This window comes from Peromyscus californicus, unplaced genomic scaffold (genome assembly GCF_007827085.1).
Source record: "Peromyscus californicus insignis strain IS unplaced genomic scaffold, ASM782708v3 Scaffold_6__1_contigs__length_162567912, whole genome shotgun sequence".
NCBI lineage: Eukaryota > Metazoa > Chordata > Mammalia > Rodentia > Cricetidae > Peromyscus > Peromyscus californicus.
The window spans coordinates 17120735-17392647 of record NW_026294584.1 but is presented as its reverse complement, the minus strand read 5'-3'; the positions used below and the strand labels follow the sequence as shown (position 1 = coordinate 17392647).

General features: G+C 40.6%; 3 protein-coding genes across 5 annotated transcripts; 2 read left to right on the top strand and 1 right to left on the bottom strand.

The window, feature by feature from the left end:
• The first annotated feature begins 31822 nt into the window (after window positions 1–31822).
• Window positions 31823–50008, top strand: LOC128099351 (lanosterol 14-alpha demethylase). Its single transcript, XM_052721236.1, has 10 exons — window positions 31823–32352; window positions 34033–34131; window positions 35886–36062; window positions 37318–37444; window positions 38818–38992; window positions 40946–41065; window positions 41399–41594; window positions 45805–45900; window positions 46383–46551; window positions 48691–50008. Exons 1-10 carry the CDS (start codon window positions 32179–32181, stop codon window positions 48867–48869), a joined length of 1512 nt encoding a protein of 503 aa, XP_052577196.1. The 5' UTR covers window positions 31823–32178; the 3' UTR covers window positions 48870–50008.
• A 1167-nt stretch (window positions 50009–51175) lies between these two features.
• Window positions 51176–172301, bottom strand: Akap9 (A-kinase anchoring protein 9). The gene is given in 49 exon segments (XM_052721235.1): window positions 51176–51727; window positions 53444–53586; window positions 54055–54181; window positions 55134–55219; window positions 57242–57474; window positions 58259–58474; window positions 59337–59519; window positions 61275–61380; window positions 62785–62996; window positions 63417–64079; window positions 66065–66212; window positions 66882–67095; window positions 69050–69194; window positions 73443–73631; window positions 73870–74061; window positions 75162–75256; window positions 75372–75435; window positions 75840–76316; window positions 77061–77240; window positions 77548–77700; window positions 82605–82709; window positions 83268–83426; window positions 88200–88319; window positions 89819–90051; window positions 92353–92565; window positions 93551–93713; window positions 107364–107593; window positions 111522–111727; window positions 114440–114543; window positions 115016–115153; window positions 116131–116328; window positions 117519–117872; window positions 124613–124705; window positions 127747–127843; window positions 131501–131699; window positions 132135–132246; window positions 136802–136887; window positions 137769–137901; window positions 139025–139104; window positions 141035–141248; window positions 146885–147250; window positions 147252–149210; window positions 152003–152200; window positions 153442–153597; window positions 154266–154427; window positions 154733–154786; window positions 157585–157632; window positions 163502–163717; window positions 172074–172301. Coding segments are annotated over 49 exon segments (10311 nt in total). The 5' UTR covers window positions 172122–172301; the 3' UTR covers window positions 51176–51686.
• A 52572-nt stretch (window positions 172302–224873) lies between these two features.
• On the top strand, window positions 224874–246527 carry Mterf1 (mitochondrial transcription termination factor 1). Of its 3 annotated transcripts, none has more exons than XM_052721369.1 (3): window positions 224874–224957; window positions 228473–229370; window positions 244953–246527. In XM_052721369.1, exons 2-3 carry the CDS (start codon window positions 228498–228500, stop codon window positions 245250–245252), a joined length of 1173 nt encoding a protein of 390 aa, XP_052577329.1. In that variant the 5' UTR covers window positions 224874–224957; window positions 228473–228497; the 3' UTR covers window positions 245253–246527. The 3 variants fall into 3 exon arrangements, with proteins under 3 accessions (XP_052577329.1, XP_052577327.1, XP_052577328.1); XM_052721367.1 differs by having other exon boundaries at window positions 224876–224988; XM_052721368.1 differs by having other exon boundaries at window positions 224888–224977.
• Window positions 246528–271913: the final 25386 nt, after the last annotated feature.

Sequence of the window (271913 nt, the reverse complement as noted above, 5' to 3'; positions counted from 1 at the left end):
CTGCCTCCCGAGTGCTGGGATTAAAGGCGTGTGCCACCACCGCCCGGCGCTAAATTGCTTTTATCAGGACCTATTTCTGTAATTTTTTTGGGGTTCTGGAGGTATATTTTTTTTTCTGTTCACTTGTCATTGCAAGAAACTCATTTATCTAGTGAAAAAGAAAGATCAAATAGATATTTCTGAAGTAGACATGGATAACTCACTTGACAACACTGTGAAGCACACTTGCTCACTAGAAATGGAATTTTACTCACAGCATTACAGCTCAGTTCCTTTGATAGGGAAGATTAAAGCATGGAAAAATATCACCAGAATCACTGAAGCTAGTCAAGGGTTCAGCTGGGAAAATTCTTCCCAATAAAGAATTCTGAGTCGAAGGACAAACATAGTATGTACTCACTCATGAGTGGATACTAAATGGGAGGGAAGGGATGGCCAGACTGCAACTCACAACTCCAGAGAGGCTAGCTAACAGGAAAAGACCCTAGGAGGGACACATGGATGACCCATGGAAGGAGAAGTGGATGAGATCTACATGAGTGAACTGGGTGTGGGGTGTGGGGTAACAGAGGGCGAGGTGTGGGGGATAAGAACATAGGGAAATGGGAGGGTCAAGCTGGAACAGGGACAGAGTGGGAGGGCGGGGAGGAAGATACCATGATAGATAAGGACATCATGGGAATAGGAAGAGGCAGGGTGCTGGGGACGCTCTCAGGAATCCACAAGGTTGACCCCACCTTGGTCTGTTGCCAGTGATCCAGAGGGTACCTGGACTGGTCTACTCTGGTGACCGGTCTAGCCAATAACCTAGCTGTCATCATAGAGCCTTTGTCTAGTGACAGATGGAGGCAGATACAGAGATCCTCGGCCAGGCACCAGGCTGAGTTCTGGGAATCCAATTGATGAGAGAGAGGAGAGATAATGCAGGCGAGGGATGTCGAGATCATGATGGGAGGACGTGCAGAGATGACCGGCCACACTAGTGGAAGCCCATGAACTGTGGACTGGTGGCTGTGGAGCCCCCATGGGACTGGACTAGGTCCTCTGAACACGGAAGATGGTTGTTTGGCTCGAACTGTTTGGGGGGTACCCAGGCAGGGGGGTCAGGATCTGTCCCTGGTGCATGGGCAGGCTTCTGGAATCCGGTGCCTGTGATGTGACACCTTGCACAGCCTTGGTGCAGTGGGAAGGGGCTTGGACCTGCCTAGGCTCAGTGAGCTGGGCTCTGCTGACTCCCCATGGGAGACCTCGATTTGGGGGATGTGGGGATGTGGGGTGGCATGGGAAAGAGGGCTGGGGGGTGGGAGGAGGGAGGAGGGGGGTCTGTGGATAGCATGAGGAGTGAGTAGAAAATTTCTTAATAAAGGGGAAAAAAAAAAGAATTCTGAGTCAAGCCTGGCGGTGGTGGCACACGCCTTTAATCCCAGCACTCGGGAGGCAGAGGCAGGCGGATCTCTGTGAGTTTGAGGCCAGCCTGGTCTCCAAAGCGAGTTCCAGGAAAGGCACAAAGCTACACAGAGAAACCCTGTCTCGAAAAACGAAAAAAAAAAAAAAAAAAAAAAAAAAAAAAGAAGAATTCTGAGTCAGAATTTAATGGTTAGTTTTATACCTAAGGATGGCCTTGAACTCATGATCCCCTTGCCTCCACCTCACAAGTGCTAGGATTACAGATATGTGCCACTGTGCTCGACTGTGACCTGGTTTTAATAAATCTGTTCCAGTCTCCACGTATCTGCTGCTGTTCTGTAGCTGCAGGATTGGGATAAAATGTAAGCTGGCTATACAGCTGGATAGGAGAGAGGTGGTCAATACAGATTCCCAGAACAGCCAATGCATGCCTGAGCAATAACTCCAATATGTTTTACCCATTATAATTGACTATATAAAATGTCATATTTAAGCTGGGTGGTGGTGGCAGAGGCAGGCAGATCTCTGTGAGTTCGAGGCCAGCCAGGGCAACACAGAGAAACTGTCTTGAAAAACCACTGGGAAAAAAAAAAAAAAGACCAGTGTGAGCTACATATCAGGACACTGTCCTAAAATGTCATATTTAGTCCTCTGTTTTTCTGAATGCCTGTTATTACTCATAATAGTCAAAATTAGCTGAAATTTTAATAGATTATATATTCATTAAAACTACATTATGTTTAGGGCTGGAGAGATGGGTCGGTGATTAAAAGCACTTGATGCTCTTGCAGAGGACCCAAGGATCAGTTCCCAACACCCACATGGCAGCTCACAACCATCTTTAATTCCAATTCCAGAAGGTCAGATGCCTTCTTCTGGCCTCTATGGACACCAGGCAGGCTTGTGATGCACAAATATACATGTAGGCAAAACCCAATACACATAAAATACAACATTTAAAAAGAAAAATTTAGAAATATTCATGCTTAAACCAAGATGGCTTTTCCTAAGATTTCTATCAATTAATTAGTTTCTATCAAATGTTCAACAAAATAATCTATAGTTTTAAGGAAGAATATTCAAGAATATTAAAAATATCTGTATATATTTCTTCCTTTCTGCTATTTACCATGCAGCCCAAAGTTTCCTCTGCAATACTTCCTATGAGACCACAGGAATGGAGTGCTCCAGTGTGGTCAGTAAGATCAATCAGCACACCAAAACTGAGAAAAAATGACTTAAGTCTAGAAGAATCTTTGTTACAAATTGCGCAAGTGTTGGAGGCTTCATTTACAATATAGCCACAGCTGGAACTGAAAAGAAACAAAAGTTATTCAAAAGATAATGGTCCTCAGTGACAAATTTGATCTCTAGCAGCATTATATCTTTAACAGTCTAATGACATTATAAAATGTTCTAAAATCCCAGAGGTTAGTATCTTTTCTATGAAACTAGATATACAAAGCCATCCTGTGCCAAAACTATATAGAACACAATAGAACACTATATAGAACACAAAATTATATAGAAAACTATATAGTACACAATGACAACATGTAAATCTGGGGACTTGGATGAGATGATCAGAGTGATGAATTCACTATCCTGATGGAAGAAAGGCATTCATTATACCTTGCAAAATGTAACTTTAGGGTGCATTGGACAAAGGGTAAGAAAGATCTCTCTGTTCTTTTGTTTGTATTAGTTGAGAGTTTTCTGTTTTGAAGACAGGGTCTCATGTAGCACAAGCCAGCTTTGAATTCATGATCTTCCTGCCTCCACTTCCCAATTGCTAGGATTACAGAAAGGTACTATTACAGCAGGCTCTATCTCTATATTTTTAAATAAATTAATTTTTTTATTTAATTTACATCTCAGTCAGTTTCCCCTCCCTCCTCTCCTCCCAGTCCCTCCCCACCATCCTCCTCTCTTCCCACCCCCCAATCCACTCCAGCTCTGTTTCTGTTCAGGAAAGAGCAGGTCTCCCATGAGTATTAACAAAACATGGCATATCAAGTTGCAGTAAGACTAAACACTTGCCCATGTATTAAGGCTGGGCAGGGCAACCCAGAATGAGGGGTAGGGTCCCAAAAGCCAGTAAAAGAGAAAAGTCAGATGGTGATGGCGCATGCCTTTAATCCCAGCACTTGGGATGCAAAGGCAGGCGGATCTCTGTGAGTTCGAGGCCAGCCTCATCTACAGAGTGAGTTCCAGGACAGGCTCCAAAGCTACACAGAGAAACCCTGTCTTGAAAAAACAAAACAGAACAACAACAAAGAATCTGACACAGCCACCGTTCCTTCCCACTGTTAGAAGTCCCACAAGAAGCCCACGCTACACAACTGTAATATATCTGCAGAGTACCTAGGTCAGCCCCTATAATAGCAAGATCTGAACAATCCAAACACAGCTGAAGCACAAGAAAATGACTTGAAAATGACTTTATGAAGATATAGAGGTCCCTAAAGAGGCTATGAAAAAAATCCCTTAAAGAAATTGAAGAAAACACAAACAAAAAAATTGAAAGAAATCAATAAATCCCTAGAAGAAAGCCAAGAAAACAAACAAACAGATGAAGGAAACTGTTCAAGACCTGAAAATGGAAATAGAAGCAATAAAGAAAACACAAACCAAAGGAATCCTGGGAATGGAAAACCTGGGTAAGCAAACAGGAACTAGAGGAAATAGAATCATCAGTCAAAGAAAATGTTAAGTCTAAAAAATTCCTAACACAAAACATCCAGTAAATATGGCACACTATGAAAAGACCAAACATAAGAATAATAGAAATAGAAGAAAGAGTATCTCTATGTTTTTAACTTTGTGTGACTCCCATGTTAATCTCAATAAAAAAATTTAGTCATAAAAAAATCTGTAAAGAGACTTTCACAATAACACTTTATATATTTCTTGCTAACCATTGTTTGACTAAAATCAGTAAATGCCTTGGGCTTTACTTTTTATGCAAGGAAATGACTGAGGATGGAGGTCAGATATGTCGTGCACTGGAAAAAAACTTAAATACTGTCTCCATATTGTTATAAGTTATGACAAGCAAAACTGTTTCTGTCAAATTATAAAACAAGTTTAATCATACCAATTAAAAGTTTCAAACCGAGCCAGGTGGTGGTGGCACATGCCTTTAGTCCCAGTACTTAGGAGGCAGAGGCACGAGGATCTCTGAGTTCAAGGCCAGCCTGATCTACAAAGTGAGTTCCAAGACAGCCAGGACTAAAGAGAGAAACCCTGTCTTGGAAAAAAAAAGTTTCAAACTGCGTGTCAGTGGTGACACATGCCTTTAATCCCAGTGCTCCAGAGGCAGAGGCTAGTGGATCTCTGTGAGTTCAGGGCCAGCCTCATCAACAGAGGAAGTTCCAGGACAGTCAGGTCTATACAGAGAAACTCTTGTCTAGAAAAAAAAATTCAAACAATATTATCTTTTATGATGCAGAATATAATCTACTTTACTTTAAAAACCAGGGTGATTTTTTTCTTTCTTTTTTGTGGTGCTGGCAATTGAACCCAGGTCCTTGCTTGTGCTAGGCAAGTACTAATGCACATAGCTCTACCTTAGTCCTAAAGGCCAGTTATCATCATTGAATCTGTCTTAGAGTTTCTATTGCTGTGACAAAACACCATGACCAAAGAGCAAGTTGGGAAAGAAAGAGTTTTATTTGGCTTACACTTCTTCATTGTAGTTTGCTGTGGAACAATCTTTTTGTACACTATGAATGTGTATTACTCTCATTGGCTAATAAAAAGCTGATTGGCCAATAGCTGGGCAGGAAGAGATTAAATGAGAGAATCAGGCTAGGAGAATTCCGGGAAGAGGAAGGGCAGAGTCAGAGAGTTGCCGGCAAATGCAGAGAAGCAAGATGAGAATGTCATACTGAGAAAGGTACCAAGCCAGGTGACTATTTGGGAAGTGGTAGGTGGGAAAGAAATGTCCAGCTACATATGAAGCCCAACGTGGGACTGAAATGTCAACATAAAACCTGACAAAGCTTAAAAAAGAATTCTAGACACACAAAACCAAAATCAAGCACAGCTTCTTGGTAGCTGCTTTTACTTGGGTGGGCTCTGTTTGCTGGCAGTGAGTGGAGGCACAGCTTTTTTAAAGGATGGCTTCCTGGCTTGGTACTAGTGCAAAAACAGGCAGCTCTTTTGAGAGACCCTGCTGCCAAACACTTAAATGGTGTTTGTGAGCAATGGACTGCATGCTATATGGTGGCAGTATGGACCCAGAAACTTCCCAGAGTTGGGACAGTAAACATGGCTCCCAGAGCTGGCAGTAAATGTACCTCCACCATGAGACTAGACACTCAGGGAACCAAGGGGGAGAAGCCAGCACCAGAACACCATGATCTAAGTTACACAACAGGTTCTTTCTTTTCTTTTTTTTGCTCACACAGACAGAAAAGGTTACAGATACACAGTAGGGAGAGATGCAGATGGAAAAAACCTCTAAACGGGTTACAGTGTGTTTTAAAAATATATATAGGCTTGGGAGAGAGAAGAGAAAGAGTATATACAGTCTTAAATTCAAAATATAGATGGGAAATAATAAAGTCCTTAAAAAGTGGAGTAAAGTAATATAAAGGAAATAAACCACATAAAGATGGAAAATAAGAGATTATTTTGTATATTATTGTGAATTATGTATATTATTGTGTTGTGTTTAACATTTTTGACTGCTAAGAGACCTTGTATTATGGAAACTGCTAGATTAAACCAATGTATATATTTTTAAATTATCTTGATTTCAAAGTTTAAGTCAAAAGATATGTCTCTTTGTGTGGTGGTATTGTGTTCCCCAAAATATTGTGCACCCTAAAAAACTTATCTGGGGTCAGAGAAAAGAACAGCCACTAGATAAAGAGGCTAGAAAATAGTGGCACTCACACCTTTAATCCTAGCATTCCAGAGGCAGAAATCCCTCTGGATCTCTGTGAGTTCAAGGCCACACTGGAAACAGGCAGGCATGGTGACACACACCTTTAATCCCAGAAAACAGCCTTTAATCCCAGGGAGTGATGGCAGAAAGCAAAAAGGTATATAAGGCATGAGGACCAGAACTAGAAGCTTTTAGCTGGTTAAGCTTTTAGGCTTTTGAGCAGCAGTTCAGCTGAGATCCATTTGGATGAGGACTCAGAGGCTTCCAGTCTGAGGAAACAGGATCAGCTGAGGAACTGGTGAGGTGAGGAAGCTGTGGCTTGTTCTGCTTCTCTGATCTTCCAGCATTTACCCCAATAACTGGCCTCAGGTTTGATTTTATTAATAAGACCATTTAAGATTCATGCTACATCTTTGGGAGAGAGGTTATGCTTTTGTTTCCACAGGAAAAGAGAAGTTATGGATTCACTCTAGGTTAAGAAAAGTCAGGTTTGATTAAGGAGGACCCCCTGAAATCCTGGCTATAGACATAAAAAATAAACCTACAAAAACCACAAAACATGTAACATATATTTTACCTGCTCAAACACATAACGAAAAGTCATCTTTGGCTGACTTGTGTACAATGCACAGTCTATACTTGTATTAGTGCAGATATGTATGTTACCTTTAAAAGTTTGTGTATTTTCAGAGCAGAGAAACCAGACACTAACAAAAACTGGATTGTCCAGATGATCCAACATCCAGAACATCTTCAAAGCTGCTGACTGAGATGATCCAGCCTCACAGACTACTACAGTCAGGACTTGACCATAATGCTGAAATTTCTCAGGGTCCCCCAAAGATTACCAGCACCCCCAATCAATGGGAAGTAGTCTAGAGAACTATGCCCACATTCCCATAAAATGGATTATAGATGTTTGTCTTTGTTTAGGGGGGTTGATTGCAAATTATTATTGGTCATCGTAAAAAAAAAAAAAAAAAAAACTAACCAAAGGAGTTAGAGTCAAAGATCTTTTTCTAAAGAAAAAATGGGGTAGGATATAGAAATGATAGGATAAAAGGATAGATTATTGAATCTATTTTATCCAAAAAACAACTATTAATCGTAAATATTTTACATTAGTATGGGTTTGTATTTTAGTTTATTAATACAAATTTAAATTAATTTTGTTACACTATATGTATATTTCTACTTGTTTGGGGTATTGTGCTTAAACAGCTCATTTAAAATTGTAATGTATAATTAAGAAATACAGATTAATAGTTATCTATAATAGTCAAACTAATAGTCATGTTAGGTATGTTTTCAAGCTCATACACAGATATATTTAGATAGATAGATGGTCTTCAAACACTTCAAATACCTATAGAATATGGTATTTAATATGTTTAATAACCTAAGACTTTTCATGACAGCGAGACATGTCTGCTTCTGGAAGCACTAACCTATTTGCTTTCTGGGCAATCCTACTTCCAGATGTGTTTAATGGTGGTGAAGGAACAGGTTGCAGGACAAATTTATCAATCAGTTTGGTACCCAGGGCCCAGGAGATGGCACACTCCAAGTTTCATGATGAGAGAAACTTGCTGATAACCAGAGCATCAGAAACGATAAACCAAGAATTACACTTTGCACATGGGGACTGAGTATGCATACCTCATCCCCACTGGACTTGCTCTTCCCAGGGGTAAAGTTCCCTAGAGAAAGGAGGCATGTGTCTGAGCTTTTTTCCATGAAATGGTCATAAAAAGATGCCTTCAGATACTTCTCATAAGTACTAGCCCAAAATATACCCAAGAGCCTAGACAGCCTTTGAGATTTCCCAACAGTGAGGCCTGGCCTCTGTGACCTCACATGAGGGTCACTGTCATGGTTAAAGGTGTGCCCTATATCTAAGGGCAGCAGAGTCAGAGTAGGCAGGGAATTGAACCAAGGAGAATGTGGGCAGGGATGCATTTCAGGTAAATGACTGCAGAAAATTCTTTAGATGAAGTGATCTCACACCAGTACATGTAGTTAGCAGGGAGATTTCTGGAAAGGGGTTTTAAAGGCACAATTCAGTGTCTGAGGGGTTTTTGATGGACAAGACAGATGTGATCTTCAAAAGAATCACCATTCAAGGACCAGAAAGAGATCCTCACAGAGCATGGACATGCATGACATACAGGGACAAGACACCATATACAAATCAAGGGAAGAATCCTTGTGAAGATCTGCACAGACTCCAATGCCTTAGCAAGGCATCCTCAAGACACATAGAGGACTAACCTCTATTGTAACTACCTGTGATATTCCTTCATGGGAGGGTACCACAGGAAGAAAATGCAGCATGATGTCTTGTTGGGACCCTCTTGTGGGTCTCACAACTTAGAAGCACCAAACACTCCACATGAGTTCATGGGCAGTCTCCACCACATGGCCAGTGAGCTGTGCAAGAAGAAGGTCTTTTCTAACTCTCTTTCTTCCCCATATATTTCATCTTTCTATTTGTATAATGTAAATTTGTATCATCTGGATGGTGGGCTATGGATGTCTGTGTCTGTGCATGTTTTCCTGAGGACAGATCAATGACATGCCATAGAATAATACCAATATTATCCTCTATAATTACCCACAAGTCTATTTATTGTTTTGTTTTTTCTCTTTCTTTCAGAAATGATGACCATATATGAACACTAATGTAAACATATGTTTTGACCTCCAAGAACTCAGAATGTTCCACTACATCAGCTGTAAAGAAACTGATGTGACCCAGAGAATGGCCAGACCCTCAATGGTAAGATATGTAGGCATGTCCCAGCAGCTCAATTGAATGAAACTTTGGTCACTTAAAAAAAATAGTGTGAGTGGGCCTGAGCTTGACTCTGAAAAGCTGAGCAGAATGCAAAAAGCAATGTGGTGCTGAGATGATTCCTAACAATGAAGTCTATTGTTATATTTGGCCTGGGCCCAAAATGAGGAGAGATGTGGGCCTGTGTCTACCCTAAACCCTGAAGAGTCCCAAGCCAAAAGAAGAAGAAATGTATAGATAGGGCCTAGACCTATCTATAAACTTAAAGAGGTCTGGGCTGAAAAAAGAGATGTGGGCCTGGGCCTGTCCCCAACCCTGAAGAGGCCTGGGCCCAAACAAGAAGAGGTGTGGGTCTGGGCCTGTCCCCAACCCTGAAGAGGCCTGGGCCCAAACAAGAAGAGGTGTGGGTCTGGGCCTACTCTTGGACCTGAAGAGCAACAGCAGCAACAACAGTAATAGCAGCTACAACAACAACAGCAACAAGAACAACAGCTACAGCCACAGCAACAACAGCAGCAGGAACACCAACAATATCAGCAGCTACACCAAAGCAGCAGCAGCAGTAGCAACAGCAACAACCACAAACAACACAGCAGCAGGAACAACCACCGTTTCTGTTAGCTCCTTCCACAAGCTGAACTGCTGCTCACTCTTTCCTCCCGGACAAGACTTGACAGAGGTCATACCTTCTCTCTTTGAGAACCAAAGAGGAAAACTGAAATGAAATTATAAATATATAGAAAACAACTATAAGAACCTGTCATTTTAATTCTGCTCTGCATCTATTATACAATAATGCTTATAAAATTAGAAGAGAAAGAATGAAACCAAATATAAACAGACATACACTAGAAGAAGTAACAGCAAGACCCTAAGAAGCTATAGCTGAGCACAGGGATGCATCCGTATAATCCTGGCACTTAGGAAGCTGAGATAGGGATTATGAGTTCCAGTCCAGCCTGTGCTACATAATGAGGCTCAGACTCAAACATAAATAAATATGTTTTGAAAAGCTGTATCAGTTGAAATTAGATCCTTAATATGACAGCAACATGAATACTGTAGTTCACTGTGTGCCTCTGGTGGTACATACAGAATTTGTCTTGTAACAGGGTTTCCTCTTTTTGACTGGTAGTCTTCACCCAGCTCAGCTTAGAAACTGATGTTTAGATGTTGAAAAATTCCCATCAACAATTTCTTGTATAGTAACATTTTTGATAACATTTTTTAAAACAGTGGACAAGTTTAGTTTTTCAATAAGAGTATGTAATTCATTTACATTATATGTAATTCAGAGTTTTACAAAATTCATCCTTGTAAGAATAGAATTCTGTGAATTTTGGCATATCCAAATGCTGTGAAGGCATCGCTAGCATCTAAAACCAATCTTTTCTCATTTCAATACTTTCCACATGCACATCTCTCAGACTGGCTACCCTAAGCCCCCATCTACCTTCTGTTTACAGATTTGCCTGCTTTGAATAGTAAATGGAATAACTAAATATTTAGACTTTTGAATGGCTTCTTTTAAAGTCTGTATTTTCTTTTCTTTTATGTGTATGAGCATTTGCCTGCATGCATGTCAATGTACCTCTTGCATGTCTGATGCTATGGGGGGCAGAAGAAGGGCATCAGGTCCTCTGTTATCTAGAGTCTCCATTGCTGTGAAGAGACACCATGAACACAGCAACTCTCACAAAGGAAAACATGTAATTGGGGCAACTTCCAGTTTCAGAGGTTTGGTCCATTATTACCATGGTAGAACATGGCAGCATGCAGGCAGACATGGTGCTGAAGAAGGAGCTGAAAGTTCTATATTTTGATCTACAGGCATCAGAAACAACTGTACGTCACATTGGGCATAGCTTGAGCACAGGAGACCTCAAAACAAACCCTCCCCACAATGACACACTTCCTCTAACAAGGCCACACCTACTCCAAGAAGGCCATACATCCTAATGTATAAAATAATTTAAGGTATATAAATGCAAATTTATCTGAAGATATGAAAGCCTAAGTAAGTTATGAGGGTCTAGGGGAATTATTTAAGGTATATAAATACAAATTATGAAGGTATAAAAACAATTTAAAATGAGAGATGTTTCACATTTATTTCCCCCTCTATGCTATTGTTACACCAAGACTTCAAAAGTTCAGAGTTTTAACATTGGTCAATGGAGTTCTGATAAGTGGACAAAACACTGACTACTATTATCAGTCACAAACTCAAGATTTTAAATTTCCTCTAGTTGTTTTCTAAGTATAGACTTAAAAAAATACTTCTCATCATGCTGAAAACATCTTTGTCCAATATATAGCCCTCTGGTCAGAGAAAAGAATGTTCATGCTTTTTAACCCAAAGCCATTGCTTTTTCTGTCACTCAAAGGTGTGAGACTACTCCAGCTATTTTACAGACACATGTTAGCTTTGCTTTTTCTGCAATGTGGATGTCAGTACAGATTACAAACAGTAATGTTGGTAATTACAAACAGTAACAGTGATAATGTTAATATATATAAAAACCTTATCTCTTTTTGTAAACTAAAAAAAAATTCATTTAAGCTTCAGAGAATTGCAACTTAAGGTCACCTGTCACAGGTCAAAAGGACTCCAAACAAGTACTCCTGTCATACCAATTAACTACGTAAGCTTCCCTGCCTATTGCCTATCCATGAGCTGGAAGCTGAAAATATAAGATTTTCCTTTAAGTTCCTTAACTTTAACTTCTGTCTCTAGTCTATATCTGTCCTGGAGGATTTTCACTCAGCTGATAGACATCATCCAGAAATCAGCTGAGGATTGTAATCAGACATTTCTCTCCTGCCCACCAACTCCCAAATGACCACCCAGAGGCTTAATGTTATTTATAAATGATCAGTTGATAGCCTAGGCTTGTTACTAGCTAATTCTTACATTTAAATTAACCAATATTCCTTAGCTGTGCTTTGCCGCATGGCTCATGGCTTGTTACCTCATTTTCTATATGTCTTGCTTCCTTGGTGACTGGTGAGCTCGTCTGTGACTCCCCTGATTCCACCCTTCTTCCTCCTGTAAACAAATTTCTAAACAGTCTTAGTAAATAGGAAACACAGAGCCAAATACAGAAGTAATAGCCCAAAAGATCAGATAGCCATGACTACCTTATCTTACTACCTCGCTTCTGTTGCTTCCCCAGAGAGAGCTTCTTCCTGTCTGATTTGTGTTTTTATTGCCTTTCTGTTCTGCTTTCTCATTTGCTCTAAGCCCAGCCACATGACTTCCTCATCACTGCCTGTTTATATGGACCTCCAGGTCTCTATGGTTGGTACTGGGATTAAAGGCTTGTGCCACCATGCTTGGCTGTGTCCTTGACCACAGAGAGACTCTGCCTGCCATGTGATTGGATTAAGGGCATGTGCCCCCACCGCTGCTTATGGCTCGCTATGTGACCTCACTATGTGACCTCTGATCTCTAGGCAAAATTTATTTATTAACATACAAATAAAATCACATTTCAGTACAATTAAAATATCACCACATCCTCCCATCATTCTCTCTGCGTCAGTGTGTCTCACTCAATCTCTTCTTCCCCTGTTATTGGTCAATCAGTTTTTTTATTAACAAGGGGTATAATCCACAATATTTCCTCCTTTTTGTCTAATTAAAAAGGAAGGTTTTAACCTTAACATAGTAAAATTATATACAGCAAAAACAGTTAAGTAAGAATGACAGTAACAATATTCAATCCATTTGTGTTTGGTAAAATTAGAGAAAATACTCTATTATCTGTCTTACATTTGTGAGTCCAAAGTTTTGTACCTAATTTACCTTTTACCATAACTAAGGAAAACTGTAACTACCTAGTCTTCAACTCTATCAAAGACCCCAGAAGGATAAAATGTTATCTAATGATAGAGACATCAGTTTGCCTGAACAATCACCCTAGGTTTCCTCTGTAACATTGGGGCATCCATCCCTGGCCTACAGGCCTAAAATATCTGACAGACTTTTTTAAGAAGCAGGGAAATCTTAAGGACTGTCCTACCTTGTCTTGGAAAAGTTCAGCAGTTGCCTTTCTTACATCCTGCTGGTTCAGTTTGGACAGTGTATTGTCAGCAGTTTAGGCAAGGGCAGTTTGTTGTCCTAATGGCTAGCTTTTTCCATAAAGAAAGCAAACTCCATATGGGGTTTCTTCACTGCCCATCGTATTTTCTGAAGTGGATCAGTGCTGCCAGGAGCAGACATGTCTCACTATCATGAAAGCCTTAGGTTATTAAATATATTAAATGCCATATTCTGTAGGTCTTTGCAGCATTTGAAGACCATCTGTCTATCTAAATATATCTGTATATGACCTTGAAAACATACTTAACATGACTATAAGCTTGACTATTATAGATGACTATTAATCTGTATTTCTTCATTATACATTACATTTTTAAATGAGCTGCATAAACACAACACCCCAAATAAGAGGAGAAATATACATACAGTATAACAAAATTAACTTTAAATTGTATCAACAAACCAAAATCATACTAATGTAAAATATTTAAGATTAATGATCTTTTTGGATTAGATTTAATAATCTACCCTTTTATCCTATCATTTCTATATCCCCCCTTTTCTTTTTAGAATGAAATCCTTAGTTCTAATCTCCTTTAATTAACTTTTTTCCTGACTAGTACTAATAACAATTTGTAATTAACTCCCCTTAAATGATAATAAATATCCATAACCCATTTTTGGGGAATGTGGGTGTAGTTTTCTAGAATACTTCATGTTGATTGGGGGTGCTGGTAATCTTTTGGGGACCCTGAGAAAATTGGGATATAATGAAGTCCTGGTTGGAGTAGTCCATGAAGTTGGGCTATCTTAGCCAGCCACCTTGAAGTTGCTCTGGATGCAGAACTCAGAGGAAACTTTAACAGAAGTGCTCCAAGATGATTGATCATCTGGGCCATTGGCTCCCATCAGAGATTTTTCAGGGGGTCTTCCTCAATCAAACCTGATTTTTCTTAACCTAGAATGGATCTATAGCCTCTCATTTTCTGTGGAAACAAAAACATAACCTCTCATTCATCACAACATACATTTTTACTTCAATTTTGAAGTCAAGATATTTTTAAAATATACAGGTTTGGTTTAATCTAGCAGTTTCCATAATCCAAGGTCTCTTAGCAGCCAAAAATTTTAAAGACAACAAAATAACAGAGAATCCAGATTTCTCTGTGTATTTTCCATTTTTACATGGCTTATTTTTTATTACCCTATTTTTTAAAGGAATTTACTATTTTATTCTTAAACTATTTTTAAATACTCTTTCTCTTCTCTCCCCCAAGCCTATGTATATTTTTAAATACACTGTAACCCATTTGGAGTTTTTTCCATCTGAATCTGTCCTTACTGTGTATCTGTAACCTTTTCTTTCTGCATGAGTGAAACCCCAAATCTTTCATGCAGCAAGCGGGTACTCACAGCTCAAGTCTAAAGGCACTGGCTGGGAGAAGGTCTCTGTACTGTGGCCCATGTGAGAGATTGTGGAAACACACCACACTGATTAGCTCATGGTGGTTGGCAGCTGGTTGCATCCCCTGGGCAGTTATCTGGAGATGCATCTTTGAACCACTGGGGCATGAGAGACTAGTAAGCCCAGTGTAGCTCCATTTCTCTGCATTTAGAACCTTCTTTTAAGCTTTTTTAGGTTTTGTGTGGAAATTTCAGTCATATGTTGGAGCACCATATGTAGCTAGACATTTCCCACCAATTCCCAAATAACCATTCAGAGGCTTAATATTACTTATAAATGCTCAGCTAATAGCTCAGGATTGTTGCTTGTTAGCTCTTACATTTAAATTAATTCATATTTTTTTTTTAATTTTTTTTTTTTTTTGGTTTTTTCGAGACAGGGTTTCTCTGTGTAGCTTTGCGCCTTTCCTGGAACTCGCTTTGGAGACCAGGCTGGCCTCGAACTCACAGAGATCCGCCTGGCTCTGCCTCCCGAGTGCTGGGATTAAAGGCGTGCGCCACCACCGCCCGGCTTAATTAATATTTTTTAATCTATGTTTTGCCACATGACTCATGGCTTGTTATCTCATTTTTTTCTCTTTTTTTGCAGTTGTCAGTGAAGATATCTTTTTATTTATTTTTCTTTTTCATTATTAAGAAATTTTTTATTCATTTTACATACCAACCACACATTTTCCTTCTCCCCCATCCTCCCACCCATCATTTTCTATATGTCCTGATTCCTTGGCAGCTGGCTAGCATCTCCCATGAATCCCCGACTCCACCCTTCTTCCTCCCATCATTCTCTTCATGTCAGAGTGTCTCACCCAATCTCTTCTTGCCCTGATATCAGCCAATCAGTTTTTTTATTAACAATGAGCATAATCCACAGCAGAGAGCTACAAACTGCTGCAAAATTGATCTATACCATGTCACGTCCAGATAGTCCTAGAAAACCAGAGAGCCCTGGACTTGCTGAAAGCTGATGCAAACCATCATTTTTCCTTGTCTCTTCAGATGAGTCAACAAACCAGATGTGTCTGGTAAATACCCCATTGTGAGAACGCCCTCCCAGCCATTGAATAGCATTTCAATGGCTATTGAAATGGGCCCTGAGCCCTGACAACAATGTCCTAATTTCAGTTGGGAAGTAGTTACAAAAGAGAGTATGTCACCCCTTATCCTCAATGAAAGGCTGGGATGTTATATCAAAAGGTAACTCCGTGACAGAGGAGATAAAGTGGCTACCTATAGTGCCTATTGACATATAATAGGGTGCTCAATGCTAACCAAACAAATTTACAGTTTTACAATTGGGCCATGCTTCTTTTGATGCATTACAAATTCGTTTTCCCCCCCAAATAAAGAATGCTAAGATATTTGCCCTCCATTGATATTTTCAGACCTTATAATAACAATAGCAACAACCACAAACAAAACCCCCAAGGAACCCTATCTAGGATTTGACAGGGCTACATAAGACAAATGGGGAATGATAAACCAGCCTGCCTCCATCTTGGGCTTGAAAGTTATCTTATAGTAAGATCAAACTAAAATTCATTCCTATTTGTGATTAATTCTGTTTTTCCAGGATTGGGCTGTGCTGCACTTGTAATCTTAACTACAGATGGTTCTATACTGCCCATTCCAGGATACAGCAGCCATGCCTTTGTTTTGAAAGGTTGTTATGATGCAACCATGACTTTTTTTTACAGGAGGCTGTTATGACCCACTTGTTATGCTCTGCTTTTGTGACCCCTGCTTATAGGCCTGCTATAGCCTCCATTGGGAAGCCCACTGCTCCTGAGCTATGAAAACCTCTTCTTCCCTATGTCCAGTGCTGGTCTCTTGAACGCCCCCCCCCCCCCCCCCCCCCCCCCCCCCCGCCTTATTGGGAAACAACTTATGTACACAAATTTTAAAAAAAAGGCTTGCTTTAATTAATTTGGCCATGATTTGGGTTGGTGGTTGTTCTCCTTGTATCTATGGAATTAACATTTCTACTTGTATTCTGTTTATGGTATTTGCTTTAAGTACAGGCGTGTTTTGCTTCAAGACTCAGATGTTGAAACAAGAGTGGAGAAATGTAACCAGCATACCTGGCAGTAATTAGCATATTCTAAATGTACTTATGTCCCTTTCTTTGGCTTTCAGATTACTGAAACAATGGATCCTAGTAAACTGGAATCCAACTCCCCACCCTGGAATTTGTGCTGGGAGAAGGAAAAGTTGAGGCCCTGGAGGCAACTGGATGAAGAACTGGTCTGCCATGAAAGATTTACCGTTTGTCAGACAGTGTAGGGGAGACAGTAAGCTGATGTGATGATGGGAAAGACTGCATATTTATGGCTCTTCTTGCCACATGTTTAAAAATTAACTTATGCCTGAATCTGGAAGATGGACTCAGGGATCACTGTATCTCTTTGTCTTTCTATTCAAAGTTGCTTCATTTAGAAAATCTTTTCTGCTTTTCATACACACACACACACACACACACACACACACACACACACACACACACACACACACAAGTTGGGTATGGTAGCCCATAATTGTACTCAATTTGTGAGTATGTATAAAGCAAGTTAAGGCCTATCTTAAAGTCTTTACACAATTTATGTCACTGGTATTGGATATAATGTAAAGAAATCATGGGAAGTTGTCAGAAATGATGGTGGAGGCTGGAGGATCAGGAGTACAAAGTCATCCCTCAGCTATGTAGCAAGTTCAAGGCCAGACTGAGTGGCACGAAGCCATGTCTCCAGAAAATAAAACAAAAGCATGGGCAGGTTTGTGGAGATGTGGGGGTGGGAGAGTTGGGTAATAGAAGATGGCTCTTGTTAAGTTTAAGATTGAATTAAGTAAAGAATGACTCATGAATCTGGAAGCTCTCAGAATCTCTTCTGGTCATTGCAATAACAGGGGACATATATGATAGATACACAACAAAAATAAACATATACAGCAAAGTCCCATTTGAACATATTTGGTGCTTTCTCATTGACAAATTCTCTATTTCTTGTTTAGTGTTTATATTATAGCTTCAGAGAAGAGAAAGGACAGGGACCACCACAGACTAAATCGAAATCAAAACTTGTTAGAACAACTTCCGTCTTTGGTTAGTATCTCATAAGAGAAAAACTTGGTGTCAGTGCCACGCCTGTGCCCTCTTGGGAGGATTGTGCTGCCTTAGGGTAAAACTAAGTCAAAACTTGGACTCACTGAAGACCTTTTGTTCGTTATTTTTCTTGGTTTTTCTCCCTCTAGTCACAGACCATTTGGCATCCTGTGGATGGTTGCAAACAAACATTTTAGAGCCTTGAGAGAACATAGGACACCAGGGAAATTATAATGAAGATCACTGGGATATAATATCTAGAGACCTGGAGAAAGTACCATAGCCAAAGCCCTTACAGCCAACTCAAATTGAAACTAAAGCTAATGGCTAGGACAAACTATAAGCTGTGAATCCAGAAAACAGTAAGTCAAGAAATTTTCTAAATTTGAAGTCCAAACATTTTCCTGGCTATGAGTTTCAGTATCTCTGCTTATGCATCATATTCCTTTTTGACTTTTTAAGCTTTAATGTTATAAGCATATGCTTATTTTATATTACAATGGGTTGCATTTTGGCATTTTCATACATATATTTTTAAAAATCATATTTACCTTCTATTACCCTTTTCTTTTCCCCTCCCACTGATCCACTTCCTCTTCCCACAGTCATTGTTATGATACGATTGTGGGAGGACCTGGTTGGCTGGGCCAAGATGCCTCATGGCAGGTGAGAGAGAGACGCCATGCAGACAGCGCTCAGAGTTTTATTTGGGGGGGAGAGAGAGGAGCATGCACACCTCATGGGCAGAGAGAGAGAGAGAGAGAGTGGGGGGAGGAGCTTTAAAGTAGGTTTACATCAGGATGTGCAGTGCAGGTCCCCAAGGCACAGGCCAGAATACTAACATTTCTCTATTTTGATTATTATAAAAATGCGAGTTATGAATAGCAAGTGTGGGGGTGAGGGCATCAAACTCTCAAGACTACTTCATGCTGACAAGGGGCAGAATTGGGTGGGAGAAGTTGGAAGTCTGGGGTCACACACATGGCAGGCGGTATCAGCGAAGAAGCATAGGTGGCCATCATCATGGAGATTTCAAACATCTGTTCCTGAAGTTACAAGGAGATAAAAATAGATTGTTATCATTAGCCTTATGAGCTGGGTTAGCCATGGGAAGAGTGATAACTGCCAGAAAGAATGGAACAGAGAAGTGCCCTGGTTGTACAGAAGAGTCGAGGGTGAATGAGTGAGACATGAGAGTGAATATGCCCTTTCCTGGGACATCTTGGAAAGCCAGGTTCCAGTTGCTGGGCAGGTGCCCGCCTGAGCCTGGACAGGTGGTACCAGAAGTGAATTGAGGGATGATGTGTTCTTCAGGAGTGCAGGAGCCATTACATCTGCCATTTCTCTGGAGGTGAGAGATGTTTTATCCATCCTGTAAAGATGTTAGTAAGAGTTAAGAGATACTGAGTCTTTTTATGAGAGAGGATGTGGGTGGAATCAACCTGCCAGTATTCTCCTGGTTGGCATCCTCGGTTGGTGGTTGGCATCCTTGGAGCTGGTGCAGGGACTGGCATATCTGGAGGATCCTCTGTGGATTGGCCTTGGCACCAGTCTGGCAGGAGGGGTAGATCTGTGCAGGGACCTGTAAGTGTCTGTAAAACAGACCTCATAGCAAAGCTATGGGTTAACAGGCATGAACATTTCCTGGCTTCAGCCCAATGAAACACACCTTTAAATCTATAACCAGAGGAAATTAACAGAATGGAAGTGGTTGAGTGAGCTAAGGACGAGGGAGGCTTCCCTAAACATCTTCAGATCTGAGAAGGATATGTAAGTGAACAGAAGTGAGACAGCTTTTCTATTTTCACATAAACAAACCATTCTGATATTCTGAGAGTAGTCAAGAGTAAAAAGTTACATTGAAATCTGTTCTGTGAGTTTATCTGATCTGGTAACAAGGTAAGTTGCATCTAGACCTAGTAGTAACCCTAGGAGAGGGAGACCTGTGAATTTACACAGAGAACTGAGAAGGCAGCTGAAGCAAAGCCTGGTCGTCAAATGGAATCAGAGATCTGAGAAGGATTAAATCATATCGGAGTGCAGACCAAGCAGCTTTTGAATCTGTTAAAAATGACAGGGACCAGTCCATACCCAAGTCTTCAGGGACCAGTCCATACCCAAGTCTCCAGGGACCAGTCCATACCCAGGTCTCCACATTGTTGTAGGCAAAAGTATCAGAACAGCATCAATCTTTGCCAGTCAGGACCATAAGGTAGGAGTTTTTCCCATGAAAGAGGGACATAGGGAAGACTGATCTTGCTTTGTCTAGGAAAAAGGGGTGCGATCAATTCCCTGATGTTCTACTATTTGTCCACAGTCTGGACCAGGTCCTGGCAGCAGATGTCTCATTGGGACATCTTGGCCAGAGGTCAGCATTGCCATCATCCAGATGGAGACATCTTCTTTGGAGACCTTGGGTCACTGTTAGGATCTGGCAGTCTCTGTCTGATAAAATAAGCTTTTTGATCAACATTTTAAATGCTATGTTCTGCAGATCTCTGAGCAGTTGAGGACCGCCTGTCTATTAGGTAGGAATGGCTGACTATCAGCTAGTCTTCCCTGAGTCTCCCATATCTTAGCAGCTTCCATAAGGCTAGGACTTGCTGCCTCCCGAGAAGGCAAAGAAGAGTGACAGGGGAAAGATCCCAAGGTCAAATGAGAACAGGAGAAAGGGGGCTTGAGAGTCAGAGTGCTGCCCAACTCTGAGAAAAGGGCCCCCTCATAAAATGAAAAGGACTCTCTTGGTGGACCATAAACTTCATCCTGAATGATTTATATAGAAATAATTTCTCAAGGTTATGTAATACCTCTTTTGTTATGCATAAAGAAAGCCAAGTACCTCTCTTATTGCAATATTGGGTCCAGTTTTCTGGTATATCAATGGACATCAATTAGCCATTTGGTCCCTTATGCCAGGAGTTTTTATTTGACTAGCCCTTTAGCCTGTGAGAGGGGCAGGTACTATGCTCTTCTATAGCTGCTTCAAGCTAAAATGGGGTGCAGGTGGTCAGGACCCTGGCTAGTCAAGTGTAAGGGGGGAACCCAAACAATGGGGCATTTATCAGAAGTATGTGGTCATCTGACCTAGCTGTAGAGACAGGAAATAATTATGTTTGGCTGAACTTGTCCACATCATATAGACAAGAGTCTCTGCTGGCATCTGTAGCTGGGAAACCCGGCATCCAGCCCTGTAGGTTGTGGTCCACAACTGCTGCTTTGATATGTCTGCCAGCCAAGTGGAAAACCTATTGAAGCAGATAGAATAGAGAAAAAAGTTAAAATGTATGAACTTATTTGGGATCTTTAGGCCCACAGTCTTAGTAATTGGGTAGGGAAAGAGTTTGAAAACTCAAACTGTACTGTTGTGGTTATCTGGAGTCCTTTTGACCTCTCTGAATTGGATCCAATGCCTTCTTTTGATCTTCTGAGGCTTATATAAATTCTTATTTTTATAAAAGGACAAAGAAGTTTTAGATATATCAGTATTATCAATCATCATTAAAATCTAAATCATAGAAAAGCTTGTAATGAGTACTTAGGCTCATACCTTTGAGTCCTAGCAAAATTACAGATTTGGGTTAAAAAGTATATACAATTTTTATTTAGAGAGAGCCAGGTACAGATTGGACAGAAACGTTTTTGGACTGCTGAGAATAAGTTTATATTTAGAAGGCAAGCAAGGAAAATTTAAAATCATGAGCTTGCGACCCAAACAGTATCAGAAACCTATTAATGTTAACATTTGAAATTTTAAAATCTTAAAAGGGAGAACCAGTGTGTGCTGAGCAGGATGAAGCTGGCTCCCTCATCTCTGACTTGCACGTTGTAGCAAACTGTAAAGCTGCCAGTGAGCAAGAAAGCAAATTTGTTAGACGTGTAAGAGGGTGATTCAGAAAGCAGACCTGGTATGGGTGGGAAGCAGCAGATCTGCCGCAGGTGAGTGAGATCCTGGCATGAAGTGAGCAACCCCAACAGACTAAACAAACACACCATGGGCAACAGAGTTAGTGCAAGAGGTTTGACAGTGAAAGAGTAAAAGAGTGAAAGACCATGCCAGCATTGGGACTTTGATAGGTCCTGACCACATCAAAGATGGTGATGAAGCAAAATGACCTGCCTTTGACCTTAGTAAAGATGGTGTCTGATGACTTTATTGCCCTTATTAAATATGGCAATGTAGCCATATGACCTGACTGTTTTGACCTTAGTAGATGGTGTCCACCTGACGAAAGCCTTTTCCCAATCTTTTACTCTGAGGTCATGTCTGTCTTTGAAGTTGAGGTGTGTTTCTTGTGTGCAGCAGAAAAATGGATCCTGTTTTCATGTCAATTCTGTTAGCATGTATCTTTTTTTATTGGGAAATTGAGTCCATAGATATTAAGGGATATTAATGACCAGTGACTGTTAATTCCTGTTATTTTTGGTGGTAGTTTGTGTATATTTCCCTTCTTTGGGATTTCCTGCTGTGGGATTATCTATTGCCTGTATTTTCATGGGTGTATCTGATTTCCTTAGGTTGGAATTTTCCTCCTAGTGCTTTCTGTAGGGCTGGATTTGTGGATAGGTTTGTTTAAATATTCTTTTATCTTGGAATATCTTGTTTCCTCTGTCTATGGTGATTGAGAGTTTTGCTGGGTATAGTAGTCTGGGCTGGCATCTGTGGTCTCTTAGTGTCTGTATAACATCTGTCCAGGACCTTCTGTCTTTCAGTCTCCTTTGAGTTGGGTGTTATTCTGATGGGTCTGCCTTTATAGGTCACTTTACCTTTTTCCTTTGCTGCTCTTAGTATTCTTCTTTTATTCTGTATGTTTAGTGGTTTGATTATTATGTGGCAAGGGTACTTTTTTGGGCATCTAGACTATTTGGTGTTCTGTAAGCTTCTTTTATCTTCATAGGCATTTTCTTCTTTAGGTTGGAAAAGTTTTCTTCTATGACTTTTTAAATATATTTTCTGTGCCTTTGAGCTGGTATTCTTCTTCTTATACCCCTATTATTCTTAGGTTTAGTTTTTTCATGGTGTCCCAGATTTCCTGGACATTTTGTATTATGACATTTTTGGCTTTAGTGTTTTCTTTGACTGATGAATCATTTCCTCTATCGTATCTTCCATACCAGAGTTTCTCTCTTCCATCTCTTGACCTTCATTTGCTTGTTCATGGACATAGCTATCACCTGTTGTCATTCCTGGGCTCAGCATGTGTTTCTCTAAAGAAAAACCATGTTTCTCCTCCCAAAAAGTGGCAACTGATGAAATTTTGGCAGTAAGTATGATGAAAAGAATCCTCAGAAACTGTTTCAAGTTTGGAAACTGCAAGTATTTTCACTTGAAATAGGCAAGGCAAAACTATACTCTGGTAAAGTTTAATAGTAAGACATAATAGTATAAAAAAGGTTTAACGTCTTAGAAGGATAAAATAATAACAAACAAACACAACAGAGCCCCAAATAAATGAAGCAAAAACTGATATTGTGGTCAGTAGGTGAGTGAATTAGGAATGAATTTCTACATACTCCAAACACTATGGTACAGAAGATAGGAAAATTGAGTAGGAGTGTTCATATTGGTTTATATTGACTCAGATGAAATTCAAAAATAATAGTTCCACATAGAAAACAAATGTACAAAACAAAAGAAAACAGTGTGAAGAGAGTCATGCACAAAAGAGCAAAATTAGTTATCCATCAAAGACAGAAGACTTCAAAACGTAACTCATGATCATGAAAGTTGGCCGACTATGGAATGCATTTACCTGCTAATAATCTATTCTTCTAATATACTCTTATTTTTCAGATTATCTCTCTGTTTGTTTGCTCCAAGATCTCACTTTCTCATTCAGGTTCATTTAGACTCACTTTGCAGACCAGCTAGCCTCACACTCCTGGCAATCCTCCTGTTGCAGTTTCCTTAGTGTTGAGATTATAGTTATGAAATTCTATAGCCAGCAGTTTTTCTGTTTTTGTGAGCTTGCCATGATTTCTCTACATTATATCCAGTACTAGTGATATACATTATATAAGACTTTTAGCTGGGCCTAACTTGTTTTATACATTTTTAAAAATTTTTTCCAACTTTGTGTTTGTAACTTTGTGTTTGTAACTTTGTGTGTGTGTTCAAACTCTGCCAGTACATAAAAAGTTATCCCTTGAGGTCTTGGCTCTTTGGAACAAGTGATAATTTGTAACTCATAGTGTTTGTTTAATCTCATTAACTTGGGTTGTCATGGTGTTTTAGATTGTAGTTACAGAGCTAGGTAATGATAATTACCAATCATAGTGATTTGCATTTATGTAATTCATTTTTTGGTAGAGTATTTGACATAGAGTCTTACTCCATTGACTTTGCTGACCTTGAACTCACTCTGTAGACCAGGCTGGCCTCAAACTCACTGAGATCCACCTGCCTCTGCCTCCTCAGTGTTTGGGATTATACACCACAGTTCATTTTTTGACCTATAGCTAATTACTGCTTAGCCCAGCTTTCATGCATGCCTGGAAATCTGTGATTGCAAAAATGCAATCACTGTCTATTGTATTGTATAAGATGGCATGTGAAGTATTACCGTGCTTTTGCACACTCTTCAAACAAATGCTCTTTAACAGGTAAGTCTTGAAAATTGGACTAGCTATGATGGTGCATACCTTTAATCCCAACACTCCAGAGGCAGAGGCAGGTAAATCTCTCTGATCATAAGGTCACCCTGGACTACATAGAGAGTTCAGGTTTACCAGGGCTAAATCTCAAAAAAGATCAAGAACATAATTTTTATATCTATATTATATTTTTATATCTATATATGATCTATATTTAAAAATTTTGATCTTTTAGGATTTCAGCATTTGAGATTTATGGTATTCCGAGTTGTGTCTTTTGGGGTTATCGTGTAAGGGCTAAAGTTAACCTGTAAGTCCCACTTGCCCAAGGACAGATAACTTACTGGAATGCTGGGGTCTGTTGTTCTTGAGAGATAATAATAAGTCATGTATTTCTACTTCAATAAACAAAGTTGGTTGCTCCAGCCTCACAGGATGTGCTTGCTCATATGTATGCATAGGTGGGAAATACATAGGCAGGAAGTATGTCAGGTTGTATGCTTTCCCCAGTTGGACAAAGGTGGGAAGTGCCATAGCTTTGTAGGTTTGGCCTATATAGGCATCTGGCCAACATAGCTTGAGAAGCCATTATCTGGGAATCCTAGGTATGGGCCTGGCCAGTGTCCTTCTCCCTGGACAGTATTAAATAAAGCTTGCTTTAATTGAATAATTGTGGAACTCTTTCTCCTCGCCATTTTCAGGTTTAGCAATGGCCTGAACTCACTCCACTACATCAAGCAGTAGCACACAGGACAGGCCTGGAAATAGGGTGACCCACATTCCTGCTGTAGTAACACAGATCCTCAATGATGAGGCTCTTACCTAGAGCAGTGGCAATGAAAACAGACTATTAAAGATTTGGTGACTGCTGTGCAGAAGGAGTAAAATGGTGTACAGACCTCCCTATATAGGCACTACAGGAAGGCTTGCTGGCAGAGCCGTGGGAAGAGACTAGTTTGGGGTTTACTGACCCTCTAAGATAAAATGGGTGCTCTCTAGGCAGAATTATCTGGAAGGCAGCTGGGCTGTCTTACTCATTCCTGAGGCCCTTGCCTTGCAGTTTCGTGTCACCCACTGCACTGTCCTCTCCAAGCTTAGCCAAGAACCCTAGCTCTTACCTGGTTTGAACAAATAAATATAACTGCTTATTTAGGACCTCATGTTAAAGATCAGGAAGGAGGGTTAAATTTGGAAGACGCTTTATTTGAAGACACAGGAGTGAGTGTGATACAAATCTAGCCAGCACACTACCAGAACGGGGGTTTGGGGACCTCCGGTCTCAGTTCATTTATTTCTTTATTGTTAATTCATAGAATTTTATTCTTAATTTTGTTGCTGAAAACATTTTACTGCAGCCATTATGAGCTCCTCCGGTGGGCTCTTGCCCTTCCAGGACACCACCACCTTTTGACGAAAAACACGTTCAATGTATTTTGTGTTTTTGATATCCTTTTCTTTTCTCAATTATCTTCATAATAAGTGATTTAGAGAGTTCTTTAGCATCTAATCCGACTGTGTTTGAACACAGTTTGTCTCCCTCTAACTGCAGTGTCTCTTCTCATCGGCGATCATAATGTGTCCCCTTTGCCCACACAGAGCGGAGCAAACTCTCACCCCAAGCCTGGACATTCCTCTTCTTAGGGGGGACATCTTCTGATCTCTGTTGCCACCTCAATAAGATCTCATCGTTTGAATGGCACACTCACAGGAACAGCACAAAAGACGATGCTAACAACAGGTGTTCACACGTGGACAACCAGGAAAAGCAGTGAGCGGATGGCATCCACTGTGTGATAAAAAATGCTACAAACACCCGCTAACTACTGTCAATAAGAAATTTTCTTTTTTCTTTCCCAGTACAAAGGCTGGTAGTCCAGGAAAGTTCAACAGGTTTGTTCCCAATGGTCTTAAAGTTGAGCTGCTCAAGTTGACTTAATGAAACGCAGACTTGCACACACAGAGGAAAGCAGAAAATGGCCAATCCTTGATCCCCACCTCCCGTTTTTCCATTTAAAATTACATCTATTATCTATATTACATATATGTGTAGTTTTTTTCTCCCATCAGAAGAAACACCCTGGTATTCAGAACTGCCAATGAATGTGAAGAACAGAAGTTTTGGAGTGCATGTGTGAAATGCTTCTCACTGGGTTGGAAGGAAGCAATTTTTCCTTGCACGCCCATGCCCTTTGGCACAGTTGTTGCACATCTGCACAGAAAGTGTGTAAGTTGGGGGCCTGGGATGGGTACCTTCCCCCTCATTTTGTATTGGTTAGCTGAGACAAAGAAAGGGGAGTTAACAGGTTCAAACCTTCAAGTATACAGGTCCAGAACTGGCCTTGAATTTATCTGACCAACCAGGACCAGCCATGTGGAAGGGGGAAGGGCTGCAGGTGGAGGAGAAGATAATGCCTGTCAGGCCTTTGTCTCCCGGCCAGGAGAGTGAAGAAAAAGCCAGAAGTTTGCTAGCTTTGTTACTTATTAGTGGCCTTGCCACCTATCTGTGTAGCTGCTGGGCTCTTATTTCCCCCTCCCAGAGGTCACCCTAACTGTTTCTGGAGTTTTGGGGAAAGTGTATACCACTCTGCTTAAAGCTGGCAAAAGGGGCATGGTAGGAAGAGGCCAGCAGTCAGTCCCTCCCAGGAGGGTTGGTCTAAGGGGCAATGGTGGAACTCAGTCATTGGTGGAGATCCGCAGTGGAGAACTGCCAGTTGAGGTTAGCACACCTCCTTAGGGTGTGCGACACCGGTGAAGAGGTGCCTGTAACATACACAAAGTAAGTATAATTATAATCCTGCAGAGAGTGTAGTTAGGAGAGGAGTTGGTCAGGCTTGCCCTTATTAGAGGAAAAGATCAGGCAAAACAAACCAAAACAGAACAGAACAGCCCATCCCAAGAAGCCCTGGCCAGCTTTGTCACAGGTGTCAGTGAGCTTGATGACAGCTTTACCGCCGCCCACCTTAAGGTAGACATCATGAAGAAGCCTGTCGGTCTAGCTCAAGAACTCAAGGAGGTTTTCACGGTCTAGCCTCAATGCAGAGGTTGGTCATTGGATCTATTACAACCTTGTGGGAAACACTGAGAAATAAGACTGAGAATTCCTCAGCATCAGGGTTGCTATGTCTTGTTTAATAAGGTGAACTGAAGGAGCCTAGTGAAATCTGGATCCCATTCTTCTTGAGGACACAAGCAGACACCAGCCTCTAATTGACAGTCTGAGAAAGAAATGCTCTCCACTGGGGCTTGTCTTGTAAGATATCCTGGGGTGCCCTATGTAACTTCTTACCTAACCACTTCTCAGAATGTAGACTGAGCACATAGATCCCCTTTTTCATATACTAACCAGTCAGCACTCAGTTGACCTCCTCTTTTTACCACTTTCATTTTGGGTTGTAAAAGAAAGCCTGTTGGTCACTGCCTTAGGAAAATTCTTACCTACCTTTATGACTCCATAGAATTCAATCAAGCCTGGTGACCTTGCTCGGCCAGAGGATTGCTTTGCTTGGGTTTATTACTGGATCCCTGAGTGACTTGGGAGGAACTGAGAGAATCAGAGAACTGAGAGGGAGAAGGAAGATTTTTACTAGAGAACTTGAGGACTAGACAGAGAAAAGAGAACAGAAGAACTAGATGGGGAAGAACTAGATTAGAGGGCTAGAAGAGAGTACCAGAGGAACAAGATGGAAGAAGATAAAGAAGGGCCAGATGAGAAAGAACAAGATGAGGAAGAAGGAGATGGGAGAGAAGCTAAGATGGGAAAGAACTAGATGAATGAGAACCTGGATGGGGCAGAACTAAGATGAGAGAATTAAGATAGAACTTAGAGGGGACAGCAGATAAATGTAGAGAGGAATCAGGCAAGGAAGGAGCTAGGCATGAGAGCAGAATAGAAGCTGTGTAAAGAGAGGACTGACACAGAATAATAAAGTGTATGAACTTAGGAGTTTCGTGTACATAGATTCATTTCTTATCTTCAAAGATTAAATTATCAGCTAGTTGTAGATTCTTCCCAGACCCTGGGAGGGGACTATCAAAGGCTGGACCCCCTTAATCCCCAATAGGAGCCTATGTGGTGATATTTTATTTGTGCTGAAATGTGATATTTTATTTGTATGTTAATAAGTAAAGTTTGCCTGGAGATCAGAGGTCATAGCCAACCATAAGCAGAAGTCAGGTGTTGGTAGCACACGCCCTTAATCCGATCACATGGCAGGCAGAGACTCTGGATGTTTAAGGACACAGCCAAGTGTGGTGACACATGCCTTTAATCCAAGTACCAACCATAGAGACCTGGAGGTCTGTATAGACAGGCAGTGATGAGGAAGTGATGTGGCTGGGCTGCCAATGAGAAGGCAGAACAGGAAGGCAATAAAGGCACAGGTTAGACAGGAAGTTCTCTTGGGAAGCTATGGCAAAGTGGTAAGTTAAGCTTAGTTGGCGGCTATTGCTTTGATCTCTATGACTTGCACCTCTGTGTTTGGCTCTGTGTTTCTTATTTAATATGACAGTTTAGAAATTAGTCTACAAGCCTAGTGAAATCTGGATCCCATTCTTCTTGAGGACACAAGCAGACACCAGTCTCTAATTGACAGTCAAAGAAATACACTCCACTGGGGCTTGTCTTGTAAGATATCCTGGGGTGCCCTATGAGCTCCACTCAGGTATCCCAAATAATTTCCCTTAAACCTGTGAGTTTGGCAATAGGATACTGGTAGCTTCTTTTAATCTTTAATCAGAGAACATGGGTGGTTAGGGCAAGAAGGTCATGTTACGGTTGTGAAAAGTGATCTTTCAGAGTGAGCATGTTCCATAGTTGGTAAAAAAAAAAACAAAAACAAAAACAAAAAAAGCAAAACACTTTACATTTGGCCCCAGTGTTTGAGAAGGTGGGCCTGCTTGTCTTAGCTGCAGGGAGGGGCAGCAGTGTTGAATTGAGTGAGCGTCATATTGGGTGAGCGTCATGAAGTCCTATGGCTGAGCAGCATTCTTCTTATCAAGGAGAAATCATTAGTGAGAGGTCGTTGTCTAAATGATATCTCACAAGGTTAGCTTTATGTCTGAATACTGTAGTCCCTTGTACTGTTAAAGAACTGTATCTAACATTTTAATCCTTGATTATACTTTTCTGCTGAGCACTTAAGACGACACAGGAGGTCAAAATTAATAATTTTCTTGCCAGGTGTAGTGGCTCATGCCTTTAATACCAGCACTTGGGAGGCAGAGACAGGCAGATCTCTGTGAGTTCGAGGCCAGCCTGGTCAACAGAGCGAGATCCAGGACAGGCACTAAAACTACCCAGAGACACCCTGTCGAGAGGATCTAGCCCTCAGGGGTGCTTGGACTTGGAGGAACCTCTGGCTTCTCTCGCTTCCCTTTTACCAGTTATGCACCTAAGACCTTGCTTGACTTGGAGGAATTTTTCCTGTGTGTCCATCCTCCTCTTTTCAGACGGGATACTGGCTAGAATTCACCCAGTGGATTTTCCAACGCCTTCTGAACAGGAAACTCATCAGAGACAAGGGACATTTTGAGGACTGTCACAGTTCCCTGGGATTTAGCTGACTTTGGAGGGTAGGGGGAAAATATCCTCACTTTTAATTCTTCTGACCATCAGTATTGGCCTCTAAGCCTGGTTGTTGAGCATGTCAGTTATTCCAGTCCAGGATTTTAACTATTGTGTAATGTTTTAAATAAGCTTTGGTGAGACATACATCAGGTTTTTTTAAATCAGTATTTAGAATTATTCCCAAGAGTAGATTAATAACTTCTGAGAACTCCATTGTTTATTTTATGTAGAGGTTTGATATTAATCAGTGTATTAGACTTTAAGAAATTTTGATATTGTGTACATCATCTCCAAGCCTCACCTTGACCTACTTTACATAACTTCTCAGCTCTTTTATGTCTTGTTTTAGGCTTTTTAGATTTTCTTTCCATTTTGGAAAGACATCCAAGCATCTTCATTACTGTGTACAAATAATTTTAAAATATCTTTATTTTTATCCCCCTTTTAACAACTCTCTTACCTACTTACTTTGTTTGTGTTTTGTTTGTATTGGTGTCTGACCTGCATGCCTTTGTGAGGGAGTTAGATCCATTGGAACTAGAGTTAAAGACAGTTGTGAGTTGCCATGTGGGTGCTGGGAATTGAACCCAGGTCCTCTGGAAGAGCAGCCAGTGCTCTTAACTGCTGAGCCATCTCTCCAGCCCCCTTACTTTTTTTTTTTTTTAAATACCCTTAAACAGGAGTTGAACCCAAATTACATACATGATACATTGTAGTAAATTATGATTAGCCGTTGAGGTGGTTTAAATGAGATGTCCCCCATAGTCTTGGGTTTTTGAATACTCCAGAGGTCCTCAGTGGGTTTGGGGAAGCTTAGGCATGGCCTTGTGGGAAGTGTATCACTGCAGGTGGGCTTTGAAGTCTCAAAAGCTGTATACCATTCTCCATTCACTCTCTCTGCTTCCTGTTTTAGGTTTGAGATGTGAGCTCTCAGCTGCTCCTGCTGCCAAGCCTGTCTGCTGCCAGGCTCCCCCTCGTGATGGTGTCTCAGTTACTTTTCTTTCTTTTTTTTTTTTTTAATATACTTAATTTATTAGGAATATGGGTTATGTCTAACCTCACATTAACTTTATAATTTTTTTTATATAAAATTAAAATTATTTTCTTCCCTTTTACATACCAACCCCTGTTCCCCCTCCCTCCTCTTCTCCCGCTCCCCACACCTACCCTCACCCCACCGCATCCCCTCCTTATAGAGGGTAAGGCCTCCCTTGGGTAGTCAACACAGGCTGACATACCATGTTGGGATGGACTTGCCCCTCCCCTCTGCATCAAGGTGGGGTCTAAAAAGCCCGTTCGTGTACCCGGGATAAGTCCTGGTCCCAAGCCACGCAACTTTCACCCACATTCAGCGGGCCTAGATCGTCCCATGCAGGCTCCCCAGCCGTCAGTGCAGGGTCCATGGGCTCGCACCAGCTTGGGTCAGCGATTCCTGTGGTTTCTCCCATCACGATTCTGACCCCCTTGCTCCCTCTCTTCGGCTGAACTCCAGGATCTTGGCCAAGTCTCAGTTTACTTATGATACACCTGTATTTATTTTTGAAGGCTTGTTTTGGGGCAACAGCACACCACACGACGGTCACGTGTTAACTCTGTGGGTCTACACGAAGAACCTGTCAGCTTAGAACAGGGCTGTAGGCGTGACCCGACGGTCTCACTCTGCAGTCTGCACGGGCAGGACAGCGTTTTTTCCCAACTCTGATCGCAGGGCTAACGAAGGGGGCCGGTCTGACTGAAGGCCTGGGAGGCGCCACCTCCGCGGGATAGGTGCAGCGGCCCGCGCCACACGGAGTGGGCGGTCCCCGGACCACTGGTCCCGCTGACGCCACATAGGCCGAGATCACCTCAGCGGCGCGCGGTGCAATCACAGAGCGCCCCCCCTTCTCCGCCCGCTACCACGCTAGTCCCAGATCCCTCCGCCACGCCCTCCCGTGCCGGGCCCCGGCGCCGTGCTCCCCGGACACAGGGGCCCTCGTGGCCCGCGGTTCTCGGGGCGCGGTCGTGTCTGCAGCGATCACTGTCTTCCCCGTGCCCCAGTGCCATAGGCAAAGCCCACTTTCTCAGGACCCCCTCCTCGGCGCAAGGATCCCGCTACCCAGCCGGGGGCGTGGCCACCCGGAGGCCCCGCCCCGTCTGTGACGTGCAGGTGGCGCGCGGCCCGCCGTGGGTGTGGGAGGAGCCCGGGCCTGTCGAGACCCGGAGGCCGAGGCCGCCTCCCGACGCCCACCTGCCGCCTTCTCCTCCTCCATCTTTTCGGGGAAGCGGCGGCGGCGGCGACCTCGGCCTCCAGTTGGTTAGGCGGAGCGGAGCGGCGGCCGGGATGGTGTTGCTGGGCTTGCTGCAGTCGGGCGGCTGGGTGCTGGGCCAAGCGATGGAGCAGGTGACAGGAGGCAACCTGCTCTCCACGCTGCTCATCGCTTGCGCCTTCACCCTCAGCCTGGTCTACCTGTTCCGCCTCGCACTAAGCTACACGGTCCAGCTGCCCGCCGGTGCGGTACGTGCATCCCGGGGGTCCTCGGTCTGTGCACGGGCCAAGCGAGTGGGCTCCGGGGCGCTTGCGGTGGAGGGAGCGCTGGGGACCCGGGTGGTGGCTACAGACGCCAGTGCTGCCGGCGATCCTGGTCTTTGCTGTTGGCGGTGGTCACGCTGGCCCCATCGCTGGAATCCGAATTCGGTCGGGGCTGTGCTGGCCGTCGCGGTTTCTGCGGTGGCAGTGGCTTTGATCATCTGGCTAGGATCGTGCTTTGCAGCGTTTGTAGTTAGACTGGTGATGGATGTGCAGATTGAGTGGCCTGGATGGAGGTGACTAGTCTGATGGCCTTGCCTGTGGCTGCAAGTGCTGAGCTCTGTACTGGCTTTGCCTTTCCCCGTCGAGGTGTTTAGGCTCTTTGTGAGGGTCTTGACGGCGAGTAATGGGCAGCTGCGGCCCTAGTGGCCATCACTGTCGATACTGCCTTCTGTGTTTACTATCCTGTGAACTCTTGGACGTAATGGCGATTAATAACAGTGTCAGGGTGATTGCATCCAGTTCGTAAGTGACTCAGGAGAGTGTGGTAAGGGCTTTCCTGTGATGCTGTTAAATTAATCTAGCGTAGCGCTACAGCAAACCACTAGCTTCAAGTCTTCCAAATGTATTTGATGAATACCCTTTTAATCAACATTCGGTAGCTTTGGAAATCACCCTTTGGAAGCTGACAATGTAAAAATTCCTTTTGGAAACTGGAATGTAAAAACTGCACTGTACCCAGCAATTCGTTCCAACCAAGTTGCTTTTAAAATTACTTTTGTTTGAACCCAAGCAAGCTCTAGGCAGTTACTATTTCTTACTTGTATTAGATATGCAATTTTAAGAGTTTTGTATTTTTTTTTTTTTTTTTTTTGAGACGGGGTCTTATTGTAGTCCAGGGTGGTGGTGGAACTTGGTATGGAGCCAAGGCTCACCTTGGCTCATCTTCCAGCTTCCACCCCTTGGGTTGTGAGTTTACAAGTGTGCTTTACACACCCAGCTTCTACACTACTTTGAGGAGATTTTATTTGTCACTGGAAAGACAAATTACCTTATTCTAAGTGTGGCTAGGTTTTGGTGTTTTGAGACCACCAAAGATTAGAGGAACATCATTGGTTTTCATAGTTGCAGGTTTTCCCTCACAGAGTCTTGCAACCTGCAGATCTCATTTTGTGGCATCTAAAGCCCCTTTAAGACTAGTGCTACAGAATTTCTGCTGGAGAGGGTTGATTCTCTCTTGGTGGATCTAGCTATTTGCAGTCAGAGAAGCATGGCAAACTTCCTTTTCCCTGAAAATGTGAGAAACATTTTCTTTTCTGTAGGTTACTATTTGGCTTTTTCTGTTCCAGAAAAAGTCAAGTTAGACTCTGAGATCGAAGGGAGTGCTAGTAGAGTCAGAGACCAGAGACCTGTGGTCAACTCTATCGTCTTTGTGTGCTCCACTAATGGCTACAAAGTTGCCTGGAGCCTCAATAATATTGGACATTTTTTTGTTAGTTACCAATGTTTAAAATTGAAGTGACTTTCTGCCTAGTCATTTCTGTTTTGAGTTCTTTTTGACTATACTTTCTCTAAATATACTTTTTTTTTAACATTAATCTCAAGCTGGCTATCTAATGAAGCTCTTTTAATGAAATGAAAACTAAATTTTTCATTCTTCTTTTGCAGAAAAGTCCGCCGTACATTTTCTCTCCAGTTCCATTCCTTGGTCACGCAATAGCATTTGGGAAAAGTCCAATTGAGTTCCTGGAAAACGCATATGAGAAGGTAAGTGTTTTAAATAACTGGAGGTGGAGAAGCTAGAGAAGTGTTTTTCTGTAAATAGATTAAAAAAAAAAAAAACACTGTACCCTCCCTGTTTGTTGGCGTTATTGAAAACATCTCTGGTTTAAGAGATAAAAAGGCCTTGCTGAACTATTAACTTCTCAGAGTGTTTGTCTTGGGATAGTCTCTGAGATTCAAGGAAACCTGTAGTTCTAACAATTACGTTTTAAAAAAGTCTTAAATTTTATTTTCACTAATTATAGTGAACGTTGACACCCACATTTCTTTTTTGGTTTTTCGAGACAGGGTTTCTCTGTGTAGTTTTGGTCCCTGTCCTGAATCTCAATCTGTAGACCAGGCTGGCCTCGAACTCACAGAGATCTGCCTGGCTCTGCATCCCGGGTGCTGGGATTAAAGGCGTGCGCCACCACCGCCCAGAACACCCACATTTCTTGATCATATGTCTTTGGAATTTCCTATCTCTTGTCGATTGTTCTGTCCGTCTTGTGTGTTTTCACTCTCCACGTGGATGATGTGAACACTCAAGGCCTGCTTCTTCCCAATGTAAGCAGAGCTTTCCCCCAGATCAGCCATTTGTTCCAAAGTCCTGCTGTGGACTTCTTGTTAATTATTTCACTTCTCAGTATTAACGATTTAAGTGAACTCTATTCTTTGTTTTAATGTAATTTAAAATACTCTGAGAATTTCATAAATGTATACAATGTATTTCAATCATATTTACTCCCACTTCCCTTTTCCAATTGCCCCTTGATCCTTCCCCCATGTCTCCCTCTCAACTTTGTTATTTTTTAAGAAAAATAACACACTCAGTCCAATTAGTGCTGTCTATATATGCATGAGTATGGAGCCATCCATTAGAGCATGGTCAACCTACTTGGGGCCACACCTTAAAAACATTGACTGTCCCCTAGCAGCCGTGAATTGTCAGGAGCTCTCAGCTAGAGGTTGGGGCTTGTGTGTCCCTCCTGCGTCCAAAGTGTATTCCCAACACTTTTCTTAAGATTTAGTTTTCATTGTGTGTAAGCCTTTGTGTCTCTAATGGGGTGTGCACCTCAATGCAGTTGTTTGCCAAGGCCAGAGAGGGCATTAGATCCCCCAGAGCTTCGGCTACAGCTGCTCCCTGTGGGTGCTGGGAGCTGAACTCCGGTCCTCCGAGGGAGCAGCACGTAGAGCCAGCTCCCTGGTCCCGGATCCTCTGTTCTTATACCACACTTTTCCTGATTGACTTGTGCAAGTCCTTTCTTTGTAATGAGTCTTTGACGTCATTCGATTCGGTTCTGGAGATCAAACTCAGGTCATTAGGCTTGATGGCAAGTGATTTTACCCACAAGGCACCTCATCAGCCCCAATAAATTAGTTTTTAACAAAAGGGAGAAAACAATATTCTTATAACTGTCGAGTAAAGAATTCTATATAGTCAGCATAAAACAAAATGATAATTAAAAACAACTAGCATATTACTTATCTATCCAATAATGAAAAGCAACTAGCCGAGCTAACACTGTGGCATCTAATGATTCATGGAATGCATTAGAGGTTTGATGTTTTGCATGGTAGAAAATATTTTCAGGATAAACTGTGAAGAAGAATAAATCATTATATTTATACTGCTTTTGTGATGAAGACAGGAGATGTAATATGGCCAGATGAAAACAGCTGTTTAAAGGTTTGTATTTGGAACTTTCCTTAGTCTGTGATGTAAGGGATGTTTTTGTGACATCACCTTTCTCTTTCAGTATGGACCTGTATTTAGCTTCACCATGGTGGGCAAGACCTTTACTTACCTTCTGGGGAGTGACGCAGCTGCACTGCTCTTCAATAGTAAAAATGAAGATCTGAATGCAGAGGATGTCTACAGCCGACTGACAACGCCCGTGTTTGGGAAGGGAGTGGCGTACGATGTGCCAAATGCAGTAGGTGACGCTCCTGTCCCGGAGAAAAGACAAATCTAGAGTCGAGCAGTTACAGCTAGTCATGTAAAATGTTACACACTTGTAGTGCAGGACTATATTTAAAAAGAAACCATGGGGAGCTATTTAAGGAATGGGTGTTTTGTTTTATGTTTGTTGGCAAGAAATGGAGTCAATAATAATTTAGCATCTTGGGTTTTGACTTGAGAGAGGAACAAGAAACTATCACTATTTCATCAAAAGGACTTCTTATTCACTACCACTTGGTATTTTAGCCCAGGAGCTTTGAGTTGGAAATTGTTGACTTTAGAACTCTTCTTATGCCGACTGTGGAGGCTCATACCTGTAATCCCAGCATTTGGGAGGTTGATGCAGGAAGCCCAACATGAACTATAGTATGAGACCTCGTCTTAAAAAGAAAAAATCTCTTTTAATGTGTCTACTTTGGGTATGGAATATTTTTTATATGTTTACCTGCTCCCAAATTAACATAATATTGAAGTGTTAGGAGTAAAACATAATTAGGTAACAGACTCAGGTGCCTGGTGAACTTTGGCTAGGGCCATAGCAGACTAGCCCACATGAGTATGGCAGTTAAGAGTCAACATTAATGTTTCTGGGGTTGGGAGTAGTGTGAAGAAGAATGTTTCTCCTTTTGTTCAAAAGCAATGGCTTCCAAAAAATTTTGTTCAGATTTATCTCATTATTTTAAACATGTTTTATTAGAGTTTTTAAAATTTAAGTGTCTCAGAGGGCTATTAGTTATTTTAACAAAATTATTTTATTCTGGCTGTTCTAAACTTCTGGAAGATAGTGGCAGTGATGAATGATATCTGGAACTGCAATGAGAACCTATGTGAAAGAGGATAAAATAGTAGTAAAGTATGGATGGACACTTGGGAGAGTGTCTTGACTGCATTGGGTTGGAGGATTAGAAGATAACCAGGATAGGAAAGTGGGTCCCTGAGTAGAGTGCTGGGATAGTAGAAGGCGAGAGATAGGTTACTGACATACATTTTCTAGGACCTGGGAGAGGAACACCCCCCCCCCCCCCCTTTAATGTGTTATCTCAATATGTGGCATGGATGATCTCAAGTTTCCATGTATGGTTTTTAGGAAAACTCTTATTGTTTTTACTCTCAAATTTAAGAACGTTTTCTTTGTTACGTAGTCAGAATAACCTGATGTATATTAGAATAAAATAAAAAATGTATTTTAATGTTGTAGACCCTTAATTCTTTTTTTTTTTTTTTTGAAGGTTTTTTTGGAACAGAAGAAATTGTTAAAAAGCGGTCTTAACATAGCCCACTTCAAGCAGTATGTTTCTATAATTGAAAAAGAAACAAAGGAATACTTTCAGAGTTGGGGAGAAAGTGGAGAAAGAAGTAAGCAAGATCATTACATCTGTCCTGTTCTTTTCTCTTTCTGTGTATGTACAGAACGAAGTACAGCATGAACTGCTGTGTATCTGAGGGAGGGGTGTGTGGATGACTGTGCAGTTGTGATGCCAAACACGGCCTTTCTAGGACACTTCTAAGTGTTGTCTTCTGAGAGCTGGTAGGCATGCCTATGCCAGGAGCAGTATCTGCTCATAGCCAGTGGGACGCAAGGCCGCACGTCCCCACCTCCTGCCGCTGGGTGTCAGCTCCTATAAAAGGTGTAAGGACTTTATTTCTACTACACCTGAAGCTGATGTGATGTAATTTCTAGTCACAGAGGAACTGATGTGTACATTAGAATGCCTATTGTTGGTTTCTTTGTGAAGGGCCTTGCTGTATAGTACAGGTTGGCTTCAAACTAGGGATCTTCCTGCTTCTGCCTCCTGAATGCTGGGGTTACAGGCATGATCTCACTTATGACAAACAATTGTGGCACATGTTTGGAATCCTAGCACTTGGGGAGTAGAGGCAGAAGGATTACAAGTTTGAGGACAGCCTGTGCTACATGGCACAACCCATGTCAAAACCCCAAAGTCTAAAACAAAGTCTGAAAGTAAAAGCACGAGGCATGTCATTAGAGCCCCAAGGGGACCAGCATGTTTTCTGATCTCCTTTTTGGCAAGTCTCACTGGAAAGCCAGATGTTAACTGGAAGTTCATTTGATAGAAGTAGAGTCAAAGAGAGTTAGATGAGTCTCGTGACTTTCAAGGGCCATCCTATGGGCTTTCCGGATGCTTGTCTCCAGTGCTGGGCTGCATAATGGTGATTATAGTTTTCTAGTACATAGAGCCGAGACTTCTGTATTTATGCCTTGTCTTCATCTGGCCCAGAAAAAATACCACCTTTGGTTTGGGGACTCCTGTTTCTTGGGAATGTCCTCATTATTGTCCTCATATGCATTGAGTAAACTTTAGGATGTTATTCACAGCTTTGGTGCTATGACCTGGAAGTCAGATTACTGCTTTATTTTTAATAGTCATCTTATCTCTTTAAGATGAAGAATTTATGAGTAAGGTGTAGAGGTGCTTTGTGGCATTGAGTTTAGCTGGCCGGAGGGGCAGTGTGGTCAATGATTTGTTGCCTCCAGAGTTCTGCATAGCTACAGAGCTGTCTGGAGACTTTTGGAGGTATGAACAGGATTGTGCTTGCTTTTGAGTTTCAAAATTAATATATATATATACATTTATATATATAGTATATATTTATATATGTGTATATATATTTTCCCAATTTTTCTTCACAATTTCTTTATATGTTCAAGAAAATATTTTAAAAGATTTTTAAAAATTGTAATGAGAATGATCTTTTCTTCCCCTTAGATGTGTTTGAAGCACTTTCTGAGCTCATCATTTTAACAGCTAGCCATTGTTTACATGGAAAGGAAATTAGAAGCCAACTCAATGAGAAGGTGGCCCAACTGTATGCGGATTTGGATGGAGGTTTTAGCCATGCCGCCTGGCTGTTGCCGGGCTGGCTGCCTCTGCCTAGTTTCAGGTATGGATAAGGACCACTTTGCACATGGCTGCCTTTCCACAGTTGCTGTACTGTTGCTGTGCTTTCTAATTTTGGCTGATTAGGAGCCTCCATTTTATAAGAATTCAAGACAGTTCACACAGTGAGCTTGTTTAAAGTAGTTTTATTTTATTGATAAGGTAGTTTGTTGTCTATTGTGATGTTTTGCTTACCTAATGTAGTCTTTGTACTCCAAGAAGTTTCTAAGCTGTACTTAGAGCGCAACTTTTTAAAGGGACTTGTGGAAAGTCTTTGATGGCTTTTTTGGTACTTCTCTTGTGACCTTTCCTTTGAACGTTTGTCTCTTGCTGCTGTACTGTAGTCTCCTTAAGGACAGGGACTGTCTCTGATGTAAAGACATGTGGCCTTTAGGACTTGGCGGTGCCCAGGCCCTGCCAGCTGCCAGCTTTCCCTCCCTTGCTGGGTCATTTCTGTTTACGTGCAATGGGGAGTCAACTCTTAGCTTTGTTCCTTTGACATCTGCTCCTCCTCTAGCTGCCAAAAAAGGGCTATCACAGTGCAAGGGCCAGCCCAGAGAGGTTCCCTGGGAGTCAACGGTTATGAGGAGCTTTGTAGTTTAAAAAAAAAGAAAACAAATGCTTCTGTGTATATTAGGCTGGCATGCCCTGCACTGCTTCTCACCATAGCTGCCCATACACGAACATCCTCTTGTTTCTGCCCACTCCATTCCCTGGCTCATGTCCGAATTCTGGAAGAGCCTCATGTTATAGCCTGGTCTTTCCCTGTTTTACTCAAACCAACTGATTTAATGAAATTATTCCATGTACTTTTTATTTTTGTTACTAGAGCCTTGGGCATACTAAACACATGTTCTACCTCAAAGTCACACCATCACTATTCCCTTACTAAACAAGCCTTACCCTCTGCTCTACCCTCTCTTCCACTCACACTGTGAGGCTTGAGGCGGAGTCTTCCTTTCTGTGTGTGTTCTCTCAGTCGTCTTCAGCAGCAGCCCTTTACATGAACTACGGTGGCTTTTGTTAGAGAACATGATGGGCTTTTAGGAGTCAGTATTGCTTTTTTAAAATAGATTGTATTTTTAAGTCTCTTGCCTCTCTCTCTCTCTCTCTCTCTCTCTCTCTCTCTCTCTCTCTCTCTCTCTCTCTCCCCCTCTCTGTCTCTCTCTCTGTGTGTGCATGCACACACATGAGTGCTAGTGTTCACAGAGGCTAGAGACATTATCTAGCAGCTCAAACAGTGCTAGTGTTCACAGAGGCTAGAGACATTATCTAGCAGCTCAAACAGCCTATAAAGCTGGAGTTACAGGCTGACCTGTCAGGTGTGGTTTCTGGGAATTCAACTCCCAATCTCTGTAAGAGCTCTGAACTCCTGAGCCACCTTCTCAGTCTCAAGATTGCTTGGTTTTAGTCTAGCTGTTGCTCACTAGCTATGATCGTGTGGCCTTGCTATCAGAGACAAAGGCCTGAGCCTCCCAGTTCCTGTTACACAGTAAACAGGTTGATCAAAGGAAATGTTTTGGGAGTTGGAGCTTGTGTTTTGAACCTACAAGGATTTTTCTACTTGCAAAAATTATACAGTTATAGAAAGTGAGTAGACTAAAATCCTATGCAAGAGCCAGTGTGGCTTGGTAGCTTCGAGGATTGATTTGGAAAAATTAGAGTGTTATGTTAATTTAGACATGTATTATGTTGAACTGGAAAATGCTTGTAAGGGAATGCCATGCTTATTTATGGAGGTAGTGCGTTAGCAGTATGAGCTGTGTAGGACTGTCCTCGCCCTGAGGACTGTCATATGCCCGGCAGTGGGAGTTCCTGACTCCTTTCTTTTCTGGTTCTGAGTTTCTGTCACTTACTTCAGTCAGTAAAGTTAATGTTGCTTTACGTTTGGTGTTGGTTTTGAATGTGAGCCTATGAAATGTTATTCGATTGAAAATACTCTAATTTTAAATTGTAGACGCAGGGACAGAGCCCATCGAGAGATCAAGAATATCTTCTATCAGGTCATCAAGAAACGCAGACAGTCAGAAGAAAAGGTGGATGACATTCTCCAAACGTTACTAGACTCCACATACAAGTAAGAACTGTCCGATCACACAAGAAGTTATACATGAAAATGTAGATTGCTGGTATTTCCAGTTAAAGTAAGGGCAGCGGAACAATAAATTGGCACTTGTAAATTGTTGAGACATAAAGCACTGGCCCCTCATGCCTTATTGCGACGCCAGCAGCTGGAATAAACTGGAAGGAAGTCTTTTGTACACCACATCATGCTTTCTCCTGGTTGGTCTCTACTGGGAGGGGAACCGGGGACACTGACTGGTAGCAGGTAAAGAAAGAGTCGATTATGTATGGCAAGTGTATTAATCTTAACTGTCTGCCCAATGTTAAGTGTGTGGTTCACCCCCAGGGACGGGCACCCTCTGACAGATGACGAGGTAGCGGGGATGCTCATTGGACTGCTGCTCGCGGGGCAGCACACCTCCTCCACCACCAGTGCCTGGATGGGCTTCTTTTTGGCCAGAGACAAGCAGCTTCAAGAAAAGTGCTACTTAGAACAGAAAGCGGTGTGTGGCGACGACCTGCCTCCCCTGACTTACGAGCAGGTTTGTTTCCAGTGTGCTCTGAGGCTGTCTGTTTACTGTGGCTTCGACTGATAGGGTTTTAGAAGCCTTTCTACAACCTTAGTAAGAGAGCGAGTCGAGCTATTGCTTCCCTAAGCTTCTCAGGTGGGTTCCTACCGAGACTTTCGAACGCCTTGCCCTGTTGCTTTGGTGCCTGGCTTTAATGGCTGACCTCCGTTGCATGGAGTGTATCATATGCATGTTGCGGATTTTAATGAAGTGTAGGAGCTTCGGATTACATGGAATTCTGTGGCTGTGTTTGGGCAGAAATTTCCTCAAATGGTAATGGTAGTAAAGGGGACTAGAAACTGATAGGCACTCTACCCAGCTTGCTGGGCAGGAAGGCGGGAGAGGTCTCTCACTGTATAACTGGGCAGCTACTTCTGAAGCATACCCTGTTCTTATCATTTTCCTGTTATATTTTGTTTTGACACTTTATTAAAATGGTGTGTTACATACAGATATTCTTACACTCCTGGGATAAATCCATATATGTGTATGTATAGTTTTCAATTTTGTTTGCTAAGCATAATCATATATAAACATATATAATAGAGACTATCCATAGTTTTATTGTGTCGTCTTTAACTGGTAATATGCCAGCTACCTCTTAAGAATTAACTTCCTTCTTCACCAATTGACCTTAACCCCTTCAGAGGGTCATATCGCTAATGACCACCCATTATTAGTCTCTTAAAAAGGTTCCACTACTTCTTGCCATCACCGTATGAACCTTTGGGGAACACTTTTTTTGAGAGAGTTTCACTGGGTAGCTCTTGGCTAGCTTAGAACTTGCTATATAGACAAGGCTGGCCTCAAACTCAAGAGATCCCTGAATTGGGCTTCCTGAGTGCTAGTGGCTGGTGAACATATTTAATGACATCCAAACCATAGCAGGGTTAAGGTCCCTCCATGTCGAAGCGTGTGTCAGTATTTCAATGTTTGTCTCCAGTAGTATTCTATAATGTGCACATATTGATGTCACTCATTCATTTGTCCATTTTTTAGACAGTCGGGTCACCACACTTCGTGAGGTGCATACTTAGGAGTGGGATTGCTAGGATTGCTGGGTTGTACAGCAACTACGTGTTTGATGTTTTCCAAACATTTGCTCCATTTTTAACCTCATCGACGGTATTGACATGTGTTCTGATGGTTACACATGCTTATCTAATGGTTATCTGTCCTGGCTATAATGTATGTGAAGTGGTCTTTTGAGCTCAGTGGCTTTTCCCTGATGGCTAAGATGAGTATTTTGTGATGTTTTCTTAGAAGAATGTCTGTTCAGATCCTATCCCTTTATAATATAGGCTGCCTTTCACTGTCTGAACATTTGTGTGTGTTTTCAGAAGGTGTGAAGAATTACCCTCTGCTTTCTTCTTAGTTTGCTCCTACTTTTAGGTCTTTGACCTGTTTTGAATTAAATTTGAATATAATGTGCTGTGAGGGACCATTGTACCTGTTTTGAATGTAGAAATCCCTTTGTACCAGCACTGTTTGTTGCAAAGACTGTTTTCCCACTAAGTGATCTTGTCAAAATCTATTGGCCATCAATATAAAGCATTATTTCTGAACTTCGAATTCCATCCTGTCAAGCTGATGTCTAGCTTATGTTTTAGCTCTCTGTTTACTTTTGCAAGTTTTGAATTTCAGAGTGTGGCTCTCATCCTTTCCAATTGTTAGAGATATTCCTAGTTCGTTCAGTTTTTGTAAGAATTTTAGAGTCAGCTTGTCAGTCTCTGTGAACTTGTGATTGATTGCACTGTGTGTGTGTATTAGCTTGGGGATATTGCCATCCTAACACTCTTAGTTTTTAGACATACCCCATGAACCATACCATCATGGCTTTTCATTCTTTCTGGTCTTTTAATTTCTTCCAACATTTTTATTTTTTATTTTTTTACTTTTCAGTGAAAAGATTTACACCTTTTTGTTAAGCCTATTCTTTGAATGCTTTGTGTTTCATTTATCGTGTGTGGTATGTGCATGCATGTGACATGGTACACAGGTGGTGGTCAGGGAACAGCATGGAACAGCTGGGTCTCTCCACTCTGTGGGTTCCAGGGATTGAACTCGGGTCATCAAGCTTGGCAGCAAGCGCCTTTTCCTGCTGAGCCATCTTGCCAACCCTTGAGTGTTCTTTTTGCATCCATTCTCATGGCAGTTCAAATCTGCTATTGATCTACTCTAGTGAAAACTGTACTTATATCTTCCAGTTTCAGAATTTCTATATTTTTAAAATAATGTATTATTCTCTATTTGGTGAGATATTGTCATATTGTTTCATACTTTAATTCTTTAGGCCCAATTTTCTTTTTGTTCTTTTAAGGTCTTTATAGTAGGTGGTTTAAATTCATCTAGTGAGTTCAGGGTCTTTCCTTATTGGAAGCTGTGGTCATGGCCGCCCATCTCCTTCTGCAGGCTCCAGGATGGCAGCCGCACAAACCTGGGGCTGCAGGTCTGGTCCTTGAGGTCACTTGGCAGCTGCTGAGGTTGTAGGAGGGAGAGGAAGGGTTGACAGAGAGTTGGCCAGCAGGGAGGATGGACATGTCCTGTGTGTCTCAAGTGGCCTCTGACTGCTGAGCCATTGTGGATTTCTCTTCCGTTAGTACTACATTTGAATGCTCTCCAAGAGGCTAGTTGCTTTAGTTTTAAAAAAAAAAAATCTAGTCGGGGATAGTTCACATTAATCTTCCATTTGTGGTATGGATGAGCTGTAGTTCTTATTTTCCTTTTTTTGGAAAGTTTCTAATATTTTTGTTGAACTCACTACATTGACAAGCAGTAGCGACTCTGGAAGGGAGATCCCTCCCCCGAGGTTTAGTACTTCTGCAGGTGTTTGTAAGTGTGTTTGCTCTTCGAGTGTTCAGGGACTTTCATAAACAGATGAACAGGATTATAGGAAGTCTGTATGCATCTGTATTCACTGAACTCTGCTGTTTATTTTTGTGGCCACATAATGATCAGAGATTTCTTAATTTTTTTTTTTTTTTTTTTTTTTTTTGAGACATCATCTCACTATGTCTTTCTGGCTGGCCTGGAATTCATTGTGTATGTAGACCAGCCTGGCTTTGAACTCCCAGATGTCTGCCTGCCTCTGGGATTAAAGATGCTGCTATTCCTGGGCATATCCATTAGAGATTTCTTAAAAAACTGTCTTAACTCTTAGCTTTTGCTGAGGAGCTTTGCATGTTCAGGGCATGTTGTCAACAGTCCTTCAAGTGGTTACAACTCTGCCTCAGCCTTCACTTGCTGTGTGTGTTGGTTGCACAGGTGGGAGATTGGATCTCTGTCATGCTGCATGTTGTAGCTCTCCTGTACAGTGCATGTGTTCAGAGTCTCCTGTAGACGTCTCGTGTTCATTTCCCGTACAGTGCATGTGTTCAGAGTCTCCTGTAGACAGACGTCTTGTGTTCATTTCCCGTACAGTGCATGTGTTCAGAGTCTCCTGTAGACGTCTTGTGTTCATTTCCCGTACAGTGCATGTGTTCAGAGTCTCCTGTAGACGTCTCGTGTTTATTCCCCAGGTGTTTTCTTTTAAAGCGTCTTGGTTTCTCTCTTGTGTATCAGTACCTCAGGTACTTACACTGTTAAACGATGTCTGCTGGATCTTTTTTGATGTTGTTTTTGTTTTTTTGAGACACACTCTCAATGTAGCTCAGGCTGCCTCTGCTTCTGAATGTGGGAGGGCAGTGCCACTCTATCTGGCTATTCTTGGCACATTTGGTCTGGCCTCTCTGGAGCAGTGGGGCTCTAGCAGCCGTGCTTTGCTCTCCAAGGCTCCCATTGATCTGCAGTAGTGTAAGTTACATACCAAAGCTTGCTTTTCTCACCGAGATCCAGCACTTTTTTTTTGAAGGAACTTGTGGTAGATTGTGACATGCCTTTGTCTAACTTGTCAGAGTTTTGAAAAAGTTGACACTGATTTTTGACTATCTCAATTTTTCAAAGAGTGAATGTTATTTGTCCTTAACCATACAGTTGACCCCCGTCCTGTTATTTTGGCCCTCCTTTTCCCATTGACTGAGTGTTACAACTGTGAGTGGCCGTCTGCCATCGTGACCCAGTTACCCTTACTCTTTCACTCTCACGCGGACGAGGAAATTAAAACAATTCCCTCCTACTCTGGAGGGATGGTGGATATTTGTGGGGGGAAACCCAGAAATGATCCTTGATCTTTTTTTGTTTTAAGCTGAAGGATCTGAATTTACTTGATCGATGCATAAAAGAAACGTTAAGACTGAGGCCTCCTATAATGACCATGATGAGAATGGCCAGGACCCCGCAGGTGAGTCTTGGCTAGACTTCCCCGCCTAGGACCCAGTTACAGAGAGAATATTTCACGTTACAAAAGTAAAAACTGTCGTTATTGTAAACCTATGAAAATTGGTACATAATTACAGGTAGTGAACATGCTATTCTAATTTTGTTTTTCATTTAACAATTGCAGTTTTTAAATGTTTGAGGTACACTTCTTTGTTGGCTTTAAATATAATATATATATATATTATATATTTATTTAAATCGTATGAATTATATAGGTCAGATTATGAAGTTTTTGAAACTCTATTCTGCCTTGGGCTGGGTTTGTATATATACTTCTAGTTTAGTATTGGTCCACTTGTAAATCACTTTTAAGATAACTTTAGTTGGTTTATCATCTAGACAGTTTTTAAATGTATGTATAGTTGACATTGACACTGATTAGTGCCTTGTTTGGTACCATGTTGAAACATTCTCTAATGAAATGTACTCTTTCTCACTTTGTAGACTGTGGCAGGGTACACCATTCCTCCAGGACATCAGGTGTGTGTTTCTCCTACTGTCAATCAAAGACTGAAAGACTCCTGGGTCCAACGCTTGGATTTTAATCCTGACCGCTACTTACAGGATAACCCAGCATCAGGAGAGAAGTTTGCCTATGTGCCATTTGGAGCTGGTAAGATGACTGCTTACAAGTTAGGTTGAAGTGTTTGCCTCTTTAACGTATCTGTCCTTCTTCAGTAAACCAACCTGAAATTCAGTTACCAAAGGGGGGGGGGGGGGGAGAGGAGACACAGAGACAGAGAAGAGAAGGGAGGAGGAGGAGGAGGAGGAGGAGAGAAAGATCTTTTTTTCTCAAAGGAATATGCCATTGGGAATGGGATCTTTGTGAAATGGAATATTTCGTAAGTCTAAGGGTAAATCTTAGGCTCTCTGACCCACGTCCTTTTAATAGTTCCAAACATAGGAAGCCATTGAACTTCAGATCATTATTTAATAAATACACTTAACAGAAGATACAAAGGATTGTAGATTAATAATGGAAAGGGCTGTTAGCTAGGCAGTTCAGATTCTGTAACGAGAGGCAGCATCACTAAACTGGTAACTGTTCCCACTGCTTTCATGGACAGGCCTGCTCCTTTACCTTATGCAGCAACATAGTCCATTTCTGGACAGCTTAAATTATTAAATCCTTTTAATATCCTGTCAATAGATGGTCCTAATCATAGTCTTGGCTTTTCTTCACCCCTATGTTAGTATTTTAGAGTGTTAGGTGTTTTAGATACCTAACATAACCTAGGTATCTAAAAACAAGATTGTCTGTCACCTTGCAACACCTGAAGTCAGTGTGTTGGCAGGGCCGTACTCTCTGAAGGTTTTGAAGAAGGCTTCTTGCCTCTTCCCAGTTGTAGAAGTTACTGGCAATCCTTGGCTTGTGGCTGCATCTCACTCCAGCCACTGCTCTGTCTTTCCTTGTTATTTATCTGTTTATAAACATTGTTTATGTAACATTGTAAATCATCAGAATTTATCAATTCTTTTGTTGATTCAGTTAGGACACTTCTGGTCTGTGGCTATTCAGTTTTTAACTTTTTACTTTAAGACAGACTTCTTGAATACAGACCAATGTAAGTGGCTCCCTTAAATGTGGCTCCCACAAATAAATGCTTAATGGGCTATGCAGGCATGATGATAAGCTTTGTTCAATTTTGTTTTTTCTTTAGCAAAAAATATTTACAACAAAGATGCCCCAATCTTTTCTTTTTTTTCTTTTCTTTCTTTGGTTTTTTTTTTGAGACAGGGTCTTACTATGTACCTTTTGATGGCCTGGAACTCAATCTGTAGATCAGGTTGGCTTCTAATTTATGGAGATCAGTCTGCCTCTGCTTCCTGAATGCTGGGATTAAAGGCACATACCACAATGCTGGGCCCTGGTCAAAATGCTTCAGACTTAAAACATTCATGGCCATGTCTTTGCCCAGCCTCATGTCATGAATGTGATTTCCTGTTCTTTACTAACCCTTAATGACTTTAGTACTGATAATCTAGGATTGTCTTGAACTATTTTGATGTGAGAAAAGGATGAATTTTGTGATTCCTAGATTCTCCTCACACCCACAGTTTAATGTCTTGGTATTCCAGCATTTTCTCGGCTTGCTCCAAGGACCTTTGCTGAGACCCAGATAGCCCTCAGATTGTTTCTGGGCTCTGTGTTCTATCCCTTTGATCTATTTGTTGATCCTTGTCTAGTACCACACTGCACTGGTTCCTGGACCTTCAGTCATGTGATCAAATTTGAAATCAATTTAAATTCTTTAGTGTAGCCCATGTTTAAGGTAGCTCTGGCCTTGTTTTCCTGTGCATTTTGCGATTTCTCAGCTTGTGCATTTGTAGATTTTGATTTCAGTATACAGATGTTATTTTGGCTTTATTAAATCCCCTTCTATTGTCACTGTAATGGAGATGTGGAATTTTGATTGTCAGGTTCACCCTGACTTAACACCAGAGCTCTCTTGGGACCTATATTCTACACATACCCAAGCTAGATTATCATCTTATGATTAGAACCTTCTTTATGTTTGACCTCAGTAACACTAAATTTCAAAAAATGTCATCATAATCAACCCTACTTTCTTCTAACACTGGAACTACCTGGACTTTCAAATGATGTACAGTCTCACTTTATGTACAAGGTGTCATCCTTTTACTGTACTGCTGCAGTTCTCCTGCTCATCTAAAACAAGTGTGACTCCAGGCTGAGAGAGGCAAGACTGTCAAAACTTACTCTGATGAAAACTTTTTTATTTTTAAACAGGACGTCATCGCTGTATTGGAGAAAATTTTGCATATGTTCAAATTAAGACAATTTGGTCTACTATGCTTCGTTTATATGAATTTGACCTCATCGATGGATATTTTCCCAATGTGAATTACACAACAATGATTCACACCCCCGAGAACCCAGTAATCCGTTACAAAAGAAGATCAGAATGAAAAAGGAACCAGGGACCAGTGTGGGTTCATGACTGCAAGCTGCAGCTCCAGAGAGAATGAAGCTAACAAACAGCTTTCATTGTGTACTGTGTTTTGAGTGTAATTCGGAAAGCCAGTCTGATTTCAATGTTGTGTTAACGCAGTGATTTTATCAACTCTAATGGCATTTCAAACAGTTTGTAATAGTTTCGATAGGGTGTGTTTTGATAGGACTTCATGGAAACCAAGCTTTTGAGTTAGAAATTGTTTCGGGAAATCTAGGTAGTTGGCAGACGCTAGAGAATACAGTGTCCAGGTATTAACTTCAGAAGCACACACTGCCCCAGGGAGACCACTTTTAGAGAGTCTAGTTTTGCAAGTTTAAAAGCCTATTCAAATTCTGCAAAGGCCATGGGTTATTCGTATTATGTGGGCCTCTTCTGTAAAGATGTGAGAAGGTACAGAATAAGCTCACTGCCAGAACTGTGGGTAAAAATGAACACCAGTTAGAGGGAGTGATGAGGCCTTTGAAATTTTAACCTGAAGCACCACTACAGGGAGATGGCAGAGACCTCAGACCCTGATAACCATATTTCCTGAAGATGAGAGATACTGGAGCGCTGTTTCCACATGGTCATTCTCTGGTGAATCTTCTGGGGTCTGACTGTGACCTGCTCGAGGTTCTCTGTACCCTCTCCAGAACACAACTAGGGACATTTCAATGACCAGGTTTTTAAAAGGGTAGTATCTTGAGACCAGTGACTTCTGGGCTTTAGGTTGGAATGGGAACTGGTATCACTGGCTGTATTCTGTGGGGGCTGTGTTCAGGAGCCTGAACCTAGCAGATTGTAACCATGGTCCCAATTCTGACATGCCCATCATCTGTACTAGGAGTCAAGATGACTCTGTTGCCCTGTGGGATGCTGTAATTCTAGCAGTTGAGGCTGAGGCAGGAGGATTTTGAGTTTGAGGACAACCTAGGCTACATAGCAAGACTGTCTCCAAAAACAAAAACAAAAACAAAAAAGAAACACCCTCCCCCAAGTAACTTTTTTTTCTAAAGTATGTTATAGTTTTAAGAGGCTTGAAGACTTTATATGAAGGCCCAAATCTCTGCTGTTAAAGGTTTCACATTAAAATTCTCTATGAGAAAAATTTGACTAGTCTATTCATGGATTTAAAGTGTGTGCTTCAGTAGTACAGTTCAAAGGATCCGAGAATTTGGAAAATGACATCCTATTTGTATGAATTAGGCTCCCGCTGGTATTTCCTTCAGCTATGAATTTAGGCACGTCACTAGGGTTAGCAGCTCCCATGAGAACCTCAGGCATTTTCACAGCAAAGCATGTCTTTCTCTCTGTGCTATGGTAGTTCTTAGAGGACTTCTAGGACACAGATGTTGCACTGACATGTGATAGGTCACAGTTTTTAGTAAAGCTTGATGATTGTTTCTATGTAATTGACTTTCTCTGCAAGCCTAGATATCCTGTTCATATTATTCTGAGAAGGTTCTAGACTTTGATTAGACTTGTAGATTTGTGGCACAGAGTTGTGACCCTTGAGTAACTGATTACTGACAAGTTTTAGACTTTGACATATTTTCAGTGATGAGAATTAAATAAAGGGCCTAGGCACTAGAACTCAACAGACCAACTGGTTTTGAGCACAGACCAGTTACTGCAGATTACATGGTAGAGGCCTGAGGCCATAGGAGGGTTGACGGTCCATCCAGCAGTGGGGTGGACTTAGCTGGCAAGCACTTGTCCATCTGCCTTTCCCATACAGAACTGCGTTGACTTGGCAACTGTATTAGCTTTAAAAGGTTTTTATGTACAACTTTCCCCTTCGACTAGTTGTTTTAGAATAGCTTTGCTATTTCTAGAAAGCTCAGTTGCTAATATGGGAAATAATACGAATTAGAAATTTCCAGCAATGTACGGCTTTGTGATTGTGCTCCTATAAGTCAAAGGCCATTAAGAGTGAAACAGTATCTTCTAGAAACACCCTGGAGAGTTGTATTCTCGCTGAGAGTTTCCCAATTAGAATTTGGCTAGCTTAGAGCTGATTTCTGTGTCTAGTTTTGTAATGAGGCTTTTTTGGACACAAGAACACTAAATGTAACAAACTATGGACTAATCATGAGAATGCCAACTTAAGAGTTGAAAACACTTATCAAAGCACACTGAAAATGTTCTGTAATGGAGGGAGAGAGAAACCCACTTTTTGGATCTTAAGTTCTCCTTATTAGAGATAAGTAGCAAGATGATATATACCATGAGCTGAGCTGTGGTTTAGTTAAAAATGAAGAAGGTTCAAATACAGTATGGTGAAAATGGTGAAGTCATTTTTATTTCAGTACTTGACAAAATACCCCAGGAAACTTCAAAACTTCTACCATTATACAAAAATAGGTCTCTACAAGTGACGTGCTGTCTTCATCACCAGTAGCAAATCTATTAGGCAGAAACAGGTAGCCTTGTAAGAAAAGCGCAGGAGACTGCACGCTACACATCCAGCAGCATCGTCATTGGAAAAGTTTAATCTTTCCACCCATCTGATAAATACAGTTTATAATTTAACCATTTAAATTAGCATCCCACAAATATACATGTAATGTAATGATTATTGTGCACAAACACACACAATGCCTATATACACAAACTCCAGTTTATCTTCATGTGCTGGCAAGGATTCGTATACAATCATAAATGTGTTTGCATTGGTTGGTCCCACTGAATATTCACAATAAAAAAGCACAAAAGAGCCATTGATTTATAAAAGGGAATCTATTTAAAATTCAATTAATACGCATTTCTCATGCCAGTATGAAATGGAGGATTATCTCCTCATGCCAGTGTGAAACTGAAATGAAGGTGAACCTGTAAAATAAAAAACAAGACAATTAGATTGTGACCTTTATCAGGCAGCCAGTTTACACAGGCAGATGATCTGTTAAAAACCCTCTCAAGATGTTTCAATGGCCAAGGTGCTGCCAAGCCTGACAATCAGAGTTTGATCCCTGGGACCCACATAGGAAAGGACAACCAATTTCTGCAGGTTTTTTTCAATGTCCCATGCATGCTGTGGCACAGGCGCGCATATACACAAAAATGTGAAACAATGAAAACAAACCCAGTGTCTTCAGGCCTGAACTTCAATTTTTGTTAAAGATTTATGTGTGTGCTTGTGTTTGTGTGTGTGCATGCACCCATGTGAGTACAGTCCCAAGAATGCCCTAAAGCACTGGATCTCCTGAAGCTGGAGTTACAGGAGAGTTGTGAGCTATCTGACAGTGAGTGCTGGGAACCAGCTGCAGGTCCTCCAGAACAACGGTGTGGGTCCTTTAACTCAACCATCTCTTCAGCTCCCACAACTTGAACTTAGTTCTAAGAGGCTGACTACGTTTAGAAGTCACCATGACTGGCCTAGAGCAAGGGAAGTGAGACAATGCTAATGTGTTTCCTGACTGCTCTGAAGGTTGCTTGGGTTTAACAAATGACTTCTTGAATAAAGGGCTAAACTAGCTTTAAATAACTAGGCCACAGTATGTGGTATTCACAGAAAGAGAGTCCTTAAAAGTGATTAGGGCCTGGAGAGACCACTTAGTAGAGCACTAGCTGCTCTTCTAGGACCTGGATTTATTCCCAGCACCCACATGGCAGCTCACAATCATCTGAAACTCCAGTCCTAGGTGATCCGACATTCTCTTCTGGCCTCGGCAGGCCCCAGGCATGCATGTGGTACACACAAACATGGAGGCAAACTTCGCCTCCCATACACAGAATAAATAATTACAACCAAAACATCCAGTGCACTGCCAGCACAGCAACTTGAAAACGACCCAGTCTTTGGGCCAGTGGAGAGTGGAGACCGGGAAGTTGTCCCGTGATGAATGGAATCTGCCTCTACATAAGGTACGATACTGTGTGTACAGTTCTGAAGAATCAAAGAATTCTTACAAAGTCTATCTGTAAAAACCTTTAAGAATGACATTTTGATCTATGTGTGTAGGTACATCCCACAGTGCAGGTCAGAGGGCCGCTTGTGGGCGCTGCTTCTCTCCTACCATGTAGATCCTAGTGACTGAGTTCAGGTACTCAGGCTTGGAGGCCTTTTTAACCTGCTGAGCCATTTCTCCAGCCCTTCAAGTCCACTTTGTGGACTGTATGACACTGAACTTTGGAGGAGAGAAAAGATGATGCTTACAGTGTCTCACAGGGGATGGCTTGTTTAAATGACACATAGAAGGACAATTAGGAATGGGGACAATGGCTGCATTACTTGCCTAGGGCAAGGCTTGCTCTGCCTTCTACACCTTGTGCTTTCTACCATATGAGGACCAGGTTCTGCCGTGGGCTCAGCCTCAGTACCCTGCAGTGATCATGCGTTTTGTCTACTCCAAATGAAGACAGTACCAAATCGTTCTGTCAGGGGTTGCTGGTGGAACGAGGGAGTGCTAAAGAGCCAGTTCTCTGCGGGTCAGAGTTGCAGCTGGGACAGCCTGGGGACTTTTGATTAACCCAAAGGAGCATGTCGAGGGGTTTGAGAGAGGGGGGGTCTGGCACCGCCACGACAGACAGTGTAAAACGCAGCACCTGACTGTACAGTAGTTCCGAGGCGTCTTTGCAAGGCCTCCATCTGGGTGACGTAATCTGTCAGAGTTCTGCCAGGATTGTAATGCTGGAGTTGAGGGTAGGTCAGAGACGGAGTATTTAAATCAGCTACGGTCCCTGGGTACCTATGGATTAGAGTATGTTCAGGAATCCAATTTGCCAGAAACAATGCAGCTAAGTTACCAGCCTGTCTCTTCCCTGATCTATACTCCCAGACTTCTAAATAGAGGATAGCAAGGGTAACTCTTTAATAAACTCAAAGATGCCAATGTCATAAGAAGGCCTAGTACCAAGTCTTCAGAGGTGCTCAGTAAATGATGGACATGTGTAAATCAACTTTTCATGCGTGTACAATTTGTTTTTGTAATGGATGGTGGCCAATACTTTTCCAATGTCTAACTACAGCATATGCTTCCTATGCCTTTAGAAACCATTTAGAAATGAAAAAGTAGCTCGATTCTAAGTTTTAAGATATAGAAACTACATATAACTAAAGATGTCTAGCTATCACAATGCAAAGCACTCACAAGTCCTAACAGTGTCTCTCCCAAACATTACTGTAGCTACTCCAGCCAGGTTTGATAAATTCTTACCTATTGAATGGTAAGGGAGATCGAGGGAGATCCAGGTCTGATCTTGAGCGGTATGTCATTTGTCTTGTGTCTCCATACAACTCCAGTCCACCCGAAGAGTGATAGAGTGGATCAGTCTTCTCAACACCTAAAGAAAGTACCAAGCCTCAGGAGACAGCTATACAAACAGAGTTCAAAGAACAGTACATGACACTATGTACTATTTACAGCCAGTTTCGATTCTTGCTAAAAGAGAACAGTACAAACCAAAGAGCCTTTCAGGGGTTTTCTGTTTGCCTTCGAACATGGCTTAAGAATTATGCTCCAAAGAAAATAAGCCCACTGGACTATTTGCTTCGTAAAATCCTTTAGTTGTAACAACATCAAAGAAGGAAGGGTTTCTGAGTGTCTGTGCTTTGTTGGGGGGAGATGATGTGGATAAAAACACTACACTAATGTAATCAAGTCTTGTCTTCACTATTCTAACTTTATTGGAAACAAAATAATATAAAACCAAACAACCATGAAATCAAGATTTGCTAACTTTTTGTGCCAACACAACTCATCATGGTAAAGATTTCATCTCAGTGTAAGGCTATCCTAAAATACTCTCAGGGTACCAAACATACTTCCTTTTCTCCGGGGCTCAGCTGTCAGGACAGCTGGGCATGGTACCGCATGACATCACAGTGTGTCCTCTATTCTGTGCTCTCCAGGAGAGAGAAGGAATTTAAAGTTCCTATTACTCGATAACCATGCAAGCTCAGAACCATAACTCTTTCCCATGACCAACAGCAATGCTCTCCAGCTCTGGCTCCACTGTCTCCCTGCTGGATAATCTGAGGCAAATGGCATGTGTTCTCCATGGCTCGCTATGACAACAGTAACTGCCTGGGAGAATCAATGAAGAATAAATGGGCTTGGTGCAGTCCAAGTGCTCCATAAATCAGTCTCAAATGCGTGAAAAGGGAGCTCCTAGCCTTGCTCAAAGGGTGCGCACGGTCTCTGGACACCATCAGCATTAGAAGTAGTAGGTTGACAGCTACCACACACACAGCATTTCTGAGTCACACACAGAAACTGAGCCATTCGGACCTTACCTGGACTCAATCCAAAGCCATCCCTGTGAATATTGATAGGACCAGAACCTTTGACTTGATGCCACCGCCGAACCAAATACTTCATTCTAAAAGAGATCCCCAAGATAAAATCTCAAAGCACAGCTATATAATATATACATTCCACAAAATTATGCCATTTCAGCACAATCACATGACTGCCTCAGCTAAACTCCACGTACTCCGTTGGTTTACGGCCAAGACACCAAGCACAGGGCAGAGCTGTGAGCTTGCTTTGCTCCCCAAGAGGCCGATGTCGCTAACAGGGCCATATAAGTGGGGAGAAGGAGATGAAGAGCACAAGTGGACAGAAAATAGTGAGCAAACAAAGGGGGAGGGGTGAAAGAAGGGGGGCAAGGGTGGAGTCAGGCAGTGAGGGGCCAGGGAAACGGTGAGTGCTGGACCCTGTGAGCAGGAATAACAGTGGAGTTTCGAAAGGAATGGGGGTGTGACACCAGCCAGCTGAACTCCTTGCTGACTGCCCATTCTGCCCTGGGCTATGGAACTTTTTGGAGTACCAGTTTTAATTTCTTTTATATTTTTGGTTGTGAGCCTAGCCTTTAATGGCTGAGCCATCTCTCCAGCTCCAGTTTTAATTTCTTAATGCCAATTTCAGGGTCCAGTTTAAGGAGGATCAAATACCAGACCTACAGCAGGGCAAAAAGGGAGGGTGAGCCGGGCGGTGGTGGCGCACACCTTTACCCAGCACTCGGGAGGCAGAGGAGGCAGATCTCTGTGAGTCTGAGGCCGGCCTGGTCTACAGAGTGAGTTCCAGGACAGCCAGAGTGACATAGTGAGACCCCATCTCAAACCACACCCTAAAAGGGGGAGGTGAGGGCTTGACAGTAGTTCCCCCCTTCATGGAACCTTCTGGCATTTGTCAGCATTACAGGCTAACTTCCGTCACCAAGTTCCATGTGTTCTCCTCTCAGCCAGTAGAAAGGGAGCTGTCTTTGTTGGTGCATCCCACTGTGCTGACCCTGGCTGATGACATACAAGATGATGAAGGGAATGAGATGGGAGGAGGAAGAGGAGGAGGGAGAGGAGGAGGAGGAAGAGGAGGGGGGAGGAGGAGGGGAGCTCCAGCGGGGACTGGAAGAGGCAGCAGTCAGAAGCCAGCAGTGAGATTAGCCTCAGGCCCTAGGTAGAGCTGCCACTGCAGACAGAGGCCGGGCCTCCCTGAGCCTGTCACCGCTGGCAGGTTCATCTGTGAACTAAGTTTCTTGACAGTAATCTCTGAACAGCTTCCAGTTAAAAACCTGTACCTCAGTTTCCCAAGAGAATTAAGTCAGGGCTGGAGAGACGGTGCAGTGGTGAAGAGCACTGGCTGTTCTTTCAGAGGAGCCCATTTGATTCCCAGCACCCACATGATGGCTCACAACAGACTGCAGCCCTACTCCCAGGGGATCTGACATCAGGCACACATGTGGTACACAAACATACACACGGGTACAACACCAACACACACAAAAATTTAAAAAAAGAAATAGGAAAGGAAAACCAGCCAAGCCCCCTGAAGAAGTATCTGACATCATCTGACTGGCAGAACTTGTTAAAAACCAAAATTTCTTGGAGACTCTGGCTGTGGAGAGACAAAAGGGAAGGGACCCAGGGAGAGGCCCAGATCAAGACTCCAGTAGGCCAGGAGGAAGACAGTTGGGGTCTCCACTCCACTGCAGCCACATGCAGGACAGATGCCAAGTCCCTAGCCTGGCCTTCTAGGGAAGAGGCTAACCCCTGACCTGAGCAGTCTCAGACCAGGCCTTCCTTCTTCAGCTCAGCACTGGGGGAGTGACTTATTTTAACAAGTAAGGAAATAAATACAAATACCAGGCTAAGTAATTTTTCAAAAACATCTTTCCCCTTTTATGATCTATGTGTGTGAGCCAGGTTTATTTGATTTTTTTTTTTTTTAAAGGACAATTTGGACTGGAATCATCAGCTACTACTCCCTGGAAAGACACTTTCTAGGGAAAGATTCTGCTGCAAGGGTGAACCCTCAGAAAGAAATAAGCAGGCTGTCCGAAGTGCCTTCCCCACGGTGTTCTCAGGAGCCTTATGATTGAAAGGACTTTTCTCCACTGCTTTACCTTGAAACTGCAACAGAAACTCTGGCGGCTATGCGAAACCTGGTGGATCCCTTTGGGCGGCTGCTGACGGTCTCAGGATTTCTGAAGCCTGGGCATCCTGCCATGCGGGCAAGCAGCCCCACAGTGGCCTCTTCGTACTCCTGGAATCTCCCCAGGAGCAGCAGCAGGTATTTCTTCTGAAATACGAGAGCTTTGCGGAAACTTTCCGTTCTCAAGTATTTACCGTACAGTCTCTGCATTTAAAGAAGGGAGAACAGAGACATGAGAGAGGTCACTGAGTCGCTCTCTAGTATTTACCATACAGTCTCTGTATTTAAAGAAGGGAGAACAGAGACATGAGAGAGGTCACTGAGTCGCTCTCTAGATGCAGACTACCTAGATGAAAAAGAAAACAAGGGTGAGGCCGTGTGCCAGGCTGTCATCTACTGTGTCAGCCTGCAGAGTACAACTTCTAAAATCAGTTAGGCTTCGTGTTTATTTGGGGGCTAATCCTTTTACTCAAATATTTTTGTCTTATCATGAATGTTATTAAAATGCTGACTTTGTTTTTTAAAATTACAGCCACTCATCCATTTAGGTTCTTAAATAAGTTAATGTTTTCTACCCCTTTATGTCTACTCCATAGCTAAAATATTCTAGATACTTTTCTTCCTTTCCACTTTGGACTTCAGGTTAACTGATCAAGGCAGTTACGATTGCGTTCATTCTCAGCATTAGAGAGGCCACTCATGGAAGACGCTCTTCCACGGACAGTCATGGCACTCTGCTCAGGAACTGAAAGAGAATACTTCTGCTTGTCTAATAGGAGAGGAGACTCTGGGGCATAGGGTCACAATGCTGACAGCAAGAAAAGCAGGGCTGAACGTGTTGCAGCTCTGGGCATGCCTCTCTATAGATCTGTGATCAGGTAGACACTGCAATCACAGCAGATTGAAGAGATGCCTAGGGACACAGTCTGAGCGGTAACTCTATTTCTGTGGTCTGTTCAATTAGGGTCAGCAAGAGGGATGTGTGTACCTTAAATATAGCATTCTCAGAGTCAGGGCTCCGATTCTGAGGTACAGCATCATTTCTTAGTTCGGCTTTTAGTTCACATACTTTTGCTTCTGCCCTTTTGAGGGATTTCTGAAGAGTCAACTTCTCTTTGCTCCACACTTCTTTTTCTGAAGCAATGACGTCTTCGATGTTAGCACTACCATCCAGTGAAAGCCCAGAGGACTGTAGAGACATGGCCTGTTACATGTTTTCAAGAAGAAGACTGAATTAAATCACAATGGATTACCTAGCTTTGGCCTTCCAACACCACAGGGAAGCTCACAATCACAATCCCTACTGTTTGGGTCAAAGTGTTGATTCTCCATCACTGAAGTGAAGAGGAGCCAGCATGGATGTAAGTGAGTGACTCTCAGGGTGGCCATATAAACAAGGTATTTACTTGGCTATGTGGTTGTTTTGACAGCCTTTTCTACCTTTAAACATAGGGGAAAATTTAGCTCTTTTCTTTGTAGCTTTAAAAACAAATTTGAATTCAGAGAGTAAGTTATCAGCCTGAAATGTATAATTTAACATTTAAAAAAATTTTTTAAAGACAGGGTCTCACTGGTGAAGGAATATTAACCCTTGCTAGTCAGAAATTTGATAATGTAGACCAGACTAGCCCTGAATTCACAGAGATCTGTCTGTCTTTGCCTCCTGAGTGCTGGGATTAAAGACGTGACCCCACGCCCAGATTATCATCTTTCACTTGGTCATAAACCTAGTAGGCAGTAACTGAAGAGAATAATAATCAGTATCCACATTTGAACATCTCTTTCAATGTGTCTGCTTTCAGGCAACACATACATCTTTGGATCTTAGATTGAATGAGACTTGGTTTCCTCATTACAAGGCTGGATGCAGATCAGCAGTTGTGTATGTATATAACCCAGGGGGTGGTCAAGAAGCGTCCCTCAATAATAGATTTTTTTATTATTATTGCTATCATATATTTTTTCCACACATCCTAATAAGAGTCCTACGTGGTATTTTTACACTACAGTTACAAGCAGAACTAGGGAGAACAACGTAACTTTGCATTACTTCTAAGAACACGTACATCATTTCTACCAGCTCTTGTCTGCTGATAAAACTTTATCTGTTCTTCCAGTTTCATGATAATGCTCCGTAAGCCATTCTTCTCCTCGGTTAGTTGGTTTACATGTCCTGTGAGCTCAGAATTCTGTCTCAGCAGAGTTTCTGTTAAGGAGCCACAGGAGGTGCTCGAGGATGCTAAGCTGTGCTGGAGAAACAAGATGACACAAGGTTATAGAGACACGTGTACGTGAGCAACTCACGGAAAAGCAAATGGTGCCGACACAGACTCCAGGAACTGGTGCTGGGTAATAGCGGAAACCTGCCAGGCAGGAGAACAGCTGGGGAGGGCCCAGAGCAGGACACACGGACACACAGACACACACACATACACACACACACACACACAGAGGTGTCAGGGGAACAGCTGGGGAGGGCACAGAGCAGGACACACACACACACAGAGGTGTCAGGAGAACAGCTGGGGAGGGCACAGAGCAGGACACACACACACACACACACACACACACACACACACACACACAGAGGTGTCACGGGAACAGCTGGGGAGGGCACAGAGCAGGACACACACAGAGGGCAGAAGCTCGTGGATGGAAGAGTACTGAAGGAGCAGCAGATGCTTCGTCACACTAAATGCCACTGCTCTATGATGACAGACCTAAACAAGGCCACATTGAGCCAAGGAAGACTTCAGGAGGGGCGCCCACAAACAAGATTCTCACGTTTCTAGGATTCCTTCGGCAGCAACCCAAGGAGGAGCAGCTTAGGGAAGGTATACACCCGTGGGCTGGCAGTGCGCACAGGAAGTTGCAACAGCTTACGGAAGAAACACTGAGGCAGTGACAAGGGACGAGAGTAAAGGGCACCTGAGTGACATTCACATGACTTGTGACTGCGTACATGCACAGGGAGAGGGAAGGAGCATGGTCTATGGTGACTTCCAGCTTTCCAAACTGGGTGATACCATAACCAGAAGAGGGTATGAGGGAGAGAGGTGGGAGGGCAGTCAAGGTTTACATTCCATTGTGTCTGTGAGGCCCCTACTGGGGTCATTTACCCAAGATGTCTAGTAGCTGACTGATAAAACAAGCCTGGGCCACAGGTAAAAGGCCTTCACCAGAACTGTGCAGTAGATAGTAACTGCACAAGGCCAAAATTCGCCTCACTTTGTCCATGAATCCCTAGGCCTCAGGGGCTTGGGGCACAGCAGGAGCTCAGCAAGGCCAGCAAGGGCTCATGCCATGAGAACCTGAGAACCGTGGAAACCCGGAGGGTCCCAGCTGCAGTTAGAGACAGAGGCTGTGAGCACAGAGAGGTCGGGCTGAGAGCAGGTGCAGGGAGTGCCAACATGGAAGACAGGGAAAAGGGGGGTAAGAACGTGAATACAGCTGGGCTTGGTGACGCACGCCTTTAATCCCAGCACCGGAGAGGAAGAGGCAGGCTCATCTCTGAGTTTGAGGCCAACCTCGTCTACATGGTGAGTTCCAAGACAGTCAGGGCTACACAGAGAAACCCTGTCTTGGAAAGCAAAACAAAACAACCACACAAACCAACAAGTGAAATGCTTCTTAAAGAAGTCAAGTGTCAGACGTAGAGTCAGAAACAGGGAGGGAAAGGCTCAGCAGAAGAGCCGTGAAGGAGCCCGCCCATAGGATGGATTCTGAGCTCACGCTGGGAGGACAGGGAAGCCAGCCACTCTCTCAAGAGCCTGGTCTCTTTATAGAAGGTTAATTATACAGCACCAACAATGAAGGGTAATTCCTCCCTCCCCAGTTTCCATTACTTCTTGTTGGGGGAAGAGAAACACTGTATTTCAAATAAAAACCAAGCAAACAAACAAATACAATAAAAAAATTCTTATAAAATAGTCTACCAATTTTCAAACAATTCATAATTTCATTTGATTTTTGTTCTCTCTACAAAGAACTTTAAAAAGTCTTACCTCATCATCTGGCCGGCCAGTTAGTCTCTGTAGTCGCAAAATAATTCGATCAATTCTTTCCCGAACCCAAATTAAAGTATCCTCATCCGATACTTCAAACTCTAGTCTATAAGAAAAAGACAAGAAGTCAAAACTGACCTCACAATAACATTTCCTAACACACACTGGAGGCTGGGGCGCTGTCACACACACCCTGGAGGCTGGGGTGCTGTCACACACACACTGGAGGCTGGGGCGCTGTCACACACACACACTGGAGGCTGGGGCGCTGTCACTCACACACTGGAGGCTGGGGCGCTGTCACACACACACACTGGAGGCTGGGGCGCTGTCACTCACACACACTGGAGGCTGGGGCACTGTCACTCACACTGGAGGGTGGGGCGCTGTCACACACACACACTGGAGGCTGGGGCGCTGTCACACACTGGAGGCTGGGGCGCTGTCACACACACACTGGAGGCTGGGGCGCTGTCACTCACACACAGTGGAGGCTGGGGCGCTGTCACTCACACACTGGAGGCTGGGGCGCTGTCACTCACACACACTGGAGGCTGGGGCGCTGTCACTCACACACAGTGGAGGCTGGGGTGCTGTCACACACACCCTGGAGGCTGGGGCGCTGTCACTCACACACTGGAGGCTGGGGCGCTGTCACTCACACACAGTGGAGGCTGGGGCGCTGTCACTCACACACACTGGAGGCTGGGGCGCTGTCACTCACACACACTGGAGGCTGGGGCGCTGTCACTCACACACAGTGGAGGCTGGGGCGCTGTCACTCACACACACTGGAGGCTGGGGCGCTGTCACTCACACACACTGGAGGCTGGGGTGCTGTCACACACACTGGAGGCTGGGGCGCTGTCACTCACACACACTGGAGGCTGGGGTGCTGTCACACACACTGGAGGCTGGGGTGCTGTCACACACACTGGAGGCTGGGGCGCTGTCACACACACACTGGAGGCTGGGGCGCTGTCACTCACACACTGGAGGCTGGGGCGCTGTCACTCACACACTGGAGGCTGGGGCGCTGTCACTCACACACTGGAGGCTGGGGCGCTGTCACTCACACACTGGAGGCTGGGGCGCTGTCACTCACACACTGGAGGCTGGGGCGCTGTCACTCACACACTGGAGGCTGGGGCGCTGTCACACACACACACTGGAGGCTGGGGCGCTGTCACTCACACCCTGGAGCCTAAGGACACTCTGTTTCCCTTGTCACTCTACTCTTAAACCTTCCCCCTTTCTGGTTCAAGGCGCTAGCTGTTTCCAGATGTGTAGGTTCTGCTCACGACCACCATCTAACACAGACGCGCACTTCTTCTTTGGGGTGGGCGTGCTGGCGTACGCCTTGACTCCCAGGCAGCAGATTTCTCTGCACGTTTGAGGCCAGCCAGGGCTACACAGTGAGATGCTATCTGAACGAAAGAAAGCCAATCCACCGTTTCCCTCTTGTCTGACCTGCCCAGTGTCATTTCTACAGACCAGGCAGAAGTCTAACCTGTCACAGGCCTTCTGGGCTACATGTTGTTGAAGCTTTGTAGCCACGTGCTGAAGCTTCTGTCTGATAAGTTCCACATCGTTACTGTCGACAATCTGTCCTCCATTTATTCCAATCAGTGATGTGGAGCTTGTGCCTTTGGCCTCTTCTCCCATCTTTTGTTGAAGAACCCAATTCCTAGTTCGGTCGTCAGTAAAATTCCAGGTGGCTTGCTGGCAATTTTGGACAGAAAAAGAAAATACTCACAAATGAGCAGCATTTCATTTTCTTTCTTGATGAAACAAAATTACTATCCATGTTTCAAATAAAGTTCTATAGACACTATTTTTGGGATGATTTGAACATAAATGTTTAAATAACTCAATATGATTCAAAATTTAAAAATATTATAAAATATTAAGGTTATCTTAAAATATTAAAATTACTCATAACTGAAAAAACTGTTATCACTCTGTGTGTGTGTGTGTGTGTGTGTGTGTGTGTGTGTGTGTGTGTGTGTGTATGTGCAGGTGCACCCATGCCACAGGGTGCATTTGGAGGTCAGAGGACAGCTCTGTGAACATGTCTGCAACATGACCCACTGAGTCGTCTCTCCTGCCTTCATCCAGAGTGTAAGAGAGACAAAAGTCTACCTTATTAATATTCTGATATACAAGTCGTCTGCTCCCCCGTCTGTCCTCCCGCTCTTGCTTCCGGAACTCCTGCATAAGGCCCTGCAGGCGCTTCCCTTCGAGGTCTAGCTTATACACCTGGTGTCTTTTCTCCTGCAGCTGGCGCTGGAGTTCTTCCACTTTGCTCTGCAGCTCCTCCATCTTCCTCTGGCCCAGGGTGTTAGCTTCCTTTTCCATCTGCAGCGTCTTCTGGTGAACCTGCCTGTCCTTCTCCATCTGACACTTTGTTTGCAAGGAATCCAGTTTGTACTTCTGAGTTTCACTTACGAGTTCGATGATATGTTTCTGTTTCTCCTCTAGCTGTTGCTGTAGTTCTTGAAGTAGTTCCTTAGGAGGGCAGACTGGCTGGGGCTGCCCGCCATCACCGCTGCTCTGCAGCTGGGCATGCAGCTCCCGCTCCTGGTCTAGGGTGTCCTTCATCTCCTGAATCCTACCCTGCTCAGACTCCAGAAGAACCCGAAGCTCTAAGTTCCGTTCTTGTTCTTCTGATAACTGCGCATTATACAGCATTCTCTGTGATTCTATTTTTTGCTGTAACTCATTTAATAGTTGTCTCTGTTGTCCCAAAAGTGCATCCAACTGTATATTCCTCTGTTTCTGGTCTTCTAGAGTGAATCTGAGATCCTTGAAGTGAAAATGTAATTTAAGATGAACATGTTAATATTAAAAATACTGTTAAAGTATATGACCATGACTTTGGTAACAGCAACATGGAAGCATTTGGTAATTGAAGACAAATTGTTATTCAGTAGATAGTGAGAATTATTTAGACAGCCAAATGGCTTGCTTGCATCAAGGATATAAATACAAACTTCTCTGGCAAAATATAAAGCAGAGTACACGTCTCCCAATGACAATCTTTAAAATATGTGTGTTCTTATGCTACTTTCCAATATGTTAATAAACATATTTTTAAATTTTTTAGTCTTTTATATGAAGGCACAAGAAAATACCTGTTCTTCAGTGTCATGACAAGCAGAGAAGAATCGTGGGCATAGGGGAGGAAGCCATCTTTAGAGAGGGAAGAAAGGTCATGGAATACATGTGAAATTAAAATGCAAAGGGGTTGCCAGGCAGTGGTGGTGCACGTCTTTAATCCCAGCACACCTTTAATCTGGGAGGCAGAGGCAGGAGGATCTCTGTGAGTTCAGGGCCAGCCTGCTCTACAGAGCGAGCTCCAGGTCAGCCAGAGCTACTACACAGAGAAACCCTGTCTCGAAAGACCAATCAACTAACCAAACAAAAATCCACACAGAGGGCTCCTTGCAGGGAGGATAGCCAGGGAGTATGAGAAGACGATGAGGGTGGGGTGAATGGTAACAGGGGTGACACATGTAAAAGTACCATAAGGAGACCTTTCTTACAAGATTCATTAAAAAATTAGGGGTTAGTAAGGAAGTGTATCAAAATAGCAAGATCTGACTGCATAATTAGGACATTTCTTTTTTTCTGCAGTGTGGACTCCTGGTAGTATGTGACAGAAACTATCAGGAAGGACCCTAGTGCACAATGGCCAGAGGTTCCCAGAGCATCCGAGACAGCTGCACCTTTGTTTTCTGATGCTCAATGAGGAACCCTGGCTCCATGCATACAATCACTGAGACGTTTGCTGGGTTGGCTGGAGAGACGGTTCAGTGGTTAAAAGTACTGGCTGTTCTTCCAGAAGACCTGGGTTCCATTCCCAGAACTGACACGATAGCTCACAAATGGCTCTAACTCCAGTTCCAGGGGATCCAATGCCATCACCTGGTTTCCTCCATCAGTGCATGCACATGGTGCGCAGATACGCAGGCAGGCTAAACACGCAGATACTAAAATAAAAATAAATAAATCTTGGAAAGCCAAAACAAGGAACTGCTGGGCTTGGTGGCACATGCCTGTAATCTCAGCTACTCCAGAAGTTGAGAAAGGAGAATCAGGAGCCTGAGCAAGTTCGTGAGAACCTGTCTCAGGATGAATGTGTAGAAAAAAGAAGCTGGAAGTCAACTTGGGTGGGACAGTGCTTGCCTAGCATGGGAGAGGTCCTGAGTTCAACTCAGAATACTGTGGAAATGAAACAAAACAAGGTAGAGGTCAAGACCAACTAACTGGAGAAACCCAGCACACATCTGCATCTCCTTGAATCTGTGTGGCTGCAGGCAGAGGTGTGTGTGTGGCAGGGGAGGGGGTAGACAGGCAAGCCGAGGCAGCAATAAACAGTACAGAGAAGAGGTCAAGTACTGAAACACTGAACCTCAGATGATTTAAAAAGTACCCTAGCACAGGGTTATTAATCAACACAGCAAGGAAGGAGGGGTATCTATCCCAATGAACTGTAAGCAAAGACAAAAGAAACGCCTTTGTAAGCCTCACAGGCTCACAAGTGACACGGCAAAGATAAAGCAGCTGCTGGGAAGGGGCCTGGCAATCCCTGATGGGAGTAACTGTAGGGAAGGAAACACAGTGTCACAACGAAAAGAAGGCTTTTCCTTCTACCATGGCCTACATAACTTTGCAACAGTACTCAACAGAGTGAACAACTTACACCTTTTAAAGGGTTCGAGAAGCCTGACAACTGGCTGGAGAAAGCCTTATAACTTAGAATTCTGCAAGACACATAAAGACAATACCTTGAGTTCTTTATCCCGCTCTTCACAGTGGCCTGACTTGGCTTTCTCTGTCGCCAAAGCACACTGAAGTTCTTGGGATTTCTTGTGTTCGCTTGCTAACGTATCACTAAGCAAATGAACTTCATCTACCTTGTCTTTAACTTGTAGCCTGAACGAGGAAGAAAGGAACTTCACGTTATCTTAATGGACAGTATCATCATAAAGAGGAGCTTGAGCTCCAGGACTGAGGCATATTATAAACTAGCCATGGTGTGCCAAGTCAAGACTCCTTGTGGTTCACTTCAAATGAACTGCAATTTCTAGTAGAGCAATCAATTTACTATTGTAATTAACTCAATTCACTGCCAGAAAGATAATACTAATTAACATTTTTTTTGTCTTTTACTGCACATAGAAATCATGTGAATTTGTGTGTGTGAAATCAATGTCCAAAATAAATGTGTACTTGCAGCATGCCTCTGGCAAGCAGAATACCTCAGTATCTACATCAGTAATCTATCCTTTTCCCATGCATTCTCAATTCTAACACCTGGCAGATACTAGCCAACTGCAACATGAGGTTAAATATCACTTAAAGTTAGTCAGTGTAAGATAGAGGCCAAAATCATATCTAATAATTGTTGACTAGAATAGAAGTCATAGCAGAGGGGAGGCTAAAATGATCGCATTTTAAATTTGGAAAATATCCATTTTCTTGTTCTCCTCATTCTTCTGCTATTTAAACTCCATGCTTGCTGCTGTGTGCTATGTGCATAACGGTTACGACAAGTCAGTCCAACCCCTCCTCGGACCCTCACACTAACGCAGCCTGGCACACCTGAAAGCTTCCAGTTCCTTCAGCTGCTCATGCTGGGCCTTCAGTGTGGTGTCCAGCTCCAGCTGTGTCTGAGAGAGTTCACTTTTTAATTCCGAAACCGCCATCTTTTCCGAACTCAGCTGTTCCTGTAGTTCGGTCATTCTGTCTTTCATGGCACAGAGCTGACCCTGCATCTCCAGCATGCAAGACTGCTGCATACTGCAGTCCGGGAGTTCTACAGGGAACGAGCGAGACAGGCGTTAAAAGATGGCCGGCGACTCGTGCGTGCGTGACTCTAAGTATCTGCTCCTAAGAACTCATCCATAACTCAGGAGATGACTACAAAGAAACAGTCAACTGCTGCCCCCAGTCCCTCAAACTGGTAATTTATATGAATGTTTCTTTTTCTTAGAGTGCTAGGGGGGAAGGCTTCAGAACTAAAAACACAGGGGAACGACAAAAATGTAACAATGCATTAATGGATGCAAGACTCAAAATAAGCAACTTTAATTGCTCACAAGATTCTGTAGACAGGAACTTGTGTATTTGGAATGCCAACCACTCATAGTGAAAATTCCCAGTGATTTCTGATAGTCATATACAATATATACAGGCGTTATCCAATGGGCCAATTATTATAATCATCCAATTATTATTTCTATTTTTTTTCTTTTTCTTGTAGAAAGGTTTCACTCTGTAGCCCTACCCAGACTGGTCTGAAGCTCCAGGCAAACCTCCTGCTTCAGTCTTCCAAATCCTGGGACTACAGGCTTGAATCACCACACCTAGCTCTGATTCAGCTTTTCAATTACAAATGAGAACCTATGTGGTAACTTCAAACCTGTGCTGTCTTTAAAACTATGTGAAACACAATCAGTAAAGATGGAGCAAGTGTCCTCACCAGACATGATGAACGCTCCTCTCTAACTAGCTTGATTAAAACACATCCTTACTGAAAAGTGGGAAAGGAACCCTTACGCACACACAGAAGTAAAATCCAGCTGGTCTATAAACATGTGAGAAGGGAACCAACAATATGTGTGCCCAGCACACCCGGCAGATGGGCGACATGTCTGACAATGCCAGTTGTTGGCAAAGATGTTAAGCAACAGAACACTCAAACCTTGCAAGTGAGTGCCACATCCACAGGACTGCTTTTCCAAATATTTTGGCAAGGCATGGTAGTTCACACCTGTCACCCCCGTACTTGGGAGGGCAGAGACAAGAGGACCTTGACTACATAAAGCTTGAGGCCAGCCTGAGATACATGACAACCTCTCAAAAAATAAGTAAAACACTTGGCATTATCTAATAAATTTGAAGGCACACAACCCATGACTAGTGATTCATTTCCTAGGAGGCTGGGAAGATGTCTGTGTGTATTAAAAATCTCAGAGGTGTGTCTGTAGCAGCTCTGACTCCAACAGCGAACAGCACAAACAACCAAAGGTTCACACACAGAATTTGCACATACATTACAGGCATAACTTTCCATAGCTACATAAGTTAACTTAGAGACAGCTTTGGAAACTTGGAAGAATGTTATATAAAGTTCAAGAAACAAGGCACAAAATACACACAGATTGATGAAGTTCAAAACCAGGAAAACTTCATAAACATATACAGTCTAGAAATTTATAAAGTGGTAAGAAAACTAAAGGAAAAAAACCAAACAAAACAGAAAAATGATGACCTCAGTTTCTATGGAGGAGCATGTGAGGGGCTTTTGGGAAGAAGGCAAGTTCCACTTGCAAGTAAGTAATGTCCCCACATACTCACCTTATAATTTGTTATAGCTTCATCTGAATTTTGTAATTTTCTGTATGGATGTCACACTTTACATTTTTGTAAACAAAGGATTAAAAATAAACAGCTACTTTTATTGTGGATTCTCTTTTATTTTAGGCAGCTATCTTAAGAGGGTCAAAAGACTTTTCTCAAAAAAAAATTATAATAAAGAAAATAAACCCAATGAGCTGAACTATATCAATGTACTGTCTATTTATTTTAAATGAAATAGAGCTGTTTAAAACCAATTTGACAATCATTAACCCTAATAGTGATAACATCGACTATCTCCTTTGTGTTATGAAAATGAAGAGAAGGTGCCTCAGCAGAAATGTTTTCTGAGGGCACCAAAGCGAACGCTTTCCACTGGCTGGGGTCCCCCTGGCCTGGCACGCACACACCTTGGCTTGATGGGCCGGTTTCTTGTCCTTTGTTCAGAGTCATTCCCCTGCCATTAATTCGAGCACGTAATGCTTCATTTTCAGCCAGCAAACTCCTCCTGTCTGCTTTCTGGAGACATCCCATAGCTGTTTGATACTCAATGCCCTGTAACAAAGGAAAATGAAAAATTAAGTGAAGAGAGGTGTAGAGATAATGGAATTAACAACCGGGAAGTCGGAATGAGAAAAATGGAGTCCACATGCTAAATTTTTTTCATTAAAATTTCTCACATTTTTTTTTTTTTTTTGTCCAAAAAAAAAATCTGTGAGGGTCTGTTGCAGACAGATGGGCCTTAATTTCTACATATTGCTGTGCATTTCACATAAAACAGGAACACTGTTTTCGTTATTTATTTACTCACTTGCTGGGTATGTCTGGGTACATGCTTGTGCTCCACAGTGGGCATGTGGTAGTCAGACGACAATCTGTGGGGACTGGTTCCCCACCACCATGTGGGTTTCAGGGTCAGAATCAGGTGGTCAGGTTTGGCAGCCAATGCCCTTACCTGTGAGCTGTCTCTCTGGCCCAGAAACATTCCACACAGCCACAATTTTTAGCAAGAGTAACTATCGTTACTATGCTATCTAACAAAGGGAACTTACATAAATTTCACCGAATGTCCTTCATAGAAAATGAAAAGTGGTACTAATAAGTCTTTTGAGACCTTGAAACTTCTGCAGAGTACAGACTAATCTGTCCTATGTTCTTCAATCAAATCAAAACAAAACAAAACAAAAATAAAAACCAAACAATCTTATTTTGTACTAATTTAAGCCAAAGCTCTTGTATCCCCTCAGCTAGCTGCCTTCAGTGATAACACCTGATCTAACTGGAAACAGCAGTTAAAACAAGGAAGCTGACAGTGTTATTCAAACTCCATTAGTTTTTATATGCACACTGTTTTCTTGGTATCCAGCACTATGAAATTTTATCACTGTACAGAGGTTCATTTCATGTGCCATCATCAGGGTACAGAACCACTTCAGCAAAGATTCTTCTTGAAGTCAGTTTCTCCCCAGCCTCAGCTCCTGGCAAGAACTCAACTGTTCTTTATAATTTTATCGCTTTAAGAGAGTTTACATGGCATACAGAATATTGAGGACACCAACAGCTTGTTTCTTTTTAGCTACTGAGCTGTTTTTCTTTTCCTTTTTTTCTTTTCAAAAATTGCTTATCTTTTATTTTATGTGTATGTGTGTCGTTGGGTCCTGCAGAGCCAGAGAGGGCATTGGGTCCTTGAAACTGGTGTTACACACAGTTATGAGCTGCCATGCTGGGACCTGAACCAGGTCCTCTGGAAGAACAGCCAGTACTCTTAACTCTCATCCCGAACTATCCCTCCAGCCCCTACTGGGTTGTAATTCATTCTAGGGATTAGTTGATTTCCCATTGGAGGACAAATGGGTTGTTTCTAGTTTGGGAACAATTACAAATAAAAACTGTTATGAATATTTATGTATAGCTTAATTAAAAAAAGATTTATTCATTCTCTTTTATGTGTGAGTGTTTTGCTTACATGTATGTATGTGTACTACATGTGTGGTTGGTGCAAACGGAGGTTGGAAGAGGGCACTGGATCCCCTGGAACTGGAATTACAGATGGCTATGAACCACCATGTGGGTGCTGGGAACTGAACCAGGGTCCTCTGCAAGAGCAACAAGGGCTCTTAACTGCTGAGCCCTCTCTCCAGCCTACACACAGGTTCTTATCAAGGTTTAAGTTTTCATTTCTGTCTGACTTGTAGTGAGTGACTGCTAGGCTGTATGATAAAAGCGTGTGTAACTTCTAAGCTGCTGGAATTGCTCTCCCACGGCACTCTCCCACAGTGTTGCATGATGCAGCTTCTCTGCATCTCCATCAGTACTCTTTTCTGTCTGATCATACATTTAATGGTAGCACCACAAAGGGCTGTGTCCTTCCCACCAGGAGTTAGCTGACATCACTGGTAGACTGACTGCTTGAGCTGGAGGTGTGTGGGAGGTCTCTCCACTTTGCAATGGAGACTATCTTCTGGAGAGTTATTTCACAATTATGTAAATATCATCTAACAAGGTTTCCACACTAACTTTAGCATCCACCACTGATTACTTGATTAGAAAATCATGTTTAATAAAGAATTCCTTAATTCAATCACTCCTTCTAGAACATTCACTAGGTGGCATTCTACTGTAATATTTTACTTTATTTATCTATGAATATGACCTCAAGAAGTCTTTGTTTTCACTCTGCTTCATAATCTATCACTATCATTTAGGTTTTTTTTTTTTTTTTTCTGTGTGTGTGTGTGTGTGTGTGTGTGTGTGTGTGTGTGTGTGTGTGTATGTGTGTAGGTCTCCCCATGAAAAGTTTTGTCACACAATACCTGGCTAGTTGCCTTGAATTCAAGAGATATGACTGCCTCTGCCTCCTGAGTGTTGGAATTAAAGTCATGCGCTATCTCATTCAGGTAGTTTGATATTTAAATGTTCTAAATTTGGCCAGTGAGAAAGACTTCACATTCTCTTATGGGAGACCATAGAGACTCCATAGTAAGGCCTTACTCAATGTCAGAAAGTCTGAGCTTGCTTTGCCCAGCAGGGGCTGCATATGGGATGATTTGGCCAAGGGTGTGGTTATCAGGTGTTTTGAAGGGTTTACACTTGTTGATACTTTATACCTCGACCTTGAAAGGGGGAAGTCTTTTGCTCCTTCCTCCTCTTGCTGATGTATAAAAAGCCCATCATGATTAAAGTCGAGGTGGTTGGATATTGACCCAGAGCCCTCCCGAAGCTATCCTGTGTCTCTGTCTTTCTCATCATCTCTGTCTATATTTCCGTCTAATACTTCCTCATTCCTCTCCCCTTCTCCGACACTCTTTATTCTATGAACATTTCTTTACTGAAGAGCAGGAGATTCTAGGTTTCACCCTGTGCTTCCCATGCTCTAGCCCCAGAGTCCCCAGTTTCCGAGGAACTACAATACTTTTGAAGGAAGAAAGTATTTAAAAGCCAAGACCTGGGCACACTAAAGCTGTGAGATTTTTAATTACTGGTTTACTGTTACTGGCAGAGGTCTTTTCAAGCTATTTCTTCCTGATTTTTTTTTTCTTTCTTCAAACACTGGAGAATTGAACAAGACTTTACACATGCTAGGCAAGAAGTCTATCATTTAGCTACATCCCAACCTCTAAAAAACTTAGGTTAAGACACAAAGTTCTACTAAGAACTTGCAATCTTCTTGCGTCAAGATCACAGCTGTGTGCCACAATGGTCAATGAATTTGAATGAATTTTTTCTTTTTCATTTTAGTTTTTTGAGACAGGGTTGCTCTGTAGACCAGGTTGTCCTTGAACTTAGAGATCCACTTGATTCTGCCTCCTGATTGCTGGGACTAAAGGCATGTGCCACCATGCCCAGCTCTCTTGAATGATTTTGATACTTTTTAAAATAAAAAATAATTAATTCTGTGACTTTAAAATATAATGACAGAGACTTATGGTATTTCATTATTATTTTAAAAATTTTATAGGTTTGTGGTATATGTATATGCTTGGGTAACACCCATGCCTAAGTTACACTGTTCTAGGCTACATTCAATAGTAACAAAGCAGTAATATACAGACAACAACAAGGTGATTTTAAATACGACTGATATTCTAGTTTGAATGTGATATGTTCCTCACAAACTCATGTGTTGAACACTTGGAACACTTGGTCCCCAACAGAGAAGATCCTATCTGGGAAGGTTCTGAAAACCTTAGGAGTGGGGGGGGCCTCACTAGAGGAAGTAGGTCCCTTGGACATGTCATTGAGGTTACACTTGGTCCCTTATCCCTTCCTCTTTCTCTCTTATCTGCCATGAGGTGAGTAGCCTCTGCCATCTGCTCCTGATACCATGACATTATGCCCTTGTATGGAGACAAGGACTATGGACCAAATTCTCTGAATCTCGGTCTAATCCCTCCCTTAGACAAACTGTTTGCATTATATTCTGTCCAGAGATGGCAAGCCTAATGAATACACACGTAGGTAGAAAACAAGACTAACTTAACTGGCCAATGAGGCTCTGACCAGAGGCTACAGGAAATTAATGCCTGATTTTCTCTAGTGCCAGAGCATGGATACTTTAATCCTTGTTTTCTTTGGGTTTTTTCTGTTTCTCATTTTTTAACTTCCTAAGTTTGGCGATTAACTCATTAATTTTCAGTGTTTCTTACTTTCTAACATAAGGTAAAACATCTAAAGTAATATTTTTCTCTATACATTCTTAGTGGTTCCTGTTAAAGGCCAACCTTCACGACTCCAAAACAAATCAATAACCCACCTTTTTCTTCCTGTTCAAAAAAATTCTTTAAAATAGTTTTGTTTTAATACCTGCTCTTGTATTCTCCGTTCCAAACAGTTTAATAATTCATTAACATCTCTAGTGCCGAGAGATGTCAGATCCGTTCGGAATGCAGCTAGTAATACGCTGCGTTCCTTCAATAGTACATCCTGAAGGGCAAGCAGAAGTTCACCTCGCCAATCTGAGAGGCTCTCCTGAGACTGCAATTGGTCACAGACCTGCACAGTGCAAAACATGAAAAGTTAGTTTCCCAATAAGCATGCCTTAAATATATTTCAGAAATACTTGTCTACTAACCAAAATATATTTTTCAAAAGTTCAAGAGAATATTTTCAGGTGTGAAAAGATACAAAGTAATTCACATGAAACACATATAAAAAGATAACTTACTCTATAAGATGTATTATTGTCAGTAAACATGTAAAACTACCTAGAAGCAAAATATTCTTTAACTACCTCAGTCTGTCTTTGCACTTGCATTTTGGAAATTAAGTCTTTAAGAGATGAGATAGTAGAGAGGTAAGCTCTCCTCTCTTCCAGCCACGACTGTGAAGCCTGCTGTGCGGACAGGTTCTCTCCATCATCATCAGGGAGGTCCGCTATAGAAAGCATCTGCACGCCCTCAGTATGGACAGCTCTCAACAATCCCTAGAAAAGAAGACAAAATGAGGACTTCAGATGGAAAAGTAAGACATGTAAAGTCAAACAAGCAGCTTCTCAACCTCAACTGACTTAGGCCACTGTAGACAAGAAACTGGATCCCAACACTGCCAGGGTGTCTGCTTGCTGTGGAGTGGTGACTGAATCTTAACTAATGTCTTCTCAGAGCTTGTACTTCTAAGTTCCTTCCTCTATTTGGCTAACACACTCGGTCTAGAATTAGTGAATAGTCACTGATTTGACCAAAAGAAATAATGTGGCAAATACCTTGCATCTCAAGACTGCTTTCATGATTGTGGCAAACAACACCATGGGCAATAAAATATGATTTTAACATATATGTTGTGTGGCACTGCTGCATAAGAGAGAATGAGTCTTGGTGCTGGGACACTAAGAGCGAGCCCAATTTCCCCAACAAAGGAGCATTCTTTTTGCTTACGGAACAGCACATCAAGTGTGGTACGGAAAGGAAAGAGGAACTTTGTCTTAAATCTATGCTAAAGAAAGGTTGATTTTCTGACTTCACAACCCAGAAGAGCAAGCAAACCCACAAACAAATGCATTGTCCTAAGCTCACAGGTTATTTTTGTGTGTCATTCATTGCTTACAACATCCTTGCTTCCAGCAGGGACTGTAGACTTCCCGGCCATACCTTACACAAACACATACTGTGTGAGTGTCATAGAGGGGTTACAAGGGAGAAACAGGGAACACAGTTTAAGAGCAAAACTTCATGTTCAGCTTAGCTTGTAAAGTTGATTACATAGGAAGTCTAAGGTATAGTAATATTGATTACATTGTTTTTCTTAAAGGTAAGTCAAGTAAGCTGAATACAAATGATCTCAAAGTATCCAACTATTTGGTCACATGGTTAGGAAAACATCTGACTGAAGGCAAGATATAAGAGGCATTCCAGAAAAATCATTTCTACAACATTCTACTGTAATATCTATGAAACTTATGAAATAAAGTGAAATAGATTTCCAAGGATACTATTAACTATTCAATTCTTTCTTCGTAGAGGACCTTTCTATGTAAGTGTGGAAATGACCCTGGCTAAGCTAACTAAGGGGTTTTGTCTCCAGTACCTTTACCACTTTGGGAACTGTACCAGCTGAACTTTCACCTTCTTCTTGACCTTCTGATGCCGTGTCAAACCCCTGACCCCAGTCTGATTCAGAATCTAAAATCAAGAAAACAATCATCTGTAATTACACATGTGCATGCACATGCAAAGTAACACTTTTTAAACAAAGAATATTCCATTTGCTTATATATTCCAGGATTACACAACTTACCACTTGAACATAGTTCTCTAGTTTGGTGAGCATTTGAATATGTCATTCCAGGAATGGAGGACGCCTAATTAAAGAAAACAACAACAGAAAGTACAAGACTTTACAATTTATTTAGTAAAAATCAGACCCAATGAATCATTCATCCATTTTCTGATATAGTTAAGGGAGAAACACAGACATCAATTTATTCTGTCACACTGTCTTAATACACAAATATCAAGTCTGTAATTTTCCTCCTCATGGATGTTGCCATAGAAAGGAACACTCATGAATAACGAAATCACAGTAGGCTCCAAACCCACACAGGAACTTCATGATTTAACTACACAACAAGGAGATGCCAAGTTGTGATTATGTCATGAAAAAAGGTATTATTTCTCAGATCCTTTTAAAAATTCTCTTAAACACTTATAATATTGAGAGGAAAATGACAAGAGGTTGAAAACATATTCTATGAAAGTCAGGTACCTGTTTAGATTTTAAACACTGGGTCATTTTCTTTAAAGAATTACATTCTTCAGTCAGTAACTGGATTGCAACGTGATGTTCTCTCTTCAAAGTTTCAGCTTCTGAAATATGTCTGGATTCCATATTCAAAATTTCTGCAGCATGGATCTCTTGTGTTTGTTCAATTTTTTCAGTAAACTGACTGATGATTTCTGTGACGTCTTCTGGGGAACAGTCACCCCATAATTCAGTCTGACCTGGAGGTTTAAGGATCTGTGGCAGCTGGTTACTGCTGCTAACCTCACCATCTCCCTCCGTTGGGAGCCCAAAGCAGCCATCTACAGAAAGTGGCTTGGACATGATGACTTTTCCAATTTCTTGTTCTCCAGTCCTATTTTCTTTTCCTAAGAAGTGGGATACTTTCTCTTTGTCATCTGTAAGCTGATCATTAACTTTGCTTGCATCTCTTTGAAGTGATGTTATATTGTGTTCTTTTAACTAAAACATAATGAACAGAACAACAAAGAAATCAGTGAAGTCTTATGTGCATCATACGTAGAACTTAGGATGAACACGGGGAGTGCACAGTTCATTCATCAACGCTCATTTGCACCAGAACAGGAAAATCACCCAAAGACCTCACAGTTTCCACACTTTTGTATACACTATTGTAAAAGAACCTGTGTTCAAAGCCCCGGCATACATATGAAAATCTGGGCAGGGCTATGTGGGCCTGTAACTCCAGCACCAAGAAACAGAGACAGACAGATTCCAAGAGCTCACTGGTCAACCAGACTAACTGAGATGGTAAGCTGTTCAGTGAGAAACTCTGCCTCAAGGCAATTAGGCAGAAGGCAACAGCATACCCAACGCCCTGCTCTGGCCGCTTTGTGTGCAGGCATGGGTGTATATATTTGCACACTCAGGTGCACACCCTAGGGAACTTCAACAGGAAAGGGAAAAGTATCATTATTTTGTGTTTGAAATACAGCCTCTGTTACAGCCTCCGAGATAGCTCAGTGGGCCGGGTTTTCACCGTCAGGCCTGACAAGCTGAGTGTGAGAGCTGCAGCTCACACAGTGTACGGAGAAATGACTCCCACAAGTTGTGCTCTAACCTCCAAAAGCACGCCAAGGAATGAGTGCAAACTCCCACTCCCATCCCCAAAATAAATAAATGTAGTAAAAAGGGAAAAACTGTCACTCATATTTATTCTGACAAACAAATTTGAAGCAGGCATACCTTGTTATCTGTTGCGAGTTTAAGTTGCTGCTCGAGTTTAATAAACTGCTCATTTAACTGGTCAATTTTAGCGTCCTTTTCTTGTATTATTTGTGCAAATTTCCCAAACAACATGGGCTGATCATGAGTAAACACGGGATTAGATTCCTTCAGGGCAAATTCCAGTTTCTTCATTTCATCCTAGGGACAAAAATAACTGTCATAATTATATGATCGTTACATGCCATTTTCAGAACATTCCTTTAATTAAGTCTGATAAAAACATAGTGTGCATATAATGAAATTAAAATAAGATACTGTATTTCAATAATTCTTAAAATATTTTGATAAACAATCTCAAATATTTTCATTTATGACATATTCAAATGTCTAGGTTGAGCAGCAAATAAGTTCTATGCAAATCTATTTGCCTACTAATGTTGCTGCTAGCCAATACTTATAAGAATACAAAGGATCAAAAATGTTAATTATTTTTAAAGCTGCTTACTTTAAAGAGCTTGTTTTCCTGCTGGAGCTCTTGCAGACGGGTGGTGGACTCCTTCCTCTGTATTTCTAGCTGCATGTGGAGCGCCTGAACCTCTTCATTCTTATTCTCCAGCTCTTCTCGGAACTGCTCCAATTGCTCTTCTAAGTTAGAAATCTGTAGAACCAGTTATCCAAGAGGGAAAAAACAGAAACGAAACCCACATCATACAAATGCTATCGTCAAACAGAAAAGTGGCCTATTTAATTTACAAAGGATGTATGTTTAAGACATGAGTTCTATTTAATTTACAAAGGATGTATGTTTAAGACATGTGAATGGCAATAAAGGAAAATGGTTTTCTAAGCTGTGTTTATCTGCTTAATTCTTAAACTTGCTCAAAGTATATTTTTCTGTTTTTGCTCTTTGAGACAAGGTTTTTCTAAGTAGCCCTGGCAGTCCTGGAACTTGTTATGCAGACCAGGTTAGCCTCAAACTCAGAGACATCTGCCTGCTTCTGCTTTTCCGAGTGTTGGGAATAAAGGTGTGTGCCACCATACCTGGCCTCAAACCACAAAAAAGATTTTAAACTTTTTTTTTGACTATGTGTATATGAGTTTGACTGAGGATAGTAACAACCACTTAATCAACTACTTTATAAGTACTTAATAAACATTTAATGAGTGGATTTCCAAATGTCTATTTAAGTGATGATCAAAACTGCTACATTAAAAACAACTTAAGATGCAGGAGCAGAGCCAAGTGGCAGCTAGGTAGTTTACCGCCTTACAGTCTAAAAAGGAGTAAATGGTTGCTTATACATTGCATCACAGAACTAGAACTCCAGTACCAACAAGGCAAGGCTTTAAAGTCAGCCGAATAATTCCAGTAAAAATAGTACAATATTAGCAATAACAGTCAAATTTGAGGCTGGGCCGATAGTTCAGATGAGCAAATATGAGGCTTGAGCTGATCCTCAGCACCCCATGTAAAAAGGCAAGGGTGGTGTTGTGAGCGTGTAATCATAGCGCTGGGGAGCTGGAGACAGGAACATCCCTGGGGCTTGTTGACAATCAGCCTAGTCTAACCGTTGAACCACAGGTCCCAGTGAAAGACTCAGTCTCAAAATACGAGGTGATGGCTCCTGAGGAGTGAAACCTCAGGCGGCCCTCTGGCCTTCACACACGCAGCCCCGCCACGTGCACGTACAGTCACACACCATCAAATATACACTCACACAAGACCTCATTTGATCTGTAATTGTTCCCATTACAGAGAAGAAGGAAAAACTGTAAGAAGAATGGTATGTCCCGAGGTCACACAACTACTACAGGAGTCTTCCATTCCAAACTATCATTATCCTGCTTCTAATAACTAATGTTGAAGACTTTATCTACATATTTTCTGTAACACTGGTATTTAACTCTGTAGGTACTTAACTATATTAGTGATTCTGCACATATAACTATCAGTTTATTGCTGAGAACAGTGATGATCACATGTTTATCAAAGCTATACACTAGTATGTATGCCCATTCTTATCTTCCACAACAACTCCTATCTTCTGCAACTGCTTTTAAAATAAGGTATTATAAAACACACACACATAGCTATTTAAGTTCAAAACTGCTGCCTACATTACATGGTATGCCCACTCTTTTAATGTGTCATTTTAACAGGCAAAATCTTAGCTCTGGGACCCAAGGTTTGCTACTCAGGGTGAGCTGGGAGCAGCAGAATTAGCAGCACATGGAAGTACACTGGATGTGTAGCTGCTTGTGCTACACAGAAAGCCTGTCTTCAGCAGGTCCCTGGGTGACTCAAAGGCACATCAGAATCCAGAAGCACTGACCTATAGCACCAATGTCACACTATGGTTTTCAGGCTTCCCACCAACATGCCAAATCCATCCCTAATGTTTTGCCAGTACTGTATCACAAGGGAGTTAAAATGAGTGAGATCTGCAAGAATTTGGTTCTGTACTAAGCATTAACTTCTCTTAAGACTCAGTTTACACATGGGTGATATGAAGACCCCGGTAGAGAGTATTTAAAATACTCCTCGGTCCCTCCTAGCACTAGGCTTAAAACAAAGTTAACTACTACTTACTAGTACAGCCTGTAAGCACATTAGCAATACAAGAAATAAGATTTACTGAAGGCACCTTTTTGTAAAAGAAAATCCATTTCCTTCTTTTTCTTTCTCTTTTTTCCTCCCTCAAGACAGGGTCTCACTATATAGCCTTGCCTGTCCTGGAAATCACCAGGCTGGCCTTGAATTCACAGAGATCCACCTGCTTCTGCCTCCCAGGTGCTGGGATTAAAAGCACGTGGCACCACACCCTGCTAGAAAACCCACTTTTTTTATACATATAATTTTCTTATTTAAAAAAAAAAATCTTGAGACCTTTAAAGATTTCTTTCTATTCATCTTCCATTTCAAGTAGTCTAACAAATTTTAAAAGATATTTTGTCCAAACTCAGGCTCTGAGAGTAAAGTCATTTAAAATTTGATCCATATAAACTTTTTTTTTTGTTTGTTTGTTTTTCGAGACAGGGTTTCTCTGTGTAGCTTTGCACCTTTCCTGAAACTCACTTTAGAGAGCAGGCTGGCCTTGAACTCACAGAGATCCGCCTGGCTCTGCCTCCCGAGTGCTGGGATTAAAGGCATGCGCCACCACCGCCTGGCCATATAAATATCTTATATTTATATCAGTTATCTGAAAATATTTGCCTACTTTTCAGAGCAAATGCTTAAAGTTCTCTCCTCATAATGCATGCTTTGATGCTTTCTTTCACAGGCTGATGAGTGGTACTGCAGAACACCTGTCACTGTTAGTAAACTGCCAGTTTGCTACCCATTCAGGGCAGTGGCTCTGTGCACTTGTCTGTAAAGAAGGGAGCTGGATGATGTGCTCTCTATGGTTTCTAGCAGTCTCAGATGACTACTGATTCTGGGTAGAAAAACAGGCATCTATTGAATACTTAATTCAAGAAATTAAGGTAGTAGTAGAGCTACAGTATATTTAAAAAAATACTAAAAATAGATGGTCATGGTGGTACATGCCTGTAGTCCCAGCTATTGTAGAGGCAGAATAAGGAAGGTCCCCTAAGCTGCAGAGTTTGGGCTCAGCATAGGCAACACAGTGAGGCACCATCTAAAAACTAAAGAAAAGAGAGGCTGGGGAGAGGATTTGTAAGTGATCACTGTGAAAGAGCGAGGGCTGGGCTTCAGATCACACCATTCACACAAAAGCCAGGGGGACATTTTGTTTCCTGTGGTGCCAGGAATCCAACCAACATCCTGTGTTCCCCAGACTAACCCTCTACCACTGGCTACTTCCCTAGCCTTTCTAATTAATGTCAGATCAATTTTCCATATTTTACATAAAAAGGCAGGCTCTTTGCTTTCATGAAATACCAAAGCCAAAATAAACAAGAACTTTCCAGATAAATATATGTCAGTATTAGGTGCCAGTAAAAAGTAATTCTTGTCCTAGAAAGGATCCTTTCAACTACAGTCATTTGTATAGATGCCTTTTTCTCTATGAGTTCTCTGAACATCATTTTAGCTGATGTCTCAATTATTTCTGTATCTTTTAAAGCTTGTATTGACACTTCCATATTATTTAAATCCAACAAACATTTGAAATATATTTAATGTCCTGAAAAATTATATGGAGACAAATATAATTTGAACAATTTTAGGGCTGGAGAATGGATCAGTTGGTAAAACACTTGGTGAACAAGCATGAGATCTACTGAGTCCATGTAAAGAAGCCAATCATGGCAGCCCATGCTTGGAATCCTAGCTCTGGGGAGGTAGAAATGGGAGGATCTCTGGGACTCACTGACCAACCAAGTCTAGCCTGACTGCTAAGTTCCAGAGAGATACCCTGTCTCAAAAACACAAAGGCAAGGTGTGTCTGGAGACACAGCTCTGTGGTCAAGAGTATATCCAGCTCTTATAGAAGACCCTAATTTGGTCCCTAGCACTCTTGTTAGGTGCCTCACAAAGTCATGCAACTCCAGTTCCAGGGGAGTTATACCCCTTTCTGGATTCTGGTGGGTGGACACAGATTCACACACCATAGAAACACACACAATTAAAAAACAATAAAAAGAAATCTTTGAAAAATAAAATGAGGTGGACAGGTCCTGAGGAATGATTCCAGTGGTTGACCTCTGTTTCTACACAAAGGTCCATGAGAGCATGTACTCCTAAATATTTTTAAAAAGTCATATCCACATCATTAAGATGTATTTCAGAAGAAAAAGGTTTAAATATATTATACATGAAGTAGGAAGCTGAATTTACTTTTGAAATTACTTTTGTAATAATAATGAATTTTCTCTTTGAAGACAGGGCTTTGCTATGTTGCTCAGTCTGACTGGGAATTCCTGGCCCCAATCCTTCCAACCACCTCAGCCTCTCGAGCAACTGGGATATACCACCATTCCCAGCTGGATGTGATTCTCTTCAAGTAAGGGGGTACAGAAAAATAGGACTGTTCTTCTCACTGGTGCTGTTGTTAGTACTTGTGATGTTGGGAATCCTAGGTGCTTGCACAGGCTGGGCAAGTGCTCTCCGATAATGAGCTACACGCTCAGTCTCAGTTTAACGTCAACCCATTATTTTAATACCATTCTTTACTTATGAAATAGTGTGATAATCTCCCAGGAAAATATTTTCAATAACAACAACAAAAGCTGACAAGACACACAGCAGAGCGGCAATGACTTAGTGCCCACAGTACGGGCAGCTGGAGAGAAAGGGACCAGCTCACCATGGTCCCACACTACCAGCTCTCTATTCTCGTCTCCAGTCAGTCTACACCGGCTATACTGGTTCTTTTTTCATCTAAATGTCTCCCTGCTTCAAGGTCCTCTCTCCATGAACACAGCCTTTCATCAGCTTATCTATTCAGTTCATTATCTCCAAGGCCAGTCTTCAAGGCAGTGAACTGGGAAACACTCAATTTTGCTTTCAGACAATAATGCACTCTGTTCAAACGATACTTTCAAGGTAACTGATGTGAAATAATTCAAACCACATTTGTTGTTTAAAAGAAAACTTCTTACCTCTCTTTCTTTTCTATCTATAGCATCCCGTTCAGCCTGCAATTGAACTTCTAGAGACAATTCAGGTTTAGTCTCGACACCTCCAGACTGCTTCTGGTCATTTATCTAGAAAATACATAAGAACTTTCTCAAAACTTCAGACATCACACTGATTACTCATTGCAATATTTTTTATTTATTTAGCAGTAATTCTATTTCTCCAATTTAGAAGGGGAAACTCTACATTTGAGAATATTCAGAAAGGTAGAGATATTCAGTGCTGATATTTAAAACTCCTTCCTCAGAGAAGACAAAAGTGTTTGCCCATCTGTCTGCCTCCAAGCTTTTGCATTCTACTCTTTACTCATTCTGGTCTCCTGTAGAATAGCAGGAATGAACTTCATTACATCTTATTTTGGAGTCAGGCAAGAGTCTAAAATTTAGCTCATGGTCATAACTGACAGTTAAAATCATAATCAACTTTTCTGGCTCAATTAATCTTCCTGTATCAGAAAGAAAGGATGCAAACAACATCTGGAAGTAAAACACACAAAACTCGTTATGAAGATACACTATTTCCTAATGTCTACAGGATGATGTAACTTTGACTGAGAAGGACTGGCTTGTGTAACTAAGAGCGGCTGTCTCCAGCACAGGGCGTGCTGGAGACAACGTGGTCCTCACACTGGCGAGCAGCGCTTGCTCCAGCTCCCGCACTCGACACTCCAGCTTCTCGAGCTCTTCATTCCGTTCCTGCACGTCTCTCTGCAGCTGCTCCTTACACAGCAGCAGCTCGCTGCACTTGTCTGTTTTTTCCTTCAGATGAGTAGTCAACTGTTCGACCTGAAATATAATGGAAAAGGTTTTAAAATGCTGGGCATTCATAATTGTAAATTACTTTATAGCTTAAAAACTGCTTTCGGGGCCTTGAAAAGGTATCTCGGTGGTAGAGTGCTGCTTGCCTATATATGCAAGTCCTCAGGTTTGATCCTCAGTATCCCCCCACCAAAAACAGGTATTTTAAAATATGTTAATCTTATTTTAAAGTAAGGATAGCAATGGTCATCTCTAGCAAAAGCGACTGATAAAACCAGTATGCAGAAAGAGAAATACTACTGCTTTCATGGAACTCATTTAAAAAATTATTTCTCTGAAGAGCCTCATGGTTTTATCCTGGCAGGAAGAGGGAAAACGCATTTTGAATAATGTGAATTATCTAAAGGCACAGCACACTACAGCTTAATGACATAATAAAGATGACAGATCTGCAGCTCACTTCTTGACTTGCTCTCAGGTAAAGGATACTGTCCTTTAAGTCTTTGCATGTTACATTTGGTAAAGGTTCAGTCTGTACACTCTTTTGGTAAGAATTATCTGGCAAAGGTTCAGTCTGTACACTCTACAGAAGAGATGAGAAGAGGTAGATGAAGGAATCTGGATTCCTTTAAGTGCTCCTACTCTGCCCAAAATAAAGAGTAAGTGTTCTGAGATTCATCTTCTGATGACTGATATACAGTACCTCAAATGTTGTATAACAGCAATGGAAGAATATAGGAAAGATTAATAAGACAGTTTATGGACATACTCATCAAGGAGAAAGTACTAAAAATATTGTAGTTCTAAGAAACAGAGGACTATGACGTTACAGTGAGACACTGTGAAGAAATGACCAAAGTGACAAACATTGTTCTCAGAACATTAAAACGATGCCATCTTAACCTAACTGCAGGCTCTTAGAAGGTAGTAATAAAGCTACTGAGGAAAAACTAGCAAGGACAGGTGGACTAGTATCTGGAGTAAAGTCTGGAAAACAGACAACACGCAGGTGTCATGAAAAGACACAATACATTTCCAGGTAGTTTCCTGACTGGGAGAAAATCAGAGGGCTAGGGAGGGAGTAAACGAAGTGCTAAGTTCCTGGAGGCGCACACAGCTTTGTCAGATGTCTCAAGTTCATAACGACACAACCGATTTTGTCAGCTAAGACAACTTGTCTCACAGGAAATGACCGTCTAGGTCAGTGGTTCTTAACCTGTGGGTCGCCCCTTTGGGAGCTGAGTGATCTTTCCACAGGGGTCACATATCAGATATTTACATTACAATTCATAACAGTAGCAAAATTATAGTTATGAAGTAGCAATAAAATAACTTTATGGCTGGGGGTCACCACAACATGAAGAACTGTATTAAAGGGTCGCAGCTTTAGGAAGGTTGAGAACCACCGCACTAGGTTCTAGAGCTTAAAACCTCTTGAGTTTTGACTTTTTCAAAAGCTAAAAATACATTTAGAGGCATAGGGGCAATGACTACAAACAATGAGTATTAATGCCTTTTCTAGTGCTCTAGAAACATAATATTTTGTTTTACATTTCTTTAGAATTCTTGGAAGGTAAATGAAACTAAATCAAATACATGAAAATTATAATTTTTAGAATTAAAACTATTTCCAGAAATACTAACATCATAGTTAAATCTAAGTGTCTAAGGCCATGCCAATACTATAAGTGTAAGCTTTTCAGGAGGCTAAACAACTTGGCCACTGTCACACACCCAGTAATTAGTAATCAATGATCCAAACAGGGTCTGCTTTACCTTAAGGACAATCTTGCTCTTAACAGGACAAGTCATCTTTATATTTTCTACAGGGAGCTCTCCCTCCCTCACATAGCACTCACTCAGTCAACAGAGGTCTGGCTACATTCTGAACATGAAAAAGAACAGTGGGAGTGAAAATGGGTGGTGAGAAGGACCAGCGGGTGCAGGCCACCTGACCTAAGGTCCACCCTGGAATACAAGAAGAGAACTGATACCACAAATTGTCCTCTGACCTCCACATGTGTACTGTGACAACATCCCCCCATCATAAACACACACACACACACACACACACACACACACACACAGAAACACACACACACAGAGAAACACACACAGAAAGAAAGAAAGGGAAAAAAAAGTAGCAGAGAGACTGGTTAGGATGCTACCACAACCATCCAGACAAATAATCATGAGATATGGAAATGAACAAAAGTGGAAACCAAATATAGCACAAATCTGACCTGCCAACAGGATGACTGGGCTGAGAAGAAGACAAATTGAAGAAGATAAGTTTTAGCAATGGAGAATGTATAAAGATAGGAAACTTACTGAGATGAAGAGGAGTCTTTTGTATTTTCTGGGAAAGGCAAGTTCTTCTATGGCTATGTTGCTCTTGTGGTAAGTGGAAAGAGATGGCAATTAAATATTTAAGTGTGGAGCTCAACAGAGAAGCCAGAAATGAAGGTACACATGTGGCCACTGATACATGATTGTTGGGAAGAAAATAAAAGCCCGGAAGAAAAGGGGGCCTAAGCCTCTGTCTTGGGTACTCCATCACTAATTCTAGCAGATAGAAGAGAAACAAATGGGGGAGAAGACTAATGGAGCAAGTGTATTGCAGAAGGTAAGACAACACAATGCTTCTAGAAGACTCTATGGAATGCCTCTGAGTAGCTGAGTGGGTGAAGGTAGGAGTGATTTCTAGAGGGCCAAGAGGTGTTAGGGAACCTTCACAGCAACACTTTAAATGGAGCGGAGGGTAAAAACCCAAAGAAAGCGGAGCTGGAAACCTCCCTGGAGCAGATTCAAGAGAGTGGGAGATAAGCAGCAAAGAGTGAATGCAAATGACTTTTTACTGTATTCATTCATTCCTGTGTGCGTGTGCGTGTGCGCGTGTGCGCGTGAACATGAACGCAGCACACATATGGAAATCAGGAACCAATTGCAGGAGTCAGTTCTCTACTTCCATTTTCTAGGAACAGTTTATTTGCCTTAGCAGCAAGTGCCTTTACCCACTGTCTTTGTGATGAAACACCATGACCAAATGCAAGCTGGCGGGGGAGACGGTTTATTTGGCTTACACTTTCCACATCATAGTCTATGACTGATAGAAGTCAGAACAGAAACTCAAACAGGACAGGAACCTGGAGGCAGGAGCTGATGCAGAGGCGATGGAGGAGTGCTGCTTACTGGCTTGCTTCTCATGGCCTGTTTAGTCTGTACTTTTATAGAAGCCAGGACCAACAGCCTAGGGACGGCACCACCCACCATGGGCTGGGCCCTCCTCTATCAATCGTAAGAAAACATCTTAGAGCCAGATCTTTTTTTTTTTTCCTTAAGATTATATGGTGTTTATTATGATAATAAAGAGCCTTTTCAAGTTAGAAACTCTGAGGTACATCTTTCAGTTTACAAATACTATTTGTAAAAATATTATATCTCTTCGGCACTGAGAAAATTTATTCAAGACTCAAATCACTACACTGATGTCTCTAGGTGATGGGAATCTTTAAAAAGTAGTAATGTTCTAGTGTAACAGGGAAGCTACACCCTTGAAAGTTTAACAGTGTTTGCCTCCACATGACCTAACAATGACAATACCAACTGACATGCCAACAATGATGGGAGGGATATCACAGGGCTCCATCCCTAGAGGGAGGGCTACAAGCAATTAGTAACTGCTGAGAGAGAGAAATAGTCTTCCCCAGGAATTATTCTCTTACTTCATTTTCCAATCCCAAGTGGTCAGCCATAAAAATTTATACATATAGGCAATATCACAGGTAATCTGAAGAAAGGGATTATTACTCTCATATGAAATGATGGGGAGGCATGAGAACTGTTAGATGGAGGAAATGGAGAAAACAGTACAATTATATTTTGATTTAAAATAATATCAATCTTAAAAATTAAATTAATTTTAAAAATAGTAGTGGTTTTATTTTATATACTGGTCTCACTGAGATAGGCTATTTTTTTTTTTTTTTTTAAGATTTATTTATTAAGTATACAGTCCTTTGCCTGCATGTGCACCTGCAGGCCAGAAGAGGGCACCAGATCTCATTACAAGTGGTTGTGAGCCACCATGTGGTTGCTGGGAATTGAACTCAGGACCTCTGGAAGAGCAGCCAGTGCTCTTAACCTCTGAGCCATCTCTCCAGCCCGAGATAGGCTATTAACAGCAGATTTATCCTGAAGTTTTAGATCAAATTTGACTTTCAAGTTCAACTACAGAAGAATAAGTTAATTATGAAATATTAATATTCTTTGATATTTACAGACTCTAGTATATTACGTACATAAGACTGTTCATAGATTTATTAAATAACTTTTTGCTGCTTACAGCCAGATCTTACAGAGGCTCCCTTTTTCTAAGTAAGTCTAGCCGGTGTCAAGTTGACATAAAATTAGCCAGAATACCCAGAGTCCCCTTGCTGGCCAATGAATAACCTCCAATCACTTTCATTGAGAATGAGAATAGAGAAATGAACAAGGAAGTTTATTTAATTGTGTAATACACAGAGGGGAGTAATTTCAAATTTCAAACTTCTTCCCCCACCCACTCCCGAGTTTGAACACAGGGCTTCAAACAGGGTAGGTAAACACTCTGAGACATAGTCTCACCCTAATACAGTACATTTTTATGGTTAACAGGTGCCTGACATTTAAATAACTTTTTTGAATGTTTGACACTGACATACAATATAAAGAATCCACTTTTGAGTTCTTCAAGATACCTTGTTCTACACTCGAGATACAAAGGAGGACAAAGGAGGCACACTATCAGTGAGTCCTTACCTCTCTGGTCTGCTGCTCACTGGTGGGCTGGAGTCGAGGCACAACCTTAAGTTGCTGCTCCAGCTTCTGTATTTCCAGCTGAAACACATCTCTCTCATGCTCCCTGTCAACTGCTTGTTCCTGAAATTTAATGATAATGATAATAGTAATGACAGTGATGATGATGTTGATATTGGGTTGGGCATGGTGGCGCATGCCTTTAACCCCAGTACTTGAGAGGCAGAAGCAGGCGAATTTTGTGAGATCAAGGTCGGTCTGGTCTACATAGCAAGTTCTATACTAAGTAGGGCTTCACAGTAAGACTCTGTCTAAAAAATAAACAAACAATATCAAAAAACTATAGAACTTATGACACTATCATTTAATTAATTAATATTTATTGTCCCCATTATTTTTTTATATCCCTTTAGCTAGAGGTTTAAAGATTATGGGCTGATACACGAATACCCAAAACCACAAAGGTTTAAGAAGAAAACACATTTTAGGGGATTATAGTACATTGCCTATTTGGGCTCGTCAACAAAACTCTGAATATTTAAAATCATTAGCAGTACTATCTTTTTTATCCAAATAATGTTAAATGCAGAATAAGAAGACAAGAATAACAAGACAAATTTGTACAAAGGAGGAATCTACTGCTAATTCAGTCTTAGAACAGGTAAGCAATATAAATTAGTTTGCTTAATTCTATTCTAGACTTACATCTAAAAATATAAAACGTATTCAATTGATTCTGACAAGCGCAGATCATTGGCTGATGTGGATAATCCTTTTGTACACTGTGAATGTGTGTTGCTCTCATTGGTTTAATAAAGAGCTAAATGCCTAATAGCTAGACACGAAGAGGACAGGCAGGACATTCTCTGGGATGAAGGGAGGCAGAGTGGCTGAGAGATGTGGAGAGAGGATGAGCATGCTGTACTGAGGAAAGGCACTAAGCCACATGGTAGACTATGGATAAGAAATATGGGTTAATTTAAGTTGTAAGAGCTAGTTACTAACAAGCCTAAGTAGGGCCAAGCATTTATAATGAAAAATAAATCTCTGTGTGGTTATTTGGCAGCTGATTGGCAGGACAGAAATATTGGCTTACATTTGGCTTATGCAACCCTAAAGATGTTCTGTGTGAAAAGTCAAAACCAATGACATTTTGGGTGAGAACAATGGCAGTATGACTGCTGTGCCAGTCCCACTATGTGCCACACTGGGAGCTGTGCTCATCTGTTGTGCAGGAAGCACTTGTAACTCTGGGAATTCTTACCTGTTTTGGCTACTAGTAAAGAGCAAAACTAGAAAGAGCTTAACTTTGAATTTGGAAATCTGAGCTGCTCAAGGTTATTCACAAACTAGGTGTGCTTTTAACTTGTCTTTTAAAAAATATTTATGCATTAAATACTTAATTTTTTTTGTTGCTAGGAATTGGACTCAGAGACTCCTTGATGACTAAGTAAACATGGATTGTATCACTGACTGTATCATGGATTGTATACCCTCAGCCTTAGTAGTCATCCACCTCCTCACCTATCTACATACCTGTCCCATCTGTCTGTCCGTCAGTCCATTCATCCACCCCGCCACCCATCCATATCTGTCCATGTAGCTAAGCTGAAGATACTTACATCAATAAATCGTCTCATTTTCTCCAGCTGCTTTTCCAGTGCTTGGTTTTGCTGCCTTAGATCTGTTAGCTCGACATTTTTCTCCTGCTCCATTTCTATTAACTTACTGGTCTTTTCTTCAACATCTATTTCTAGAATTTTCACTTGCTTCTGAAGTTCATTATGTACTTTTTCAGCTTGACACTGTACTTCCAACTTTTCCTTCATTAGTTTTTCTGTCTCCTGTAGAAATTCTGTTTACAAATGTAACAATACACTTGGTTAAATTATGATTCATAATGTTATGATAATGAAGTCATGGACTAATATTTTTGGTTGTGAGCCTAGACTTTAACAGCTGAGCCATCTCTCCAGCCCCATGGACTACTATTTTTAAACTTTTTCTTCATGAAATAAAGGCTGAGAATTACTTTGAATACATTAAAAAGTATATACTTCATTTTGGAAATATCAAAATATTTTACTCCTACAAAAGAAAGCAAACTACTATCATACAGAATTAATAAAAATGAGAATTCCTATTACATAAAGGTATTTTTGTGAAAACAATGAAGTAAATAACAGAATAATACATTTTTATGATCAGGGAAAGAACAAAGTTCATTTGAATTAAACCATAAAATGCTGACCACATTTTTAACCACAGGCAAAACTGAGTCCATTCAAAAGCCAAAAGCCATCTTTCTCTGTACACACAATAAACACAGTAAGCAAATATGGTAAATCTTTAACCAGGAAAAGGGGAACAGAAAGAGGAAGGAGACGACAGTCAGAATTTCTGATCAGTCTTATGCTTATATGAGATCCACATCCCTGAACTGCCTTTTCATGTCTGTATGTCTGTGCATCAAGGGAACATGGACACGTATGGGGATCAATATGGTTAGTGCATGAAGAACAGATTCAATTCCTACTTCTACTACTTTCCTCCTGTGTGACATTTGATAAGATGGTCTTCAGTTTTGTTATGTGAGCTACTGGAGATGAACCGAATTAGTATGTGTAAAGAACAGTGTCTGGGATATAGGAAGGACCATGTGAAGATTGGCTGTTAGTCTAGGTGATAAAGTATAGACAGGAGAGAGAGAGAGAGAGAGAGAGAGAGAGAGAGAGAGAATACCCTTCTAGAATTTTTATACTAACTAATGTGCCAACAGTGTATTCAGATCTTGGATCTATAGAAAACATCTTTTCTGAAATAATATCATCATTATATGTTAATATCAAAGTAAATTAGCCACAAAGCCTCTTAGTAAATTAACTGATCCATTTGCTACCATTAGCTTATCAACTTTTCTGTTTTGCAAGGAATACTCTGAAAAATCAGAGACCAGAGAGCTTAATATATTCATAAAACAGAAACTGTTTGTTTCTTAAAGATACTCAACATTTTCTTTTGAAAAATCAAAATGGTTTTGGACTCTGTGCGAAAACAGATTAAATAAGATAATGGTAACTATAAACCTCAGGTGTTAATATCAAGTTAAAACATATTTTTATTGTAAATTAAGCTGTGTTACTGTTAAAAAGAAAAATTGTAAGTATGAAAGAAACACAACAGAGAAACTGCAAAATTAGAAATTTTGTTAGTTGGAAATCGAGGTCACCCAAATTTTGAGCTGTGATTCTACCACCCAATAACAGTGCATGCAACTGTGCACACACCTGCTCCAGGAGCTGCATCAACTGCAGCATCTACTGGCCCTAGGAGAGTAAAACAAAACTATAGTTATGTCTTCTACTTTCTCAAATACGATAACGCATATTTGCACACATTAAAAAGTTGACGTCACTGTTTATCACTGTTATCCACAGTCCCATGTCTCTTGTATATTTTGTATATATGACATGAGACCTTTTAACCTTAAAAATTCCAGCCCTAAACCTGTGCTAAACTAATCAGAGCATCCCTAGGGAGAAAATGTAGGTTTTATTTCTAAGTTGATGAAACTAGAGAAACTCCAAATGTGTAGATCCCAACTATGCATTTAAAAATCAAAGAGGGTTCAATAAACAGGATTACAAGTCCATGGTCACAAGGACAGACATTTATCACTCAATAAGCTTTAAGATCAAGATGTAAAAATTAGCCATTATAAAGTTCAGTGTTCTTTGAATCTTCCTAAATGAGATGTCAGATGTTTTCTGGGTCTCTTCGTCTTGCAAGCCCACACTGCCTACATTTGCTCATGACCAGCACCAGGTCAGTGTTCACATTTTCCTCACCTCTTTCCCACTAAAAGAACTCTGTTGTACCCATTTCCAAAACACACGGCCTCATTATTTTTAGCTTTTTGAGCATAAATAAGTAATTCTCTTTTCCTGTTAACAGTTAATATCTTTAAAAGGCAAAACAGAAAATATTCCATAAAATGGCTAATAACTCATTTGCCTTTAAAGTATATTTTCTTATGATTTTTCAAGTGTGTCTATAAATATGTAAATAATGGCACTGAAGAGGATAACCTGTCACATGAGCATATGAAGAAGAGAAACGGAAGAGCAATCATATGATACAAAGTCTCGGTACATACGCTGCTCCAGTGGGCCAGCCATTGCTCTCATCGCGGCCTTCTGCCTGGAGAGCAGCTCCTGCTCCTCCTGCATTTGCTGCTGCTCAGCTTCCAGTTCTTGTAGTCTAGTGCTCGCACACAACAGCTCCTGTTCTAGCCGATCTATTATGTACGTTTTCTCCTGAATTTCTCTTTCAAAAACAATTTTTTCATCCGAATACCCATCAATAATACCTATAAGACACAATGTAGGGAAATTGAATTGCATCTAATTTAAATTCACCATCAGGTTTTGTTTTTTGAGACAGGGTCTCACTGTTATACCCTAAGCTGGCCTTGAACATTGTGATCCTCCTGCCTCAGCTGCGATTGCAGACATGTACATCTAGGCCAAGCTTACCATTAGATGTTAATACTAACAATAAAACCATTCTGTTCACAAAACTTTAAATCACTTCATTCAGTTAAGAGCCTGCTGCTGAGCTTCACTGCCATTCTGCAGTAATTTTTCTTGTTTACTGTACATAAACATGACATCTCCCTGTCTAGTACTTTGCTATACTAAAGTACCACAACACACATACATAATTCAGATTATCAGACAGAAATAGGCAGGCTCCTGGGAGCTTACAATACATCAAATGCTTGTGAACTGAATCACATTTTAACTATAATAGAGAAGATTGACATTTTAAGAAATTCTAGAAGGCCAACACCCTGAGAGAATAGAAGAGGGTTTTAGAGGTTAAAGTCTGTAATGACGTTTAATTATGACCTTACACCACCCAAATAACAGCTTTTGCCTTAGTTTTCTCATTTTTAGGAATTACCTCAGACTCACCATCATCTACTTTTGAATCACCTAATTTTTTCTTTTTTTTCTGAGACAGGGTTTCTCCATGTAGCTTTAGAGCCTGTCCTGGAACTCAAAACCAGGCTGGCTTTGAACTCAGAGATCCACCTGGCTCTGCCTCCCGAGTTCTGGGATTAAAGGTGTGTGCCACCACGCCGGTCCTGAATCATCTAAATTTTTTAATGCTATCTATAATTCTATAAATTCTTTTTATAATGTGTGTGTGTATACTTAGGAAAACTCAGGGGACAAACTCTATTTTTCAATGGTTACTTTAATTAGACTGGGGTTTACAAACCTGGCTGTGCATCCAAGTCTCTATTCTCAGACTGAACCATCTCCCGTCTCAGTGACCGAGGCACTTACTTTCCGCTCTGTTAAGCTCCACAGCCAGCTGCTCTCTGGCCCGCGACTCCTCTTGAAGGCGTTCATGCAGTTCTTCTAGGCACCTGAGTGACTCCGCTGCCTCTTGCTTTTGTCTAAAGGACTCATGCATCAACTCTGTCTGTGTGACTTTTGCATGTTCCAGCTAAACCAGGAGGGCAGGAGAACACAAAGGAAGTAAGTGTTGGGGTCCAGTGTCACCTCTCATAAACAAGCAAAAACTAAGATAGGATCTCAAATGAAGACATCTCAGTAAATGACAGACAAACACTTGCAGCACATGTTAGCAGCAGGTAGTAGTCACAGCAGATACACACATTTGCTGTATGCCACCTTCTGTAAGAGATATAGGCCAGTTTCATTAAGCTACAGAATGCTTCCTACTTTAAGTCAGTGGACATACATTCTACCATACAAACAGGGGTATAGAGCTAGTGAAGCAAAGCTCTCTGTATTTGCTATAGACTTCCAGAAACTACGTGGTCCAGGACAAACCAGTGACATTTTGACTGTTAACTTCTTCAGCACTGACTGCACTTTGTGGTAGACTACTAATACATGGCATCAAACACACAATCACAAGATGCAATAAATGAAATTGTAACACATATGCTTATTAAATAAAAGCTTTGCCGGGCGGTGGTGGCGCACGTCTTTAATCCCAGCACTCGGGAGGCAGAGCCAGGCGGATCTCTGTGAGTTCGAGGCCAGCCTGGGCTACCAAGTGAGTTCCAGGAAAGGCGCAAAGCTACACAGAGAAAACCTGTCTCGAAAAACCAAAAAAAAAAAAAAAAAAAAGCTTTGTACTTCTGAAAGAATTTGTAAAAACTTTGAAGTTTCTGAAGATACTCAGTTTATTGAAAAACCTTGGACTATAGAAACTAAAAATCAAGTACCCTTCAAATGCTATCAGCATGCACTTTCGTGGATGGCAAGGATGGCAGAACAGACTGGAGCCACAGCTGTGTGAGGTCAGAGAAAGGCACTGTCCCTGACCAGTGTCATTCGGGCCCTGAAGGGCCTTACTCGTGGCCTGTCTTAGTCAATGTGAGTCTGAAGCGCTCAAAACCAAGCAGTTGTACGCATCTGCAAAGGGTCACAGCAAGTCTTGGTAATCTGTAAGTTTATATGTACTCTGTGTATCTCAAAGACTGAACTACCAAGCTTGTCATTTAAAATATAAGTAAATATATAGTGGTTTGTAGCTTAGATGTAACGTATCATAAAACACATTAATATTAAGATATAACTAAATATAATTCTAATATAATAAAAATAGAATTATTAATAACAATATATTAATTTATCAATTACATCAATAATGTATTAATATAATGATTAATATATAACACTTAACATTACTTTTGTGCTTCACATCTGAGTACTATTTACAGTAAAACATAGACTGTAGTGTCACTAAAGGTTTGGTCACTCCAAATCAGTGGTTCTCAACCTTCCTGATGCTGCCACCCTTCAGTACAGTTCCTCATGCTGTGGTGACCCCCAACCATAAAGTTATTTTCATTGCTACTTCATAACTGTAATTTTGCTGTTATGAACTGTAAGATAAATGTATTTTTCAATGGTCTTAGGCAACCCCTGTGAAAGGGTCATTCGATCCCCAAAGGGGTTACAATCCACAGGTTGAGAACCACTGCTCTAAATAAATGTCCAAAATATCCACATGCAATTATTCTTGTTTTAACAAGATGTTTAAACTATCACTTAAAACATTATTTCAGTGAGAATTCATATGAAATGGAAAATATATCACCACAAAAGGATAAAACTTTTATATAAACACTTTTAATTGGGAAAAGGATTTATTCTTTTTAAATGTAACATACACATTGACTTAGATTGTAAAGAAACATGATCAGAAAGTATGAACTCATATGCACACAAATACCTTTTTTAATTTAGTTGCAACAGCTATTTCCAAAAGTATCAATCACTTCTGCATATACACGTAAACCTCTCCAGTAAATTATGTTATCTACTAAAAATATGAATTCTCTAAGAGTTCAGAGCCGTAGCCCAAGAAGGTGCATTTCTTTCCATATTTCAAATTTACTACAGAAATTCAATAAAGGATTTAAAACAAAATAAGATCCTGCTTTATATGAGTAAATTACCACACTTTTGCTTTTACCTCTCATTTCACAAGATTTAAGCCAGTATTCGTGACAAGAAGAAGAAGGAAAAGCCAAACCAAAAAGCTGACGCAATGAGAGAGAATAAAGCTACGAAACACATTAGGATAGCACAACTGGGTTCCCACTTCACTGGGACAAAGATCCTCCTCAAAGTTTGACCTAAATTATACTTGAATTCCTCCCACCCAGGCAGGGCATGACTGAGTCCTACTATGTGCAACAACAGGCACTATATGAAAACATAAAACCCAGAGCTTTTACTTCTCAGCAAAGTAAAGCATTAGTAAATATTCTGTCACTTAAAAAATTGTTGGTGAGGTAGCAAAACTATTCTAACAATCATCCAGCATGTTAAATATTAGCTAAGATTTATAGTTAAAGCCATGCAAGTCATAAAAAAAAATGCTGAATAGCCTGTAGAGAATGTTCACAACACATTTAAAGATCCTATGAACCGGAAATCCTGAACATGTAGGCATTTTTACAGTGGGCATTTAACCTTAGCAGTGTTTACAAAATATATTTCACATTAAAACCTGAAAAGGTTATTTCTCTATAGAATTAATAAGCTTATTAAAACAGAAAACAAGTCCCTGGGGTTGTAAAAAATATTCAGAATGCATGCTCCCTCTCCTTTGTCTAGAGGTACAGCCCACAGGGCACATGATCACAAACATGATCACAAACATGATCACAAACATGCCCCGTCTGGCACAGAAATCCACTGGGCAGTCGAGGCGGCATCATACCCATTCTCTCAAACACACTCATTACGTTTTTTAAATTTTGGATCAGCATTACAGACAGACATGCAATCTTTAGGACAGGAAGGATCTTTTCAAACAGCTTTCTGAATACGGAAGAAATTTAGTATTTACCTCATTGTACTATTGAAGTCAAAAGCAGTGAGGTTGGGGTCTGAGGAACAAACAGCCCTTCTGCCCACCTCAGGTGTGAGGAGTAACACCCCAGCTAGAGCAAAGCAAGGGTCTGCTCCGCTCAACCTCTATAAAGACAGTGACATCTTCAATTCTTACAGTTTACTACATTTCTAAAGTACTGAATACTTACTGAATAAGGAGGGGTCGGCAGGGAAATTTTAGAAATAAGCTTTAACGTGTGTCCATTTCTTTTGTGAATAAAATGAAAAATAGAAATGTTGACGATTACTGAGTTGTTTTCATCCAAATGCTCAGACAGAGGATAAGGATACGGCAAAGGCACACGAGATTCAACTTCATAAATGTCTCCCTCCTGTTCATCCAACCAAGAGCCACTGAGCTGGATAGTGGCCAAATAGGTCCTGTAAGAATCCATTCTAGATAAGGCTGCCAAGCTTCTTCTGTTCCATCAGGTTTTTTTTTTTTTTTTTTAATTTTTACTACATTACAAAGTTCCTTTTAATTTATCAAGACACCCTATACTAGTGCAAGATTTTCTTTTTAGTATTCACAAGCAAACTTAATTCATATAAATTGAACAATAAAAAGCTGATACAAAAATTCAACTTCAAAAACAAAACAAAACCTACAAAAGTCTATCTAGTCAAAAACCAAAACAGAAGCAAAAACACCCCCAAACAATCCAATAATAAATACAACAAACAAAAAATAGTTCCAACTAGAATAATTAAATCCTTGACAAATGAAAGAATAAAATTATAAAGATCTAATTAGCTAAGCAACAAAACTGCTCTCAGCATTCAATGTGTCTAAGGTAATAATTAGGCCTTCCAAGCAGATCTTGGCAGGCAAGGTCAGCTTGTAAATCTCCATGGTAGCACTCTTGAGAAACGCTGCTGAATTTCTCTTGCTCTTCAAGCCTCACAATTCAAAAGGAAAAGCTCCTCTGAACTGAGATATTCAAATAACCTCCACACTGAGCTAAAGGTCTCAGTCAGTGTCCCCTAAGGAACAGGCCAGAGCCGAGGGTGTGGTTAAAGTCTGTACCTATAGGAACATGGACAGGTGGAATGTGAGTCAGTACGCCCACACTAAACCCTGCCTAACAGGATCCGAGGTCCACGTCAGAGCTTTCAAAAGGGTATTTAGACAAGTTTATAATGCTTTGGAGATAAGCTAGCATTTTTCCATCCCACTAGATTGTTGCTTTAAGAATATAAAATAGAAAGTATGATTGTGTTCACATTACTAATTCAAGTATATAAAAAAATCATTATTTCTGAAAAACTGAATTAGAATCTGTTTGGTATTTCCTTAGAAACAAGACATTTAAGAAGCCACTGACCTATTCATGTTTTGGTTACAGCTCATTTTCAGTTTCTAGAGTGCATGTTAAGGAAAATGTCCTTTTTAAAGCTGTACTATATATAATATTTAGCATTATAATAATTACATTACCTACAGCAGCCTGTGGGCCCTGACTAAAACATTAAAGCCCGAGTTGTGATCACCAGCCAGTCTCTGGCAGCTCCAAAAACTTAAGAAATGGTGAATGAGACAGCTGCTCAGAATTTTAGAAGGTAAATAACTTACTTAAAAAATATTACTGATAATTAAAGATTCTCAATAACGAAAGTTGCTTTAAATAATAGACATTTATTTTTTTGCTTTTGTTTTCTGTTCTGTAACTAAATATGCTAAACCCACAAAAATCTTTATCTAAATGGAAAAACCTATACTAAAGTAAGTAGTTTATGAAAATGGTTTTTATAGTAATTCTCATTACATAGTCTATGCTGGTATTCAAATTCTTCCTAGCAAACTAGTAAGCAGGGCAGGAAAAACAATAACAGAACACTATCACCACCACTACCACCACCCCATATACACCGGGGGGGGGGGGGGGAGACAGACAGACAGACAGACAGATTTTTCCATAGGTTGGCAAGCAGCGAAGCAGAGGTCTCTATATGCTGGGGACTCTTGTTATAGATGTTATTGGGGAAGATGTCTTATCATCTATACAAGATGGAGGAATAACCCCATTACTGCTGCAGTTACATGTAATTTTACTTTTTGTTCCACTTTGTGTGTGTGTGTGTGTGTGTGTGTGTGTGTGTGTGTGTGTGTGTGTGTGTTTGTGTGTGGTGCATGTATATGTGGAAGTCCGAGGTGGAAATCAGGAATCATCCTGAATTACTCTTCCATCCTATTTGTTGAGGCAGGGTCTTTCCATCAAACCCAGAGCTTGCCAACGTGGCTTGTCTTGTTAGCCAGTGTGCTCTGGGTGTCCCCTATCTCTGTCTGCCGGGACTGGAATTACAGATGAGCCACCAGACCCACCCTGCATTTTGTAAGTTCTGGAGGTCAACTCTGACCTTCACACTGTGCTGCCATGCTTTGACCATGGAGCCATCTCCTTGACCCTACATTTAATTGGCATTGAAAAGATTTTGAAAGCAGAAGACGACTTTGGGTGGCTCCTCCACTGCTCTCTGCCCTTCTACTTGAGATGGTCTCAATTGAACTTGGCTAGGATGTAGTCAGTAAGCCCCAGAAACCCTCCTGTCTCCAGTCTCTCCCCAAGTACTGGGCTTATAGAATAGGGCCAAGCCTGGCTTTTTACATACTCGCTAGGGATCCAAACTCAGGCTCTTGTGATTGGGTCTGGGAACACTCTTATTCATTGAGCATTTCCTCAGCCTCTCTACTGTGATTTTAATGAGGGTTCAGAAGATATATGTCCAGCCTAAAAATTCTCCCTTAAAATAGTCTTTCCTTATTTTCTCTGCAATTAGTTTATTTTTAATAATCTGGCATTCTGTTTCTCCTTTGTGAAGAAAGAACAAAACCATGTAGGTAAAAAATAGTACTCATACATAGTATCACTTAGGATAGGAATTAAGTATCACAGGGTAGGAATTAAGCACACAGGTAAGAGACAAGAAGAATATACAATAGATTAAGATGACTTAGCATGGGGAAAGATTCTTGATAACTGTGGTAGTTTGAGTAAGAATGACCCTTACAGGTTCATGTATTTGAATGCTTAGTCACCAGGGAGTGGAACTGTTTGAAAGGATTAGAAGGATTAGGAAGTGTAGCCTTATTGGAGGAAGCATGTCCCTGGGATTGGGCTTTGAGGTTTCAAAAGCCCATGCTCCCCTCTCTTTCTCTCTGCTTGTAGAGTAGGATGTAGCTTGCAGCCACTTCTCCAGCACTATGCCTACATGCTGCCATCTTCCCTGCCATTATGGACTAAGCCTCTGAAACTGTAAGCAAGCCCCTAATTAAATGTTTTCTTTTGTAAGAGTTGCCTTGGTCATAGTGTCTCTTCACAGCAACAGAACAGTGACTAAGATAAAAACAGTGCAGTAATTGATAATATACTCTATTAATCCATGTTCAAGAAGACCCTCAATTAAAATAGTTCAAGGTATGTTCCACTGCTTTTGTCCATTTTTAGAAGCAGGCATACCTTGCTTCTATTTATATAAAACAAAAGTCTATAAAAAGCATTCTTATATAACCAGGAGCACAGATTAAAGCAAGAAACTACATACACTAGGAGCTGGAGGGATGGCTCCATGATTAAGAGCACTTGTTGCTCTTCCAGAGGACCAGGGCATGATTCCCAGCACTAACATGGCAGTTCACAATCATATGTAACCCCAGTTAACCTGACAGTCTCTTCAAGCCTCTATGGGCACCACGAGCAAGCATGTGGTACACATACATACAGGCAAAACACCCATATACAACAAATAAAATAATAAACAACACACAGACATATGCATGCATGCACCCTAAGGTAATTTAGAGAGAAAAAAAAAAACCAGTATGCTAGTATAATTCAACCTACATATAAAAAGCATGACTGTCCTTACAATAAAAAAGGTAAAATGAGCCTGGTGGCACTTAGGAAGCAGAAGCAGGTGGATCTCTGTGAGTTCAAGGCCAGCCTGGTCTACAAAGCGAATTCCAGGACAGCCAGAGCTGTCACGCAGAGAAACCCTGTCTAGAACCTCCCTGCCCCTCTAAAAAGCACCTTCAATTCTTTTTAAAGTATCAATATCCAGACTAACTTATGCCTACCATCAAGTTCTAGAAGATCAAGACTTAATACATATTTGCTATTAATTTACAGTATAGAGCTGAGTATTTCCCCAATAAAACAGCCTTCAATATTATCATACATTGTGAAGCTATTTAACTTTTTTCTCTATAAATTATTGATTTTGAATTATAAACATGTCTGTTGCTCTTTTTATTTATTTACATTATTTAAGAAAGGGCTAAATCCTGCATAATACTTTACAGAGCCCTCTCAAAAGTTAAGTAAGTCAGAAACACCTCTTGATGGTAAAATTATAGCTATATTTAAAACATGACAATGACAAATCAAAATCTCAGGAGACTGTTTAACCCTCAGATTCGTCTTTGAGAAAACACAGAAGCAGGTGTCTTGGAGCTCACTGTTCTTAAAAGTGAAATCAAATCAGTTAGCTCTGTGCAAGGGACTCCTTATTCAAGTTCTTACAAGAGACTCTCGAGGGACTCTAATGTCAAACAATCGAAGGCTCTGTAAAACACCTCTGGGTCATGGGAAACGTAATCACATAAGCTAGACAACTGTATTTCTACATGATTCAAAAGACAAGCATCTGTGGACCATACTCTCAAAGCTACTTCTCTACAGAAGCCCAGAGACTGCAGGATAGACCACAGAGTGGAGACTGTCTCCAAGCATCTTCATCACACTGTAAGGCAGGCTGTCCCAGCAAACGTGCAATACAAACATGCTTTTATGGTGACCCAGGAGAGCAAATGAGCGGGCCATCAAAATAAATACATTACATGGACTGAGACCTGCCATTGGGTAAATGACATTTCAAATTGAATACATAAAGCCAAACACTAATCTATTATATGAAAACAGGTTACAATCCAAGTAGATACTCATCTGGTCCCCTGAAACTTAGTGTGAATATTCCCTAGTTCTTTTATTAAATCAGGCTGTACCCTAAGAGGGTGGTAAACTTTAAAACTCAGTACAAAGTTTCATTATTTATCTTCTACTAAAATTATACAACATATAGGAGCACTGAGAAAGAAAAAGAAGAAAAGAAGTAAAGGAGGGAAGAAGGGAGGAAAGAGCAAATGAACCATGACTGTTTAATGTTTACTTAAACTTCTGGACGTTTACAGTGAAATTTAGCATGTCACAATCACCTGCAACAGTCCTTAATGGAGGCAAGGTCTGGCACAGAGCCTATACTGTCCCCTTGTGCTCAGGGTTCCATATCTTCCCACCCTCAAGGAGCTGGGAAGAGACTGATGCTCTGTCCTACATCAGTCACTGCTAATCAATCAGATTTCAATCTGAAAAAACAAAAACAAAAACACTCTGCCCTTCTCACGCCAGTTCTATTTCCATTAAAACTAGATGCCACGAGATTGATTTATTTCTTCTACTGCTTAAGTCTGAACTTTCAATCCTCCTGTATCACCCTATTAAACTGTTTTAACCAGTCACTGAGGACAATCATACGGAAGTGTGCAAAGGATTCTAAACTTTTAGCAACCCTAACTTCTCGGTCTTTAACACTCTTGGAAACTCCTCACTGGGCTTTTATGAAATTATTCCTATGGCTCTCTTTTCACCTCTGATTCTCAATATCCTTTGTAGATGTACACACTCGAGATTTATGTCTTTTCTCTCTTATATATCAGTATTCTATGAGTACAAAAACCCCCATCATTTTGTAGTTCCTCTAAGACTATAAAGCTTGTGATGAATTTAATTTTAGACACGTGGCTTACACAGTGTTTTTATAAGACTGTTCCTTGAGGGCTAGGGGAGAGAAAAAGAAGCAAAATCATAGTTTCAAATTCCTGGAAATGATGACATTTCTAATTGAGTCCTCTCCAAACTCCAGACTGCCTTCAGGCTATCAGGTTTCTGATAGCATCCACAATCTCCCACATTTCTTAAGCTCTGTATTAAAATGCAGCTTCTCTGAAATGGAACCCATAATTTAGTTCCCTCTGACCTGAAAGGATTCCAGCCTGAGGCACTCCCTCCATTTTCAGTGTGCCTCTCCAACGAATTATACCAATCCCTACCACATCCTACACACTCCAGATCAATTCCCACCTGCCAGAACTTGACCCCTGCCGCTTCTCACCTGGAACGTTCTGAGTCTCCCTCTTGCCTTACCACTTTTCTGCCCATCCACCCACCACATGGTATAATTTTAGTAGAAGGTAAGTAAATAATGAAACTCTGTACTGAGTTTTAAAGTTTACCACCCTCTAAGGGTACAGCCTGACTTACTGTTTCAGGAACCTCTGAAAAACATACATTCTATATCATTTTTCTTGCTAAAATATCCTAATGATCTCCTACATCTCTTTTTTAGTAAAAAGTTACAATAATTTATTTCACAATGGACTCTGACCTGTGATCATCACCCCATTCATAAACTCTCATAATACAGAACTGTCTACTGCTCTTCAACATAGGGGTGCTTTACAACAACATACTTAGCCAACTGTCACAAATTTTCTCGATCACATACCTAGTTTTTCCTTGTCTTTAATTCTTCACTTCATTTCAATTCATTCTCTTTTGAATCAGGCTTTCATTTCTGCTATTCCACTGAAATGGTTCTTGGAAGGTCCCTAGTGATGCCAGGATTTCAATACTCATTTTTCAGTTTGAACTCACAATACCTATCAGTGTTATATGACGGTGAATCATTTCATTCATGTTCAGAGGGCAGAAGTACTGACTAAGAACATGGGTTAAACTGCCTGGGTTCAAATTATAACTTCACCACCTGACTGGTAAGCTGGGCAAATGACTTCTGGAGCTTGTTTCTGTGTTCCTGACCTGCAAGTGTGCCCACTACTCCCCAGTACTCCAGACTGTACCCACCATTCTCCAGTTCCCCAGTACTCCAGACTGTACCCACCACTCCCCAGTACTCCAGAGTGTGCCCACCACTCCCCAGTACTCCAGAGTGTGCCCACCACTCCCCAGTACTCCAGAGTGTGCCCACCACTCCCCAGTACTCCAGACTGTACCCACCACTCCCCAGTACTCCAGACTGTGCCCACCACTCCCCAGTACTCCAGAGTGCGCCCACCACTCCCCAGTTCTCCAGAGTGCACCCACCACTCCCCAGTACTCCAGAGTGCACCCACCACTCCCCAGTACTCCAGAGTGCACCCACCACTCCCCAGTACTCCAGAGTGTGCCCACCACTCCCCAGTACTCCAGAGTGTGCCCACCACTCCCCAGTACTCCAGAGTGTGCCCACCACTCCCCAGTACTCCAGACTGTACCCACCACTCCCCAGTACTCCAGACTGTGCCCACCACTCCCCAGTACTCCAGAGTGCACCCACCACTCCCCAGTTCTCCAGAGTGCACCCACCACTCCCCAGTACTCCAGAGTGCACCCACCACTCCCCAGTACTCCAGAGTGCACCCACCACTCCCCAGTACTCCAGAGTGCGCCCACCACTCCCCAGTACTCCAGAGTGTGCCCACCACTCCCCAGTACTCCAGAGTGTACCCACCACTCACCAGTACTCCAGAGTGTACCCACCACTCCCCAGTACTCCAGAGTGCACCCACCACTCCCCAGTACTCCAGTCTATCTTTAGCAAAGCACCAAAGTGCTGGTTTTGAAAATTGAGAATCTCAATACCCAGAGATGGAAACCATCTCTATGTCCTTTAAGCAATGAATACATGAACTGGTACATCTATACAATGTAATATTCCTCATTTACAAAAAGGAACGACCCTCCCCCATCATTACCAGCAATGAATACATAAATTGGTACATCTATACAATGTAATATTCCTCATTTACAAAAAGGAACGACCCTCCCCCATCATTACCAGCAATGACTGCATAAATTGGTTTATCTATACAATGTAATATTCCTCATTTACAAAAGGGAGCACCCCCCCAATCATTACGCACACCATAGAAGAATCAAATCATAAGCACAGTTTGTTAAGGCAAATGAAGGCAGACTTGAAAGAGTATATAAATATGATTTCATTCGTGATACTCTTAGAAATAAAACTGCATAGGTAAGGAACAGAAGCCAGTGTTTGCAAAAGGCAGGGAGTGGGGGATGGCTGACTGTAAAGAGCAGAACCAGGCAGGGCACACTGGGGTGATGGAGTTAGGTTGTATTGTGACTTCAGTGTAGGTACACGTAACTCAACTAGAAGAACTGTCCACTCAGAGTTAATTTCATCAAATTAAAAAAGAAACCCATAGGAAGAAACCAAAGTGAAAAAAGTTCACAAATTGAGTCTATAGAAGAAAAATCATACTGGTAGGGGAAAGGAGAAAAGAGTAAACATAAGGAACTTTGAAAAACTGTATTGTGATGGATACGATGAGGCTACGACAAAAGCATTATCTATATATCCATTATTACAAACTGAAGTTAGTCCACTGGTTTCCCCTAAAGGCACAGATTAGCAATTCTGAAGTTACTTATGAATCAACCAAGGTTGAAGGCAGAAGTGAAAACACAACAGAAATGGAAAATCTCCCCTCACTGTTGGAAAACACTTTCAAAGAAGCGGGGAAGGAAGATGAAGGTTACTGACAGGAGTCAGAGTATCAGCATACATTTTACTGCTGTTTTTGGAGACAGGGTCTCTCTACACAGCCCTGGCAATCCTGGAACTCATTATGTAGACCAGGCTGGCCTTGAACTTAAGAGATCCGCCTGCCTCTACTTCCCAAATGATGGGCATGTAAATGTACACACATACACAATACATACAGACACATAATTTCAAACTGCTCACTAACAGGAGCGATGATATCCAAGTAACTATGAGCACATTCAGCACCCAGCTCTTGGTTTAAGTAGTGTTTCCTAATCAAAGGAACATGTACTTTTTGGAGAAGTGGTTAATCCTAAAGCTGGGGCAGAGAAAATACCAAATAGGTGCATCTTGTAGGACAATGTTCAAAAGAGAAAGCCTTCTCAAAGGGTACAAAAGCTGGCCTGGAAGACTTCTCAGTGTTGAAGCTGGAATAAAACAAGTGACTATGGCACACAATTTTTATTTCCCCAAGACTGGGTTTCTCTTTAGCTTTGGAGCCCATCCTGGGACTCACTCTGTAGACCAGGCTGGCCTTGAACTCACAGAGATCCACCTGCCTCTGCCTCCCGAGTGCTGGGATTAAAGGCATGTGTCACCACCGCCTGGCTAAGTAACTATGGTATAAAGTTATAAACAACAGATAAAGCAGCCCCAAGTCCTTAATTCTGACTAGGTTATATGCATAAAAATGAAAGCATAGGTACTTTCACACTTTAGAAAAATTCTGGATAAATAAATGAATGAGCAAAACATAAAATCATTAGACTAGCACAGTACTATTACTACAGGCAAGATCCAACGGTGAATACAAAAACTTGTGTGTGTTGCTGAAGAGGGTGGAAAGATGTCAGAGCTAGAGTTTGGGAGGCATGGGGTAAAAGTGTTTTCTAACCATGGCAGGACTACTGCACTCCTAAACCCATAGCAGCTATGAACACGGCCGCACAAGATCAAACCAGTCAAGGTGCAGCAGGGAGGGGAGGGGCACACGAGCCCACACCCTTGGCTGAGGAACTCCGCAGTCTCAGGCTGCTGCAAGGAAAGAGTCTCCTTAGGCTGTGGTCTCTGGCAGGCTGGCCATGCTCCAGTGGGTGGCCCAGAAATAACAGCCACCAAACAACTGAACCTGGAATTAAAATGTAATGATAACACTATTTTCCACAGTTGCTCTCCCATAGCTATCTACTACAGGAACAGGCTGGACTGAGTCATTTCTTAGAGTGAAGAAGGAATATCGAAGAAGAGTCAGACCTCTCCAATGACAGAGGAGTCACCTGTTCAACCTCTCAACTTGTTTCACAGAATCTGCTTCAAGATTTGAGTAGAGAAAATAATGACAATGGTAATTTAGTCTGCACTTGATCATGACAGCTGTAGATTCACACTTAAGATAAACCTTTGGAAGATAAGTAAATTTCTTCATTTTAAAACTACATAATTTTTAAAATTCTGCACATGGTAATTTAAGAGTCAATGATCATAAAAGGTGTAGTAAAAATTATATAGACAGAAAACACCAATTTATAAATACAGTAGCAAAATCCTTAAAATGTTTTGATTTTTAAAAACTATTTTAAAAAATGTTCCAAACTAATTTCTGACCCAGAAATGCCTTGTATGGCAAACTAACCTGCTCATATATGTAAAATGGATGTGAAGGGATCCCACGTTTGAGTGTAATGGGACTATGTTAGACATTCTACAGCAGGTCAAGTCCAGACAAGCTTTCAAAGGGGAGATTTTAATGGAACATTTCCAACAATGGTAGAGTCAAAATCCCTGTGATGTACTTATTTGTTTGTTGCACACTTGTTTTTCAGTGCTGGAGAGTGTACCCTGCACAAGACCTGTAAGCACTCGACCTCTGAGCTTTAGTCCTGGATCTTTTTTCACACTTTTTTGTTTAAAGGCAGGGTATCATTAAGCTGCCCAGGCCTGCCAAATAGATGGAATGAGAGGTTTGCTCCACTAGACCCAGCTTGAACACAAGCAATCATTAAAAGAAAGTCTGACAAATCTCTGTGGAATAGTAGAGCGAACCATTAAGTCCACGTCTAACTCAGCAGAGACTTGAAGATGGCAAGGTTACCTGACTACTAGTTTCACTTATGGCGTCAAGGAGTTTTTCAACTGCCGTTTGTAGTCGGGAGCTGACATTGAGCACCAGTTCAACATTTTCCGGGTCAATTTCAGGTCCGGCAAGACCACTTGTCCCAAACTGCTGTGACAGTTCTGCTCCTTTCTCAGTCACTTGTGACCACTTGCTGTCAGTTCTTGCTATAGCACTTCCAGGATAAGAGGGTACGGACTCATCTGTAACTAGAATAATAATAAGTTAAAGGCATAAATTAATCAGAATATTTAAAGTTACAACATTAAGTAACTGAAGATATCAAGTCAAATGAAAACTTGAATCATTATAATTTCAAGGTCTTCAAATAACAACTTTTAACAAGGTGAATATGCAAAGTAGGAATATTGATTAGCAAGTAAGAAAGACTAGGAAAGGATAGTGCTGTGCTAATAAGAGCACAGAAATTACTACTTGGGTTACTCAGAATCTTTTCTTTGAAGGAAAAATTGTTTTGTGGTGCAGGGGATCAACTTTGGCCACGAAAATGACGAAAGTATTGACAGGATGTGTACAGCTGTAGAGCATGCTGTAAGTTTGGGTCTGTAACTTTTAAGTCTTTTTTATTAAGGTGAGAGTTGAAACACTTGAAGTAGATACAACTGTTGTAGAGACAGCATTTAATAAGAAGGAAAGGGAGTCTCATAGTTATCATAAGCTAACAGAACAAAACAAGTTCAATTAAAAAAAGTCAAACAGAAAGGCACAGACTGAGATGAAAGAGAGCCTTTAAAAAGATAAACTTCAATTTTTACCTGGACAAAAGGGTCAGCACAGAGAAGCTGGTATGGATTTAGTGATTTAGTTAGGGTTGTCTGAGAATGTTACTAAGGTTGGTAAAGTTGGTAAATGTCTATTCTCTCGTCAGTGTGCTACAATCTACTCTGAAGGGCAAAGCTGAGACCAACCAATACTTAAAAAAAAAAACTCGCCGGGCGGTGGTGGCTCATGCCTTTAATCCCAGCACTCAGGAGGCAGAGGCAGGCAGATCTCTGTGAGTTCGAGGCCAGCCTGGTCTCCAAAGCAAGTTCCAGGAAAGGCGCAAAGCTACACAGAGAAACCCTGTCTCGAAAAAACTAAAACAAAAACAACAACAACAAAAAACCTCAAAACAAAACAAACACCCAAATAGTATGAAGAATGCCGCAGGACTTGTGGTCTGAGGGGCATAAGAAAGAGACTGAAGATGTACACACGAGAGTAAATCTCAAGCACAAAGTACGGAGGACATGCAAAACAATGCACAATGTAAGAGTCATGGGATGTCAGTGTCTCTGGGATGGCTAATTAAAAAATTAAGTTAGCACCCCCCAAAAGATAAAGGTGAAACACACTTAGTAGTTTTTGTTTCATGGTCTGGTTAGGTAGGGTCTCCCCTGTGTAATAGTCTAGGCATTGGGATGACTCTGCCTAGATCCTCTTGTCTGGGCCAGATAGTGAGTTCAAGGCTAGCCTGGTACACAAAGCAATATCATCTCAAAACAAACGAACAAATAAGGAAGGAGATAGATCTGTGAGAGTTATTAAATTTGCTCAAGTTCATGATTAGTATGCTGTTATTGTTCTACAGCACAGCACCATGCCAAAAGGAAGCCACAGAAAACAAGCTTTCATTCCTGCCTTCCCAGGAGAGGGGACATCTCTCCTCTAAGAGATCTCAGAGCTAAAGGAAATTCACAACACAGCTCCAGGACCCCATTTAATCAGGTGATCTACCATTCCCTCAGACGGAAGTGAATTCACACTAGCTTAACCTTGCCTTTCAACTTTATAAAAGTTTATTCTTACAAGGAAGCAAATATTAACAAATCAATTATTTTTTCAACAGTTAGCAAGTCCATACCTGTTTAAAATCTAAACAAGTTCAGACTTGAAGACTGAAAATAGGCCATATGTGTTACAAGAAAAAAGCCATACATAAAACTGAAGAGTAAAAGTCACTTGATAATCAGATTAAAACTTAATTTTTGTTATATCAAATGAGACATTAAAAAATTAAAGGAGTATTTTAGCTTTTATAATGCTTCCATTCAAAAATATGAAGAAATGCCAGGATGAATTCTAACATACAGAGCACATTAGTAATATTGTAAAGCCAGTACATTACTGAAGTTTATGAAAGATTCAACATTTAAAATTATAAGTTATTTTAATTCAATATTTACTTAAAAATGAAAATTGGATCTATGAGTGTCCCTTAATGATACTGATGGCCACGCCAAATTATTAACAAATCAACAGCATTGCTAATCATAAAAACATAAAATGTCAACTGGAGAGCATATATTGTACCAGTGATGTTAATGCTAGCAAAATGATCTTTGAAATAACATTCTATACATTGTGCTTCTCTGGATTTAATTTTTCCTCTTGTAGTATTATTCTTTTAGAACTGGTTACCAGTTAAATAATATTTTAAGGACTTACTTGATTAAGACAAGAAAAATGTTTTTAAGCAAAATATCAGCTATGTTTTGATCTTGTTTCTTGTGGGAATGCCAGTGCTTCCTGCTATTAGCAATCTGAATTGCTATAGAGCAAGAAGAACAGAGAAAATGCTCAAAAACAGTTTCTGGAAGTCCAAGACATGTCTGGATTCAGATGGGATGCTTATCATTCAAAAATAATGGACACAAAAACATTTCACCTACACTGGAAAATTTGGATGTAACGTATAAGAAGCATCATGGATCAGATGTCCTTCAAGGTCTACATTCTCAAAGTAAATAAACACCAAGACAATCTTCTGTGCTGGAGATAAACTGCCATTTTACCCCTTTTGTAACTTCCAGCAAACTGCTTGGGAGGTGAGCTCCATGATGTTTGCTGAATGTTTTAGTACCTATGGCAACTGGTGACAGTGTCTGCAGTCCACTCCTCAGGGTTTTTCTGACTCTGGCCATCAACCCTGTCTCAGCTTCCCTAGTAAAACAGTAAAAGTCCTCCCTAGATGGCTAAGTAAAACCAGTTCATTGTTTTTGTCTTTTTAAGTTTAATTTGATTAAACACTTTTACATGTTTAAGTATTACCTTGTTCTCTACATATTAGGATCCACACACATTAAAAAATACCGTTTGCTCTAGAGCTTACTCAGGAGAAATGTTAGTCTGTAAAATAAATCTACCAACTATGAAAAGAGTGAATCTGAAAAGAAAGTTTAAAAATTGTCATTATTTCAGTTCTTAGTTTACTAAAAGTATTTTAAAAATTGTCTTTGAACTCAACTAAAGTGTTCTTAAATTAATTTTATTTAAAGTTTTAAATCAAGTTTTCCTTTCAGCTGAGAAACACACTGCTGACCAACCTGTAATTAAGCAAAGCATCTATAACTGGATGTTTTCTTCTCATTTCTCCACAGAGCTTAGCAAGCTGAATGCTCTCAAAAATTACGAAACAGCATTTTGGAAGAGCTGCCTCTGGCTGGGGAGAGGGTTTGGGTGAGGGATGGAAGTAACTAGATTTAATCTTTGAATCCCAGATTTCAGACCCCACGTCTCTACATCTGACAAATCTGCTTTGTCTTTTGATTTTCTGATTCTTCCTCAGCAGGAAATAAGGAACTGAAAAAATAATAGTGACTAGAGGTCAGCAAGGTGATGGCAAGAAGCCAAAGGAAGAGTCCAGCCTGCACAGCAGAGAACTGACACGATGGTGAAGGAAAGTCAGACTTGGTCCCCAAATGCAGACAGGACACTTTCCAGAAGGCACAGAGGACCGACCAGAGGACAGTCCAAACCAAGATCAATTCAGGTTTATAAAGACTCGTGTCAATCTTTTCAAGTAGTGCTAGACTCCTAAAAGTCTCTTCATTTTAACCTTTCCTTAGTTTACAAGTGGATGTGAGAGTCCTGAGTAGTGATGCATAATTATTCTTTATCAGTAGAAAAGAAAACAGGCAGAGTAGTAACCCTGGGTATATACGGTGATAGCCGTTGAGGTACCATTTGCAAATACTATACAGTAAGTCTTTGTGTAGTACAGTCAGTCCAGAAGTTGCAAAAACTTTGACTATTCTCCCTTCTGCACTTTTCTATACATTTCTATACATTGGAAGTGCCTTAAATTGAGCCTATGTTGAAGATGTAGACTATTTCAACAGTATATGGAAACATTACCTCTTCCACTTGCATCTTGAACACAAGGCTTTGCAGACAGGTCTGCTTCTGATCTCCAAAGCAGGCTGGCAGCTGGCTGACCTTTACTAGATCTATCCAAAATCCCAAGAACATGGCAGCCAATTGTCTCTTCAGCAGCTGCTGTCGTCTTGGCAACTTCTAACAGGATCTTTACAAGTTTATTATTGGCTTTTTGGAGAGCATGTCTGTACAGAAAAGGGATCATTTGTTAAAATGCTTAATTAAAAACTAAACAAAACATTCTCTGATTATGCCACAATAATGCTTTATAGAGCTGGGTGGTGGTGGTACACACCTTCCAGAACTCAGTGCAGAGGCAAGCAGATCTGAGTTCAAGGCTAGCCTGGTTTACAGAGTGAGTTCTACAACAGCCAGGGCTGCAGAAAGAAACCTTGTCTTGAAAAACAAACAATAACAACAAACAACAAAGGAATAAAAAGAATGCTTTGTAGCTGGAAAATATATTAAAATAATCTGTACTTGCACCACAATGAAGTTCTTCCAGGTTTTAACTTATTTTAAAATTATTATAGAAGTACTTGTGTGCTTCTAACAGATCTATGTAGCTTACATAGTTACAGATTTTTGTTAAGTGTGCATTTTATTGACCCAAAAGAAATCAAGTAACTAAGCTTTTATATTAATGATTAAATTTAAAAAAATATTAGAGTGTGGTAAGACCAAGTATGTGTAAGGTATTGAGTTGGTAATGCTTTTCATGGTTACTCACACAGAGATTTGGCATTTCATCCTTTCATGTGTCAAACATATTTTAAAGTATCATCTTAAAAGCCCCCTATAAAAATGTAGCACTGTTTTGACATTTTATGATGACAAATGAAATGTCTAAATTTAAACAGATCTAGCAGGCACAGTCCTGATTTTAAAGGTCAACAGTAAAAATTCAGTCTGATAACACCAAAGCAAATGTCATAGGTCTTTAAAAAATTGCATTTATTTTAGAAACAAAACTATACCTAGTTTCACACTTCATTTGATAGTTCAGACAATTGGGGGAAGAAAAGTTTTCAACTAAACAGAAATAAATTATGTCTTTCTTTTTAACAAGATAAGAACAGTCTTTAAAAAATTTTTAAATTAGATGCTACTGGTTAACTCTTCTCTGAAAAATTCAGACATAATCATCAGAATTAATAAGTTATATATTTATTTTTATTTATGTGCATATGTATGTGCTGTGTGAGTTTGTGTGCATCACATGTATGCAGGAGCCCTGAGAAGTCAGAAGACAGCATTGGATCCTTTGAAACTAGAGTTACAGGCTGCTGTGAGCTTCTAAGTGTGGGTTCTGGGAACTGAACCTAGGTCCTTTGCAACAGCATTAAGTGCTGTTACCCACTGAGCCATTTCTACATTCCAATCATTGAATTTGTATTGCCTAGATTTCTTCCTACCCTCTGTCTTACCGGGAAATATATACATTTTTAAAACAAAAAAGGAGGATTGTCCTGGACTAAGTGTTCTCATGAGGTTTCTTTTTGGAGTACTATGAACCCTTTAAAACTGTGTCAAAAAATGTATTTCCATAAATGGTTATCTGATTAATCTTAACAGCTTAATTCACCAGAAGCGTAATAGCAAACTTCATACTGAACACATATAGACAAATGAGAGACTTCTATGGTGAAGGGGTCCCGGCTTAAGAGAGTTTGATCTTTAACTTCACACTGCAGGAGACTACCAACAACCACGCTAATGACTGTCTGTTTCCCAGGCACATCAACTACCTATTTTAGGATAAGGTAATAAATGGAGTTGTTTTTCTTTAGAAGTTGTCAAGCGAAAATTCTATTTTTTATCCAGATCAAGTTATCTGCTTACATAAGTCAGAATATTAAAAATAAGACCAAATAACAGGAAGTAAAGGGTCTTATTTCCTTAACTTTTACTTAAGTTTTGTTCAAGTGTCAAATCCCATGATTAGAATACTAAACTATTTTCACTTAAGAAAACAGATTAAACTTATATAATAGTTTAAAATAAAGATTAATACTCATTTTATCAATCTTAACATAAAAATTTCTAAAAACCAAATACTACATGACATGTAAAATATATAAAACAGTGAAAAGCAGTATTTATTTTATATTGCCATCATAATTCTAATTTTCATACACTGTGTTTCTTGTTTGAGTTCCATACTGATAATCCAACCTCCATCAAAGCTGAAGAAGGAGGTGTGGAGGACAGTCACAGAAATTGTTAGTAGATACTAGTTAATTTTAAAGAAATTATTTCCATTTGAATAAAATAAAATTTAAAACACTGTGCCTTTTAAAAAGGCCTTTAAGTTAATATGGGCTATCTATTCTCATATAGTATAGTGTTATACATTTTTGTATTAATCTCTGTAATATCAAAGCAAGGAATAGTTTTGTTACCATTGGGTGATTTATTCCTCCATAAAACTTGAATATGGATTAAAAGTTCTTATGTGTTATATAGCAAATGCAAAAATAATCTAAATGTGAAATATTTATTGTATTGTTTTCTCAAGGGAATACCTAATACCAATGTCCTTAAAGTGAATGAAAAAAAAAAACAAGACAAAAAACCTCACAACTATAAATGATTTTTAGTATACAGCATAGCATTATGAAAAATAAAGTTAATCAAGAAAAGTCCAGTATTCAAATAACACCTAAATAAAATCAAGAGCAGTATCTAATAAAAATTGTAGTGCGTGCAAAAGACTTTTAAAAATTAGTCTAGTTAATGATAAAAGTTATCAACCCTTCCTATATTATACCTACACAAACAAATTTCATACATAAGACAACTTTAAAGCAAAGTACAATGTATAAGATAGCAATACGACAGTGTTTACTGAACTGGAAGCAGCATTTAACTCTGTACTGATCAAGTACACTCCCTACCTTTCATTGGACAGGTTTTCATCGAGAGTTGCCTCTTCAGGTTTTCTCTCCAATGTCTTCTCTTTGAATGTCTGTTCCTCAACTTCTTGATTGTCATTTTCATCCTGTGTAAGTTGGTGTAAAGGCAGAGAGGACAAGGCAAAGAGAAAACCTGTCATCTTAGAAACAGCAAGTCATACTTCCATAGTGGTATGAGACGAAACAGAAAGGTCTAAGCACGATGTAGACACTACTTGAAATAATGTTTAACTTTATGCTATTGAGAGATTAGTATTATCAAGAAAAGATAAAACACTCTAATGCACAGATGAAAAAGCGGAATGGGTTCAAAGGAATGCAGGCTGTGTGCTGTGACAGTGAAATTTGTTAGGCTGTCCCACGGAGCAGCAACAGCTGCTGCCATTGCAAACCAGATCAAATGACCAGCATAATGCAGGGCGACCTTCCTTCCATGGTGCAATCACAAACACATTGAGCTCAAACTCATAAAGACGTTATCTCACACCAACAAGAAAGACAAACAAATCCTACTGCACTGTTGATCCATGCTCCTAGAGGAGCCAAAGTCCACACTACCTGTGTTTGAGTACTGCTGTGGTGCAGCTCACAACACAGCTCCTCTCTTCCAGCTAAGCACAGCTGCTTTAGTGCTTCCAGCTCCTCTAAAAGCACCCTCTCTCTCTCTGATACGTTTTCAGTACTTATTGAAGATTTCTAAATGAGAGAAATGGTTGTAAGCAAATATTGTTGGCAATAGGAGGAGAGAACAGAAATAATTAGCAGATTTCTTTTAACCCCTTGAGATCAACAGGCCTTTTTTCAAACTATGATTCAGATTCCATTATAAGAGGTTAAAAGGCATATATAAAATTCAATGCAAAATTTGAAACTTTAGAAAAAAAAGTTAATTAAACTTATAAAATTCAGAGATCTGTACAGTTCAATTAATACTTTTATGTCAAATTTGCATTGAAAAATTCAGAAGTCTGAAATCACAAAATACAATGAAGAAAAGCAAAACTGATTTTTCAAATGATCCATATTTTATTCTTCAACCCCAAATCTCCCATTATTTTATATCCAAAGGATATAAAGTCAAGGATTCTTTATTTTTCCTTTTAGTTTTCAAAATTAAGTTTAGTGTTTTCATATGAGCTTTTCTGCAAAGATTTTGCGAGTATATTTTATATAGCAACCGGTAAGAATATAGCTCCCAAATACCAAAGAATTTTTAAATTTAGTTGAGAAAGGGTTAAAAATGTTATATAAATTTGCATTTTTCAAATCAACAAGAAATGTTTCCCTAGACAAAGATCCAGAAACATGCTACCCCAGATTTCCATTGATTAACAAGGTGAATTATAGATAGAGAGACGTGCACCTGTGATTGCTAACTATGGACGCACGAAAACCTGACTATGGGTGAGAGCTTCCTAAGCAAGCACCTCAGTGCAGACTGCCCAAGCTGACCAGGCGTCTGCTGTACGTCCTTTTCTATGATGGCATATGATGAGGACAATAAACCTGAGTCACATGTGCCTGTGAGCTCTAAAACTGTTGGCAGATGGGGTAATTCTAATGTTATATATTCCTAATTATTTTCAGGTCTGGCAAAATAATTTTGACGCTTTAAAAAAGGCTACATAAAGAATGTTATTTTAGCTGAGGAGAAAAGGATTCTCAGTGCCAACCTGGGCTAACTGCATACTGAGCCTCTGGATCTCCTCCTGTAGCTGCTCCTGATCTTCTCGCTGCCTCTCCATCTGCTGCATGTGGGCCTGCCTCAACAGTTCTGTTGCCTGTTGATGTTCTTCATATTGTCGGACAAGTTCTTGCCGCATATCTTCTAATTGTCTAGAAGTCTCCATATTTGACACCTCATCATGGATCTTTATCAGGAGAAACAAAAAGTTCAACCACACATGAACTGCGAAAATTTGCCACTATTGATATTTTCATGAATATGAAAGCAATTCTACTAAACCCATAGGGCACTTGAATTTTTATCTTATTATTAAATAAAGCCTGATTTTTTAAAAGAAAGTATTTATTTTAACCACAATTCTAAGACAATATTAAGTTAATTACCACAATGTGTTATTTTCCAGGAGGGAGGTATCTATCAGTTAGTTTAGCTAAACTATAATTCTAAAGGAGAAAAATAAAGATATTCAATATTCCCTCTACTTTTAATGAAGCCATGATTCCATTATTATTCTTGACATTTTATGTGGGGGAAATGAAAATTTTCTTTTAATCTTAAAACTATACTTATGAAACAGGAAATTTTATTTATTAAATCTGTATTATAGAACGGTAATAGAGCATTCCAGAGAACTTCTTTGTAAGAGACAATCATGTATCAGTTCTCTGACTCAGAACACATCAACTTTCTAATGGAGTCTATGAGCACCCTTGAAGAGACAGTAACTAAAGAGATGGCAGCTTTATTTGATTCTATTTCTGCATAAAATATAAACTATCTTGAACATTAATAATAAATTTGAATTTAAATGATTTTAGAAGTAGGATTTATTTCTGTCCAATAAGATAGCAAACTATTGAGGAAACAGGTCTATTTGTGAGTAGTATGCAAAGAAAAAGAGAATTAGGACCTAGACAATACAATTTTTTAAATATTCAATACAGTGCTTTTATTACATGTCATTTGTTTCATGCTCGTGTGTGTGTGTGTGTGTGTGTGTGTGTGTGTGTGTGTGTGTGTGTGTGTGTGTGTGTACATGTATCAGAGGACAACTTGGGGAAGCCAGTTCTCTCCATTCATCATGTGAGTCTCAGGGATTGAACTCTGTGTATCAGGCATGGGGACTAAGCCACCTCACTGATATGCACAATGTCTGTAAGACAAACAGACTTGTTTTATTTAATAGGGTTAATTTCATTTAACTATATGCTTTATCATTAATAAACTACAACAATGTGAGTCCTACTCAAGGTGGACTTGAGACTTTCTTCTTCCTTAAGCAACACTATTGATAATGTATTAATAGTGAAGAAACCACTTTTGTTTTTATGAATGTTTTGCTTTTTTAAAAAATATCCTAAAAGTCATACTTACACATTGTCTAACTACAAGTGTTTCATCTCTGGAAAATATTTCCTGTGAAATAGTCAGCCCGTGGTCCTTCGGCTTTAGGATGTCATCATTAAAATCATCGCCATTAGACAAAGGAACTTCTTTTCTATGCTCTTCTAACTCTTTGCTAAGTGGTTTAAATTGTTCTTTAGCATTCTTGTCAATTCCCGTAGCAGTATGAGGACCAACATGACCCTGTGATGTGATGTCATTGAAAGGGTGTTCCTGCCAACACAGACCATGTGCTTGTTCTGATTGTATAGAGTTTTCTTTCACCTCAGATAGTCTAGAGAGTTCTGTCTGTTGAGCAAATGCTATACTCATTGACACGATGACCTAAACAAATAAAGGAAACAAACGAAAAGATCAATTCAATTCTTAAACAGCAGCTGGAATTGAAAAAGGAAATTATTACTTAGGAGTACATACATTTTAAAAAGCCTGGCCTCAACCCATACCCAACACTGCTTGGGTAACCAAAAGCCTGAGACTAGAAAGCCCAGGGATCTAGGGTGAAAACCAAATACTACTGTTCTAAAAAAAACAAAAACAAAAACATAGCAACAAGATGACTCCTAGACATTCTGCTATGCTCCTATCAGTCCTTGCTCAGCCATCATCAGAGAAGCTTCTTCCTCCAGCAGATGGGAAGAGATACAGAGACCACAGCCAGACATTATGCAGAGTGAAACACTTTGGAACACTCAGTTCTAAATGGGATGTCTCCATCAAATCCCTCCCCTCAGTGCTCAGGGAACTCTGCTGAAGAGGAGGCAGAAAGGGTGTAAGAGCCAGAGGGGACTGAGGATGCCAAGAAAAAAAAGCCCTTCTAAATCAACATGAACAAAGCTCACATGAACTTTCTGAGACTGAAGCAGGTCCTCTTCGTAAATACTAGTGTTTTTATGGGATTCCTGAGTGTGTGAATGAGTGGGTGTTGATGATTATTGTGCCTCTCTTAGGCTCTTTTTCTTGTTTGTTCTGTCCAATTTCAATGTGTTAGTTTTTGTTTTATCTTATTATATTTTGTTTTATTATGTTTGGTTTTATCTTTTAGAAGCCTGTTCTTTTCTAATGAGGGACAGAAAGGGAGTGGATCTGGATGGGAGAGGAGGTGGGGAGGAACTGGGAGGAGTAGAGGGAGGGGAAACCATAATCAAGATATATTACGTGAGAAAAAAAAATCTATTTGCAATAAAAAAAAAAACCTGGCCTTGTGGTTTAAAGTGAAAAGAAATCCTACAATAAAGTAATGGACAAACTCTACAATGAACTGAGTGTCCACATAGTTATTGTACCATACTCCTAAATTTAAAAAAAAAAATTAAAACGTTTTCTAACAAGAGCAGGAAACATTCAGTTAAAAAAACAAAACTAGATAATAAAGTTTTAATATTTCTTTCTTCCAAGAAAATACTCTATAACTATTAGTAAATATTTTTCTAAGCTCTTTTCTTTCTTTTTGCATACAGATATGGACAGATACAGGTCAGAAATTACCTACAAAAATGTAATCATATTCTAAACTATATCTTGGTCATAGCTTACCTACAGTAAAAATATTTCTGAATCAAGGACATATATATATGCTTTTAATCAATTCTCTATTGGCAAATATTAAAGATTGGTTTTCACTTTGTTGGTTATTTTTGTTTTTGTTTTTTTTTTTTAGAATAATGCTATGTAGCCCAGGCAGACTCAGACTTACTGTAGCCCAAACTAGTCATGAACCTGTAATCCTTCTGCCTCAGTCTTCCATGACTGGAATTACAGATGAACACCACTGCACCTGGCATGTTCCATTATGCTATTTGAAGCATAATATGTAATTATATTATCATTCACATCCTTTCTTACTTCCCTGCAAGAAACTTCCTGAAGTGGGGTACCTGATTCTAGGGACTGTTAAGGAGGATCATATGTTTCTGACTTTCCACTACAATTATGACACTGTCTATTTCCTCCCAGCACAGGTACTTCAACGTTCTGACAAGTCCTTAAGCCTTTGAGAACCAAATGCTCCAACAGTTTTATATCAAGTTCTATGTCCACAGACCATCCACAGTTAGAAGAGCCGACTGTCATGAGCTCAGGGTGAGCTTATGCCTGGAGTCGGAATCCTTGGTGCTTGACTTTTAGCTTTCAAAAACTGTGGTCGAGCCCATACAACTAAACTGATTTAATCTCCTGTCTTCAACCTGGTTCTAACTAGCCCATTGCTTTCCAGATGCTATGTCCTCCATAAGTGAGAGTCCTGTTTTAATAGAAATCATGCTGATAATAGCTACACCAAGAACAACAGAAACACCTTCAATCAGTTCTTAAAAATTTGTATTATTTCATTCACTATCCATTATAAGCTGTAAGGCAGGCACTGTTAATGTTCCAATATGATGAGTGAGGACACTAAGAAAGATGAAAATACTAAATGAGAGTCCATGATGTGCCCCACACAAAGCAAACGGATGATGGAAGGGAGGTCTGAGCTCTACACTCTTCAGCTCCTCTTCTGTAACATTATACCTCACCATGATTTTCATATCTGAATAGACCTGTCTAGAAGGAAGACTCTATTACTAACTTGAAGAACATTATAGTATCAAACCACACATCTAGAAAATTTGTGTATGAAGATCAAAAACAATATCAAGGTCATATCTAATCGATATTAGATCAGTGATTTGAATCTAATTATGTTCAACTATAGACAGAATTCAAGCCCTTTAAACACGTATTACACTGCTTCTGTCCCAACAGTCTCATGACTATCCCTCCCCTACCAAATGAGACCTCTTAGGTGGCTATGCTACCCCAGAATGAAAGGATCTGGTAAGGTTCTAGGGAGTCAGTCATCTGGAATATATGCCATTATAGCAAGATGTGAAAAGAGAAGAATTAGTTAAGTAGTTTTTTTGGTGGTGTTGTTTTTGTTTTGGCCAGCCGTATTTGGTTCTCTCCTAGATCTCTGGGCTGTCCAGCCTCTGGGTCCCGACCCTCTTGGCAGTGTCAGGAGTTAGCTTCCTCTCATGGTCTGGGTCTCAAGATGGACCAGTCATTGGTCGGCCACTCCAACTATACTCATAGATTGGTGCCTAGCCCAGTGGTTATCACAGAGGCTTCACCCAGCAACTGATAGAAACAGATGCAGAGACCCACAGCCAAACAGTAGGTAGAGTCTGGGGAATCCTCTGGAAGATGGGAAGGAAGGATTGTAGGAGCCAGAGGGGTCAAGGACACCACAAGAAAACTCACAGAATCAGCTAACCTGGGCTTATAGGGGCTCACAGAGAGTGAACCGACAACCAGGGAGCCTGCATGGGACTGACCTAGACCCTCTGCACATATGTTACAGTGTGCAGCTTGGTCTCCTTGTGGGACTCCTAACAGTGAGAGCAGGGGCTGTCTCTGACTCTGTTATCTGCTTTTGGGATCCTTTCCTCCTACTGTGTTGCCTCATCCAGCCTTAATAGGAGAGGAGGTGCCTCATCTTACTGCAACTTGATACACCATGGCTGTAAGATATCCATGGGGGGTGGTGGGGGAGGTTTGCCCTTTTCTGAAGAGAAGTGGAGGAGGAGGAGGAGTGGACTGGGGCAAGAGGAGGGACTGGGAGAAGAAGAGGGGGAAACTGTGGTACCATTGGGATGTAAAAGCAAAATAAATAAATAATACAGCATAGCAAAACACATTGCCAGCATTTTCTAGCCAATGGTTAAGACCTTCAAAGTGGCTTTTACTTTAATTCCCTGAATTGAATCTGGCCTCCGTCTTTGTCTCTCCACCCTAAGAATATAACACAAAAAAGCAAAATAATTTATAAATGCAAAAAAGAAGCAAAGAGGCTGGGGTGATGGTGGTGCATATCTTTAATCCCAGCACTCAGGAAGCAGAGGTACGCAGATCTCTATGGGTTTGAGGCCAGCCTGGTTTACAGAACAAGCTCCAGAACAGCCAGGGTTACACAGAGAAAACCTGTCTCGAGAAACCAAATTAATGAATTAATTATTAATTACTAATTTAAAAATAGATTTTAAAAAAAGGAAAAGAAGCAGCAACGAGATGGGCTGGGAAGTGCCCGAAGCCCTGGGTTCAATTCAGGACGTCACATAAAGAGCTGAACATGATGTCACATGCCTGTCATTCATGATGTCACATAAAGAGCTGAGCACGATGTCACATGCCTGTCATTCATGACGTCACATCAAGAGCTGAGCACGATGTCACATGCCTGTCATTTGAGCACTCAGGAGGTAGAGACAAGAGGATCAGAGTTGCAGCCATCTCTGCTATATTAAGAATTTGAGGCCCTACCAAACAACAAAAAAGAACCTCAAAACAAAAACAAACAGTGAGATATGGAAGACAGAGGAAAATGTTGAGTATCCATCTCACTGTTATTACAGTTCCAGTGTGGTTTAATAGAGAATGACGGGAATGTTCCATAAAAAAGGGCTGGGGACATTTACAGAAGATTCATTCCAAAGATTCAAGAAGTGCAATGGATTGAAAGGTTCCCAAAGACATTACCTTTTATGCCCCCCAAACACTTGATGAGGGCCTTCTTAGAAGAACCAAGAAGAGTCACCAAAGATAAGAATGCTAATTTGAAAGTTTTGTTATATTTATGTTATGTTTATATGTTTCAAAAAGAAAAAAAAAAGATCCTAAAATGAAAGTGTAAAATGCAAGAAAAGGTTAGAAAACTAAAAACAATTTATAGAGTTAGGGGATGCTGCTCAGTAGTTGCCCAGCATGGTTCATCCCAACCACATTAAACATACACAGCAAATTAAAAACCAAACAAAATACAAACTACTTCAGAAAAAGACAGCTTTTCCAACTGCTGTGACTAACATACTGACAGAAACAAATTAAAGAAGGAACTAGTTGTTTGGACTCTAAGTTCCAGAGAGTTAAAGTCTTTATTGCTTGACTCTAGGTGGCTGGGCAGACCATCACAGTGGCCAAGGATGTGACAAAAGTTGTTGACATCACGGCAGGTGTGGAAGCAGAGACAGGCAATGCACACTGGCTTGGCTTTCTCTTTTACCATCTCTTATTCTGTCTAGGCTTCCAGCCTAGAAGACTCTATCCAGAGTCTCCATAGTTACTTCTCTCTGGGAACATCCTCAGACACACCCAAAGGTTTGCCTCACCAACCTCCTAGGTGATTCTAAATCTAATCAATCTGACAATGAAGATAAATATAAATGCTGATGTAATAAAGTAATTATGTTCTACACTGTGGAACAAGAAACACCAGCCACAGACTTGTGACTCCTTCTAGGCCACACCCAGTAAGTTCACTGCATCTTCTCTTTCCTACTTTTTACAACTGAGAACTTTCTGCACCAACTGCTCTGCAGGTGCTTTCTATGCAGTGGTTCATTTGATTCTCCTGAGAGATGATATTGTTTTCTTTCTACATTGAGAAAACTGACATTAGTAAGTTAAATAACTTTCCTAAGTTCACATATTTAAAGCATAACATGTCCAATAGCAAAGCTCATGTTAACTTCGAGACCCTAATATAACATTTTATTTGAGAGTCTTTGCAGGCACTAAGAACAAGAGAAGACTTGCATTTCTCTAAGAATCACACAATGATTGACACACAAACCATAACTCCCTTTTCAAGATCTCCAAGAACTATTTATTCTGCTCACACAATAAATGAGTCTTCACAGCTTAGACATTTCCCCAGGTCTTCATCTAACACTAACGTCTCATGTTATTTTCTTTACATTTTATCAATTGTCTTCCTTTTAAAAATGCATATTCTCCACTTAGATCGCTATTTTGGAACAGTTAGGGATTTAAAAAAATTTTTTAATTCATTTTTATTTTATGATCATTGATGTTTTGCCTGTATGTATATCTGTGTGAGGGTGTCAGAAGCCCTGGAACTGGAGTTACAGACAGGTGTGAGCTGCCATGTGGGTGCTGGGAATTGAACCCAGGTCCTCTGGAAGAGCAGTCAATGCTCTTAACCGCTGAGCCGTCTCTCCAGCCCCACAGTTAGTTATTTTTAAAAAGGATCAAATAGCTCATAATTCAATGGTTCCAATATTAAAATGTAAATGAATATATGTATTCTGAAAGAAAATGCTAAGACAAAATAAATGGAACTATAATGTAGCCTAGTGTGGTTAATACTCGAGTCTAAAAGATGGGCTCTGGGCACAGCAACTGAAGATTCCAAGACAAGCAAACACCACATAGATGAAGCTCCTTCACTCAGCCAGGAGCCAAGCTCAGTGGCAATCCTCTCTCGGCATCTCAAGTTGCTATCTAACACCACAGTAACTGCTTTGAGCAGAGGTAATAGACAAAGGACCAACCACCTTTCTTTCCTGACTTTAACCATTTTTAAAGAAGGCCAAACTCCTTCACAAGGAAGGGTAAGACCAGTAACAGTCATAGAATAGTCCACTCAAAACCCATTACTGTGCCAGGGGTGTGTAGGCCTCTAACTGCATCATTCGGGATACAGAGGCAGGAGGAGTGCCAGGTGTGGTGCATGCCTCTAACTGCATCATTCGGGATGCAGAGGCAGGAGGAGTGCCAGGGGTGTGGTGCACACCTCTAACTGCATCATTCGGATGCAGAGGCAGGAGGAGTGCCAGGTGTGGTGCAGGCCTCTAACTGCATCATTCGGGATGCAGAGGCAGGAGGAGTGCCAGGTGTGGTGCATGCCTCTAACTGCATCATTCGGGATGCAGAGGCAGGAGGAGTGCCAGGGGTGTGGTGCACACCTCTAACTGCATCATTCGGATGCAGAGGCAGGAGGAGTGCCAGGTGTGGTGCAGGCCTCTAACTGCATCATTCAGGATGCAGAGGCAGGAGAAGGATGAGTCTGAGGCTGGCCTGGGCTAAACAGTGAGATCTTGTCTCAAAAGAAAGAAAGAAAGAAAACAAAGGAAGTCTAAAATACTTGTAGTTGAATCTATTATCTGACAATTTACAGGTAAATTATATAGGAAATTTATGACTCAAAATGTATTACAAGCCATCAATAAAATCTGCCTTTTGAAGGCTCAAAGAGAGACCACTTCCCACATCAACTATACACCTACCTTAGCGATTTCTTCTTCTAATCGTTCTTGATATTGTTTTTCCATCAACTTAACCATATTTGTTTCTTTCCTCCCTTCAAATCCACCAGGAAACTAAATGAAAAAGCAAAATATGACATATTTATTTATACAAATTGTATTACCACCTATTTTTAATCTCTTAATCTCAATTTTTTCTAAAATAATATCTTAGCAAATTTCTGGATCCTTTTAACAAAAAAAACAAATTTCAGTTTTTAATTAATAACATCAATAATAATCCTACTAAATTATGCTTACTACTGTGAAAAGAGAGAAAGATATTTACACTTATAATTAAAAATTCTAAGACAGGTTAAGGGTACTTAAAATACGATTATGTTTCTTTTATGTTAAATCTGTGACTGTGTTTCTTGGTTAAATGTTTTTCTTCTTCTTTGTAGTTGTATGATCCAATTTTCCAAAATATGAATAAATTTGTCAGCATACCAAACATTAAGCATTTCCTAAAATATAAACACATTCTTAGCATCAAAGTATTTAATAATTATGTGAATTTCTTTTTTAATGGGTCACTTTTGTTTTTAATGTGTTTTACATTTATTCATTACGTGAGTATGTGTGTGCACATGTGTGTCACTGTGTGCATGTTAAGGCCAAAAATTCAACCTGTAGGAGTGTTTTCTCTTTCTACTATGTGTTTTCTGGGGATCAAACTCAGGTCTTCAGCAAGTGCCTTGGCCTGCTGAGCCATCTGCTAGTCCTTATGCGTCATCTCGGGCCTGCTGTCTCTGGCTCAGGATACTAGTCTACGCAGTGCAGATGTTCAGGGGCAGGTGGGCTTGGCCTTCTGCTGCTGCTGCTGCTGCTGCTGCTGCTGCCGCTGCCACTGCTGCTGCTGCTGCTGAAGGCTCTGCCTGACTTAGTCCCTGTGCTCCTGGTCCAGGATACCTTCTTCATCTTCACCAGGCCTGCTGTGGACTTTGGCTTGGGCTGGAATACAGCCTTAGGATCAGGGTGGTCCCTAGCTTCTCTACCTGCTGCTGCTCCGAAGAGATCATATCTGCCAGGGCTGCTCAGACAAATGAGCTCTGCAGATACAGCCTCCCTCCCACAGTGTCTGCTTCCTCCCAGCCCTAGAGCTGCTTCCCACTTCTGTCTAGCTTATTCTCGAGGTTATCAAAGTGAGGCTCAGCAGTCCAGGGACCAGCATGCTAGTGATGCCCCTTGCTCTGCCCATCTCCAGCACATTTCAGAAGGGATGGAGCTGTAGTCCATGTACATGGCCTGAGAGCAGGTAGGTGAGGTAGGGCTACCTTATGTTGAACATTACTCATTCCACATCCATAAAGACTGTTATTAGTGTGTTCAAGACAGATGATAGCATTGTAATTTCTGAGCCATGACTGAGCTGTCCAGCCCAAGAGTTTAGAGCTGTCTTGATCTTCCCTTGACTCATGCACACAGGTCACAAACCAGGTCCCTGAAGCTGGAGCCAAGAGGAAGTGGAGGAACTTAAGTGGTGTTACATGTTCACAGTGTGGCACAACGGCCTGGTTTTCTGTCACGGATGTAAAGCCAGTGGTTCTGGGTCACAGTGATCAGTGTTTCTGTGATGCTGATCTCACATACGAGCTACACTGTCACTCAATCCAGGACAGCCACATGACCCAGATGTTCTTCTAAAGTTGAGTGTCTCCCAGTACTGAAAGTATTCAAGTGAGGAGGGTCCAAACTGCCCCACACTAAAGCCAAGGTGCTTTTCAGCATGTGCAGTCTCAACAGTGCCCATGACGTCAGTCTACAGCACCTCAGCTGTCTCCCCCATCTTTTCCTTCCCGAATCCAGAGCTCCTCAGCAACCGGCAGCGTAGACCAGCAGGCACCCTTTCTTCCTGAGCCTCGGGCACCTCACATTTGCTTTGAGTTTTAGACTTCAAGTTGGGGCACATCTATCACTGTGACAGAACTTGTAGGCCACCTCCACAGTGGCGGAGGGGTGGGACTGGAACTGGGTTCTGGGTCCCACACAGGTTTGTTCTAGCTTCTTTGGAACCTGGGACTTCTTGGAACTGTCAGTGCTCCTTGGCCTCTGGGTACTGGCTAGGGCCCTGGTCCTCTTCTTCAGAGATGACACTCAAGAGGCACTGGTAGTAGGCAGGAAGGTCTCCCTTTCCAGTACCACATCAAATCTTCTTTGTGGCCTGCTGTGCGTCTTCCTTCCAAGCAATACCCCTGGCTAGGTCTGGGGGCTATCTCCGTCTCACCCACAGAACAACAATCCACACCCACTTACGTGAATTTCATCCAAATAAATAACTCACATGAGTGTATATGGAGAATACAGACTATAGCTATTATCTTTCCCTGATGCACAGATTAAGAGAGAGCAATGATCTTCATCTTCTCTGAATGCAGACTGAAGGTCAGAGTTCTGCTGCTGGAGATTTGAAGAGTGGAGCAGGGTGTTTTCCTGTGTGGCATGCACTGTTCAAAGAGCTTTTATAGAAGGTACCACCTCTGCTAGATGAGGACCCATCCATCAGCACCAGGACCTGGAATCTCAAGTGGTCCTGAACAGTAGTTGAAAGATGGCCTGTCCTGATTCCCACAGTAGGAAGATAAGGGCATTGAAACTGATTTCCTATGCATAAGTCAGTCTCTCTCTCTCTCTCTCTCTCTCTCTCTCTCTCTCTCTCTCTCTATATATATATATATATATATATATATATATATATACACACACACACATTTATATATATGTTACATCTATCTATCTATCTATCTATCTATCTATCTATCTATCTATGTTACAGTAATAAAGAAAAAGAGAGGGGCACATGGGGGAGACCTGAGAATGGAAAAGAATCAAAGATGATGATATAATTATACTTTAATCAAAATGAAAAAAAAATCAGGACAAAATTTAAATTGATAACATTACTTGGGTAAGGAAAAAGAAGACAAAAAGCCCTCACATTTACTTTCTCTTTCTCAGTGTTTTTCTTGAGCTAAGAAAAAAATGCAAATTTCTTTAAATATTTTTAAATCTTTTGTCTTTAGTAGATAACTACCAAAACACATTCATAAAAAATGACAGTAAGAAAAATCAGGGTTTTTAAAATGTTTAAAAATTAATGAGAAGAAAAGTAATACCTCTGTGGTGCTGGTGATATACTCATTTAGACAATTTCCACGGTCCACTGTTTCCTGTACATCAGATTCTTTAAATACCACTGAATCAACGCAGAGGCTAAATATAAATAAAAGACGGTGACTGATGCTATTAAGGGTTCTGAGTCATTTTCCAAAGTTTATAACATACATACATATATCGGGAAAGGTGGAAACAAAAAACGATATGCCAAGGCTTACAGATACTGTAACTTAAGTCATATTTTTTTCTAACTTTTATATTTAAAAGTAATGTAATTAAAAGAGTATTTTTGCAGATCAACAAGTAAACTTCATACCATTTTAGAAACTATATTATATGTCTACAGGCATTAGTTTTATAAAGTTATTGAAGATACATTATCTAGTAAAAAAAATTAAAACCACACACACACACACACACACACACACACACACACACACACACACACACACACACACTTACTCAACCTGGAAGAAGGCACACACCAAAAGTCAGAATGGTCACCTGCAATGGGACTGAGGTATGTGGCAGGAAGAGATGGTGCCGAGTTTACATAGTTATTTTTGGACTTTGCTGGTTTTTAATCTATTCTTTGTGTTTTCTTCAGCATCTGTCTCCATTTTACATTGTCTATAAGCATTCATTAATTTATGAATTCTTCCCTAAAATGCTTAGTGTGCATAATAAATAAAAATAAAGGAACACGAACAACTAGGAACACAGGAGCAGAGAAAGGGAGGAAACTATAATTTTCATTTTCAGGAATATAATTACCCACTCCCCATTCATGTGTGCCTACACTGCCTTCTTTGTTCCAGTCTCCTACTTATCTTCTCCAATTTCTTCTTCTTCCGTTCTGTTCTACTTTTTTCTCCTATCTCACTCACATTCGGTTCTGTCTAAAACTGACCATATACAAACAATGGCATTGTCTAGCTTTATAACTTAACTTCTGATGGCATTTAGCCGTTTTCAACTATTCAGTAATATAAACAATGCTACAATATTAAATATAATATATCTTTGATGTTTCCATCTTTATTTCTCTATGATAAAAATCTTATGGCTGAAATCCTGACACTTCATTGGCAATGACTTTATTCTGCAAGCTTTATTGGTATTTATCCCAAACTGAAAAAGACTAGTTTGATTAATGCTGAATTCACTGCTACCCTCTAGAACCAATGTGTCCACTGGCCCCTTCCTATCTGATTTCACCCTCTATATAAATGCAGTCAAGTCCCACATTCTCTATTAAACAACACAGGATCATAGTATTTTTTTCTATGCTTCCAATAACATGTCTATCACATGTGTCAGTGATCATTCTTTATTCTCTTTCCTGGTATTCTAGTAGGCAACATTACAGGAATGTGCAATGAAAATGTTATGCAGACATGGGCTTAAATTCTAGAACTTTCCTTATGTCTCTAGTTTATAGTCCCAACCATTATTATCTTTTAATAATTACTTGTGAATAATGCTTACTTCAAAATTACACTGAAATACCTGAGAAAAGCCACTTTATATACGTCTCATTCACTTTTTAAAGATCAATTTTAAGTTAGTATATACGGAATTCAATATCATTATGGCACTTTCTAGCAAAATGTATTTTAGCAGATTCTCCTCACTGACTTCCATATATCCTCCTTCCCAGCAGCTTCTCTTCACTGACTTCCATATATCCTCCTTCCCAGCAGCTTCTCCTCACTGACTTTCTTATGTCCTCCTTCCCCTTAACCCTTTTCCCCTCAATTCCTTTCTGCTTTCAAGTCACAATGCATTCTTTTGCCCTCCTCCATCTTCAACAGCAACTCTGTTTACTCTCAGTCTCTATTTTTTAAGCCTTACACTTATCTCTCTCTCTCTCTCTCTCTCTCTCTCTCTCTCTCTCTCTCTCTCTCTCTCTCTCTCTCTCACACACACACACACACACACACACACACACACAGCCGTTACAAGCTTGGATCTGCATACAAAGGAGAACATTTTGTCTTTGTGAGTTTGGGCCACTATGCTTAACATTATACTTTCCAGATTCATTAATTTTCTTGCAGATTTTATAATTTTATTTTCTTCTACAACTGAGCAAAATTTCATTTGTTAAGTATGCTGAACATTTTGATTACTCATTCATCTGTTGGTGGACATATAGGTTGGTTCCACTATTTGTTATTGTAATTAGGGAAGCAATAAACATGGATGTGTAGGTATCTCTGAGGTAGGATACAGAGCCCTTTGGGTGTGTGCCAAGGATGGGTATAACTGGGTCATGCATTAGCTATTTTTAATTTTCACATTTTTAAAAAAAATTATTTTGAGACAGGGTTTCTCTGTGTATCCCTGGCTGTCCTGGAACTTGCTCTGTAGACCAGGCTGGCCCCAAACTCACAGAGATCCACCTGCCTCTGCCTCCCTAGTGCTAGGATTAAAGGCATGCGCCACCCCGCCCAGTTATTTTTAATCTTCTAAGACACCTCTGTATTGAGTTCCATAACGGTTGCACTAGTTTGCATTCCCACCGTCAGTGAATATGTCCCTCTTTCCCCACATCCATGCCAGCATTTGTTGTTATCTGATTCCGTGATCTGAGCTGTTATGACTGGGGTGAGGCAGAACCTCATTCATTTGGATTTCCCTAATGGACAAGGATGTGGAACACTTTTTAAGAATACTTATGATTGACCGTTTCTGTTTCTTCTTTTGAGAACCATTTGCTCATCTCATTAGCCCATTTGTTAATGGCCATTTTGGTGTTAAATTTTTGCAGTTATTTCTCACTGCTGGATATTAGCCCCGAATAGCAAAGATTTTCTCCCATTCTATTGGCTAGATGTTTGCTCTGCTGGTAGTTTCTTTTGCTGTGCAGAACTTTTATATTTCATTGTGTGTCTAACCCTCCTTCCACAGTATCTACTCAATGCTCTTCACAATTTCTACTTCATTTAATCCTCACAATCCTAAGGGAGACTATTATTATCTCTGTTACTACTAGACGTGCTATAATCTACTCATGACCATAGAGACAGCCAAAAGTTAGTGCAGAGACCAAATGGCTCGAAAGTCATGGACTTTTCAATCTCAAACACCTGTCTAAAAAGGTTCTGGCGTGAGGTCACTAAATATTTGTTAAATGAAGATTCTGTTTCTTTTAAACTATTTCAAGTCGACTGCAGAGGACAGTAAGCTCTTATTTAAAAATGTAAGGAAGGCCAGGAAGCTGGTATGAGCCCAAACGCGGAAAAAGCAAAGCCGCCTACGTTCTCAGGACACCACCCCGCCACTGCCACCTTTTCCTCACAGACTGGAGAAAGTATCACTAACTAAAGGTTAATCACTAGTTAATCACTAATAACAGACTGTTTGAAATACACTGACTGGTTGACAGAGAATTTACATCCAACACTGGTGAATGTCAGTACTGCATAACAAAGTGAAGGACATCCAGTGGAAGGACCATGTCTTACACAGCTAGGATACTGGCCATAACAAAGCGGTGAGAGCGAGGTAAGGAAAGGACACCAGATCACATCCACTGTCTGATTTCATCCTCCAGAACAACATCTTTATGAAACGTAAGCAAAATTCCTACGGTAAAATGTCTTTGGGTCACATTTATTTTGCGCATCTAAAAGGCACAGAATGATCTCCTGTTTTTTTCTTCTTATGTCTCTGATCCAATTACACTTCAGTCTTAAAATAACCTTTCTGGATCTGCTGACGAATGACAGACAGCACATGCACAGATACCTTGGCTGCACTGTGGCGTCACAGACGGTCTGAAGACTCCCCTGCAAACCCTGGATCTCTGCTGCAGAATGCACTTCCGTCTCTTTCAGCTGCTGCTGTAAGCTGCTCACAAGGCTCTCCAGCCCCTGCATGTGCTCTCCTTGGTCTTTACTCTTCTCACCCTCCGGGAGAGAAGACACCTTGCTCTCATGACTGACATCTGTGTCACAGGAACAGAATCAAAGGCACACTTTTGGTAGAAGTTTCTTGGTGACAAAGCAGAATTACTTGTGTGTAGAGAAAATACTTGTGATTCTTTAAAAATACGCTTTTAGTGCTAACTCAGGTTTCAGTTTCACTTATTCTCCTTAAAAAAACAGCGTGATTCAAGACCACAGTTTCTATCCTCGTGGTTGTAGTATCACTAAGTCTAACAATTTTACATCTTGAAGTTGAAAACAATTTAGAAACAGACTATAAGAAATGACAAAGGACCAAAGAGATGAGGAGTCTAGACTTACACTTTAAAGATGACAAAACTGAACAAGATGATGACCACGAAATGCCCAAGGTCATCAAATTATCACAGATCTTTAAGTAAAAAAAGTAAATTTGAACATAAAGTTCTGTAGTGTGTTATACACTTAAAATTTACCAGTGTTCTGTAAATTGGCTGGAGAATGAACTGACAAAGATTTTGCTTCCTTTTTTGCCACATTTTCTTCAGTAAACTCAAGTTTCATACCATCTGTTTGCTGCCCATCAATCTATTGAAAACAGAAAAACAATGGCATAAATATACAATCCACGACTTTGAAATCTATATTAAAACAATTAAAGAACTTTGCATTAAGTTTGTTTTTTAATGCCCTACAATTGTGTTGCTCTGAATCAAACACTTTGTTTCCTTTTGACAAGTGACTCACTGTCATGCCCATGGGAATGAAATTGTATTAGCAATGTTCTTTTATATCCAGAGGAATGTTCACTTTCCAAAAACAAATGTGTCACAGAAATCTGAACTGAAAGCCCTTTAAAATTTTAGTGCAAACAACTACTTTTTATTATCAATACTTGACAACATAATTTCTATTTACCTCTGGATGACGGGTTTAAGAAGGTAACTGACAAGCAGTATGCTGCTCATTACAATCAACACTGTTCAAAAATTTAAGAATCTGCATGTCCAACATTGAGACAAGACAGAGGAAGACTACAAAATGAGCTTGAAAATACACACACACACACACACACACACACACACACACACACACACGCACACTCACAGAGTATATCTGTCCTCATGGAACTCATTAACTAGCTGAGGAAATAAGACTATTCGAGAAGTCTGTGAAGTCTAAATACAATGACAGTGACTCAGAAGAAAGACTGAAATGGACCCTAGCAACTGGGGAAGAATCCAGATTTGACCTGGGCCTTAGGAGTTTACAGCAATAACTTTCTGGAAGGATCTGTGAGAAGACCTATGCTTTAAGGAATAAAACCAACCTGCTGACAGGGGCTTAGGTTAGATGAAGGGGAAATAAAGCTAGTTAAGTGAAGAATATCTGTGGAGGCCACAGAGGTTCCCAGTGAGTTCTGAGCTTGTTTTACCCAGCAGGGAAGCATTAGAGGATGGCTTGACCACCTGTGTGGTTACCAGGTGAATGGAAAGGTCTGCACTTGGCTGGGCTGGGGGAGGTCTTTTGCTCCACCCCTTGGCATTCCTATAAAAGGCCCTTTAGAAGATACAGGAGGGGCCAGTAGATAATCCAGGCCCTTCCGGGGCTATCCTGTGTTTCTATGGTTTCTCTCCCCTCTATCTTTCTACCTAGTATCTCTTATCCCTCTCTCCTCAAGGGTACCCTGGAGAAAAAGTGGGAGTGGGTTCCCTCACAAATGGCACCCGAACAGGGACAGGGGACTTGTCGAGAGGAGAATTAGAGGGCATTGCGGGTGTAAGGGGGCATGCCCAATAATAAATTAAAAATAAAGGCTACGGTATTTTATTCTCAGGAGTGAAAGTGAGGCGGCTGAAAGAAATGCCAAAGCGAAAAGTGAGGCTGCAGCAAGTCTCTCTGTCTATCTAGGCTTCCTTCTTTCTCTCTTTCTTCATTTCCATCTATAAAATTAAGTAAAAATATTTTAGGATTAGGTATAGGAATATTGGGTAAGAATAAATTCAGAGTAAGTAGAATTAGGAATATTGAATAAAAAAACAGGGTAAGATAGAAAAGCAAGATAGAGGAGCTGTGTTCTTGGGACTATGAATGCAGATTCCTGGGAAGAATCATGAAAAAAATACTATGAAAGAAAATGGGCAGAAAAAGATTCCTGTGGAAGCTTTTGGCCTGTGGACAGCTTAGATCTAAGCCCCGAGTGGCAGGAATTTTTTTCCCCGAGGCAGATGCAGGTGAGACAAACCCCTCCACTTTGCTGATACTGCACTGTATGAAAACATCACACCATCAGCACTAGTTTTCTCTTGGCCATGAAGCCGAGAATATGGAAAAGAAGTCTTGGGGAAAACTTAGTAATTTCTCTCTAAAAAACTGAAAGCTTTTTAAGTCTTTCCTTCTCAGATCTCTTTTCTTTCTGTAAGAGCAAAATTAGATTCACCTGGAAGGAACATCTAACAGAATGGGGAAGTCACCTGTAATTGCCCTAGAAAAAACACTTCTTGGAACATGGCAAACCCTCTCTGCTAGTCCTGTGTCCCCTTCAAGCTAGTATTAGAAAAACAGCAGACACTTTGGACCCTAGTCAGAGTCCCCTGTGGCTAGAGCCCAGTGAGAGACACCTGAGAGAATGAAGGTGGAAAGCCAAGCAGGGGCAGCTACCCCCCAGGGTGGAGCCGCAGCAGAGACAGTGAGGGACCCAAGGAAAGCTACTGGCATGGAGAAAGCAGTTAGCAGAGGCTGGGCAGAAGGGCAGCGGCAGGGACTCTGCATCTTGGGGGAGCAGACAAGTCAGGACAAAGAGGATCTATCCAGGGGGGAAAATTCTCTCTGAAAAAGCTCTTATTTCAAATACCCTGGGGAAAAAGTGGGGGTGGGTTCCCTCACATATATCTAAATTACAAGGGACTTTAATAGCAAGAGGGAAGGGTCTTGACTTGCCGGACAAGATGAATATAGGATGCTATGAAAACCAGTGAGTAACAGGATAAAAACTATGTTCCAAGAGGCTATTTTAATTGGCCACTATTCTCTTTATTAGGTGTTCTCTACCACACACCTACCTCCTGAATATGTTTCTTATTTCCTTTCTTATGTGTGTATGTGTGTGATTACATGTGTATTCATGCATATTTGTGCATATACATATTATATGGGGGTGAATGGGCATGGAAGTCAGAGGTCAATAGCAGATGTTTTCCTCTTAAGTTTCTAGTTCAGGTTTTTAGATAGTTTCCTAATGCCATTAGGCTAGACTGGTTGGCCAGTAAGCCCCAGGGATCCTCCTGTGTCCACCTCCCCCACACTGGGATGCAGGATATAAACTCAGGCCTGCTTCCTGCATAGCATGCACTTTACTGAGCCATTCTCCAGCCCCTGAGTACATCTAAATGGGGGATCTATTGACCTCCCAGGGGAAAAATAAAAACCATCAGACAATATCATAACTTCATAGCCTAATATTTTACTATCTTTACTCAATTAATTCACAAATACCTATTGAGCTTTTAGTATGTGCAATCCAAGTGCTGTGCTAACAGGAAGGAATAAACACAGGATTCTCTGATTTGAAAGTCTGGAATCTTGTGGAAGAGGCAGATCAGTAAACAATTACAATAAAATGAAAAGTAATGTGATACAAACATATGCCTAACAGAGAGCCTTGAAACATGAAAGAAGAAGAGCAACCAGGCATCTAGGCTAAGAGGAGCTCAGAGGGACAGAGGGAAAGATGTCCAAGCCTAGGAAGACAGGAGAAGATGGCACAGAAAGGAGCATTTAAACAACTGGAAGAAGAAAGAGGAACAAGCCAAAGGGACGGGAGGAGAGTGGGTACCACTAGGCAAAGGCAACAGCATGCAACGAAGTGCAGGAGCGAGTCTGGGTTCATCTGACTGAGATGAGCAGTTTCGGGACGCCTGTCTTTAGAAAGGCCTGCTTTTCTCTTGGCAGTAATTAGAAAACCTGACAAAGAGCTCTCTATGCTAATACAGACCTGCCTGAATAGTTAATTGTGGTTACCATCGCTACACAGAAAAGCACTAGGATCTGTGTCAACACTTGCAGAGGTTGCTTATCTACCACTTGATAGAAGACTTTGGACTCCTAAGCTCAGGTGAGCACTGTTGGTACATAATTTGAACATATTACACTCACACTGGAAGAATTACTGAGCGAGGACATGTGCACCTGCTTTCTTTGGGACTTTGGCCACACACCCTTTCAAGCTCTTCCAAAGCTGACTCTGCCCTGTGTCCTTTTGCTATGATGGGACCGAGCCCTCTATACAACTGAAAATCTTGAAAATTTACCTAAGCATTTTAACAAAACTGAATGCCAAAAAGTATCCCAAATAAATGAAGGTCTCTCATGACATTTTTTTCCTACAACTTGAAAATCAGAACACTTATCATCGACAATACAAGCTTTATTTTTGTGATATGGCTATTAAGTTATATTATGTTGTATATGTCATCTTCCCCGATTTTTTTTTTTTTTTTTTTTTTTTTTTTTGGTTTTTCGAGACAGGGTTTCTCTGTGTAGCTTTGCGCCTTTCCTGGATCTCGCGCTGTAGACCAGGCTGGCCTCGAACTCACAGAGATCCGCCTGGCTCTGCCTCCCGAGTGCTGGGATTAAAGGCGTGCGCCACCACCGCCCGGCCCGATTTTTAAAACTACATTATAAAATAACTATAGCAGAACAAAACTGACACATATGGATGTTATGTGCAAAACAACTAAACTGTCTTCTTAAAATATACAGACAGACCCATTTCCTTAAAAATATTACATGTAACAGGCTAAGGATATAGTTCAGTGACAGACTGCTGTCCTACAGTGTGTCCTTGTTCAAACTCTAGTAAACAAGAAAAGGAAAACCATCTATATAATTAAATACAACTGTTTCATTTGCTTAACATTTCACTCATATACTTAATTCATGACTTAAAAAGCCACCTCAGAGAGTTACAGAGAATTCAATTTCTGCAAATTTCTTCAGCTCACTGATAAAAATGCTCTAACACAAACATATAAATGGTTACTATTTCTGTTATTCTTTTTCATGTTCACTTATTTTAGAACTTCTCGACTGATGGGACAGAGGGTAATAAAATAAATGCAAATAAATTTTCTATCCCACAGACCTTGCTTAAGCGCGTCTGCAGTATCACAAGCTTGCTGTATTCATCTGTTACTTTACTGAGAAGGGTTTGCACGTTATCTTGAAAATCTGGATAAAAAAACAGCAATTATAATAATTTCACTTTACAGTACAAGTTTACCTTTTTATAAAATATGATTTACCAACTTACAACTTTAGAGAAACATCTGGTAGTAATAAAACCCATAAATCTAGTAATAAAAAATTTTAAAAATCATTACATGAAATAAGTGGTATAACATTAACTTGAAAACTTCATCCCAAAATACATTTTGTTTCTGTAGCTATTTATTAGCGGATTGCTCATTACCTATACAAATATACAAAGAACATACAGCTGTGACGGAACAGCAAGAAATTCAAGTTATAATTTGTTAAGAAGAAAAAGAAACCAACACCACATCTATATGAAGGAAGTTATCTCTTTCTTTGGTTAGCCCTAGTTGGCCTGGAATTGCTGTGTAGACCCAAAGCGCCAAGGACTCACTGAGATTCACCTGCCTCTGCCTCCCCAGCATGAGCACTGGGTTAATGGCCTGCGCCACCACACCTAGCAAAAGGTATTTTTTAATGTATCTCACTACTCAAATTTTTGTTGTTCACTTTTAAAATTATAAATCATTAATTTAAACTTAGTAAACTCAGTAAATTTTAAAGATTTTAAAAGGACCCACAGTTGGAACATTAACAGAAAGAATTAGAATGAAGAAATGGGTGGGCTCAGAGAAACAGAGGAAAAAGAAACAAGGAACAGTAGAATGTTTAAATTATCTGCATAGTATGGCTGTTACACTAGAAGACTAGATGTACACTAAATATAAATTTCATGGCTAAAGATAAGTTACTATGATAGAAAATTTATCTATAATTAAGTTGTAATTAAAGCTAAGTTCATAAGCAATTGACTTAAGCAAAGTAAATACTGTTTAACAGTATGGTAAGCTTTTTACCTTGAACTTGGTATCTATACTCTTGTAAATTTAGTCTTTGATTGTGACTGTAAACACCAGAATTCTCTTTCTCTTCTATATTCATTTCACATTTTAAAGGAGTATGGTGTTCATCAAGAGAATTGTTTAGAGTCTGTTAACAAAATTGAATATTTTAAATTAAAATTTTGATTTCTTCTAAATATTATAAAACATTATTAACCTAAAGGCAAAAGGTCAAAATAGTATGAATGGAATCTTAATTCCCTCTTCCTCCACATATGAAATCAATCTGCAGAAAAACCATGTTTCTCTTTGACATGAAATTATTCTTTTTTCAGGAAAAGATTGATAATCTTAATTACACAAAATGATGTGTTTTCTTCTGTTTCCTTTTAATATTGAAAAACACCATGAAGTGTAAAGCGTTCCCTTGCATGGCTCCTACTCCTACTCTACCTTGGAGATACCTCATTACTACATCAACTATCCTTGAACAAACATCACAAAGTGAAAAGTTCAAAATGACAATATATAAGGGAGAGATTACGCTAATGTCCTTTCTACAATACGCAAGAGTGCTTTCTGTGGTCTGTACACACACAAAGTTAAAAATATCCAACATAGTGTTCTCCAGAACAACTGATAATCCCACTACCATTTAAATACCATTTCATGTTCCATGACTTGATAGGCCATCCAAGTTAGTTTGACCTTTGTCCCTCACACAATTGGAAATAACCATGAATGATTTAAAAGATTTAAAAGCCAAATTGTTTATGGCTGCTATTTCCTGAATTTTTTGAGTTAAGCCACACTGTCAGTTAGTGACTGAACATATTAACTGTTCAGCATAGTTACAGAGGTAGCCTTTTATCCCACTGCATCCTTAATGAACAAACTGGGTCCCAGAAAGAGTAACTAGCACTTCTCTGAGGAGAGCAATGCTTACAGCTTCTGCTCTGCTGGAGATACAACTGTCTGAATTTCTTTGTTCTTTTTCTGTGCTGACAGAAATTGAATCCAAGACCTTAAACAACAGGCAAGCGCTGAGTCACTGAGTCACATCCCTAGCACTAATTCCCTTTGGTCCAAATTGGCTATCAGAAAAAAAGCCAGATGTTCATTTAAAGCTCAGAACTCAGGAATACTTTCTAAGTACAGCTCAATACAGAAGGGATTCAGGAAACATAGGTGGACGATTCCGCTCATCCAATCAGTAGCAATTTAGACTCTAGCACTTCTTGTCCCAAACTACTTTTAAAGTAACAGTTTACCTCTGAAATGTAATGGCACTCCTTAGACACTGCCTTCTGAAGTCGTTCAATGAGCACTTGTAAAGGCTCTTTATCATCACCTAGAAGAAAACATTCCTCATGTGAGCCATTCACTGTACATGTGTAAGTAACACTGTCATGTTTAACTGTTTCAAGTAGAAGCTTCCCTAAAAGAAGACACATTTTAATTTCTTCCAAATTTATATTGTGCAATGTAACTGTCTCAGACAAATTTCTAAGATTCGCAGTTTCTATTCTATAAAAGGGTATAAAGCAGTGACCTACACTCCAACACAAGAAATACATCTATATACTTATCATTAAATACATCATTGCAAAACTCAAATAAAACTTTCACAAATGAGTCTTTACTTTTTTGCACAGGGACAGAGTTCAGTGGTAGGGTATTCTGACTAGTATGTGCAAGCTCTGGGTTTCAACCTAGTGCCACAAAATTAAATTAATTATTAAAATAAAACTTAAAAAATGTTTTCTGTTCTCTTCTCCCCTTTTCAGAAACACTGATCACTCACTACTCACTAAACTGCTTTATCACCTACTAATGGAACAACCAACTGTCAATGGAAAACACTGGACAGGCTATCTGAAGACGGTTTAAACAAACAATACATGCAAATACAAGTAAAATCTTACTAAATCAAAAAGCCAAAGAAGTCCTGAAATGAAAAACTGGCATCCTTCTTTAAGTGACTCTTGAACTCTTAAGTTTTCAACAGAGCAGTTCTGCTGGAGACTTAGGAAGCACCTCCTTCTGATGGTAATATGGGAGCCAGAGGAGGTCAAAAGACAGGAAGCCAGAGGAAAATTCCTCAGCTCTCAACTGCCCTGCCCACACTATGTTCCACCTTCCACTAGGGCTCCTTCAATGTGCTTCCCACAGCGCCATCAACGTCTCCAGGATGTCACCCTGTTCTCGGCCTTAGGGACTCTGGTCTTTGACGTCCATGGTGATTCTATTTCTTATTTTCAGCCTGAAAGTCTTCCCTGGGTTTTAGACTTCTCCTTTCAGCTGATTAGTGACTATTTCTTTTCAAAGTTATATATACTTACATATACTTAACTTAGTATGTTCTAAACTGACTTTACTATTTGCCTGTGGTCTGCTCCCCTTTTTGACTATATCCACATTTATCCGGTTACAGAGGTGAGAAACTTCAAGATCACTCTCACCCCCGCCCCCACCCTCACTGCTGCTAAGGACGGCTGACGGTGGCTTTAACTGTTAAACTCTGCTGTCATTTGCTTTCCAGTCTCAAGGATAATTAGCTCAACATTTTATTGGGATAATTGCTAAGGTTCTTTAACTGATCTTCCCATCAATTCTTTCATTTCTTTCCCCAGTTAATCACACTGGTGTCATCTTAAATAAAAATATCACTGTTGCTTCCTCTACGTAAAAGTTCTGCAGTAGGCCTGTCGGAAGCAGTAGCAGGAAGCTTAAGCATGCTTCATTCAAGGTCTATAAATCTTGTAGTCGGGCACTTGCCACTCTTCAGCATATCTCCCACTACTTTCTTATACAACTTGAACTTTCAGTTCTTCAAAATGGATCCCACACTGCTAAGCCAATGGCTCCTGCCTCATTGTCACAGGAAGCACTAAACTTCTCCTTCCTCTCCCATTCTTGCGTTCATCCTGGAAGTCAACTGGATTATTTCTTTTCTGGTATACTTCAAGTTATAATGCAGCCAATCATTATAATATGCCCTAGACAGATGTGCTCTCATTTCTCTAGTGATGATTTGGCATGTATGGTTCAGTAGGGTTTACAAGTTGTCAGTCCACTTTCCAGGCGCTTTCTGAATGGATTATACTTCCATGCAAAAATGATGCAGTGATTTTCGCTTAGGCACCTCAATGATACAATCAAACAAATCCACGAATCACATGTAAAGCCATCTTATCCCATGGGGCCTGAGAGAGAATTATAGACTGATGCATTTTAAGTGCTGCTTACATGTTTCATGGAGATAGTCAGAAGCTGTTTACCTTTCTCCTGTGTCTGAAGAGCCTGGAGCTGGCACTGGTGCATCTTATGAAGCTCATCCATCTCTTTCTCTTGAGCAGAAACAAGCTGGTCTTTAAGGCTACAAAGAGCTTCATCCCTTTCCTTTTCCATAGTGTGACGAACCTGGTCTGCATACGTTGAGTAGACCAGGGAAAGGCATATCCGCTGGGCTTCCATCTGAAGCTTCAAGTCATCCTTACAGTGAATAGATGTAAACATTAGGAAATTCAAAGAACAACTTAACTTCTATTTCTTCATATATACTGAACTTCAAAGGAGAAGACATTTTGTAGTTTTAAAATTCATATGAAGGAACTGGTCTGCTTTCCTCTTCATCCAGATGCCTGTCTTTCTCAAGAAAGGTAGTAGCATGTATGGATTCATTATGACAATGTAATAGTCAATTGGGATAGTTAGTATAACTAGCAAGATTTTTATTTTTTTAAACAATATTTTACATGCTAAAAATGAAAATGTACTAAACATCAATGTACACAAAACTCAAATTAATAAATCCTAATATTTTTATTCTATTTCCTCAATATTTCTTTAGATTTAGAAAGAAAACATTAGAGACAAAATTTAATTCATGTTTGATTATTCTTTGCCCACAAGTAACTGCTACCAAAAATTTAGAATGTGTCTACTATCATTTCCCAGTATACATGTAAATAGCACATTATATTGTGTATTTCTGTGTACTTATAGCAATGGCATTTATTTTGTAAATTTCTTTGCATTCCATATCAATATGCTCCCAAATCAGTCCATATAGATGACAGGTTAATTTATTTTAATTGTAGTGTAGTATACATGAACCACAACTGGTTCACTTTCCTTTCTGGAGATCAGGGGGATTACTGGTAAGCCTGGGGTGCTTTCAATCAAAAGGCAGTAAATGATTATATAATCCACCTAAGACAAATGAGTGAATGCTTCACTGGTGAGTTGGCCATCATGTATCAGACTCATGCGGAATGCTTGCTGACACAAGTTCATGGTATCTGCCCTCTGACCTCTGGTTCAGGAAGTCTGAGAAATACTAGTTCTAGCCTGTTTCCAAGTGCTGCTGGTGCTGCTGCTGCTTCTGCTGTCCAGTGACCACACTCACCCACCCAGGGTTGTAACTGCTGCTCACAGATAATACACAGGCTAACTTTAGTAGATCTTGCCAAATGATTTATATAATTGAACTAATTTAATAAAAAATGTGAATACTCACACACATCCTTGTATCCATGTCAATAAGTCAGAGTAACTTTGCCAATGTGATGGAGGATAAAATGCCATTTTACTCATATGAATTTGTAAAATACTCTTTATGTTGTCATTTGGTTCTCATTTGTGACACACATCTGTTCATTAGGTTCTTTGTATTTCCTCATGTATTTACACCATCTTTATAGTCCTTTGTTTGTAATGTGGCAAATATCTGCTCCTAATAATTAAACCTTTTTTAGGTACTGTTTATAAAAGAGACATGATCAAATTTCTTAATGCTTTCCTTTGAGTTTGTTCTTTTTAATTAAAGGCTTCCTGTCTTAAGATCGTAATCCTACTTTCTTATGTGTGTGCCTTTAACTAACCTAGGGTTAATTTTTCCTAAAGGGCAAGGATCTATTCCCCAACTTCTCACCTTTAATATAAAATCAATTGTCTTAAAGCACTTGTTGAATTTTGTGAGCTTTCCCTGCTGTCTTGGCTTGTGGGTTTAAGTCTCTTCTCAAATATTACCTCACAAGAACAGCCTCCCCTGTACTTTGTACAAAAACAAAAAAGACATACTCACCTTTGGGATATCCCTTTACATTAAAGAATGGAAAGACCAGACCATGGCAATGTGTACCAGATCATCAATGTCTAATTTCAAACACCTTGTCTATGATTTAACATTTTGTCTCACTTGTTCACAGTCTTTCTCATTTCTTACTCATACTGTATTGACTGGCTGGGAACTCTAAAGACTCGGCTGGAAAGCAAAGCTGAGAGTCTGCCTTGCCTGGGAAAGCTTCTTTCTAAACATCACCTTAGACGCCATCGTCACCCTTAGTTCCTTCTATTCCCGATTTCCTACTTTTTTTTTTTTTAATTTAAAACTGTAAAAGATCTGGAAACTTTTGGAGATTCTTTCCGAGTGGAACTTAAAATGATCAGGTTGTCTCCTGTATGTATGGTATGGATGTGGAGATTAAATAGACAGCATTTTCAGATGCTGAAAAAGGCTTTCGTTCTTGGAATAACCCGCTAACACTTTATTAAGAACTTACTCAGCCTCATTCCTAAGTGAGATTAGCCTGTGATTTCCTTTTCTTGAGCCATTCTTGCCCAATCTGTATCTCAATACTAGCCAGCCTCAAAGGAGTGATTTCTGTCTTTCCTCTCCTGCTCCTCGGATTCTCTGTCAAATCTGATTTACTACGTACCTCCACTCACCACTGAGAGTGTGTGAGATCCACTTGTGCCGTGGTCACGGTGCAGCAGTCTTAGTTGGAGAGGTGAGAAGGGAACTGATTACAGTTCCAGATTCTGTAACGGCTAATGGCTTACTTAGGCTTTGTGTTTCTAGGTGAGCTAGTCTGGGTCATTTCTACTTCATCAGCAGTGATTATTTATAGTACTCATCTCTTATTTTTAAATCCTTGTGGTATCTGTACTTGGGTTTTATTTCCATTCTTCATTTTGTTTGTGGTTTCTCCCTTGATGATATCCTTGGAGACCTAATAATTGCAACCTACTGATCTTTTCAAATGAAAAACCATCAAACTTCTTCAAAACTTTCCCTTTTGGTTATTCGAAATTCATTTATTTCTGCTCTAAATTTGCTATTTTTTTCTACCTATTTTCTTTAAATGTGGATACTTGGATGGTATTTTATCTTTCTGAATAGCTTAACTCATTTTCAGTATTTATTAAATTGGCATGTTTAGGGTCTAGAGAGACATCTCAGTGGTTCTGAGCAAGGGCTGTCTTCCAGGAAACCCAAGTTCGGTTCCCAGTTCCCACCTCGGGTGCCTCAAGACCAAGAGTAACTCCTTTTTCAGGAGGTTTCCTGCCCTCTTCTGCTGTTGAGGTTATTCACAAGTCACATATGCTCACCCAGACACATATGTAAACAAACAACTGGTGCACGTAAGCCTAAAACTGTCCCCTCTATATGTCATGTACCATGCAGTCTGCTTACAGATAGTCTTGCCTCTTCTACACCCATCCTTACAGATCAGCTGTAAACCAATTAAATTAAACTTCAATACATTTTCACCGTGAACTGGATTGGAAACACAGAAAGCAAACTAGTATTTCATATTAAACATTTCCCATTCAGAAATGAAAGTTTTCATTTATTCAGGGCCCATCCCCCTTCACTTGTGCTCAGGTGGGCTGTTCGTGTCTCTGTGTTAAGACGAGGTCTTGCTCTATAGTTCAGTCTGGCCTTGAACTCACCAGCCCCTACCTCTGCTCCTGAGTGTTAAGATTATGGCGTATACCACCACACCCAGGCTGTTAGACATTTCTGCATTCAGGTTTTTTTTTTTTTCCACATTATTTGACTTTAAGGGTTTTAACTCATTTCCTGAATTTCTTATTAAATTACGCCTGTGAATTATGACAGTTAGCTGTCTTTCTGTCCATCAACATCATTTATCTTTTTGTCTTTACAATGGTTAGGACTTTTAGAAAATGCTATATAGTAAATGACAAAGTCTCATCTTCTTCCTCTGAAGTTCTCTTTTGTTTCACTATTGACACTTGAAAAATGGGCTTCATTTTCCTCTTTAAAAATTGACTACCTGTGTCAGATTTAGTCTGGGTACTGCAGGTCCGGCACACAGGGCCTTAAGAGCGGCAGGGTAGCGGTTCCTCCTGTGGCTACTATGCTGCAGTATCTCTTTAAACACACTTCACTTGACGGTCTCTCAGCATAAGAAATGATCAGTTCCTGCCACTCCCATGGCTGCCTCACATGCCAACACTGGGGACCCTCTCTATGATGTTTTTCTTTCTCCTTCTAGCCAAACTAGCTAAGTGTATTAAAAAAAAAAAAAAAAAAAACAGAAATTATACGTCAAATGTGTTTCTTTTCAGTTTAAAAGAAAGCCTATAATGGCCATTTTTTTTTTTTTTAATTTTAGTGAGAGATAGTATCAAGATCAGGGCAGCTAAAGTTGGAAATCAAGTCCTCTCCTATTTAAAAAATTAAAATGGTATTTAATACCTTTAGGGTAATTAATTACCACACATTACACTTTTCAAAACAATTCCACATTTAACTATTAACTAGTAATTGGGTCTCTTGATTCTATTCAGGTTATTGTAAAAGTAAATTATCTCTATATTTGATATAAGACCGTAAGTGTGATTAAAAGTCATCAGACAAACTTCCCACGGCTTCCTACTTAGTTCACACATTCTTTCTTCCTTCTCAAAGTCTGCTTTACCCTTTCACCTCCTTTCACTGCCAAGCGCACAGGCCTATATCCTGGCCCTCAAGCTCACATTTCCTCATTGCAAGCCTGTCATACAGAGCTCAGTCCAAAGGCCAACTCCTCCAGACACCTTCCCTGACCGCTGTGCTTCCCTGCCTCACAGGCAACACTAGTGCTAACCACCCTACGCATTTCCCATTATTACTTGCCTCCTCCTCTAGAATACATGCTTCCTGAGACTACAGCTCTTACCTCTTGTTCGCCACTATATGCATATCTAGAATATACTCAGTAAATTTATGTTCCACTAATATAGAAACACATAAAACTTTATAGTTAGCACTTTTACACTATAGATAACCTACCAGAACTTTCCTGTTCTTTCTATCAGTACTTAACAAACACAAGTTATTAGGAATGATTCATTATTAGTCATTGTCTTAGCATTACTGGTCAACTTGACAACAGTCTAGAGTCAACAGAGATGAGAAGGTCTCAACTGAAGTATTGCTCAGATCAGACTGGCCTGTGGGCATAACTGTGGGTGATCATCTTGACTGTCAATTGATGTCGGAGCCCACTGTGAAAAGCACCATTATGTGGACTACCTGTGGGCAGGTGGTAGTTCTGTGGACTACCTGTGGGCAGGTAGTCCCAAGCTACATAGGAAAGCTAGCTCAGCATAAGCCAGTAAGTAAGGTAGCAAGTGGTATTCCTCCTTGGTTTTCTACTTTAACCTGACTGAGTTTCTGCCCTCAGTTCCTTAATGATGAACTATGGCCAAATAATACTACTTTCCACAACTAAGCTACTTTGGGTCAGTTTTAGTGAAGCAACAGAACAAAACAAGAACAAAATACATTATATACATTTTTAAAATTCTTGACTTATATTGAGAGTTAATATCATTTTTTTCCTCATTCAGATATAAGACTCAGAAAACTCTAGGCCTTAAGCCCCACCTCCCAGAAATATAATTCTATAACCACTGAATAATTTATATAGAGAGCAGTAGAAAACTTAAGGTTTTTTTAAAACAATTGTGGAATTCTAACTGAAAACTTGAAAAATCATACTAGAAAACATCAATATGAAAAACTCTAAAAAATAATCTTGATACTAAAATGATTATAATGTAAAATTAATAAAACAAAGTCTCTTTGAAAAGAAAAAACATGTGAAAATGATTAGCTTAGCTTATTTTCTGAGCAGCAGATATAAGAGATTTATTGCGAGAGGTAACAATATTGAAGAAAAACTGGAAACTGATTTGCACAAACGAGACGAACATGAGAGGATTCACCTTCACCTTCCGTAAGGATGGAGATTACTGGTTCACAAACGTGAGAACTATTTCAGTGGACAGTGTGTGTTTCCACCAGGATTTTCCATCACACATGGACATACCTGCTTGGCTTTGAGGATGCAAAGCTCTTGCTGGAGCTTTTCATTTTCACACAGTTCCACTATCCCATGAGACGGTTCAGCTGTTCTGGTTAGCAATATCAACTCTTCTCCCCCACTTTCTTCAAAGGGAATTTTATCTTCTATCATTATTTTTGATTCTTCTGACAAATCTTCACTGATTTGAGAATCACATCCTTCATGATGGCTGTCTGTCACAGTCACAAGCCCAGCTTTGCTGGAGCTCAATGGCACAGGGCACTCAGCGGCATTTTCTGTTCCCTTGGGGTTAGTGGGGACCTCTAGCGCTCTACATCTCAACAAAAGCTGTTCTTTGTCTTGATTTAATAATCGAACCTCTGCACTTAGGGAGTCCCACCTCGTCCCGGGTCTGCTTTAGTTGTTCTGATACAACAGAAAGTTTCTCCGAGAGCTCTGCTTTTTCTCGCTCAGTTACTTTCAGCTTTTCCATAAGTTCTGTCGTATCTTTTTCAACCACCTCACTAACTACCTCACTGACTTCCAACGGTTCAGCTACAAAAGCTCTGTCATCACTAAAGTCAGAATGCTTTCCTTTCTGCAAATGGAGCTCTTGGGTCAGCGCTTTAATCCTGTCTTCATACTCTAACGCCCGCCTAGCTTGGCTGTCTTCTAGATCGTCTTTTACTCTGAGAAGGCAAGCGTACTCTTCCTGTAACTCTTGATAATTAACTTCGAAGTTCTTTTCAGCAAATGAAAACGTATTCCTTTGGTTTTCGATCTCCTTATTTAGATGACTACATTGTTGTATCAGGTCCTCCTTTTCCTTTCTAAGTAGTTCAACCTCTTCCTGCCAGCTACAGTCTTTTAAGGCAATTAATCTTTCCACTTGGTCTGCAGGGGTGTAAGACTTCAACATGTCTTCAAGGGCAGTCTTCTCATCTGTGAGAAGGCTGTTCTCTGCTTCAAGTTGTGCACATTTTTCTTGAAGACCCTCCTCTTTTTCTTTCAGTTGTTCTTTTAGCAGTTCAGTTTTAAGTTGTAACTCCTGAATTTCCTGTTCGAGCGCACCCTTCTCCTTTTCTTCTTGTCTGAGGATTTCAACTTCCTTTTTAAGTTCATTAATCTGAAGAGTCATTTCTTCTGATTTTGAATTAATATGTGATTCCTGTAAATCTCTTAGTTCAGAAATTTCCAAAAGCAGTTGCTTTTGCTTAGTCAGCAAGTTGTCTTTTTCGCACTGCATAGTTTCCATCTTCTTACTCATTTCATTTTGTAAACCATCTATCTGCTGCTTGTGGTGAATGCCCAAATTATCTTTAAGTTTTTCCACAGTAAGTCGGTGTGCAGCTTCTAGGTCATCTTTTAGTTTGCAAAGCTCTTCCTCATGACTGAAGAGGAGTTGCGTTCTCAAGCGCTCCAGCTCAGCCTCTTGGGACTCTGCCATCCTGTCTAACACTGCATTCTTTTCCTTTTCTAGCATTTCCAGTTTAATCTTGTAATTTGTAATTTCTGCGTCATGTTTTAACTCCAGCTCTTTCTTGGTCTCAGATGCAGCAGCGATCTCCGCTTTCAAGCTTTCAACTGTGCTGAGGGACTTGCAGGCCTCACTCAGCTTGCTCTCTTGTTCAGCTATTGTCTGCCTGGCTCTCTGAATCTGCTCTCTTAAGAAGCCTGATTCTTCTGAAAGATCGTCAAACTGACTCTGCAGAACACATTTTTCCCCCTTAACTACACAGAGCTCTTGCCCAAGCTTTTCCTTTTGGGAAAGTGTATCTTGTAGTTTTATGTTCAGTTCACTCATCGCCACACTCATTACCTTCAGCTGCTCTTCACTGACTGTAGCATTGGCATGTGACTTGAAAGTGTTCTCCATTTCCCCCTTGTGCTGGGACCTCAGCTCCTCCAGCTGAGACATGTGCTGCTTTATCAACTCTTGCTTCATCTGCACTATCTGCTTCCCATACATCTCATCTAGCTCTGCTTGGAGCTGATCTAATTTCCGCTGGGTTTCTTTTTCCATTCTTTGCACTATGCCGGTTTCTAGGTTCTCTTTATAGTTTCTCTTCTGGAGTTCTTCAACTGTCCCCATCAACTGTTTAATTTCAAGCGAACACTGCTTTTCCTTTTCCCTAGAACTGGCTAGCTCCAGTTTGAAGCTTTTGGTTTCTTGGTCCTTTTCTGTAAGCTGTTCTTTTAAGTCTTCTACTAATTTATTAGCAGTTGTTACTTTATTCTTTAATGCAGCAGTTTTCTTCTCTTCTTCTATTATTCTTGTATTCAGTGCTTCAATGATTGCCTGCTTTTCCCGTATTTCATTAGTAGAGTTTTCTACATTTTTATCTTGTTCCTTCAAAGGAAAAAAAGAAAAGAAAGTGTAACAATTTCTAGTAACTTTGTTGCTTAACCTTATTAACAAAAGACAGATGAAAGTCACTTCTTACATCAGTCTATAAAAAGTCACTTGCGCCCAGCCCTCCACAGCTCCCATGATAAGGTCTGTACACTGGACACTTAGGAGCAAACAGTTCTACCACAGTTCAGACCTTCTTAGGAAGAAATAGTGAATTACATTTGTCGTAACTAAAAATTTTACTTAAGGGAGGTGGGGAGAATCTGGGAGGACAGGAAAGAATATGATAATGATATAGTGTATGAAAACATTTAAAATAATAAAAAATGTAAAAAAAATTTAAATTAAAAATATCCAGCCTGATTTGCTTAGCATGTAGGAGATCCTGGGTTCTACTTCCAGCAGTGCCAAAAAAGAATGAAAAAAAGAAAGAAGAAAATATGGGTAGCCTGATGAGATGGCTCTGATTACCTGAGTTCAATCTCAGACAAAAAAATAATTGTAATAATTAAAAAACTCACTAAATCTTTGCTAACCTCTTATAGCTTCACTTTTAAAATTACTGATTGATATTCCAATTATTTAATATTTTGAGCTAATTATAATACTATACACTCTCTGAACACTCTCAGAAAAAGATTTAAAAACAAGCCCAGGTTACTCCCATGAATTTTAGTGGTCTGAAGGTGTTCCAATGATAAGAGCTATGCAATAAGAAGAATTCTTATTGAGTCTGTGAGTCTGTGTTACCTTCCCTGCTGAGCATTTAAGCGGCATCTCCGACAGCTACAGTGTCTATGGCACACTGATCGGAACGACAACTTCAGTTCAAACAGACTTGAAAACAGCACAGCCTTTTCCACAGTTCCCATTTGGGGCCAATTATGAAGCTGTAGCTACCAGCTCAGCCCAGACAGCACCCAAGCACAGCTGTACCACAGTCACACCAAAGCAGCAGGGTGAACAGAGGCCTAGGCAGAGTGTAGGATCTGCTCTTTAGTTTGCTCTGTGAGTAAAGGCTTTAGACCCAAATATAAAGCATAAAATAAAAATCTATAGTACTGGTCAGAGTTATTTTAGGCAGTTGAATTATATTATAAAGGTCCTTGGCAATTCAAAGGAATTATGAATGAATGTATAACACATCTAAAGAACAACTGTCTAAGCTCACACAGAAAAAAGCCCTCTGAAGGAAGTGCTGGGAGTACCCCTCTAAGTCCAGTTCATGGAGAAAGACCAAATGCCTTCAGTCTTTTGAGAATTATGGTCCCTCTAGAAAAACCATACCCTGAGCTAGGCATGCATACACATATTCACAGCAATGAAGAGGCAGGAGAACCATCCAAACATACTCAATAATGTTAGGAAATTGTGGTAAACAGGACTGAAGAATTCCAGCCCACAGGCATAAACCTCCCTACAAGGAGATGCATAAATCAGTTTATTTCAGTCTAATGCCACAACATCTGAGTGCAAACATCCTTCCATCTGCTCACTAAAGAACCTTGTAACTAGTATTTGTCTTTTTAAGTTCATTTGTCCATGGAAAGAAAATAAAATCCAAAGGACCAGAAATATATGGTTCCCCATGATTATTAACCATTGCAAACAAAAGATCTTACATTTGAATTTTTAAACAGCCTCTTGAACTCGGAACAATCTGAGTCTACTTCTGCTCTAGCTCAGGACTCAGGTAAGAGCTAAATGAGTTTTCTGAGCCTACAAATCAAAATCAGATTGTGCTTTTGATTTGCTATGTTTTATAAGGCATTTTTTTATGCCTAAAAAGGCAGTGTAGGGCAAGAGCTTTGCCCTGCCCCCAGCCACATGGACAGAGTTCGAATTCCAATGCTGGTATGTGAGTAGAGCCGACAGCAACAAAACACTTTCCAATTTTCATTTCTCAATTCAAAGTCGATGAAAGCAAACCTTTCAGGATGAGTTGTTCTTAGAACTTAAGATTATAATCTATGTCACACATAATGCCGTCCCCTGCCCCAAAGAGCCTTAATTCCTAAATGTTTGCAAGAAGTGCAACATAATTTGCGTAAAGAGAATCAACGGCATTTATTTTTTATAACCAAATTCTACTTGTGACAAAAATATTTTCAGAATTTCAGTATCATAGCTAAAATAGATGGGAATGCTTCAGATGGGACAAAATAGATATTTGAGTTATAAATTTAGGCTCTACTGAGACTCCAGTTGACATATGCAAATCACTTTAGGAACACAACAGTGGGCAGTATTATCTTAACTATATTAGTGTGACATCTACAGTTGTTAGTATGAGATTCTCAATTGCTTTTGAAATGTTATTTTCCATATTCAAAGAGTTTGACTTAATTATAAAATGTTCTAATTCATATGCATAAGATACATGAATAAGAAAATTACAAGTAGCTTGGTCTGTTTGAGGGGCCTCCTGGCAGTGGGATCAGGATCTATCCCTGGTGCGTGAACCGGCTTTTTGGAGCCCATTGCCTATGGTGGGACACCTTGCACAGTTTGGTGCAGAGGGGAGGGGCTTGGACCTGCCTCAACTGAATGTACAGGCTCTGCTGACTCCCCATGGGAGGCCTTACCTTTTTGGAGGAGAGAACGGGGGGGGGGTGGGGGGGGTGGGGGGGGTGGGTGGGGGGGGGGGTGGGGGGGGGTGGGTTCGGGGTAAGGCTGAGGGGGAGTGGGAGGAGGGATGAGAGGGGATCTGTGGTTGTTATGTAAAATGAATAAAAAATTTTTTACTAAGGAAAATTACAAAGTTGTGACAAGCAGGTTGACATCCTTACCATTTCATATACTTTAATTTTCTCTTGTAAAAAAGTAATTTGGGTTTTGAGTTCCTCCTCCTTTATCTGATAGTCCTTTAACTGATGGTCTTGTCCCTCCAGCTGCTGCTGCTGGGTGACGAGCTGCTGCTTGGCCTGAAGCAGCTCTGCAGCAGTGCTACTGTGAGTGCTGCTCCGCAGAGTCTCGCTAGCCTGTAACTTGGAAACAGAAAGAGCCTTCAACATACGAAACTGTGACTGTTTGCCAACAGACTTCCAGAGTCCTATTCTGCTGACAGTGGCTCTCAGTGGCCTCGGCTCACTTCAGAGGGTTGAGACTGAGCCAATAAATTACCTTTCAGATGATAATTCAGAGAAAGCAGATGTAGTGAGGGAATTAGGACTGAGGCCTAGAGAGAATGTGGACAGGAACGTACTTCTGCATCCTAGTGACTTTTCAGACTCTAGCTCCCATCTCTTTCAGAGTCCTGATTATATTTCCGCCCCTAAATTCTATAAGATGCCTGTATACTTATATTAAACTCTCTGGCTTAAGATATTTCAAGTTGTTGTGTATTACTTGCTATCAAACTCTGATCAGTGCAATCAGATTCTGTGTTAGTCAGGGTTACTATTGCTGAATGATGAAACACCATGGCCAAAACAAGTTGGGGAGGAGAGGGTTTACATGCCTTATACTTCTACATCATAGTTCATCATCAAAGGAAGTCAGGACAGGAACTCAAGCAGGCAGGAACCTGGAGGCAGGAGCTGATGCAGAGGCCATGGAGGATGCTGCTTGCTGGCTTGCTTCTTATAGCTTGGTCAGCCTGCTTTCTTATAGAATGCAGGATCACCTCCCCACACTCATAATGGGCTGAGCCCTCCCCAACCAATCACTAATTAAGAAAATACCTCACAGCCTGATGTTATGGAGGCATTTTCTCAATTGAGGTTCCCTTCTTTCAGATAACTCTAGCTTAGATCGAGCTGACAGAAAACTAGCCAGGATGGATTCCCAAGGTAAACATAGAGAAACTGGAAGGTGTAGGTCCAGTTACCATCTAGAACCTAACCAAAGCCATGCCAGGACTGCAAAGGCCCAATGCAACTAAAGGGTGTCATCTGCAAAAATGCATTCAGCTTTAATCCCAGCACTCGGGAGGCAGAGGCAGGCGGATCGCTGTGAGTTCGAGGCCAGCCTGGGCTACCAAGTGAGTCCCAGGAAAGGCGCAAAGCTACACAGAGAAACCCTGTCTCAAAAAAATAAAACAAACAAACAAAAAATTATTGGTTACTATAACAACACAAATTTACCAGGTTTTTCAGTACACTAAAGTACTTCTTTTAGTACACTTAAGGAAGCAAATGGCTTCATAGTATTGATTTGTGCTGGAAAGTGAAGAACTAACTCTAATAAACTAACTCTAACTAACCAATAAACTTGTTGTAATACTTACGTGCTGGAATTGAATCTGTAATTTTTTACTTTGCTCTGTCAACTCTAGAAATTCTTTCATTGTCTCATCCTTTTCTTTTGTCGCTTGCTGCAAGTTGGCAATGAGCTGAGTAATGATGCAGTCTCTTTGTTTAACAGCAGCCTCAAATTCCTGTAGCTAAGAGAGACAAGGGAAAACTGTAAATGTCAGCTTTTAGGGTTTGTTCAAAATAAATAATCTTCCATGAAAGCTACTGGCCTGTCCAAATTAGTTTTATTTCAAAACTGACTTTGAAAACATGTATCTGCATTGAGGAAGAGAACATATGTGGGTTGACTTGTCCATCTTTTCTTATAGAAGAAGCACCTTTATACTCTGGAGTGCCCCCGTGTGTTTCCAGGTAACACCAGCAGACACATTTAAGCAGGCTTGTTTCTGAAGAGGATGGGATGGAAGCCTGCTGTTATTTTCAAGGTGGCCCGCTTCATCGACTTCATCCTGACTTCCCTGCTTAGCAGGTGCCACTGTGGCCAGCAAGTGACTCACAAGGACTTGCTGACACTCTTTATGGGTTTAAGTCACACTTTTTTTGTGGTTCCCACCAATTTTCTCTCAGATTATACAAACGGGAGTGATTTCACTCTAGCTACTTTACACAGTTAAATTTAAAAGTCCAAATATTTCAGCTGTGTCTCATTTTAAATGGGCTTGTTTAAGCTATCTATGCACAAGAACAAAAATTATGAAATGACCGAAGTTGCCATAGCAAAGGCCCGTGTGTACAGAGCACACACTGACTACCATTCACATGTGTAACAAAGCAGAGCCGTAGGAAGTGAGCGCACCCGCTTCAGAACTTCAGTCCCACTCATCTCTTCCAGCTGTTGAGTTAGTTCTTCAATCTCGTGCTGTTTTCCAGCCAATTCATTTTTCATCATTTTGAGACAGGTCTGACTGGACTGAGCTTCCTGTTCTGAATGAGAATTGTCAATGCCAAGTTCTTCTTCCTAAATCAATCCAAGGTTTTTAATAATTCAGTACTAGCAACATTCCTCAGGAATTTAAAATTCCACAGCTAAGTCATTTTAAAACATTCCTACCTCCTGCAGTTTGTTAGTACAGAAACCTGCTTTGTTATTAATGAGACATATACTTTAACAGCATAAACAGAATTTCTGCACTATAAAAAGATGATTGTTTTGGTTAGATATTAAAAACAAACAGGAGTCCATGCAGGAAAAGCTTGGTTAGTAAGCTGGGTGCCTTTACGCGCGTATAAAACATTAGTATCGTGAGTGTTTAAATACTGTACCCGTAATAAATCTGTAGACTCTCCGGTTTCTGTCACAAAACAGCAGCCATTTATCTGTATAAAAACAATCTCTTGGTATATTATGATCTTAAACTGAATGTAGTTTATCTGACAAGAGTATTTCACTGAGCGTGGGGACCGCAAATTCAGCTACACTTACTTGCCAGCTAGCCCCAGGATCCTCCATCTCTGCCTCCCCAGTGAGGGACTAGAGATCCACATTTTCAGACTTTTTATGTGGGTGTTAGGGATCCAAGCTCAAGCTTGTGTGGTAAGCACTGTATTCAGTCATTGCCCTCCCCCAGTTCAGTCTTTTTATGACTGAAATAAAAAGCCTTATTGGCAAAACCATATATAGTGATTCATTTAAAATTAGTTCAAGCATCAAAAAGACATACTACGTTCAAAGGCTAATCATTCCTCAAACACCTGAGTGCTTACAATACACCTTCTTCTCTTCCAACCACCACTGATTTCCCTCATACTGCATCTCCATAGAAAGGGTAACTGGATAGACCATGGACAGCTATGGCTTTCGAGTGTATGTATGTGAGGTCAGAGTTCAATTCAGGTGTCTTCTCAATCACTCTCCATCTTATTCCTGGAGACAGGGAGTCTCACTGAACCTGGAACTCACTGATTCAGCTGGACTGGCTGGCCTCAAAGCCCCAGGGACCCTCCTGTCTAGGCCTCCCCAGTGCTGTGATCACAGAAACTAACAACCACACCTGGCTTTAACATGGGTCCTGAGGAACCAAACCCAGGACCTCAAGCTTGTACAGCAAGTACTTTACGGACTAAGCCATCTCCCCGGCCCCTGAAAAGGCTTTTTCATCACTTCTTTGACTTACCTCTCTTCTACATCTGTCTGGTATTCTCTGAGATGAAAGATCACTTTGATAGCCCAGCCAACAGGCTACTTTGGTTGACAGGCACAATGAAGGAGCCCCCAGTAGAAGGCTCTTAAGTACACTGCTCATCATCACGTTTTATGACCACGACTGCTTTCTCTGCCTCCAGACAGGCATGCTAAAAGCCGAAACCCAACTGTCTAATCACAGAAATGTTTGCACCAACCTAAAGAGCTTCCATAAATGCTTTATTTAGCACCACATTTGGCAATGGTTCCCAAATTGTTTAAGATGTTAACCTTGGTCATAGCAATACCCAGCTCCACCAAAGTCAGAGTACTGAAGGCTGGGAATGAGTCAGTACTTTACCTGCCAGGATCTGATAGCCAGTCCAGACTAAGGCATCAGAAGCATTAGAGACCAACTAGTGATGATCAAACATGAAAATGGTCAAGTTCTTAAAGGGCTCCATCTCTTAAAGGGCAGTCACTCTCTCAGGCAACTGAAAGGCTCCAAGAACTAGAAAGGATTGTTCCTGCTTTGTGAACATGCAGCAGCCTTCTTTACCCTTTCTAATGAACTTGGACATAAAGTGCACTTTGTCAGGAATGAGTTCACCCACTCCTGTGTTGTTGCTGAAGCTTCCTCTTGCCTGGCATATGGACTCTGATACATTTTCAGTCTAGTGTGTCTTTGCCAGTGAGATGTATTTCTCACAGACAACAAATGAGTGTCTTGTTTGTTTTGTTAGTCAGCCAATTGTGTCTTATAATGAAAATTAGAGACTATTTACAATTAGAGCTATTATTGAGAACACTTGCTATTTCCTATAAGTCTGCTGATTGTTTTATGGTGTTTCAAGTTTTCTTGTTTTGGTTTGGTTTTTGTTCCCCCATCCATATTAGGTGTTTACTGATTTGCAGAGTGAGACATGAACGGCTTTTACCATTTTTCCTCAGCTCACCTACTCTTTCTATGGTTACTCTTTCCTGTCCTTTTGTGACTGAGACTGTCTCTGTTGTTGTCTGTGTGTGGGACTTGTGAGAGTATCTTTTACACTGCTATCTTGGTTGACATGAATGGCTTTAGTTTGTACTTAGCTTTAAAAGTCTCAACTTCTCCTATTTTAAAAGGTAACTTTTTTGGCATAGTATTCTTGAATGGTAGTTTTTAGAGGCTGTGATTTTAAATCCATACTGACCACAGAGGAATTTTACATAGTGCGAATCAGATACCCATTTATTTATTCATTGTTGGTTATCTTCCTGGCCAGTCTACTAGTAAGTATATTCTTAGCTCCAAAATACATTAAATTTGTTAAGTATCAAATTTATTATTAATATAAAATTGTGCTATGTTAATTTAAGCATAAAGAGTTTTTCTAATAGAAACCAGCAACACACTGAAACTTATGAAATACACTAATTGAGGAGACATTTAGAGTAAGAGAAAGGTTTTCATGTTCTCTAACTCTGGACCAAAGAAATGGTGATCATATTTAAAAAACTAAGAAATGACACACATTTATCACCACCGCATAAAAGGCACGTCATAAAGAGGTCACGTCTACCTAACAGTTCCTCACCTAGTCACCACCACAGCATTAGTGCCAATAAAAAAGTCCATAAGGTTAATGCAAACCCAAACATTTGTGAAAAGCTTAACTCAAAACAAATTATCAAAAAAAATTTGCTGTGCTAAATAAGATGGGTCCACAGTGGTCTTACATCTAGAAACCCAGCATCAAAGTCTTTCCCAGAAACTAACCAGAATTTCTAAATATTTAAAGAAAAAACTAGGGGATAATTAATATGTCAGCTAACCCCGTGACGACAGCAGGAGAGCATTACCTGTAGTTTGCCAACTGATCATGCTGTTGTTATTTTATCATATTTATAGAAATGCAACAGAAGCATGTAAAATGTACAAGAAACAAACACTTCTAGTGATAAAATGACTATTTTTATTACAGCATTTGAAATTATGACATATTAATCTTACCTCTAATGAACTAGAATCATCTGCCGTGGTTGAAACTTCACTTTCATGCTAAAAGAAAAGTAAAACAATTTACAATCATGCCTTTCCCCCATATTTTACTTCCACTGAGCAACTACTGTAGGCAGCATAGTGAAAACTACTACATAAAATGCTACTAAAACCAGACAAGACACCACCAAACCTAGTACAAGTTATTCAGACCTTTAAAATTTCACTTATGAATCAGTGTCTAAGCTGTAAATTTTTCTCCATATAAAAAAAATTAAGAGAACATGTTCTTATACACAGTACTACTCCTGTAAGCCAAAATCACCGAAGTATGATTTTTCTAAACTTTTTAAAATTTTTATTATTAAGAAATTTTCTATTCATTTTACATACCAACCACAGATCCCCCTCTCCTCCCTCCTCCCGCCCGATTTCTCTAAACTTTACAACTCATAAATAAAACAGGGTTCTAAATGCTACTATCAGAAGTGTCATTTCTGCAGGAGTATTATCAGATCTTGATGCTAAAAGTAACTACTTGAAAAGAAATAACACCTTTTGTTGTTATAATGCTTTTACAGCTTAAAAAGCATTCTCTTAAAACATCTGCAGGAGACTAGAGAGATGGCTCAGCAGTTGAGAGCACTTGCTGCTCTTGCCAAGAAAGGGTCCAGCACCCATATGGAGGCCCACAAGCAGCTGTAACTCCAGTTCCAAGGGACCTGATGCTCTCTTCTGGCCTCCATGGGCACTGCACATATCAGAAGCAAGCATAAACCCTTATAGCCAAAATATCCATTCATATAAAATAATAAAATAAAAATTAAACATTTTTGCTTTGTTCCAGAATTTGGGTATAAGGTCAGTGGCATTCAAAGTGTGTCACACTCTCAAGTGTGACATGGGAAATAGAATAAAAAAAAAAAATCCTAATTTTTCTAATTCCCAAAGTGCTGTTTTACTGTTACACACACACACACACACACACACACACACACACACCCTCTAACATAAAACTCAGAGAGTTTATAATTATTAACTATCACTGTCTAATTCCTCATCTATTCCGACAGAAATATTATTTAACATTCAGGATCAAGTTCTGCAAAGGCCTTTCCAAGAAGTAGTAACTGCTGGCAGGAAAAAAAAAAAATAGCTTGTCTCTAGTCTAAAATCCTAAAACAATGGTTCCTAACTCATGAGGCTCTGCTCACTTATTTATTTATTCATGTGTGACTGTGTGTGTGTGTGCATGTGTGCACACACATAGAGGTCAGAGGACTACTTCTGTGTCATCCTCAGGATGGCTGCTGATCTGCTTTGAGACAGGGTCTCTCACTGAGCCCAGGAACGCTTCGGTACATCTCCCAGCACTGGGATTACGTGTTGGCCACCGTTCTCAGCATTTTGATGGGAGTTCTAGGGACTGAAGTCATGTCCCTGGCCTGAGGTTCTCTTCTAAATCTAAAGATTTCTGTGACATAATCCCTCTATAAGACAACTAAGAACACAATGTACATTAAAAACTGGTACCACACATAAACAGACTAGCTGGGCGGTGGTGGTGCACACCTTTAATCCCAGCACTCAGGAGGCAGAGGCAGGTAGATCTCTGTAAGTTTGAGGCCAGCCTGGTATACATAGCGAGGACCAGGTCAGCCAGGGCCACACAGAAAAATCCTGTCTCAAGAAAACCAACCCCCTCAAAGAAAGAATAAATGGAATGATTTGCCGGGCATGGTGGTATACACCTTTAATCCCAGCACTCAGGAGGCAGAGGCAGGCTATACAGAGAGATCTTGTCTCAAAAAAAGAAAAAAGAAGATTAACAAGTTATTGCATTCAAAATGATAAAATACAGTAAACGGTAAACTACAGTAAAGAATCCAAGTATCAATATACCATAATTAAAAATATCCATCTTGAAACCAAATCCTATGCCAGAGTTGCCATATTATTTAAAATGTTTATTTAAAAAATTACAAGGCACACAAAGGAATGGGAGAGTATGGCCTGGTCAAAAGAAAAATATTGGTCAATAGAAACTGCTCTTGAAGATACACAGATTATGATTTAACAGGCACAAACTTAAAATTGGGTATTTTAAATGCTGTGTGTCAAATAACTAAAGGAAATAATGCTAAAGTAATTTATCAGCAACAAAAACTCTGAGCAAAACGTCCCTGGGAGGATGCAACCACAGAACAGGGAAGCAGCAGCAAACCAAATCACATCAGTCACATCCGTCCTGAAAGCAGCAAGACTACCAGACACCACTGAATGAAAAGTTAAGGGACTAAAGGGCTGGTCTCATGTTTCCTAGCGGCTTTCACCCATATTAACAGTCCTTTTAAATTAACATCATCTCAACAGCTAGAGAAAAAAAAAACCCACAAAATTTAACAGTCTTTCATGACAAAAGTATTTACTGGGGGCTGGGGATGTACCTCCATGGTAAAGTATTTGTTGAGCATTCACAAGGCCTGGGGTCGAACCCCAGTACTGCAAAATAAATAAATACATAAAAACACTCAACGATGCAAAGTGGAAAGGAACCTCCTCTATATGAAGGAGGTTCATCTAAAGAAAGCCCTAAATATACGACACTACACAAGCTAAGCAAATACTCCAGGAGGGGGAATGTGGAGGCTGAATGTTCCCTCCAAACAATTCAAAACACATTACACGCAGGGGATACGACAACTTTCAGGAGTTGGTTCTCTCCTTTCACCACGTGGGTCCTGGGAATGGAATTCAGGCCATCAGGCTTGGCAACAAGGTATTTTCATGTATTTATTCTTTGTTTTTGTTTGTTCCCCAGAGAGGATTTCACTGTGTAGCTCTGACTGTCCTGGAACTTACTTTCTAGGCCAGGTCGGTCCGAAACTCACAGAGATCCTCCTGCCTCTGCCTCTCTAGTGCTGGGATTAGAGGTATGTGCCATGATGTCCATGCAGCAAGTGATTTTATTCATTAAATCATTTTACTAGCCTCTCACCATTTCTTTTCAAAAATTAAAAATTTAGTGCATCAAAGTATACTATAAAGATAAAAAACCCATGAGATAATATTTACAGATTACCTATCTACGAATATCTGGTTTTCATTATTCAGACTCTTGCCTTCATGAACTCACCTCCTTAATAAAATTTATTTGCTGGCCCCCAAATCAATACTCATAACATCTACGAGTTCATTTGAGGACATGAGCAGAACAGGGAAAATTTAGAGTGATCCAAGGTAGATAATACTATATGACACAGAACAGGGCAACATTTGCTCTCCTGTTTCTGACAATGTGAAGTCAGTATCCTCCAGGGTACATAGTGGCACATTTTGGCACTTTTTAATTGGTGATTTCACCGCTTAAAAATGACCCCAAGTATAAAGTTTAAGTGCTGCCCAGTGTTTCTGAGAACAGCAATGTTGTGATGTGTCTTATGGAGGGAAGGTGTATTAGTTAAGTTTTGCTCAGGCATGGTCTCTAGTGTGTGTGTATGTGTGTATATTTCTGTTTCAAGTCCTCTTACTCAATGCCTACATGTTAATCACACTTCAGTTCTAAGGATTCAACAACATATACTGTATAAGGAGTCTTGAAACATAAATACACATAAACAGGCAATGTAACAACTACTGTTTTAATTATATACCTTAATTTATTTATTATGTTGTATGTGCATTGTACACCATGGCAAATGTGAGGTTCAAAGGACAATTTTGGGAAACAATTTCCTTTCACCTTTTCGTGGGTTCTGGGAATTGAACTCAGGTCACCATGCTCATGCAGAAAGTGCCTTTACCACGAAGTAAGTACTCACTACTTGCCAGCCTTGTACCAGCTCTTTAACACCACAGGACCAGTGGCTCACAGGACTCTAGCCCTGATTTCCTTAGGAAGAATGGCTCAGTGTATACTAACTCATCACTGGAACAGCTTTACAGAATACAACTGAGGCATGTAAGTAAAACTGCCTACATGTAAAGCACAAATGCTTGTTACACAGTACATAGTTGTATTTTCAGTGTGTCTCCCTCTGCTCTTTCTCCCCCTCCCCCTCTACAGAGTCTCACTACATAGCCCAGGCATGCCTCTGCCTCCCCAGCCCTCCCTCTCTCCCCTATGACGTTTAGCTTCAACTGTCAACTAGACACAACCTAGAATCACCTGGGGAGTCTCAATGAGACTCACCTACATGAGGGCGTGCCTGTGGACATGCCTGTGAGAATTTTTCTTAATTGGGTTAAGTGATATAGAAAGTCGGAGCCCACTCTATGTAGCACTATTCCCCTGGGCTTGGGTCCTAGACTGTCTAAGAGTAAAGAGCGGGAAGGGAGCTGAACACTAGCATACGTGCATTCACTCTCTCTGGGTTGTTAGATGCAATAGGATTGGCTACCTTGAGTTTGACTTCCCTGCAATGGTGGACAAGAAGCTGGAATCCTAAGTCAAACTTTCTCCCCCTAAGTTGTCTTTATTGGGGTATTTATTACAACATCAGAGATAAAGCTAGGAAATCCCACTTCAGTCTCCCACATGCTGAAGTTTCTGATATGTGCTACCAACCTCAGCTCCCCACTCTTCTTTTGAAACCATATTCCCATACTTCCAAGTGACTGCATTTATTATGAGGAATATAACATGTCACCTGGGTAGTGAGCAAAGCTTAAATCCCTGGACTGACTGGTTGTGTGTCAACTTGACACAAGCGAGAGTCATCAGAGGAAGGAGCCTCAGTTGAGGAAATGCCTCTGTGAGATCCAGCTGTAAAGCGTTTTCTCACTTAGTGATCAGTGGGGGAGAGCCCAGCCCATAGTAGGTGGTGCCATCCCTGGGCTGCGGGTCCTGGGTTCTATAATAAAGCAGGCTGAGCAAGCCAGAGGAAGCAAGCCAGTAAGCAGTACCCCTCCATGGCCTCTGCATCAGCTCCTGTCCTGTCTGAGTTCCTGTCCTGACTTCCTTCACTGATGAACAGCAATGTGGAAGTATAAGTCAAATAAATAAATGCTTTCCTCCCCAACTGGCTTTTTGGTCACGGTATTTTGTTGCAGCAACAGAAACTCTCACTAATATAATCTCTATCTACTCTAATCCTATTTCTACATAAACATTTCTACATAAACATGCTGTAGCATAAAATTCAAGTAATATCCATCCTCCCAATACTCTCCTGAGCAACTCATCCCTCTATTTCTGGTATTGGCTAGTGAACCAACCACCTACCAGCCATTTTAGTCCATTTTAACCACCACCACCACCACCACCACCACCACCACCACCACCACCACCACCACCACCACCACCACCACCCCCATTTCAGAAAGTTGCACCATAAAACAAGGGGGAGGGTGGCTCGGGAAATTAGGATTCACTGGGCACTTTCTATGGAATTGGGCTGAGTACAATTTCCAAACCCACACAATTACCACCACCCTATCCCATCACTTTGGGATCCATATGAAATAGAATCTCCTGTTTTCAGATCACACAGCACACCACTTTTCATCTTTGCAAATGTATTTCTTTCTGCACAGAGGTTGCGTCCCTTGCTTTTTTTTTTACTTCTAGCTGACTCCTACTCATACTTTTTTTATATTCCCCAGTAACATACGCACGGCTGACTTTGGCACCACCACCCCCCCTCCTCTTGAGAGGCAGGTGCACTGTTGCTGCACAGGTGTGATAGGAACACACTGACGTTCTTTATATCTGCCTTCCTCATCTTTGCCTCGTGTCAATAAGTATCTGTTGAATGAAGCTCACGAGACTCACTCAGAGAGGTTACTAAATATTTTAGGTCTAGTTACTACCATACTCCTGAAGTCTGCAGGAAGGGATAAAAGTCATAAACTGCACAGCGTGCTGATGGCCACTCTCATTACACTGCCGTTCCACTCAGAACTGGGCTGAAAATCTGGAAGCACTCACTTCAACAAAGACCTGATCATGATTTCCTATTTGTCCACTGGGAAGAGCTCTCATTCTGGTAGAATCAGGATTCCCGGCTGATTCTACGCATTGAGAACTATTTATGGATGTCTCATCATTCTGTTGATTAATATTTAAGCTTGAAATTTTTTTCTTCTTTTGCTTCTTAGGATTCTGCCCATCAGGTCGGGCTTTTCTTTGTCGATACTGAGCAAGCTATAGGGGGGAAAAAAAGAAAGCGGCATTACCATCTAAGTTTTTTTTTTTTTTATCATTATTAAAGCTCTGGGTCACTTTATTAAACTCAAACTATCACTAAAAATGAGTGACAAAACAAAGGACACTTGTCCCGTCCTTAATAGAGTAATTACTATTGCACTGCAAAGAAACTGGTTGTTTCTGAATCAGGAATAAGAAATGAAAATGTCTGAAAGGAAGAAACTCAGCCCAGAGTCAGAAGATGGATAGGGAGGCACTCGGAGGATCATCTGTGGATTTCAAACTGTGGCACACACAAGGTCAAGTGAGTCCTTCATGGGTTGTCTGGGACTTTAACTTTCAACTAAAGATAATTAGCTTGTGCCAAAAGATTTACCTCTAAGTGTGGTTTGTGGCCTTATCTATAAAGGAAGGAATAGAAATAATTCCAATTCCTGAGACTGATTTTTCTAGTCCTCAAGCATTTGCCTATCACCATCGTCAGGAATCCCACAGCCTAGTGCCGCCTAGTCATATAATCTACTTACCATCTACTGCCTTTCTTATTTAAGTTTATTTTTTAAAGACATGTTTAATCCTGCTATAAATTAAAAGTCAGGACTACTTGTGATTTCTTTTTTTTTTAAAGTAGCCAACAAAAATCAAAACAAGGGCACAGCTATCATTAAAACGTTAAACGCTGATGAAAGATATAAGAAAACTGGATGAGTATAAAGACATTTAGGGATAAAAGAGCAGCACACACTTTCTGCTACCATGGCAGAAAGAAAAAAATGTAAAAGGTAAAAGTCTTCTTTAATATTATACAATGTTTTGACCACTGAACCAGGACACACATAAAATACCATCATCTAGTCAGAATTATTATCCCATATACAACTCAATGATGGGTGAACTATGTGGAACCCTTATTGAAAATATTGATGCAAAACACTCATGACAATCCTTATGATAGAGTAGTTGCTATAAAACAGTATCACAGTACAGTTATTATGAAAAGAAAATTATCTACACCTCTTCTTTCTAGAGACAAAGCGGGTTCAGGCTTCAACCATCAACAATTACAGCTAGCTTGGATTTTAGTAACACTACACTCACAGCCATAATTAAATCTTGAAAGAAAATGTGTAACAACTTTGGGGTGTTTCACGACTTGCACTACAGGTGTTTTCCCCTATATTTAATTTCTCTTTGAGTGTGCTTGTGAGTAGTGTGTGTGTGCATGTGTGTGCAGGTGTGCTTGCCTGAGTGTGCATGTGAGGCCAAAGGTTGACTTCAGGTACCATCCTGTATCACTTACTACTCATAGTGTTGGCTACGTAGGCTGGCCAGCAAGTTCCAGGCATCCCCCTGCCTCCATCTATGTCTCCCTACCCCACCCCCCGACCGTTACCCTCGAGATGAGATTATAGACTCACACCACCATGCCTGGCTTTGCACATGGATGCTGGGGACTTTGCTTGCACAAAAAAGCACTTACATACTGAGCCATCTCCCCAGCCTAAATATCTTCTTTTATAAAATTTCTTTATATGAAACAAATACTAACCACCACTTCTTAAACTTGAGCTCTTTAATCACAACAAAGAAAAACAAAAATAAGACCTAGAACCTTCAAAAAAACTATACTACTAGAATTACTATAACTATTAACTATACTAATTACAAAGATAGCTGATAAGTTATAAAATATGCTAATACAGTATCATTAATGATGTTAATATTACTATCAAAATATATGACAAACACTATGAATAAATAATGAAGTATTTTTAAACTTTACCAACTATAGAAAAATACACATATGGATGCCCTATATTTTAAAGACATTCATTCAGCACTCCCATATAGCAGCTACTAGTGCCATGCAATATGAAAATACACTGCACCAGGGTTCTCCTGAGTTATTTAGCAACTCCGCAGTTACTCTATTTCTTATCTGCTTGAAGAACAGGTGCACAGTCAGCTGCCTCTTTGTAGAGTATTAAGCCCCTGGAATACACTTAGAGTGCGTTGTAGGATAGAGATTCAGTCTTAAAAATAAACTGGCTGGATTGCTATTAAAATACTATCTGTGAACAGAAACAAAAGTCCAGGCTCATCATTTAATAAGAAAAGTTCCCTCAGGGAGAATGCAATGACAAAAAAATATTAAGAATAGTGTTCTTACAAGCATATTTCAGAAGCTGCTTACACTACCATGCTCTCATTTAAATACATTAACAGCAGAAGATTTTAGGATCAAGATTTTGTTTCAAACTCCAATCATTTTAGTGCATATCATTATCTATATCTAGTGTTTATTCAGATGTATAAGCACATAGAAAAAAGCAAAACAAAAACACCCAATTATGGAAAGGTTGACTGAAAAGCAGAGGCAACAGAATGCACTACTGAATCCCATGGACAAGACATACACAGACATATACGTAAGTCGATTCTACAACTGCATCTGGATGGGCAGCTTCTAAAGACATAAAATTACAAATACATTGCTTTCAGTCTGTTTTAGTTGAGTATATGAGGTCTTCTTGGGGGTGGGGGGTTAACTAAGCACAAGGCTCCATGAGGGCAAAGACTTTAGTTCAATTCTTTATACTCAATACCTAGAACAGTACTCAGTAAGTGTATGTGGAATGAAAGAAGGAAACCATCACTTAGGGAAGACACCTCTTGATAACTGAGATGACATAACACAGGCATGCCCAACTCTATCAACTCTAAAAGTCCCATAGCTTCAGATTGGATAAAAAATATTCTCATTACTCATTAAATTAATGGAAAACAAAGAACTATCCTTCCTACTATAATCGTCCTCTTTTCTAAAAAAAATTAAAAATTCAAATTCTCAGAAAAATAATATATACAACAGCTTTCTGGCAAAAATTCTGTTTAATTGAAAATGAAAAAAAAGATCATATTATATTCAGTTTCTTTTGGCTATTTAAGTTATTTTTATTTTAAAACTGAAAATGGTAAGTTAACAGATAAGTAAAAAGCTATTCAATTAGGTAGCCACCTGACGCTGAAATGATACACTTTAATTCACTGAGAAAACATTTATTCTAAAACATGCTGGAAATTCAGACACCAGCCATCTGTGTTTGCCATTTGGAAGCCAATTATAAAAATGTTAACATATGTAGTCACAGAAATAGTTGCAAGATTTACTGGAAAGATACTGTGTCCACAGACATTTGTCTTCCAGAACTAGTTCAGATCCCAAGTCAATGTCTCACTCTAACCAGAGCAAGAACAAATGACTAAACAATCATGTATTGCTAAACTCAGGAGTTAGGATGCCATAAATGACATAAATCATTCCCAGCAAAAAAACAAAACAAAACAAACTTTCCAGAACATCCTATGAGATATGAAAATATGCTAATTTCTATAATGTCATTTAATAAAAGACTTCATAATCTGCTTAGCTGTGTTCACTGAGGGTTGACAAAGCTCATGAGTCAAAAGATGTGTTTCTAACATTAGGACCTTTTAATCTAGGCCAGACTATTATTTCATCAAAGTGTGAAAAATTAAATGAGATAAAAGTTTGAGCATGATTTCTTAAAATTGGGTTGGCTGAGGTGGTTACACACCTTTAATCTCAGCACTCACGAGGCAGAGGCAGGCAGATCTCTTTTCAGTTTGAGACCAACTTGGTCTACATAGTGAGTTCCAGGCCAGCCAGGGCTACAGAGTGAGACCGTGTGTGTGTGTGTGTGTGTGTGTGTGTGTGTGTGTGTGTGTGTGTGTGTGTGTGTGTGTGTGTGGTGTATGGTGTGTGTGTGTGTAAAGGTTTTAATGACTTCTTTACATAATAATTATTATTGCTCTGGTAGGAACATACCTATGCACTGCTTGGAAAGAACCTTTTCAGAGGTCAGACATGACAAACACATATTCTTATAAAGTTCCTACTATTTTCACAACCAAAGCTATTCTATGTCCAGTGGCTGATACGGCTCCTCATTACCTGAGCTCTGTTCTCCTTGGAGTTTTCACAAACTAGTCTAAAAAACCCCGTTTCTGGGTTCTTTAGTCATCACAAATCTAAAACATCTAATTAGAAATCAGGAAAATGAAAGGAACAAGGCCAACCAAAGCAATGTGACTGACAGCAAGCACAGAGGAGAAGAAAGGCAAAAGTGCAGAGGAGAGCCACTGCGTCTGCTGGCACAAATCTACAGTCCCAGCACTCAGGAGGCACAGACCAGGAGGAGCAGGAGTTCAAGGCCAGCCTGGGCTACACCACAACTTGCCTGAGAAAACAAAAAAGGGCATTCACAAATGCCTATTAATACAGAATGCCAACTATATAATACAAGCAGTACTGGAGTAAAATATTACAGGTCCAGGATCACACTAAAGTGGGAACCTGGTTAACACTGTCATACTCTTCTCTATGATATTCATGTCAGATAGCACACACTTTACCACACTAGATTTGATAAAGTTTTATTATTTTTAAAAATGATATTTGAACATTTTTTGCCTGATCATAACAGAAATATTTTAGGGCTGGGGAAATGGCTTGCGACTGTAAAAACAGTACTTATACAAGCTTTTAGTGCTTTCCCCCAGATATCTTCTGTGTTAGTTATTTTTCCTGTTATTTCTTACTTGCTTATTGGGCGTAATTATTATCTTTGATAACCTAGTTTCATAAACCACAATTCCTAAAACTTTTTCTTGGTAAATTGACTGGTAAGTTGTTGTTCCACTAACAATTTTCATTTATATAGAACACATAAATAATCATTTTAAAAATAGCTTGTCATATATAGATTATAGTATATTTTATGAAATGTCTCATACTAACCTAAATCCAATGCAGGAGAATAAACTATAGTATATATGTATAGAATTAAAATAATTCTACAAAGACTATGAGTTGGAAGATGCCCACCAATAGTGCTAGGTTTAAAAACGTTATTTCCCAAAGGTTATGTGGACAAATTGAGACATGGAGATATGATGACTAATTTAAATTGTAAGCATCACTAGATTAGAAACACATAGGGTGTTAATGAGATTCACTGTATATCTGTGAGGTTATTTCCTGAGAGGGTTAACCAAGTAGGAAAGACCCATCCTGACAGTGAGCAGCACCAATAAGAAATATGGAGAACCAATCTTCTAAATAGATTTTGGAAAATGATTTTACATGTTCTTTTCTTATGCCAGCAATGAACAATTTCTCTAAGAGTTCTGAATTACTAATGTGATAGCCATACTTACAAAGAAGCACCCATAGAGGACTCATTTCTTATTCTGTTCATTCAATAAGCAAGTATTTATTGAATAATTATTATCTGTTAGATAATTATAAGCTGCATTAACATAATAATAGAGATTCTTTATATACTGTGTTTCAGGAAACGGACAGTATTTAAAACATTTTACCAAAATATGAAAGATAAATCACCCTAACCTACTACCTACACCCTCATTGAACTTATTACTCAGCATCCTTTTCTGACCCTCGCGCAGAGACATGGCTTCATCTGTATTTTTAACTTCTGGCATAAGACAGAACTCCAATATCAGTTTGCCAAATAATTAGTTTTTAAATGATTGTGATATAGACTGAATCTAGAGCTTTGCACTGGACTGCACAACTACAACCCCAGCCGCTGGTTAACATTTACAACAGGTCTTTCAGTCCTCATTAAAAGAAGCATGTTTATCCAGATGAAAAATCCATGTGACACTTTTGATGACACAGATTGTATTACTTCCCATTTTGCTATCAGGCTCTACCAACTTAATGGCTGCAAAATATTCGATCACACTCATACAACTGTGAAAATGATTCTCTTCATGTCATACCCAGAGGATATGTTTGTACACTGCACAACCAGGGCTGCTTATATGCCTCATGGATCTATCTCTCCCTGGGAAAAGTAGGTTCAATTCTAGAACAAAGCAAAAGTCTAGATAAAAATTCCTTTGAAAGAGAAAGACTGTTGCCCCACAGGCACAACTGTGTGCTGTGTGGGAGCACGTGCCTGTGCTTGTAGAAGTCCGAGGCTGGTGTCCCTCATTACTCTTCACCTTCTATTTTAGTTTTTGCTATTTTGGCTAGAGGGTGGATCGGAAGTCCCAGGGACTTCTGTCTGTCATTGTCTCCCAAGCACTGGGTTACAGATGCATGCCACCATGGTTAGCTTTCTGTAGGTGCTGGGAATATGAACCCAGGTCCTCATGCTCGGACAGCAAGCACTTTACACACTGAGTCATCGCCCAGCCCCCAAACATAGACTTTCAAAAGACAAAGAAACATGCACAGAAACCAAATCTGAATTCTACTTTAAAGATAAAGCAAGTATTTATTGGCAGCAATTTCATCATAAAACAGGTCTACTGAAGGTAAAGAAAGCTTAGCAGGACTGCCTCACACATATTTAGTAAAGAATATATTTAGGAGGGCAGTAGAAATTATGACATAGTCAATAAGACACCTTACCTGGACGTAGTGGCTCACAGGCATCATTTTAGCACTTCAGAGGTGGAGGCAGGATTACCGTTGAGTCTGAAGCCAGCTTGGATTACACATTGAGCTCTAGGCTCACCAGGACTATAGTCTAAAACTGTTAAAAAAGAAAGAAGGGGAGCGGGGAGTGAGGACAGGAAAATACTATCTAATCAGAGCCTTGAAGTTTGCAAAGGTATGCACACTACATCTCCAATTCCTTCGATGCACTGAACTTACTCAGTTCTTCAGGTTGCACAATGTCAGGCTAAGGTGGGCTTCGAAAGATGCCGATTCCCCTTTCTCCATTTATAGAATGCTACACAGGCAGACACATTAAATCTTGACCTTACATAGAGGGTGCTTATGGGAAAGTCAACTAACCATATTCTAGAAACAAAAGGCTGGCCACTGCACATATTCTGTATCAAACTAATCCTGAGCATGTACCACTGTATCTCTGCACTGTCACCCTTCATTCATTACTGACCCGCTTCCCATTGTTAATGTGAAGAAGAAAAGAAGGAACCTAGGTGTCTTAGTTAGGGTTACAATTGCTGTGATGAAATGACCATGACCAAAGCAACTTGGAAAGGCTTTATTTGGCTTATAGTCCCATATCACAGCTCATCATCAAAGGAAGTCAGGATAAGAACTCAAACAGGGCAGGAACATGAAGGGAGGAGCTGATGCAGAAGCCACAGTGCTGCTTATTAGCTTGCTCCACATGGCTTGCTCAGACTGCTTTCTTAAAGAACCCAGGACCACCAGCCCAGAGTGGCACCACCACAGTGGGCTGGGCTCTTCCCCATCAATCACTAAGAAAATGCCCTACAGGCTTGCCTGCAGCCCGATCTTATGCAGGCATTTTCTCAATTGAGGCTCCCTCCTCTCAGATGACTCTAGCTTGTGTCAAGTTGACATAAAACCAGCCAGTACAATAGTAAAAACAGTTTAAAACATAACTTAATTGTCCCAATGTATGACTGCCAACAATTAGGTCTTTAAAAAGGCAACCTAATATCTTAAAGGTAACTTCATTTTAGGGAGCAAGGAGGTCAAAAGGTAAGCTCAAACAGGTAATTTCAGAAAGAACTCATTATATTCAATTCATGTTGTGTTGAATTGTTCATTAAGCCCACTGAAGGATACCTACGTATAATTCTGGGTTGTCTACATATCTTGCCATACACGCACGCCCACACAAAATCGAACTCACCAAATACATAGCAAAAGCAAATACATTAAACAGCAATTCTATAGGTCTTGTTTAGTTTATAGAACCTTTCGGTGCTCAGAAGTTCCATTCCACGCGCTACAAAAGCTCGCGTGCCATGACAAAGACCTCCAACACAAATGTACAAAGAAACGCTTCTAAAAACGCCCCTACATGTAGCCAAGTTCGCAGCTGGCACTTGTGGCACACTCCAGCCACTGCTGAGGCAGCTGTCACAGGCCAATCACACACACACACACACACACACACACACACACACACACACACACACACACACACACACCCCAAGAGTGCCAGCGTGACACCTAAAGGCGGCAGGCTGGTGATCAGCGTACGGGTGTCTCTCAAAAGAAAGAAAAAGCACAAAGCCTGAAGGAATCGCAAAACTCCCTTCAGAAAGTGAAAGGGCGGAGGCTGCAAAGCAATTCCTTAGCAGTTTACAGCCGGGCTGAGGGAGGGTTTGGTGCGGCCCCCGGGAGAAGGGAGGCCGGCGGTGCAGTCACCAGGTCTCCGCGGCAGCCAGAGGGGCGGCTCTCCCCGGCCCCGGCCCCGGCCCCCAGCCCAGCCCCGGGCCGGCCTCTGCCCCCCGCCCCCGGACACCGCCTCCCCGCACGGCCTGCGGCCGCCCGCCGCGCTCCTACCTTAGCCCTGCCGGCTTCCAGCTTCCTCTGTCTGTCCTCTTCGTCCATGGCGTCTGCGGGGCAGGCGGGCGCGGGGTGGAGAGGAAAGAGCTGCTCAGACGCCGGCCGGCCGGCGGACGGAGCTCCCTCCGCGGCCGTCCCGGGCACGCCAGGCGCTCACGGGCGACTCGTGCCGGGCCGCACGGGCCCCGCCGTCCCCGCCGCCATCTTCGTCTCCACGTAAACACACGGGGGAGGACGGGGCGGGGCGGGCCGTCCGCGCAGCCGCGAGCCTGGCCCGGCAGGTGCTCCGGCCCGCCGGGCTCGCCCCGCGCCGGGACGCCTGGCCTCCCGGGCCTCGGGCCTTCCCACGCACCGCGGCGCCTTTCCAGATTCGAAAGCAGCGGCTGCCTCGCTAGGAGAAGCCGCGGTGGCAAGTGCGGGGGCGAGGGCGGGACCGCCGGGCAGTGGTCTGTCAGCCCAGGCTAAGGGGCACCCGGAGGGCACCCACTCCTTCCTTCCACACACCCCCAGTCCCTCGGTCTGGTCCCCACCGGTTCCCGCCCACCCGCGGTCTCCTCCAAGGCCGGCTGGAAGAACAGCTCCTGCTGCCTGCCACAGGCTTCTCCCAGCTCTTTGTTCCCTGAAGCGCAGAGACACTCCTCCCGGGGGCTTCTCCTTGGCAACCGTGCTCCTAAAGGAGCTCGGGTTCGGAATCTGAGTTGGGAACAAACCCCGTCCACCCTAACTTTCCAGCGTTAATGACCTGAAAACAACTACGCTTCTTCTCTGACTTCACCTGGAGTTTTTGGACGAGCTGCTTAATATTTGTGACTGTCCCTGGCGTGTGAAAACGCCCAAACCTTTGTCCCTTCTTTCACGGAAATGACTAGTGTGAAATTGTGTGCCCAATAAACTTGTTAGATTGAATTGAGCCGTGCTTATAAATTGAATATAACTGTCTTTCCTCCCCCATCTGCTCCTGCAATCCTTTCTTCCTTTCTCCTCCCTCAAAAACATTCCTGGAGTGTGGCTCAGATTGATCGCTTCTTTGATTTAAAGTAGACTGAAAAATTAGCAGGTAAAAACTAAAGATATTAATTTAATCATAAAAGAGGTGTTAAGTGGACATACATATGAAAAGGGAGAAACTAAAAACCTTCCGTCTGTCAGACACTAAAGAGGTTTCCAATACCTGTAATTTAGAGATGCCTGTATTTCAAACATAATTGTGCCAATTTAAAACAATCAAGTCTATTGCCCTGTAATCAGGACTGGAATTGAGAGTGTGAGATTAGACACCTCCTCCTAGGAACAAAAGAATTGAAAGAGAGTGGGGGTGGGGAGAGGAGTGATTTCTCAGTCACCCATCACCCTGTGTAGATCTGCATCTACAATGAAGTGTTCTCAACTGTTTGGATTGAGTGATTATCTGTTGATTCTGATTGCCTAGGAGGAGGAAGCCCAGGATAGCTGATAGATTTCCTGTTTGTTAATGGACACTACTTTCTCAGTGGCTCAGGAGGTCAACTCTTTCTTGCAGTCTGTCCCCTCTTTGTAACTAAAGATGTTCATGATGTCCTACTAAAGTTGAAAGATTGTTTCTGTATTTCCCATTAGTAATTAACAATCATATACCTGTCTGTTTCATATATAAAGGAAGCTCAGTAACATTGACACTGTGTGATGGCATCTATTAGAAGCGCAAGTCCATGAAATTAATTCTGTTTCTTAGGACACCTGCTCAATTGTAACATCATGTCACACAATTCATTTATTCATATTGTTTGGGTGAGAGCTCCACCTCAACCCATGGCACCCTGGCCTCCCTATCTATACCCAAAGAGTCTGGAATGTTCTGGTGGAAGATCCACCTCAACTCCCCTCCCCTATCTCTTTCCCCAAACCTGCCCCTTCAAAGTCCACCAAACACAGCTCCTCCCCCAGAGAGGCTCAAGACCACTCCCACAGCTGCATCCCAGAAAACAAGACTTGTGGTTCTTCGGGGGTCTCTCACCCTGTTCTCCTCTCTGAGGGGCCGGGAATCACCTGGGAGCACTTTACCCATTAAACCTGGGCTTTTCCAGTTCGGTCTGATTTGGATTGCTATGTCGGAAAGGTCTATCAGGGTGCAAAAAGACTTATCATCTGGAGGTTCAACCGAGGGGGGCTGATATTTCCCCACTGGCCCAGGGCCACGTGGTGGGAAAACACCCCTCTCCCCCACACCTACTCTCCACCAGACTAAGATCGGCTCTCGGCTCGGTAAGTTCCTGTAAGTCCTTGCCTTAGAGGCCAGTGCCTCTTGGTTTTTCAGGGTGTCCTGTGCCAGGCCCCCGACCCATTCTGGAGCAAAGGGCTACCTTTGTTGTGTAGGACTCCTTCTCCAGAAGACATTCTGTTGAAGGGAATTTCCCACACACCTCTGTTTTTTGATCCAAGACTTACCACAGTGGACACGTTGTGCTAGGCTTCAGATCCCCGGCATAGACTTGAGAAATGGCACTTGCCATTCAAAACCTGATCCCCAAACGCCCCTGTGGGGTCTTTTACAAAATCTATTCAAATTGGGACTACCTGATATAATTGGACAGAACTGCCGTACATCCACGGTTTTGGGGTTCTGCATTCCCACCCTCCCTACAGGGGCCAAGGTCTCACAGTACTGGTTTTGTTGGCTAGAATCATGGCGCCTCCAGATTCCCACCTATCTGGGAACTGGAATCCTAAAGTTCCACTCTGACCATGCTGCCAGGGACACTGGCCCCTCCCTCACTGCCCCACCCCCCACCCCAAACTCTACCTGCCAAATCTCCTCCTATGGGGCCATATGTTCCATTCACTGCTGGAGACACTTACCCCTTGGCCACATCCCCCAAACTCTACCTGCCCAACCCCCTCCTCCAGGGCCACAAATCTAAGCCCAAATTCCTCCTTCTACCCTCCTTCCTGTTCTCCCCTCCTCTCCCTCCCCCCATTTCCCAGTGCCTTCACCTACACACTGGCCTAACGCCCCCACATCTTCCCTGGTTTCTTCTTAGACTCAGTCTCACCAGACTCCTGCCTTCCCACCCATTTCATTTCTCAGTCAGCGCCAGATAGTAGAAAAAAACTAAAAGAGGCTGAGGAGGATCCCCAAACTCCCCTACAGGAATTGGTGAGCATGGCTTTTAAAGTTTTTGATTCTCGAGAATGACAGCCGAGTCAACCAACAGACAAGGCTGCAACAGAACATGCTCCAATCCCAAGCCTTAGCAGCTGCCCTGAGGCCACCAGGGCCCCCACAAGGGGTACAAGGGAAGTTGGCCATGAGGCTCCATCCTGCTGGAGCTCAGCCCAAGTCAACTCCGTCAAAAATTTGCTTCAAAATCGGCCACTGGTCACGGTATTGCCCTGACCCCCAGCCGCCCAGGAAGCCATGCCCTGTCTGCCGACAGCCTGGGCACTGGAAATCGGAATGCCCCCGTGCAGGCTCGTCCTCTAAGCCATGCCATGGAGGTCCAGCCTCTCCACCTCTGGCAACTGAGAACTAAGCACTGTGGAGAACTGACATGGCCTAGACCTGCTGACTCCCATTGCCCTCTCTGAGCCTGGGATAACACTGCAGGTTTACTTTCTTTTGGACACGGGAGCTACCTATTCTGTTTTGACATCTCACCAATTTCTGTCATGGGGGTGGATGGGATCCCTTCCTTCCCACTTAAGACCCTGACACTTCCCTGCATTCTTGCAGGGCGATTCTCCTCACACTCTTTTTCTGGTCATACCTGCTTGCCCTGTACCTCTGCTTGGTTGCAGTGTTCTCAGCCTTTTGGGGCCACACTCACCTTGGCCCCCACACTCTCCTGAGTATCTCACAGGTCCATTCACAGGGGCTCTCCAGAAATGTCAGCCTCTGCACCAGTTTCGAGGACACCAACCAGGCGAGGATTGGCAGGTGGACTTCAATCACATGCCCACACCTAAAGAACTCCGTTACCTCCTAACTATGGTTGACACTTTTATCCTCAGGAAAGGTTGAGAAGGCCAATGGACTCATCAAACAGCAGCTCACCAAGCTCTCCATTGACCTCAGGCTATCTTGGCCCTCCCTACTCCCCATTTCCCTTAACTGCCTCCGGGCCACCCCATGCTCTCCTACAGGCCTTAGCCCTTTTGAGCTCCTTTATGGAAGGCCCTTCTTCCTTAATCACCACCTCCCAGCCCAAACTCCCCCACTGGCCAGATACCTCCCCTACCTCTCTCTTCTGAGGTCCCTGATCAGTTCATACTGTGACCCTCACCACCCCCTCTGCCAAGCTCCTGGGACATCCATGCTGGTACCATCTCTCCAGGCTCAAGTGGGCACTTATTCAGGATACATGGTCTGTCCAGCAGCTGGGACCCTCTACCCTCTAATTTTCCAAGATGTCCACTAAAGGGCCTATCTGCTCTTCTTCTCTGTACATTCATCTTTACAGTACAACTAGGGCAGATGTTAATGATCTATTTTTTTCCTAGAAACTTGCTTTCTTTGCTTCCTCAAGAAACAGATGTCTGAGATCTCCAGGATGACAGTTAACCAGATGTGTCTCCACTCACACCTCCTGCTGAATGTGAGCTCACCAATTTCCGACTCCTCTTCCCCACATCACCCCATGCCTGCAGGAAGTAGTCAGACTTGAACCGGCATCCCTATACCCAAAGAGTCTGGAATGTTTGGGTGGGAGCTCTACCTCAACCCCTGGCACCCTGGCATCCCTATACCCAAAGAGTCTAGAATGTTCTGGTGGAAGATCCACCTCAACTCCCCTCCCCCATCTCTTTCCCCAAACCTGCCCCTTCAAAGTCCACCAAACACAGCTCCTCCCCCAGAGAGGCTCAAGACCACTCCCACAGGGTATATAAGCTGCATCCCCTTAAAACAGACACATGGTTCTTTCAGTCTCGTCCCCATCTCTTTTCTGAGCAGCTGGGGAATCACCCGGGAACACTTTACCCATTAAACCTGGGCTTTTCCAATTCGGTCTGATTCGGTTTAATTTGGATTGCTGCATTAGCAGAGAGGCCTTCAGGGTGCAAAGACTTATCACATATATTTATTTTTCACTCAGGTCCTTTCCTGAGAAGATAGTATTTCAGCAAAAGCTTGAAAAGCATGAGGTGGTGAGCTGTGAGTGTGAATGAGGTCAGCAACAGATTCAAACTGAGTGGTGTCTTAATGGGAGAGCAGAACACAAAGGTGGCTAATTAAGAATGGGGTGGATGAGAGGGAGATTATAGACATGGAATCAGAGAGGTGGCAGAGGCCAGACTTAATTCTGAAGGCCATTGTAAGAACTTTGCCCTTTTCTCTGAATGAGACCAGAAGGCACTGGGAAAGTCCCAGGATCTATTCTACTAAAGAACATCTGGCTTCTATGTGAAGCTACAGTGAAGGGTCAGTTTGGATGTCATTTTGTTTAGAATCTCCTTTACATTGGGCCACCTGATTACCTGTGCCTGGGTGTCTACCTAGAAATTAGTCATACCTAACCTTCTGGTGACCTAGCTAGTCCTTCCCCTTCAAGGCTAAAGGCACAAAGACTAAGGAAGGCACCCTACCTTTATATAATACCCATTTCAACATATTCCACATTGCTCGAAAGACCAACCATTTCCAGAAACCTAAAACAAGTCTGGATCCAGGACCAGTGGAGCCTTCAAAAACAGACTAAGCCCTCAGGTTCGGGTATTTATCCCTCACACTGGGTTATGTTACAGAGGAGGAGGCCCATCATTACTTGGCAACCTGTGACTTCCAAGGGTAGCAAACACTCCTTTGGGTGCGGTTGCTAGCCAGCTTGCTCCACAGGTCCCACCTCTGGCTGCCTCTTGAGCTTGGGGTCCCAGGCATGTTGTTGCTGTGCCTGTTCAGTGTTAACATGCCTGGGATGCAAACTCTGGTCCTCACACTTGGGTGGCACCCACTTTACCCACTGAGCCACCTCTCCAACCCCAACAGTGGAGTTTCAAAATACTATGTATTTACAAAATGTGTTCAATAAATAGGGCAGCTTTGTTATAAGTTTCAAAATGAAAGTCCTTTGAAATAATGACTTATAAAACTGACCTATAATCAGTCAAAGTGGCCTATAATCTAAATGAAATCAGAGAAATTTAGGGTGCCACTATTACAAAGGATGAAATTATAAGCCAATAATCTAAGACAGTGCAATTAGTCACTGACTAATTGAATATATGAACACAAATTCAGGTCTCCAAAGATGTTTATACCACTACATAGCCACAGCATGTAAACTCAGCTCCCAAATAGTTGTGACAAAGGGCCGTGTAGTCTTTATATTCAAAATAAAATACATTTATTCTAAATAGAAACATTTTGTGTTACTCTTGCCAGGAAAACTGCTGGGAAGGTGCTCTGGCTACTGGTGGTTTTAAGAGAAATCCATCTTGCTGGCCTACGAGTAAGTGCTTAGATACACGCTGTAAAGACTAGATATAAGAAGAAGACACATCTCTCCCGAGTTAGACCAGGACAAAATCCAAACCATTTTAGCTCTGATTTGAAGAGGAATGTACAAACCTAATCACATCTTCTCCTTCTTGGCAACCAATATGTCTTATAAATTAAGAGAATTCTGGTCATTAGAGTCTAGGCATGATTCCAGTTTTCCATGAGACCTGCCCTGTTATACTTCCTTCCTTCTTGGAAGTACCTGGAGTAACTCTATAGCTCAAAAGATAACATCTTGGGATAGCTTACATCACACCACATCCTAGCACAAATCTTCCATTGCCAAAGATGATCACAATATACATTTGCATTTTCTTTCATTTTTTTAAGGAGTCTGATAAATACATGTTACATATACTATATAGCATTTTTAAAAACAGGCAAAATAATATAAACTATTTTTTCTACATAGTTTCATATAAAAAACTAAAAATATAACTTACTATTGTGAAAGTCTATAAAAACATTTTTGTTTTCAAAAGCCAAAATTAAAAGAAAATGAAAAATAACCTCTTTTTAAAAAGAAACAAATGAATCTAACTGTATACCCATAGAATGGCATAAAGACACTGAGAAAAAATAAAAAAGAAATGATAGAATTTTAAAAGAAATATTGATAGACCCCCAAAGAAACAATAGATATGGATAACACGTGTCAATGGATGTTAAAACTACCAGTTACAAGACCGTTGGTGAGGAAAAGGTGAGACTCTAGCATCTGAGCCCTGGTCAGACTCACCATCAGCCGGGGTATCCAAGCATCATCTGCCCACTATTGACACATGCAAACTGCAGACCACAGCAGCACCATGGATGTAGTTTTCAGGCCTTAAAAATGACCTGGGCTGGGCATGGGGGTACATCCTGGAACCCCAGACACTAGAGGCTGAAGCTGGCCATGGGGGTACATCCTGGAACCCCAGACACTAGAGACTGAAGCTGGCCATGGGGGTACATCCTGGAACCCCAGACACTAGAGGCTGAGGCTGGCCATGGGGGTACATCCTGGAACCCCAGACACTAGAGGCTGAGGCTGGCCATGGGGGTACATCCTGGAACCCCAGACACTAGAGGCTGAGACTGGCCATGGGGGTACATCCTGGAACCCCAGACACTAGAGGCTGAGGCTGGATGTGAGGGTACATCCTGGAACCCCAGACACTACAGGCTGAGGCAGGAGTACCACGGATTCTAGCCAGCATACATAACAAGACCCTGCCCATGAAAGACAGTGGAATATAGTTAAGCCTATCCATACAAATTGTAATATAATTATATAGGAAACCCAGATGGTAAAAGACCAAGTATTAACTTGGCTGGAGAAATGGCTCAGTGGTAAAGTCATTTGTCTCTCAAGTGTGACAATCTGAATTTAATCCCCCAAACTTACATAAAGGTGGAAAGAGAGAACTGACTCCACAAAGTTATCCCCTGAGTGTGGTGGTATTTTGTTGGTGTTCCAACAAATAAAGCTTGCCTGGAGATCAGAGTGCAGAGCTAGCCACTAGTTAACCACAGAACCAGGCGGTGGAGGCTCACGCCTATGATCCCAGCACTAGGGAGGTAGAGACAGTAATATAAGGTGGGAGGAGACAGCTCAGCACCCCACTTTGGTCTGAGGATCCAGTAAAGGTAAGAAGTCTCTCTAATGGCTGCTCCTTTACTTCTCTGATCTTTTAGCATTACCCCAATATCTGACTCTGGGTTTTTATTATTAAGACCAATTAGAATTCGTGCTACATCTGGTGTCCAACTTTGGGGCACAATTTCAAGAAAAAGCCACTTGTCTGTGGCTTTGCAGCCACCAGCAGAGGCTGGAGCTGCACACAGCTGGAGTCAATGCCCCACCAGCTAGATTTTCCTTTCTTTTCCCCAAGCCCTCTGAGTGGGTCCGGAATTTTTCTGTTGTAGCCTCTCTGCAGCAAACTCCACAGGCATTTGGTCTCCAAATGCTGCAGGAGTTAGCCACTTTCATACTTTTCTCCATGTAGATGGCTGGCTCTTTGACTTCTTTTCTCGAGATGGGTTGTGGGCTTCTTGGACTGCTGCCACACTAGGTAGCTGCCTTGAAACCAGCTCAGGTTTCTACTGTTCTATGCAGCAGCAGTCAGCTTCATATTTCACCATCATCTGAATCAGCAGCAGCAGCAGATTTGGTGAAACAATTGGGAATTCTTAAGGGGAGGAATTAATTAAAAGAGAGAGTTTTTTCCCCCACATTAAAAAATAGGAAACACTATTACAATAAGGGAATTAGATTTCTGTATGATAATATGCAGGACAGTTTGAAAATGCAGCAATTAAATGAGAGGATAACTAAATTAGGTGGGATTTATGCAATGTAAATTAACGGTTTTATCATTAAAACGTTGGTTAATATGAGTGCTAAGATAATGAGTTTTAGAAAAACTTATTAAATCAGATCATAGAGATATTTAGACCCAAACAAAGGAATTTAAAGGAGAACAAATCTCAGCATTGCATTATAAGGTTATAGAGGAACAGCCTAAGGTTTTCAAACAACCAACTTTAGTTTATCCAACCTTACAGGAACTACCAAATGGTAGACATTCCCAAGGCTGTGTAAGAGCTGAATGGACTCCTGTGGAAATGTTAGATTTAAGGAGATTCAAGGAATCAATAGTCTCATATGGCATGCATTCACCTTTTGTGAAGCAGATGTTAAACTCATGGTCAACTTGCAATAGAATTATCTCTCAAGACTGGAGAGACTTGGTTACAGCAATATTGGAGCCTGGTCCTCAATTACAGTGGAGGACGTGATGGAAAGATGAGGCTAAGACCATTGAACAATGAAGTAGGGCTAGAGGTAGGGAAATCTCCCAAGACCAACTTCTTGGAGAGGGAGATTATGTTAATGTAGAAAGACAATCTTTATATGATGACCACACCCTGTCTTTATGCCACATAGCAGCCTTGAATGCTTGGGACAGAATTGAAGAAGTAGGAAAGAAAACTGAGTCATTTACTAAACTTGTGCAAGGACCAAAAGAAACCTTCACTGATTTCTTACAAAGATTGACTTCAGATATAAATAGAATGATAATAAATTCAGAATCTAGACAAATAACAATTGAATCTTTGGCTTTTGAAATGCTAATGCACAATGCAAAAGAGTAATAAGGCCGAGGGATGGATTCGAGATATAGTCAATATTGAATCTCATAACCATGATGATGCTTGGATAGGAGAGGTGATTTCCAGAGGTTTGAAGAAAAATTGAAATCTCAGGTGTTTCAATTGCAGTAAACAAAGTCACCTAAAAAGAGACTGTAAACAGGGCATTCTTAGAAACAGTGTTATTCAGAATTAAGAATAACCCAAACAGAACACCCCTTCCTTCTGGATTATGCAGAAGGTGTGACAAAGCCAGATTCCCAGAGTAATTAAAGAACCAAATGCCTATTGTAAAAAACAGGACTGCTTTGGATGATGGAACAGCTATAGGAGAGAGAAAAAAATTCAGGAGAAACCATAAAGCAAATATTTTGGCAAACTTCTATAAATGAACAAAGACCAAAATTAAAAATATGAATAAATGGCATTGTCATTGAAGATCTTGTAGACACAGGTGCAGATGTAATAATAATTGTACCAGAATTTTGGCATCCAAATTGGCCTCTTCAAGAGGTAAATGTTCAGCTTTTAGGGATTGGAACTTTATCTCAGATAAAACAGAGCATGAGATGGGTCAAATTTACAGGGCCAGATGGACAGAGAGGAAAATTAAAGCCATATATGGCTAACATAGCAATGAATTTATGGGGACATGATTTGTTACAGCAATGGAATACTCAGGTTAACATTTCTCCAATCTCAGAAACAAACCATAAATTAAAATATGTTTCTGGGAAAAATATTAGAAGGTGTTATAAAGAACAGTCAACGATCATTCAGGTTGTACAAGAACTGGGCACAACAGCTGTGGATCTTTCAAAGACACCAACAGCTCTACCTTTAAAATGGTCAATGAGTTGAGCAATGGCCTTTAAAAATCAGTGAGATTACAGGCCTTAGAGCAGCTGATACAGGAGCAGCTAAATGCTCAACATATTCAAGAATCAGTCAGCCCTTGGAATTCTCCTGTATTTGTTATTAAAAAGAAATCTGGAAAATAGAGAATGGTAACAGATTGAAGAGCTGTTAATAAATTGATTCAGCCACTAGGCTCTCTACAGTCTGGAATTCCTTTGCATTCTCTATTCTTTAAAGAATAGCTTCTTAAAGTTATTGATTTAAAAGATTGTTTGTTCACTATACCTTTACAAGAAAAAGACAGAGAAAAATTTGCCTTCATGGTGCCTTCTTATAATAATTCTCAGCTTGTTAAGAGATATCAATGGAAGGTTCTCCCACAGGGAATGTTGAATAGCCCAACCTTTTCCCAATATTTTGTATGACAGCCTTTGGAAATGATATGCAAGCAATTTCCTCAATCTATAGTTTACCATTATGTGGACAACATTTTACTAAATGTTTGAAGAAGTAAAGAAAATTTTGCCTTGCTGGGGATTACAAATTCCTCCTGAAAAAAATACAAAGAGGAGATCCTATTAATTATTTAGGATATAAAACAGGTCTACAAAAAATTCGATCCCAAAAGGTGCAAATTAGGAGAGATCATTGCTCGTAATGACTTTCAAAGATTGCTGGCAGACATTGTCCATCTACAGCCCACTATTAGAGTAAAAAAAAAAATACAGAACTAATTAGTTTGTTTCAAACCTTAAAAGGTGTCAAGGACTTAAATAGTCCAAGAGAATTATTAGTTGAAGCTGAGAGAGAATTGGCTTTGGTGGAAAAGAAATTATAGGATGCACATGTGGATCATTTGGATTCAGAGCTTGATTGCATTTTGGTTATTTTACCCTCTACATATTCTCCTACAGGGATTTTAATGCAGAGGGAGATATTATCTTTAAGTGGATATTTTTATCACACAAACAGAGTAAAAAATTTAAAAACTTATGTTTTTAGGTTTCTGAGTTGATTCTTAAAGGAAAATTGAGACTTCGTCAATTAGCACGAATAGACCCAGCAGAAATTGTAGTACCTTTTACTAATGCTGAAATTGACTCATTATGGGCAGAAAATGAACATTGGCAAAGAGCTTGCAGTAATTTTTTGGGAGAGATTAGCAACAAATATCCCAAAAGAAAGAGAATTCAATTTATAAAGAGAACTGAGGAATCACATTGTATGGGGAACACCAATTTCTGGAGCCCCTACATTTTATAATGATGCAAACAATCAGGAAAGGCAGGTTATGCATCAGGGAATTTAAGTAAAGTGGCTCAAAGCCCTGATGAATCTATCCAAAAGTCAAAATTACACGCTATTCTGATGTTATTAATGGATTTTACAGAACCTCTTAAGATAGTTACTGACTCTCAGCATGCAGAAAGAGTTGTTTTACACATTAAAACTGCTAAATTTATTGCTGATTAAGTTAACTTTTTTATTTAGTTAGTTATAATAAATAATCAGAAATAGAAACCATCCCTTATATACAACACACATAAGATCCCATATGGTTTGGCCAGGCACTCTAGCACAAGGTAATGATGAAATTGATCAGCTATTGAGAGGAAATGTGCTGGAGGCCTCAGAATTTAAAAAAAAAAGCACCCACCATGTCAATAGCAAAGGTTTGAAAAAGGAATTTTCCATTACTTAGCAACAAAACCACAGAAATTATAAGAAAATGTCCTACTTGTTCTTTATACAACTAAACTCTACTACCTGCAGGAACTAATCCAAAAAGTACTCAAAGAAGTGAAATTTGGCAGATGGATGTGTTTCATTTTGTAGAATTTGGAAATTTAAAATATGTACACCATATCATAGGTATGTATTCAGCATTTCAATGAGCAACTGCTTTGAGTTCCAAAAGGGATGATTCTGTAATTTTACATCTATTAGAAGTCATGGCTATTATGGGAATACTGTACAAATTAAGACTGACAATACTCCAGCATATGTCTCTTTCAAAATGAAACAGCTTTTTCTTATTACAAAATACAGCATATTACATATATACCACACAATCCTACAAGGCAAGCAATTATAGAAAGATCAAATCAAACTCTAAAGGATATGCTAAATAAACAGACAGAATAATAAAGACCCCTAGAAATACATTGCACAATGCTTTTTTAACTTTGAATTTTCTAAACGCTAATGAGAAGGGAACAACAGCTGCAGGGAGACATTGGATAATAGGAAAAAACTACGAAATTAAATCAGCCTGTATGCTTCAAAGATGTGTTGACCTCAGAATGGAAACCAAGATATGTGTTACAGTGGGGAAAGGGTTTTGCTTTTATTTCCACAGGAGAAGAAAAGCTATGAATGCCATCAAAACTGATAAAGATTAGATTTGAACAAGAGAGACCTCTTGATTAAAAGAGGTGATAGTTCATTAACTATTTGAGCATGACCACTCAATCTAAACAAACTTATATGACTAACAAATGTTTCTCATTTGATCAGATATAACTTCCCAAAAGGGAATCTCCCCAAAGTTAGGGTTGGGGCAGGGTTTTGTTTTTGTCTTTCAGAAGAATAAAGGCTAAGGAATCTGAAGAACACTGGACAAATGAGGCATTTGAATAAAAAGGACAAATCATCCAGAAAAAATGTCCCAAGAAAAAGAGTAAATTGGCCTATTAGTATATCACATCTCCAACAGGATAAAATTTCATAAATCTTCCAAAATGTTTGTTCCTGCTTTTATCTACAAACTTATAATGCAAATGGTCTTTTTTTTTTTTTTTTTTTTTGGTTTTTCGAGACAGGGTTTCTCTGTGTAGCTTTGCGCCTTTTCCTGGATCTCGCGTTGTAGACCAGGCTGACCTCGAACTCACGGAGATCCGCCTGCCTCTGCCTCCCGAGTGCTGGGATTAAAGGCGTGCGCCACCACCGCCCGGCTGCAAATGATCTTTTAGTAGTCTCAGTTCAATTGAAAATTAAAGCTGGCTTTGGAGTTGGAGGGTGGTTCTCTCCTACTCTAAATCCCTGCATGCTTGTTAGAGTAAAATCCAAAATCTCTGTCTCAAGTGAGAAGAGCCACTTGATATAGGATAGAAGAAAAACAAAAATTAAGGGACTACTTTATTGCCACTAATCTCATAGTCCTTTGGTTTTATTTTGACTCTTAAACAACTTTTCTTAAGGTATAAATGTTATCACGAAATTTGTAAGATCAATATACAAACATAAACATATGTAACTTTTTATCATGATATTAATGGTCATATAGAGTACTAACTAATTCTAGAAAAAGGCTTCATCTAGTTTCCTGTACATGATTTCAGATTTGAGACTATCAGGTAACTAGGAATTAAATTTTTGTACTTTGGTTGTACATAACATATATTTTTATTTTATCTTATTTTTAACTTTTTTATTAATTCTACATATCAACCACAGTTCCCCCTCCCATCACTCCTCCTGCTGCCCCCTCCACTCTTCCAAAAGGGTAAGGCCTCCCATGGGGAGTCAACAAAGCCTGGTACATTCAAGTGAGGCAGGACAAAGCTCTTCCCCCTGCATCAAGGCTGAGCAAGGTGTCCCACCATAGGGAATGGGCTTGAAAAAGCCAGCTCATGCATCAGGGACAGATCCTGATGCTACTGCCAGGGGTCCCTCAAACAGACCAAGCTACACGACTGTCTCCCACATGCAGAGGGTCTAGTCAAGTTCCATACAGACTCCACAGCTGTCAGTCTAGAGTTCGTGTGTTCCCACAAGCTTGGGTCAGTTGTCTCTGTAGATTTCCCCATCATGATCTTGACCCCCCTTGCTCATATAATCCCTCTTTCCTCTCTTTGACTGGACTCCTGTATTTCTCCCTGGTGCATGGTTATGGATCTCTGCATCTGCTTCCATCAGTTACTGGATGAAGGCTCTATGATGACAGTTAGGGTATTCACCAATCTGATTACAGGGGAAGGCCAGTTCAGGCACCCTCTCCACTATTACTAGTAGTATTAGCTAGGGCCTTCCTTGTGGATTCCTGAGAATTTCTCTAGCACCAGATTTCTTCCTAATCCCATAATGGCTCCCTCTATCAAGATATCTCTTTCATTGCTCTCCCACTCTATCCCTCCCCCAGCTTGACCATCCTATTCCGTCATGTTCTCATCCCCCATCCCTTCCCCTCTACCATCCCAGAGACCCTGGTTTACCCAGGATATCTTATAAATTTTCCCTTCCCAGGGCAATCCATGTGTCACTCTTAGGGTCCTCCTTGTTTTCTAGCTTCTCTGGAGCTCTGGGTTGTAGTCTGGTTATCCTTTGCTTTACATTTAGTATCCACTTATGAGTGAGTACATACTGTGTTTGTCTTTCTGAGCCTGGGTTACCTCACTCAGGGTGGTATTTTCTAGTTCCATACATTTGTCTGCAAATTTCAGAACTTTAAGTCTTTGAAGAAAGAAACTGAAGAAGATACCATAAAATGAAAAGATCTCCCATACTCATGGATAGGTAGGAACAACATAATAAAAATGGCAATCTTATCAAAAGCAACCTACAGATTCAAAGCAATCCCCATCAAAATCCCAACAAAATTCTTCACAGACCTCAAAAGAACAATACTCAACTTCATACAGAAAAAGAAAAAAACCCAGGATAGCTAAAACAATCCTGTACAATAAAGGAACTTCTGGAGGCATCACTATCCCTGATTTTAAGCCCTAGTAATAAAAACAGCTTGGTATTGGAATAAAAAACAGACATGTGGACCAATGGAATCAAATGGAAGACCTTGATATTAATCTTGATATTAATCTACACACCAATGAACACCTATTATTGACAAAGAAGCCAAAACTATACAATTGAAAAAAAGAAAGCATCCTCAACGAATGGTGCTGGCATAACTGGATGTCAACACGTAGAAAACTGCAAATAGATCCATATCTATTGCCCTGCACAAAACTCAAGTCCAAGTGGATCAAAGACCTCAACATAAATCCAGTTGCACTGCACCTGATATAAAAGAAAGTGAGAAGTAGCCTTGAACACATTGGCACAGGAGACCACTTCCTAAATATAACACTAGTAGCACAGACACTGAGAACAGCAATCAATAAATGGGACCTCCTGAAACTGAAAAGTTTCTCTTGGACAAAAGACTCAGTAAATAAGACAAAACAACAGCCTACAGAATGGGAAAAGATCTTCACCAACCCCACATCTGACAGAGGGCTGATCTCCAAAATATATAAAGAAGTCAAGAAACTAGACATCAAAATACCAAATAATCCAATAAAAATGAGGTACAGGTCTAAACAGAGAAATCTCAACAGAAGAAGCTCAAATGGCTGAAAGACATTTAAGGAATTGCTCAACATCCTTAGTCATTAGGGAAATGTAAATCAAAATGACTCAAAAAGCTGAATGGCCATTACCTAGGCAGGAAGAGGTTAGGTGGGACTTCTGGGAACAGAGAGCTCTAGGAAGGAGAAAGGAGGAGTTGACAGCTAGATGCAGAGGGAGCAAGACATGCAGGAGGAGACATAAAAACCACAAGTCATGTGGTAACACATAGATGAATAGAAATGGGTTAATTTAAGTTATAAGAGCTAGTGGAACAAGCCTAACCTATAGGCCAAACTTTCATAATTAGTAAGTTTCTGTGTCATTTTTTTGTGACCTGGCAGCCCAAAGAAAAATCTGTCTACAGCTCAGTGGTTAAGATCACTCATTGCTATTGCACAGGACCAGGTTCAGTTCCCAGCACCCACACGGTAGCTCACAACCACCTGTAACTGCAGTTTCTAGAAACCCAGTGTCCTCTTCTGACTTCTGTGGATACCAGGAAAACATGGGTTGTACATACATATACGCAAAACACTCATACAACATGAAATAGAACAAATAAACCTTAAAAATTGTTTAAAGACATAAAAAAATCAAAATGACTCTGAGATACTATCTTACACCTGTCAGAATGGCTAAGATCAAAAATACGCAGGACAGCTTATATTGGAGAGGATGTGGAGCAAGGGGGAACACTCCTCCACTGCTGGTGGGAGCGCAAACTTGTCCAGCCACTTTGGAAATCATTATGGTGACTTCTCAGAAAATTGGGAATCAATCTACCTCAAGACCCAGCTATACCACTCTTGGGCATATACCCGAAGGATGCTTACCACAAGGACACGTGCTCAACTATGTTCATAGCAGCATTATTCTTAATAGCCAGAACCTTGAAACAACCTAGATGCCCCTCAACCAAAGAATGGATAAAGAATATGTGATACATTTACACAATAGAGTATTATTCAGCTGTAACAATAGCATCATGAAACTTCCAGAAATGCATAAGAAATAGTGATTCTTTAACCTCTTTGAGATCTGGTGCATATGACATTTAAAATGCTTAAGTCTTCTACAGCAAACCATGACCACACCTAACAGTGACCTTTGAAGTCTCCAAAAGGAGGATGGGGCCCCACAACGAGGCTACCACCAGGACTATGATAATGCCACTAAGCTGACAAATACCACCCAAAGATCAGTTTTGGACTTCAAACTGCTCAGGACAATTTCAAGGTGGCTAGCCGAGATGGTCCAGCCTAACAGACCACTCTACAGGACTTGCTATAAGCCCTGCATTTTCCCATTACACAGAGACTGGACACAAATGATACAGCTACCTCTCCCAGGACTTGACAATTAATTTTGATTTTTGGAGACCAATATCAAAAATCATCAGTTCTGAACTTTATATATAAAATGACATTAAAACATGGTAATCAATGATTTAAAACCGTTAGTTAGGCATGTTACAGACCAATATTTGAGGTTGACATTATTTAAACAGGTATGCATGACCTATATAGTAATGTAAAACATAGAAATCAGTATAAATGTATTTTCAATGTACTACACTATATGTATAAGTAATGATTTCACAAAATTTGTTCTTGTTTCAAATATGTCCATTTGATTAATGTTGCATTATTGTATAGTAAGAAATACGGGTTTGCACATTAATGAAACACAAAATTTAGTTGACCAAAAATAGCTTAACTAGACCAAGTGAAAGAATATCAGGGCTTGAAGACAAGCTGATGCATTATTGCATTCTGGCAGCAATAAAGATAAAATTATAACCACAACATTCAAGACCTCTGGAGAATGATGCTATAGCAAAGGCAGATAAAATACATACTAAAAACAGAAAGCCTAGTAGTCACAGGAAATTATAAAGATACAGACATCCATGTACAAGAGGTACTTAGAACCCCACACAGACATGACCAGAAATGAAGTCTCCACATTATATCACACTTAAAATACCAATAAAGAAAACGACTGCTCACTGATATGACTATGTCCAGCAAAATTACCCTTTAAAAATCAAGGGACTGACAAAGACTTTACAGGATAAACATACTATTAAACAGTTTGTGACCATTAAGCCAGCACTACAGAATATACTTAAAGGAAATCTTATACACAGATGATGAAGAAAAACATGCAATCATGAGAAATAACAGAAAAAAATAAATCTCACTAAGAAAAGCAAATGAAAGTCAAAAAAGAAAAACATCCAACACTATTAACTCATTAAATTACCAACCCACAAAGACAAATAAAAGGAAAAAACAGAAAACAACAATAACAAAATAATGAGAATTTTTTCCAATAATAGCCCTCAATTATAAACTCTAAACTCTTAGAAAAAAAAGAGCTATTTTAAGGGCAAGGTTAGCATGGCTCAAACAGGTAAAGGCACGTGCTACACAAACCTGTTGACCCAAGTTTAACTCCACAGAGCTGTGTTCTAACCTTGACATGAGCACTATAGCATGCACCTTCCCCATATTATGCATATACACATAATAATGAATAAACAAATAAGTAAAAATTTTAAATAGAGCTATATTGAGAGCCCGGGGGTGATGGTTTTTCCTTAGGAGGCTTAAGCAAGTGTATTTGCCTTAAGTTCCAAGTCAAGGCCAACCTGAGTTACACAGTGAGTTTCATGCCAAACTGGGGTACAGAGTAGACCTTGTCTCAAAAAACTTAATTTGTTCTTTTTTTAAAAAAAAAATAAATATTATTTTATTTTTATGTGCATTTGTGTTTTTGCCATAGGTGTTGGGGTCCCGTGAAACTGGAGTTTCAGACAGGTGTGAGCTGCCATGTGGGTGCTGGGAATTGAACTCAGGTCCTTTGGAAGAAGAGTCAGCACTCTTAACCCCTGAGCCATCTCTCCAGACCCTTAATTTGTTCTTTAAATGTGGATGATGCACTCCCATTTTTCCCCAGGGTACCCTTGAGGAGAAATAGATAAGAGATATTAGGTAGAAGGATAGAGGGGAGAGAAACAGATAGAAACACAGGATAGCCTCAGGAGGACCTGGATCATTATCCACTGGCCCCTTCTGTCTCTTCTAAAGCACCTTTTATAGGAATGCCAAGGAGTGGAGTAAAAGACCTACCCCTAGCCCAGTCAAGTGCAGACCCTTCTAATCACCTGGTAATCACACACATGGTTAAGCAATCTTCTAATGCAGCTCTGCTGGGTAAAGGAAGCTCAGATCTCACTAAGAAACCATTGTGGGCATCCACATTTAAAAAGAGCCATATTGACTAACTGGATTAAAAAGTGAGCCCCAACTGTCTGTGGTCTACAAGAAACTCACTTCACTGGCAAAGAAACATACTAAAAGTCAAAGAATTAAAAATGTTGTTCCAATCAAATAGAACCTAAGGAAAAGTAGCAGTAGCTTTACTCATATCTGAAAACCTAGATTTCAAGCCAAGGTTAATCAGAAGAGATAAAGAAGGTCACAGTATGGGCTGCAGATACAGATCAATGATAGAACACTTGCCTACTTGCCTGGTTTTCACAAGTTCACAGGCTCTGGTTTGATCTCCAGTCTCTCTCTCTCTCTCTCTCTCTCTCTCTCTCTCTCTCTCTCTCTCTCTCTCTCTCACACACACACACACACACACACACACACACACACACACACACACACACACACAATCACTACATATACTATGTGTTAATTAACTATGCAAATAATTCATCAAGAAGTTCTAATAATTATACATGCAGTGAACATCATTTAACATGTATTTAATTTAATAAAATAAACACTACTGGACATAAATGAACAAATATATCCAGATACAATAGTGGGTGACTGCAATATCCCACTTGAATTTTTAAATATGTCATCCAAACAAACAAACAAACAAAATAACAAAATTTGAGAGCTAAACTGAGCATAGGCTAGATGACTTGGACACCTGAAGGATATTCCAAACAACAGTTATGAAATACACATTCCTTTTAGCAACCCATGGATTTTTCTCCAACACAGATCATATTTCAGGCCATAAAGATAAACTTAATACCAACATCAAAATAATTATTACATCTTATGGTATTTGTCAAGCCTATAAATACAATTCTGTAGCCTAGTGTCTGACATCTGGAACTCAGTCATGATCATCTGGACTCCAAAAGGCTTGGACAGTCCCACCTCTCCAGTTCTGGCACCCACAGCTTGTTGCCTAGGCTCAGGCTGGCTCCACTCTACCCCTGCTGCTGTCCTTAGCAGATAGTCCGCAGTCCTGGCATCTCCTGTACCCCGGGTCTCCACTGAAACAGGCTGCACTTTCACTAATGTCCTTCTTGGTCTTCCTTCAGTCCTGCCAAACGGTGCCAAGCTTTAGCTTCTTTCCATGACCCCTTCAATCCTGCAGCCTTCATTCCTTTCAAAACCAGTACCATGAGGCCTTTCACATTGTCAATTTCAGCTTTGGCCTCTTTGGACCACAGCTTCTGTGTGCTGTGGAAACGTGTCCTGAGGAAACACGTCCCTATTCTCCCAATGAAGTGCAGATTTCACCTCAATGGTTGTTGACCTCTTATTAATAATAGCTGGTTCTTCAGATGACCAGAAACCACAAATTCCTAGTAAAAATATCATATGAATGACCTCCAGTCCAGTTCTAAATTGGGCCATTGCTCCCTTGTCAAACCTCCTGAGCTAGGCCTCCACAGACCACATTATTTTCAACACTGTCTTTCAAATTCCTACAGCAACTGCTCATCAGTCTATGTAGAGCTCATCAAGCTCTACATAGTCAATGGCCTTTTCACTCTAAAGCAACAAAATTCTCCATAGTACTCTAACACAATTGTCCCAAGTATTAAAAAACCACATGGTCAGGTCCACCACAGCAGTAACTCATCCTGACACCAATTTCTATTCTAGTTTCCTTTCTGTTGATGTAATATAAAATGCCCTAACCAAAAGCAACTTGGGGAGGAAAGGATTTATTTCAACTTATACTTCCATGTCACAGTCCATGACCTAGAGAAGTCAGGGCAGGAACTTAAGCAGAAACTTGAAGCAGAAACTGTCAAGGAATACTGCTGGCAGGCTTGCTCTCTGGATTCCGCATGCTTAACTCGCTTTTATAATCCAGTCCAGGATTACCTGCCTAAGGATGGCGCCATCCACAGTAGGCTGGGCCCTTCTGCATCAGTTAATAGCAAGAAACCCCCTATACACATGCCACAGCCAAATCTGTTCCAGGGAATTCCTCCTGGAGCTTTCTTCTCGGATAGCTCTAGGCTGTGTCAAGTTCACAAAGCTAACTAAGATGGAAACCATTCGAAGTAAAAGCCCCTTATGAGGTTTTCTGAATTTGCTCTATAATATTACATATTCTGTCCTCTACCTATTCTGACTCAGCCACACTGGCTTTCTTAGCCAGTGTCTAAAATGTTAATTACTTCAGTGTCTTAGCACTTGCTATCGTAACTTCCTGGATTGTTTTGTTCAGATAACCAAGTGGCTCACTTTCTTGTCCCTTTCTGGCCTCTGTATAATTATTATATTAGAGAAGAACCTACCTTCTTTTTTAAAATAGGGTCTTATATCCCAGGCTGTCCTTGACCCCATGATGTCATTAAAGATAGCCTTGATTTCCTAACCCTCTTGCCTCAGTCTCCCAAGTACTTGAACTTGTGCCGTTACACATGACGAAAACGCTTTTTGTAAACACTTGTCAACTGATGTTTATTTTCTGCTATTCTACAGGAATACATGAGGCTGGCTACCTCATAAAGAAACGAGGTTTGTTTGTCTCACAGCTTTGGAAGCTGAAGATCCAAATATTATGTCATCGGCTCTTGTAAGAGTCCCTCTGACTATGTCACATAAGGAAAATAGAATCATGCTAGGAACACTTAAAGAGGAAGTGATCACATGGAGATACAGGAAGCCATAATCCCTCAATGGGACCAATTCACTCTTTTATAAAAAAAAAACCCACCTTTTTCATGTAATATGAGGCATAGAACACTGGGCTTTGATCATTCCTAGACAAATCTTCTACTACTGAACTACATCCCCAGGCTAACAAACCCCTCTTGAGGAAACTGAGTATCCTCTAAGAACTACCTCGGTTTCTTTCAAGGGCAGCACCCCCAAAGACCTAATCACCCCACCTAGGCTCTACCTCCTAACTGTTCTGCACTTCTCACATGGGACCAAATGTCTAGCAAAGAAACACTTAGGGTCACTCAAGCTGTGTCTCACTCATTTCCCTTATTAGATGTCTTGCATTCCTCACACTTTCCACACTTGACATCACTCACCGATGCCTCTCTTCCATCTCTACTAGAGTATCTCTGCACTCAGTGACTTTATTGGTTTATTCCAGAAATTAGGCACATAGTACAGGTCAATAAATATCTTTTCATCTTTTTTTTTTTTTTTTTTTTTTTTTTTTGGTTTTTCAAGACAGGGTTTCTCTGTGTAGCTTTGGAGCCTTTCCTGGAACTCACTTTGTAGCCCAGGCTGGCCTCAAACTCACAGAGATCCGCCTGGCTCTGCCTCCCAAGTGCTGATATTAAAGGTGTGTGCCACCACAGCCCGGTGTAAGGTCAATAAATATTTATTGAAAGGAAGAGTGACATTCTATTTCTCCTTTTCTACTCATCAATACATTTAATAAATTTTAGTAATAAAACCATCACTAGAAATCAATGAAGAATCTATCAAAATGTTGGGGAATTACTTGTATTTGTACTCTTCCTCCTTATTGCTTAGGATTGTTATTCTGTAAAATTTATCATAATAGTTAAGGAAATAGCCTATATTCATATAATATGATAGTCATAAGCCACAATAGGTTATTGCTTATTTCAGATTTAGCTAGTGCAAATAAGAGCTTGAAACTTTTATTTTATAAGTTCAATTTTGTAGAATGTGGCTAGTGGCAACCAAATTGCAGTTTTAAAGAATATAGTGTTTATGTTCCAATTATATATTTCATAATGTTATATTTCTCTTTCTATCACTTTTTATTATAATTTAAAATGGACTCAAACAGTTTCATAATTTCTGTTTAAATATTTCATTGCTTTATTTTAAATTAAATTTTGTATTTTCTTGAAATACAAAATTACAAAATACACGTGCATATTTCAAATAGGAATATATAAATAAGATAACCAGTCCCTTATAGAAAGAATGAAACATACATTTCTTCACAAAATTTAGAAGTGTGAAATTAGTTTTGGACATCGTAGTTTATCTGTGCAGAAGCCAGTTTCTGTAGGACACTCCTTGTTGGCCACCAGTGCAGAACCTAGAGAGACAAATACACCTTCCCAGCCTTCCTTCCAGCAGAGCAGCCATGTGAATCAGATATGACTCATGAGATACAACTACATGCTTAGGGAAGTCCGGGAAAGTTTTAGTAACCTCATTAGATAATTCAATTCAACTCAACAATTAAAAGATACTCCAGTGACACACATGACCCAGGAAAATCTGAAAATTACTATGTTGAAGAAATAATTCAGGCAACTGAGCACACTGTGTGACTGAGCCTTTATAACAATTGAGGCTAGGCCCATCAGAACTACAGCTGCTCCTGCGATGCGTGAAGGGATGGCATGTAAAGGACTGCTGTGGGATGGTCTGTATGTCAAATGTGTTGTTGATTGGTCAATAAATAAATCACTGATTGGCCCGTGACCAGGCAGGAAGTGTAGGCGGGACAAGGAGGAGAATAGAGCTGGGAAGTGAAAGGCTGAGAGGGGAGACACTGCCAGCTGCCATCAGGACAAGGAAGATGTAAAGTACCGGTAAGCCACAAGCCACGTGACAAGGTATAGATTAATAAAAATGGATTAATTTAAGCTGTAAGAACAGTTAACAAGAGGCCTGCCACGGCCATACAGTTTGTAACCAATATAAGTCTCTGTGTTTACTTGATTGGGTTTGAGCGGCTTGGGACTGGCAGATAAGAGAGAGTTTGTCCTGACTGTGGGCCAGGCAAAAAAACTCAAGCTACAAATGGCGCCCAACGTGGGGCAAGAGTTTCCACCTAAAAACTAAAAAAAAAAAAAAAAAAGATTCTAAAACAGAACTAAAAACAACTTCCTAATTGTCTCTCAAATGAGCGACAGCTGCTGGTTTGAACTACTGGCGGGTTCCTAGCGTGCGCGCTCGACCTGCGGTATGGCGGGAATGAGGCCTCTACAAATGACACATTAAGCTGCTTGATGGATTTAGCCTTTGCTAGTACAAAAAAAAAAAAAAAAAAAAGAGGTTTCTGGGCTACATGCTGCTTGGATAAAAACATAGACCCACAATGGCTCCCAGAGCTGGCGGTAAGCATACCGCAGCCATGTTGGGAAGCTGAAGTGGGCGGAGCCAGCAGCCACAGCACCAGCCGTTTCAGGCTTAGAAGGCTACAGTTCAAAGCAATAGGCTCAAGCTCATATAAAAAAATAAGCCACGTAAAGATGGCTACCACACAAAGAATCTGGATTATGTTCTCTTTGATATTTGTAACTAAAAAAAAACATTTGATTACAAAAGCTGTTGAGTTATGCCAAAATGTATATTTTAAAGGTACCTTGACTTCAAAATTTGGATATAAGGATATGTTGCTTTGGAAAGGAGATTCTGCTTTTGTTTCCACAGAAAGCCAGAGGCTATAGATTTGTTCCAGATTAAGACACATCAGGTTTGACCAGCCAAGACCCCCTGAAAGGTCTCCGATGACACCATGGCCCAGATGATCCAACATCCAGAACCATTTCAAGGCAACTGGCTCAGACGATACAGCCTCACGGACTACTCCATGATCCTAAAATTTTCTTTGTTTCCCCAAAAGATACAGCGCCCCCCTCCAGCAGAAAGTAGTAAGAGAAGCTACGCCCAAATTCCCAAATATACCAAGCTGACTTTGGAGATGTGTAAAGGTTAAAACCTTCCTTTTTAAGAAAAGAAAAGGGGAGGTGCTGTGGGATGGTCTGTATGTCAAATGTGTTGCTGATTGGTCAATAAATAAATCACTGATTGGCCCGTGGCCAGGCAGGAAGTGTAGGCGGGACAAGGAGGAGAATAGAGCTGGGAAGTGAAAGGCTGAGAGGGGAGACACTGCCAGCTGCCATCAGGACAAGGAAGATGTAAAGTACCGGTAAGCCACAAGCCACGTGACAAGGTATAGATTAATAAAAATGGATTAATTTAAGCTGTAAGAACAGTTAACAAGAGGCCTGCCACGGCCATACAGTTTGTAACCAATATAAGTCTCTGTGTTTACTTGATCGGGTTTGAGCGGCTTGGGACTGGCAGATAAGAGAGATTTGTCCAGACTGTGGGTAAGGCAAAAAAACTCAAGCTACAAAGGACTGTGAGTGAACTTTCAGGGACGATGACCTATGTGCTGTTCTATAAGTTTCAGAGAAAAAATATTCTTTTGTTAATTTGTCTGATAATTACATTAATGTGGACATTCTACTTTTTGGGAGCCCTGTGTCCTAGTTTTAGATCAGCGTATGAATGTTTGTCAAATGGGTCTCCATGAGGCAAAGTCTGTGGAGATGGTCTCTCACTCGGCAATGACCAGTGGACGTTCAGACAGTGAGGAATGCTGCTCAGACTTGGCGGCCTGCATGCTCTCTTCTCTCTCATAATGTTGATGATTCTCTTGGTGGTTTTTGCATTCACTTTGTCAGTCATGCATGGGACAGCTGTAATCATTCCCAGAAACCCATTTCTTTTCTCAAATATTTTCCCCTAAAATTCTTTGGGAACTGATGATTCTCAGGTTTCTTATCTGGAAATATCTGCTATCACCCCAGATCCTGGGAACTTTTCTGATTCAGTGCAGGCAGGATCAGAGGCAATAAAAGTCAATGGGCACATATAAGGAAGTAACACAGGGGACATTGAGTACCACTCCCAATTCTGGGAAAATACATTAAGAATCATGCTGCATGATGGAAAAAGAGTGCCTTATCAAAGTTCACCCTCTATAGGGAGACTGAGGCATGCAGGACCCTTCTGTAGGACAAGGGAACAGCTAGAGAAACACAAGCTAACTGTATGGATGCAGCTTATGGCAAATCACCCCCATTTCTGTAAATATGTTTTGTTAGGTTTTGAAAGACATTGTTGTTCTTGAGAATGTGTGCCTATGTCTATCACTATTTGGCTTTGAAAGGACAGAATATGCCTGGCTCGATATTTAACCAAGCTAGCAAATTACTGAATATTGTTTTGGGTTTAAGGGTTATTTTGATTTAAAATTTGGGAAAAAAAAGTATTTGTTTTTGCTGAGGTTAACGCTGGAGGGTGGGTCAAACATGTGTTTTTGAAGTATAAATAAAGACGGCTTGAGCTATTCAGGGCTGCCACTTGTGTGAAACTCATCTGATGGTCAAACTTTTCTTTGTGCCAATGCCCCTTCCCCATCTCTGGACCTGAAACAGGTTGTGGCAGGACCCCTGCCTACTAACATTCATTGATGGATATAGTTAAGATGCATTTATTTGGGGGAGAGACAGCTAAACTTAAAGGGCCATTTGAGGGGTAGTGTGAAAAATCAATAAAGTAGACGTTTCCTAAAATATATACATATATGAAGGAAATCTAACTGAAATCACCAAATAATGGGGTAAACAGAGTCCCAACTGGCTTCTCTTGTCACTAAATGAAACTTCCAGTACTGGGATTGGGTTACATCTAATTGAGTTGGTGGCCAAGGGGTCACATGGGAATCCCCAAATAACCCAGGTTGATGCTAAGACTATAAGTTTCTTTTCACAAACAGACAGCAAAAGCTCCATTGCTGAGGACAACATCCATACAACTCATTGAAAATGGAGAAATCAACTTGGTACCTACACAGAGGTTTCACCCCTACATTCTAGCATTTTTGGTGCAGGAAGGTACTTTGCATGCTACCAAAAGAGAACAGTAAACACCTAGCCAGTCACAAACCCTTGGATGGACAATGGTGTCCTGCCTGCTGGATACACTAGTGCAATGGTGGCACAGAGGTTGTGGGAGTCACCAACCAATATCTGATTGGATTTAAGGCCCACCCTGTGAGATGAAACCCATCCCTGACACTGCTTGTATGATCAAGAACCTGAGACTAGATAGTGCAGGGACCTAAGGAAAAACCAATTATCACTGTTCTAAAACAAAAACAATGTAGAAATAAAATGACTCCTAATGACATTCTGCTATACTCATAGATCAGTGACTTGCTCAGCCGTCAACAGAAAAGCCTCATCCTGCAGCAGATGGGACCAAATACAGAGACCCACAGCCAGACATTATGCAAAGAGTGAGAAGCTTTGGAACACTCAGCCATAAACAGGATATCTCTATCAAATCATTCTGCCCAGGGCTTAGGAAACGCTGCAGAAGAGGAGGCAGAAAGAGTACAAGAGCCAGAGAGGATGGAGGACACCAATGAAACAAGGCCCTCTAAATCAACATGATTAAAGCACATATTAATTCACAAAGACTCAGGCAGCATGCACAGGGCCTACATGGATCTGCACCAGGTCCTTTGTGCATGTATTATGGCTTCCGGTTTAGTGTTTTTATGGGATTAGATGAACATGCCATACTAATAATGATACTGCCACATGACAAAGTATAAATAAGGAATGTGGGTTAACTTAAAATGTAAGAGCTAGTTAGTAATAAGCCTGAGCTATTAGCTGAGCATTTGTAATTAATATAAGCCTCCATGTGTTTATTTGGGACTAGGTGGTTGGGACAGGAAATATCCATCTGTTTACAGGGATTTCTGAGTGCAAAAGAATGGGTCTTGGTTTCTTGTGCCTCCTCTTGGGCTTTTTATCTTACGTTTCTTTATTTTGTCTAACATCAATGTGATGATTTTTGTTTTATCATATAATATCATAACATAATCCCTTAGAAGCCTGTTTGCTTTCTATTAAGAGATAGAAAGGGAGTGGATCTGGATGGGAGAGGAGATGGGGAGGAGCCGGAAATAGTAGAGGGAGGGAAAACCATATCAGGATATAATATGTGAGAAAAAAATCTATTTTTGATAAAAAGAAAAAAGTTATATTCATTTTACTGCATGTGAATCATACCATAATTTTTAAAAACGAGAAAAGAAACAGAGATTGCTTGAATGCTTTCCAACCATTTGTCTTTGGTTGGACATGATTCCTGGAGTTGTTACAGTCAATGCAGAAGGACAGTGAGGGTCAGTTTTAACATTGCATCACTGAACCACAATAGCAATTGATCATCTCCACACTGCTATTATGTTAGAAAGATAAATTCTGTTTGTTTCACATATCATAAAGAATTTTTTTAATGAAAGACAAGTTTTTAATAATTAGTAACATAATGATTTCATATTATATGAGCTGTTTATATTTCATACTGTACTAAGATTCTACAATATCTCAAAGTTTATTGTAATGGAGACATTGATACAATCCATCAAGGAAATTTTCCTAATTATTGATTAAATATTAGTAATAAAGGAGAATGTACTTATAATCACCCATGAGACAAATAAGAAAGAAAATGGGTTAAAATAACAAGGAAATTGTAACTATAAATAAACAAGCATTTGAATAAGGACTGAATGAGTCTAACAAGTTAGAAACAAATGGAGATTAAATATCTTGAAAGATTTATTGGAAAGAGCAGATAGCTCCCCCCCCCATAGTCCTCATTGCTCAGCAATCCCTATAGTTAAATATGCCTTCATGAGAAAGAGGTAAGATTACAAAAATCAAGCTGCTATCCAACATTTATTAAGGAAATTGGGTGCTGAGCAAGGTATATCACAGGAAAATAGCCCAGGGGACCCATAGCATCTGTTTCTGGCACAGGACACTGGTTGTGATAATGATCAACACTGCTGAGGATGGAGGATTATTCAAACAGCATGCGTTCTATTCACCAAGGTTCAGCTGGAGTTTAGGAGTATCTCCCAGGTCCTAGATCAACTCATGATCTTTCTCTAAGCTGTGACTTCTTGTACAGTTTCTTGCTGAGACATGCAAAGCAGGGATGAATGTTGGGGGAAAATTCTCTATAGGAGAACTGACTTAATGCTCTGATCCAATTGGACAAGAAGAATGAAGAATGGAATGGGTGTGGCTATAATTCATTTTATGCTTGTATAGTACAAGGCATTGTCTGTGAGTTTTATTTAACCTATTTCATTTAATCCCAACAACAGTCTTGTGAAATATGTATTATTTATAACTAAATCTTACAAATAAATAAATGGAGACAGAGTTGAAATATTTTTTCCATTATCACACAGATAAGAGGCAGAATTGGAGATCAAACAAAATCTAAATTACTATAATTCTTAATTATGATTTCTTGGGAAAAATGATAATAGGTGAAAAATACCAAGATTCTGAAACTTAAAAACATCTCTCCTTCAAATTCTATCAATTATACAGTCTCTTTGAATTTGATCACTCTCTGTAAGAGCTCACTCAAGAAAGTAATCGTCCTGTTGAAGAGGCAGAAGGTATGTTTTCTGATGGAAGAAAGTGACCCAGAAAGGAAACATTTCATACATCCACGAGATGAGAGTTGGAAATTAAAGAGAAGTATGTAGGAGAACACTTCAGAATGATGGGAAAGTAACAGAGACTAGGATTTTCAGCAGCTGTTCAGTGTATCAGCCTGAGTTTAAGGGTTGTAAATCTGGCTCTTTACAATAATCACAGTCTTTTTTTGTTCTAAATTATGAGTGACAATAAATTTAGCACATTAATAAATTCTAAAACGCAACTATCTGTAAAGGGATGAATTCTGTAGATGACAGAGTTCTTCCGAAGGTGGCTAGTTCCTTCCTGCCTTGATAGTTTTCCTGAATATTTTGCCATCTGATTACAATCCCCTCTGCTGGGGAAAAAAGAAGAGAAAAATTGAGCTCATGCGTTTCAGAGCCGTGTGTGTGTGTGTGTGTGTGTGTGTGTGTGTGTGTGTGTGTGTGTGTGTGTGTGTGTTTACAAGGGCCGAATGCTAAAGAACTACCAGCAGTGTGGCTTAGGCCACAGATCAGCAGGGGAGGAGTCTGGGATATAGTTGTCAGCAGAGCTGGTCCTATCTGAGAAGCAGGAGAGAATCTGGCCTGTGTTTGTCTTTGGCTGACTGGCTGGCAGTCTTTGTTCTGCTTTGGTTTAGGGATGGATCACTCTGATCGCTGTTCTTCTCCTTGTCTCTCTTCACACAGTCAGCCCTCCATTCATACCTGTTTTTATGTCCAAATTCCCCTTTATTTATAAGGACATGTTTTATATAGCTATTTAGTTTAGGACTCACTCTCATGACCTTATCTTTTTAAAACATGTATTTTAATTGACACAAAATGGTACATATGCATGGACTTCCATGTGGTGTTTCAATATATCATGAAATGCTAAGATCAGTATAAACATATCCATTTACTCAGTTACCTATGCCTTGCTTGTCATGAAAATATTAAAAATGATTTCTTCTAGGGTTTTTAAGTACATCACATATTGTTATTATCTATAACTAATTACCTATGTAATAGACTACCAGGACTTGTTTCTTCTACCTGACTATAACTTAGTCCCATTAGTCAGCCTTTCACCAGTAATGGCTTTATATTGGCTTGATCATCTGCCAATCCCACTTCTCAGTAAAGTCACACTCACAGATACTGGGGATTGGGGATTCAAAATCTTTTAGGGAGACACAATGTACTCTGCAGCACCAGCTTATGACGAATATATGTGCATTTCCTGTGATTTCTCTTATTGTCTCAAACATTGAGAATATTTTCTTTTAACAATAGAATAGAATTAGAAAATGTTTAAACAGCATGGAAAATGTTTCACTAAAAGGGATAAATAGAATTGTAGTCTTTAAAGTATTTATTTATCCAGAAGTTCCTTTATTTCTTAACTACAATAGCAGGGCTGATATATTATTATGTATGCTTCTGCCTCTTCTAGTTGAGTAGCTCTCAGGAAGACTTGATGTTTAACAATGTGGACTTAATATTTATAGTCACCTTGCATTATCCTTTATTAATAATTCAGTTAGGCCCAAAAGAAGGAGAAACATTGGAAAGGATGATAGCAAGCAGGAGAAACCAGAGACATTTTATGGGGGAAGGAAGGAGACTAGCACAGAAGGAAAATAGAAAGGAGGGGGAAAAGAAGTGTATTGGAGACTGAGTATGGCCATAGTACAAGATGTACTTAAAAACTGAAACCTACCACATGTACAATAAATATAGGACAATCCAATACTTTTTAAAGATAGCTAAGCTATGAGAGATGATACATTTAATGTATTATGCTTATGGCTGGAGGGACAGCTGAGTGGTCAAGAGCACTTGCTGCTCTTCCAGAGGACTGGAGTTCAGTTCCCATTTCAGGTGGCTCACACACTGTCACTCCAGCTACAGGGGACCAGAAACCTTATTATGACCTATGTGGGCACTTGTAGGCACATACCTATACACAAGTGCTCACACATATCCACAAAATAAAATCTTTAGTGAATCCAAACCCAACTATCCACAAAACAATGAAGTCTTGTGGAAGGAGGTGTTGAGGGATATTTAATGACACTGTGAACACTGAGATTGTGTTAATTAAATAAAAACCTGAGGTCAGAAGGCAGAGCCAGCAGCTAGTTGACAGGAAGTAGCCATAGAGTGTAAAGAGGGAGTCAGGAAGATGGATAGAGAAAGGCACAGGAAGTAGAAGGAAGGGAAGGAGAGTTTGGAAGTTCCTTTGGATTGGAAGGGTTGAAAAGTTCTCTCTTTCTGAGATGCTGGCTAAGGAGGAAGGTCAACTTGCTGCTCCTCATCCTCTCTGAGCTAGCAGGTTTCTACCCCAGCCTTTGTCTCCTGAGTCTTTATTGGTAAAATGATAAGATTTTAAAGATAAAAGATAAAAGCAACAAGGATGCTGCCTAGAAATCTTAAGTCAGATAAGTTTTGAACTTGGAGACACAAAACATAATTGAAGTCAGTGGAGAAATGGTAATCTGATATTAAAGGACACTGTAAATCGCTCTATTCCTTTCCTTCTTCTTGGCTTCCAGAAATTCACATAAATAGAGACTAGACAAATAATCTCAGATGGAATATGGCAAGTATCCCTCTAAGGAAATGCATCAGGACAAGGGAAGGTATCTGTGTGGGAAGCCCTGCAACTCATATCTCTGGCAGATCATCCTTAGAGGAATCCACATATCATTAAGCTCTGGCAATGAATGCACATTCAAACAGATAATCAATAGCCACCAGAGATGTGAAGGAAACTTCTAACATGACAAGTGGGAGCAAAGGTAAAGTAAAAAAGAAAAGGCATGCAGAGAAACAAGGCACAGAGACAGAGCATGGAGTGAAGAAAAACCACTTCCAGCACACATAATGGAACTTCTCAGAGACAAACATAGGGCACTGAGGGCATACATGTGGGCAAAATATGATGTTTAGTGACTGGAAACAAATAAAACAGACCAGTGAAGATGAAACTTTCAGTAGAAGGGTCGAAAGATGAGTTTTAGAAAATTTCCCAGAAAGTGGGAGAGAAGAAAGCAGATAAGGAAATAAACAAGAAACTTAAATCAACTAATAGGACTTTTGGAATTTAATCAGAAAGGAAGCTGAGAGTATAAATTTTGAAATAAATAACCCAAAAGAATCTTTCAAAAATTATAAGCATGAAATTCCACTTGGAAAGAACTCACAGATTGTCTAGCATCATGAAGAAAAACTTACTACATCAAAGTGACTGCTGAGAAATTACAGGACTCATAAGATAGATTTTTACTTACATCATTCCCTGCCCCTCTTTCGTATTTGAGTTTTGCTTAAGAAAATCATTGCGCCGGGCGGTGGTGGCACATGCCTTTAATCCCAGCACTCGGGAGGCAGAGCCAGGCGGATCTCTGTGAGTTCAAGGCCAGCCTGGGCTACAGAGTGAGATCCAGGAAAGGTGCAAAGCTACACAGAGAAACCCTGTCTCGGAAAAAAAAAAAAGAAAGAAAGAAAGAAAGGAAGAAAGGAAGGAAGGAAGGAAAGAAAGAAAAAAAGAAAGAAAGAAAGTCATTGCTCTGGTTAAATTCAACTACAAGTTTACTCTTTGTACCCACTGCACCCAATGCTTCACCAGGAGAATCAGACTGCAGAAAACCCCTGTTGACCAGCGTCATTTTCTTTAATAGACTACTCGCCTTCCACTTTTTCACACCATCTTCTTCCCATCAGTGCCAACCCTCAGTAGCTTTCTTACTTTATCTTACAATCTCACTACTTTTGTTGAGTAACATTTTTGTTATCAATTAAGAGATTTTTATAGGATCTTCCACTACGTCATCATATCTAGGTCATGAAGTCTATATTAGTCAACTTTAATAAAGCAAGAGAGTAAATTGAAGATACTGTGATATTTCTAAGTTTTTACTGTCATGAACTGTTCTTTAAGAACTATCGGATGATATACATCTACTAAAATGAGGAGGAAACAACAGCTACAAGTTTCAGGAAACAAACAAAAAGCCCAGTACTGATGAGAGACAAAAGGGAAGTGGAGGAGGGTGGTAAGGGAAGAGCTGAGGAGAATATACAAAGTATAGTTCAGACAGGAGCAGAAGAAAAGACTTTGAGTCCAGGAGGACTGTCTCCAACCTCAGAGAGAGAGAGAGAGAGAGAGAGAGAGAGAGAGAGAGAGAGAGAGAATAACTTCTCTCTATATTTGTTCATAATGAGAAGACTTTTCTAGTCCTGTTGGAGAGTTCATGAATCATTGGCAAGAAGTTAAACAATACTAAGCAACATCATCATACTCAGCAATATTTCTATAATCCTATTTAAAATGAATGGTGATTTAATTAGTAATAATAAGTTTAAGTAGAAAAATATGCAGAAGTGATGTGCAGGAGCAAAACCCAAAATTTTCATAACAAAGTGATAGAGATATAAAAGTGGAATAATATAAACAGAAATACTAGTATGCTTTTAGTTATAAATGTAATAACTAAAGAAATAAAAAGGTTGAAAGGGATTTCCGTTGGAGGCCCTTCACCTGTACTTCATTCTAAGCTTTACAACACTATTTGAATTTTCACTGTTCAGGTACAAACATGGTTAAAAAAACTTTAAATATAAATATTTAACTAAAATCAATAAATGGTATTATACAAATGTCATTCAGAGTTATAGATAAAAGAAAAAGAACCAAACAAGGATGTAAAAGATTGATTTCCCTGAAAAGTGGGCAGGCTTTTACTAGCCTTGGGGGTGAATGTTTTTTATAATAAAAATAAGTAACCAACATCAAGTCATGGACAATATTGGTCCATCAGATCTCTGTGAAAAATAACATAGAATTAAGAAATAATTATGAATCAGTTGGCTCTCACTGGGCTGTTTTTTACAGAATGTGAGTGTTAACAAACAGACACCACCATTTTGAGAAAGTGAACATCCTTATGTTTCAATGTCATGATGTCACAAGTCCATTCCAAATTGGTGCACACCTTTAATCTCAGCACTCAGGAGGCAGAGGCAGGTAGATCTTTGTTGAGTCTGAGGCCAACCTGGTCTACAAAATGAGTTCTAGGACAGCCAGGACTGTTACACAGAAAATCTCTGCCACAAACAAACAAACAAACACTACAAAAAAAACCCCCAAAAACTTAGTCCAGTATCTTAATACCAAGAAGAGGTCCCAGGTGGTTAAGGGTCATGCAAATGCTTAAATCCAAATTGATAATTGTCTATTTGGATAGAAATGACCTTCCTGGAATAATTAATCCTTTTAGGCTTATGTTCTAATCTTTTTGTAGGGGCAGATTTTCTCATAATAATAAGTGGATCATTTGAGTTCTGCTACAAGAAATAGCAAAGAGGCAGTGACAGTGAAATGCATGGTCAGAGTCGCAGCGTGTGCTATGGCAGCTTCTCTCCCATGTGTGGATTACCTTGAAGGTAACCGTAGGAAAAGAATCATTAAGAATGAACGCTCTCAAGCAAAGATTTCATTATAAATCTTAGTAATTTATTTCTCCAAATATTTTTAAGTTTATATAATAAGAAAATACCAATAAATATCACACATATGTAAAGACTAACATATGGTGATACAATGAATACCTCTGCATCCAGCACCCATTTTAAGAAAGGAACATTTCCAGAGCTTTTGCAATTAAGCATTCCTTCCCATACTCCATGGGAACAGAATATCATTCCCTCTAAAAAAAATTCAGCCTTCCTTGTCAGGATTCAAATTAATTTCCTCTGGATTTATTCACTGGAGATAAATTTCTATGGAATGTCTTTACTTTCACTTAAAATGATTCATCTAGAAAGATCTAGTTTCAACTCCAGTTCTTATCCAGTCGTACGAACTGTATAACTAGACATGTCTTAACTAAATGACCTGCAATTTCTCATTTTTGTAAAAGATCCTAATTTTAATTTCCAGGGTGATTATGAAAATGAAGAGATAATGAATATAAAACACTACTTGTCTATATTTCTATAGCAAATTAGTAATTGTGATTTTATAATCTCACACATGGTGAAGGAAAATTAACTAGATGTCATAAACTTCTTCCATTCTTAATGTTTGCTTAAAAATGATTAACATATTCTGGAAAAGAAGTACTTTACTGATTTTTCAAAACATTTTAATAACACAATCCAGTCATTTGAATAATTTTATGGGTCTGAACATCAATTTCAAGGTTTCACAGATGCAAAGCAAGTGTTCTGTCCTTAAGCTGTCTCCCTAATCTCTGCATGAAAGATTTTTGTTTGATTATACAAACATTGGTGCCAAGTTAGTTAAATGTCCTATTCATTGATGAATTGAAAGGCTTTTAAAAGACTAATAGATGAAGAAATTCACAGAAATTACACACAAGAAATGACTGTGGGATAGTAATTTAGTCTATCTGTTTAGCTGTGTGTATCTATGTTATAGTTACTTGGGAAACATTACACTTCAGCCTTTCAGTTTTTGGAAGTATTTTTTCTGCTTTAAGAAAAAAATACAAAATCAGCCATTACAATAAAGCAGGCTGGAACATTGCCATTTAGTCCATCACCATGGTAACAGTGTCTGGAAAGGTATTATTCAAATGATCCCAAGATTGACTCCTACAATTTGTACAAGGGAACTTGTTTATCAGAGGGATGTAAAATGGAGTCTCTTTATAGTTTTGAATCCTTCATAAGGCCAACTCATTGAAATAGAAAACATTTATCTGTAAAATTCCAGGACAACTTAAGGATAGCCAACTTTAAGTAGCTGTAACTATGAACTTGATATTAAAAAGGGATTAGGATCAAGAATTGATCATATAAGCATAAAACTACTTATTTCTTTGACATCACATATAATGCTAATTCTACCATTAGCAATGATGACCATGGCATTATTAGTGAATCAGGAAAGGGTTCTTATGTTGGGGTCAAATAAATTGTTTAATCATGGTAGTACATTTTTCTTGCCTGTTATTGAAGAGATGTGCTATCTCATCTTCATGTGATATGCATCTGATATTGTAGTCATGATTTATGACTCATACCTGTGGTGAACTATGCCTTAGAGTCCCATGTTAAGGTAAAAGACTGGACAAAAGTGTTTTTGCAACCTTTGACTCTTATATTTGAGATTAGAGCTAAAATAATAGCATGATAAACAGTTGGGGAAAATAAAAATTAATTTGAATATCATTACATGTCATTGACAATGCTGTTGGTTACCCTTCAGAATTTGATGGTAAGACACCATTGCTGAAGATACCATATGCTTGAGTCACAGAACAAGCTGATGCTGACTGGGAGCTTCAAGTGTTGGAATGTAATACATACACTACTGGAGGAGAAAAGTAATTGTCAATCTTACCCACCTGTAAATCCTGAAAGCTATAATAACTTTGGTTGGCAAGACATGCCCACTGGTGCAGCAGTGGCACAAACACCATGAGAGGAATAACCAACCAACTTCTGATTGGGTTTAAATACTGCTCCACAAGATGAAATCCATACTTGGTATCATTGTCAGATCAAGAATGTGGCTAGATAAGTCATAACCTCTAGAGGAGAATCGAGCATGATTATTCTGCTAGATGGACATAGAATTAGACTGACTCCTAATGATTTATCATTACAACCATAGATTAATGCATCTTTTGACCCTCATCAGAGAAGCTTCTGTTGGCAGTACATGGTGAGCAACACAGAGACCCACAACTTACCAAAGTGCAGAAAATTAGGAGACTGAAATGCTCGACCCTAAATGAGACACTATATCACATCCCCTCCTTTCAAGTCAACCAATTAATAACCGAACAAAACAAAAGAAAACAAAAGCCTGGAGTATATCTGTGAGTTGGAACATTATTGTGTCTTACATAGTCAGATTCTTAAAGAATTGAGAAAAGATTTTAAAGCCACAGAATAATTCAAATGCAAAGCACTCACAAAGCAAAACTTCAAACAACAACAGCATAAGCACATTTTACACTCAGCTTGCTATTCTTTACTGCTCCATACCATGCTCCACGCTAAATGTTCTTCCAGAAATGCATGAATTAAAAATACGGCCGGGCGGTGGTGGCGCACGCCTTTAATCCCAGCACTCGGGAGGCAGAGCCAGGTGGATCTCTGTGAGTTCGAGGCCAGCCTGGGCTACCAAGTGAGTTCCAGGAAAAGGCGCAAAGCTACACAGAGAAACCCTGTCTCGAAAAACCAAAAAAAAAAAAAATAAAAATAAAAATACAATTATCTTTATAATTCAAGAATGAAGGCTCTACTACTACTATTCTATTAAGGATCATGGTTACTAAGCTCACCTATAGATTGATGCAACTCTCACCTCTCATCAGAGAGGCTTCTTCTTGTGGTAGATGATAAAAAGCACAGAGATCCACAGTTGGTCAATGTGGAGAGAAAAAGAGACTGCAGAGTGCTCAGCCCTAAATGGGACCTCTACATCACACCCCCTTTTCCCCAGGCTCAGGAATCATCATAAAAGAAGGTGTTGAAAGAACGTAAGAGCCAGAGGCTATGGATAGCTACAAGGCAACAGTGTCTTTTGGACACAGCAGGGCAGCTGAACACATGAACTCACAGTGGTTACGGCAGTATGCATAAAACCTGTGCAAGCTGAAGCCAGATCACACTCCAGCATGGAGTGAGGAGCTGGCCATGAAGTCCCACCCCTTGATGAGGAGGTACTGGCAGTTAAATCTTTTTTTTAAAGATTTTTCTTTAAGAGCATTGCCTCTAGTAAATTGATCACACTTCAGTAGAAGGCCACATGGATATCTAAGAATATATTGGCAGCACCAGTTGGACTTGACGGATTAAAAACAAAAGGACATAACGTTGGGTGGGTTGGTAAGGGTAGGATGGACCTGGGAGGAGTTGAATATAAGCCAAACACAATGTATGAAACTATCAAAGAACTAATAAAAAACAAACAAAACAAAAACAATAAAACAAGCAAAACAATAAAATGCTTCTTGTGATATGATTTTCTTACTCGTTAATGAACTGAAATAGTGGCTACACACTGTCAGCTTGGTCTTTCTTTCAAATCTGTTTGTCCATAATTTATAAACTATAAAAACAATATTTTTCTGTTACTTCTTTTGGACAAAGAAATTAAAATCAACATAAGCATATGTTGATTCCCTCTCATACATTATTATTGGAAATGAAAATGGGTATAACTTCTATGAAGGGTGATTTGGTTCTACTTATCACAGTGAAAATGTTCCTACTCTGATTAAATTTCAAGGCTTAGGTATTTTTTTCTGCAGCTAACATTTATTATTCAACACTAGGAACCCAAATGTTTGCTGCAGATTACTTTTGATAGTAGAAGATGGGAAGCAGCTCATCGTTTATTGTAAGGGATTCTTTAAGAGATTATGATAACTTTATACAGTGGATCACTATGCAGACACAAGCTGGAATGATGACCTTCTTACGTACTGACTCAGAACAAACTTCAAGAGTGAAAAAAATCAAGAAACAGATAAGAACATGATCATACTGGCTTTCATATGAAAAAATGAGATGGAGGGAGGGACAAAGAGAATGGAAAGAACACACACCACACACACACACACACACACACACACACACACACACAGAGAGAGAGAGAGAGAGAGAGAGAGAGAGAGAGACAGAGAGAGAGAGACAGAGAGAGAGAGACAGAGAGACAGAGAGAGACAGAGAGAGACAGAGAGAAAGGGGAGATGTGGTGGACAGGGAATATTTACTTGTATGTGTTGGTGAATTAATGAATATCATTGGAAGAATCTCCAAGACATTGGATAGAGTGCATCAATAGAGGGAAACTGGGTGACTGAGGAGAGGTATAGAGATTTACTTTTTATTTTATGTAACTTTTCATCTTTCTGTCAAATTATATATATATATATATATGTATATATATATATATATATATATATATATATATATAAACACAGCTTTTAAAAACAAAACAAACATATCACGAGGCGGGATAAACATGCCCTCTGATAACTACTTTGTATGGCCTTTGACCCTCTTCATCATTCAAGAGGACTAACTTCCTTTGTTAGTTGACAAGAGAACACACATTTCTACCATTACAAATAACTTGTAAATAATGTCAAGTAATTAGAGACTCGGATCTCTCAACTTTAACATTTAAAAACTTCCTGTCTTGTAAATATGCCATTGTAGTTGGATCTCTTCCATTTAAATACAACCAGAGAGTTGAGGGCTAGAGAGAAGAGACTCCCCTTTGGCCCTGGAGTTGTATCAAATTGCTTCAGTTTACAAAATACACAGTCTTAGAGTAATTGTCTAGCATAATATTCTACTTACATTTCCGAAGACAGTTGAATTTTCATTATAGAAGATATGCTACAGATCATAAATTTAAATGATATTTGTAAACCACTAGAGAAATTAATAGAAATCTTATTTCTGAAAACTTATTTCAAAGTTTGGAAGCATTTTCAAACTATAAAATCATGAAGCTTGTATCTATTGGAGAAAAATGTTAAAGCTTTAATAAAGAAAAAGGGACTAACAAAGGTCTTAACACTTTCACAAAAATGCTATATTGCCTATAGGTGAAGACTTTCAAATCCTACATTTTGTGGCTACATCATTGATTCTCAATGAAAATCACAGTAAATAAATTCTTTAAAAAATCTTAAGTATGATAGAAAAAATTCACATTCTGATACGCTTTCTTACAAGACAGGTGTAAATGAATGCAGATCAGATGGTGCCAGTTCACTGAGACTCTCCCTTTGCCTTCCCACGCTGCAGGAATTCATGTCAGTTTCTTCTCTGAAGATTTTCATGCAACTGTACCATCATATAAAAGAACTAGCACTTAACCCCCAGAATGACTGTGATAATACATACCCTCTGAAGAAGGATGCCTTAGTTTCCTGGACCTTGGATTGGTACAACATATGGTCTGATAGATTTGAAGTTCCAAGTGTCTAGTTTTAGACATGATGGCTCTTTATCTTTCTCTTTAATGAAAGGAAGTATTTGTTGAGCTGAGGCTTGCTTTCACAAAAGCATTCTAGCCCAGAGAGCAAGAGGCCTTGTCACCTTAGAAAGCTTGGTGAGATGAATCATTTAGACTGTAGGAGTAATGTATCCAGAGAAGAAATTTAAGGAGGGATTTAGATAATGCAATCAATTAATTAAATACACTGGGACTTCTGACTCACAATGGCTAATTTAAATATGTCCTAAAAATAGTAGAGATCACAATTCATGACTGTAATAATCTCAGGGGTAATAGAGAGCACATTTTCACTTATATAATAGAGAAATGATGAATTGTTTTATGTACTTTAAAACACCTGAAAATCTTTTTTTCCTTTTCTTTTTATTAAGAAAAAAATTTCATTCATTTTACCAATGGAAGATCCCCCTCTTCCCTCCCAACCCACCCCCTACTCCCACCTACAAGAAGGCACATTCAGTAGAGGCAAGTCCATACCCCTCCCCCGCCTCAAGGCTGCAAGAGGTGTTCCATCATAGGTAGTGGGCTCCACAAAGCCCGCTCATGCACCAGATGAATTCTGATCCTACCGCCAGGAGGCCTTCCAAGTAGATCAAGCTACGCAACTGTCTTATCATGCAAAGGGCCTGGTCCAGTCCCATGCAGGCTCCAACTTTTATGAGTTCCCTCTAGTTTGGTTTGGTTGTCCCTGCATGTTTTCCCATCATGATCCTGATGCACTTGCTCATAGAATCCCTCTTCTCTCTCTTTGACTGGACTCCTGGAGCTCTGTCTAGTGATTGGCTGTGGATCTCTGCATCTGCTTCCATCAGTCATTGGAGAAAAGTTCTGTGATGACAGTTAGGGAATTCACCTGTCTGATCTCTCGGGTAAGCCAGTTCAGTTCAGGTACCCTCTCCACTATTTCTAGTAGTTCAAGCTGGGGTCATCCTTGGGGATCCACTCACAAGTGGATACTAGATATAAAGCAAAGGGTAATCAGGCAACAACCCACAACTCCAGAGAAGCTAACTAACAGGGAAGACCCAAAGAGGGATGCATGGACCACCCTGGGAAGGGGAAATAGATGAAATCTCCATGAGTAAACTGGGGGTGAGGGTAGGGAATAGGGGATCAGAACATAAGGGAATGGGATGGTTGAACTGGAATAGGGAGGGAGGAGAAATGCAATGAAAGAGATACCATGATAGAGAGAGACATCATGGGGATAGACTGAAAATCTTTTTATGAGGTTAAAATTCACAGAAGATCACACTGGCTGGCTAACACAGAGAAGAAGGTCAAGCATAAGTTTATATTTAAATGCCAAGGAAATAAAATATATTTTGAGTGTGTATTTTTAATTAGACAAATATTTGAATTTATTTTTGTTTTTGAGACAGGGTTTCTCTGTGTAGTCCTGGTTGTCCTGGAACTCATTCTGTAGACCAGGCTGGCCTCAAACTCACAGAGATCCTCCTGCCTCTGCCTCCCAAGTGCTGGGATTAAAGGCATGCACCACCACTGCTGGGTTATTCTGCATACCAGTTATTAAATATACAATGTGTACTTAATTGTTATATGGAAGGATTGTGTCATGGGAATATTTTAGATTTAGAAGAGAACATTATGGGCTGGGGACCTGAATTTAAATTTGAATTGAAAAACATTTTAATGAGAATTCTTGTAGGCATAATAATGGGAATTGTTTTTAAAATCTGTCATAGTAATTTAGTACAAGGGTATTATTTCATAAAACTCACATTGGTACTGGGAGATCATGTATTTTTGTTTCTGCCTGCCCTAATAACTCAGTTAAGAACTAGGCCTTGATCCCTGCTTCTTGAAACCAAGCACACAGTTTTTGTGGAAAGGGCAATGAACAAAAGGTATCTCCAATACCCCTAACAGCAAGGACAAGGAGGCCTGGTACTGCACATGCCAGGCTTGAGCCAGTTCCCACAGCAGCTCAAGGACAAAGCCTGGGACTTGTCCAGACCTGCCCCCAAATGGAAAAGCTGTGGTTTTAACCAGCTCCTGACTAGCCCCAACCAATTAGAATGTACTAGTATGACTGCTACTTGCTTAAGCCAATCATATTTGAAATGGCCTAGCTGCTCTAGGAACTCCCCCTTAACTATGCTTAAAAGGAGCCTGCATGCTCCTCTTGGAGTCATCGCCATTTTGCCTTTGTGTAGGATGGTTGGCCCCAGCATGCTGGAATCTTTCTTGAGATAATAAATGCTCTTGTTGATTGCATATGTGGATGGTGATTTTTTTTGGGGGTGGGACTTCTCCAGGACCCTAACAATTTGTAGCTGAGAAATTATCAATCTCATTAATAGAAACATGCCATTAAAGGCTGTCTTCAGCAAAGTTTCAATTCCAATTTCTTGAGAGAAGCAGAGACAGGCAGGTTTTAAAACTAGTCTGGTCTACATAGTGAATTCTAGGCAGTCAGGGCTACATAGTGAGATTCTGTCTTAATGACAAGAACAAAAAAGTCAGCCTTCTTATTTCTGTTTCCCTTTATGGAATGTCTCCTTTGACACAGGAAAGGTGGATGTCTTAGCTAAAATAATTAGGTTATTTTGGTCTTCCTGTCTTGGCTTCTTTCTCAGGCTCCCTTTCCTTCTCTCTTTTTCTCTCCACTCCATTGCTTTCTTCCTTGTCTAAGGTTGTATTTGTTTCCTCAATTGTTTTTTATTGAATCTGGGGCTTAATATGCTGCCTTGAACCCACTTTCTCTTGACTCGGTCTCCCAAGTGTTGGGACACAAGTGAGTACTACCAAACCAGCTTTGGATGTTGGTTTCTGAGGAAAGGGTTACACTGGGAATATAGTTTTAAGGAGATTTTGAAAATTTTATTAGTACTTTATACTCCAAAGGTTGTTTTTTCATTATGTCAAAATTTCACTTTCAAAAACATGCAACCTTCTTTCTTTGGTAGATATAGCACTGATGCTAGCCTGCACTTAAGAATGATGAAACCAAAGGATGGGAGAGGTTTGTAAACACAGCAAAGGAGAAATGATTCTGGAATTAACAAGACAAAAGATGGAGAAAATAAAAGAAGAAGAGTCATCTCTGAGAACAATCATAATGTGTCTCTGCCACAGACTGACAGAAATGCTGAGAAATGCCTGGCAGTTTGACTTGAGGTGTTACTGAAGGGGCAGCTAGGTCATGTAATTTTCCACAGATTCCTGCCAGCAAATGACAGTTTATGTAGGACAACTTTGTTAAAGTGGTTTGAGCAGGCATAGGAGCGGAAGGACAAACATCTTCTGTTTTGTTTTCCCAGCAATTCTTTCCCTTTCTACCCCTCATTTTCCTTGGAAGGAGGAGTTTAATCACAATTAGCCACAGCAACCATGTGTAATTTCTGGAACCAAGAGTTCAGGGCTCTGTGGGATTAAACGCCTGAGTGTTGAACTGTGGCATTGCTGCACCACCTGAAATTCCTTGAATTCTCCTTGACTAGGACTAGAAGTAGCCTCCCTGTTGAGTTTAGTTGTAGAAAATGGGTACAGATTAAGATTCTAGTTTCAAAGGTGCAATAGTTTTAAATTCTGCCTATTCATTAGAACTATTGCCAGGTGTTGTTGGAGTTTTCCTGCCTGGCCCACAGTTAGGACAAATCTCTCTCACCCGCCAGTCCCAAGCCGCTCAAACCCGATCAAGTAAACACAGACACTTATATTGGTTTCAAACTGTATGGCCGTGGCAGGCTTCTTGCTAACTGTTCTTACAGCTTAAATTAATCCATTTCTATTAATCTACACCTTGCCACGTGGCTTGTGGCTTACCGGTACTTTACATCTTCCTTGTCCTGATGGCGGCTGGCAGTGTCTCCCCTCCCAGCTTCCTGTTCTCTCAATTTTCCTCTCTGTTAGTCCCGCCTATACTTCCTGCCTGGCCACTGCCAATCAGTGATTTATTCATTGACCAATCAGCAACACATTTGACATACAGACCATCCCACAGCACCTCCCCTTTTCTTTTCTTAAAAAGGAAGGTTTTAACCTTTACACATCTCCAAAGTCAGCTTGGTATATTTGGGAATTTGGGCGTAGCTTCTCTTACTACTTCCTGCTGGAGGGGGGCGCTGTATCTTCTGGGGAAACAAAGAAAATTTTAGGATCATGGAGTAGTCCGTGAGGCTGTATCATCTGAGCCAGTTGCCTTGAAACGGTTCTGGATGTTGGATCATCTGGGCCATGGTGTCATCGGAGACCTTTCAGGTGGTCTTGGCTGGTCAAACCTGATGTATCTTACTCTGGAACAAATCCATAGCCTCTTGTTTTCTGTGGAAACAAAAGAGACTCTTTTCCAAAGCAACATATCCTTACATCCAAATTTTGAAGTCAAAGTATCTTTAAAATATACGTACTGGTTTAACTCAGTTTCCTTTACAATCAAACATCTCTCTGTAGTTAAGAATCCCAAAGACAACACAATCCAGACTCTCTGTGTAATAGTCATCTCTACGTGGCTTATTTTTTATATTAATTTTACTGTCTCTTTAAAGGCTTTATTTTTTAAAACCATGTATTTGTTTCTATACTGTATATATCACCTTTTTTGTCTCTTTTAAGCCTACGTATATTTTACACACATTTTAAACTATTACATCTGAATCTGTCTTATTGTGAATCTGTTGCTTTAAGCTGCAGCAGCTGTGGCTGCTGGCTCTGCCCACCTCAGCTTCCCAACATGGCGGCGGCGGTACTGTAGTTTTCCGCCAGCTCTGGGAGCTATCGTGGGTCTATGCTTTTATCCAAGCAGCGTGTAGCCCAGAAACCTTTTTTTTTTTGTTTTGTACTAGCAAAGGCTAAATCCACAATGCAGCTTAATGTGCCATTTGCAGAGGCCTCATTCCCGCCATATGGTGGCAGGTCGAGCGCGCACGCCAGCAACCCGCCAGTAGCTCAAACCGGCAGCTGCCGCTCATTTGAGAGAGACAATTAGGAAGCTGTTTTTAGCTCCGTTTTAGAATCTTTTTTTTCAGGTTTTAGGTGGAAACTCTTGCCCCACGTTGGGCGCCATTTGTTGCTGGAGTTTTCCTGCCTGGCCCACAGTCAGGATAAATCTCTCTCACCCACCAGTCCCACAGCCGTCAGACCCAACCAAGTAAACACAGAGACTTATATTGGTTTCAAACTGTATGGCCATGGCAGGCTTCTTGCTAACTGTTCTTACAGCTTAAATTAATCCATTTCTATTAATCTATACCTTGCCACGTGGCTTGTGGCTTACCGGTACTTTACATCTTCCTTGTCCTGATGGCGGCTGGCAGTGTCTCCCCTCCCAGCTTCCTGTTCTCTCAATTTTCCTCTCTGTTAGTCCCGCCTATACTTCCTGCCTGGCCACTGCCAATCAGTGATTTATTCATTGACCAATCAGCAACACATTTGACATACAGACCATCCCACAGCAGCCAGGAATAAAAAAAAACTCACCAAAATTACACCATTAACTGATCCTTTAGGCAAATCAATTAAATGAGAATCCCTTGGGGTGGAAGGATGGGTTCCCTTGGTGATATTAGTATGCAGCAAGGGTTGAGATGATGTGAGATGCACAGAGGTGAGAAAGTCAAGCGTCCACCTCGTGGTGAATGTGGTGATGGAAACTCTGTAGGTGGTCCTGCCGTGGGTGTCTACCTGGCTTGCTAGTGGCCCACTGGGATCCAGAGGACACTTCTCAGTAGACATGGTAAAGCAGTGAGGAAGGCTGACAGTAAGTGAAATTCCATGCTGTTTTGCTTGGGGTGGGTATACATTATCTTGTTTGTGGTTGATAAATATTACCCACCTACCTCCCTTCTCCTTTTTTTTTTTGGCATTGATTTGAGTCTATAGGATAGCAAGAAAATTAAGCCACCTTCTTGATTAAAAAAAAAACCCACACTACTTAGGTGCTCAGGGAAAGATCCCACTGAACAGAATTTCAGAATTTTAGAACTGGATGTGTCCTTGGATTTGTGTTGATACAACCCTGTGTTTTATACTATATCTCACTAGAAAGGTTAAAGGCAAGCAGTATTTCCAGTGTTTCACTGCTTATCTTGTGACCACAGTTGGTGCATAAGTATTGAATGGCCAACTAGTGGTTAAATAAAATGTGAAGAAACAGAGTTTTCAGAGTCAATACATTACTTAATACTAGTAAAAAACCAGAGAGCTGCAGATAGGCATGAAAATGGCACAAAATGTTAATTAGACATATTAGACTTGAATATTTTGAGACCAAAATAGGAACAATATACCTTGCAAGTTAATGGGAGACCAAAACAGGAAAAATACACCTTTCAGGTTAAGGATTATGTTTGCAATTAAAGACAATTAATAAATTCCTGTTTGTCCTATGTTAAGTCCTTGCAAGTTAAGGTTTCTATTTGTAATTAAGAATCTCCTGTTTGAAACAGAGGAGGAGTGGGGGAAGGTGGGAACAGAGGGGGAGGTGGGAACAGAGCGGGGTGGAATAAATAAGGAAACAAACAAAAGAAGGAAGGAAGAAAGGAAATACACACACACACACACACACACACACACACACACACACACACACTCACGGTCCCTATTTGTCTGTGCAGGTTAAGGCTTCTGTTTGTAGTTAAACAATAAGTCCCTGTTTGTCCTATGTTAAATCCTTGAAAGTTAAAGCTTCCATTTGTAATGAAGAATAAGTTCCTGTTTCTTAGATCTGACATAAAGCGCAAACCATGGTTTTCAACCTACACTAAACTTGCTCCTCCATTCCTGTGATATACATCCTTACCCTTGTTCCTTTGCTTTCGTTCTGTCTTCCTAGCAGTGTGTAACAGCCAACTCTCTCACACTGGGAACACCTTATCTCTCCTATAAAAGGGACTTCAAGAGGCCGGCAGGGGCTGCTCTCTCAAATCCCGACAGGGTGAGACAGGAGTTCAAGAGGCCTGCAGGGGCTGCTCTCTCAAATCCTGACTTAGGGTGAGACAGCCAGCTTGCCAGCAAGTCCCAGGTGCACCTCAAAATAGAGCTTGCTTTAATTGGAAAATTGTGGATTTGGTCTTTTCTCCTCAAGATTCTCAGCTTCAACAAATTTCTGAACTCTCAAAAAAGGCAGACCAATTTTACTCCAACTAACATTTCTACATGCTCACTGGGAGAGGCATAGTGTTAAGCGCTGCAGAGATTAGCAGGACTTGGATCTGGGCTAAGACTCTGGTTTCAGATAGCATGAGTCTACTTTCTGCTTATTTTAGCTGTATGATGGAAGACTAATTATTTAAGCTCTTCAAGTTTACCTTCTCTGAAAAACAGGATAATAAACCTCCTTATTGGGAAAACAAGTTTTGCCATAGTGGGGTATTCCCCACTACTCCAACAATGCAGGGATCTAGATGAAAAATTATTTTGTTGAGACTCATGCTGGTGTTAGAGGTGTCAGCGTAGAGCTAGGACAGAACACAGTTGAAATGGGACAAAAAAATAAAAGAGTTCGAAGTTCTGGAGACCATTCAGAAGAAAGAAGATGTGAGCCAATCAATTTAAAAGTGTGAGTTCAGGAGGTTGCTGATATGTATATGTAAACTCTATAGCCATTTACATTTTTCTTTGATGCTTTTAGATATAGACTGCTTTAGTGGGAGGCTCAGTTATTCTGGGTTCTGTGTGCACCCGGGGCATGTCTAGTTAGCAGAGCTAGAGGTTGAGAGGACAGACAGGTGGTAGCTGGACTCCACAGGGATGAGTAGCAAGACACTATGCCTGCAAGGAATTGCTCTTGGACAGCAAGAATGACATGTATGTACTAAAGTCATTTCATCCCAGATAGAATGAATTTAGAATTACACTGGTTGAACAGAATGCTCAGATTGATAGAAATGGGGGTAGGTTTGGAAAGGTTTCAGAGATCTGATGCCCTCTTTCGGCCCTGGAGGACAATTGCATGCCCCTATGTGCAGACACACACACACACACACACACACACACACACACACACACACATACACACACACACACAGTGGGGAGGAACTAGTAAAGGGTTAAAAACAGGAAGAAGGAATGCAGAAAATAATAGTATACAAATAAGCCTGCAAGTTTTGGATAATAACTGTTTGGCCCATTGTAGAAAAATTTCTGCCAATAGCTTAAGGTTTCCTCTTTCAAAGGATTTAAATTTACAACTATCACACTATAAAAATGAGGAAGAAATCTTTAAAAATGGAATTTTAAAACATACTGTAAATAGTTTTGAACAAGGAAAATGCCACTCTTCTGAGTACTTGCTTTCCAACTCTGCTGAGATCAATTCTCTACCAAGATTGAAAATTACTCCATGGTAATTGATTAAAGCATAGTTCTGTAGGATCAAAACATGCCACGGGCATTTAAACTCATATGGCTGAATAGAATTTCAAAGGATTACTCTGTTTCTCTCGGTCAGTTCTGTCCTGCTCATGCCGTTAGCCTAACTCCCATCAGAATCCAGGATTCTTTCAGGTCTGCAGTCAGTGAATTTCCTAAGCCAGTGTCCAGTTCTTTGCCCCGGGCCTTTGTTATATCAAGAAATCTGACTCAAGGAGTTTTCTAGATTCTGGTTAGGCACTTTTCAGAGAAAGTAAGTTTCCTGGAGTAAATTCTTTAGGGCTGTGTGGTCATTAGATAGCAATTGTTTTCAAAGGGAAGGAAATTGAGCTAGCTTTTCTGTTTGGTACTTTGCAGTATGTTAGCTACTTGAAACACTCTGACTAACTTTACTGCTTTAATCAACCGGAACTCTGTGAGGAGTTTTTGAAGAGACTCTAGCCAGCCCGAGCATAGCAAACATGGCTCTGGCAGGCGTTGCCCTTCTCTCCATTCCCTCTGCCTTGCTAAAAAACTGTTAGATTGCTGGGCGGTGGTGGTGCACTCCTTTAATCCCAGCACTCAGGAGGCAGAGCCAGGCGAATCTCTGTGAGTTCGAGGCCAGCCTGGGCTACAGAGTGAGTTCCAGGAAAGGCACAAAGCTACACAGAGAAACCCTGTCTTGAAAAAACAAAAAACAAACAAAACAACAACAACAAAAACTAAAACAAAAACAAACAAACAAACCCGTTAGATTACATTCCTAAAGCTAGACACCAAGGTCCATTCCCTTATTTGGCCACTTCTTCCTCCTGAGGCTGACCACCAAAGTCCAGCTATCAAAGTACTGAAGTCCATCAATCAAAAGTCCCCTTTGGCTCTCCTAATTAACATGCCAATTTCCCTTTTTGCCTTTATAAACCACCACTTGCCTATGGGCAATGTCTGTCTCCTCTCTATTCAGAGGCAGTCCTTTGTCCCTCCCCCTTCCCCTTCTTCCTCCTTCCCGCCCCCTTCGCCCTCATCCTCTAGCTCCTGTCTTTGTCTCTTCTTCCCTGCCCTTTGTCCCTCTGGGGCAAATAAATCTCCTTTGAGCCGAGAACTTGGTCTTGGGGGATCTTGATCTAACTTTGAGGTCCCCTACAGTTTTCCTATGCAATATTATAGAAGATTCCTGGTAGAAAGCCAAGTTCCCTTGATGATTATACTGGCTAGTTTTATGTCAGCTCGATATAAGCTAGTCATCAGAGAAGAGGGAGCCTAGACTGAGAAAAATGCCTCCATAATATCTAATATCTAGCTGTAGGCAAGCCTGTAGGGCATTATCTCAATTAGTGATTTATATGGGAGGGTCCAGCCCATTATGGATAGTGCTATTCCTGGGCTGGTGGTCCTGGTTTCTGTAAGAAAGCAGGCTGAGCAAGGCATGAAATGCCAGTTAATAGGCAACACTCCTTCATGGCCTTGATATCAGCTCCTGGCTCCAGGTTCCTGCCCCGTCTAAATTTTTGTTCTGACTTCTTTTGATGATGAACTAGGATGTGGAAGCATAACACATCAATAGTAATAGCGATAGTATTCATCACAGCAATAGTAACCTTAACTAAGATAATGACCTTGAGAGAAACTACAGGAGAATGGAAGATTTGTATAATTGAGGAGGAGGTAGAAAGGGCATTTGTTTATTGAATCCTGGAGTCTGTGAATGGTGGTATTTTAACTCAGGGTGCTCTTGAAGGAATGGAGAGCTAATTCCTTTATGACTGTAACTGGGTTTACTTTACCACTGGAACATGAGTGGTAAAGTAAGGGACCGTGAACTTCCCAAGGAAAAGTTAGTCAGGCAGACATATCAGGCACTATAGTTGTTATTAATTACTATTATTATATAATTATTATTAATATTTTTTATAAGAGGGCAGAGGCAATTCTGAAAATAGCATAAACTTGGTATTTGAACTTCACACTCACTCTAACTCTCATCACATAACACCATCCTTTCAGAAAAGAGACTGTAAGAGAGAGATCCTTGCATAGTAACACAACTCTGACATAAAGTTGACTTAATCATCATAAAAACTCAAGAGAGATGAGAACTCCAGAATGGTGCCTTGGGAAAACTCTACCATATTGCTCCTAGTTCTGGATTCCTTTCCTTTTTTAAAAACTTTGTCAACAGCCATTCTTATTTATTTATTTATTTTTTTTTGGTTTTTCGAGACAGGGTTTCTCTGTGTAGCTTTGCCCCTGTCCTGGAACTCACTTGGTAGCCCAGGCTGGCCTCGAACTCACAGAGATCCGCCTGGCTCTGCCTCCCGAGTGCTGGGATTAAAGGCGTGCACCACCACCGCCCGGCATCAACAGCCATTCTTAAACATGAACATGCAGATGTAATATTCTGTGCACACATAATAGCTTTTAATGTTAGCTAATAAAGATTTAATACATAATATACATCCTTACCAAAAAAAAAAGTCAAAATGCAAACTTAAAACTTTGAACAAAAGCCCTACTAATTTAAAAAAGTTTGTGTTGGGTACCATTTGTACCACACAGTTAATTTAAACATTTCATTTGGTTGGACATTAAAAAGCAGCAGTAGAAATAAATTCATGAGGGTTTTAAATAGCAGAATAGGCAGTTATTTAGTTCAACCGGGCGGTGGTGGCACACGCCTTTAATCCCAGCACTCGGGAGGCAGAGCCAGGCGGATCTCTGTGAGTTCGAGGCCAGCCTGGGCTACCAAGTGAGTTCCAGGAAAAGACGCAAAGCTACACAGAGAAACCCTGTCTCGAAAAACAAAAAAACAAACAAACAAACAAAAAAATTTACTTCAAGTCACAGACCTTTTCTCAGTAGGCACCTCAATGCAATGCAATGCATAATTAGCTGCCTTAGATGGCCTGTTTGGACAGGACAAAATCCCTTTCAATGTATAACTTTACTGATTTTGGCATAAAAAAGGAGTCTTAAGAACAAGATCATGATTTAAAAAGTGTAAAGAGGAACAGAGGAAAGAAACCAAAGCAAGATTAAAGGGGTTTATTGGCAATCACTAAAGACTGCATTCTCGGTCACTGAAGAACACCGTGCTCCATCTGCAGCAGGGGCTTGCCCCAAACCTCTTACTGTAGCATGGACCTAGTTTGCTTGGAGGTAGTCTCATCATTCAAATGGTCTGTTGTGTACTTGACAGCATTGAGAAGATCTTCTATACTATTAGGAGGTTGGTCCTTTAAGAACTTCGATGCAACCTTTCGTATCAATTTTGAAGTTTTGGCAAATGCTCCCACTGGATGGACGTTGTCATAGAGTATTATGACACCCACCATTACCCTCAAGCAGAACGATACTGTCTTTTCATTGGTGAATCTGCTTCTGTATTCCGGACATCTCCTGCATGACTCTGTATGCTGTGGTGCTTATACAATCGGTGGTATTTTCTATTGGTAGATTTTTATTCTCTGTTACAAATTTTGTTGTTGTATCATTTAAGGTTCTCAGCATTGTGGTGACCTCAGCATAAAACAAAGACATTCGATTTGCTAATACATCATTTACCTCATTTTCTCCTTCTGCCCGGCATTATTAATCCTTTTCTTATTTGCTCCTCACCTTTTACTCCCTACCTTTGGTATTCCTATTCCCCAAACTCTTCAATATCTCAGCTACACTTTTTCTCAACGACATCACTTTCATGGAGACTTAAACCTGCTCTGGTGTTCGTAAAAGAAAATGCGCGGGGCATGTAGAGCAGAGAATATTATTCAGGCAGAAGTTGAGACCATTGGTAGTTTCACTTACCAGGTAAACTGATTGTTAGTCATTTAAATTCCCCAAGATAAATCTTTATTCTTGCAAACAACAAACCAACCAGAAAAATGCAAAAGAAATTAATGATCTATAAAGCAGCCTAAGAGAAGAGTGTGACCAAAACTGAACCTGTTCTTGGTACAGCCAGGATTCCAGCCCCAGCGACGGTCCAAAACCAGCCCCATAGGCCGGTCCTGGCATCCAGAACGGTCTCTTGCCGCCCCCTGCTGGGCTCCAGCGGTCAGATTAGCAAGGATTTAGGCACCGCCGCCTGGGGGCGCAGATTCGATGACGTCACCTCTGCGCCCGGCCGGAGGTCGGAAGTTAGCCTTTACTTCCGCCCTCCCATCCTTTCTGGGCTTCTAGAAGCGGAAGTAAAAGGTGTCTCCCGCGAACTTTGGTACGGAGCGCGAATACGAAGTACGGCACGGGTGAGGTTGGGAGCTGCTGCAGTGTTGCTAAAGGCCCTAGCAGAATTGCGCGGGAGGGAAGGACAGCCTGCGATGAGGGATTGCGGGAGCTTAGACCCATCCCCTACACTTTAGATAGTAAAGGAGCTCGGATTGTGTCAAAATTTGTAACTTTAGGGACAGTGCCCACCCCTTACGTCGTTGTGTATGTGGGGGATTAAGGAGAAAATGTACGTGAAACGTTGAGTTCTGGTGTTAAAACCCATTGTAATTCCGCTACCTTTCCCCCACCTTGCACGGAGGTGGGAGTTTTGTTGCGGTTTTCTTTTCATTGTGACTGAGAAATGTTTAGTTTGCGGGAGGTAGTGTGTCTCGGTAGTGTGTCTCACAAAAAAAGTGTCTAGCCTGGATCTCTTTATTCTCACCTCGCTGGCGATATTTTGCCTTTTCTTTTCCGGATTGGAGCTGTGATGGTAGAAACATCTGCTCCTTACCTTTTTGGGAGAGATCCAAAGTCTCCTATCTTAAGACAGATATGATGTGGAGATGTAGTTCTGTAAAAGTCACTACACTTAAATGCTGGGTCAAAAGATTAGCTGGATTGTGGTGCCCCGGTGCCAGTGATTAGCTGTTTTCTTTTAAAGCCGGTTAGCTGACCATCTATGGAACATAAGGGAACATAAATCCTCCTCCTTAGACCTCGCTAGTTACAGTCACCAAGGTTTTCATCATATTTGCTAAATTTAACATTACTTAAGAAAATGGTTTATTTTGAGAGGAAGATCAAAGTAAATTATTCGATATTTGCTTTTAAAAAAATTGCATTAGTCTATTGTAACCTCTTGTCAGAGGTTACAAATTCAGCTCAACAATCTGTTTTAAAAGGGAGATTGTGTTTATGCAACACTTTGCTTGTACAGCTAGGATTCAAGAAATTGACCCTATCTGAAAGATTAACCATATAAGTTTAACCATATAAGTGAAACCCAGAAAGGTGTGAGTGTGTGTGTGTGTGTGTGTGTGTGTGTGTGTGTGTGTGATAGGAAAGTAGAAAGCACTGGCTGGGGAGAAAGGGAATCTAACAAGGGGTTGGGGAATAAGAAAATTATGGGGAAAAACAATCGGGCATGTTTCTAATGTAGAATTTAGATTTATGTAAGTTATATATGTATATACATGTGTGTGACATGGAAGCAAAAGAGGAACTTTGGGAGGAGGAAGAGGGCCAGTGGTGTGGGTCAGTGTTAATGAGGGCAATAAAAGCATGTATCGTGTATATGATATAATATATATTGTATTTGTTATATCAGTTAAAAATAATGAGAAGACAGCAAAGACAAAGAGATTAGACTGTGCCAAGATGTTCAGAATAAGATTGCTTTGTTACTCTTTTTGAGTGAAGCTACATGTACAGTTTGATGATTTTAGGGGTAAGAAAGAGGAAGAAAGTCAAGCCCTCCTGGTGCTTATCTTAAATGGCATTAATCAGAGGAGGGCTGATTTGGGGTTTCATAGATGCTCAGTTCAGTCGTGGGCATGTTGCCTCATTTAGAAGTTATTTGTTTAAGAATAAGTTATATAAAGAGAAACAAAACAAATTGTAAAGATCTAACAGAAACCCTAACAGATTTTTTACCCTTTTGTTAGGAGTCTTGGCATACCTTTTTGCTTATTTTTGGTTTATCTGTATTAGAATTTCTCTTGAATATTCTGTGGCATGTTTATCTGTTTACTATGATGCTAAATATCTGAATAGAATTCACTAAAAGTAAAAATTTTCACAGGATAAGATGAGTATAGTTTAAGAATTATACTGTTTTTCCTCTTTATATCCTGTTGGATCATTTTGCATTCTTACTTATAAAGCTCTTTATAAAACTTGTCTGACTGTTATCTGATAGTGTTTAGTTCTGTTCTCCAGCAGAGGTCACCCATGAGTGTCTGGAAGGGAAAAGGTACAAGCTAGAGCCTTAGTTCTTTTTGAATGTATATTTTCTCATTAATTACTTGAGAGTTTTGATCATATTCACCCCCTCCTCCAACTCCTCCTAGATCCACATCCCATGCTATAACCATTCAACTTTGTTCTCGTTCTCTCTCTCTCTCTCTCTCTCTCTCTCTCTCTCTCTCTCTCTCTCTCTCTCTCTCTCAAACCATTGAGTTCAATTAGAGTTACCTATATTCCTTTGGTTATATGGCCATCATTGGAGTGTTTGACCTACTAGGAACCACTCTTGAATGAAAAAAAGAAATAAAAGGAGGACATGACTGCTTCTAGGTATGGTGGAGAAAAAGGTTTATTGTAGATATGAGGGAGAAAACAGCCAGAGGCATATGGAAGAGTCCAGGGTGGACATGGCAAGTAGACTGAGCTGGGCTGTGTGAGGAGACGGGGAAGGGAGAGGAAGAAAGTGGAACCTTGTATGGGGGCCAAGAGGCCAAAAGGCAAAAATGCCAAAAAGGATTAAAAGAGCCAGCATAGCCAAAATAGCTGGATTATATAGGGATGAGCAGCTGTGGGGAGGGCAGCCCAGCCCCTGGACTGGAGCATTCAGGATAGGGTTGGGGAATGCCAACCTGTAACAGGTAAGGACTGAGGGATGCTGGGAGAACCTGGCAGCCAGGTCAGCTTTAATATGTTAAATAGGCACCTCAGCCATTTGTCCCAGATTTAAGACCAAACAACCCTTAACTTAGAAAACCAATTCTTCCTTCTCCTTTTCGGTGTTGGGGTTTGAACTCAGGTCCTCATGCATGCTACTCATGTGCTGTACCACTGAACCTACCACTGAACACTCCGTTCCCTCATTTATATGATTTTGAAGATGGAGATTAACTTAGAAATATTGCATTACAATCAAGGAAACAATTTGGTCAACTGAGGTGGAGATTGGTGTTGGTAGCTGTTGTCCAGAGATTTGAATAAGCTAGGAATGAATGTGATCCATTTAAAGGATACTATAAATCCAGAAAAAGACACTAAAGATGGAAACTAGACATCTGAAGTGTTGTTTTTCAGGGCTGCATTCATGGTTTGAAATCGAGGTGGCCAGAAACAAAGAAATCTAGTGTCTGTGGGAACGGTCAGGTCAGACATCTGCTGAGTTGAAAGGCAAGATGGTAGTAAAAATGCCATTTATTAGGAACAAACCAAGATATAGAAATCACACAAAAAAGAGATTGGTGTGTGTGTGGGGGTGGGGGGCTGATTCTGAATAGTCAAAACAGGCACAGTAAAGTAAGAAGAACATCCAAGGGCAGGGCAGTTTTGTGCAGCATGGTGCTATTCTGCTCCTCTTTATGTTGAAGGTGGTAGAGCCCTAGTCCGTAGGTATCCAACAGAAGCAGTGAGGCAGAGTATGAGTGCAGAACCAGGAAAGGTGAAGGAATGGGTGTTTTCTTCTGGAAAGGTTCATTGTATTTGAAGGATCATAATACTGTCATCAGCTGTTTAACAAGGCATTCCTGAATATTATATGTTAACATTATATGTTGTTTTACACAGCATTTGAAAAGCTTTGGGCTATCTGATGATTATGGCGTCAAGGAACGTCTGGTGTATGACAAGGAACTTCCTCTTTGGTTCGAGAGGTTGGATGATCCAATATTCAGCAGAAATTTTCCTCAAATCGATTTCATTGAGGCCTTTTAGTGTGAAATGTGACAGTAAAGACAGGGAGCCCTTGAAGAATGAGGACCTACTGAAGAACTTACTCACCATGGGAGTTGATGTTGACATGGCGAGGAGACGGCAGCCTGGAGTGTTTAACAGGATGAGTACAAATGAGCAGGCGCTGAGGATATTCCTTCTTTCCAAAGGAGCTAGTGACAAAGTGATTGGTAGTATCATATCAAGATACCCACGAGCCATAACACGCACTCTTGAAGGTCTTTCAAAAAGGTGGGAGCTGTGGAGAAAGATTATGGCATCAGACCTTGAAATTGTAAATATTTTGGAGCGTTCTCCTGAATCCTTTTTTCGGTCTAATAACAACCTAAACTTAGAGAATAATATAAAGTTCCTCTGCTCTGTTGGATTGACTAATAAATGCCTCTACCGACTGTTGACCAGTGCTCCTAGAACCTTCTCCAATAGCCTGAATTTGAATAAACAAATGGTTGAATTTTTGCAGGAGACCAGTATATCCTTAGGTCACAATGATCCCACAGATTTTGTCAGGAAGATAATTTGTAAAAATCCTTCCATCTTAATTCAGAGCACCAAACGGGTGAAAACTAACATTGAATTTCTACAGTCAACTTTCAACTTAAACAAGGAGAACCTGCTGCTTCTGCTATGTGGCCCAGGAGCTGGAATCCTAGATCTTTCCAATGACTGTACCAAAAGGAACTACACAAATATCCAGGAGAAGCTGCTCTCTCTGGGATGCACTGATGAGGAGGTACAGAAGTTTGTCCTAAGCTATCTGAATGTGGTCTTCTTGTCAGAGAAAAAGTTTAATGATAAAATAGACTGCCTCATAGAAGGAAAAATCAGCATTTCACAAATAATTGAAAACCCTAGGGTTTTGGATGCAAGCATAAATACTTTAAAAACTCGAATCAAAGAGTTGGTACATGCTGGATATGACTTGAGTTCATCAAACATTGCTCTCCTGTCCTGGAGTCAGAAAAGATATAAAGCTAAATTGAAAAGATTAAATGAATAGGACAGTACTGGAGGAGTCTCAAGGAATTTTACAGTGTAGTGCTATTCCCAGTTTGGGCATTTCAAAAACAAAAGTTTTATTTTTTTAAATAAATATTTTAAAAATGTTTAAGATTACATTTATTTGTATATGTGTGTTTTGTGTGTATGTATGTATTTTTGGGGGTGTGTGTCTGCATGTGCATGTGTTCACGTGTGTGTGCGCCTGCCGTGGCACATGGGGAGGTTGAGGACAGATTTTAGGAGTTGGGCCTCTGTGCTATGTGGGTACCAGGGATAAACTTAGTCATCAGGCTTGGAGGCAAAGTGTCTTTACTCACTGAGCCGTCTTGCTGGCTCACAAGTTTTGATTTTCACCACAGACTCATGTATAATGATACTGTGGATATTTTGTTTTATAAGTCATAAGAACTCATAGTGTGCTCAAATATAGTCCTTCCAGCTACTCCTTCCTAGTTTAAGTTAACGTAACAGTCTGTATATAGTGTAGTCTGTGGCTGCTCTGTAGCAGTAATAGTCCCTGAATTCTACAGTAGGACAGTGTGTAGAAAGGTTGTATGGAATTTGCTTTCATAGTTTCCATTCAGCTTTTAACAGTCAACAGATTTGGTTTGAGGACATAGCTTAGTGGGTGAAAGCTTTCTCAGCACATGGAAGGCCATTCATTGGTCAGAGGCCCAACACAGAAAAAGAAATTGATGATTTTGTACTTGTTAGTTCTGTTTATTCTCAGTGTTTTCAGTCCCAAGATTTTCTTTTATCTCAATATAAATAATTAGGGTTTAATTTCAGAGTGTAATGCCAGTAAAAACAGTAAAATGTTGAGTTTTTATCATTGACATTTTTCATTTGAACAACTAGTGTCCTCCCCATGACAAAATTAACTCTGGGTTGGTATATTTGATTTCTTTTATACAGGTGTAACTTAAAAGGTAGAATTATGGCTACTCAAAGATGTTAATATCTTAGTTTCCAGAAGCATGAAGATATGGTACATTGCAGGTGTATTAAATTAAAATGTGCTTAAGTATCTCAGCACTTGGAAGGCTGAGGCAGGAGTATTCTGAATTTGAGACCGGCCTGATTTATAATCTTGAGACTGTCTCAAAAATGCTTATGTTAAAAGTCTTAAGAAGGGGATATGATCCTGAATTCTTTGGGTGGTCATTAGGTCATCTAATCAGAAGGCCATTAAAAATGGAAGAAGGGTGTATAAGATGTCAGAGGGATACAATGTAAGAAAGACTTGTCCGCTGTTTGGGGCTTTTATAGAGGAAGGAGCCATAGGTAGGGAATGTAGGTGGCTTAGGCACAGATACATTCTCCTTTAGGGATGGCACGGAAGCATTCTCCCTTAGGGCTGATCCTGTTGGCATGTTGAGATTAGCCTGGGGGACCAGTATCCAACCTCTGTCATATAGTGTAGGAAAATAAGGCCTACAAGGCCAAGAGATGAGCCAATCTGGAGTCTGCCTGAGGGCCTAGCAACAGGTGCTGTCAGTGGTCTTCATCGTGTCCAGCCAATGAGAGGCAACCACACAATGTCACCGGATCGGGCCCCAGCCCGGGTGCTGGGAGGAGGGTATTTAAGGCTCTCCCCATTGCTGAGTATATGAGTCTGCTCGTTGCTTTTCACCTCACTCCCATAGTCTGTGTCAGTGACTTCGAGCCTTCTCACCCTCTTCCTGGAGAGAGCCCTCAGGACACAGCAACACTGGCTGTGTTTACAAGAGTAAATCTGTGTTGTTTGTAGATTGTACCTGGCTAGCAGAAACTGTGTAGCAGTTGTGGTTGTAAGTGCCACTGGGTTATACAGGACGAACAGAAGTATAATATACAACCATTGGGCATTAAAGACATGGGGCAGGGATATATGGGTGTGACTGCCAGGCAAGATTAACTTTTCAAACAATAGGGTTTGAGTGCAATTGACGGAGAGCCTTTTTTTTTTTTTTTTTTTTTTTTATTTTTAAATCAGATGAGATGTTAGAGACACACAGATCACAGAGTTAAGCACACTGGCCTGTAGACAGGTGTGCTGGTGAAGGTAAAGGCTCAGGCTCCCACCAGGGAGAGCCGATTCTTGAAAACAAACAAGAGCAACCAAAACAAATCCCAAAGTTCCCAAGTAATATTTTGTTGTTGTTGCTGTAAGTGAAAGGAACATTCACAGTTTCAGTGGGTGTGTTTGAGAGTAGGTAGGAAATGAAGTCACAAGAAAGAAGAAAAACTTATGATAGTGTCTTCCAGAGATAAGCTGCATTCCGGCCACCCTTCCTGTTTTTCTTTTTATAATATATCCACTCAAGCATACAATGTGGCACATACTATTTGGGCATAGTACCTTGGGAAAGTGCCTTGATAGTTGATGATGGTGACACTGAATGTTGACAAGTAGATGGGAGAATTATAATTCCGTATTAGAACTTTATAGTGAACACAGAGCATTCATGCACATAAGTTTAGTCTTTACACGTGCTGCATTAAGAAAAAAATTTCAAATATTTATTTGATTAATAATGATACAGAAAGGATGGGATTGCATCCGTGAATCTTTTGTCTCTGTACCAAATACACTTAGAAATTAATCAGCTTAAAGTCCTTGCCAAAAATATGGTTTAAATCAGAACCAAAAACTTGTATTTTGCATTTGCAAAATAGATCTTGCATTTTTCTGCCCTCCTTACTTAGCTAAGCTCTGAATTTAAAAGAAAAACAAGTGAAAACAAATGGGTAGTTGTCAGTCATATTGAAATGATCAGAAGAATTCAGAGGCATGAGCATTGTTTGAGGGAATAACAAATTAATGAAAATGAGCAAGAAGATACACATAGGGGGCTGGAGAGGTAGCTCAGTGGTTAGGAGCACTTGCTGCTCTTGAGACCTGGGTTTGGTTCCCGGCACCCATATCAGGCAGCTCACAATTGTCTTAACTTTAGCTCTAGGAGATCTGATACCCTCCTCTGGCCTTTCTGGGCACCTGTATGCATGTGGTGCACATATACACATTAAATAAATAAAAGATACAAATGACTTGCTTACATTCTATTGGCAATTGTTTCCTCCCTCCCGTTATCAAAATTAATCCTGTCACAGCAGGTTCTTGAGGCAATATGGCATAAACAGAGGAATGAAACTTGAAGAGCCTCAGTGTCGGGAAATGTTGGCCTTTAAAACACCTGTCTGTCAGCCATGAGATAGTCCATCAGACTTAGGACCTTCTTCTTCCTGGGACTGTAGATCTAGCCAAGAACCAATGGTTGAGGAACTCATAGGTCCTAGGGAAGGGATGATATCAAACTGCTCTTTAAATATACAGTATGCCCATAGGTTCGTGCCCAGCTCTAATTAATCTCAGCTGTCATTAGAGAAACTTATTGGTGCAATGGGTGGTATTTAATGCAGAAATTCACAACTAATCAAAGTGCAGGGAATAAGTGTCTGTGGAGTGCTCGGTCATTAATGGGACATCAGTATCGTACATCTTCCCCTCAAACTCAGAAAAGTGAAGAGGCTGTAGAAAGATTTTAAGAGTCAGAGGTTGGGGCAAACTAGTGATAAACAGTATATTCTGGACATGAAAATACCACTGCACCCATGAATACACAGCAGCTTTGGTGGTCTGCACAAGACCTGCACTGGCTCAAGCCAGTTAGCATTTTAGTTTGGAGGACAAAAGGTGCTCGAAAGTCCTCATCCCTAGCCGAGGGGTCATTGGCAGTCAGTGGCTGTAGTGGAGACAGAGTTAGCTGCTCTCTCTTGTGGATGTGACCTCTGGTGGGCAGACCATGCTTCAGTGGATGGCTCAACACTGGTGTATATATGGGCACCACAAATTGGACTCAATGTGATAAAAGACATGAAATTGGGAGGGGTGGGGAGAGTGGATCCAGGGGGAGTTATGGGGGGAGGTGACTATAATAAAAATATATTGTATGCATGGGTGACGTTCTTTTAAAAAAAATAAAAAAATTACAGGGGAAAGGAATTTGTTCTCTGGTAATGTACATTCATTGCTCAAATCATTGAACAATACAAAGAGATAAAATTACAGCTAATCATGAAATTGAGGAAATGTCCTTTTATTCTTAGTTGACAAAGATTTGTTTATTTAAATTAGGGATGAATGGATGAATGATGACTTGAGAAATCCCTCTAAAACCATCCCTTCCAATCCTTTAATGAACAGCATCAATGGATTTTTTTATATCATCCTTTGTTTTAATGAAATTTAACCTCTGCTTTTTTAAATCTCTCAATTTACTTTGTTTTATTGTTAGTTCTTTTTAAAAAATTTATTCTCTCATATATTACATCCCAATTGCAGTTTCCCCTCCCTCCTCTCCTCTTAGCCCCCCTCATCCCCCTCCTCCTCAGTTTCTCTTCAGAAAAGGGCTCCTGCAATCCTTCCTCCACCTCTTCTGCAGGATTCCTCAAGCTCTGCCTAATGTTTGGCTATGGGTCTGCATCTGTTTCCATCAGTTGCTGGATGAAGCCTCTCTGATGACAATTATGCTAGACTCCTGTGTTCAAGTATAGCAGGATATCATTAGGGATCATTTCATTGACTTGTCCTTTTTTCTTTCTTTCTTTCTTTCTTTCTTTCTTTCTTTCTTTCTTTCTTTCTTTCTTTCTTTCTTTCTTTCTTTCTTTCTTTCTCTCTCTCTCTCTCTCTCTCTCTTAGTTTCTTTTTTTTTCTGATTGTGGTGGTTTTCTGATTGAGTGGCTATGCATGACAATTTATCAAATTATACATTTAAATGGTGTAGTCTTCAGTTGTACTTGTGCCCAAGTAAAGAATTCCCCAGAGATCACCAAGGAGCCAGTTTCTGATGCAAGCACACAAGGGTCTTTTTATTTTCAGGTTTGAACTCGGACCGCCACCCTATGCACTGATGCAGTGGATGGAGGGAAATGTGGCAGCAGTGGAGGGCTCCGGGATAGAAAAGTTTTTAAAGGGAAAAACTGCCAGCTGGGAATTACATGCCTTGCCTTGGCATTTGGGGATTGGGTGAAGGGATATGGGGCAGGGTGATTTTTTGAAACTATTGGTCTAGACTTTCAGCGCAAAACCACATTTGAAACTAATTGGCTGCTTCTAGGGTATCACTTAGAGTTTTGTTGTCACAACATGTTCCTGAGATTCTTCCTGGAACAGAGTCCAGCCCCCCCCCCCCACCTCATCACCAGATGGTCTAAGATGACAGCCCTTCCTGGCCCTTCATTGCCTTCATATACTCAGCCAAGTTGAACAGTTCATTCAACATTGGCTTAAAATGCTTGACCGCCTGGTAGTAACTTCTACAATTTTAGCTCAATATAGTGCGTGGTACGTCACTGAAATAGCAGCACTTGGGGCTATACAGGACCAGGAGTTTAAATCCAGCTGGGGCTAGTGAGAACTGTCTTTAAAAAAAAAAAAAGAAAAAAAATTCTCTGTGTTTGTATGTGTGTTTCTAGATCCTCTTCAACATTCTTAAACAAATGGATCTAACTTTATATGTCATGCCAAGAACAAAGCAATACCTCTTTCTAGAAAAGATGTTGGAAGTCGTAGTGGGAACAAATATTGATAGATTCATATTCATATCCCAAACTTATTATTTTTATTTTAAGTTATTGGGGACTAAGGGGGTCCAGCCCCTCGATAGTCCCCTCCCAGGGTCCGGGAAGAATCTACAACCAGCTGATAATTAATCTTTGATGAGAAGAAATGAATCTATGTACACAAAACTCCTTAGTCCATATACTTTATTATTCTGTGTCAGTTACAAGCTTATATTCTGCTCTCATATTTAAGGTCTTTTCACTGTCTTCTTTTTTCCTGTGGCTCCTATCTGTCCAAGCTATCTGCCGTTTTTCTGCAGGGTGGGGGAAAGTGTGCTCAGTCGCTAGGCAACCTGTGTACAGCTGGATGCCTCTGGTGATAGTTAAAGGGAGATCTGGAACTGGAGGTAAGGTTTGGGAAAGGAGGAAGTAACGCTTAATTGGCACATCCGCCAGACCTTCTCAAACAGGTAGCCTGGATGGTTAAGTCTGTTCTTAGAGAATACAGAGGTATCTCTGATAAAGTACTCTCCTCCATCTGGGGATGGACCTGGCCGGATGCTGCTAATGATGATAATTACAGGGAGGCTTGAACTGGGGTTCTGGCTGAGCATAGCTGTCAGTGCAGGAGGTTATCTAAATATTCCTAGAAGTGGTTAGGTAAGGAGTTAGCGGTCTATAAAGTTAATAAGGCTGTAAGAAAGAGGGGTCCGAGCTGAATTGTGTAAAGCTATTACTTAACGTCCACCTGACCTAGGTGGTGTCTCCTTGTGGAATTTACCAGGAGACTTGCATGTGGACTGTTATTACTGCTAGTCCTTGAAAGTGGCCAAGGGAGATATCTGATTCCAGAGAAAGTCTTTCCTGAGGCTGTTCTCCAAATACCTGGAATGTGTATGTCCAGAGAGTGATCAGTCCACACTGTTAGCCCTTCTTAGGGAAAAGTCAATTGGGAAAACTATGAAGGCACACATGATTTTCATAACAGAAGACAGCTGATATATAACAAGCCAAGTAACACCAAAAACTCCTTGGGATTTGGCTTCCTCTGGAGGAATTCCCTGATTCCTCCAGGTAGTGACTTTGTCATAACCAGCTGAGTTCTTATGATATATTCCTGCGGCCTGCAGCATTAAGTGGAATAATCAAGAGTCCTAAACTGTACAAGCCTCTGCCTTGGCCTTACTCTTGGCAACCTATACTCAAGTCACACTGTGGCCTAGGTTAGACCAGGGCTTCATACGCTGTTTCTACTTACAACCCTTTTTCCCTTGAGAAATTATTAGATAGCTGGGTATAGATGTATATAAAATAGGCATATAAGCAAAACATTTACTGATAATAAATCACAAAAATTTATTTTAAAGCAGTTCTTTGCTATACATATAAATTTCCAATTTATTAATGATTGAAGCAAATTTGCATACTATTGATGTACTTGTTTACTTTTACCCAAGCAATCTTGGCTAACTATTTGATACTAGAGAACCTAGAGCGTTTTCAGTGTTTTTTTTTTGGGGGGGGGGCGGTGACTGATAGTTTTGATTTTCTAATTGTCAATGTTGAGAACCAATTGACATAAACAGATGTGTGAAACAACAAAAGTATGTTTGGGCCATTGCAGAAATTGTTAGAAATTCTGTTCTATTCCTAACTAAGCTAAAATTTCTTTAAGGACTTTTCAAAAACGAAAAGTCAAGAACTCAGCATTTTTAAAAGTCAAACGTTCAAACACAAAGATCCACTAATTTGATGTGTGCTGAAGAATTACAATAGGAAAATAGTAAAAGCCGTAACCATTCTTTTTTCATGAGAGCAGGAAACCTTAGGAACAGTGAAACACTACAGTTCATAACACACGGTCGTGTCCTGCCGAGGCGTTGCTGGCAGCGCTCCTCGGCACTGTACAGTGGCATGGGAGGTGTAAAGTGAGCGCATGCGCCCTCAGAACAAGACACTGATGCAGTTATCACGTGTGCCAGCGCTGCCAGAAACAGTCCGGATTCGTTACATGTTTGATTTAGAATGACCTTGTTGTTTCCAAATTTTACACGGTGCCCATGTGACGCTCCGCAGTTGAAGATGCTGGGGTCAGACAGCGGGAACCACACCTGCAGGGGTCGTTTTCGTAGCGAGGAGCGAGCTTCTGGCTCTGCAGGACTAAGAGCAGTGGCTGGAATTTCCCAGGACACCGTGCAGGCCTGGAGTGGTGATGGAGAGACTTGGATCTTTCTGCCCCTAGAAAACAGGCTCTCAGGACCTCGGCCTTGCAGTGAGCCAGTGTGTTTCTTCAGTTAGTAAAGCAGTGGCATGGCGTTCTTGCTTCTTTTTTTGAGAGCAGACTATGAGCAGGCCTTGCTGGAGACACGCTTTTCTGTTCGCTTCCCTGCTAAGAGGGAGCTCTGCTTGTCTGTCATGTTACCATGTAAATATTAGCTCGAATTCCTCTAACTAAGTCAGAGCACTTAGCTCTACCTCACCCCACTTGGAACACTGTATATGACTATCTCTCAGACCTGCTTAGCCTCTCCAAATGCCTGGGTTTTGATGGAAGCCATATGCCTACACTTCACATAAGCACAACATACATGGTTTCAGCTTATCAGCTGAGCTTCATGTGATAAACTTCACTGAATTTAAAGTTCAATTTAGTGTGTGAGCCACTGATAACAAAATTAATTATAGAAATTATGGATCACTCATAAAATACAGCCTGATAAAAACATTAAAATTATGTCTTAATCGTCCTGTGCTTACTTGTGTATAGAACTTCGTGGGCTGCAGGGGGAACTGTAGACATCAGTTTGGCTCTACAGTTTTCTAAAGGCAGATAGCTACAAGTCTGGTTGATGATTCAGACTAAATGGAACATTCCATAGATACCACAAGGGTTCCAGCGGGTTGTAGGCTCTGTCAGCCTCAAACTGGAGGAAAAGAAACCAATACTTTGTCTGTTTTTGTCTTTTCAAGACAGGGTTTCTCTGTGTAGCCCTGGCAGTCCTGAAACTCACTCTGTAGACCAGGCTGGCCTTGAACTCACAGAGATCCGCCTGCCTCTGCTCCCAAGTGCCGGGGTTAAAGGTGAGCGCCACCACTGCCTGGCTTGGAAATATGCTCTTACATACAACTTTTCTTTAGTTTAATTATTACTCATTGCTTTGTAAACAAATACCATTTCTTAATTGGACAGTTTTGAAATGATATAATTTAGGGTGCTTTTTACATTCCTTCTCCTTGACTTTAAAAATCTGTTTGTTATACCATCTGAATGCCTCAAAATTGTCTTCCAGATATGACAAGGAAGCTACATACACCCATGAAATCTCAATAATATGGCTGCCTAAACAAGACCTTAACAATAGCCAACCTAGTTGACATGCCAACATGGATGGGAGAAATCTCATGGGGCTCCACTCCTAGATGAAGAGCTACAGGCAGTTAATGAATTCTGAGGCGGGGGGGAGTATCAGTCTTCCCCAGGAACAAACCTCCTAAATGGTTGTCCAGGACCAAGCGATCAGCCCTAAGAACATATACATTCAAGTAGCACTGAACAGATTCAGCAGGTTGTAGTAATGAATTATTCACATACACATGTAACAATAATAATCAAAGAAAAAGAGGTCATGCATTTGAAAAGGGGTGGGCATGGGAGGAGTTGGGGAGAGGAGAGGGAAGGAGGAATGATGTAATTCTATTTTACTTAAATAAAAAATTAAAAAATACACAGTGCTGTCCTTGTGCTTACTTAGGTACCGCTTCCATGCTGACCACCCTTGTTTAACTTCAACCTTTAAACCTCCATGGCACTTATTGTGTGTCTGTGTACAAAACTCAACATAGGCTGATGTTCCTAGAATCATTGCAGTTAATCCAACCCTTATTAACCTCCTCATCCTTTGAGGAGGTTATATTTAAAAAAACCAAACATTCCAGGTGTTACATATGAAGTGAGGAGATTAGATTTTTTATGAAAATAAATGTTAAATATCAGGTAAGCACATTATAAATCAATCTTGATTTCTACATGATTCTGAAGCTGTAGAAAGTAAAAATCTTCGTGCTTTTGAATTATCCCATGCCATTTCTGACAGTGGCTTTGATGACTTGGACATATTTAACTATGGATGGTTGTGCAACCTTAGATTGGAGGATTGATATGTGAGGGAAATGACCAGGTTGGAACTGAGAGGGACATATCTATATTACAAAGCACCATGCACAGCACACACCCTACAGGAGAGCACCACACACAGCACATGACTTGCAGGAGAGCACCACATGCACAGCACATGACCCACAGGAGAGCACCACATGCACAGCACATGACCCACAGGAGAGCACTCACCACATGCACAGCCCATGACCCACAGGAGAGCACTCACCACATGCACAGCACATGACCTACAGAAGAGCACTCACCACATGCACAGCACATGACCTACAGGAGAGCACTCACCACATGCACAGCCCATGACCTATAGGAGAGCACTCACCACATGCACAGCCCATGACCTATAGGAGAGCACTCACCACATGCACAGCTCATGACCCACAGGAGAGCACCACATGCACAGCACATGACCTACAGCAGAGCACTCACCACATGCACAGCACATGACCTACAGGAGAGCACTCACCACATGCACAGGGCATGATCTACAGGAGAGATGAAATGGCTGTGTGTCTTTATGGTCTGCGACATACTCTCATCTGGTTGAATTTTGGTTTACACTCTCCCTACAAATGAAGAATTGTCAGTAGACTGGAATAGAAGAGTCATTCGTATAGAAGTATAGAAGGTCTGTTTCCCTCATACTCCTGTGCTTTCTAAGCTGGAATTAGCACCTTCCTGGGTGAATGTTGCCATGTGCTCCTGTGAGCCTTTATTTTCTTCCTAGAGTCAGTGAGCAGGGGTGATGGCTTAGTGATAGCTTGATCAACTAGGACCTTTAAAATCCCTTGACACATACTCTGCCCCCCTTTCCTTTCCAAATCTAGCTGATACAGATGCCCTCTGACCTACAATGGAGTTGTGCCCCAATAAATTGATAAAGGAAGTTGAAAATACGCTTAATTCACCTAATCTATTGGACCTATAGCTTAGCATCTGGAGTGATCACGTGGCTGACTGGATCTGGAACTTGCTGCTGCTGTCCAGCATCACACCAGGGTATCATCTGTTACCCTGGGAAAAGATCAAGATTCAGACTTCAGGGCCCAGTTTCTGCTGAGTGTGTTTTACTTTTGTAACACCATAAAGTTGAAAATCCTAAGTCAAACCGTTGTAATTTGGGGATCGTTTGTATTTATATAATCAACACAGCCTGAGTCAGCACCATAATTGAGGTTGTTAGGGGGCTAGATGAGTTCAGAGGTAGCTTTGATAGCTTTTTATTTATAAAAATAACATTTTTTCCTGATTGCAAAATAACCACATGATTCCACAACATTGGGAAATACAGAAAAGTAAACACATGAAAGTGTTCATAATCTCAGTGTCTCAGAGATAGCATTTGACTTGCTAATATGCAAGCATGTAATTTTCTTGTCCTTTTCTGAAATAGTGTTACGTATAGAAAATACATATAGAGTATTTTCTTGCCAAATTTAATTAAAAATGTACTAAACATATTTGTTAAGTACCAGTTCTGCACTGTGTTGTTTAACAGTGTTCTTAGTAATTATACTATGACAGTGATTTTATTGTAATGAACTTATAAGTAAAAATAAAGCTGGAGTAACGTAGCCACTCAACAAGCCAACAACAACAACAAAACAACACTTGCTCATTCCAAACACTATGCATTCCAGTGAGCATCTGTACTGTTAAAATGGTGGTTCTGAAGCCGTGGAGCCTCACTTAGGATTTTATACATTCAGTCTTAGTTACATTTTTATGTACTTATCCGCCATAAAAAAGAAGAAAACATGATAGCTAAAACTAGGCTTTATCCATTCTATGCTTCCTCATCATCTAGTGTTACTCTTTCTGTTTTCCTTTCTAAATGTTATAATATACCCACACATACATTTGTTTACTTGTATATGCGTAACATTCATTCTTCTACAAACTTTGTGATTTCGTTTTTCTTTGGTGCTGAAGAATATTCCTTTTTATACATGTACAAGATTATCATTGTCCATTCATCTGTGATAAACAGCTAGATTTTTAGTTGTTCATTCTCTTTAAAACAAGAGGGACCCTTACAGCTGGTGGGAATGAAAAATTAAGAAAGCTCTTATGGAAATCAGCTTGGATTTTCCTCAAAGAATTAAAAATAGAACTACTGCTATATGACCCAGTCATTTCACTCTGGGCACAAACCCAGAGAACTCCATATGGTACCAGAGAGACATTTGCACTTTCATGGTTATTGCTGCTTTATCCACTATAGCAAAGAAATGGGACCGAATTAATAGATGTTTTAAATCTAATTTTAGAAATATGTGGTGATCATTTATCTACATACACACTATTATGAACTGTTTTTAGATATATTTGAAATTTGAGAACACTAGTTCACAGTGATTGGGGGATTAGGCCCGGAGGCCTAGCATGGGCACAGGAAGTCACCATATATGGTAATATTATGCGGGGTGGGGATGTGGGGGGGGGGCTTGCCTAGGGAATCCCATCTTGTTTCTACTCTTCACGATGGAAGAAGGGAGATTCTATGAAGGAAGGATGGGATCAGTGAGAGTGGGGTATGAGAGAGTGATGGGGGATGAGTGATATGGTCACAATGCATTATATACCTGTATAAAACTGACGGACATAAAAAATACACAGAAGAATAAAAAATTACCAGGCATGGTGCTACACACTGGTAATCCTCATGCTTGTCCAATGAACACTACCCACTGAGCAATCTCCCCAGCTTATATGTAAGGTTTTCAAAACGTTTTTCCTAGATATTGGCTAGGAACGGTGAATGGTTTGAGATTTTAGGATACTTGCAAGACAATAAAGTAGCCTGCCACAGATATTGACAGGAAATATGAAGGCCCTGCGTCAGAAACAGAGGACTGTTTATTATTCACAATGGTAACTATAGCTGGAGAATTAAAATTTGTATTAGTTCCCTGAATCCTATGTCCTCCAGGGCAATGCAAAGAGGGCCTGGTAACATCTGATTCATAGTGTGGTGTGTTGCATGGAGAATCCCTAAGCTTAGAAAACCTGTAACTCTTATAATGGCCAGTAAGCTTGCTTGTACTGTGATGCTCCAAAGGGAGATACTACATCTTCTTAGGTTGTTCACTGAACAAACATCCCTGGAAAAATAATAGAACAATGATATTTGTGTCTTATTTTTGTAAGATGTGCACAGATGTGAGAGATCCATAGAGAATTTTTTTTGACAATGATGTTTCCACATTGTCTTAGTATGCTTCTCTGTTGACTATTATAACTAATACAGAGGTCATAATCAAATCTATTCATTCCATCTCATACAAAGTCATACATCTCAACAGAACTCAAAGAAGCAGAATGAAGCAGTCTGTGGTTTTGATCTCAACCATGGACTCAACTAACCAGAGAAGTCCCATGTATCATTATTAGGTCTACCTTTGAAATCAAATATCTTTCTTCTTCAATTTCTGTGTTGACTTTCTCATTATCATGCATTATTATTAACTCATGATAAGATTAACAATTTATTTCTGTTTAAAATATTTTCATTGTGCATATTCATTGTACATGGTACTGGGTTACATAAGGACATTTTCACCCAAGTCTATATTGCACATTGTTGTATTGAGTGCATTCTCCGTCCCTTCCATTTCTTCACCCCTCCCCTCCCACTAGACTCCCTTTACTCTCCTAGATGGTTTTGCTTCTATTTTCACGTCAAATATACATATATGATTTTATTTTTCTATATAAAATATCTGAACTACATATTGGGGACTGGCTTAATTCACTTATATGGTCATGTCCAGCTATATCCATTTTATTGCAAATGACATAACATTTTTCCTCTTTATGCCTGAAAAAAAATTGACTGTGTATCCATGCCACATTTTCTTTACCCAGTCCTCTGCTGTTGGACATCTATGTTTGTCCATAACTCAGCTATTGGGAATGATGCTGCAATAAACATTACCATACAAGTATCTCTGTAATCTGTTGACTTGGAGAATTTTAGGTAAATACCTAGGAATGATATAGCCAAGGCGTGTGGTAGATTTCAAATGTTTTGGCGAATTTCGATACCAGTTTCCATAGTGGTTGGACTAGTTTACATTTCCACTCGCAGTATATAAGGTTCCCTTTGTCCACAGCCTCATCAATATTCATCATTATTTTATTTATTTATCACTTTGCTAATAATTGCCTCTCTGATTAGAGTGAGATAAAACATAATATTTTGTTGTTGTTGTTTTTGAGACAACAAGGTCTCACGCATGCAAGGCTGGACTCTCTCTATAGCCATGGATGACCTTGAACTTCTTAAATTCTTGCCTCTAACCTCCCAATTTTGGGGATTATAGGCATGTGCCACGACAGTTGATTTATGTGGTGCTGGGGATTGAATTCAGAGCTTTGTCCATGCTAGCCAAGCACTGTACCCACTGAGACACACCTCCAATCCTTGAACGTAGTTGTAATTGGCACTTCTCCATGGTTAGTGAGGTTAAATGCCATCTTCATGTGTTTATTGGTCATTTTTGTTTTATCTTATGGGGACTGTCTGTTCATTTTATTAGCCCATTCATTAGGTTGCTTGACTTATTTAGTATTTCTTTTCTTTTTTTTAGTTCTTTATGTCTTTAGAAGTTAGTGCTTTGTCAGATATTTAGCTCTTCAGATTTTATTCCATCCTAAGCTGTTCCTTCATTTGACTGTTTCCTTTGGTGTGCAGAAACTTTTTACTTCTGTTGAAAGCTTGACTCATCCAAGACTGTCTCAGAGGCCCTGATGAAAGTACAAAAGGAACATTGTTCTGTGTCTTCACCCAGGGTCAGACTCGGCAATGCTAGTCTCGGGCTGGTGGCCAGGGCCTTGAAGGGGTTAAGGTTTTGGTTCCTAAGAACTTGGCTTTTCCTCCTGAAGAGGCTGGATTTATCAGTCTCAAGCCTGTTGTGTGCTCAGTCTACAGTGCTCTTGAAATGGCCTGTGTTCCCCTTGTGCAAAAGGCTTGTTTAGCCTTCTGCTGGTCTCATCTCATTGTACGACAGTTTTCTGCTGACTCTGTCCCATTCTTCCCTGGAAATAGTATATAAGATGTTATACTTCTTAATAAACTTGCTTGGCCTAGGCCATTAGCTTAAGCACGACCTCTTGATGCCAGCACAGACATGGAATGAGTTGGACACACAAAATGGGACCGAGGAAAAAGCCATGTGGCAGAACGTAGATTTAAAAATATGGGTTAATTTAAGTTATAAGAGCTAGCTAAAAACAAATCTAAGCTATCGGCTGAGCTTTCATAATTAATAATAAATCTCCATGTTGTTATTGGGGAGCCAGCAGTCCCACAAAAAGATCTGACTACACCCATGCCAGTCTTTACAGAAGTAGAAAAAAAGAGTCTTAAAATTCATGTAGACAAAAGACCCCAGACAGCCAAGCCAAGCCAATCCTGAGGAAAAAAAAAATGAATAATTCTGGAAATACCATCACACCTGAGTTCAAGTTGTACTCACAACAATAGTAACAAAAACATGATACTGGCATACAAAACAGACAGACCAATGCAATAGAATAACAGAATGTCTTGCAGCTACAGCCATCTGAATTTTCTTTTTTCTCTCCTGACAGGGTGGAACTCATTATGTTGATCAAGCCAGACTTGAACTCACAGAAATACACCTATCATACTGCTTCCCAAGTGCCGGACTTAAAGGTGTGAGCCGTCACACCTGGTGCAGCCATCTGATTGTGACAAAGAAGCCAAAAATTCTTTTAGAGAAAGAAAGCCTCTTCAGTACTCAAAAACTGGATGCCTGCATGCAAAAGAATGAAACTAGATACCTACCTCTCACTTTGTTCAAAGATCAACTCCTACTAGACCTTAATGTAATACCTGAACCTGAAACCAATAGAGGGAAAATATGTTAACATACAGGCATATAAGATATCTAGGACTATCTGGTTTTTGATATGAGGGTAATATTGGCTCATAAAATTTTTTTGTATGACTTTTTCCTTGTTTATTTTATGGAACACTCTGAGAAGCATTGGTGCTAGTTATTGTTTAAAGGTCTTAGTCACCATTCTGGGACGAGACACCACAACCAAGGCAACTCTTTTTTTTATGTTCCTAGCAGCATTATTTGTTATTATTATTATTATTAAGAGATTTTTCTATTCATTTTACATACCAACCACAGATTCCCCAGTCCTCCCTCCTCCTGCCCCCCAGAATTTCCCCCCAACCTACCCCCCATTCCCATCTCCTTCAAGGCAAGGTCTCCCATGGGGAGTCAGCAGAGCCTGGTACACTCAGTTGAGGCAGGTCCAAGCCCCTCCTCTCTGCACCAAGGCTGTGCAAAGTTTCCCACCATAGGCACTAGGTTCCAAAAAGCCCGCTCATGTACCAGAGACAGATCCTGATCCCACTGCCTGGGGGCCCCCTAAACAGTTCAAGCTAAACAACTGTCTTGCCTATCCAGAGGACCTAGTCCAGTACCATGGGGGCTCCTCAGCTATTGGTCCACAGTTTATGAGTTTCCACTAGTTTGGCTAATTGTCTCTGTACTTTTTCCCATTATAGTCTTGATGTCCCTTGCTCATAGAATCCCTCCTCTCTCTCATCAATTGGATTCCCAGAGCTCAACCTGGGGTCTGGCCATGGATCTCTGCATCTGCTTCCATCAGTCACTGGATGAGGGCTCTATGATGACAGTTAGGGTATTCTGCCATCTCATCACAGGATTAGGCCAATTCAGGCACCCTTTCGATTATTGCCAGTAGTCTATGGTAGGGTCATTCTTGTGGATTCCTGGGAACTTCCCTAGCACTCTGTTTCTCCCTATTCCCATGATGTCTTCATTTATCATGGTATCTCTTTCCTTGCTCTCTCACTCTGTCCCTGTTCCGGTTAGAACCTCTCCTTCCCCTATGTTCTCATCCCTCGTCCCTTGCCCTCCATTACCTCCCTTACCCCCAGTTTGCTCATGTAGAGCTCATATATTTCTCCTTCGCTGGGCCATCCATGCATCCCAAGGCAACTCCTATAAACGAAAGCATTTAACTGGAGGCTTGCTTACAGTTTCAGAGGTTTAGTCCATTTTCATCACGATGGGGAGCATGGTGGTACACATGATGCTGGAGCAGTAGCTGAGATCTTCATCCTGATCTGCCAGCATAAAGGGGGAGAGAGAGAGAGAGAGAGAGAGAGAGAGAGAGAGAGAGAGAGAGAGAGAGAGAGAGAGAGGGAGAGAGGGAGGGAGAGGAAGGGAGGGAGGGAGGGAGGAGAGAGGAGAGAGACTGGGCTTGGCGGGAGCTTTTGAAACCTTAAAGCCCAACCCTAGTGACACATTTTCTTCAAGATGGCCACACCTCCTAATCTTCTAACCCTTCTCAAACAGTGCTACTTCCTGGTGACTAAGCATTCAAATCTATGAGCCTGTGGGGCCATTCTTATTCAAACCACCACATTCCACTACCTAGTCCCCATAGGCCTGTAGCCATATCATAATGCAAAATGCATTCAGTCCAACTTCAAAGGTCCTCATAGTCTAGCACAGTCTCAACCCTGTTTAGAAGTCCAAAACTCAAAGTTTCTTCTGAGACTCATGGCAATCTCTTAAGTATAACCTCCTGTAAAATCAAAATAAAAAAACAGATCACTTACTTCCAGCTTACAATGACACAGGATATACATTGCATTCCAAAAAGGAGGAGAGGGAGCATAGTGAGGAAATACTGGGCCAAAGCAAGACTGAAAACCAGCTGGGCAAACTCCACACTCTGCATCTCCATGTCTGATGTCAAAGCACTCTTCAAATCTCCAACTCTTTTCAGCTTTGTTGACTGTAACATACTTCTCTCTCTTGGGCTGGTTCCACACCCAGTCTACAGCTTTCCTTGGCAGTAATCCCATGCCTCTGGCATCTCCAACATCTTGGGGTCTCCAACAGAGCCAGGCTTCACCTTACAGCTTCACACAATGGCCTCTCATCCACAAAATGAGCAAAGTTCAGCTTTCTGCGTGTGGCTCTCAAACCCTAGACTACTTTTACTGAAAGTAGAACTCTTCAAGTAGAGTTTGTCCAGTAGCATTTGGTTGTAACTGACACTGTTAGCTGTTTCTTTCTCTCTCTCTCTTTTTTTTAATTTTATCTCCTTTAATTGAAAGTAGATATTTTTCTCATACAATATATCTCGATTATATTTCCCCTCCCTCTACTCCTTCCAGTTCCTCCCCACCTCCCTTCCCATCCAGACCCACCCTCTCTCTGTCTTTCATTAGAAAACAATAGGCTTCTAAGGGATGAATAATAAAACAAAATATAATAAGATAAAACAAAAAAATTTACACATCGGAATAGGACAAAAAACAAAAACAGCAACAACAAAACAAGACACCAGAAGGGAAGAGACGGAAAGGCACAAGAAGCGGATACAGACACAGAGACCCACTCACCCACACACCAGGACTGCCACCAAATGCAAAACACTAAACTGGAACCTTAATAGATACCCGTGACCCTCAGGGTAAAAAGACAGAAAAAAAAAAAAAAAAGAATAAATGAAAAGTAAGATTTTTAAAAGTCCTGACATGACATTATGAGACAAGGAACCTCTGAAGATGCCATTGAGTTCGTTTTCTGCTGACCATGAACTGCTGGACACGCAGCCTGCCCTTCGGAGTAGTTAGTTTCCTCACTGAGACTCCCCTTGAGAAAAGGGATTTTCATTTGCAAGTGGCTGTCATTTGGGGATAGCTTCTGGTTTAGGGATGGAGCCTGTGTCCGCTTTTTTTTTTTTTTTTTTGGTTTTTGGTTTTTCGAGACAGGGTTTCTCTGCGTAGCTTTGCGCCTTTCCTGGAACTCGCTTTGGAGACCAGGCTGGCCTCGAACTCACAAAGATCCGCCTGCCTCTGCCTCCCGAGTGCTGGGATTAAAGGCGTGCGCCACCACCGCCCGGCTGTGCCCGCTTCTTTTAGCTCTAACCCCTCTGGTGCAGACGTGTGCTGGCCCTGTACTTGCTGCCCTGGTCTGAGTTTGCATGTGCTTCGATCCTTGGATGTAGAGGGCTTTGGTTCCTTAATGTCCTCCATCCCCTCTGGCTTTTACATACACTCCTTCTGCCTCCTCTTCTGTGGGGTTCCCTGAGCCCTGAGAGGAGGGATTTGGCCTGTTTCTTAATATTGTATTTAACTTATACTTTATGTTGTTTAAAAATTACTATATAGTCAGTATGAAAATGTGGGTGTGGATATGTGTGGCCAGAAGTCAACCTTGGGTCTTGTTCCTCAGGAACATCTATCTGTTTTGTTTGTTTGTTTTTGTTTTTGTTTTTTGGAGATAGGATGCCTGAGACTCTAAACTCACCATTTAGGTTAGGCAGGACAGTCAGAGGCCCCCCCAGGGATCTGCCTTTCTTCACTTCTCCAGAGCTGGGGTCATAAACACATGCCATTATGCTTGACTCTTTTTATGTGGCTTCTGGGAATCAAACTCAGGTCCTCATGCTTGGCAGTAAACACTATTAACTGAGCTATCTCTCTGGCCTTGATTTATTTTTTAATATTCTCTTCATAGCTATAAATTCTTTGTAGCCATACATTTATATAATAACTTTCTTTTTTGAGAATGAAGTCATAATCTTTTCACCTATAAATTGGCATAATAGCATATTTCACTGACTTGTGAGAATTTGTTAAAATAATCTACATTACTCATTTATTGTACTGCTTAGAGTATGGTAAACTTGCTTAAATGTTGGCTTTAAGACAGAAAAGAAGGTTGAAAAGAAAAATGGGAGCATAAAATTCTCATCCTCAGCTTTGGTAGGCTCGCTGGGGCCTGGTGTGTTCTCTGTGGGAGTCCTCCTCATGTCTTTACTCAGTACCTACATCTAATAGACTTTACAGCTGACTTAGGAAACAATTCGAGAGCCAAGACAGGCAGTTCTTCTGAAATATACAAGGCAGGATAGTAGTTAATTGATGTAGATTTTTGTTCTTTTCACCATTTCCAGACGAGTATGTTCTGATTCTGGGCTTCCCAGCGTCAGTCTATTGTAAACAGCTTCTGTGTGATAGACTTACAAAACAGTGAGGACTAAGGTGGCGAGGTCTTAGTCCCTGAAATAAAACTCCACCATCCAGATTTATGTCCTCGGCTCAGAAATTTCTGGAGAGGGTGGTGTGGGAGATACTGGGGTTTGTTGAAGAGAGCAGAGAATTGTCAGGAGTGGAAGTCCCTTTCAAAGGACTGTCTCCTAGGCCAACCTAGGAGACAGCGTCCTTCTTCCCTTTGTAGAAAGATGGGAGGTTGAGCTGGGACATGGTGCTGTGGACAATGAGCATCTATAAATGTCACAGAAGCTGATGCAAATGGTCCTGGACAGAAGGATGGTGTGGCCCACTTTTGAATGGGATGCTGGTCTTAGGCAGAGAACATCACATCTGTGAACATGATGGCATGAGAATAAGAAAGACTTACCGCTTGCAGGATACCACCAGCCTCCAGTTTAGAGTGTATGTGATGGGAGTAAGGTCATCTTCTAAACACAAGCTGTAGTTTCTGGATCTCTCTAGCTGTTGGGAGAGCACACACATACTCTATCTATCTATCTATCTATCTATCTATCTATCTATCTATCTAATCTATCATCTATCATATATCTATCCATCTATCTACCTACCTATCTAAAATAAATATATATACATGATATATTTATATATATACATGTATATATATATATATATATATATATATATATACACACACACATTATTTTTTTCCTGAGTAGAACATATCTTCTTAATGTGAGTTCCCTTGATTGCTGTAAAACGAATTCATAACTCATTCAGTCCTTCAAAACCTTTTGTTACCATCCAGGTGTACACTCTTTCAACTTAATCTAAATTAAAAAAATAAAAAAATAAAGGCTGTGGCAAGTAAATTTAGAAGAGCTCTTTTATCTCTTGGTTTCTTTTGTTAGCAGCTGCAGCACTGTTTAGGAAACTTAGGAACAAAGGAGCAATCTGAGGCTGTTGTCTGCGGTGTGGCCAGCCAGAAGGCAGAGTACAGCCTTTGTAAAAGCAACTGAAGGTAGTGGAAGGCAAAGGAGCACCAGAACCACAGGGGCTGATGGGAGACAGGAAAGACGATGCATAGGCTCAACTAATGCTTGAGGTGTACACTGGCAGTGTAATTTGTCCTAACTCTCTAGATCCTGTCTCACACCTTCCCTCCTCAAACCCAGCCCTGTGTTCATTACCCTTTGAGTGAGTCCTGGAGTACCATGTATTAGTCAGTTTCCCCTCATTGTGACAAAAATCCCTGAGAAAATCAACACGTGGTTTTAGTCCGTGGTTGCTTGAGTCTGTTGCTGAGCCTGTGGAAGCCCAGAACATCATGGCAACTGGGAGACACAGAGAAAGAAAAAAATTACCTGGCATTCTAGGAGGACCTAGTTTCTTCCACTATGCCTACCTCTTGAAGTTTCTACACCTTCCAGTAGTACCACAGGCTGGTGACCAAGTCATTAATACATAGGTCTTTATGGGACATTCCACACCAAGCTATAATGTCCTGGCTCCAGGTAATAGTGGCTAACACCAGTGGCTTGCATTTGGCTTTGCATTGCACTATTACCCAGTGGCAAGGGAGGTTTGAAAGAGGAGCTCAGGGAGATATTACCAGAAAGAAGTTACAAGTATAAAAAAGGGTAGAATTGTTAATGAATTCTCACAGAAGCATTATTACACACTGTTTGGTTAAGGCATTATTTAGCACAAGTGCATTTTGATCCTATTAAATTATTTGTGCAACTATGTAACAGGTGAAGCAGGCTTTTATGCCTTTCCCTAAGAATAGAACCACTGTGTATAACATTGTTTCTATGGCAAAATGCTTCTAAGGGTCCTACAATAGACAAAAGAACCTTAGAATGCAGTCTGTTTGTCAGTTGGATTGGTCTGGTTGAGTTGAAGAGGGCCACCCCGTTCTTCAGCTTTAACGGCTGCCTCTGTACAAAGAAGGCAACGTCTTTTGTAGAGACAGACAAGCCACACATTCTGAGTTTAAATAAAGAGAAAGATAGGCTCTTTGAAGGAGAGCCTGTCTGCTTCAAGACAGGCCATACTTCATGGAACATGGCACAGAATGGGCCTGCTTAAATGAGGCGTTTGGTTATAAAGTTCTTTGCTAGTATCAGACCATCTGTGTTTACTTTTGTGTGAAAGCGAAAGTTTCACTCTTACTGCAGATCAAAAATGGCATTGCTCAGTGTGATAAGGGGTGTGAAAAACTAAAGAATAAATCAAAATGGGGGATTTCTTCTTCTTCTTCTTCTTCTTCTTCTTCTTCTTCTTCTTCTTCTTCTTCTTCTTCTTCTTCTTCTTCTCTCCTCCTCCTCCTCCTCCTCCTCCTCCTCCTCCTCCTCCTCCTCCTCCTCCTTCTCCTCCTCCTCCTCCTCCTCCTTCTCCTCCTCCTCCTCCTCCTCCTTCTTCTTTTACTGTTTGCCATGTTCAATGGAGAATAGAAATGAAACGTTAGAGTCAGAGGGAGTATAAGGGGAGGTGGTTGACAGTTTGGTCGTGTTTTATGTAACACTTGTTTTTCTTTTACATGAACACATTATAGCATCCATCAGGGCAAATTAATGTGTCTTGGGCCTTTAAAAACTGGAAAAAATAATTTTAATGGTTCCAATAACAGCTCCAGATGAATGCTGGAAAACAGATACTCCAAACTGTCAAAGAGCATATGTATTACTTGGCTCTGTTGTAACTGCAAATAAATGCTGCTTTTGTATGAAGTTTCCTTGACCGCCAGTGGAAGAACTGTAACACATTTATTGGGAACAAAATTGGAATAGGAATGAGACATGTTAGAGCAGAATGGCACTAAGTCCTTCTTGCCAGTTGGACTGAATGAAAATAAATCATTAAGACAATGAAAGGTCTTGCTTAACAGGAGGAATAATTTAATCAAAGAGATTTACAAAAGCAGAGGGGGGTCACACACAGTGTTTATAATACAGCGTGTTTATTTTTATATGTAATTTTCTTATCACATGGAGGAATATTAGTAGAACCCAGTGTAAATGGGTATGTTAAGGTGGGGGGATCAAGTGAGCTTCAGAAATGAGTTTAACTATGGCATAGAAAGCAACTGAGAAGTGTTTTAATAAAGGCTAGTTCCAACTGCTGTTTACTGCAGGTAAGGGGCTTCTAGGCACTGTTCTGTTTTTGAAAGGGGTGAATCATGTTATTATTTATTGCAGTTAATTGCTAATGTTTGTGAAAAGCACAGTATGTTTCACAACAGGCCTGAGTAATCCATGGTGACCTTTTGTGATATCAAAGCTTTATCAATTAGAAGCTCTTGATTGTAACTTCAGAGGATGCCCAGTGAGTGCCATCAAAAGGAAAGATTATATTTAGCTTCTTATGCAATTGGGATTTTTTTTTTCTTTTTGGCTACTTTCCTTTTCAAACTAAATTCTCTCTAGGGAGCTGCTTCCAAATCCACAAAACGAAGTGTATTCAGAATGGTTTTCAACTTCAAGGAGTGGTTTTTGTAAGTAGCAGCAGCAGAGATTTCAGAAAAGCACTGCCTACGTTTTCCTGACAAAGTCCTCTCTTCTTGAGGTCCCCTCCATCTAACTAATGTCCTGGTCACTTTCCCTCATCTACTTTGTTTTGTTGATATGCCGCTGCCGTCGGTTTGTGAAGCTGCTGAAGCCCCTTTTCACTGTGAGTCAGTCTTGAAGGATTTGTTGATTTTCACTTATTGATCCCCAGACAAGGATTTCCAGTTCTTGTTTTCCTTGGTTTTGTTGAGGCTTTGATAATGGTTAATGCCTTCTTGAAATTCTCTGCTCCGAAGTCTTCCTGGATGCTGCAGAGTTCTGCATTTTTCTGAGCACTTTGTCCTGTATTTTTCCTTTTAAAGCGGGCTCTCCACGTATTCTTTTTTTATATGTTCTAATTTTACCACTACCTGGGGCTAAGTCCTCAGCTTCCTTTCCCTTCTCTATAACCTTGGCATACTCAGCTACTCCCAACTGTTTTCCAAGCTCCAAGTCCACATTTCCAACTCTTGCCAAACATTCTCATCATCTTTATCAAGAATGTCTAAAAACAAACTCATGACCTTCCTCTGACCTTATTCAGAATCCTAACTTTCTGTCTGAATTACTAAATTTCCTTGGCAGTTTCCTTCCAGGGATCAGGGCTGAGGAGTGTTTGGAATAGAGCTAAGTTACAGCTCCCCCTTCCTTCACTCTGCCATCATGGTCTGTTCTCCATTGGCTGCATTCCTGCCAACTTGGGTATTTATGAAAAGATCAGGATCAATGAAGTGCATGGATCTCAGGGGAGTCATCATTCTGGAACTTACAGATCAGCAAGTTCTTAGCTAGGATGTGCATTTGCTATCACCTGTGTGGGAGTCTGTGGGAGTTCAGCTCCGACCTGCTCCCACCTGTCAAAGGGTTCTTAGGTGGAAGAGAGAGGATTGGGGAAATACTAGGTAGAAAGACAGACCTAGACAATGAGGAAAAAGACAGAGACACAGGATAGCTTTAGGAGCGCCCTTGGTCAATACCCAGCCACCCAGAACTTTATTCAAAAGGGTTTTTTTAAAAGAATAATATGCCAAGGAGAGAGGCAAAAGATCTCCCCCTTGCAAGGTCAAAGCACACTGTACAGCCAAGTGTAGACCCTTCCAAACACCTGGTAACCACACCAGTGGCCAAATCATCCATTATGCAGCCCTGCTGGGTAAAGCAAGCCCAGATTCTCTGACCCTGAGTAAGGTCTCACTAGGAAGCCTCTGTGGGCCACCACACACCTGATAAGTAGTGTAGTTGATTTCTATCTGTACTATAATAGATATAGAAATATTCTACAAATGCCAGAAAGAATTTTAAACTATGGAGGAATTAAAATTAATAAGAGGTAGTTTTAAACTTTATGAAGCCTATATCTTAAAGTGAGCATACAAATTAAAAAAAGGAGAAGAATATGTTTCTGCATAAAAAATTAAAACAGTGGTGCTGGAGAGATGGCTCAGCAGTTCAGAGCACGGACTGTTCTTCCAGAGGACCGGGGTTCGACTCCCAGCAACCACTTGGCAGCTCACAGCTGTCTGTGACTCCAGTTTCAGGGGACCCAACACCCATGGCAAAACACCAATGCATATAAAATAAAGATAGGGCGGTGGTGGCGCACGCCTTTAATCCCAGCACTCGGGAGGCAGAGGCAGGCGGATCTCTGTGAGTTCGAGGCCAGCCTGGGCTACCAAGTGAGTCCCAGGAAAGGCGCAAAGCTACAGAGAAACCCTGCCTCGAAAAACCAAAAAAAAAAAAAAAATGTTATGCATAAGGGGCTGGAGAGATGGCTCAGAGGTTAAGAGCACTGACTGCTCTTCCAGAGGTCCTGAGTTCAATTCCCAGCAACCACATGGTGGCTCACAACCACCTGTAATGAGATCTGGTGCCCTCTTCTGGCCTGCAGTCACATATGCTGTGTACAAAATAAATAAATAAATAAATCGAAAAAAAAAAAAAGATAAGCAATTGAAAATAAAATAAAACAGCTAAGCATGGCAGCACATGACTATAATACAGCATTCTGGAAGCAAAGTCAGGGGGATGACAAATTCAAGGCCAGTCAGGGCCACAGAGTGAGACACTGTCTCCAAACAAACAAAAGAAATAAAGCATTATACAAGAACAGAGGTACTACTTATACACAATGATCAAAAATAATATGTGAGACAGTGTCTTGCTGTGTACCCAGACTGGCTTCAAACTCTTGATCCTTCTGATTCAACCTCTTGAATCAAGTGTGTGTGTACAAAGTTAAGGCAAATATTTGTAGCAACTTTGTTTCTCATAAACCCAAACAGGAAGTGAACATTTTAAAAACAACGGATGAATACATAAATAAACTGGTCCATCACAATAGAACGCTAGACAAAAATAGAACAGTGCAGGGCTTGTCTTACAACCTGGAGGAAAGGAGTTCAGATCCTAAGGATGCATGTAAATGGCAGGTGGGCTTAGTGACTTCCTATCAGGCAGAAACAGGAAATCCCTAGAGCAGGCTGTTGAGAGAGACTAGCCACATCAGAGAGCTCTGGGTTTGATTGAGAGACTCTGCCTCAAAAAAAAACTAAGGTGGGAGAGTGTAGTCGTATTTGCTCCACCCATGACCTTGGGCTATATGGCCCAAAGGAGGTGGTGTTTCCTGCTGTTGTATGTAACGTTGGAGAAGGGTCACAAGTTCCCAGCATCAACCTTAGGCCTCCACATGCGCTTACCTGTGAGCATAATACACATGCACACTACACGCATTCAGATAAAAAGAAGAAAAAGAGAGAAACAACAAACAACAACGAATTACTGCTACACACAACGTGGATAATTTCAAAAGCATTCTTCTGTGTTAAAGAGCTGAACTGCAGTTGACTGCCTGGGTACTATATGATTTTGTCTTTACAGTATTTCAGAAAAAGTCAAAAGCATGGTGATAAAAAATCACAATTAATCTGAAATGAGAGGCCCAGGGAGAAGATCGATTGGATTGAAGCACAACAGAGATTTGAGGGCTCGTGGAAATGTCACCTGCATCTTGATTATGGAGGTGGTTATACAACTAATACCCTTAACGCCAAAATGCATTGAAGTTTACATTTAGGTTGGAGAATCAAATTATACCTTTGAGGATTTAAAAAAATAGTTAAGGAAAAATGACGTGTGACACATGCTTAGATTGAGAGGAGTCTAGGGTGCTCTGGGGCCACAACGTAGGTTGCTGCACAAATCAGAGGTTCCAAGGAAGACCTTCATGGGCTGAACCATTTAGTCCTAGCATACGTAGGAACAGGTTGAATGCACAGGGCTAAGCAAAAGGAGAAAAGGTGTGCAGTGTCAACGGCATGTTAGCTCAGAGGCCAGAGCTAAGAGACCCTGGAAATGTTAGTGACAGAAGGTGGAGGGAAGACGGGGGGGGGGGGGGGGGGGGGGGGGGGGGGGGGGGGGGACACGACAGGGGACCTTGTGTTTAGTTGGGACTTTAGCCTTTCTCACCATGAAATTAGATCATGTGACTTCTAGTTTTTAAGAGTGTCTTTGATGTGTGGAGAATGTACAGAAGGAGCATTGCATGATAGAATCTGCCGTATGTTAAAGGAGCAGGAAGGCTAGAGAGCGGTAGGTGGATTTCAGACATATTCAGGTCACAGAATTTCCTGCAGGACTAGAGAGGGAAGGATGGGTAAGGAGTGGGCTTTTTTTTTTTTAATGTTTATAGCTTGATAGCTGGGTGAAGATGGTGCCATTTTCTGAATTAAAGAATAAAGAAGTTGGGAGCAAAATCAATGATTTAGTTTTGTACTTAGTTGTGAGGTGGAGAGGGGACATTCAGACTGTGTTTAGAGTCAGTTGGATATTTGGGTGTCTTAGTTAGGGTTTCTTTTTTTTTTTTTTTTTTTTTTTTTTCCGGTTTTTTGAGACAGGGTTTCTCTGTGTAGCTTTGCGCCTTTTCTGGAACTCACTTGGTAGTCCAGGCTGGCCTCGAACTCACAGAGATCCACCTGGCTCTGCCTCCCAAGTGCTGGGATTAAAGGCGTGCGCCGCCGCCGCCGCCGCCGCCGCCGCCGCCGCCGCCGCCGCCACCACCGCCCAGCTTAGTTAGGGTTTCTATTGCTGTGAAGAGACACTATGACCATGGCAACTCCTGTAAAGGAAAACATTTAACTGGGGCTGGCTTATAGTTTCAGAGGTTTAGTTCATTATAGTCATGACAGGACATGGTGGCACATAGGCAGACATGGTACTAGAGAAGGAGCTGACAGTTCTACATCTTGAGTTGAAGGCGACAGGAAGTGAACCACCACACTAGGCCTAGCTTGGGCATAGGAGACCTCAAAGCCCACAGTGACACACTTCTTCCCACAAGGCCATACCTACTCCAACAAAGCCACACTTCCTAATAGTACCACTCCCTATGGGAGCCATTTTCTTTCAAATCAACACCATGGGTATGCTGTTTAGAATGAAGGTCTAGGTTTCAGAACAGATTAACATCACATCTTCAAAATGTAGGTGGTAATTGAAGCCGCAGAATTGTGACTGAGGAGATGGATAAGTAAAGAGAGAAGGGGCCTATGGCAGAAGGGCAAGGTCAGAAGAAAATTAAGAGAGCGTGATATTATTAAATCCACTAGAAGGAGTGAGGGATCAACAGTATCAAATAGTGCTGCTTTATTGACTAATAAGATGATGTTTAATTAGTATGTATTTAATACCTTTTAGGATATACTCATAGAATAAATGATGAATTACTTTAAAAGGGAAACAAAATGGATGGCTGGATGGCTTGTAAACAGAATAGTGCATTGCGTGGGAGATGAGAGAACTCACAGTTTTATACTATCTTGCTTTCTTCTTCCTTTGGACTTTCCTCCCTCATTAGAGACCTTTAGAACACTAAACATTAAAGAGTTTTGAGAAATCCGTGTAAATACATTCTGGGTGGAGAAGCTTACACAAGACAGTCCTTTATTTACAAACTATGAGCAGGAACATGCTTTTTGCAGTGCGGGCTTTGTGAAGACGATCCACCTTAATCCCGGCTTCCCTTTGGTCTCTTTCATTCCCTCAATGAGTGAGACTAAACTTGAAGAGATCAATGGGGAAAGTGTTTTGATCCCTCTACTTGAAGCAAAAGTATTTGTTGACCAGGTAAGGGGATCAGTCACTTAGTGGATCAGAAGTTGTTTTTAACTGAAATCCTAGTGCTTTCAAAGTCCTGGTCTATGAGAGAATGCTGGAATACAAGTCCATTCTCCACATGCTGTCTCCCCTGCCTTTTCCCCGTTTCCCTGTCCTATCTGTTTTTCCTAAAAAAAAAAAAAAAAGTAGAAAGCCAGATGATCAACCAGGATAGTACACTGTAATTATAACTAAAAATGCAACAGAATATTTTTTAAAGAAATCAAGTGAAGGCCATGGTTCTGTGATCTCAGATGAATTGTTGTGGGACCCTGACTAAATCATACTTCTAATCAGTGGCAATCTATACTGTCATTTCTCTGGTTCACATGAAGAGGAGGAAGAAATCCAGTTACCAGTCACCTCCCAACTCCAAATGTACACTAATACCAGCCCTGGTGCTGTGGATTGGACTCTGTAGGCATCTGCTGTCACAGTAAGAATGATGCTAAGCTTTGTCTGTGCATATTGGTAATGGTGGTGGTGGGTGTTCCACGGAGACATATCTTTGCTTCCTTCTTCCTGTGCTACATTTTGTCATCCTCTGATTTTGATGAGTGTAGTCAGTGTATTTTAGGGTCATCTACTTGTGCTCTACCTCAGATGTGCCCCCAAATACACAGTCCTTTAGAGACTAGCAGTCATGACCTGGACCATTGATTGCCTTGCTGCAACCCTAGTGTTCGCCTTGGTATGTTCTAGACCTCGTTCTGGCAGTGGCTCTGTGATTTCTACCACTTGTCGAGTCTCCAATCCTGGTCTACCTACACTTCACGCTGTTCCCTGTAACTGTCTGTGGATACTGTGTGCTCCAGGTCTACTATGGTGGTTGCGCCCCAATTCTCTCTGGGTGTGCATCTACCAGCTTTGACTTTCCTGCTTCTTACAGCATTATTTCTTGCCACCTGGTGACTGTGGCTCGAGTGTTGGAAACAGTGTCGCCACTGACCAGTGACCTGAAGCTATATTTTCCCTGATGAGGTCTTCACTCCACTCCAAAGAGGAAACAAGAAAATTTTTTTCTTGTGTATTTCCATCAGACATACTGTTTCTTTTAAAATTATTTTACATCTTGATGGTTACTCCTTTATCATAAATACTTTTATATTAAACTTCTGCTCAATTTACTATATGGTTCCTGATTCTTTTTAACATCCAGACTGATAACTGATATGCTATCTTTTCCTTAATCTAACACACACACACACACACACACACACACACACACACACACACACACACACACACACACATCTGATTAATCTGATTACATTTGGTTTAAAACACCAACCAACCGAAAAAACGAAAACACAGAAACAAAAACACTTCCTCCAAAGCTAAACAACGACTGCTCCAGAGTGATCTTGGCTCCCTCCTACCTTCCAATCTTATTTCCCACGTTTCCTTTAGTAACTCAAGTAAACAGTTTTATACAGTGCAGAAAGTCTAGACCTGGATTTGTTTTAGCTCTATTTTTTGTTACCAGACAATGACTTTTCACTTATCCATCTAAAAGAGGGGATAATAGTAACTGTGCTACACACCTCACAGGGGTGTTGTAAACTAAATAATGAACATTTTAAGTTTTTGTCTCACCGTAAAATTTATTGCTCTGGGTTTTAGATAGTGTTTTCTGCATTTTTTCCCCTATGAAAAATAATGAAAATTATTGTCAAGAATTCATCTACTTTCTGGATTGGAAAAAAGGGAATAAGACAGTAATTTCCTTTATAGCTCAAAATGCTATCTTATTTTATATTTTATTCTTTTAATTTATACCTTAGATTGCTGTAAAATTTTAAGGTACAGGTGAATGATTGTCTTTTCAAGATCTGGCTCTGGGGCAGTCATCTATTGCTTGCTAAACATATACATTTATACTTAGGTGCGAGTGTATCAAACTATTTTTCTTTCCCATCTTCATTGGTTGTACATATACAACCAATATGGAAGCCCTTTGTGAACTATAATAGATATAAATGAACTATCTTCAGAAAATAAACCAGAGAAGGAAAAACTTCTGAGATGGTAATTTCCAACTCGAATCCCTTGAGGAAAAACTGGTCTTGTTTCACAAGCATTCATTAAAGCACTTAGAGGGCCCTAAGTCTGTAAGAAAAGGTGAAGGGCCCGCCGGCTGTGTAGAAAGAGAGATTTCTCCACTTGTTCCTGGACTGAATGGATCTTCATCAGGCATCAGGTTAGCCTGGCCATGTTTTATCAGCAGGTGGCTCATCTGAATTCCTCATTATCTCAGATAGAATGCTAAAGGGGAAAGCCAGTTCCAGGAGCACGTGAAACATGAATACAAAAGGCTTTTAAAACAACTTCCTTAGGGAGGAAAGATAGGATTCCTTCTTTTGTAACCCGGAGAGGAAGGCAGTGGTGAAGAGAAGTAGCCACTCAGTCTTGCTCAGACGAAACTTTTATTACTTAAACACTGCTATAGCTCCATGTATTTTTCAAAGACCTTTACACATGTGTCCTCCTGGTGTAACAAGCTTCTGACCGGAGCCAGGCCAGTTAGACTCATCTTTTCATTTCCTAACAGAGAAGAAAAGAGTTCCAGAGACGGGATCGCAATCACCTTCCGGGCTTTCAGGGTGTTTCGAAGGTGGAGGGAGGTTTTAAGCCTTTGACACTGAGTTCTGAGCATAATTTCTTTGCAACGTGTTATTTCCTGTCTTGGCCAAGTCTCTACAAATTGTTTGAAAGAATTCCTAATCTGAGAAACCAAGGCTAGAATCCTAAATAGAGGCTTCTCAGTGGGGAGGCTTGAGGCTTTATGAAAATTGCGATCCGTAGGCTTAGAGGCCTGCCGGGAGGAGCTGGCGAGGCTTGTGGGCTTCAGAGAAGAAAGTCTCGGATTTGAAGGAGCCCTCCTTCAAGACTGCTGGGGGTTACAGCAATATCACTTTATAGAGGAGATTTCAAAGTGACGCTGGTGGGGTTGGCAGCTGAGGAAGTGGCTCAGCTCAGCTGTTGAGACTTTTGTCCAGTTTTCAAGTAGCCAGCCAATCTTTGTGTTCAAATTCTATTTTTCCCAGTGGAGAACCTGGCCAGTCTCCAATTTTTGACACTCTAATTTAAGTTACATACTTCTTTGCAATGTGAATCTATTTCAATATTGATGTAAGACTGCTGACTGGAGCATTATTACCAAATACCCGATAGGCACCTCAATAAATATTTATTAATGTTAATGATAAGAACGGTCTTCTTCAATATTTATGTTTGAAATATGAACTCTACCAAGACTGCGAAGGGGAAAACTTTCAGATAATTACATTTTTAGTTATAGCTAGTGACTTAGTTCCTGGAGTCTCAAGTTTTGTTAGAGATATGACTATGGTATCTTTTTTAAATCTCAAGGTTATTGGCAAAAGATTTGTCCTACCTTATAGATGGGGGAGCATAAATAGGAGAAAGGGGGATTTGCAAAATGTCTCATGGTGTATTGCATGAATTAAGAAATAAAAGTCAAGGTCTTTGCTTCTAAATTTCACTCAAGCAGTCTGGCTTTGGGAACTAAATTAAATGATAGCTCACATATATGAAACTGTCTTGCTTAACATTTGACTTTGAAAAGTGAGTTGTGAATTTGGGATATCTGGCAAGTAGAGGCTGGTCCCCTCCCCCATTGAACTTACTCTGTGATCATTTACCCTTCACGAATCAGAGGGTAACATCATTTATTTATATAATTGCTATTTTTCTCTTTATATATACTCTATTTTTCAGTTTAACAGGTAACAGAAATCAAGCCAATATTTTGCTTGTTTAGTATATAGACCCATAATTTTGAAAGCACAGCAGTTGAAGTTAGAATAGTTATTAGCACTTTCTTAGTCAAAGTAGAAAGTAACTCTGGCAATTATTTTAGAAATAAATTCAGTAGACATTTTAGAAATGATTCATATGTTTATTTTTGTAACTTTACATATGAATGAAATGAGTAACTAGTATATTTTTGTATCTTGACATATGAATGAAATGAGTATATATTTAAAAATAATAGAAATAAATGAAATAAATGAATTTTGTACTTTTTTCTTTGTAAGAATTCTGTCACACAAAATATATCCAAGTATTGGGTATTCCTATTATTTATTTCAAACAGCATTTCTCCAAAGGTGATGTGTAATTCACTTGTGTCAGAGACATCTGAGACATTTATTAAAATTCAAAGACTGGAGTCTTATCACCGATCTGCTGAGCACAATTCTCAACACGGGGCCGAACATCTGTGTTTTCCTAAGCTTCTAGGTGACTTAATGTTAGCAGATGGGGAAGTCAAACAGAACCAAGGAAGATAAGCAAGTACAGATATGCTGGGTGGTGGCTGAGTCAGGTCTTGGAGGTGATGGGGATTCATGATAGGTAGCAATGTAAATTAACTCTATTCAGACGAGTCGCTTTTATAAGTTATTTATCTAGGCAATTAGTCCCACTATCAAAGAAGATACGTGAGACTAAATGTTCTGAGGACTGTAGACTTGCATACGACCTTTTGAAGGGTATCAGATACATATAATTTATTCTTTATCACCTTGACATTCACTACTAGTTTTGGTGTGTGTGTGTGAACCCATATAAAGAATCCTTATTTTCCTTTTGTGGTTTATATAAAAACTAAAGTGTGGAGAAGGAAACTCGGGGACAAACTGACAATAGTGATAATTAGTTACAATCACAGAACCCCAGGCACAAAATACTTTCATGTTAAAATAAAAATGGAAAACATCATGCACCTTGGGCAAGGCCAGTATGCTTTTTTTTTTTTTTTTTTTTGGTTTTTTGAGACAGGATTTCTGTGTAACTTTGATTGTCCTGCAACTCACTCTGTAATCTAGGCTGGCCTGGAACTCACAGAGTTCCACCTGCCTTTGCTTCCTGAGTGCTGAGATTAAAGGTGTGTACCACCACACCCTGTACCAGTTTGCTTTTAAAGAGCCTGTTTGGCTAACTATTTGTATCAGATTCAGTATATTTTTCATAATATTATCTGCCTTCTGTTTAAATAAAAAGTTGTAGTAGTCAAGTTAGTTGAAATCAACAACTCCAAATGTGGCTCAATCCCAAAAAGGGCTGTTTCTCATTTACATCACAGCTAACACATATTGTCAGAGGGAGGTTGGACCTTTGCTGGGTGCAGGCTTTCAGCCTTTTTTGGAAAAACCATTCTACCACACTCTAAAGAATTCAGAAGAAGGGAGGAAGGGAGGGAGGAAGGGAAGGGAGAGGGAAGAAAGGAGAGAGAGAGAGAGAGAGAGAGAGAGAGAGAGAGAGAGAGAGAGAGAGAGATTATATATGCTCATCAATTCCCCCCTCCTCCCATGGAGGTGGCATGCATCCTCTTCCCTGGCATCCTGCTGCGGAGAAGCAGCCACAGAAACTGTAAAACCTGGGGAAGTGTGTGGAGGCTGTGGCCCAATACTCCACTAAGAAAGAAGAGAACAAGACAGGCGTGGTGGCTCATGTCTGCAACCCAGTACTTGGGGTGTGGGAGGAAGACAAAATCACGCCAACCTGGACTACAAAGTGAAACTCTGTCTTAAAAAAAAAAAAAAAAAAATCAAGCGGTGAAGATGTAACTCTGTGGTAATAAAGTACTTAAAGGGGTTCCCAGTACTGTGGTTCCCTCTCTAGCAAAAAAAAAAAAAAAAAAAAAAAAAAAGAGCCAGCTTCCACTGGAATGGAGTATTCTTCAGGATCACTCACCAAATGTATTACTAGGAAGTAAGAACTGCTTAAATAAATAATCTGGCATGAGTATTTCGCAATTATGTATGTTCTTTTCAGTCAGGCATCGAGGACTGCTGTCTTTAAAGTGGCAGAAACTGATCAAACTTTTTATTTTATTTTATTTTTTAATATAACAACTTGCTATGAGTCCCTGGCTAGTCTCAGACTCCTGCTGCCCCTGCCTTAGCCTCTCTATAGCCTCACGGGTACTGGGATTACAGGCATTCACCACCCTTCCTGACTGCGCTCCAGGAAGAAGCACCCTTTTCCTCTCTCCCCACGTTTTTCTTATCGTTTCTCTGTTCTCCGCCCTTTAGGTCTTATCAATAGGGTTTTTTTGTTTTGTTTTTGACAGGGCTGTCTATTCTTTTCCATCTCTAGCAGAGCCTTTGTTGCTGATGTGAGATGCCTAGAGGACTCTGAGTCTGGGCTTCCTCACATGTAGATGGCTCTCTCTGTACACCTCTACATACACAAATGTTTACTATGTCACCTGATCACCGTATTATGTAACCATAAGTTTCTCTGGTCCTGTCCGGCCCTGCTGTTGGGATGAATCTCTTCCACCCCCATCCAGCAGCTGCTTGGTTCCAAGTAAACACACAGAGGCTTATACTATTCACAAAGTGCATGGCCTATGGGTCAGGCTTCCTGTTAGCTAGCTCTTATAACTTAACTCATTTCAATTAATCTATATGTTGCCGCGTGGCTGTGACATCACTAGTCTGCTGGCATCTTCTTGCTCCTTGGGCATCGGGCTGGCATCTCCCTAACTCCACCCTTCTCCCCTCTTGTCTTCAGGTCTAATGTACCACCTAACCTTATCCTGTCCTGCCATAGGCCAATGCAGCTTTATTTATCAACCAATAAGAGCAACACATATTCATAGTGTACAGAAAGACATCCCACAGCAACTGTATGCCCTTCATTCCAGCCAGAGAAGATTTCACCAAATAAAAAAGACAGGAAGAATGTTAAACAAATAATATGCAAATCTTTTGGAAGACTATGTCTCCTATGATATTTGGGACAAATTACACTTAAAAATTTGTTGAAGTTAATTGTCTATTTTTTTTATTTTGCTATCCTACCTCTAGGGGATGGGACAATGTAGACAGGAGAGGCTTTTAGCTGCTAATTATTTATTTTTATTTTATGTGTATAAGTGTCTGCATGTATGTATGTGTTTCGTGCGCATGCTCTGTGCTTGTGGAAGAGGGCTGGAATTGAAATTACAGATGGTTGTGAGCCACCATGAGGGTGCTGGGACTTTTAGGTCCTCTGCGAGAGCAGCAAGTGCTCTTGACCCCGAGTCACAGCTCCAGCACCTATTTATTTGTTTTGTGTATTGATAATAAGAGATCAGACAGACATTTGATGCAGGCTTCAGGGACAGAAACACTGTGAGTTGTGTAGTGAGGCTGGGAAAGAAGAGAAATTGTATTCAAGGTCAGTTGGAGATATTAGAGAAATAGCTTGATAGCTTGGATGGGGTCTTGTTGAAGAGAGAGAGAGAGAGAGAGAGAGAGAGAGAGAGAGAGAGAGAGAGAGAGAGAAGAGAGAGAGAGAGAGAGAAAGAGAGAGAGAGAGAGAGAGAGAGAGAGAGAGAGAGAGAGAGAGAGAGAGAGAGAGAGAGAACTTGTGGTTTGAATGATAATGATAATGTCCCCAAGTTTTAGGCTGCAGAATCTTGCTGGAGGGGGCAGGCTTTGAGAGATAATAGCCATGTCCCACTTCCAATCTGTTCTCTGTTTCCTGCGTGTGGTTGAATGTTATTGCTCAGCTTACTGCTTCTGCTGACCTGCCTTCCCTACTATTATAGACACTAGCTCTCTGGAACCATAAACCAAAATAAACTCCTCATTAAGTTAGCCCTGGTGATGCTATCTTATGCCAGCAACAGAAGAGTAGTCAGCACAGTGGTGGAAGAGGAGTGAGCAGGCACAGGGAGAGTACTCCTGTAGTCTTTCATTTTAGAGACAATAGCGCTGAATACACTCTCCACCAGCCAGCCTTAGCCTCCCGAGTGACAGGATTACAGGTGTGAGGTGTGACTCTTGACTCTTGGAGTCTCACAGTGGCAGGAATCCTGGCCCACTGATGCCTCTTATCCCTTTATCCACACCTCTGGAGATCACACTCCTTTCCCCTGAGCTCTGTTGGAAATTCTTTCTTAGCTTGTGAACCTTGCTGGGAACGTAAAGGTGGGGAGCCTTTAGTGCAATAAAAGGCACTTTGATGGTATGTGTTCTTTGAATTTTTTAGAAATTACAAATGACTTTCCCATAGAAACCTGGGCTTAAGGGATAGCTGTGTTCTATGGAAAAGAATCTACAAGAAGCCCCTTGGGAGATTATTAAGGCCAAATTCCCAAGATTTTGTAGATGTAGGATGAAGCTCTGGATTCCACATTTGTTTGTTAAAAGCTCCCAGAATCACTCTTTGGAAAAATATTTTGACAAAGTTTAGCATATTATAGTGCTTTATAGTGCTTTACAGAAATATTTTCTGGTATTGTATTAGTTAATTGTAATGCCTAACAATAATATTAGTAATATCAGAAGTATGAGCACAGTGTAAGTTTAATTAGTGTCTTAGTTACTGTTCTATTGCTATGAAAAGACATCATACCAAGACAGCTTATATAAGAAAGCATTTAGGGACTGAAGAGATGGCTCAGCGGTTAAGAGCAATGACTGCTCTTCCAGAGGACCCAGGTTCAATTCCCAGCATCCACATGGTGGCTCACAGCTGTCTGTAACCCCAGTTACAGGGTTCCTGACACCCTCACACAGAATATATACAGGCAAAACACCAGTGTACATTAAATAAATAAATAAATAAACAAACAAACAAACAAATAAATAAATAAATCTTTTAAAAAAAAAGAAAGCATTTAATTGGGGGCTTGCTTACAGTTTCAGAGCATGAGTCCATCCATGGTCATCACGGCCAGGAGCATGGCACACATGGTGTAGGAGCAGTAGCTGAGAGCTTATATCTGATCCACAGGATGGTGTCAGAGCAAGAGGAAGGCTTTTCCTGGTGTGAGCTTTTGAAATTGAAAAGCCCATCCCCAATGACACACCTCCTTCAACAAGGCCACACTTCCTCATCCTTCCCAAACACTTTACCAACTGGCAGCCAAGCATTCAAATGTACAAGCCTATGGGGGCTATTCTCATTCAAATAATCACAATTAACATTAATAAGTGGGAGGGGCCTTTTATTTTTATATACTTATTTTCAAACTAAAATTTAGTTGCAAAATTCAATCTATATATTGAGAGAAGACTTTTGGACCCCAGGCCCTTCCCACATTAGAGTCATGACTAATAAAAGGGCCATTTAGTGGCTAATGAAGTTTGTACTCAAACCAAGCTCATTGACATTCTGGAGTTTCATTTTCCATTTTACGAGCTTGAAGCACTAGTTTTAGGAAGTGGCAGGAATGGTCCCTTTTCTGAAATTACCACAGCCTACAAAGCTGTGATTTCCCCATTTCTGAATCAATGAGCAAGGACACGAGCTGGTTCTGTTATGTGGAAATGATTCTGGAGTCTGCTATCAAGACTTTGCAAGGTATTTGATACTCAATCATTTGCTATTCAGTCATTTAAACAACAAGTCAAGATTGACTTATTAAGTACCAAATAGGACTAAGGTACTATGCTGAGGAATCTAAGATTAGTCAGACTGGATTTTCTGTCTTTTCAAGGCTTGCTGTTTAATAGAGCTTTAATTAAGTTGTTTATTTTTTTTTTTTTTGAGATTTATAAAGACAATCCCATCATGATCCCAATCTCAAGGTTCTTATAGCCTATTAGAGAAAACTGCCAGCACTGCTCCATGTATAGGCTTGGGGAGCTAAGGCAAGTGTTTAGAAAATGGAATAATGGAAGGTGGTAGCTGAGTTCTCAGGCTCTGTCTGCCCCTGCTATAAGAGGAAGAAAACTGTGGCTCAGTTCAGCACCCTCTGCTTTCCACCCGTCCCAGCTCTGCATGTTCTGGAATCAACAGACAATGGTTAATACAGAAGGTAACCGATTAGATTCATTTTCACAGCCCTGACTGTCAGCTGCAACCCAGCAGCTTTAGGAAAGACAGACGGAGCCTGCCCCTGTACTTGTCCTTCTGTCAGGAAGTAGAGACAAAGGCTATGGCAAACTCGGATAGATTTCAGTTAGCTTACACAGTGGTGGGTCCACGTAAAAATTCCACTGGATAGCTGATTCATTTCGTGATGAAAAAATGTGATGGCACAAGCTGAACAACAAAGGAAAGCTCAGTTCTGAGTTGAGTGCTGCTAAACTAGTAGTAACTTCTCAAGTCCTTCTGTTATAACAGCTCTAAATCTTGTAGTGCTCTTCAGTCCCATCACCTGTCTTCCTCTAGGGTCATGAAAGATTCATTTTATTGTCTTAATATCAAACGGATTATTTTTACTGTAAGTCTTTTCAAGCTTTCAGAGGCAGATTTCATTTCAATGGTTTGAATTTATGGTATTTTTTTTCCAGCACTTTTCCAACTTCTTATTCTGAGTACTTTGACAGAACAGGGAATTTAAAACATGATTTATAAACCAAATAATTTATATGACATTCATATTACTTAATAAATTTTGCAAGGGGCAAATTGAAAGCATATTTTTCTTATTTTTGTATGTATATGTGTGTGCATGTATGCATGCATTTTTGCATGAGTGTGGGCTCACTGTGTGCAGGCACATGAACATGTGGAAGTTGGAGGTTGAAATTTGTTGTCTTCCTTGATTGCTCTCTACTCTATTTACTGAGGTGTATTTTTTATTCTTCTCTCATATATTACATCCAGACTGCAGTTTCCCCTCCCTCCACTTCCCCCCTTCCCTCTTCCCCAGATCCACTCCTCCTCTGCTTCCCTTCAAAAGAAAGAAAAAAAAAAAAGAGCAGGCCTCCCAGGAATGAATATCCACCAAGCATGGAGGTGTGGTCTCCGGTTGAACCCAGGAACTCACCCTAGTCTTTGGGAGTGCTCTTGCTATGGGCATCCCCTATTTGCTGTGGGATGGTCTGTATGTCAAATGTGTTGCTGATTGGTCAATAAATAAATCACTGATTGGACAGTGGCCAGGCAGGAAGTATAGGCAGGACTAACAGAGAGGAGAATTGAGAGAACAGGAAGCTGGGTGAGGGAGACACTGCCAGCCGCCACCATGACAAGCCGCATGTGAAGATGCCAGTAAGCCACGAGCCATGTGGCAAGGTATAGATTTATGAAAATGGATTAATTTAAGCTGTAAGAACAGTTAGCAAGAAGCCTGCCACGGCCATACAGTTTGTAACCAATATAAGTCTCTGTGTTTACTTGGTTGGGTCTGAGCGGCTGTGGGACTGGCGGGTGACAAAGATTTGTCCTGACTGTGGGCCAGGCAGGAAAACTCTAGCTACAAATGGCGCCCAACGTGGGGCAAGAGTTTCCACTTAAAACCTGAGAAAAAAGATTCTAAAACGGAGCTAAAAAACAGTTCCTAGTTGTTTCTCTCAAGTTAGTGGCAGCCTGCGTGTTTTGAGCTACTATGGCAGGTTCCTGGCATGTGTGCTCGACCTTCAGTATGGCGGGAATGAGGCCTCTGCAAGTGGCACATTAATCTGTGTGGTGGATTTAGCCTTTGCTAGTACAAAACAAAAAAAAAGAGGTTTCTGGGCTACACGCTGCTTTGATAGAAGCATAGACCCACTATTTCTGAGAGTTGATGGCTCCCAGAGCTGGTGGAAAACATACCACTGCCATGTTGGGAAGCTGAAGTGGGTGGAGCCAGCAGCCACAACACCATTTCAGTCTTGGAATGCTACAGTTTAAAGCAATAGGCTCAAGTTAATATAAAAAAAAATAAGCCACGTAAAGATGGCTACCACACAGAGAATCTGGATTATGTTCTCTTTGATATTTGTAACTGAAGAAAAACATTTGATTACAAAAGCTGTTGAGTTATGCCAAAATATATATTTTATTTGGATGTAAGGATATGTTGCTTTGGAAAGGAGGCTCTGCTTTTGTTTCCACAGAAAGCCAGAGGCTATGGATTTGTTCCAGATTAAGATATATCAGGTTTGACCAGCCAAGACCACCTGAAAGGTCTCCGATGACACCATGGCCCAGATGATCCAACATCCAGAACCGTTTCAAGGCAACTGGCTCAGACGATACACCCTCATGGACTACTCCATAATCCTAAAATATTCTTTGTGTCCCCATAAGATACAGCGCCCCCCTCCAGCAGGAAGTAGTAAGAGAAGCTACGCTCAAATTCCCAAATATACCAAGCTGACTTTGGAGATGTGTAAAGGTTAAAACCTTCCTTTTTAAGAAAAGAAAAGGGGAAGTGCTGTGGGATGGTCTGTATGTCAAATGTGTTGCTGATTGGTCAATAAATAAATCACTGATTGGACAGTGGCCAGGCAGGAAGTATAGGCAGGACTAACAGAGAGGAGAATTGAGAGAACAGGAAGCTGGGTGAGGGAGACACTGCCAGCCTCCACCATGACAAGCCGCATGTGAAGATGCCAGTAAGCCACGAGCCATGTGGCAAGGTATAGATTTATGGAAATGGATTAATTTAAGCTGTAAGAACAGTTAGCAAGAAGCTTGCCACGGCCATACAGTTTGTAACCAATATAAGTCTCTGTGTTTACTTGGTTGGGTCTGAGCGGCTGCAGGACTGGTGGGTGACAAAGATTTGTCCTGACTGTGGGCAAGGCAGGAAAACTCTAACAACACCTATTTCTCCCTCAGAGGCTGGGATAACAAGTGGGCTGCCATGGCCTTCCAGCTTTTAGGTGGGTGTTGGGGATCCAAACCTTAGTCCTCACATTTGCTCAGTAAGTGCTTTACCCACTGAGCCATATCCCTAGCCTCCAAGCTTAGATTTGTAATTAAAAAAATTTCCTAAGCCACGACTAAATTAAAATCTCTAATCTGACACCTTACATTATAATGCATTAATGACAGCAATCTATATAACTTGACCCTATCTTTAAAATAGATATAAGAACACACTTTGGGTGAATAATGGTATAATAAATATTGATTATATTTATTAATAGGATAAATCTGTCTGTCTGTCCATTTGTCCATCCATCCATCTATCCGTTTCAACAGATGTTTATTAAGCACCCTCTATGTATCTGGTATCATTCTAGGTAGTGGGATTTCAACAACTCTAAGTAGAGACACAGCCTCACTCATAAAATAATGACAAAAATAGACACCATCCTAGTCCATAGGCTTACATTCCAGTGTAGACAATAAACAAAATAAATAAGCAAAATATACAGCATTGAGATGGAGATGAGTAATATGGACAAGGGGGAAAGTTTCTGGGAGAAGGAGGCAGTTCATATTTGAACACAATGGTCAAAGAAGACTTCAATGGGGAAGTGATATTTGAACAAAGATAAAAAGCAGCAAAGGAGTAAGTCATGTCAACATATCTAGTGAAAGGTGTTCTAAGAAGAGGAAGCAGAGTGTAGAAGGGCTCAGAGGTGTGTGATTGCACGGTCTTTTTAAACTGAACCATGAGGAAGCCACTAAGGCAGGAGGAACAATGAAGGGAAGGGGACAGGTGAGGAGGTCCGATTTGTCATGGGACCAGATCACACAGGTCATGGTAGGGGGTGTGCTATTTCCAACGAGAGAGGAGAGTTACTGGACATGATCAGGCAGAGACATAACACTAGTTGATTCATGTTTCAAAATAATCACTATGTGTCTTTCATTGATCAAGCTCATCAGCTAAGAGTGAGGTTAAACAGGAGCGAGACTGAAAAGAGACTATACTGCAGTTGCCTAGGAGAGTGGAACTTGGCTTGACTGGAGAACACATCATGACTGTCAGATAGCATGAAGAACCCACTGGGAGGTGGTGGTCATGAACTTAAGGTGAGATTGGTCAGCTACCTGGAGCAGACAGAGTAAGATTCAGCTAAAGCAAAGGTTTCAATGGTGGTTGAAAGAAGAGAGGGTGAACAAGAGGACAGAGGGTCACATGGAGAAGTGAACTAGGAGTAGACTCTGGCACTGAGGCTGCTG

Bases quoted from the DNA above. Each gene is read 5' to 3' on its own strand.
- LOC128099351 (XM_052721236.1), top strand. From the start codon at position 32,179: ATGGTGTTGCTGGGCTTGCTGCAGTCGGGCGGCTGGGTGCTGGGCCAA. The intron at 37,445-38,817 runs GTAAGCAAGATC...TCTTCCCCTTAG, and splicing joins GGGAGAAAGTGGAGAAAGAA to ATGTGTTTGAAGCACTTTCT. The intron at 41,066-41,398 runs GTAAGAACTGTC...GTTCACCCCCAG, and splicing joins TTACTAGACTCCACATACAA to GGACGGGCACCCTCTGACAG.
- Mterf1 (XM_052721369.1), top strand. From the start codon at position 228,498: ATGATTATGGCGTCAAGGAACGTCTGGTGTATGACAAGGAACTTCCTC. The intron at 229,371-244,952 runs GTACAGAAGTTT...CTCTCCTGACAG, and splicing joins TGGGATGCACTGATGAGGAG to GGTGGAACTCATTATGTTGA.